Source organism: Miscanthus floridulus, chromosome 17 (genome assembly GCF_019320115.1).
Source record: "Miscanthus floridulus cultivar M001 chromosome 17, ASM1932011v1, whole genome shotgun sequence".
Taxonomy (NCBI): domain Eukaryota; kingdom Viridiplantae; phylum Streptophyta; class Magnoliopsida; order Poales; family Poaceae; genus Miscanthus; species Miscanthus floridulus.
This window is the reverse complement of record NC_089596.1, coordinates 6,240,010-6,507,885: the sequence shown is the minus strand read 5'-3', so window position 1 is coordinate 6,507,885 and position 267,876 is coordinate 6,240,010. Positions and strand designations below refer to the sequence as shown.

At 46.4% G+C, this 267,876-nt stretch overlaps 1 protein-coding gene and 9 pseudogenes across 1 annotated transcript; 5 read left to right on the top strand and 5 right to left on the bottom strand.

Annotated features, from left to right (window-relative positions):
• Positions 1 to 11,118: 11,118 nt before the first annotated feature.
• LOC136515142 (uncharacterized) lies at positions 11,119 to 12,775 on the bottom strand (annotated as a pseudogene).
• Positions 12,776 to 29,525: 16,750 nt separating this feature from the next.
• Positions 29,526 to 31,204, top strand: LOC136515141 (uncharacterized; annotated as a pseudogene).
• Positions 31,205 to 35,609: 4,405 nt separating this feature from the next.
• Positions 35,610 to 37,191, bottom strand: LOC136515140 (uncharacterized; annotated as a pseudogene).
• Positions 37,192 to 51,220: 14,029 nt separating this feature from the next.
• Positions 51,221 to 170,999, top strand: LOC136515138 (uncharacterized; annotated as a pseudogene).
• Positions 53,718 to 56,041, bottom strand: LOC136518193 (aluminum-activated malate transporter 10-like; annotated as a pseudogene).
• Positions 171,000 to 190,882: 19,883 nt separating the features above from the next.
• Positions 190,883 to 192,760, top strand: LOC136517188 (glutelin type-B 1-like). The gene is made up of 4 exons (XM_066510716.1): positions 190,883 to 191,273; positions 191,406 to 191,665; positions 191,753 to 192,193; positions 192,302 to 192,760. Exons 1-4 carry the CDS (start codon positions 190,931 to 190,933, stop codon positions 192,710 to 192,712), a joined length of 1,455 nt encoding a protein of 484 aa, XP_066366813.1. The 5' UTR covers positions 190,883 to 190,930; the 3' UTR covers positions 192,713 to 192,760.
• Positions 192,761 to 193,102: 342 nt separating this feature from the next.
• LOC136515137 (zinc finger transcription factor YY1-like) lies at positions 193,103 to 209,031 on the bottom strand (annotated as a pseudogene).
• Positions 209,032 to 209,275: 244 nt separating this feature from the next.
• Positions 209,276 to 213,825, top strand: LOC136515136 (uncharacterized; annotated as a pseudogene).
• A 14,209-nt stretch (positions 213,826 to 228,034) lies between these two features.
• On the top strand, positions 228,035 to 230,170 carry LOC136514988 (uncharacterized; annotated as a pseudogene).
• A 6,234-nt stretch (positions 230,171 to 236,404) lies between these two features.
• Positions 236,405 to 241,222, bottom strand: LOC136518395 (BTB/POZ domain-containing protein At2g13690-like; annotated as a pseudogene).
• Positions 241,223 to 267,876: the final 26,654 nt, after the last annotated feature.

Below are 267,876 nucleotides of genomic sequence, written 5' to 3'. Positions count from 1 at the left end.
TTTTGTTCATAATCAAAACTATATCAACAACTTAGTGGTAGGAATATTTATTTATTAATCAAAGATAAGTATACTTATTATTTGTTTTATATAGAAGGACAAATAAAATGGAAAAAAGGCATGGGCAAAAAAATTGGCCGCATATCTTTTTGCATGCATGCCTATACCATCCCCATGCATATGTGAGCATGTGACCACAATAACTGGCCATGGGTACATGGGTACATGTTCCTCAAGGAAAATAGGCATGGCGAAACACGACAGTGAATCCAAAAGGGGCAGAGACGAGAGTCTTACTCCAAAAGATGAAAAAGGATACCGAAGAAAAATGAAACGAGAGTTGGAAAAAGCCACGGAAACAAATAGAGTCGGACAAAAAACTTTTCATGATTTAATATTCAGAGGCAAACTGAGTTGGACAAAAAAGTCTTCTTGATTTCTATTTTATCATTTTCTATTTGTTTATTAATATTCATATTCCACTTACTCACGATCGGAGAGATCTATTGGAATTAAGATTAGAATTCCTAACTATTTATGTTACCTAAGTCACACAAAAAAAACTACCTAGGTTACCTAGGATATCTTTGGGGAGTATTTTTTATTTGTTAGTCTTTTTTCTCTTTTCTTTTTTTTTCTTCACCGGCGGCTTATTTTTATTTAGACAAATACGTCACTACTGGCTGGGGTGGGATCTGGGTTCCGGAATTTTTTTTTCTTGTGCACGCTCTATCTGTTTTTCTATTTTCTTATTAGCGTAGAGAAGTTTGTCTTCTTTTTCTTTCGTTGCTTTACAGTATCTGATTGGGTTTCGTTTTTTAAATTTTCACGGTCTTCTTTTTTCGCATCCCATTGGTTCCGTCACTTCTGATTGGTTTTTAATCCGTCACTTTTTCCCTTTTCCAATTTCCATTATAAATATTAAAAAAAATAGGAATCTAGACTTTTAGTTTCTGACCCAATACGTTTTGGAATCGAACTCCGTATCACGCTAGACAAGAACTATTCTAACTCGTCTGAGCATGGACTATATATATTAGTCTGGACGGAAGAAATCTCCATTGTCCGGTAGTTAGAGGGAACGGACAAAAAAAAAATAGATGGACCAAAAAAGTGGGCTGAAATTTTGTTTCTTTATTACTATTATTATTATTATTATTATTATTATTCATAAAAGGAGCTGAGCAAGCATGGCAGTGCTCGCAAGTTTTTTTTTTTATAACACAGTGCTTGCAAGTTGAAATGGCAAAGATATATCCTTTCTCTTGACTGTTTCTTCTCAAAAGCAAAAATTGATTCGGCGTCAACAGGGTTGTTTGTGCCTTTTTTCCACACGGACGCTTGAAAAAGCCAGAGCTATTTATTGCATGATAAGGACAACAACGTGAAATAGTCTATGTACTACACGACTTCAGTCAACGCTCAACGAAATCCCATAGAAGCACATGCAAAGTCTAGGGTTAGGCCTACCATTGCTCCAAAAGGTCCACATTGTGCTACAGATACTGACGAGGAATAAATCATTTATTTTATTTATATATAAACTAGCAAATGTTCCCATGTTGCAACGTGATAAAAAAAACTTAATTTTTTAAATCTGTTATTATATAAACCATTTAGTCAAAATACAATCATAGATTATTGAATTGATTTAAAGGGGCTTCTATATCTATATCTATACCTATACCTAATAATAAAGAGGCAAAAAATTCACCGTTTTTTTGGTACTACTATTTTGGTATGGCCTTCCTAACTATGTGAATGTGAAAATAGTTTTTATTCGGCTGTCTACCGCTTGAATATATGTTCTTGAGGCCTGAAAAAAAAAGAATACCAACTGTATCAGAACTCATACAAACGTTAGCTTTATGGTCGCCCACCTCCCCAGGAATCCGGGTATGACACGCTAAAGTTGCAGCCGTAACGGAAAAAGGAAGGGAGACCAGGAAAGAATGAATCGACCAAGGCAGAGCTCTAGCTAAATTGAACTCATGATCAAGAAAGAGGCGCCATGCAGCCGATATGTAATTGCTGGAGCGTTCCGAAGGCAATCGTGATCCCACCACCATTTTAGGTCACCACACCGGTGAATCCTAGGCTTGCTCCGCTGGCGACCACTCCGGTGACAGTGTCCACGCCGTGCCCACCGACACCCAATCGACGGCGGCCACTGCAAATCGTAGGTTAGCCGCCCCTGGTGGCGCTTGCGACCACATATTGTTTTGAAACCCTATTTCCCTGGTAGGGTCTAAGCACCGCTTAGGTTAGTGTTGGGATCGTGTTTGTTTGTGTTTGTGTCTGCGCTTGTTGCAGCGCGGATCACATGTGTTTTCTTCCTACCAGATCGCATCTATGGCAATGGTGGGAGGTGGACGAAAGGGGGACACCAAAGCTCCGACTGAGGGTGATTACCCTAGTCCGAATGGGTCAGACCTCATGCGACGGCTTAACCTTACCGAGGAGGAGGCGGCCATGGTGGAATTTAGTGATGATGCAGGAGACCACTACTACATTCAGACCTATCACAAGCGGTTCGTAAATTCCACCACAAACGCTTTTTGGTCTCGACAGTGAGTGGTCGTTGCTGATGACATTCTCATCACAATCGTTTTTGCAACCGGCGGTGATAATAGCTTATCACAGTCGGTTCATATTACTAGCCGGCGATGATTTCAATTTTCAAAAATCCCAAAAACCGACCAAAAAAATAGCATTTTTTTGTTTCAATATATCCACCTTCATGGTATTGGGAAGCTGCTCCAGCTCCAGCTCCACGGTGAAAAATCCGCGTGATACGCGGTGCTGGATTAGCGAAGTTGTGTCAACAAAAGCAGAGCAAAATCTCCATTGTTGGAACGAGAGGTACGGTAGGTTACATAGCCCCTGAAGTATTCAGCAGAAGCTATGGATGTGTATAGTTATGGAATGGTGGTCCTTGAGATGGTCGGAGCAAGGAAACAAATCCATGATAGCACGGACGACAGTAGCAGCAAGTATTTTGTATGACAACTTGGATCAGTTTAGTGCCTCTACAACCTGTGAGATCAGCACCGACACTACGGAAGTTGTGAGGAAGATGATCCTCGTTGGCTTGTGGTGCATACAGTTCCGGCCTACTGACGGGCCCATCCATGATCGAAGTCCTTGAGATGTTGAAGAACGACACTACGGACTTGCAGCTGCCACCGAATGCGTTTTGGACTGGTTGAACATAGCCGCCCAGCTTGTAAACTTCACACTCCTTTTTATGATTGCATATATCCTCTGACCGGATGGTCGGGACGTCCGGCTGGTACTCTCGCGGGCAGGTACGCTCGTTCGCCTGCCCGGAGTTAAAAAAATCCCCTCACCTGTCTCGAGTTTCTCAAAGCACAGGCAACGGACCGGCCCACTCACAGGGTAATGGGCCCCTGTGTAAGGGCGGGACATGGTGTTCGGGGGTTTTCTCGGCCTGCGTGAGAAGGTCTTCTTCCTTAAGCACAAAGTTGCGGGGGCTGTCTGCCCACCGTAGGCCGAGTTTTTTTTATATACTTTCAGTATATTGTAAATATGTCCATTATTTAATATGCACTAAAGACTTGCCTTGGCTCCGTTCGGCTTACTCAGAACTGGCTTGTTCGGCTTCTTTTTTCAGCCAGAACAGTGTTTTCAGCCAGTTTCAGCAAGCCAAACGGGGCCATTAGAGCATCTCTAATAGATTACTTAGTAGAAAATGGGTGCTAGCTGCAACCTTAGTGCACAATAAGACCTACTCTTGCAAATAGTAAATGATTCCTCCTTATAATTGCTTATGATATGCAAAAGGTAAATATTGAAGGCATAAAGTTGTTATAAAAAGCTGTTTTGCGTTCTTGAAACTAAGGCCCCCTTTGGCACGGCTCATCCAAAACGGCTTCACCGGTGAAGCTAGAAAAACTGGCTTTTCCCGGCTTTTAGTTCATTTTAACCCCGGCTTATAAAACGGCTTCACGCTACAGTGCCTCGATTTGCGCAAAATAGATGAAGCCGAAGCCGGCATAAGCCGTGCCAAAGAGACCCTAAATGTCCTAGTTTGTTACTCGTTGCTCGGATTCGGTCTAGAAAAATTCATATGAAAATAACAAAATTCATGTGCATGCGAACCAGAACACAAAATTCTTGTGATTTTGTATTCTATAAGTACATATGCACCTAAACTTTATTTTTATGTAACTTTTTTTTGAAAATAATTTTGTATTTTTAAATTTGCAGCAATGTACGCTTATAGATGCACTATGGGCGTATCACTTTCATGTAATTTTTTAGAAAACGATTTTGCATCTAAAATTTTATGATGTTGAACATTTATAAACAGAGACGGAGCTCCCAATATGACAAGGTGGGGCAGCTGCCCCACTTACCGCCGCCGTGGAGAGCCTCCGCCTCCCTCCTCCTTCCTTCCGGTCCTCACAAGACTCTAGTTTGCTAACCGCCGGAGCAAGTAAGAAGATGGCCGAGAGATGAAGACAAAGCCGACAGGTGCGTCGAGCACTGTGGCTTCCTGCTGTGGCCCAAGAGGCACTGCAGTAATGGAGTCTTCGCGATTCTTAAGCGAGATTTTTCCTGAACAGCACACTCTTTGTATTGCTAGACATGCTTTTGTCACTATGGTTAGACCATGTCATTTTCCATTGTTAGACATGCTTTTGTCATTATTATTTGTTCTATTTGAATGGAAAGGGTATTCATGTCCAGATTTACGTGTTTTGTGACTTATTTGAGATGGATATATTATTATATGAGCTATAGTGTCTTTCGGCAAATATACATGGTTTTGTAATGGTTTCTGGCGAAGACATCTTTTTTTAGTGGCTTTGAGCAAAAGCCACGTTTTTATAATGTCCAACCGCCAATTTTACCTTCATTCTAGCGTAGACTCTACAGGCTATGGCCTATGAGTCGATGACTGTGAGGGTGAGTGGGCGAGATGCGGATGTCAAGCGACGAGGAACCAAGAGTATTCAGGCCACTGTCGGCTGGCTGGTTCACCGCCCATAACCAAGAGTATTCAGGCCGCCACATGCCACCCGCGCCTACGGTTATGGAGACGGAGGTAGGGGATGGTGGAGGGCAGAGGAGGCAGAGAGGTGCCGACGGCATAGATTCCAATCTGGGTATGGGTGGAGCTGCTGCTGAGCACATGGCCGTGGACAAGCTTGAAGTTGAGGGAGAGAGACATCCTATGCCGGTATTGGCCGAGGTGAACCCAGTCACTTGGCTGCGGTTTGATTATAGTCGACCAAGGTATATTGAGCTTACCTAAAATATTGGCCGAGCTCCGTCACTGTTTATAAGGCTTTGTTTGGCACAGCTTCACCAACAGCTTCATGAGCTATTATGAGCTGTTTTTTTTTACCAAACATTCTTTTTCAAAACAACTTTATAGGTGAACCTCGTTTCTTATGCTCTCACAAAGAATAGAGAGAGGTGAAGTTGAAAAAAAATAGCTTTTCATAGGTCTCTCCCTCTTTTCTCTTTCTCAACCACGCATGAAGTTGCTGTTAAAGCTGGTTTGTCAAATAGTTTTTTTTTTCAAAATAGCTCAGCTTCACAAAAAAAAAAAAAACTCTACGCTCAGGGCCTGCATCATGGATATGCGTCGTTTTAAAATTTTTAAAAGCTTTCAGGTATGTATTTCAAGATTGCACCACTGAGAGATTTACATCGAATATATATTACTACCTATGTATACTTAAAAGGCGAGAAGAAAATCTTGACCGGCCAAGGTGAATACACACATCTTAGGATGAAGTGATGAACAGGGCCGGAGCTTCCGGTATGGCGCTCGCCATGACTCGGTCCCAGTGCAGATAGAGCTTTTAAATCACGAGTGGCCGTCCGCCCATCCCGTCTGGTGTCCGGAGAAAGGAGAGGATACATATTGGGCTTAGCGAACTGTTACTTGGGCTGAATGTTTAGCCATTTAGCCAGCCCACCTACTTGTTTTCATTCAACTCAGAAAAAAAACAACCTGCTTGTTTTCACATTGTGCACGCAATTATCCCATCCCAATTTGAAGCAAGGCTAACGCTGCCGCGACACAAACTCTAACAGGTGTCCATCGCGTACGAGTGGAGCCGCGGAGGCACGATCCGTGGATTTTTTTATTATTTAATTAACTTAAAACTAATAATAATAAGAGCATCTCCAAGAGTTTCCAAATCCACTCCCAATGTGATTTTTTTTTGGCAAGATTCATAAAAACTGCTCTCCAACCACTCTATCTAAACTCCCAATCTTTTCACACTAGAAAAATCGACCTGATCGTGCGGATATATAGGCACATATCCATCGACCAAACTGATGGTGGAAGAACGTGGGAGAGGAATAAAGAGTAGGAAAGAGCTTCTGAGGTAAATGTACGAGAGAAAAAAACATAGTTATTAGGATCAGACCAGAGTGGACATCGAATCGCCAAGGTCATTGGTTTATTGGTTCACTAGTCCAACCATTAAGAGCCGGTTGAACTATAGGTTCGATAGTTTTGGACCGGATAAATTTTGAACCACCCACTATTGTGTAATATACTGATGTAAATGTACTGGGTCTCCCAACGTGTAGGGCAACCCAGGCGACCACCCTGTTCGCTTGGCTTATAAGGCATACTTTTTCAGCCAACGAACAATATTTTTCTCTCACAATAAATCAGTCAACAGTACTTTCAGCCATGGCTTATCAACCAAGCGAACATAGCACATACGGTGCGGTGAAGGCGTGGCCAGCTGTGCATGGTAGCATAGGTGTGGCCAAGTGTGCAGGGTGGTAGAGGCATGGCTACCGACCGCAGAGAGCGTGTGTATGTAGTAGGTGGACTTCACATGAGGAAATCACATCTCGCCCCCAACACAAAATTGTCGATTGCTTGCTACCTTGGAGCTCGAGTCAGACATTTGATACGAGAACAATTTCCTATAATTTTCCTTAAGGCATGTTAGGCCTAGTGGTGGACCTCTAAACACTAGAAGTACAAAGTTCCACACATGCCATTGCAAGACGTGCTTTGTTTACTTTCCCTAAGACATGTTAGGATTCGTGGTGGGACTAGTTATCTTAGCTACCTACAGTTCAACACATGCCATTTAGTATTGTAGGTTTGGTCCACGATGCGTGCTAGGTTAATATTAGAATTTGTTTGTTCCTTCAAAACTTTGTAAGGTTCCTTAAGTTATTGCGGGTGATGTATGTTTATAGGTCCAGAAAAGGAGTGCAAGTGTCTTTAATGTTGCTCGAAAAGTGCTAAAGTTTGTTTTCTGACCGGTAATAGCTGTGTTTGGAAAAGAGGGGCACATCGGGTGATGATTAGGGCACGTACAACGGTCCCTTTAAACCGTCCCTTCGACGCAATTTTTATAGAAAACACCCCGTAGGAGCCTGGAGACGGAGTCGGCGTCGCCTCGCGAGACGACGGGAACGTCCCGTGCTCCGAGGTGGAGAAGATGGCTTCAGCAGCGATGTACGGCCCGCCTCCTCAACTCATCGCTGCGCGGATCCTGGGCGCTCGCGCCCGCGGTTGTGGTTTGGCCGCACGCGGGAAGGAACTATCGCGGTTGTGGCTGGGAAAAGACGGCGACGAAGCGGTGGTGCTGATGGCTGAGAAGAGCGACGGCAGGAAGAGATACTCGTGGCGCCGTCCATCCGCCGCTCGGCCCGCACGCCAACCAGCGGCCGCTCGCCTCGCACGGGCTGCTGCGAAAGCCACGCTTGGTGCTGGGGTCGCGGATGAGGACCAAGACGTATGCGAGGCCGTTGGTTTGCTAGCTTCTTTCTGGTTGGTCTGGCAACCAGGGCGGTGGAGGTACACTTTAGTTGCTGCTCCGGCGAGCAGGAAGGAGGAGAAGAGATGTGCTTGTATCGGCCGATTGGGACCAAAGGGAAGGGATGAGAACGAGTCTCCACGACCGAGTGGATGAGGATAAGGACGTCTGGCTGCTTATTTTTTTTAATCTTGTGGATGAGGATAAGGATGGTCGCCCTGGTCATGGATGTATAGAGATACTATTCCCAACAAATACATTCTAAAATCTAGAGTCTGATTAAGTCAAACATTATTAATTTACAAAAAAATATTTAAGAATCTAAATAGATGTAATATGAAAATATACTCAATAATTAATTTAATAATACTTATTCAGTATCTAAAAAACTCAAGAAGGATCTAATCGAGCACATATGGCAACGCTATGGAAACAAAGGAAATTAGACAGAAGGCGTTGCGACTGTATAGCATAATTATTATATCGATAGTTTCTAAAAAATATATTGTAATCATGTTGCTCTTATTTATCTTTATTATATATTTTCTATCAAATAGCCACACAATGGTATGCAAAAAAATTATTTATAGTTGATCCTAGCTACATACAAAACATTAAACAGCTTAGAGACAAAGCCCTGTCTGTTGGGTTGTATGACTTATCTTTATACATATCTGTACAACAGAATCGAAGCGCTTAGAGACGGACCTGTCTTTGATTGTACATGCCCTTATGTGCAGGGTAGAACGGGTACAACATGGACTGGAGCAATCGGCCTCGGAGGGACCGACAGGCCTATCGGCTCCCATGTCCGGCCATGTAGGCCTATCGGCCCCTGAGCTGCCAACAGAGGTTCAAAAATATTATTTTTAAAAAAATCGACTTTGTTTCCGCGTGCCCGAACTCTAGCCACTTCGTACTTGAGGAACATCTACGTTATCTGTACTAACAAAAACGAAACGTAAATGAACCACCTCTGTCATAGTGAAAGAAATGGCTTAGTGGTATATCTTAAATTTGCTGAGGCTTGATCCCAACCTAAGACAGTTTTTGCTGTTTTCATTCTTTTTGGTAAACCAGGAATTAAATGTTTAAAGGCTCAAATAATCCAAAAACACACAAAGCATAATTGGCACCGTGGTAGTGCATCCTTTTCTCATTGGTAAGGTTCTAGGTTCATTCCTGTTCTGCCTCAATTTGTTTTTGCTATTTTCGTTCTATTTAGAGAAACCTGGAAAAAACTGGGAAAAATGGTGAAATAACCTAATTTTGTACAAAAGCTCGAGTGTTGTAGTGGTAAGGCAAACTCGTTTAATTAGTGATAGTGAGGTTTTCTGTTCAATCCTATTTTGCTTCATATTTTTTGCTATTTTCATTTTGTTTAGAGAAACCCAAATAAAAAGGCCATTCTATTTAGAGAAACTCGAATAAAAAAGGTGGAATAACCAAACTTAATAATTAACATAAAGACGCGAGTAGCTCTCTTCTCATTTGCTTGGACCTAGGTTCAATTCCGACTAGCAACATTTTATTTTCTTTGTTATTTGTGTGTGATAATGTAATAAAACTTAAAACGTAAACAAATGCACTACAATATCTAGATTCGAACCCCTTGTTAGAATATTTTTTTCAATTCCATTTTGGCTTAATTTTTGCTTCTTTCTTGCAATACTTCTTAATTCCATTTTGGCTTAATTTTTGCTTCTTTCTTTTCTTAAAAAGAAGCATCACTTGGATGCATTCTTTTCATGATAGCTCTTTTTTTTTAAAAAAAAAATCATAACTTTGGTATATGAACTTGATATCAATTTGTGATTTCTTCTCTGAGTCATAGACAACTAAGGGAGGTGACAAATGATTCAGATCGTTACAGAGTGTGGAGTTGTGGCCAGATGAGGGCGTGGGTGGCGTGGGGTTTGATCGGCGAGGCGGGCGCAGGCGTGTACCGATGGGCGTCCAACAGCGTGCAGGGCAACCTGGCCAGCTGTGTGGGGTGGCAGAGGTGCGGCTCGGTGAGCACGGTGGCAGAGGCATGGTTGCGGACCCTAGAGAGCGCGTGTAGCAGGTGGGACCTACATGAGGAAATTACATCTCACCCCCAACGTAAAACCATTAGTTTTTTGCTGCCCGCAATGCCTTATCAAAATTTGAAATTAAAGACTTGTTGGGGTTATAACCCTAGGGTGTCTCAGGCACTGATTAGTTGGCAGGCCACACGACCCACAATTCCCTAGCTAGCGAAGGCCCAAACAACTTAAGCCCAGTTAGATGAGAAATCGAGGCTGACGAAAGGGCAGGGGACGGTCACGATCCCTCTCCCCGGCTTAGCCACATGGCGCTCGAGAAACACATGACCTCTCCCCGCCCCGACCCCTGAGGGGATGGGGAGAGGTCAAGCCTAGCCTGACGCACCTGCTCTTACAAGAGCGACCGTACCGCACTGACCCTGCAAGGATCGAGGGGACAACAGTCACCTCGGCCCGATCAGACGCCAACCCCGTGCCACGTCGCACGGACGAGACAACACCGCATAGCAGAGGAAACGAGTACGAAAGCCACCGTCCAGATATGGACCGATAAAAAGTATGTACGATCCTACCCACTACGGGATGGGATCTACGACAAGGGCCTCAACATAGACGCCGTCCAGACCGGCTAAAAACCCTGACCCCGACGATTAGGGTCGTGGCCCTCAGCCCCGCGAAGCAACCAGGCGATCGACGACCCGGGGCGGCTACCAACTCCCATGTGATGTCCCGGGAAACCAGGAGATGGTAACGAAGGTCATGATAGATACCGCGTTGCACAGGATGGCTGACGAACCATCACCATGTCTATAGTGCCACCACGGCCAGCACAATAGCACCACGTCACACCCTGCCGCGGCGTGGCCACAAGACCATGACGACAGCCACACCCGGATGAGCACCAGAAGACGACATAGCTTGCAAGCCAAGTTAGCTAGGACCTCTCTCAGGCTCACGACCCTTCAACCGAGGGAACCTCCTCTTTGTATCAGCCCTGACCCCGAACTCTATATAAGGACCAACCAGGAAACGCATTCGGGACATCCTCTACCATTCCATTCTTTCACCATAGTACAAGGGCTCCTGAAGCTTTCTTCCGGGCAGCCCCTCGCCTAACATAGGTTCTACCACCTCCCTCACCATTCTTGCACCCCTCATTGTAAGAATTTCAGAGCATTCATGCGAGGAACACGCACTCGATCATCTCTGAGACTAGACGTAGGACTTCAGTCTGAACCAGTATAAATCCTCGTGTCTTTTGGATGCTACCATCATCTTCCTAGAGCAGTGCGGCAATCATATAAATTTACTAGTCCGATTTACAAAATACCGACAGTTGGTGTGCCAGGTAGGGGACAGTCGCGCACTCTCGATTGTTGAGAGGGAAAGCGGTGGCTCCTTGCATCGTCGATGAACTCGCTGGTGGAATGGCCTGCGGCAGCCACATCCGTCGTGAAAACTACGGGTTTACAGGCGTCAACTATTTTGGTTGCTTTTCCTACACAAACAATCAACAATCCAGTTGCCATGGGGTCCAGAGTTCCAGCATGTCCAACCTGAGACCACACAAATATTGCAAAACATATACTTAATGCTAAGGGCAAGTGCTACATTCAAACACAGTGAAAAAACCCTGTTATCACCTTTTGTACTTTCACCAAGCGCCGCAACTTGCCACAAACAGTAAATGAAGTCCATCCTATGATTAGAGGAAAGACGAGTTCAAATGAATTGTTCAGGATGGAAGGCAATAGAGCAAATTAATAAAACACTGCTCGAACCTAATCTTGTCTGCACATTAACTTATTATTATCTACCCTGATAGGAAACACAATATAGAACCCTGTCTTGAGGCAAAGCTGCAGTTGCCACACCGCCTAATTGCCATGTAATTGTTGCGCTAATCGCTCACATTTCAGAAAAGGAATTTTCCGGTGGTGCATGTGCATCAGATAAAAGTAGCTAAAATACTACTGTTGTCTTAGATGATACATTTTGGTGAGAATCCCAGAACCTGCAATACACCAAAGTGGAGGGGAAAGGCATCACCTTTGGGTGAGAATCCCAGAACCTGCAATGCACCAAAGGGGAGGGGAAAGGCACCACCTTTGGGCTTGTCAATGAGCACGATGGTCTCGGCCGGGCCATCCCACCTGGTGGTAGCTCTGTGGTCCTGGTGACGAGGTACGGCTGCGGACACTCCTCCTCCCTTGGCACCTCACGCTTCACCTGCCGCGGCTCCGCTCCCGATCTCTTGAACTTGGGGTCGGCTTTGCCGGAGCCCTTATTCAGAGGCCTAAAGAAGTCTTCCAACTTCCTCTCTAGCACCTCCCCTTTGTCATCGCTGTCACCACCCTTCTTACTGACCACCCGCTCCCCTCCCTCATCTTCCTTCTTCTCGTCGTCGAAGAAGATGAGGCTCCTATCGGCGTCGAAGGCCGGGGCGGCATCAGCGATGACGAATGCGCTGTCGAGGGTCTAATGGGGGAAGTACTTCTTCTCCAGGTGGTAGAGCATGCGGTAGTGCTTGTACTTCTCCCACGGCATGGCGAAGGTGTCGTGGAAGTAGAGCGCTTCCTCGCGCCCGTGCAGGCGCGGGAAGTCCACCACCTCGGGCCGGAGCTCGACGAACTCTGACGAGAAGGAGGAGGGCTTGGTGGTGGTGGTAGCGTTAGGGTGGGGGAGGAGGCAGCAGCGGCGCTTGCGGAGGTACCGACGCTTCGCGCGGTCGAGTGGCTACTCGTCGGGGGCTGGCTACGGCTGCTGGTCGGCCCCGACGGCATTGGAGGCGGAGGATTTGGGGGGATTGGGGTCCGCGGGGCGGTGCACGATGAGGTCGTAGTAGAGAGGGTAGGGAGTTGCCATGAGCGAGAGGAAGCGGCGCGGGAGGTGGAGCAGCGGCGACGGGGAGGAGGATGAGGAGGGCAGCAGCGCCGCCCTCACCGCCACCGCCATGGCTCCTGCTCGAGGAGTCATTCATGTCCCCACGGTGTGCGGGCCGCTCGCTATCAGTAGGGGAAGGGAGAGCCGAGTCATGCGGCAGCCCAGCCATTGGATCTGCAGCAGATGGTGCAGATGGAGAGCATAGCATCATTGATGTCCATGAGGACTTGCAGGTAAGAAAATGGATGATGACAATTAAAAATGCAATGAACAATCATGTTTCATAATTATAATATAATGAAAATAACGTTGATTTTAAGAGGAATGTTTAAATTAGAAATCAGAGAATAAATAAAATTATGGTAATGCAATTATTAAGACGTCCGGAAGACCTCTGCTCCACTTACTATCGCATGCGCCACTCGCCTAAAAAAACAAAATCAACTCCCACGCGCCTCGCTCCACTCGCATCCTTTCCCCTTCCGTGCTCCTCATCCCTACCGCAGCGAACCAACGCCCGGCGTCCTCCCCCACCGGGAGCCTCCAACGGCTGCAGATCCGACAACCCTCTCCCCCACCTCGGCGAGATATATGGAGTAGGAACAAGATCCACTCACCTTCGTCAAGATCCATGGATGTGAGGTGGTGGTGATGTAGGGGAGTAGGTGACTATCCTCCACCCTGCGCGGCGCCTCTACACCCCCGGCGGCCATGGTGCTCCTCGCCCCCCATCCCCTATCGTCTACGTCGAGCCAAACCCGATACTAGTGGCGCTGGTGCTCATGCGCCGCCGCTCGCCGCCGGCTCCGACCCGGATGGCTGGAATCGACTGGCCCATGCTTCCCCTCCCCTATGCTGCAAATATATGTTTCTGGTGTTTCAGTCATTTCAAAGGTATGTTGCAGTTGTTTCCTATGGATGTTGCAAAACGAGGAGCTGCTGTGCTTGGGGCAGGAGTATGTCCAGCTCGCCTCTGTGATGAGGACTCTGGATTTCTCTAGCATGACTGAGGCCGAACGAGTGGCAGAGGCGGAAAGGCTCAGGGAGGAAGCGCTAGAGAAGGCCCATCGTCTCCAGGAGGCGGGGGACCCCGAAGGTCAGTGGCGGGAAGCAGAGGCTCACATCCTCGACTTCGATCCCAAGCAGAAGGGCATCTACTACAACCGGCTCTGCTTCATCAATGTCGCAAGTTTCGACCTCGACGAGGAGTGTAAGTCACCCAGGATTATTCTTCCGTCAACCTTTTTGTTTGCTTGATTATATTATATGATTGTATTTGCACTTTCATCTAGTTTTGCTAGACTATTATTTATTGTGAGTAAGAATTCAAGCTACCTTGTTCAATTGAGGTTTTTCGTCTGCTACATCGCCCCATGGTCGGATGAGATTTACTGATGATGATGCATTCAAAATGACCAAGCCACACATGCTATGCGGGGGAGTGTCAAATACATATACCTGGGTATCCGAGCCAAAGGATTAAGGAGCGTCACGTCACCTCATCCGATGGTTATGGATGCAACTAAGGCCTCATCCGATCCCTAGGGGTCAGGCCACATCTCGTCCAACTCCGAGGATGAGGTTTCCGCCTTGTTCAACCCCCAGGGGCTGGGCCACTCCTCGTCCAACTCCGAGGATGAGGTTTTCATCTCGTCCAACCCCAAGGCGTGGGCTCCAACTTCAAGGATGAGGTTTTTGCCTCGTCCGACCCCTAGGCGTGGGCTCTGACTCATCCGGTCCCATGGGGAGGGCTCCGCTTCGTCTGACCCCCGACGGTCGGATTCCGTCTCGCTTGGCCCCTAGGGCGAGATTTCCACCTCGCCCATTCCCGAGGGGTCGGATTTGCTACCAGACAAAAGCAGTGGCCCCATGGTGGGACCCGAACCGCTTCAACCACTATGGCATGGAGGCGCACACCCGGAAGCATGTCTCGGACGCATCCTAATGCGACTGGCGGTCGCATCAGTCCATGCTGGGAGACTCATATCGCCCACCGCGTCAATAGGCCACACTGTGCTGCCAACTCCCTGCATGACCACCATCCAATGTCAGTCAACCAGCGTTAGTTCACTAGCACTGTACCACCAGCCCCCCGTATGGCCTATGTCAGGGGACCCTTTGACCATTCCGTCCGCTCGGATGGGATGGAAGACAAGAACGATGCACGACGCCTGCACGTATGCTGCAGCGGCCAACAGGACCCGGTACGCCGCCGCTGCCATAGGGTCAGCGGGACCCGTGTGAAGAAGAAGACGGCACACCTCCAGGAGCTTTATTTCTCTTTGTTTTTCCCTCTTCCCTTTCGTTGTAACCCCTGCTTTCCCTTGGCCTATAAAAGGGAAAGTAGGGCATCCCACTAAGGGGCATCACACATCACACCATGAGAGATCAATCGACCGATAGATCTAGCAGTAGAAGCATCGAACAATCAAACCACAGAGACTTGGAAGCTCCTCCCTCTCTCACCAGTTTGTAACCCCCTACTACAAACTCAGCGCTAGTAAGACGAGCACCTCAAAACTAGATGTAGAGACATTCGGCCCGAACCAGTATAATCCTTGTGTCCTCTTAGCACATCATCTAGGTCAGACACACAACAATACAAATTTACTAGTCGGTTACTCGAAACACCGACAGTTGGTGCACTAGGTAGGGGCCTTTTGTGAGACACAACATCAACACCAGGCCTTGGATGGCTAATCGCAATGTCAGCTGGGTCCCAGGCACACGCGTGCATTTCGGTAACCTAGACTTTGTCATCATGATGGAGGGAGAGTTGGTGCGGCCTAACGCTGCCACACAACCCCTCCTCTTCACTAGCCTCGACGCAATCGCCGAGGCGCTCGAGGAGCTGTAGCTACCTACATCAGAGGTTCGTGCCCCCAGAAGCAACTAGCTTCTCAGCTTTGACTATGGAAGGCCGCGCACCATGATTTCGGTGCACGAGCGTCTCAAGCTCCACAGCGACGCACGTGACACCCTCGATGCTCGCAGATGCAAAGTGCCCCCAGAGCAACCCAACGAGGATGTACCGATCCATTAGGCCCAACAAGATGGCGGGCCATGCACTGTGGTTCCGGTGCATGAGTGTCTCAGCCTCCACTATGATGCTCGCGACACCCTCGATGCCCACAGGCGTGGCTATGGCGATGTGAAGGAGGGGCTAGCCGTGGCTATGATCCACGTTGTGGCAGACATTATGACAGCGGTGAGGACCAAAGTCCAAGCTCTGACTTGATGGGACCTCAGGCCATTGGTCGACACACCCTCAAGGGCAAGGCAAAATGGAACAAGGACGCCGACGAAGGCGCCTCCAAGCCTCCCAATAGAAGGAAGAACAAGCGACGGCGTAGGAGCTCGCTAGTGGCCAACGCCGACCGCACGGGGGGCCAGAAGCCCACAGAGGACACCCCGGACCACTTCAAGAAGTTGCTTGAAGGGCCATGCCTGAACCATGCTTTCCCCATCAAGCACTTGTACAAAGACTGCATTCTTTTGAAGCGGTTCTTGTACGGAAGCTCTAACAAGGGGGAGCATAGGACAAAGCCCAGCTAGATGAAGCGCGCGACGTCGCCCTCCTTTACGTAGCCAAGTACTAGCGAGTGTTGCGCTGGTACCATAGCGGTCGAGTGCGGGGTCAGGCCTTGAACGTTGGGGACCTAGTGCTTCACCTCGTCCAGATCAGCAAGGACCGCCACAAGCTCTCCCCACCGTAGGGTGGGGGGATCGTATGTCATCACGAAGATTCTCCTATCAGGCGCCTATGAGCTCAAGACTGATGATGGCAAAGCCATCGCTAATGCCTAGAACATCGAGTAGCTATGTTGCTTTTACCCTTAGTCTTCCCATTCCAAAGCTTCCAATATACGTATCAAACTAAGTAATGTTTCTGCAAAATCCAAAAAATGTTACCTCCTATCGGATTCGCTTCTGATTTGATCGGTCTTTAGTAAGACCTGACCCTGGCAACTACCTTGGGTCGGGTTTTACTCGGGGGCTGATAGGAGTACATATACTCAGAAATATTTTCCCATTTGACCCTTCCTTTTTATGACAAGACTTAGAAATAAGAGTAGCCAAAAACTAACGATGAGTAAAACTGGTTGGAATGCAAATAGCCTATGCCCCGACGGCTACGGCATCGCTTGCTCACCAGCGTGATCATTACTTAGTTTCTCGCAACTTAAGTTTCTAATGCCTTAACATAAAACAAGGGTCGGATCGCAACAAACTTTATACATTTTCCCATCCGACCTTTCCTTTTTATGACAAGACCTAGAAATAAGAGTTGCCGAAAACTAATGATGAGTAAAACTGGTTTGAATGCAAAAAGCCTATGCCCTGACAGCTACGGCATCGCTTGCACACCAGCATGATCATTACTTAGTCGCTGGCAACTTAAGTTTCTAATGCCTTAACATAAAACAAGGGTCGGATCGCAACAAACTTTATATATATATATATAAATATATAAAGATAGATAGATAGAAAGGCCAAACAACATTTCCGACCATAATAAAAGTCTTTACAAAAAGACCAACGTCGAACTCAGCTATCTAACTAAACATTCTTGGGCAGGATTTCTTCTCCGATCTTCTCCGCCAGGTCCTGCGCCAGGAGAGCCGCTTCCTTCTCAATTTTGTCCAGCTCAGCGCCAGTGTAGCCAGGCGTGAAGCCCTCACTAATCACCGGTAGGTCGATGTTAATGTAGTGGGAGCGGGCGATGGCGAATGCATGATGGACGTCGGTGTATAGGGCCTCCCTTGTTAGTGCGCGTGCCCGATCCAGGATCTAGGTAACCCAGACTATGAGCGTGCTCGTCTCCGCGGACAAGGCGACCCCAAGGTTGTCGAAGACCAACCCGATGACAGCACGCAAGGCATCGTGGTCGTCGCTCTTCGACTGGAGTTGACCCCACACCTCGGAGAGTTGCCTCTGTAGGGTTGCCCAAGCCAAACATCAAAGAGCGTCAGAAAACCGACTGCAAACGTCAAGCAAAAAAGTAACCAGAACCTCACCTTTCACTTGCTCCTCAAGGACTGTCTTCTCCGTCTGGAGCACACCAACATCCCCTACCAAGGCGGTGGCCAGACCCTTGGCTTCTTCCTTCGACTTCTAATCATTTTTGAGTGCGCGCCGAGCAAGGTCGAGGGCCAGGCGGAGTCGTCCAAGCTCCGCGGCATCTTCCCTAGCCTTGGCGACCACCACCTTGAGCTTGTCCTCGGCCTCGTTGGCGTGTTGATGGGCCTCCCATTCCTTGGTATGGAGGCTCACCACTTCCTCCTGTAGCTGTGGCACTTCGGTAGCAAGCCCCCAGACCTCCCTCCCATGACGGAGGAATATGGACTTCTCCCGGCTGCGCATCGCAAGGGACTACAAAAAATCAGGTTAGAACTATATAAATAGGGCTAAAAAGTAGAAAACATGAAGACACGACAAACCTGGCTGGCCAAGGCGACATTATCCTTCAACACCCCCAATGTGTCATTCAGAGAGCGGACTACGGACTCAAGTCCTGAGTGCATGCTCTTCCAGTCCTTCTCCACCATCGGGTCATTGAGGGTGAACACTAAGTCGCTCGGGTCCAGCCGCCTGGCCCAGTGGAGCCAGTTTCCTCCCCACGTGAGCGGATCGTTGTTCGGCCAAACAAGGGACAGGGAGGGCCTAGCCCCAACTAAGGGGTCAACCATCGCAACCATCGGCGTCAGCCCAATGGGAGCCGATGGTACCTCCTCCATCACCAACGCTCCCTCAGGAGTGGACCCTCCGATGGCAGAGGAGGTTGGTAGCTCGGGCTCCAAAGTCCGAGCCATCGCCGCATCTGCAGGGGATGCCTCGGTCGCACCTCCTCCTATCTTCCCCACCTCGAGCATGTCGACCGGAGCAGGCGCCGATTCCACGAGCACCTCCCCCGGCGCAATCGGCGCCTCTGCCTCCCCCGCTTCCTCAGGCGGCGGCGTGCCCACCTCGGCACCATCATGGCGTGCCCTCGGCACCATGATAGTAGGCTCCTGGGGGATTGGCCGATGCACTAGGATCTTCTGCGGTGCCAACTCTAGGCAGTTGCTGGGGCCAGTCGTGCAGAAAGCACCAACGTCACATGACGAAATCCGAGAACACAATGAAAGAGCGAAGAAGTCGTTAACTCACCTCAACGCCATTATCCGAGAATGTTTCAAGGATTGGTCGCTCAACTTTGACTCTGCCACATCGGTAATTGGCTGCTTTGATCCTCCGGTGGGGTCAGCCGGAGCAGGGCAGACTTGCTCCTCCGATCTCAGGGGCGCGTCCTCCCCCATCGATCTTGGAGGCGCAACCTCTTCGGTTTGCACCAGGGCATGCTATGGAATCGGGGTCAAGTTGACCTGCCCCACGTCAGCCTGCTCATCCTCGAGCGTAAGCACGCCCAATGGGATGTTGGGGTTAGACTCATCCTCCTCTTCCTCCTCCTCATCGCCATCGCTCTCCTATGAGCCTTGCCGCCGCTTTCCACACTGGAGCTTTGCTCGCTCCTTCTTTCGCTCCTTCTTTGCCTTGACCACCTCAGCCATGGCGCAGTTCGCCGCCCTCCTGGCCGTGTCCTCTAGCAGTGGTGGGTCGGACACACAGGCGAAGAGGTTGGGCTGCAAATCCCGGTGCTTAGAATCTGAGAACAGAGGAGGGTCGACCAAGGAAAGAAACTCGAAGAAGGCTTACTAGTTCGATGAAACCCGTATCCAGCCACATCACGAGATGCCCTGAGACCAGGTACACTAGGGCGAGATCCACTGATGGATCCACCGGGCACTCCATCGACTCCTTGATGCATTATGTCATTTCGCCGACGCTGAGGGCCTCACTCGTGACCATCACTGTCCCTTCGGGTGCAGAATCCAGTGTCATGTTCCACATTAGTAGAGTGCACGCCATCAGCGGCACCAACCTCCTGATGTGGTATGCTTTGATGATGTTGGTCCCACAAAGACCATGGCCCTTTAGAGTCATGATGGCTTTGAGGAGGTCGCTGAGCCTCTTCTACTCCTTCCCAATGGGCCCATACCTCCACATGTCTATCGCCTCCTTGATCAGGCGGCTGGTGAAGATCGGCAGGGGGGCGGCATCGTCGTACCTCAGGTAGAACCAGAGCTTATGCCACCCCTTGTTGCCTCGAAGACGGATGCTTGCACATCCCATCGGCACCACTAGGTCCAGCTTCTTCCTCTCCTTTTCTTCTATAGCTCGATGGCGAAGAAGTACTTCGATAGCTTGAAGTGGGGCTCAATCCCCAGATACCCCTCGCACAACGCGACAAAGGCTAGATTTAGATGCTGCAGCTCAATCCAGTAGTAGTGCAGCAGCCCTCGGAGGAATCGGTGGGGAGGAGTAGCGAGCCCACGCTCATGGAATGGGACGAAGGAAATGACATATCCGTCGGGTGGTGACGTCTCATCCTCGCCACCAGGTATGATCAACTTCATCATCGCGGTCCTTGCGCGGAGAAGGCCTTTCTTAACTAGACCCTCCATGCACACATGGAGAACATCGAAGGGAGGCCACGACTACATCGAGGAACGAAGATGGCAATGTAGAAGATCCATAGTGGCGTAGGTCTTTAGAGTGAGAACTTCACCGGCGACGGAGCGGAAATAGGGGAACGAAGGCCAAAACTCGAGAGCGAAAGGTAGAAAGACTGGAGGGGCAAGGATACGGCTGCGCGTACGGAGGCTGGGGAGAAACGGCTCCGTTTATAAGGTAAGGGCGGAATAGGCGAGGGACGAACCTTCCGCCTAAATTAACGCGCCCGATGCCTCACTAGACCCATTTCCTTCGGGGGTAGTGCCCTCATTATTTCACGATGCATCAATCGCATCGTTGTCTCGAGAGACGAGTGCATGCCTATCCAAATCTTCCCCACGAAGGATTCGCCGGGCAACGGTTCGCCTTCAAAGGCTATGGGCCGCTGCAGGAAAGTAGGTGTACGGAGCTGAAAATGCTCCCACAGCCCATTAACACCCAGGAGTTCAAAGGCTGGCCCACCAGTGGGTTCACGACCGCTATAGGGCACCCTAGAGTGAGAGGAGGTTAAGGATGGGCCCGCTAGCTACCAATACCCGAAGCGCGCGAAGTGCCACGGGTGTCCCGACCCTCGTTTCGAGTCTTGGATGATGCAAGGTCCATGTTTTTCCCCAAAGAAAGGCATCAAGCCCTCAGACTGGTCGAACGGATCCAAGAACTATATGGACCAACCACCAAGAATCTAGAGTCAGTCACCAGCTTCGAATCGGGCCCCCACGAAGGGGATGCCGGGGTTCCACTCGAACAAGCCCGTTAACAACTCACCGAGCACCGTGCTCCGTTTAGCGAGGAAAGCATGACATGACTCAGCCCCTCCATTCTAGCGAATGGACACATGAGGGATGACGATCACAAGATGAACCAACCCCTCGACTGGACCCCTGCTACGCATGGGGGCTCAGGCGCTTGGCATCGCAAAGAGACCGAACACGCGGTCGTAGACAAACGACGAGTCACCTCCGGTTGTGGAATCCACGGACGAAGTGACGCAAGAAACCAGGCGACTGGCCCCTAGAGGCTCGGAGGCTCGCCATCCTACAAAGAGACAATAATGAACAGTACTCCCATGTGCCCTCAAGTGATAGATCGCAAAAAGCCTTTGCAGGAGTGTCTCACTCCTCCAAAGGCTCAGGGGCTACACCCACCAGGTGATCTCGCACGCACCCGGTGGCAAACGGATTACCAGCGCGTCTCCTCCTCAGGGCTAGGTGCCTGTTTCCACTTTGCCAGTCCCCCACATGGAGGCTGGGTGCCTAAATCCTACTCGGTTACCCTACGCGGTACAATGAACCAAGGAGAAAATCACCGAAGTTCCAATAACGTCCCGCCTCCACAGCACAACGGCCACAGGAGCAACAAATCGCAAAAAGCCTTTGCAGGAGTGTCTGACCCCTCTAAAGGCTCAGGGGCTACTATTGGATACCTATACCTGGGTATCTGAGCCAAAGGATTAATGAGCATCACGTTGCCTCATCCGATGGTTATGGACGCAAATGCGACCTCGTTCGATCCCTAGGAGCCGGGCCACGTCTCGTCCAACTCCGAGGATGAGGTTTCTGCCTCGTCTGACCCCCAGGGGCTAGGCCACTCCTTGTCCAACTCTGAGGATGAGGTTTCCATCTCGTCCAACCCCAAGGCATGGGCTCCAACTCCGAGGACGAGGTTTCCGCCTCGTTTGACCCCTAGGCGTGGGCTCTGACTCATCCGGTCCCATGGGGAGGGCTCCACTTCATCCGACCCCCGATGGTCGGATTCCATCTCACCCGGCCCCCAGGGCGAGATTTCCACCTTGCCCGTTCCCTGGGGGTCAAATTTGCTACCGGACAAAAGCAGTGGCCCTAGGGTGGGACCCGAACCGCTTCAACCACTACGGCATGGAGGCGCACGCCCGGAAGCACTCTCGGACGTGCCCTGATGCGACTGGCGGTCACATCAGGCCTTGCTGGGAGACTCACATCGCCCACCGCGTCAACAGGGCGGCACTATGCTGCCAACTCCCTGCCTGACCACCATCCAACGTCAGTCAACCGGTGTCAGTTGACTGGCACTGTACCGCCAGCCCCCCGTATGGCCTCTGTTAGGGGACCCTTTGAACATTCCGTCTGCTCGGATGGGATGGAAGACAAGAACGACGCACGACACCCGCACGTATGCTGCAGCGGCCAACAGGACCCTGGTACGACGCTGCTGCCACCACGATCTACAGGGTCAGCGGGACCCATGTGAAGAGGAGGAAGGCATACCTCTGGGAGCCTTATTTCTCTTTCTTTTTTTCCTCTTCCCTTCCGTTGTAACCCCTGCTTTTCCTTGGCCTATAAAAGGAAAAATAGGGCGTCCCACTAAGGGGCATCGCACATCACACTGCGAGAGATCAATCGACCGATAGATATAGCGGTAGAAACATTGAGCAGTCGAACCACAGAGACTTGGGAGCTCCTCCCTCTCTCGCTAGTTTGTAACCCCCTACTGCAAACTCAGTGCTAGTAACACGAGCAACTCGAAACTAGACGTAGGCACATTCGGCCCGAACCAGTATAATCCTTGTGTCCTCTTAGCACACCATCTGGGGCAGACGCGCAATAGTACAAATTTACTAGTTGGTTACACGAAACACCGACAGGGAGTAAACATCTTATCAGTCAAGATAGCCTCTTCGGACGTCGGTTACCCGATCCGAGTGTATGGCACTATCATTGCCCGGGACTGCATTGACAAGAAGTGTGTTTATCTCTACCGCCGCCCCCAAGACCAATCCCATCTCATTAACTCTAAGGTACAACTCCTTCTCTTCCCAACAAACAAACAATGCATAGCAAAATGCCTGACAACTGTTGTAGTGGAGGCTTTGTTTCCTCGTGCCTGAACTCTAGCCACTTCGTACTTGAGGAACATCTACACAAAAGCATAATTGGCACCGTGGTAGTGCATCCTTTTCTCATTGGTGAGGTTCTAGGTTCATTCCTGTTCTGCCTCAATTTGTTTTTGCTATTTTCGTTCTATGTAGAGAAACCTGAAAAAAATTGAGAAAAATGGTGAAATAACCTAATTTTGTACAAAAGCTCGAGTGTTGTAGTGGTAAGGCAAACTCGTTTAATTAGTGATAGTGAGGTTTTTTGTTCAATCCTATTTTGCTTCATATTTTTTGCTATTTTCATTCTGTTTAGAGGAACCCAAATAAAAAGGTCATTCTATTTAGAGAAACTCGAATAAAAAGGTGGAATAACCAAACTTAATAATTAACATAAAGATGCGAGTGGCTCTCTTCTCATTTGCTTGGGTTCAATTCCGACTAGCAAAATTTTATTTTCTTTGTTATTTGTGTGTGATAATGTAATAAAACTTAAAACGTAAACAAATGCACTACAATATCTAGATTCGAACCCCTTGTTGGAATATTTTTTCAATTCCATTTTGGCTTAATTTTTGCTTCTTTCTTGCAATATTTCTGAATTCCATTTTAGCTTAATTTTTGCTTCTTTCTTTTCTTAAAAAGAAGCATCACTTGGATGCATTTTTTTTTCCTGATAGCTCATTTTTTTAAAAAAAAATCATAACTTTGGTATATGAACTTGATATCAATCTGTGATTTCTTCTCGAGTCATAGACAACTAAGGGAGGTGACAAATGATTCAGATCATCACAGAGTGTGGAGTTGTGGCCAGATGAGTGCGTGGGTGGCATCGGGTTTGATCGGCCAGGCGGGCGCAAGCGTGTACCGATGGGCGTCCGACAGCGTGCAGGGCAACCCGGCCAGCTGTGTGGGGTGGCAGAGGTGCAGCTCGGTGAGCAGGGTGGCAGACGCATGGCTGCGGACCCCAGAGAGCGCATGTAGCAGGTGGGACCCACATGAGGAAATCACATCTCACCACCAACGTAAAACCGTCAGTTTTTTGCTGCCCGCAATGCCTTATCAAAATTTGAAATTAAAGACTTGTCGGGGTTATAACCAAGGGTGTCTCAAGGCACCGATTAGTTGGCAGGCCACACGACCCACAACTCCCTAGCTAGTGAAGGCCCAAACAACTGAAGACTAGTTAGATGAGAAATCCAGGCTAACGAAAGGGCGGGGGACGGTCACGATCCCTCTCCCCGCCTTAGCCACAAGGCGCCCGAGAAATGTGCGACCTCTCCCCGCCATGACCCCGGAGGGGATGGGGAGAGGTCAAGCCTATCCTGACGCACCTGCTCTAACAAGAGCGGGCGTACCGCACTGACCCCGCAAGGTCCGAGGGGACAACAGTCACCTCGGCCCGGTCAAACGCCAACCCCATGCCAACACCGCATAGCAGAGGAAACAGGTACGAAACCCACCGTCTAGATACGGACCGACAAAAAGTATGTACAATCCTACCCACTATGGGATATGATCTACGGCAAGGGCCTCAACACAGAGGCCATCCAGACCGGCTAAAAACCCCAACCCCGACGATCAGGATCGTGGCCGTCAGCCCCGCGAAGCAACCAGGAGATGGTAACGAAGGTCATGACGGATACCGCGTTGCACAGGATGGTTGACGAACCATCACCGTGTCTATAGTGATGCCACGGCCAGCACAATAGCACCACGTCACACCCTGCCGCGACGTGGCCACAAGACCATGATGACAGCCACACCCAGATGAGCACCAGAAGACGACGTAGCTTGCAAGCCAAGTTAGCTAGGACCTCCCTCAGGCACACGACCCTTCGGTCGAGGGAACCTCCTCTTTGTATCAGCCCTGGCCCCAAACTCTATATAAGGACTGCCCGGGCAACGCATTCGGGACATCCTCTACCATTTCATTCATTCACCATAGTAGAAGGGCTTCTGAAGCTTCCCTTAGGGCAGCCCCTCGCCTAGCATAGGTTCTACCACCTCTCTCACCAATCTTGCACCCCTCATTGTAAGAACTTTAGAACATTCATGCGAGGAACACGTACTCGATTATCTCTGAGACTAGACGTAGGGCTCCGGCGGAACCAGTATAAATCCTTGTGTCTTTTGGATGCTACCATCGTCTTCCTAGAGCAGCGCGACAATCGTATAAATTTACTAGTCTGATTTACAAAATACCGACAGTTGGCGTGCCAGGTAGGGGACAGTCGCGCACTCTTGATTGTTCAGAGGGAAAGCGGTGGCTCCTTGCATCGTCGATGAACTCGCTGGTGGAATGACCCGCGGCGGCCACATCCACCGTGAAAACTACGGATTTACCGGCGTCAACTATTTTGGTTGCTTTTCCTACACAAACAATTAACAATCCAGTTGCCATGGGGTCCAGAGTTCCAGCATGTCCAACCTGAGACCACACAAATATTCCAAAACATATACTTAATGCAAAGGGCAAATGCTACATTCAGACACAGTGAAAAAAACCTGATATCACCTTTTGTACTTTCACCGAGCGCCGCAACTTGCCACAAACAGTAAATGAAGTCCATCCTAAGATTAGAGGAAAGACGAGTTTAGATGAATTGTTCAGGATGGAAGGCAACAGAGCAAATTAATATAACACCGCTCGAACCTAATCCTGTCTGCGCATTAACTTATTATTATCTGCCCTGATAGGAAACACAATACAGAACCCTGTCTTGAGGCAAAGCTGCAGTTGCCACACCGACTGATTGCCATGTAATTGTTGCGCTAATCGCTCACATTTCAGAAAAGGAATTTTCCGGTCGTGCATGTGCATCAGATAAAAGTAGCTAAAATACTACTGTTGTCTTAAATGATACATTTTGGTGAGAATCCCAGAACCTGCAATACACCAAAGTGGAGGGGAAAGGCATCACCTTTGGGTGAGAATCCCAGAACCTGCAATGCACCAAAGGGGAGGGGAAAGGCATCACCTTTGGGCTTGTCAATGAGCACGACGGTCCTGGCCGGGCCATCCCACCTGGGTGGCAGCTCCGTGGTTCTGGTGATGAGGTACGGCTGCGGACGCTCCTCCTCCCTTGGCACCTCGCGCTTCACCTGCCGCGGCTCCGCTCCCGGTGTCTTGGCCTTGGTGTCGGCTTGGCTGGGGCCCTTATTCAGAGACCCGAAGAAGTCTTCCACCTTCCTCTCCAGCACCTCCCCTTTGTCATCGCTGTCGCTGCCCTTCTTACTGACCGCCCGCTCCCCTCCCTCATCTTCCTTCTTCTCGTCGTCGAAGAAGACGAGGCTCCTGTCGGCGTCGGAGGCCGGGGCGGGGCATGATGAGGTCGTAGTAGAGAGGGTAGGGAGTCACCGTGAGCAAGAGGAAGCAGCGCGGGAGGCGGAGCAGCGGTGACGGGGAGGAGGATGAGGAGGGCAGCAGCGCCGCCCTCACCGCCGCCGCCATGGCTCCCGCTCGAGGAGGCATTCGTGTCCCCACGGTGTGCGGGCTGCTCGATATCGGTAGGGGAAGGGAGAGCCGAGTCATGCGGTAGCCCAGCCGTTGGATCTGCAGCAGACAGAGCAGATGGAGAGCATAGCATCATCAATGTCCATGAGGACTGGCGGGTAAGAAAATGGATGATGACAATTAAAAATGCAACGAACTATCATGTTTTATAATTATAATATAATGAAAATAAATTTGATTTTTAAGAGGAATGTTTAATCAGAAATTGGAAGGCCCGAAGATTGCTTCAAGGCGGCGCCCAGGAAGAGGACGCAAGGTCGCTGGGGGAAGACGATGAATCAACTCAGCAGCTGGAGAAGACCGATGGAGGTTAGGCCTTCGCCTTTTATGGGCAAGGTTCCCGAAGGAGGCACGTGCTGCATAACCGCTGGGCCACCAGTGGGCTTAAAGCTAAGACCCATGAGGCAAGAAGGTTGAGGGAGAGAAGACCTAACGTACCTTGGGAGTTTGTGAGTGTACGGGCATATGCCCAGAATATACCCTGCCGATTGTGAGGGCATAGGTGTAAAAGAACTCCACCCTGTATAGTGATCTATAAAAGGGGAAAGCAAGCCCCATGGAAATGGGAGAGAACAATGAATCACTAAAACCCTAATTGAGTCATATGAATTGTTGTCTTACTTAAACAAACCTTTGCCCCCTCCTTGGCGAAGGCCTCTGAGTACTCAGCTTATTGGGAATAATTTTCCCAACAGTTCCCAGGCTTCGCCGCCTGGTTGATGGAGGCCAAGCTCGACGTGCCGTGACCATTGCAAGAAGGCAGGCTTCAATAGCATGGACATGACTGGACAACGTTCCTTGCATTGGGACACAACTTATATATTGTAATAATATTATTAGTATTATGAGATGATGGTAATAACAATGTAAGTTGATCTGGTGTCTGGTCCATATATAGTAAAAAAATTTTGCTCGTTTGCACTCTCCTGCTGCGCTGCAAATCCGTCAGGCACCTGCCTCCTCCGTCTGATTCGCGTCCGCCCTATCCCCGGCTGTCCAATTTGCTAACCATTAGTCGATTGTGCAGGAGACACCAAAAACGTTAATGATATGTTACGGGTGTCCGTCCCGTGACTCCCATCCGGACGCGGCTCATTCTCATCCACTCATCCGTGTGCTCCGCACGTGTCGCCCTGCCCGCTCTGCGCTGCACACCCCTGTTCGCGTAGGATGGACTCCGCTTGCCAGCACTGCCCCCAGTCGCGGGACGGACTCCGCCTGCGCCACCCCCGCTCGCAGGATGTCCGCTCGTCGGCGCCCCCCCCACCCGCGTGGATCCTGCTCGCGGCTTGCGGGATAGACTCCATCGACGCTGCCCCCGCCTGCACACGCCATGTGCCTCGCCTGCCCGGACTCTTGCCTCCTATTACGACCGCGCTCCATCCGCCTACCGCGGCCACTACCAAGGTTCGTGCCACTGATGAGCTCCGCACCAGCGACCTCCGTGTACTCTATGGCATCGAGCTCCGTGCCATTGTCGAGCTCTACGAAGACGACCTCCATTCATCCAAGCAGTAAGGTGACATTGCGCTAAAAGTGTATGTTGCAAAGCGTATGTTTCAAGTGTTTCATTTGTTTCAGAGGCATGTTGCAAGGGTTTCATATGGATGTTGCATATGTTCAATGGTTGTACACTTATGTTGCAAATGTTTGTTCCCAATGTTTCATCTGTTTTTTCAGACGTATGTTGCAAGTGTGTTTATGTGGATGTTGCATATGTTTCACACATATGTTGCAAGTGTTTTATCTAGATGTTGCTTATGTGTTGCACTTGCAATGGTTTTTCAAGTGTTTCATGTGTTTTTTAAGTGTTTCAGACGCATGTTTCAAATGTTTTATCTGTCTTCATACGTATGTTGTAAGTATTGTATCCGGATGTTTCAAAAGTAGATTGGGTGTTGCATCTCCCTCCTCGCCTTCTCCTGCCTCGCCTTGGTGTTTCCTCCTCACGCCTTCTGCTGCGTTGCATCCTTCTCAGACTAGGGAGGGGGCGCGCCAGGGGCTAGCGGAGGGGGCATCGGGGATGGCGGCGCGGACGCGAGCGCACGCTCTCCACTTCCGTTACGCGGGCAGATAGCACTTCTGTTCACTTTTTCTGTTACATGAGGATGCTTAGATGGAATGCTCCCGATGGTGGGCCTGTGACTGGAAGTTGGGCCACATTTCAGTTGGCTGGGACCGGGAGCTACGTCCGGAGACACTATTGGTGTTGGACGTCCGGGCGCTAGTGCCTCCTAAAAAAATAGAATTCCTCTCTTGTAGTGCTCATGCACGTATGCGCCATTCGGCCAGCTGGTCTTTGACTCGCTTCTGTTCCTTTTTTTCCACGAGACACCCGCATGCATGCATGGAGAGATGACGTGCAACACTCAGACTCATAGTCGTCCATACCGGACATGCTCCGTGTTTTAGTTAGCTCGCCTTGTCTCAAAACCTAGATCGGCTTTTCTTTTCTTGTTTAAAGCTTCCATGTAAATCTTTACTACCCCTAAGGTATCCTAAGGCGTGTTGTATCTAACTTTTCTCTGTCTTAATACAAAGACGCGTAAACCTTTAGTATGATTGAGAAAATCTCTCTAGTTGGCGCTTGGCGGCGTGTTCATCATGGCGGAAGTGGAGGCGGAGGTGGAGGCGGGGTCGAGTTTGGAGCCAAAGGCGCATACGTGGGCAGAGTCGCAAGCGATGGAGAAGCGCTTGGACGTGTTAAGCCAGCAGATCGCGGACCTCAACAAGATCGTCTATCCTCGTCGTGATTGGAGTGCTTCTGCTGCGGAGTATCCTGATCTATCAGGCCTGAGCGAGGCCGACTGAGCGGCGGAGTTGGCGCGGCTCCGTGAGCGAGCGTGGGATGAGATGGTGAGCGAGGCGATGCCAACGAGGAGCTGCTGCGCTTGGGGCAGGAGTACGTCCGGCTTGCCTCTGAGATGAGGACTCCGGATTTCTTCAGCATGACCGAGGCCAAACGAGCGGCGGAGGTGGAGAGGCTCAGGGAGGAAGCGCTGGAGAAGGCCCGTCGTCTCCAGGAGGCGGGGGACCCCGAAGGTCGGCGGCGGGAAGCGGAGGCTCACATCCTCGACTTTGATCCCAAGCAGAAGGGCATCTACTACAACCGGCTCTGCTTTGTCAACCTCTCAAGTTTCAACATCGACGAGGAGTGTAAGTCGCCCAGGATTATTCTTCCGGCAACCTTTTATTTTGCTTGATTATATTATATGATTGTGTTTGCACTTTCATCTAGTTTTGCTAGAACAATTATTTATTGTGAGCAAGAATTCAAGCTACCTTGTTTAATTGTGGTTTTTCGTCTGCTACATCGCCCCATGGTCGGATGAGATTTACTGATGATGATGCATTCGAAATGAGCAAGCCACACATGCTATGCGGGGGAGTAAACATCTTATCCGTCAAGATAGCCTCTTCGGACATCGGTTACCCGATTCGAGTGTATGGCACAGTCATTGCCGGGACTGCATTGACAAGAAGTGTGTTTATCTCTACTGCCACCCCAGAGACTGATCCCAACTCATTAACTCTAAGGTACAGCTCCTTCTCTTCCCAACAAACAAACAATGCATTGCTTCCTTTTTGTTTCAATAAATATTACACCCTATATTTTGTACCAAGATCATAAGGCTAAAATCTATATAGTACTGACATTCAAATTGATTTCTATTGGTTGAGAATGTATCTGCCAGATGTCTTCAATAAGTATACGTAATTTCATCCACTTTAGCATGTTGTCGGCTTAATTTCATCCACTTTTTTTTTTTCCACAACGCTATGTATTTGGAATAATTTGTCACTGACCTATCATGTAAACCCTTTCGCGCAGGATACTCGTTTGATCTTGGCTGGCCCAAAACGAGGACTTGCATTATTAGACGCTATGCTTGTTGAGATTGACCTGAAGATAAAGGGTCGTCATGGGCAGGACAGAGAACTCAGCAAAGGAGTGTTGTTTATCAAAGGCACGGTGCACTGATCACTGAAGGAATGTAAGCTTGAAACCAATTCTCTTTCAACAAGGCTCAGTACTGTGGACGTGACGTATGCAGTCGCGCCTATTGTAGTGGAGGCAACTGTTGCAGTTGAAGTTATAGAGGGAAATTTTGACGGAGGAATCACTGCCCACACCTCCAGCGTCAGGAAAAGCCTTGTACTTTATGATAGCAAAGTGCCTGGCGATGGTCTTAGGCCCTGTTCGGGGCCATGGTCTGCAGTCGTGCGGTGTGGTAGCCAAACCGCGGCTATGCGACCATGGTACCTGGAATCCATGGTGCTTTGGTTCAATCTTGTGACCGTAATCTCTTACGTGGTTGCAAGAATCATGGATGTCGCAGGCTGTTTAGCAGGATTCTTGCAGTTGGCGACGAGGAATCCGATTTTAATCGGTTCCAAGCAGGGCCATAGAGCTATCCAACTTAAGCGACCTGTTGTGTCCGTTTTTGTAAAGGATTGGCTGATAATTGTTGCAAAGACGGGTGATGGTAAATCTGTATGCAGGATTGGATTTTCTCCAAAGAAGAAAGGCAGAGAAGAAGCTGTAATTACAGTTGGTGTCAAGATGCGCGTGAAGGTTGCTTGGTCAATAATGGACCCCTAACAAGTTTGCAGATAAGCATCATTTTCATTGGTAGATGCGCATGCTTCGGTGTGGCCACATATCTGATTAGTGATGTTGCGTCTACCAATAATAATATAAGTTGCGCAGCACCTAGCTGAACTCTACAGAAGTAAGAGCTAGCACTCCCGACCTATAAATTAGATGGTTTCTATAGCTATTAATTAGTGTGCCAACTAACAAGCAAAATATTGATGTGTCACTCTAGTTATTGAAGAGAGAGAAGCCAATGATTTTTTATATAGAAAACCATGTCTACAAGAGAACCAAAATACAAAGAAGATGTGATTGGTAGATGCTATGAGAGAGAAGATAGATGCTTGGATAAACATTTTATTTGTAAGAAAACAGTGGTGTCTATATTAATTAGCAAGTATGGAAAACTGTCTCATAGTTTCTTGGTTGGGACTGCCCTAAGTGTGTAAATTGTTGTGTTGGTTTTATTATGACAGTGTCAGCCTTCAAACTTGACAGAAGTTTCCACAGTAAATACATCACCAATAAATTATCTCTACAAACTACACATCCTATTGCATCCGTTTCTTAACGTGCGACCGTAATAAGTTAGATGTTTCTCCCTTCATCTGCATTCCACCCCCCCCCCCCCCCTCTCTCTCGTCCATTCTTTCTCCATCCTCTATATTATCCGAAATGATGGGTGAGGCCGGAAGATGGACAATGGCACAATGGTAGGGGTGCGGCCGGCGGGCTGGCATGGGGTGGCGCATGGGTGCCGCTGCTTGTGGCTAGATGAGGCCCCGACAACATGGGCGGTGTAGGGTGTAACTAGCTAGGCGAGTGGAGCTACAACCAGGTGAGGGCATGATGGTGCCGGTGATGTGGGGTGCAGCCAGTGGTACGTGTGTCGAGTTGTGGCCGGACGAGGGCATGGGCAGCGTGGGGTTCGATTGGCGAGGCGGCCCTGGGCATGCATTGATGGGGTCTACCAGCGTGCATTGATCGCCCTGTTCGCTTGGCTTATAAGCCATACTTTTTCAGCCAACGAACAGTATTTTTCTCTCACAACAAATCAGCCAACAGTACTTTCAGCCATGACTTATCAGCCAAGCGAACATGGCACATACGGTGCGGTGAAGGCGTGGCCAGCTCTGCATGGTGGCAGAGGTGTGGCCAAGTGTGCAGGGTGGTAGAGGCATGGCTACCGACCGCAGAGAGCGTGTGTATGTAGTAGGTGGACTCCACATGAGGAAATCACATCTCGCCCCCAACACAAATTTGTCGATTGCTTGCTACCTTGGAGCTCGAGTCGACATTTGATATGAGAACAATTTCCTATAATTTTCCTTAAGGCATGTTAGGCCTAGTGGTGGACCTCTAAACATTAGAAGTACAAAGTTCCACACACGCCATTGCAAGACGTGATTTGTTTACTTTCCCTAGGACATGTTAGGATTAGTGGTGGGACTAGTTATCTTAGCTACCTACAGTTCCACACATGCCATTTAGTATTGTAGGTTTGGTCCATGAAGCGTGCTAGGTTAATATTAGAATTTGTTTGTTCCTTCAAAAGTTTGTAAGGTTCCTTAAGTTATTGTGGGTGATGTATGTTTATAGGTCAAGAAAAGGAGTGCAAGTGTCTTTAATGTTGCTCGAAAAGTGTAAAGTTTGTTTTCTGACCGGTAATAGCTGTGTTCGGAAAAGAGGGGCACATCGGGTGATGGTTATGTGCAGGGTAGAACGGATACAACATGGAATGGAGCAATCGGCCTCGGAGGGGCCGACAGGCCTATCGGCTCCCACGTCCGGCCAGGTAGGCCTATCGGCCACTGAGACGCCGACAGGGGTTCAAAAATATTATTTTAAAAAAATCGCCTTTGTTTCCGCGGGTATACTGTGTACTATTGGCGCCGACAAGCCATCCTGGCGGCCGTCGGCACCCACGGCCGCCCCTATCGGCCCCTGAGATGCCGACAGGAGTTCAAAAATATTATTTTTAAAAAAAATCGACTTTGTTTCCGCGTGCCTGAACTCTTGCCACTTCGTACTTGAGGAACATGTACGTAAATGAACCACCTCTGTCATAGTGAAAGAAATGGCTTAGTGGTATGTCTTAAATTTGCTGAGGCTTGATCCCAACCTAAGACAGTTTTTGCTGTTTTCATTCTTTTTGGTAAACCAGGAATTAAATGTTAAAACGCTCAAATAATCCAAAAATACACAAAAGCATAATTGGCACCGTGGTAGTGCATCCTTTTCTCATTAGTGAGGTTCTAGGTTCATTCCTGTTCTGCCTCAATTTGTTTTTGCTATTTTCGTTCTATTTAGAGAAACCTGGAAAAAATTGGGAAAATGGTGAAATAACCTTCTTTTGTACAAAAGCTCGAGTGTTGTAGTGGTAAGGCAAACTCGTTTAATTAGTGATAGTGAGGTTTTCTGCTCAATCCTATTTTGCTTTATATTTTTTGCTATTTTCATTCTGTTTAGAGGAACCCAAATAAAAAGGTCATTCTATTTAGAGAAACTCGAATAAAAAAGCTAGAATAACCAAACTTAATAATTAACATAAAGACGCGAGTGGCTCTCTTCTCGTTTGCTTGGACCTAGGTTCAATTCCGACTAGCAACATTTTATTTTCTTTGTTATTTGTGTGTGATAATGTAATAAAACTTAAAACGTAAACAAATGCACTACAATATCTAGATTCGAACCCCTTGTTGGAATATTTTTTTTCAATTCCATTTTGGCTTAATTTTTTGCTTCTTTCTTGCAATATTTCTTAAATCCATTTTGGCTTAATTTTTGCTTCAATTCTTTCTTTTCTTAAAAAGAAGCATCACTTGGATGCATTCTTTTCCTGATAGCTCATTTTTTTAAAAAAAATCATAACTTTGGTATATGAACTTGATATCAATTTGTGATTTCATCTCGAGTCATAGACAACTAAGGGAGGTGACAAATGATTCAGATCGTCACATAGTGTCGAGTTGTGGCCAGATGAGGGCGTGGGTGGCGTGGGGTTTGATCGGCGAGGCAGGCGCAGGTGTGTACCGATGGGCATCCGACAGCGTGTAGGGCAAGCCGGCCAGCTGTGTGGGGTGGCAGAGATGCGGCTCGGTGAGCATGGTGGGAAAGGCATGGCTGCGGACCCCAGAGAGCGCGTGTAGCAGGTGGGACCCACATGAGGAAATCACATCTCACCCCAACGTAAAACCATCAGTTTTTTGCTGCCCGCAATGCCTTATCAAAATTTGAAATTAAAGACTTGTTGGGGTTATAACCCCGGGGTGTCTCAAGGCACCGATTAGTTGGTAGGCCACACGACCCACAACTCCCTAGCTAGCGAAGGCCCAAACAACTTAAGCCCAGTTAGATGAGAAATCGAAGCTGATGAAAGGATGGGGGATGATCACGATCCCTCTCCTCGGCTTAGCCACACGACGCCCGAGAAACGCGTGACCTCTCCCCGCCCTGACCCCTGAGGGGATGGGGAGAGGTCAAGCCCAGCCTGATGCACCTGCTCTGACAAGAGCGACCGCCGAGAGGACAACAGTCACCTAGGCCCGATTAGACGCCAACCCCGTGCCACGTTGCACGGACAAGACAACACCGCATAGCAGAGGAAACGGGTACGAAACCCACCGTCCAGATATGGACCGACAAAAAGTATGTACGATCCTACCCACTACGGGATGGGATCTACGACAAGGGCCGCAACACAGAGGCCGTCCAGACCGGCTAAAAACCCTGACCCCGACGATCAGGGTTGTGGCCCTCAGCCCCGCGAAGCAACTAGGCGATCGACGACCTAGGACGGCTACCAACTCCCGTGTGACGTCCTGGGAAACCAGGAGATGGAAACGAAGGTCATGACGGATACCGCGTTGCACAGGATGGCTGACGGACCATCACCATGTCTATAGTGCCGCCACGGCCAGCACAATAGCACCACGTCACACCCTGCCATGGTGTGGCCACAAGACCATGACGACAACCACGCCCGGATGAGCACCAGTAGATGACATAGCTTGCAAGCCAAGTTAGCTAGGACCTCTCTCAGGCTCACGACCTTTCGATCAAGGGAACCTCCTCTTTGTATCAGCCCTGGCCCTAAACTCTATATAAGGACCAACAAGGAAACGCATTCGGGACATCCTTTACCATTCCATTCTTTCACCATAGTACAAGGGCTCCTGAAGCTTCCTTCCGGGCAGCCCCTCGCCTAGCATAGGTTCTACCACCTCCCTCACCATTCTTGCACCCCTCATTGTAAGAATTTAAGAGCATTCATGCGAGGAACACGCACTCGATCATCTCTGAGACTAGACGTAGGACTCCGACCTGAACCAGTATAAATCCTCGTGTCTTTTGGATGCTATCATTGTCTTCCTAGAGCAGTGCGGCGGTCATATAAATTTACTAGTCCGATTTACAAAATACCGACAGTTGGCGTGCCAGGTAGGGGACAGTCGCGCACTCTCGATTGTTGAGAGGGAAAGCGGTGGCTCCTTGCATCGTCGGTGAACTCACTGGTGGAATGGCCCGCGGCGGCCACATCCGTCGTGAAAACTACGGGTTTACAGGCGTCAACTATTTTGGTTGCTTTTCCTAAACAAACAATCAACAATCCAGTTGCCCTGGGGTCCAGAGTTCCAGCATGTCCAACCTGAGACCACACAAATATTGCAAAACATATACTTAATGCTAAGGGCAAGTGGTACATTCAAACACAATGAAAAAACCCTGTTATCACCTTTTGTACTTTCACCAAGCGCCGCAACTTGCCACAAACAGTAAATGAAGTCCATCCTATGATTAGAGGAAAGACGAGTTCAGATGAATTGTTCAGGATGGAAGGCAATAGAGCAAATTAATAAAACACCGCTCGAACCTAATCCTGTCTGCGCATTAACTTATTATTATCTACCCTGATAGGAAACACAATACAGAACCCTGTCTTGAGGCAAAGCTGCAGTTGCCACACCGATTGATTGTCATGTAATTGTTGCGCTAATCGCTCACATTTCAGAAAAGGAATTTTTCAGTGGTGAATGTGCATCAGATAAAAGTAGCTAAAATACTACTGTTGTCTTAGATGATACATTTTGGTGAGAATCCCAGAACCTGCAATACACCAAAGTGGAGGGGCAAGGCATCACCTTTGGGCTTGTCAATGAGCACGATGGTCTCGGCCGGGCCATCCCACCTGGGTGGCAGCTCTGTGGTCCTGGTGATGAGGTACGGCTGCGGACGCTCCTCCTCCCTTGGCACCTCGCGCTTCACCTACCGTGGCTCCGCTCCCGATCTCTTGAACTTGGGTCGGCTTTGCCGGGGCCCTTATTCAGAGGCCTGAAGAAGTCTTCCACCTTCCTCTCTAGCACCTCCCCATTGTCGTCGCTGTCACCACCCTTCTTACTGACCACCTGCTCCCCTGCCTCATCTTCCTTCTTCTCGGCGTCGAAGAAGACAAGGCTCCTATCGGCGTCGAAGGCCGGGGCGGCATCAGCGAAGACGAATGCGTTGTCATGGGACTAATGGGGGAAGTACTTCTTCTCCAGGTGGTAGAGCATGTGGTAGTGCTTGTCCTTCTCCCAGGGCATGGAGAAGGTGTCGTGGAAGTAGAGCGCTTCCTCGCGCCCATGCAGGCGCGGGAAGTCCACCACCTCGGGCCGGAGCTCGACGAACTCCAACGAGGAGGAGGAGGGCTTGGTGGTGGTGGTAGCATTAGGGTGGGGGAGGAGGCAGCTGCGGCGCTTGGCGCGGTCGAGCGGCTGCTCGTCAGGTGCTGGCTACGGCTACTGGTTGGCCGCGACGGCATTGGAGGCGGAGCATTTGGGGGGATTGGGGTCCGTGGGGCGGTGCACGATGAGGTCCTAGTAGAGAGGGTAGGGAGTCGCCGTGAGCGAGAGGAAGCGGCGCGGGAGGCAGAGCAGCGGCGACGGGGAGGAGGATGAGGAGGGCAGCAGCGCCGCCCTCACCACCGTCGCCATGGCTCCCGCTCGAGGAGGCATTCATGTCCCCATGGTGTGCGGGCCGCTCGCTATCAGTAGGGGAAGGGAGAGCCGAGTCATGCGGCAGCCTAGCCGTTGGATCTGCAGCAGATGGTGCAGATGGAGAGCATAGCATCATTGATGTCCATGAGGACTTGCAGGTAAGAAAATGGATGTTGACAATTAAAAATGCAATGAACAATCATGTTTTATAATTATAATATAATGAAAATAACGTTGATTTTTAAGAGGAATGTTTAAATCAGAAATCAGAGAATAAATAAAATTACGGTAATGCTATTATTAAGACGTCCAGAAGACCTCCGCTCCACTTACTGTCGCATGCGCCACTCGCCTAAAAAAACAAAATCAACTCCCGCGCGCCTCGCTCCGCTCCCATCCTTACCCCTTCCGTGCTCCTCATCCCTACCGTAGTGAACCAACACCCGGCATCCTCCCCCACCGGGAGCCTCCAACGGTCGCAGATCCGACAACCCTCCCCCCACCTCGGCGAGATATATGGAGCAGGAACGAGATCCACTCGCCTCCGGCAAGATCCATGGAGGTGAGGCGGTGGTGATGTAGGGGAGTAGGTGACTGTCCTCCACCCTGCGCGGCGCCCTCTACACCCCCGGCAGCCATGGTGCTCCTTGCCCCCATCCCCTATCGTTTGCGCCGAGCCAATCCCGATACTAGTGGCGCTGGTGCTCATGAGCCGCCGCTCGCCGCCGGCTCCGACCCAGACGGCTGGAATCGACTGGCCCAGGCTTCCCCTCCCCTATGTTGCAAATATATGTTTCTGGTGTTTCTGGCGAGATATATGCGGTAGAGACGGAGAGGCTCAGGGAGGAAGCGTTAGAGAAGGCCCGTCGTCTCCGGGAGGCGGGGGACCCTGAAGGTCGGCAGCGGGAAGTGGAGGCTCACATCCTCGACTTCGATCCCAAGTAGAAGGGCATCTACTACAATCGGCTCTGCTTCATGAACGTCGCAAGTTTCGACCTCGACGAGGAGTGTAAGTCACCCAGGATTATTCTTCTGGCAACCTTTTTTTGCTTGATTATATTATATGATTGTGTTTGCACTTTCATCTAGTTTTGCTAGACTATTATTTATTGTGAGCAAGAATTCAAGCTACCTTGTTTAATTGAGGTTTTTTGTCTGCTACATCGCCCCATGGTCGGATGAGATTTATTGATGATGATGCATTCAAAATGACCAAGCCACACATGCTATGCGGGGGAGTGTCGGATACCTATACCTGGGTATCCGAACCAAAGGATTAAGGAGCGTCATGTCACTTCATCCGATGGTTAAGGATGCAACTGCGGCCTCGTTCAATCCCTAGGAGCCGGGCCACGTCTCGTCCAACTCCGAGGACAAGGTTTCCGCCTCGTCCGACCCCCAGGGGCTGGGCCACTCGTCCAACTCCGAGGACGAGGTTTCCATCTCGTCCAATCCCAAGGCGTGGGCTCCAACTTCGAGGACGAGGTTTCCGCCTCGTCTGACCCCTAGGCGTGGGCTCCAACTGGTCCGGTCCCACGGGGAGGGCTCCGCTTCATCCACCCCCCGATGGTCGGATTCCGTCTCGCCCGGACCCCAGGGCGAGATTTCCGCCTCGCTCGTTCCCTGGGGGTCGAATTTGCTACCGGACAAAAGCAGTGGCCCCAGGGTGGGACCCGAACCGCTTCAACCACTACGGCATGGAGGCGCACGCCCGGAAGCACGTCTCAGACGTGTCTTGATGTGACTGGCGGTCGCATCAGGCCTTGCGGGGAGACTCACATCGCCCACCGCGTCAACAGGGGCGGCACTATGCTGCCAACTCCCTGCTTGTACACCATCCAACGTCAGTCAACCGGCGTCAGTTGACTGGCACTGTACCGCCAGCCCCCCGTATGGCCTCTGTCAGGGGACCCTTTGGACATTCCGTCCGCTCGGATGGGATGGAAGACAAGAACGACGCACGACGCCCGCACGTATGCTGCAGCGGCCAACAGGACCTTGGTACGACGCTGCTGCCACCACGATCTACAGGGCCAGCGGGACCCACGCAAAGAGGAGGACGGCATACCTCCGGGAGCCTTATTTCTCTTTCTTTTTTCCCTCTTCCCTTCCGTTGTAACCCCTGCTTTCCCTTGGCCTATAAAAGGGAAAATAGGGCATCCCACTAAGAGGCATCGCACATCACACCGCGAGAGATCAATCGACCGATAGATATAGCAGTAGAAGCATCGAGCAGACGAACCACAGAGACTTGGGAGCTCCTCCCTCTCTCGCTAGTTTGTAACCCCCTACTACAAACTCAGTGCTAGTAACGCGAGCAACTCGAAACTAGACGTCGGGACATTCGGCCCGAACCAGTATAACCCTTGTGTCCTCTTAGCACACCACAATAGTATAAATTTACTAGTTGGTTACTTGAAACACCGACAGGGAGTAAACATCTTATCAGTCAAGATAGCCTCTTCGGACGTCGGTTAACCGATCCGAGTGTATGGCACTATCATTGCCCGCGACTGCATTGACAAGAAGTGTGTTTATCTCTACCGCCACCCCCGAGACCAATCCCGACTCATTAACTCTAAGGTACAACTCCTCCTCTTCCCAACAAACAAACAATGCATAGCAAAGTGCCTGGCAACTGTTGTAGTGGAGGCCTTGACAAGAAGGGCGGAATGGTGACGTATACAGTCGCGCCTATTGTAGTGGAGGCAACTGTTGCAGTTGAAGTTATAGAGGGAAATTTTGACGGAAGAATCACTGCCCACACCTCCAGCGTCAGGAAAAGCCTTGTACTTTATGATAGCGAAGTGCCTGGCGATGGTCATAGGCCCTGTTCGGGACCGTGGTCTGCAGCCGTGCGGTACGGTAGGCAAACTGCGGCTATGCGACCATGGTACCTGGAATCCATGGTGCTTTGGTTCAATCTTGTGACCGTAATCTCTTACGTGGTTGCAAGAATCATGGATGTCGCAGGCTGTTTAGCAGGATTCTTGCGGTTGGCGATGAGGAATCCGATTTTAATCGGTTCCAAGTAGGGCCATTGGCGCCGACAAGCCATCCTGGCGGCCGTCGGCTGCCACGTCCGGCCACTTAGGCCTATCGGTCCTGAGATGCCGACAGGGGTTCAAACATACTATTTAAAAAAAATCGACTTTGTTTCCGTGTGCCTGAACTCTAGCCACTTCGAACTTGAGGAACAGCTACACAAAAGCATAATTGGCACCGTGGTAGTGCATCCTTTTCTCATTGGTGAGGTTCTAGGTTCATTCCTGTTCTGCCTCAATTTGTTTTTGCTATTTTCGTTCTATTTAGAGAAACCTAGAAAAAAAATAAGAAAAATGGTGAAATAACCTAATTTTGTACAAAAGCTCGAGTGTTGTAGTGGTAAGGCAAACTCGTTTAATTAGTGATAGTGAGGTTTTCTGTTCAATCCTATTTTGCTTCATATTTTTTGCTATTTTCATTCTGTTTAGAGAAACCCAAATAAAAAGGTCATTCTATTTAGAGAAACTCGAATAAAAAGGTGGAATAACCAAACTTAATAATTAACATAAAGACGCGAGTGGCTCTCTTCTCATTTGCTTGGACCTAGGTTCAATTCCGACTAGCAACATTTTATTTTCTTTGTTATTTGTGTGTGATAATGTAATAAAACTTAAAACGTAAACAAATGCACTACAATATCTAGATTCGAACCCCTTGTTGGACTATTTTTTTTAATTCCAGTTTGGCTTAATTTTTGCTTCTTTCTTGGAATATTTCTTAATTCCATTTTGGCTTAAGTTTTGCTTCTTTCTTTTCTTAAAAAGAAGCATCACTTGGATGCATTTTTTTTTCCTGATAGCTCATTTTTTTAAAAAAAAAATCATAACTTTGGTATATGAACTTGATATCAATCTGTGATTTCCTCTCGAGTCATAGATAACTAAGGGAGGTGACAAATGATTCAGATCGTCACAGAGTGTGGAGTTGTGGCCAGATGAGGGCGTGGGTGGCGTGGGGTTTGATCGGCGATGCGGGCGCAGGCGTGTACCGATGGGCGTCCGACAACGTGCAGGGCAACCCGGGCGACCATACGGTGCGGTGGAGGCATGGCCAGCTGTGTGGGGTGGCAGAGGTATGGTTGCGGACCCCAGAGAGCGCGTGTAGCAGGTGGGACCCACATGAGGAAATCACATCTCACCCCAACGTAAAGCCATCAGTTTTTTGCTGCCCGCAATGCCTTATCAAAATTTGAAATTAAAGACTTGTCGGGGTTATAACCCCAGGGTGTCTCAAGGCACCAATTGGTTGGCAGGCCACACGACCCACAACCCCCTAGCTAGCGAAGGCCCAAACAACTGAAGCCAGTTAGATGAGAAATCCAGGTTGACGAAAGGGCGGGGGACGGTCACGATCCCTCTCCCCGCCTTAGCTACACGGCGCCTGAGAAACGCGTGACCTCTCCCCGCCATGACCCCAGAGGGGATGGGGAGAGGTCAAGCCCAGCCTGACGCTCTTGCTCTGACAAGGGCGACCGTACCGCACTGACCCCACAAGGACCGAGGGAACAACAATCACCTCGGCCCGGTCAGGCGCCAACCCCGTGCCACGTTGCACGGACGAGACAACACCGCATAGCAGCGGAAACGGGTACAAAACCCACCGTCCAGATACGGACCAATAAAAAGTATGTACGATCCTACCCACTTCGGGGTGGGATCTACGACAAGGGCCTCAACACAGAGGCCGTCCAGATCAGTTAAAAACCCCGACCCCGACGATCAGGGTCGTGGACCTCAGCCTCGCGAAGCAACCAGGCGATCAATGAACCGGGGCGGCTAGCAACTCCCGTGTGACGTCCTGGGAAACCAGGAGATGGTAACGAAGAACATGATGGATACCGCGTTGCACAGGATGGCTGACGAACCATCACCGTGTTTACAGTGCCGCTACGGCCAACACAATAGCACCACGTCACACCCTACCGCGGTGTGGCAACAAGACCATGACAACAGCCACGCCTGGATGAGCACCAAAAGACGGCGTAGCTTGCAAGCCAAGTTAGCTAGGACCTCCCTCAAGCTCTCGACCCTTCGGTCGAGGGAACCTCCTCTTTGTATCAGCCCTGGCCCCGAACTCTATATAAGGACCGCCCGGGCAACGCATTCAGGACATCCTCTACCATTCCATTCATTCATCATAGTAGAAGGGCTCCTGAAGCTTCCCTTTGGGCAGCCCATCGCCTAGCATAGGTTCTACCACCTCTCTCACCATTCTTGCACCCCTCATTGTAAGAACTTCAGAGCATTCAAGCGAGGAACACGCACTCGATCATCTCAGAGACTAGACGTAGGGCTTCGGCCTGAACCAGTATAAATACTCATGTCTTTTGGATGCTACCATCGTCTTCCTAGAGCAGCGCGGCAATCGTATAAATTTACTAGTCCGATTTACAAAATTCCGACAGTTAGCGTTCCAGGTAGGGGACAGTCGCGCACTCTCGATTGTTGAGAGGGAAAGCGGTGGCTCCTTGCATCGTCGGTGAACTCGCTGGTGGAATTGCCCGCGGCGGCCACATCCAATGTGAAAACTATGGGTTTACCAGCGTCAACTATTTTGGTTGCTTTTCCTACACAAACAACCAACAATCCAGTTGCCATGGGGTCCAGAGTTCCAGCATGTCCAACCTGAGACCACACAAATATTGCAAAACATATAGTTAATGCTAAGGGCAAATGCTAGACACAGTGAAAAAACCCTGATATCAACTTTTGTACTTTCACCAAGCGCCGCAACTTGCCACAAAACAGTAAATGAAGTCCATCCTAAGATTAGAGGAAAGACGAGTTCAGATGAATTGTTCAGGATGGAAGGCAACAGAGCAAATTAATAAAACACCGCTCGAACCTAATCCTATCTGCGCATTAACTTATTATTATCTGCCCTAATAGGAAACACAATACAGAACCCTGTCTTGAGGCAAAGCTGCAGTTGCCACACCGACTGATTGCCATGTAATAGTTGCGCTAATCGCTCACACATTTCAGAAAACGAATTTTCCAGTGGTGCTTGTGCAGCAGATAAAAGTAGCTAAAATACTACTGTTGTCTTAGATGATACATTTTGGTGAGAATCCCAGAACCTGCAATACACCAAAGTGGAGGGGAAAGGTATCACCTTTGGGTGAGAATCCCAGAACCTGCAATGCACCAAAGGGGAGGGGAAAGGCATCACCTTTGGGCTTGTCAATGAGCACGACGGTCCTGGCCGGGCCATCCCACCTGGGTGGCAGCTCCGTGGTCCTGGTGACGAGGTACGGCTGTGGACGCTCCTCCTCCCTTGGCGCCTCGCGCTTCACTTGCCGCGGCTCCGCTCCCGGTCTCTTGGCCTTGGTGTCGGCTTTGCCGGGGCCCTTATTCAGAGACCTGAAGAAGTCTTCCACCTTCCTCTCCAGCACCTCCCCTTTGTTGTCGTTGTCTCCGCCCTTCTTACTGACCACCCGCTCCCCTCCCTCATCTTCCTTCTTCTCGTCATCGAAGAAGGCGAGGCTCCTGTCGGCGTCGGAGGCCGTGGTGGTGCACGATGAGGTCGTAGTAGAGAGGGTAGGGAGTCACCGTAAGCGAGAGGAAGCGGCGCGGGAGGTGGAGCAGCGGTGACGGGGAGGAGGATGAGGAGGGCAGCAGCGCCGCCCTCACCGCCACCGCCATGGCTCCCGCTCGAGGAGGCATTCGTGTCCCCGCGGTCCGCGGGCCGCTCGCTATCGGTAAGGGAAGGGAGAGCCGAGTCATGCGGTAGCCCAGCCGTTGGATGTGCAGTAGACAGAGCAAATGGAGAGCATAGCATCATCAATGTCCATGAGGACTTGCAGGTAAGAAAATGGATGATGACAATTAAAAATGCAACCAACTATCATGTTTTATAATTATAATATAATGAAAATAAAGTTGATTTTTAACAGGAATGCTTAAATCAGAAATCTGAGAATAAATAAAATTATGGTACCACTATTATTAAGACGTCCGGAAGACCTCCGCTCCACTTACTGTCGCATGCGTCGCTCGCCTAAAAAAACAAAATCAACTCCCGCACGCCTCGCTCCGCTCCCGTCCTTACCCCTTCCGTGCTCCTCATCCCTGCCGCAGCGAACCAACGCCCGGCATCCTCCCCCACCGGGAGCCTCCAACGGTCGCAGATCCGACAACCCTCTCCCCCACCCCGGCGAGATATATGGAGTAGGAACAAGATCCACTCACCTCCGGCAAGATCCATTGAGGTGAGGCAGCGGTGTTGCAGGGGAATGGGCGATTCTTCTCCTCCTTGCGTGGTGCCCTCTACACCCCCGACGGCCATGGTGCTCCTCGCCCCTCCCATCCCCTATCGTCTGCGCCGAGCCAAACCTGATACTAGTGGCGCTGGTGCTCATGTGCCGCCGCTCGCCGCCTGGTCCGACCCGGACGGCTGGAATCGACTGGCCCAGGCTTCCCTCCCCTATGTTGCAAATATATGTTTCTGGTGTTTCAGTCATTTCAAAGGTTTGTTGCAGTTGTTTCTTATGGATGTTGCACATGTTGCAAGTGTTTCAGAAGCCTGTTGCAAGCATGTGTTCAAAATATTTCATTTGTTTCCAGACGTATGTTGCAACTGTATTTATCTGGATGTTGCATATGTTTTCACACATATATTGCAATAGTTTGTTCCAAATGTTTCAGTTGTTTCAGTCTTATGTTGCAGTAAGTGTTTTTTCATGTTGCATTTATTTTATCTGGATGTTGCATATGTTTCATACACATATTGCAAGCATATATATCCCAAATGTTTTATCTGTTTTAAATGTATGTTGCATTCGAGTGTTTCTTTTTGCAAGTGCAAACTGCCAGTGTTGATGTCCATGAGGACGGGCAGGGTTAAGCCGCGGGTACCGATGCGTGGAGGAGGCACAGGGTGCTGACAGCGGTGTGGGGAGGAGGCACAGGCCGCGCGGTGCTCTTGTGGAAGAGACGGGGGTGAGTCATCCGAGCAGTGTGGACAACGGATCTGAAATAGCTGGTTCAAATGCGAGCGTGGGAAATGGAGCAGGCGCGTGAATCCGAGCTGATGTGGCGGAGCAGCCGCTGGCGTCCGAACGGACGCAAGCACGTGGACCTCAAGGCGCTAGTGCTGCCGATAAAATTATGCTATAGAGCCACTATGTTGTTTCTTTATCGGCTTTCGATGAGATGCAATCATCCATCCATGGTTTTTAAGCCCAACACGGCCCGAAACAACCCACCTGGTATTCAGCCTGACATGCAGGCCACCCAAATAGGTCCATGAGCCAGCAGCCCATTGCCGCATTGCGCTCTCTTGGTCCCTCTGGGACAGCCAGCCAGAGAGGAAGGCATGATAGGGCGGCTGTGGCTTCATCACTTCACTACATACAAAGCACAAGTATTTGTTGGGTGATTATGCAAGCGGTAGATCGATGTGCCATTTTTTTTAACAAAAAAGCTTATGTTGATGTTTTTTTTTGTCACCAACTAATAAATTTAGCGTCACGTGTTGGTTCGGATCGCCTAGCTCTGGGAAACTCAAAATACACGGCTCTGCTTGGCATAGCTCAGTTTCACTAGTTAAGTTGTTTTTTAGAGCGTTTGGGACTACTCCACAAACTCTGCTTTCACAAACTTCACCGCGGAGCAGTTCCACAAAAAATTGGAGTTTGTGAAGCACCTCTTTAGGTGTTCTCACAACTCCACCCTTTTTTTTCGAATAGAGTGCGTGAAGCTGATACCGTTTGACTAAAAAACGTGCAGCAGAGCTGAAAAACATAGAACGGAGCAGTTCCAAGCACCACCTTAAAGTTTCAGCTCAACCAACACCTTTATCAATGAAGCTAAAACTGTTTTTTCAACCTGTTTTGCAAAATAGCTCATGATCGGAGACAAAATGAATCAAATGACTACAGTGCCCCCATTTTTCCCTTTCCACTTTTTTTCCTATTTTTTCACCTACCCATCGGTTTCCTCCGTGAGTCACGGCTGCGCCAACACCGCCTGCAAGCCCCACGCGTGACCTGCTAGCCCAGGCGGCCGCGAGCTCTAGTTGTGTGTGCCTCGCAGGCTCCAGCGTCCACACGTGCCCCGACGACGATGGCTGCGCCGCTCGCACCTACTCCCTCTGTCCCGTTTTCAGAGTCGTTCTGGCACGGCTGTAAACTGTCTTTATTCACTGTCTCTTCCATGCACATGGACACAGGCAGCGTCCAGGTTCAAAGCATCTTCGATGCACCAGGTTCAAAGCTGGAACGACTCTGAAAAAGGGACGGAGGGAGTAGTCCTGGTCGCTCGCCCGCTCTTGCCCGCTCGTGCCCCAGTGACGACAGTCATGCCGCTCACCTGTCGTTCCGGCCACGCTGTTCTCCTAGCTCCAGTGGCCTTTGCCGTGTTCTTCCGATGCGACATGTCTCTCCTTCATCTTCTCGTCCGTACATAGCTCCTGACGGCCGCGCCCCACCGCCCCCCGCCGACCGTGCTTCGGTGGCCACACCCTGGCGGGCCACGCCCCGGCAAGAGTACGTAGCTCTCTCTATCTCTGCCCGGGCAAAAGGAGTCTTTTGTGCATGCTTGGCCCCCTCGCTACGTTTTTGAACTCTCTTCCATCACATCCTATGGTGAGAGGAGGGAAAAATAGCTTCACCCATGAAGCTATTTTAAAAAATGGTGTTTGGAAAAAAAACAACTCATAACATCTCATGAAACTGTTGGTGAAGCTATGCCAGATAGGCCCTTAATGGTGTAACCCTCGCACTCTCTTTCTTATCCGACTGATATGAGTCGAGCATAAGTTTAGTCTCCTGTGAAGTCATATATATTGTATTAATGAGGGTGCCCGTTGTATGGATACACGTCAACTAAAATAATTAAACATTGGCGTTACTCCAAGAATCTACGGTCATGGAGCAGAGATTAACAAATTGAATTCAAGTAAAAGCTCTGAATCAGTATCCAACAGTGTTAGAAAAAATTATTGTACCTCACTGAAAGCACGACGAACACTATCACTGGAAAATAATGGCAAAAAATTCCAGGAGCCTTCCTTAGTCGTAGTGGCTCTAGAGTTTGAAATAAGTCAAGTTGTGGATGTGCTGTAAGATTCACCGGACTGAGACATGAACCTTTTGCAAGAATGATAAATTGGAGCTGGCATCTTTGAATAACAAATGTACTCGACCCAAGCAAGAAACACAAATCTCACGGGGCAACAAAGCAATTATGCTCATAAAGAAGAGTGTTCCTAGGTAAACTTGTAATTATTACAGCCCACAGAGCCAATTTGCTTCGCGTAATCTCGCATTATCGCATAAGCATATGTGCTAAGAGTTGTGGCTTGAATCCTGCAAGCACTAAAAACACCTGACCATCTTCATGATCTCTATCGGGCTCCTCATTGTTGTCAGGACGGGTTATCGATATAATATAGAGGTGCTATGCATCATCTTACTTGATACCAGTCCTGTTAGTTCTATGCTCCTTGCTCCACCAGGCATCCTCCTTTCGGCTCCGCCATCAGTGAATTCCCACTACATAGAGACCCTTATATATGAACCTTGCATGTCATCAAAATACAAGACCTGTTCCTCATTCCAAGACAAGATGCTAACACCATGGACGGACGTGCACCGAAGTTGGCACCAGTCTTTCCTCCCCAGCATCCTAACCGACCACGGCGAGCCATGCCTTGTCAGCTCTTACCATGTTATGTTCTTGTTGGGACACAGATAGCTTGGTCGCGAAGGCTATCATCCCCACACATCTCTTCATCACACATCTAACGGACTAAGCTAGAATATGGGCTGTCGTGTTTATTTTGACAGGAATCTTGCAGGGACCTTTGCCTACAACACCTGACCTTGCGAAGGTCCATGGCCAGTGGAGGCGTCTCGGCGAAGGCCCGAAGATTGCTTCAAGGCGGCGCCCAGGAGGAGGACGCGAAGGTCGCTGGGGGAAGACGATGAATCAACTCAGCAGCTGGAGAAGACCGGCAGAGGTTAGGCCTTCGCCTTTTATGGGCAGGGCTCCCGAAGGAGGCACGTGCTGCATAACCACTGGGCCACCAGTGGGCTTAAAGCTAAGACCCATGAGGCAAGAAGGTTGAGGGAGAGAAGACCTAACGTACCCTAGGAGTTTGTGAGTGTACGGGCATATGCCTAGAATATACCCTGCCGATTGTGAGAGCATAGGTGTAAAAGAACTCCGCCCTATATAGTGATCTATAAAAGGGGAAAGCAAGCCCCATGTAAATGGGAGAGCAATGAATCACTAAAACCCTAATTGAGTCATATGAATTGTTGTCTTACTTAAACAAACCTTTGCCCCCTCCTTGGCGAAGGCCTCTGAGTACTCAGCTTATTGGGAATAATTTTCCCAACAGTTCCTAGGCTTCGCCGCCTTGTTGACCGAGGCCAAGCTCGACGTGCCGTGACCATTGCAAGAAGGCAGGCTTCAATAGCATGGACACGACTAGACAACGTTCCTTGCATTGGGACACAACTTATATATTGTAATAATATTATTAGTATTATGAGATGATGGTAATAACAATGTAAGTTGATCTGGTGTCTGGTCCATATATAGTAAAAAAAAATTTGCTCGTTTGCACTCTCCTGCTGCGCTGCAAATCCGTCAGGCACCTGCCTCCTCCGTCCGATTCGTGTCCGCCCTATCCCCGGCCGTCCAATTTGCTAACCATTAGTCGATTGTGCAGGAGACACCAAAAAATGTTAATGATATGTTATGGGTGTCCATCCCGTGACTCCCATCCAGACGCGGCTCATTCTCGTCCACTCATCCGCATGCTCCGCACGTGTCGCCCGCCCGCTCTGCGCTGCGCACCCCCGTTCGCGCAGGATGGACTCCGCTTGCCAGCGCCGCCCCACTCACGGGATGGACTCCGCCTACGCCACCCCCGCTCGCAGGATGTCCGCTCATCGGCGCCCCCAACCCGCGTGGATCCTGCTCGCGGCTTGCGGGACAGACTCCACCGATGCTGCCCCCGCCTGCGCACGCCACGTGCCTCCCCTACCAGGACTTGTGCCTCCTGTTACGACCGCGCTCCATCTGCCTGCCACGGCCACTACCAAGGTTCGTGCGACTGACGAGCTCCACACCGGCGACCTCCGTGTACTCTATGGCATCGAGCTCCGCGCCATTGTCGAGCTCCACGAACATGACCTCCATTCATCCAAGCAGTAAGGTGACATTGCGCTAAAAGCGCATGTTGCAAACCATATGTTTCAAGTGTTTCATTTGTTTCAGAGGCATGTTGCAAGGGTTTCGTATGGATGTTGCATATGTTCAATTGTTGTACACTTATGTTGCAAATGTTTGTTCCCATTGTTTCATCTGTTTTTTCAGACGTATGTTGCAAGTGTGTTTATGTGGATGTTGCATATGTTTCACACATATGTTGTAAGTGTTTTATCTAGATTTTGCTTATGTGTTGCACTTGCAATGGTTTTTCAAGTGTTTCATGTGTTTTTTAAGTGTTTCAGACGCATGTTTCAAATGTTTTATCTATCTTCATATGTATGTTGCAAGTATTGTATTCGGATGTTTCAAAAGTAGATCGGGCGTTGCATCTCCCTCCTCGCCTTCTCCTGCCTCACCTTGGTGTTTCCTCCTCACGCCTTCTGCTGCGTTGCATCCTTCTCAGACTAGGGAGGGGGCGCGCCGGGGGGCTAGCGGAGGGGGCATTGGGGATGGCGGCGCGGACACGAGCGCACGCTCTCCACTTCCATTACGCGGGCAGATAGCACTTCTGTTCACTTTTTCTATTATGCGAGGATGCTTAGATGGAATGCTCCCGATGGTGGGCCTGTGACTGGAAGTTGGGCCACATTTCAGTTGGCTAGGACTGGGAGGTGCGTCCGGAGACGCTATTGGTGTTGGACATCCGGGCGCTAGTGCCTCCTAAAAAAATAGAATTCCTCTCTTGTAGTGCTCATGCACGTATGCGCCATTCGGCCAGCTGGTCTTTGACTCGCTTCTGTTCCTTTTTTTCCATGAGACACCTGCATGCATGCATGGAGAGATGCCGTGCAACACTCCGACTCATAGTCATCCATACCGGACGTGCTCCGTGTTTTAGTTAGCTCGCCTTGTCTCAAAACCTAGATCGGCTTTTCTTTTCTTGTTTAAAGCTTCCATGTAAATCTTTACTACCCCTAAGGTATCCGAAGGCGTGTTGTATCTAACTTTTCTCTGTCTTAATACAAAGACGCGTAAACCTTTAGCGTGATTGAGAAAATCTCTCTAGTTGGCGCTTGGCGGCGTGTTCATCATGGCGGAAGTGGAGGCGGAGGCGGGGTCGAGTTTGGAGCCAAAGGCACCTACGTGGGCAGAGTCGCAGGCGATGGAGAAGCGCTTGGATGTGTTAAGCCAGCAGATCGCGAACCTCAACAAGATCGTCTATCCTCGTCGTGATCGTAGTGCTTCTGCTGCAGAGTATCCTAATCTATTAGGCCTGAGCGAGGCCGACCGAGCGGCGGAGTCGGCGTGGCTCCGTGAGCGAGCGTGGGATGAGATGGTGAAGCGAGGCGATGCCAACGAGGAGCTGCTGTGCTTGGGGCGGGAGTACGTCCGGCTTGCCTCTGAGATGAGGACTCCGGATTTCTTCGGCATGACCGAGGCCAAACGAGTGGCGGAGGCGGAGAGGCTCAGGGAGGAAGCGCTGGAGAAGGCCTATCGTCTCCAGGAGGCGGGGACCCCGAAGGTCGACGGCGGGAAGCAGAGGCTCACATCTCCTCGACTTTGATCCCAAGCAGAAGGGCATCTACTACAACGGCTCTACTTCGTCAACCTCGCAAGTTTCGACCTCGACGAGGAGTGTAAATCACCCAGGATTATTCTTCCGGCAACCTTTTTTTTGCTTGATTATATAATATGATTGTGTTTGCACTTTCATCTAGTTTTGCTAGAACAATTATTTATTGTGAGCAAGAATTCAAGCTACCTTGTTTAATTGTGGTTTTTCGTCTGCTACATCGCCCCATGGTCGGATGAGATTTACTGATGATGATGCATTCGAAATGAGCAAGCCACACATGCTATGGGGGGGAGTAAACATCTTATCTGTCAAGATAGCCTGTTCGGACATCGGTTACCCGATTCGAGTGTATGGCACTGTCATTGCGCGGGACTGCATTGACAAGAAGTGTGTTTATCTCTACCGCCACCCCAGAGACCGATCCCAACTCATTAACTCTAAGGTACAGCTCCTTCTCTTCCCAACAAACAAACAATGCATTGCTTCCTTTTTGTTTCAATAAATATTACACCCTATCTTTTGTACCAAGATCATAAGGCTAAAATCTATATAGTACTGACATTCAAATTGATTTCTATTGGTTGAGAATGTATCTGCCAGATGTCTTCAATAAGTATACGCAATTTCATCCACTTTAGCATGTTGTCGGCTTAATTTCATCCACTTTTTTTTTCCACAACGCTATGTATTTGGAATAATTTGTCACTGACCTATCATGTAAACCCTTTCGCGCAGGATACTCGTTTGATCTTGGCTGGCCCAAAACGAGGACTTGCATTATTAGACGCTATGCATGTTGAGATTGACCTGAAGATAAAGGGTCGTCATGGGCAGGACAGAGAACTCAGCAAAGGAGTGTTGTTTATCAAAGGCAAAGGTGTAGGGTGTAACTAGCTAGGCGAGTGGAGCTACATCCAGGTGAGGGCATGATGGTGCCGGTGATGTGGGGTGCAGCCAGCTGTGGTACGTGTGTTGAGTTGTGGCCGGACGAGGGCATGGGCAGCGTGGGGTTCGATTGGCGAGGCGGACTTGGGCGTGCATTGATGGGGTCTGCCAGCGTGTAGGGCAACTCGGGCGACCATGCGCCCTGTTCGCTTGGCTTATAAGCCATACTTTTTCAGCCAACGAACAGTATTTTTCTCTCACAACAAATTAGCCAACAATATTTTCAGCCATGGCTTATCAGCCAAGAGAACATGGCACATACGGTGCGGTGAAGGCGTGGCCAGCTGTGCATGGTGGCAGAGGTGTGGCCAAGTGTGCAGGGTGGTAGAGGCATGGCTACCGACTGCAGAGAGCGTGTGTATGTAGTAGGTGGACTCCACATGAGGAAATCACATCTCGCCCCCAACACAAAATTGTCGATTGCTTGCTACCTTGGAGCTCGAGTCGACATTTGATATGAGAACAATTTCCTATAATTTTCCTTAAGGTATGTTAGGCCTAGTGGTGGACCTCTAAACATTAGAAGTACAAAGTTCCACACATGCCATTGCAAGACGTGCTTTGTTTACTTTCCCTAAGACATGTTAGGATTAGTGGTGGGACTAGTTATCTTAGCTACCTATAGTTCCACACATGCCATTTAGTATTGTAGGTTTGGTCCACGAAGCATGCTAGGTTAATATTAGAATTTGTTTGTTCCTTCAAAAGTTTGTAAGGTTCCTTAAGTTATTGCGGGTGATGTATGTTTATAGGTCCAGAAAAGGAGTGCAAGTGTCTTTAATGTTGCTCGAAAAGTGCTAAAGTTTGTTTTCTGACCAGTAATAGCTGTGTTCAGAAAAGAGGGGCACAACGGGTGATGGTTATGTGCAGGGTAGAGCGGATACAACATGGAATGGAGCAATCGGCCTCGGAGGGGCCGATAGGCCTATCGGCTCCCACGTCCGGCCTATCGGCCCCTGAGATGCCGACAGGGGTTCAAAAATATTATTTTTAAAAAAAATCGACTTTGTTTCCGCGTGCCTGAACTCTAGCCACTTCGTACTTGAGGAACATCTACGTTATCTGTACTAACAAAAACTAAACGTAAATGAACCACCTCTGTCATAGTGAAAGAAATGGCTTAGTGGTATGTCTTAAATTTGCTGAGGCTTGATCCCAACCTAAGACAGTTTTTGCTGTTTTCATTCTTTTTGGTAAACCAGGAATTAAATGTTAAAAGGATCAAATAATCCAAAAATACACAAAAGCATAATTGGCCTCAATTTGTTTTTGCTATTTTCGTTCTATTTAGAGAAACCTGGAAAAAATTGGGAAAAATGGTGAAATAACCTTATTTTGTGCAAAAGCTCGAGTGTTGTAGTGGTAAGGCAAACTCGTTTAATTAGTGATAGTGAGGTTTTCTGTTCAATCCTATTTTGCTTCATATTTTTTGCTATTTTCATTCTGTTTAGAGGAACCCAAATAAAAAGATCATTCTATTTAGAGAAACTCGAATAAAAAAGGTGGAATAACCAAACTTAATAATTAACACAAAGACGCGAGTGGCTCTCTTCTCATTTGCTTGGACCTAGGTTCAATTCCGACTAGCAACATTTTATTTTCTTTGTTATTTTGTGTGTGATAATGTAATAAAACTTAAAACGTAAACAAATGCACTACAATATCTAGATTCGAACCACTTGTTGGAATATTTTTTTCAAGAGTAAAATACACCAGAGGTCCGTTAACTTTCAGTGAAGTGTCATCTAGGTCTATCAACTTTGAAACTGCATTTTTGGGTTCATTAACTTTCGTTTTTGTGTCATCTAGGTCCATTAACTTTGAAACTGCATTTTTTATCCATGAACTTTTAAAATGGTTCACTGCAGATCCACGCATGCATGCATGCACGTCGGCTTCGGCTGCAGTACATGAGCGGCTGCAGTACAGTAGTATGCCCTATAGACGGGGTCCTGTTGCGTACGTGTGCCTGCGTGTACCTGTGTGATGGCAGCGCTCGATGGCCGGTGTGATGGCATCAAGCAGGCGGGTGGCCACACACCGCCACACGCCGACGCCGCTCCCGTGCTCCGTCGCCGAGGCTGTGTGGCCATGTCCTTGGGCACGGTGACGTACTCCTTGTACACGTCGGCCTTCACGTAGATGACGAAGCGGCCCTCGAAGGTCTTGGGCACGGCGGCAATGGCCTCGGTGATGGTCTTGAAGTCGCCGCTCCCGTCCGGGGCCACCACTTTGTTGGGCTTCTGCAGGCTGGGCAGCTGCAGGAGCCTCCGCTGGGTGGCCGGCATCCACTTGGGAAGTCGCCGGGCGGCACCTGGCTGCGCCCGTCTTGGATCTCGTCGAACATGCCGATGAGGCCCGTGGTCAGTACCCTGTGCTCAGGATGGCCGCCGGACATGGTGTCCTCGCCGGACGTGCTGGCGATGCTCTCGAGCTCGGTCGACAGAAGGTTGCGCCGGGCAGCGTGATCGGTCTCGTCGTCGGGCGACACGCCCAGCTTTTTCTGGCGGGCGAGGACGTCCTCTCCCTGGGCGCTGGTTATCTGAGACCACAAGGTGCTAAGCAGGCGCCGGCCGTTTGCGCCGTGGGACATGCCGGCAATCTCGTCCAGCGTGTCCGACAGGAGCTTCCGGTTTGCGCTCGCCACGTCCGCGATCTCGCCCAGCTTGTCATCGACGGACAGAAGCCCGCGGCCGCCGCTGGTCACCTCCTCGGCCTCGCCCATCTGCCAGCCAAGAAGCCGGCGGCCGTGCCCCGCACCCGCCAGGGTGGCGGGTGCGTTTAGGGCGACGTGTACGTTTAGGGCGCGGGACGACGTACACTTCATGTTTATTAGCAGCTCCTCCGATCCACGGAAAATAATAATCAAGGCCTGCTTGTCGTCATCATCGTCGTCGTCGTCGACCTGCTTGAAGCTCGCAAGTGTCGCCAGCTCGTCGACGGCGTCCGCATGTCGCCCTGCAGCTCCTGCACGGCCGTGTTCATGTCCGTCACCGCGAAGTCCAGGGCCTCGGAGGAGGACGTGGTCATGGTGGCGACGGAGCGCGATGACGCCTCCCTGAGCACCCGCGCGCACGACGCGCCCACCCGGGTGCACACGTCGCGGAGGAGGCGCTTCACGTGCTGGGGCGCCTGGACCTCGGCGCCCGCGCAGCTGCTCAGGGCCTCCACGCAGTAGGCGCACGCGCGCATCGCGGCGCCCACCTTGGCGTACTGCCCGTAGGGGTGGCGGAAGCCGAACCGGCCGTGCGCGGGCTCCCACCGCGCCAGGTTGGCATGCGAGTCCTCGGACGTCTTGGAGTTGAGCACGCACTTGTACCCGTCCGACGACTTGGACTGCCGCGCGGCCGCCTCCTCCGCCTCCGCGAAGTAGTCCTCGACGCAGGCCTCCACGGCGTCCGCGAGCTTGTCCATGTTCCGCGTGGTGAGGAGGTGCAGCTCGATCCGCGCCGAACAAATGACACGGCGTCCGCGAGCTTGTCGATCGTTGTCGGTTAAGTGATTACTATCACACAAAGCAATGACAAATGCAAAATACGTACCCAGCAGAAAGAGGGAGCCAGTGACGATGACCGGCTCGAGCTCGCCGGATCTGTCCACCACCCAGTGCACGCCGAGCGCGAGAACGCCGGCGCTCGCCGTCACAACGACCCGGTTGAAACACTTGTACACGCTGCCACCTGCCCATGCAAAGACCAGCTGGTCAAGACAATATCCACGCATGCATGCACGCATATGTATGGCAGCTCATCTGCGTCCACTGACTCTGCCAAGCAAAGCCGGTCGACTCACCGACAGTGTACTCGAAGACAACGACGACCGTCATGATGGCCCACATGGCAGCCCCACCAACGCCGTCGTACAGGGGCCTGGTGTAGTAGAACACGGAGACGAGCGCGAGCGCCAGGCCGACCTTGAGCCCGTGCACCGCCTTCCGGGGATCATCTGCCGCGATCCACCACACCTTCCTCGCGAACCCGGCGACCCTGCTCCACGCCTTGGCCAAGCAGGCCAACAGCCACGCCCACGCCCTCGCGGCAGGGCCGCCGGCCTCATGCTCCATGGTCACCGACGCGCCCTCCGGCACGGTCACCCGCCATTCCAGACCACTCTGCGCTTCCCTCGCGGCGGCGTCCATGCTGACCGGTACATGAGCGCGGCTGCCAAGACCGGTTGGAGACTTTGGCATTTCACCCATCATCAGAAACGGGTTTCGCATTTTTATCATCTCTCAAACTGGTTTCGCAATTTTGCCATTATGAAACAGATGCAAATCGCTTAGTTTTAATCCATGAAAAATAAGAAGAAGACGCCTCCTTCCATTTCTACCTCTGGCTGCTGTTGCTTTCATCAGAACGGATCACAAAACGGATCGGCCCTCTCCTCCGTCCCCAGCGCTGGCCTTCCCCACGCCGCTCCCTCCCCGTGCCGGCGCCGGATATTTAGACTGCTATGGTTACCTCTACGAAACATTCTATCGAACATGTACGGGGTGGTGCTGCTCTGCCATTGCTGCTTCCTGTCGCACAAGCAAGGAAGCAACCTGACGATGAAGACGAAGGCTGGGAGCCAGCAGCGGCTGGAGCTGGAGGGTTCGACAGATCTCTCAAGGAGCAGCGGTCCAAGGTGTACATCGCCATGAGATGCTTCGTGATGCTTCTCATGTGGCCGTCGGACGAGCAATACGCGCCCGCACATCGTGGTCAGCCTGGAGCGGCGTGACCGGCGTCCGGCACTAGCGTCGACCTCCGCACGCCTCCCCTGCGACTCGAACACGCCGCCGCCGCCGTATCTGTAACAGGACCCTAGCGCTGCTATATTCTCTCCTCTCGACCGGTTCCGCCCCCGTGCAGCAGCTCGCCCCTGCCCGCGGCTTCGGCGTGGCTTGGGCGGCGGCTCTGCCCTGCCGCGGCTTGGTCGTCATCGGACTCCGCGGCACCTCCACCTCCACCTCCACCTCCGGCACCAAGGGACGCTCGGACGCCGGGGACACTCGGGCTCGAGCTTGGAAGCCGGCGAGGAGGCGCTTGTGCAGGCCGCGCGCTGGAGCAGGGGCGGGGAGGACGGTGGCGGCCATGGCGCGTGCAGGTGCAGGGGCGGGGAAGGGGAGCGGCGTGGTGGCAGGGCGGTGCCGGCAGGAGAGGGGGCGGCGTGGGGAACGCCAGCGCCGGCGCCGGCACCGGCACGTGGGGAAGGCCAGCGTTGGGATGGAGGAGAGGGCCGATCCTTTTTGTGTATCCGTTCCGCGTTCGGAGGAAAGTAACAGCAGCCAGGGGTACGAACGGAAGGCGACGTCTTCTTTTTTTTTCACGGATTAAAACTACCGAAAGTGTATTTCAGCAATTTGTATCTATTTTATAATGACAAAATTGTGAAACTAATTTGAGGGATAATAAAAGTGCGAAACCCGTTTCTAATGATGGATGAAATACCAAAGTCTCGACCGGTTGGGTCCCTATTGTAAGCGTGTGAGAACACAGCGATAGAATGTGACCCCTGCAGTGTATTTGGTACTGTGGCTGACTGCTGTGAGTGAGGTTGACCTCTCTCTCTCTGTGTCCCGAATCGTGGGCTGACTTGATGCCATCACACTGGCCAGAGGATACAGGTACACGCAGGCACACATACGCAACAGGACCCGTCTATAGGGCATACTACTGTACTGCAGCCGCTCATGTACCGCAGCCGAAGCGGACGTGCGTGCATGCATGCGTGGACCTGCAGTGAACAATTTTAAAAGTTCATGGACCAAAAATGCAGTTTCAAAGTTGATGGACCTAGATGACACAAAACGAAAGTTAATGGACTAAAAAATGCAGTTTCAAAATTGATGGACTTAGATGACACTTCACCAAAAATTAATGGACCTCCGGTGTATTTTACTCTTTTTTCAATTCCATTTTAGCTTAATTTTTGCTTCTTTCTTGCAATATTTCTTAAATACATTTTGGCTTAATTTTTGCTTCTTTCTTGCAATATTTCTTAAATACATTTTGGCTTAATTTTTGCTTCTTTCTTTTCTTAAAAAGAAGCATCACTTGGATGCATTCTTTTCCTGATAGCTCATTTTTTTAAAAAAAAATCATAACTTTGGTATATGAACTTGATATCAATTTGTGATTTCTTCTCGAGTCATAGACAACTAAGGGAGGTGACAAATGATTCAGATCGTCACAGAGTGTGGAGTTGTGGCCAGATGAGGGCGTGGGTGGCGTGGGGTTTGATTGGCGAGGCGGGCGCAGGCGTGTACCAATGGGCGTCCGACAGCGTGCAGGGCAACCCGGCCAGCTGTGTGGGGGTGGCAGAGGTGCGGCTCGGTGAGCACGGTGGCAGAGGAATGGCTGCGGACCCCAGAGAGCGCGTGTAGCAGGTGGGACCCACATGAGCAAATCACATCTCACCCCCAACGTAAAACCATCAGTTTTTTTGCTGCCCGCAATGCCTTATCAAAATTTGAAATTAAAGACTTGTTGGGGGTTATAACCCCGGGGTGTCTCAACGCACCGATTAGTTAGCAAGCCACACGACCCACAACTCCCTAGCTAGCGAAGGCCCAAACAACTTAAGCCCAATTAGATGAGAAATCGAGGCTGACGAAAGGGCGGTGGACGGTCACGATCCCTCTCCCTGGCTTAGCCACACGGCGCCCGAGAAACGTGTGACCTCTCCCCGCCCCGACCCCTGAGGGGATGGGGAGAGGTCAAGCCCAGCTTGACGCACCTGCTCTGACAAGAGCGACCGTACCGCACTGACCCCGCAAGGACCGAGGGGACAACAGTCACCTAGGCCCGATCAGATGCCAACCCCGTGCCACGTCGCACGGACGAGACAACACCGCATAGCAGAGGAAACGGGTACGAAACCCACCGTCCAGATATGGACCGACAAAAAGTATGTACGATCCTACCCACTATGGGATGGGATCTACGACAAGGGCCTCAACACAGAGGCCGTCCAGACCGGCTAAAAACCCTGACCCCGACGATCAGGGTCGTGGCCCTCAGCCCCGCGAAGCAACCAGGCGATCGACGACCCGGGGCGGCTACCAACTCCCGTGTGACGTCTCGGGAAACCAGGAGATGGTAACGAAGGTCATGACGGATACCGCGTTGCACATGATGGCTGACGGACCATCACCATGTCTATAGTGCCGCCACGGCCAGCACAATAGCACCATGTCACAGCTTACCGTGGCGTGGCCACAAGACCATGACGATAGCCACGCCCAGATGAGCACCAAAAGACGACATAGCTTGCAAGCCAAGTTAGCTAGGACCTCTCTCAGGCTCATGACCCTTCGATCGAGGGAACCTCCTCTTTGTATCAGCCCTGGCCCCAAACTCTATATAAGGACCAACCGGGAAACGCATTCGGGACATCCTCTACCATTCCATTCTTTCACCATAGTACATGGGCTCCTGAAGCTTCCTTCCAGGCAGCCCCTCGCCTAGCAACAAGCTCTGATAATAGCTACTTCGACCCCAAAATAATTAAGTGGAGTTCTAGTAACAATATAATGCACCTTGGCAATTGCTCCTTCGATCAGTTCTGAGATATAATTAATGTACTTTTAATTGTACCAAGTCAAATATTTTGGATTTGTCCAACTTCATAAACAAGGTTGGTAACATTGACCACAATAATAAAGAGGGGCTATTTAATTTAGTACATAACTAATGAATAACAACACTCATGCATGCACGATACTTGGCAACTATACTAACCAACTGGGTAACAACACAAATACAACTCATGCATAACTCAATTTGTGCATATATTTCTTGGACGACATTGAGCATGCAGTGGTTTTTATCTGTATCAATCTTTGGAGGGGCTAAGATCGTGGTGAGACTGATTCTCAACAGTCAACAGCACTGCCGCATGCCTGCATCCATTGGTGTACACGTTGTAATTTTATAAGCCTACCTTCACAATTTGTGTCCGTTTCACAAACACACCACTATTTTCGGGTTTTTTCCTTCTCAGGGAAAAGTACGACTGACATGTGGGCCCAATTATATAGTCACGAGAGCAGAGTTGTAAGTTTTGGGCCCAACACAAGTAGTGGTTGGCTTGTCATTTGGTCAGTCAGAGTCAGAGCCAACCAACACGCGTTCATCTCCATTCTGCTATCCCCATTCATTGCTCAGCAAGCACTCGTAAGAGATTCTTGTGAGAGAACGAGCGCCCAAGCAGGAGAACTTTTGTCATGCACGCGGGTGACCAGTCATGCATGCAGGCGTCCGTTGCGCCGCACTCGCAATCCATGGGTGCCCTGATGCGTGTGTTGTATTACCCTTTTTCTCTGCTTACGAAAAAAACAAATAAAAGAAAAGGAACTGTATGCACACAAGCATGCTAGCATGCAGAACACAAAATAGGGCTGTCCACGTCATACATCCTGATCGGCTCTGCTGCTGTAGCATAAACACACAGCTGCAAACTCCTATACAAATCTCACAGCTGCGATTTTTTTTATTTTAACCCTTTTTAATATTTTTTTTAAAATTAACACCGTTGATTTTTTTTCACATCTAACCTATTTGGCCGCGCCTATTGCCCTGGTGCGGTCAAACCACTCCTACGCGCCATGGATCCTGCCACGGCTAGCCTACCACTATGGTAGGTCATCCCATCGCTGACCCGATGTAATGGCAGCCCCTGCCACACCACCGACTCAGGCGCAGTGCTGTCGTGCCAACCCGCCTGGCACGACAGGGGCGAATATAGTCCCACGGCCCGGCCTCCCCCCTCTCTCTCCCTTCCTTCCTCCTGCTCTTTTCGTCCCCCGCCGTCGTGACTTAGCCGCCGCACCGCTGGCACTGTTCATTGCTCCCTTGTCGTTGACCCAATCCACCTGGGGGTTGGTTGGTGGTCACCCCCAAGCTTCCCCGCCGCCCCCTCCCTCCCTCTCTCCCCTTGCCGCCTGCCCCTAGTACGATCGTCATAGCCGCCCGCCGCCGGCCGGGCCAGGCTGCCGGTGGCCCTCTCCTCGTTGTTTGTGGGTTGGGGTGACCTCCCAAGCTTCCCTCCTTATCTAAGGAGTTATTTTAAAGTACCTTTTTATCTAAAATACTAGAGGTGGTGGTAACTTTGATACAAATTTAGGGGATTATTTTGAATTATGTTTTATAATGGTACGGAGAGGCGGATATATTTTTTATAAGACAAAATAGATGAAATGGCTATTAATTAGAGTTTACCGTATTAAAGGCATGTTTCTGATTAACAATGGATCTTAACACCATCCAGCTGGCCAACCGATCCATATGAGTCAGGGGGTCATTACAGATCAAGAAAGCTTCACACGCATCTTTGTAGCACCAACAGTAGTAAGCCGACGACCTTCATCTTTGCCGTTGATTATTGGAGCGAGCTGTACGCTCTGTGATTTTCCATCACTGGTCTGGGCAACAATTACCAGCAAATCCTTGACATGGACAGACACGACAGGTCGCATAAGCTGGATATCTCTCCACAATCATCAACAGTCATCGCATCAGCCCCTTCGCTATCATAGAGCACAAATACGTCCTGCATGCTAGCAGTGATTTTTCCATGAAAACCGGGCCGGGAAGAGGTCTTTTGCTAATGTGGTTCGCTCCACTCCCCTCTCTGGACCTAATCGTGTCCCGCTAGGAGAAAAACGTCATAGTTCTTTGGTCTTTGACCGTCTTTCTTTCCCCCGACGATCTGTCTTTGATCTCCTGGTGTTTGGTCCTGCTCCTCCTAGTGATGGTTCTTGGTCATCTGTTAGTGAAAATGCTCCAAATTCAAATCCTTGTTGACACACCTAAAGTTGCAAACAGATAAACCGCAATCATACGGTTGTCAATGTAGCCTTTACTAAGTATTCCAGGTAACGATTTCCATGGGAAATGAGAAAGTGAACTAACAAAGTATCAACAACGTCCTATGATGATACAAGGAGTTCATGATATTTGAGTACAAATGATCTTTGTGGCTATGATATCTGGTAAGGTAAGATAGATATACATGCGATTATCTCGACCCTTGCTCACGGGGGCGGCAGGTGAGACAGTAGGAGATGTAACTCCTACCCAAAGCAGTTACCTTTTTATGGAGGCCCTAGTATTTTAATAACTTGCCTACTATTTTAAAGTCATTATGAATGCTTAAAAAATTGGCGAAGGCCCTCGTGCTAAAGGTGTTGACAAAAGGCAATGTTGGTGTAGATGCTGGAGATATCAGTGAAGCCCCCCATGCCGAAGTTTTGGCAGAGGCAAGTTCTTGTACTCATCGAAGATATTGACGAAGATACACTGTCTGTGTTGACATCGGAGATGTCGGAGAAGCCCCTCTAGCTGTTGGCGTTGAAGGTTACTCATTGCAGTCACCGAAGACGATGGTGAGGCCCCTCGCGTGGAAGTGTTGGCGTGGTTGAGTCATTATAGTCACTAAAGTGTTGGCGAAGCCCCTCCTACTAAAGTGTTTGGCAGGGGCGATGTAGGGGGAGCCCATGAGGTATATGGGCCACGTCTCCCCCTAGAAGAAGCCCAACTAGTAGCTAGAGAAGTGTCATATGAAATCCAACGCCACCAAGGGGTCACATGTAAATATTCATTGCCTATATAAGTGCCTAAGGGCATGAGGGCAAGGGACCTCTCCTCCCACTCATTTTTCACTTGTTCAAAAGTGTAGTGTGACCCCTCTCAACCACGAGCTCTCTCCTCCCCCATCTCTCTCTATTATTCAAAACTGTCAATTCCATCATAATGGACTTGCAAACATATTCTCCTAGATATTCATGTATTTGATTATTTGTATTCATAAAATTTTTGTCTAATTAAATGTTTATATGCATAATTCATTAAGAATTTTTATGTTTTCTATAAAACCACAAAATGAGTAGCTTCTATTATAACTTTTTATAAGGTAGCCGCTAAATGTTGGCATGTTCGAAGCCGAGAAGTGGGAGGGATCATGATCCGCGGAAAACTTTCAAATTGACCTTGAAGAAGGATCATACTTTCGGCGGTAGATATGGTGGAATTCAAAGGTCCTCTCTTTACAATCCTTCTCGTTGTCTTCACCACAACGTTCCTGCAGCTACATCTCCTTCGGCATCTTCTTGAGCCATTCAAAAACCTCCCTGTGTCCTCTCAGCATGTCCTTAGGTTTTAAAGACATGCACCAATCCATTGTGGCCACCTGCAATGAACGATTCATAAAACAGGAAAAGAAGAATTAGTTCCAGGATAAAAATGCGGGCTTGATGATCGAGCTCGCAGGGTGACCGATGAATGATCTCTACACTAGGGTTTTAGAAGAAGACGGTGAGGGCTGTGTCGAGGGAGAGAGAGAAAGAGTTGAAGCACTTACATCATGGAACAGAGGGTTGATGCCGGGTTGTTGATTCCGACGCCATGGGGACATGCTTGCTGATGCCGACGTGGCGGGCGGCGATGGCGTCCCGTCGCGAGAGGGTTTGGAGGAGGAGGGGTTTGGCGCTCTCTCTCCCCCTTCTCTACACACGTCTTGCAGTACGACGAGCCACGTGGGTCGGGAGAGGCCTTCACTGAGAGAGAGGGTTGTTGCTGCCTGCCAGCTTTCCTCCGGATTCGACGGCTCGGCTCGGGGTGAAAAGCCCATCACATCGGTGAAAGGGTAGTATGAGGTTTTCTACCGCTGCTAGGCCTATATTACCATGCACGTAGATGTAGGGTGAGCCGGTGAGCTAGCCACGCCGGATCAACAGACCAGCGACTAGGGTCGACTGGTCGACTACGATTCACTTAATGTTTTCTTAAAAAAGTGTTATATTATTCATTGTACAAGCAAGTTACATAGATCCAACGGAGAGTCCTATTAAAGTTTTATAAGGTGCATTTCTGACGTTACAAAAAGAGTATTCCTTCCATTCACAAAAAAATCAATTCTCGTTTTTCGACAAGTCAAACAATTTGAACTTTGACAAAATTTATATGAAAAAAATACTAACATTCATGATACAAAATAAGTACCATTAGTAAGTTGTACAATATATTTTCAAAAACAAGTTACTTGGAGATATAAATGTTAACGCTATTTACTAATAAACTTGGTTTGACCGGCACGGATCCCATAATCGCATGCTTTTGTAGACGGAGGGACTACAAACAAGACCTAGGGACCTGTCTAGCCAACTTTGCAAAGTTATCTGTCGTCTTGTTTGTGTCTCTCCTGGTTTTGATAACAGAATACTGAAATTAGAGGAGCATGCATAAGAGTATCAAAAGTATTTTTATCCAAAAAGAATGACAATTTTCAAGCATCCCATTGTTTGGAGTTTGGCACCCAGAGGTCAGAAACTTTGTCTGCAATTTAGATTCAGTTTGATCAATGTTTATTTATTTCCATATAGGGCACCAAGGTTGATTCCAAATACAAGTGTTGCCCTCAACAAATTGTATCGTGACATTTTCCTTGAGATGGCACAAGTTAGCCATTTGGAAAGACTGGGCTTCAGATCACATGAAACTGCAACTGATCATACACATTTACTTTGACATTCACACAGCTGATTTTGTCATTTCCATGTTAGTAATATTAAGTGTCATTTGAGATCCACTGATATCAAAGTTTAAAGAATTCAGTTCAATTAGAGGCATGATTGAGACACCTCCCAACCAGGTTACTAGGAAGAAGAAACTCCCCACGGGCCACGGCGATCGCCCGAGCTAATGGGAGCAGCGGAGCAGCTGGAGGGCCGACCCGCCGCCGCCTCGGACGATGCCTGCGCCAGAACGGGGCTATGAGGATCCGGTTCCTCCAAACTGCTGCTGTGAGAAAGGAGAGAAAGCAAGGGTGCGCATTGAAGGGATCTAAAAAAAACTCGACCGGGGGGGGGGGGGGGGGCTGAGACTGCCCCGCAGCATTTCAAATAAGAAGAAGGACCTTCTCACCCGACCGAGAAACCCCCCGAACCCCCGCCCCCACCTTTACACGGTGGCTTCCCATCGCTCAAGTGAGAATTGGGCCGGTGCCCCCCCCCAGTGCTTTGGTTACGGGGACGGACGAGGGGATTTTTTTAACCTCAGTCTGAAATTCGCTCCCACGGGGAGTCGAACTCAGGACCTGAGGAGTGACGCCGGGTCACCTAACCGTTCGAGCTAGGCACCCTTTGGCATTGAAGGGATCTCTGACAGCGAGATTGTTATACAAGGTGGCCTTTGTTCGCCAAGGAATACGAAATACAGTAGTAGAAATGTTGTGGTTGTGCGGCTAATTACTTTCCTTAGCTGCGATGCGTGTATATATTGAGATGAGACGCCGTCCTCAGTACACACAATTCATCTCCTCCTCGTGTCATTGTGCTGCGCTGCCACCGTCTTCCCCCTCCCGCCGCCGACATATCATCGGCGCCGTGAGAGCAAGTCTTCAAAGCCTATGTCTCCTCGTGTCCCTGCACAGGGTAGGGGGTGTATCAGGTTTTTGGGAAGCGTTGTCGTGACTGCTCGCTGGATGTCTTCGTCGTCGACGGTCTGCTTCTTCTACTTTTGCGCTACTTGTAGTGCCGACAACCCCACTGTAAGAATGTCTTTATTTTCTCAGTTGTTCATTCTCATGTTCTTCATGCTACTAGCACTAGAGAATTTGAGTTTGACTCGGATTGTAGTGCTAGTGTTAAATCACACACCTATGTTTTATGTTGTTCTTTTCCTCAATATCGGAATCAATTTATGCGTCACTAAATTGCTATTATTTCCAACAAATGGTTGACTTATATTGAGCAAGAATTTCAGCCTGCACAAAGGAAAAAAAGGATCAACAGGATTCTCTTTTACTCGACACACATCTGCACCATTTTTAGCAGACAAAGAAGTTGTAACCATATATGTTTGATATATTTATGATACCAAAAGATGCATTCATGAATAAAAATCTTACTCTTAGTTCAGGCAACATAAGGGAAAGATGTGCACCTCATGTTTGGAGTGCACATGAGCTTTATGAGTTCCATTCAACTGTTTCATGGCACTATCATGAGCATTTGCTAATATAGAGACATAACGCCGGAGAAGATTTCTTCTTAGTAGCTAGAAAAACTGCAGAAACACCCCTTCGGTTGAAGTATTCAAATTATCTCTTGACGGTGCTTCATTAGACCCTATAATTTTCACTAGAATAAGCGTATCATAGATAACACAAATCAAGGAAGCTGAATATATCTTTGGAAATTTGCCACACAAACAATCGTGATACAAAGAATAGTTCTATGTGCAAATAATGAAATCAAAGGACAAACTCAATAGATCTTTTGAAGTAAGCATTATACCAATAATCATCTTAGATAATGCGTCCTTCAACCGGATCTATAATTCTGTGGCAAAAGTTTCTATAGAATGCAGAGAGTCATATCTATCAGTAGCTATTGCCTAGAATAACCACTTTCAGTACATCAATCATCTATGTAAAGTTCAGGCAAGTAAGTTTTGAAACAGGGGACAAAAGATCATGACAGTTTGTTTAACACTTGCAGGCAAGCAGTTTTCCGTGTAAATAAAACTGGCAATCTTGATGGAGTCAGTGCATCAAATGATAGTCTTATTTCCTTGGTTTTCAGATAGTCCATAAGTAATCAAACAAATTTCCACTTAAGGAAACACCACTACGTAAGAAAAAATTTTTAGAGGCGGCTCGTAACCCTTTGTAGGGGTAGCCACCTTTTCGTAGAGGCGGCTGGCAAAACCGCTCCTACGAAAGAGTGGCTACAAATCGTTGATTTGTATAGGCGGTTCCTGCCCCTACAAATCGATTTATAGGGGCGGCTGGATATTGAGCCGCCCCTACAAATCAATTTTCAGAAATCATGAAAAAGGGGTAAAAAATAACAATTTTTTTTAATCTATGAAGGTCCCCACCGGCAGCCATTTTTTCACGATTTTTGCACACTTTGCATCAGCCGGGTTTCGAACCCGCAACCTCTCGCTCGCGTGTAAACTCCTCTACCACTACACCTCACGATAAATTGTGTCTATATTCCATTTTGGTTCCCCACATATTATACAAAACTGAGCATAAATTGATTATTTGAGGCCCTAAACTAATTCAAATGAAAAACTTGTCAGCTACAAAGTTTTATAACTTTTCTAGATCTACAACTTTCATTTTGGTAGTTTCTCCATCCGATGTCACTTATAAAATTTGAATTTTAAATTTGAGAAATTCGAACGTAGTTTTCCATGACAAGACGATTTCAAATGAGAAAGTTATCAACTACAAAGTTTCATAACTTTTTAAGATCTACAACTTTTATTTTTACTGTTTGTCCATATGAGGTTGTTTAAAAATTTCAAATTTCAAAATTTTGGAAATTCAAATATAGTTTTCCTTGACAAGATGATTTCAAATCAAAAAGTTGTCAACTACAAAGTTTCATAACTTTTTGAGATCTACAACTTTTATTTTGGTTGTTTCTCCATCCGAGGTCATTTACAAAATTTAAATTTTAGTGCTTAATTTTTAATACTCGGCGTCTATTTGTAAGGCCAAATCCGATTTGTAGGGGCGGTTGGATATAGAGCCGCCCATACAAATCGGGTCATTTGTAGGGGCGGCTGATAACACCGGCCGCCCCTACAAATCCATTTGTACGGGCGACTCATTTGGTAACCATTTGTAGGGGCGGCTCAATATAAAGCCGCCCCTACAAAGAAAGGAAGGCGTTGCTACAAATCATTTTTGTAGTAGTGCACACAAGTATGATATATGAAAACGAACAAGGTTGGAATTGCAAGATAATCATGGTATGTCCAGATTAAGTTTCAAAAGGGAAAAAGGTAATAGTAAGCCGCAATATAAAACTACTCCAAGAATGGTATAAGTTTCTGCATTGGATATCCATTTAGAGTATAAATAATCAAGATGAAAAATGTTCTGTGAAATTATCATTTGAGCAAGTTTTTGCTCCACCTACAAGTGTGATGAATATAAGGATTACCTGATTGAGCATCCATTTCAGCCCCACGGCAGCCGTACATTCATTCTTAGCAGCACTGCTATACCAATCCAAATTGTACAATTTGTCTAGTGTTTTCGTGATCGCGGTGATATTACTGCGTCTTTCTTTGACAGAGAAGATCTCACCAGTGGAGCTAATATTAGGATGGCTATTCAACAATGTCTCAACCCATCCACTCCCTCACCTCTGCATTGACAAGAGAGCAAAGAACCTAACCCCCGTGCACGCACATTCTTTCTTAACAGACAAAGAACACGCAAGTCAGTCACTAACCTGGAAAAAAAAACAAAATGAGATGACCCAATATATCTTTATTGTTAGATAATCTACTACTTCCTTGTGTGAACACACAGCAAGGGAAGGCGGCACCGAAAAGGCTCCCTGTTGTGGTACTGTAGCCGATGTAGAGGCAGGCGCCGAACGGCTCACCTGCCGGACTGTAGCCACATGAAGGGACAAGCGTAGAAGTCAGTCCTGCTGTGTTATCTAGTCACTGTTGTAGCAGGGCAGCTGTCCTATGACTAGGTGGATAGAGTTGTATATATAGTTTATCACTGCAACTCAACAAAGAGAGTTCAGATTTGCCATCTCCTATACAGGGCTCCGGCCAACGCTGGTGCTTGTACTGTGTGTATGCTCTGTTCTCCCTCTTCTTTTATCTCTAGCCATAGTGTGTGTGGTCGGACAACGCTTGTTCGTAGTCGGCATAGCTAGTGTGTGCACGGCAACACTAGCGGTTGCTCGGCAAGACTGGTGAGTGGTCAACTCACCTAAGCCGGTGATCCTGTGGGCCAACAAGTGGTATCAGAGCCGTACAAACGCCGTCACCAGACTAACTACTAGCTATGACGAACGGTTTGAAAATGGGTGACAGCAGTGGCACAGCTGTGGCTGCCCAGCCATGACCGGAGGTCGTTATTCGCATGGTGCGAGAGGTCAGCGGCACCAGTTGGCCGACGCTGACTCGCACCAACTATGGAGAGTGGTCGGTGACATAAAGGTCAAGCTCAGAGCCCGACGGCTCTGGAATGCTGTGGACAAGGGCACCGACAATGAGGAAGATGACATGTCAGCGTTGGAGGCTATCCTCGCTGCTGTACCAGCGAAGTACATGGAACCGTTGGGGGCGAAGAGCTCTGCTAAGGAGGCGCGGGAGGCTATTGCGGGGATGCGCGTCAGTTTCGACCACGCAAAGAAGGTGACGACCTAGCTTCTGAAGCAGGAGTACGCCAACCTCAAGCTCAAGGATGGTGAAACGGTGGAGGACTTCTCCCTCCACCTAAAGACGCTCATCAGCAAGCTGAAGAGCCACGGCGTCATCATCGACGAAGAGGAGGCGTTCTCCAAGTACCTGCACTCAGTGCCGGCAAAGTACATCCAAATCGCTCTCTCTATAGAGACGATGCTAGACTTGTCCACCCTCACCATTGAGGATGTGATAGGCTGTCTGCGGGTGGTGGATGAGCGCCTAGAGTAGGCGACAGCAACGAAAGACAGCGACAAACTATGAAGGCCCTGAAGGCCCTGGTGTAGGCGGTGGAAGGACCTGGGAAGGCCCTGAAGGCTGTCAACCTCGACAAACCGCGCGTCCAAGTCCACCTTGGACGTGTGGGCGCCGACCGGGAGCAGCGGTGGTATATAGACTCTGGTGCCAGCAACCACATGACGGGCTCCAAGGCATCCTTCTCCGAGCTCGATGAAGATGTTACCAGTACGGTGAAGTTTGGTGACGGCTCAAGGGTGTCAATCTAAGGGCGCGACACCATCATCTTCAGGTGCTAGAATGGGGAGCACCACACGCTAACGGATGTATATTACATCCCGTAGCTGCATTCGAGCATCATCAGCATTGGTCAGCTAGATGAGCGCGGTAGCGAGGTACTGATCAAGGACGGAGTCCTTAGGATCAGGGACCGGGAACAGCGACTTATGCTAAGGTGAAGAGGTCCCTGAACCAGTTGTACCTGCTTGACCTAAAGGTAGAGCAGCCGGTGTGTCTGGCGGCAAGGCACACCGAGGAACCATAGATGTGGCATTCCCGGTTTGGACATCTCAGCTTCGACGCGCTTGGTCGGCTAGAGAAGATGGTCCAAGGGATACCCCACATCAAGCATGGAGGCGAGCTATGCGATAGCTACCTAGCCGGGAAGCAGAGGATTCTACCATTCCCAAAGGCGGCCAAGTATCGCGCGAAGGACGCTCTCGAGCTCGTCCACGGCGACCTCTGCAGGCCGATCACGCTATCTACAAATGGTGGTCGGCGGTACTTCCTCCTGCTCGTGGATGATTACAGTCGCTACATGTGGCTACAACACCTGACGAGCAAGGATGAAGCAGCGGCAGCGATCAAGAAGTTCAAGAAGCGCGTGGAGGCCGAGAGCGGTAAGAAGCTCCGCGTGTCGAGGACTGATCGCGGCAGCGAATTCACTTCGGTGGAGTTCACTGCGTACTGCGTGGATTAGGGTGTGGTGCGACACCACGCCACGCCATACTCGCCACAACAAAATGGCGTGGTGGAGAGGCGGAACCAGATAGTGGTCGACATAGCTCGATCCATGATGAAGGCCAAAGGCATGCCGATAAGATGCTAGGGTGAGGTGGTGACCACGGCGGTGTTCATCCTCAACCGCGCTCCGACCAAGGCCCTAGTGGGCAAGACACCGTTCGAAGCTTGGTATGGGCGCAAGCCGAGCGTGTCCTTCCTCCGGACATTCAGCTACATCGGCCATGTCAAGAAGACAAAGCCGATCCTTACCAAGCTAGCGGACAGGAGCACACCGATGGTGTTCCTAGGCTACACGAAGGGTACCAAGGCATACTGGCTCTACGACCCACATGGAGACAAGGTGCTTGTCTCGCGTGACGTCGTGTTCGACGAGAAGGTAGCTTGGGACTAGAGCAGCCCAAGCACGGGGGAAGCTGGCGGGTTCACCAGCACCTTCATCGTCGAGCACCTGGTCATCCATAGTGGTGGAGACACTGGGGAATAGGTGTCGAGCACTCTAGCAGGGGTGCCGAGCACTCCAGCGGCAGAGCCGAGCACTCCGGGAGGGATGCCGAGCAGAGGGATGCCGAGCATGCCAAGAGTGGTGCCGAGAGGTTCTGTAGTGGTGTCGACCATTCCAGGACAGGTGCCGAGTACTCCCATGGCAGAGCCAAGAGGTCTTGTAGTGGTGCCAACCACTCCTAGACTGAGACTGAGCACTCCTATAGTGGTGCTGAGCACTGCAAGAGTAGTGACGAGCTGTCTAGAAGTAGTGCCAAGCACTACAACCAGGGTGCCGTGCACTCTAGGTGCTGTGCCAAGCACTCAGGTGGAACAAGGAACTCCATCAACACTGATCGAGTTCGCCTCACCTCCAAGTGACATCACTGAGTTCATGGATGCCTTGCACGAAGGTGAGGAGGTGCGGTTCCGTAGGCTGGACAACATTGTCGGTGGCACAGGGCCCTCAGGCCTGGCTGGTCAGCTACTCAATGATCAAGAGCTGCTGCTCGTCAGCATAGAGGAACCACCCACATTCGCGCTGGCCGAGCGCGACAAAAACTGGCGACGGGCAATGCTGGAGGAGATGAAGGCGATCAAGGAAAATGAGACATGGCAGCTCATCGATCCACCTCCAGAATGCCGTCCGATCAGCCTAAAGTGGGTGTACAAGGTCAAGCGGGACGAGCTCAGCGCCATTGTCAAGCACAAGGCGCGCCTAGTCACCCGAGGCTTTGTTCAGCGTAAGGGCATAGACTTCGAGGAGGTCTTTGCGCCAGTAGCGCGTATGGAGTCTGTCCGTTTGCTACTAGCCTTGGCAGCAGCAAAGGACTAGCGCGTCCATCACTTGGACGTTAAATCAGCCTTCCTCAACAGCGAGTTGGCAAAGACGGTCTTCGTCAGGCAACCTGCAGGTTTCACCATCAAGGGAGAGGAGCACAGGGTGCTTCGACTACGCAAGGCGCTCTACGGGCTACGGCAGGCCCCACGAGCATGGAACGCCAAGCTTGACGCCATGCTGGGCGAGCTTGGGTTCTAGTGGTGCACAACCGAGCACATGCTCTACACGCGATGACAGGGGAAGGAGGAGCTCGTCGTCAGCGTGTATGTGGACGACTTGATCATCACCGACGCACGCACGGAGGACATCAACAGCTTCAAGCGCGAGATGGTGGCTCATTTTTGAATGAGCAATCTCGGCGCACTCTCCTACTACCTCGGCATCGAGGTGAGATAGGGGAAGGAGGAACTCACGCTCGGTCAGAGCGCGTATGCCTCGAAGCTGTTGGAGCGGAGTGGCATGGCTGAGTGCAAACCATGCGTGACTCCGATGGAGGAGCGGCTGAAGCTGACGAAGGCCAGCACCGCGATGAAGGTGGATGCAACACTCTACCGAAGCATCATTGGTGGTCTGCGCTACCTAGTCCACACGAGGCCAGACATTGCGTTCGTCGTGGGCTATGTCAGTCACTTCATGGAGGATCCCAGAGAGGATCATTGGGCTACGGTGAAGCGGCTACTGCGCTACGTCAAGGGGACGATAGATCAGGGGATCATCTTCCCAAAGACCAGTGGGAGTAGGCTGCAGCTCACTGTATTCAGCGATGCAGACATGGCAGGGGACATCGATGGGCGGTGGAGCATCTCTGGAGTGCTCGTCTTCCTCGGGTCGGCTCCAATTTCATAACTGTCGCAGAAACAAAAGGTGGTGGCGCTATCTATGTGCGAGGCAGAGTACGTAGCAGCGGCCACAGCGGCGTGCCAAGTTGTGTGGCTACGCCGGCTGCTGGGCGAGCTGACCGACGTGGAAGCTTACCCACCAGCATTGATGGTGGACAACCAGCCCGCCATCGCCCTCGCGAAGAATCCGGTTCTGCACGACCGGAGCAAACACATCGACGTGAAGTTCCACTTCCTTAGGGACTGTGTCGATGGAGTGTAGATCGTCATTGAGTTCGTCGAAACTGGTCGGCAACTCGTGGACGTCCTCACTAAGCCGCTCGGACGTCTTCGACTCACGGAGCTGAAGGAGATGATCGGCATGGAGGGGGTACAAGGGATAGCAATAGGATTAGGGGACGAATTGTTAGATAATCTACTGTTTCCTTGTGTGAACACACACCAAGGGAAGGCGACGCCGAAAAGGCTCCTTGCTGTGGTATTGTAGCCGCTGTAAAGACAGGCGCCGAACGGCTCACCTGCCTGACTGTAGCCACATGCAGGGACAGACGCAAAAGTCAGTCCTGCTGTGTTATCTAGTCACTGTTGCAGCAGGACAGCTGTACTAGAACTAGATGGATATAGTTGTATATATAGTTTGCCACTGCAACTCAACAAAGGGAGTTCAGATTTGTCATCTCCTATACAGGGCTCCGGCCAACGCTGGTGCTTGTACTGTGTATGTATGCTCTGTTCGTCCTCTTCTTTTACCTCTAGCCATAGTGTGTGTGGTCGGACAATGCTTGTTCGTGGTCGGCATAGCTAGTGCGTGCACAACAACACTAGCGGGTGCTCGACAATACTGGTGAGTGGTCAACTCACTGAGTCAGTGATTCTGTGGGCCAACATTCATTACCTATCATAAGTATTTGGCATCGGGTAGTGCAAGTAAGGGATTTCTGTGTCTGGAATACTGGGATCGTGACAAGGTTTCTCCCTATCTTTTTTTTCGAATACGCAAGAGCATTACGTATCATTGCATTTAGACGAAGAAAGAAGTAAATTTACAAAAGTGCGGCCTGAGGCCGGGATCAGTTTCTCCCTTTCCTTTTTGTATCAAATTTGTCTGCATGAACCCAAAAAGCATCCCGTTTTGCTTTAGAGACAATGAAAATATGTACACGCCGACTAGCATTATCAGGCCCAATATGGCTATCCACAACGCATGTGGGTATCGCTTTGCTGGCTTTGTGTTTACAACTGCTATATCTTGCAATTGAAAAAAAAAAGTTGAGGGCACTGAGATTTCATGAAAGGTAACATGAAGGGACAATGGATTATCATTTGGGGATTCCGTCACAGCAATCTCTCTATCCTTTTTTTTTACTACAAACCCAGCCTTATAATTAAGCCACACAAATAAACAATTAATAGCCTTTAGATTAAACCAAAAGACAAGTATGATCCCTGGATAACTAATACATAGGGATGAAAACGGATCGGATACGGACGGATATCACTGATATTACATTTGTTTTTATATTTCTGTCTGGATTTGGATTCGAATACGGATAGTGTCAACTATGTCGGATAGGATACGATTGGATATCGACATCATAAATATGCGATTTGAGTATTCGGATACGGATACGGTATCGGATGTTAGATATCCGGACTCGGATACGGACAGATCTCAACCCCTCTAAACGGATTCGGTTTCGAATACGGTCGGAAAATATCCGTACCGTTTTCATCCCTACTAATACATGCACCGCAATCCACCTGTGGAAAATGGAAAAATACAACAACATTGTTGAGAGCACCAGACTCTCAGTTTATTCTAAAAAGGGAAAATGGCACCCACCCCCTGCATCAGTCTAGCACCTCCAACCTTCTTGCCTGTTGTTCTAAAAGTACAGAACTAAGTACAGCACATGGAGTAGTTCTTTAATGAAACTATTTTTCACCCTTTTTAATTAGATTTATACAATATTGAAGTGACCTAGATTAAGCAAGGCTTCTATTTTAGTTTTAGCTTGCTACTCCCTCCATTCCAAATTATAGGTAATTCCAACTTTTTTGGAGAGTCAAAACATCTCAAGTTTGACTAAAATTGTAGATATAATTATAAATATTTATAACATCAAATAGGTATACTATGAAAATATAATTAATGAAGAATCTAATGAAATTTATTTGGTATTATAAATGTTATTATTTTATTATATAAATTTTATCAAACTTGAGATGCTTTAGAAAAACATACTTAAGAGTTTTCAAAATATTAATCGTGAAAAACTGAAAACTCTTTAGAAAAACATACTTAGGACTTTGGAGTTTTCAAAATATTAGAAATGATTTTTTTTCTCGATGAAGTTTGAATCTCAAATTTTATGACAATATACTTCTGTAGATGCACTTTGGTTGTGCACAGTATTAGATTTTTTGAAAACCCCTAAGTATGGTTTTCTAGGGGATTTTCACGATTCCACCGAGAAGGCGGTTTGCACCCAATATTTTCCCAACAATGTGCGTAATGAAAATACCTCACAGGTTAAACGAAGATTCTTGACTGACCAGGTACAGGCAACGCTGAACAGAGAATAAGGTGGATTTTGATTTCTTCCCTGTAGCAAAAGTAGTAGTTATGCACCAGCCGTGTGTGATTTACTCTTTCCCATTCTATAATGACAGGGCCAACTCTGAAACCATGTGGCCCCTTTCTAAATTTAGCCAGAGAAACCAGCCGGAACATGGAAGTCTATGTGGAGCATGGCAATCTAAAACGCCAGAGTAATTCTTGAGGGAACTCCAACTACGATTCAACGAATCTATTCAATCCTTTCACACGTCTTGTTGGAGCAATTAGCAGGATGCAAGCGCAGAAGGTAGTGATACTACTAGATCAGAGAAACTGCAAAAACACCGAAACAGAATCAGAGGCCAGGGCCACAACAATTATTGCACCCAATCCCCAATCTCCTCACAAACACTACCGGAGAAACAGTAGATTGGCAGGGGGGCAGAGATACCGTTGGCCTGACCTTAGTGGCGACTCCGAGATCAGCCTCCGCGCCCACTTTCCCTGCCTCCTCCATCGGAGAATACCATCAGCAATCAGTCCACTGTCACCACCCGAGCCACTCAGGCACGGGTAAAATGGAGATCCTGTGGCTAAGCGACCAGCCTCCCGCGCCCACTCTCGTCTCCCCCACAACTGGATTCAGGTTCTTTGCCGAGTGCCTGAGGCACTCAGTAAAGACCAAATTGTACTCGGCAAAACCTTTGTCGAGTGCGGTACTCGGCAAAGAACACACGGCAAAAATTTGATCGGCAAAGCCCTCTTTGTCGAGTGTCTTTTATCGGGCACTCGGCAAAGGCTTTGCCGAGTGCCCCGGGGACACTCGGCAAAGAAAAGCGACCGTCACGGCGCCGGTCCCGTTGACGGTCACTTTGCCGAGTGCCAACCCTACAGGCACTCGACAAAGATTTTTTTATTTTTTTTTAAAAAAATTTCTTTGCCGAGTGCCAACCCGTCAGACACTCGGCAAAGATTTTTTATTTTTTTAAAAAAATTTCTTTGCCGAGTGCCAACCCGGAAGGCACTCGGCAAATAGCTTTTATTTTTTTTGAAAAATTTCTTTGCCGAGTGCCAACCCAACAGGCACTCGGCAAAGTGTTTTTATTTTTTTTAAAAAAATTCTTTGCCGAGTGCTAGCCATAGGGCACTCGGCAAATGTTTTTTATTTTTTTTTAAATTTCTTTGCCGAGTGTCAACCACGAAGACACTCGACAAATATTTTTTATTTTTTTTTAAATTTCTTTGCCGAGTGCCTTATGGATGACACTCGGCAAAGTTTTGAATTTTTTTTAAAAAAAATTCTTTGCCGAGTGCCCTATGGCCGGCACTCGGAAAAGTTTGAATTTTTTTTTAAAAAAAAATTCTTTGCCGAGTGTTATGGTCACAGCACTCGGCAAAGCTGGAAAATCTGTTTTCTGGTCGCCCATTTTTCTAGCTTTGCCGAGTGCTATGACCATTGCACTCGGCAAAGGGGTCCTTTGCCAAGTGCAACACTCGGCAAAGTGACCCAAAACAGCAAATTTTAATTTTTTTTACATTCCATCGTGACAAATACATTCATACAAACATATATCACATATATATCTCATCCATCACATATATATCTCATCCATCCACACATCCATCCGTCCATATCACATCCATCACAATATATATCACATATATAATAATAAGTGCTCAAGTCCATCCAAATAAGTCCACAAGTCCATCAAAGTCCACAAGTGCATCACAAGTATATCACAAGTCCATCACCAAGTGAACAACAAATGTAAAAAATACAACATGCACTCATCTCGGCCATCACCAAGTCCATCATTCGGAGGTGCATGAGGTGGATTATTCGAACCACCGTCAGATGGAGACTACACAAAGGAAAAAGATTGCATGTGAGATAAGATTATTTTGATAGCTAATCTAGGACGATAGAGGCCATACAAGCAAAGCACAAGCGAAAGTAAAAAACTTTGATACTCACAGGAGTAGCTGCAGCTGCAGGACGCGGAGGCGGAGGTGGAACCAACAGCCCAGGTGAAAGAGAGAGGCCCACACGTTGCCCAAGTCCTTGTAGGAACTCCGTAATGTCCGTCAGGCTCTGCGCCTGGGCCTGCCGCTCGGCCCGCTTGGCCTCCAGCTAGGCCCCCAGCTCCTGACGTTCCTTTATTTCTTGTTCCAGCCGGGCCTGCAATATTTCACTCCAATGTTTTAGTAATGCAAAGCTAATTAAGGTGTGTAAAGTTCAATGTATGACGAGTAAAATAGGAATAACCTCGAGTGCGTCGACCCGGTGCTGTGCAGTGGTCGGCCGTGTGCGAATGGCCGGGCTCTCACTCGTGCTCCGTGCTCGGATCTGGGAGAGAGAGGGAGTAGAGGCCGTGTCGATGATGTCGTCGCCAAGCAAAAACCGCCCATGCTTCTTGCCTTGCCCCGCCCTCATGACGGCCTCTCCATCGAAGTCCTGGGTGCTCGGATCGTGGTCTGACCCATGGAGCGATCTCGTCACCTCAGTGTACTCACTGATGCGGGAGTGGACGCTCGGGTTCGTGTATGCCTCGGGCGGGTCCTCCAGGTTGAAGGAGACGTCGGACGTCGCCTTGCCCTTGTGGGCATACACCATGCCTGGAAGTCCGAGCAAGCCTGGCCACTATGTGACGCCGACTGCGAGAAAGACAACACGGTGATTAGAAATAAGGCAGAACTGAGCGTGACAATAGATAAATCAATTCGCGTACCCATGCTTGTTTGTATCCGGCGAGGTTGCGGCTGCCTTGATGGTGTGTCGGACCTTGCATCAGCAAACGACGGTCCTGGGCATCCCTGTGCATCTTGAGGTACTCCTCCATGAACCACCTCTCCACCATCATCGCCCAGCACTCGGGATACGCTTGGCACCACCAGGGAATCATCTACACGTCATCAAGTATTGGACATATAAGAAGATCAAATTAAACCAACTTAATCTCAAAACGAATCAATTTTGATGTTCTTCATTTACCTCAAGGTACTGCTCCCGGGTCAGCTGCATCTCTCTTGCGTCTTTCTTGGTTTTCCTCTCTCCAAGCTTCGACCCGTAGTAGGTTACGATGGCCTGGATGCGCACCTCGTGATGCATGTCGGTGACGAGTTTTTTACAGGCTTTGGTAGTCGCCTGCTCCGCCCTGGCCTCAAATCCCTCCTCGCATCTGTAATAAGTCTGCATACAAAAGCGATGTATCCATTCATTATTTCAAGAAAAGTCCAATGAATGCGACGTATTGAGCAATGTTGTGCGAGGGAGACTTACCCAAAACTCTGCCTTCACCCGCGTCGCCTTGTTGGGGGTACTCCGCATCGGAGGCGACGACGTAGTGGTCAAACGAGTAGACTGGCTCCGTCTTCGATGTGTACGTGACAATGCCGAGGAAGTGTTGCCTGCACAGAAGACCCAGGATGCCGTTGACTAGCCGTGCGCTACCACCCGACACAACCACCCAGTTCCTGCACAAGTGATTAAGAAAAATTATTAGTTTTTTTCATCATATCATATGAAGTAGTGGTGATAACATATACAGTTACTTACTTTTGTCCTTCGGGGCGAATCACTGGGTGTTGGTGAGGAAGCGGAACATGTGGGAGGCTCGCGGGACCTCGCAAGTAGACACTCGAAGAGGAGTTGGAGGAAGCAGAACCCGTGCCTGCCGCCTCCCCCCTCCTCTTCCTCCTCCTCCTCCGTCTGTCGAACCAGCTCCTCGTCTAACTCGTCCACGGGCGCCACCTCCTCCTGCGGCTGGCGGTCCTCCTCATGTGGCGTGGGAGGAGACGGCCCCCTCCTGTGGCTAGCGGTCCTCCTCCTCCTGTCCGATCCCTCTGCCGCCCCCTCCACCCCCTCCTGCGGCCGACGTGGTCTTTGGTGAATCGAGTTCACGGACCTATGACGGTCGCCTGCCATCTTTGTTCAATCACCTACAATAAAAAAGAAAAACAAGACGTAATTAGAAATAGGTGCAAAAATGAACAAAACATAATTATAAAAAACATAGTAATACATGTATTAGAAATATATGCAAAAATGAACAAAACATAATTACAAAAAACATAGTATTACATGTATTAGAAATAATCTTCATGATTGAGATTAGCTGGATCATAGGTCTCGTCATCACTATCAACATTGTCCAACTCATCAACACTATCTGAAGGAGGAATGTTGTCTTCATTGTCATTGCCTAAATGTAACCGCTCAAGCATTTGTATGTCCTTCAGATTTCGCACCTCGTCTCCAGCGTCCTCGTCATCATCCCTTTCATTGTCTACTTCCATTCCTATCTCTTCGGTTAAGTCTATGTCAAACCTCTCTTGTAGCCCCTCTTCTTGATAGAACTCTCCATCATATGTGTTTGGGTTGAAGTTGTAATCTTGATCGTTTGGGACAGGTAGTTTACCGTGTGGCGATACCTTGTGCACAATAGACCAACCCTTAAGATGCTCAGCATCTTTGCATGCGTATGACGTATAATAAACCTGGACGGCCTATTGAGCCATAATGTAGACATCTTTTCCTAGATAGACGGAATCCTGTCGAATCTTGACTAGCCCAAGCTTAGGGGTCTGTCTCGTTACACCAGGATGAAACCAGTGGCATTTGAATATGACAGGAGTAAGAGGTTTGGAACCATAAAATGATAGTTCGTAGATTTCTTCAATTCTTCCATAATAGTCGAGTCCATCAGTGCCGGGCATAACAACTCCGCTGTTTGTGGTTTGTCGATTGGGCCGACTCTGCTCGTAGCTTGCTGTGTGAAAACGATATCCATTCACGTCATAACTGGTAAATGACTTGACCCTAACGGCACAGCTGTTTGCAACCTGTCTCAACTCATCACTTATAGGCACATCAGTTTAGGCTTTCTGTTTGAACCAATAAATGAAATCGGGGCTCCCTGGTCCCGCACCCCGTGAAAGAAGGGTATCATTTTCTTGCGGGGTAGGTTGCCTTATTCCATGCCAGGATTGACGAAGAAATTCCCTGTACCAACGAGAAACAAGGGGGTTGGACGAAGAAACAAGGACATACGGCGAAATGAAACAAGTTCGTTCAGAACTTACCCAATGAACGGTTGCACCTCGACAAGGTTGGTCAACACATATAGCATGATACTGCGTCACTCTTCATTTTTCAATTGCTTGGTGGTCGATGCACTTGCACTTTCGAGTTGCCCTTGGAAAAGGCTGAGGTTCGATTCATTTTCACCAACATTGTAACGAGGGGGTGGATTATAAACGTTAGGAAGTTTCTCAGTGTAGTATTTCTCTGTGAAGTTTGACACCTCCTCTAGAATGTATGCCTCTGCAATGGAAACCTCAATTCTGGCTTTATTTCTACATTTTTTGCGAAGAGTCTTCGGACATCTCTTGATTGGATAGCACCAACGGTTCTGCACGAGCCCCCCCATCCGTGCCTCATATGGGAGGTGCACAATCAAATGCTGCATCAACAAGAAGCAGGCGGGTGGAAAGATCTTCTCCAACTTACAGAGCAACACGGGTGCCGCTTTTTCCAAGTCATCGATGACGGTCCGAGAGAGCTCCTTGGCACAAAGCTGGCGGAATAAGTAGCTCAACTCTGCCAGCACTTGCTAGACATGCTCTAGGACATAGCCTCGAACCATCGCCGGAAGAAGCCGCTCAATCCATATGTGGTAGTCATGACTCTTCATCCTGTTGACTCGCAGAGTGCCTAAGTTAACTCCCCTCTTTAGATTCGCTGCATACCCATCAGGGAACATTAGCTTCTTGATCCATTCAAGTACTTCCCTCCTTTGGTCCTTTTTCAAGACTAAATCGGCCTTAGGCCTTCTCTAGGTCTTGCCACGACTAGGAGGTTGCATCTCTTGATTTGGTCTATCGCACAACATTGCCAGGTCTACTCTAGCCTTTGGGTTGTCCTTAGACTTTTCAGTGTCCATGAGTGTTGCCCAAAGTGCCTAGGCGACATTCTTTTCAGTGTGCATTACATCAATGTTATGTGGTAGAAGAAGGTCATTGTAACAGAACCGACCAAATCATAAGAACGTAAGTACAAAAACAATCACCGAAGCGATCAAATTCCTATACTTAAGCTCCCATAATCCCAGTAGTCCGGAAATCACGAAGGATTTCAACCAACTCTCGACATACAAACCAAGATCGTAGTGATTCAACACAACACATCATCCGTTACAACATTTCATAATAAGCATTCGGATTACATCCATCAGAGTTTAAATAGAATATTACAAACCAAGTTTGAGTGTGCGGAAGCAACATAGTTTAGTACAAAACATCATGGTTTTCAAATACATTGCCAAGTCTGGGTCATGTCCCACAAAAGCATTATCAGGTGCGAGAACTAGTAGAGACCGCGCCCAACTGTCTAGTCTTCATCCCCAGCAGAGAGAAGGCAGTACTTGCAGCAACCAAAGTAGAACTGGTCATCTGCAATAGGTGGGAGATAAACCCTGAGTACGAGAAGGTACTCAGCTAGACTTACCCATCAAAACCAGAAATAAAAGACATCAAGGGTCATGCAAGGCTTTTCAGGTGGGCTAGCTTGACACAGTTGCATAAAAGAGCTTATGATTATAGTAACGAATTTAAACTTAGCATCAAGCTTATCATCATTTACCTGTCCACTAGATTAGCACCTGTACTAGAGCACTCACTTATTAGGAGCAAACAATATTAACCATAGCAGGTATAAAAAGGCTGTCATCATCATATCATCATTTCTGAACCATTATGTTATTAAGTGTATCTACTTTGGAGATAAGCCCGTCAAGTTCTCACTAACCAGGAGAGACGGCGACTTGAATCGAATTACAACTCAACTGAGGGGGTATTCCTAACTCTCACCCTGGCATACTTAGCAAGGATAGCCGTGGGTCACCTTTGGAACAACTCAGGAACCAAATTCGCGGGTTCGATCAGCGCCAGCACTCTCAGGGATTACCCTTCTGCCAGGACGATCAGGACTTTTAAATCACCTGCCCTTGGACTCACGCCTACGGCTCCCTTCCGAGGCGCACTTTATACTTATCGACTCCCGGCCTGAGGTGAGCTACTCGGCTTCGTGGTCGGTCTCCAGACCCGGCCAACTAAGAGAGAGGCATGCGTTCAACATGAACAGGAAAGGCTCCAAGATTCAGTCCTTAATCGACACAGACGGAGTCACTGCAAACCGGCAAGCCTTCGTCCGGTCTTCATTTCAATTTAAGACTGGTTCTTTTCCATGATAGCAAATATAGCCAACCGTGCCATATGTATCTTCCTATATCTCGCAGGTGACAGGAAATCACCTGACTTCTACCGTGTTAAAGCAGGGCTAAGCACTACACGAGCTTGAGCTACATAGGATTCAGGGTAACAATATCTGGACAAGGATTGGATAACCAATGCAGCAAGTGTTTGCATCCAACACCTAAACTTAATGCAACAATATATATGTAATAATAATACTGTAACTGCATTTCGGAAATTAGGAGGCTTAATATGCTCCGGGGCTTGCCTTTCACAAAGTTGCAAGGACGGTGATCCGGGCACTCAACAGTGACCTTGTCTGGCACTTCTCCTGAAGGCTGCTCCTCCTAAATCTCCGGTGTCGGCTGCTGCTGCTCGCTCGGTTCCTCGAATTCTAGCAGGGTCACTCCTTCCGGTACACCTATTGCATGCCGATGCACAAGATAAATATCATGGATGCATAAGGAATGACATGATGTTCAATGATGAATGAATCACAGTAAGTGTTTACCGAAAACATCATTGGACACTCGTTTACCGAGTAAGACTAGCCCTATTCAAATCACTTTAAAACAGGTATCTAATTTAACTTGAAGAACAAGATCAACTTACCTAACTTGCATAACCTAAGATAAAGATGCTCATCTTCAGTTAAAGGCCTAACACCTAGGAACATTACCACAAACTTAGAAATAGTAAAGGCATACATAAATCAACATTTAAAGTTTCATATGCACACAAGTAGTCCCTTAATTCAATCACAACAAGAGTTATACAAATCCAAATGACTTGTATGAGGACATTCTGGAAAGCTTATGAAATTCTCTACAAATCGTTTGTAAACATCAAAGCATGATTCTCACGTTAATCAAATCGACTTCCAGTAAACCTAGAATCTGTCCAGGAATGACAGGGTTACTAAATTAATTATTTAATGATGATGCAAAAACATAATTTGACCAAGCCAAGTTAACCAACATGTTTTGCATACTAGAAAAACACTAGAAAGTATAGTGCCAACTTCTAAATAAATTATTTACTATCCTTTTCACATTTATTTAGTTAATTAGGTGATTAAAGCAATATATAGTAAAACTATTCATAAAAATCTACAAAAATTACAGTAGCTATCTCATGCTTCACATAGACTACCATAAAAATTTGAAAGCCATTGGGCAAGCAAAACTTGCTGTACCCAAAATAACAGGTGGCATGCCTATTTTTAGCATAATTAGGAAACCCTAATGAAAAGTGTCAAGCAACAGATTTCACATTTTTCCTAGCATCATTCTATCATAAGAACCTTGCTCACCAAATTTTACCTATACTGGATCTATAGAAAAATTATAAAAATTCACACAAGATCCATCCATTGATAATAGGAAATTCTATAACTCAAAAACTATGCATGCACTAGCTCTGAAATTTTAACCAGAGATTCTACTAAGCAATAATAGATTACCCACAAAATTTCATCATTTTTGGACCAAAGAAACTCAAGATAAAATTCAAACAAGTTTGCATGCATCTAAAAATACATTTCAAAGTCCTATTTTATTCATCCAAAATTTCTAAAACTTGTGCTCATATAATATTTTTATTAAATACTAGACCTTACCAGGAACTCAACAAAATTGGAACCATAACATTTGGATCTACCAAACTTGAGTTATACATTTTTGAATCTATACATAAATCTTGTGAAAAACAATTAACAAGACAAAAAGGAAAACCTAACTCTACTGCTAGGCCGGCCCGACAGATCCGGCGGCCCGCGAACACGCACTAGTGCGGGCCAAGACGCGGCGCAGCCCAGCCAGGCTCTTGCCTGAGCCTCGGCGGCTGACAGCCGGGACCCGCGCGTCAGGGAGAGAAACAGGGGAGGCGGACTCGGCGACGGTGGAACTCGCCGACGGCGACTCCTCCGGCGAATTGGACAGCACCGGCGTGCTCCCCAAGTTCCCACGCGTCGATTGACCTGCAAATCCGAAGCTCTAGCGGTCCTTAAGTGCTCCAGCCATGGAGCTCGGCGACTCGGCCATGGCGCACGGCGGCGCTCGGCCGTGTCCCGGCACGGCTGGACCGGCATTGGTGGTAGCCTTTACACTCAAGCATCTACACGTGATGGAGAAGACTAAATGCGAGCTAAGAAAGGAGGAGGGGAACGGTGCCGTGCTGGCCACGGTGAGGTCACTGGTGCAGCCATGGCGCAGCGGTGTTAGAATGGTCACAACGACCTTACCCAAGCGCCAATGGCCCGTCTAAGTGGTGGAGAAGGTCGCGAGGAACACCGCGGAGCTACGGTGAAGACGTTGCGCGCATTTTCCTAGCGGTGCTCGAGCTCGACGACGGCGAAGCAGGAGCGGCAATGGTGGAGCGGCTGCTTGCGGCTGCGCTTGCTGTGGCGAGCGGAGAAATGAAAATGGGAGGGCGAGCAGGTCAGGCAGGCGCGCGGCTTCAAGTGGAGGACACCGGCAGCGGCGTCAGGCCAGCCACGGCGCGTGGCCTATGTGGTCAGGCGACCGGCGACGCGCGTCCCCCATGCGTCGGGTGTTTTCTGAAACGGAGATCACTGTAGCTCGCCTGATACATCGATTCAGTGATCCAACGACCGACTGACAGCATACTTTTGATGATCTATAACTCCCAAACGGTGGCGATCTGGTTCATGGTGTAGTAAACAAAATTAAAGATCCAAGTGAGTACAACAACTTTGTTAATTGGAGCTTGGACTAATTTGGTTAGGATTGGGAGATACAAGCCTCCAAACAGGGATACTCGAAACTGAAAATCGCCAAAAAGACTTAGAAAAATTCTAAGTGTGAATTCTGTATGGAAATCTGACTTGTGGGCCATGTTTGACCATGTTCCACACATTTTCATGAGTTGGCCATAAAATAACTTTTGTTCCTTGATAAATTAGCTACAACTTTTGTAAAGAGTGCACAGCCATGCAAAGTCTCTAAGTTGGACTTTTGAATCAGTCAAACAGTGACACTCCAAGGGTCAATTCAAGTCAAACCTCCACTTGAGGGCATTTTGGTCATTTTGATCTACATGAACAATGTCCCAACAAGTAACCTAAGTATAGTTAAGGTGTAATAGACCATGATCAACCACTTTACCAAATTGTTATACCACTTCTAAAGATCACATGTGAGAAAGAAATTAAAACAAGCAATTCATTCGTATGTTTCAATTCCATGTTTCACATGTTTCATGACCTCATGGTTATTTTATACGTGTCACATTTCTACCATGTTGCCATGTTTCATGGTATAAGAAACTCAGGTTGCATTCACATGTTACACCATTACTATTCACAACACTCAAGTATGAAACATACACAATTGGAAAATGTTGCATATGCATGTTTCAGTAACAAAGGCATGATGAGATAGATGATGCACATATTTATGAAATGAATGCAATTAGTGGAAGCCAAACACCTAGGGTGTTACAGCCTTCCCCCCTTAGAAAAAGCTCGTCCTGAGATTTGGAAAGCATACTGTTGATGCAAAAGTGGATCTGCAAACACAAAGGGCTAATACCCGAATCGATATCCAAAGCGTGCCAGTCGATTTGACCTGCTAATCGACAAGGATGAAGATACGAACACTTTGGTCCTGACAACAGCGATACGCCCGGAAGTCACAGCCAAGAGGTGTTCACGCGGAACTCGAGAATCGCCGAAGATCGTACTGAAACGATGCAGCTCGCCGAATCAATGAGAACTCGTAAAAAAGGAAAAATATGCAAATTGACGAAGTCGTCGAAAAGTAAGTAGATGCAAACAGGAGTAAAAATTGGTTTTGATATTGATTGATATATCTATTACATTGCCCCTTACTCCATATTTATACCCTGATCTAAAGAGACACAACCAAACACAACTAGGACACCAATCCCATATCTAAGGAAACACGTGACTCTTACATGAATCATACTCTAACTAATATAGAAAAGGAAACCAACTCCTATCTATTTCCCTGTCCGCCTCAATTACGATGGAAATCTCACCGTCCTCCTTCCCATCGGCATACTCCCTATTTCATCGGCAGTAGTCTTCAAGCCTCCCTTCATCGGCATACTCCATGTTTCATCGGCAGTAGTCTCCAAGCCTCCCTTCATCGGCATCGACAACAACACCTCCAACCTCATCGGCAACGCCCGAGTCCAAATCAACCTTTCCATCGACCATCACCAGCTATCGGCAACCATCTTTACAAGCTGGCTTTCATCGGCTATCAAAGTATTCAATAACTTTCCCCTTGCCGATTAGTCCACTCCGATTATTTTGACACGTGCAAAAAACGGTGTCAACACATGCCCCCCAATTTCGGAGTATAAAACCATTAATGCTCCGAAATTTACTCCAGATAACGCTTGCCTTCGCCCGATTACCGTAACTCATTCTCCAAGCCAAAACTTGATTTGTTATCAAATCCAATCAAATCTAATCTTGATTCACGCACTTCAGTAAATATCGCACAATCGCCAACCACTCTTGCCTTGATTATGGTTAAGATACCGAAACAATAACCCATCGGCAAGATCTTAACATGATAATGCTGCCATTTTCAGAATTAAAATATCCTGTATCGATATCTCTTCCAAGTCATGATTACTTGTCATCAACTCATCTGTACAATCCCCTGATTATCGCGCGAACAGTTACCATATCCCTCTGAACCGCCTTGACCTATATGCGCGCGACATAGAGATAAGTCCAAAATACCCTTATTCCGGGCGGCTTATAAATAGATTTCTCCGGAACCCTCATTTTCTACCTTCAGCATCCAATCCTTGGCATTCTCTCTCTCTGGCGGTGACTCCGACGAACAACCGCGCGACCCCAACCAACAAGAGCCCTTCTCCGGCGCTAACTTCAAGTTTCCGGCTCGTACCTCCACCTTCCTCAAGACAATGGCCATCAACTTCGACGTCCCCGCGGTTCGCTCCACTTCCATTACCCTTTACTTTGATCTTTTCGCAAATTCATTCAGTTGGTGATTTTTCATTTCTTCTGTTCTCCGGATTCTATAACCTTAGGAACTGCGCAACAAATTAGTTATCCCAACCGATCAGCCGCACGTCCAATGCCTTGGACCAATGGGCAACCCAGATCCAACCGATCTGATCAATGCAGAGGTTAACAGAATCCCCTTTAGAGCCCAAAATTTCTCTCTGAATTTGTGGAAAGACACATTCCGATCTTGGCCCAAAACCACCAAAGGGTGGAAAGATTGGTACTTGAGGGTTAATAGATCGATGCAAGTATACTGGGCAGAACGAAGGTTAGACCAATGCATTAGGCTCTCTATTGCCGATATGCAGAAAAATGAATCAATGATAATTGCAGCTGCTTATTTCTGGTCAGACACGACCAACACTTTTATGTTTGGACATGGCCCAGCTACCCCTACCCTTGCCGATATCCACATGCTTACTGGCTTGGACATCTCAACTGCCGATGAAGGCTCCATTTATGGTAGAAAGTCTGAATATAGGGTGAATACCCGCAACATCGGCGGTTGGACAGGATATATTCAAGAATACCAGAAGACCGGGACCCTTAACCAGAGGGAACATGCCACATTCCTAAATATGTGGTTAGAAAAATTTATCTTCTGTGGTCGATCAGTAGGACCAACCAACGCCTTCCTCCCTGCAGCTGAACTTTTGGCTAATGGCGTAAGGTTTCCTCTTGGCCGATACCTTCTGAGCTCCACTTATCATCTTCTTCATCAAGTGTCTCAGAAACTTTTACTTGGCGAACCCATCGGCAACCTGGGAGGCCCGTGGTGGTTCATCAACATGTGGCTGAATGCCCATATGCACAAACGTTTGCAATGGGACTTTTTCGCTCAAACAATTCCCACGAGAAATTGCTGAAGACTATGTGCTTGGGGATGATGAATCGGCAACACGCTCACCCCTCAATTTTGGTGAAGCCATAATTGTCCTTCCTGGAACAGAAGCCAACGAAGACCAAATCGGCAGATTCTTTCAAAGCTTCTACAATGGTCTTTCTCGTGATCATAGGGCCTGGGTGCCTTATATTGACGAAGAAAACAGATTCCCCCTTCTTTTCAACTTTGCCGATGACACTCTGAATCAAGATAATGAGCTCATGATGGCTATCATCACTCCCAGGGCAATTCCAGTAAACACATTCGGCAGCGGGAAAAACACCAACATTACGTATGAATTTTACAACCCATCGGCAGTATCCCGCCAATTGGCTTTTGGGCAACTGCCAATCAAGCTCTGCTTTGCCGATGTGATCAAACCCAGGGAAACAATCACCTGCGGAACAGATTGGAACAAGGTAGTACAACTCTCTCCCGATGCCGATACTACAGATGTTGATATATCCACCTGGACACCAATATCTTTCATCACCGAGTCATATAAGCAATGGTGGCGAGAGTGGAAAGAACAACTGTTCGCAACTTCTGCTCACACATATCGGCACATGATCGACCCTGAATATGCCATCCCTGACGACGCGGTAAGTTTCTTTTAACTCCCTTCTGCTTTTCCCTTCATATATCAGTAACTGACTCTCTTGTAACAGGTTAACAACCCAGCACCATCGGTGAGCAAAAGTGGGAAACCCTTCAATCTCCGACCTGTTTCCCCAACATCGCCGATCGGCTACAACGCTCCCACCTTAGCCGCTTTGACCCACCAGAAGACTCGTACCAAGACCATCACTTCCAAGTCCAAATTGGCTACATCCAGGGCTACTCCATCGGCTGCTGCTACAACCTTGGTCAAAGCATTTAAGGTAACAATCTTGTTTATTTTTACTTATGCCGATCACAAACCGTATTAACCTTAATCATCAGGGGGTAAGAGCTGCTACTAGATCGTCATCGGCAATTCCGCCGATATCAAGCACCACTTCTTTCGATGAACCTTCAGAGGTAGCTTCTTGACTTTACATTTTATCTGTTAAATATCATATCTTACACTTGTTTTGCAGCAACAATTGGGTACATCGGCAAACGTACCAGATGTCCAAGCTTCACAACCAACAAGTGTCGATGCCCCCCAGCCAATCGTTGCCGATGCCCAAGCAAAGCGCAAAGCTTTAACAGATACTGAAGCACAGCCAAAACGACAAAGGTCTATACCGATCCCTACACCTGCCCCAATGTCATTGGTCATCATACCTCAAGAGCCCACCACCGATGAAGTCACAGAGGATATCCCATCGGCAAGCTCAGCCGATCCCCCACATGACATACTCCAGGTTGCTTCCTCCAGTCAAGCACAGGAAATTGCCTTGAAACAGGTAAACCGATCAACCTAGCTGATTTACAATACTCATACTTACCCCTAACTGATCTCCTTTTCTCTCTCTCAGGAACAAGATTCCCCGAACAGCCTATTTTCCTTTGCCATTGACATTTCTGACGATGATGGAGAGGAGACAAGTTCTTCCCTTGCACTGGGAACAATATCGGCAGAGACTAAATCCAAGTTGGAAACCCTCCTGAACTTGCTACAACAAGGTACCGCCCAACTGGTAGATGACTCGGACCCCGCAAAGGCAATTTTCAAAACAATTCGTGGCCAGGTCCCTGCCGATGTTGAGGAAGTACTTTTCCCAGCAGCTCACTTAGAAAGCCGCCAACTGCAATATCAACGGGCCGCTCAGCGCATTGCCGATAGAGCAGCTCAGGCTCAACTCAAAGAAGAAATGCTACAACTGAAACAGATTGCCGATGAGAAGCACAAGGGCATCGGCAACTTGCAGACTTCGGGCGCTGAACTTAAGCAGAAAATCTTAGATTTATCAGCAAGGAAGATGGCTCTATTGGCTGAATTGAAAGAAGTCGAGGCAGCCTTAACTCATGCCCAACAAGAAGAAAGCCAGCTACCCGATACCATCAAGGCCCTTCAGCAAGAAAGAGACATCCAGGCTCGCAAAGCCTTGGCCATGAAGAAAAAACTCAAGCCTGTGGAGGGTGCTGCCGATGACGATATCAAAGAAATGGAGGAAGCCGACCAGATTCGCCTGCGTGCGATATTAGCTATCCAATCCTTGTTGAACGTGTAATCTTATTTATTGTATCAGCACTTTATGAGACATTGACATCCTTGCACAATTCTAGCCGATAGTACTGTTATCGGCACTTATACTTTTATGCATCTATCCAGATACTAGGGTAATATTTCTTTAAATATTTTCCATTTAACGCTCTGGGAAACACAACCCCTTCGAGGGTTTCTAAAATATATGCATTACCAGGAACAGACTGATTTATCCGATATGGACCTTCCCAATTAGGAGACCACTTTCCAAACTTTGAACTTTTAGTCCCAATCGGTAAAATCAATTTCCAGACCAGATCTCCATCGGCAAACTCTTTTACTTTCACCTTCTTGTCATACCATCTAGCTACTCTTTTCTTATTTTCTTCGATACTAACTAAAGCCCTTAACCGATGACCCGCCACATCTTCCAACTCATCCTTCATAAGAGTATTATAATCATCGGCTGTCAGCTGATTTTGAGAACGTATTCGTCTAGAGCCAACCTTAATTTCCCAAGGCAATACTGCATCGTGTCCATATACTAACTGATAAGGCGTTACTTTGGTTGCACCATGACATGACATCCGATATGACCACAAGGCTTCATTTAATACCGTATGCCACCTCCTAGGATTTTCTTCAATTTTGCGCTTAATGAGTTTGATGATCCCTTTGTTAGAAGCCTCAGCTTGACCATTAGCTTGAGCATAATATGGAGAAGAATTTAAAATTTTAATTCCCATACCTACAGCAAACTCATCAAATTCTCCTGATGTAAACATAGTGCCCTGATCGGTAGTGATAGTCTGAGGAATACCAAATCGGTAAACAATATGCTCTTTCACAAAATCAATCATATTGACCGATGTCACCTTTTTTAAAGGAATTGCCTCAACCCACTTTGTGAAATAATCGGTAGCAACCAGAATAAATTTATGTCCTTTACTCGATGGCGGATAAATCTGACCAATGAGATCAATAGCCCATCCCCGGAACGGCCATGGTTTGATTATAGGATTCATAGCCGATGCAGGCGCTCTTTGAATATACCAAACTTTTGACACCCCTGGCATCCTTTAAAATATTTAAAACAATCTTCAAGAATAGTCGGCCAATAGTACCCATTCCTTCTGATCATCCATTTCATCTTGAAAGCCGATTGATGTGCCCCACATACTCCTTCATGAATTTCACCCATCAAGCTTTTCGATTCATCATTGCTAACACATCTAAGTAAAACTCCATCTATAGTTCGATAATATAATTCATCATCGAGGAGCACATATTTGGTAGCTTGGAACCTTATACGTCTCTCAACCTTTCTATATGGATCCTTTAAATAATCGACAATCTCTTTCCTCCAGTCATCGGTATCAACTGCCGATGTTAGCACTTCCTGAATAGGCTGATACCCTGAAGCATGCTGAGCTAGTCGATTAGCTTCCTCATTATGCAATCGAGAGATATGTTCAAGACGAAAACCTCTAAATCCTTTCAACAATTGCAAACATCTCTCATAATACGAAATCAAAGCTTCACTCCGGCATTCATAAATTCCAGCCAATTGATTTATAACTAGCATAGAATCACCAAAAATTTCAACAACATCGGCACGTATCTCCTTCAGCAATTCTAACCCTTTTATCAAGGCTTGGTATTCAGCTTGATTGTTTGTCGCTGTAGCAACAATCGGCAATGAAAACTCATACTTCCTTCCTTGAGGTGAAATTAACACAATGCCGATACCTGCTCCTTCACCACATGTGGACCCATCGAAGAAAAGTGTCCAGGGAGCAATCCCCAGAGAGTCCACTGTATTACAATGCTGAGTGACAAAATCAGCCATCACTTGCCCTTTAACTGCCTTAGTTGATTCGTAACGTAGTTCAAATTCTGATAATGCTAAAATCCATTTGCCGATTCTACCACTTAATATCGGCATCGACAACATATATTTGACCACATCGTCTTTGCATATGACCGTACATTCGGCAGATAACAAATAATGCCTTAATTTGACACAAGAAAAGTATAAACACAGACACAATTTTTCGATGGCCGAATACCTCGTCTCAGCATCCATTAATCTTCTGCTCAAATAATAAATAACACGTTCTTTCCCTTCAAATTCTTGAATAAGAGCTGAACCGATAACTGTATCATCAGTTGACAAATATAACCTGAAAGGCTTCCCATGTTGAGGTGGAACTAGCACTGGAGGATTTGATAAATATTTCTTAATTTCATCAAGGGCCAATTGCTGTTCAACTCCCCATACAAATTCCTGATCAGCTTTCAATTTAAGTAGTGGGCTGAAAGCCTTAATCTTACCCGACAGATTAGATATGAATCTTCTAATGAAATTAATCTTACCGATCAAAGATTGCAATTCAGTCTTATTGGCAGGAGCAATCACCTTGTTAATTGCATCAATAGACTTCCTACTGATTTCAATGCCCCGCTGATGCACCATAAAACCCAAGAATTGTCCTGCCGATACACCAAATGCACATTTATTAGGATTCATCTTCAATCCATGCTTCCTTGTGCACTCCAGTATCTTTCGCAGATCGGCTAAATGTGCTGTGATATCTCCAGACTTAATCACTACATCATCAATGTAGATCTCCACTAATGTGCCGATGTATTCATGAAAAATAAAGTTCATAGCTCTTTGATAAGTAGCACCGGCATTTTTCAAGCCAAACGTCATGACTATCCACTCGAACAACCCCACATGACCTGGACATCTGAAAGCAGTCTTGGGAATATCTTCCTCAGCCATGAATATTTGATTGTAACCTGCATTACCATCCATGAAGCTGATAATTTGATGTCCAGCCGCAGCATCAATCAACAAATCAGCAATCGGCATTGGATAACCATCCATCGGTGTGGCTTTGTTGAGATTCCTGAAATCAATACAGACACGAAGTTTTCCATTTTTCTTATAAACAGGAACCACATTAGAGATCCACTCTGCGTATCGACATTGCCGAATAAACTTTGCTTCAATTAATTTAGTTATTTCGGCCTTAATGTCAGGAAGTACATTAGGGTTGCATCGGCGTGCTGGCTGCTGATGTGGCCGAAATCCAGATTTGATAGGTAACCGATGTTCAACTATCGATCGGTCTAATCCAGGCATCTCAGTATAATCCCAAGCAAAACAATCTTTATATTCTTTTAACAAATCTGTTATTCGCTGCTTACACTTGGAATCTAACTTAGCACTAATAAAAGTAGGTCTTGACCTATCACCATCACCAATATCTACTTCTACTAAATCATCTGCCGATGTGAACCCTTGACCTAATTTTCCATCATCGGCAAACCTATCCATTAAAACTCCTCTTCAGAACCGACTGCTTGGATCGGTGGAATTTCATAATCAGCAACTCTAAGGAACTCCTTTTCCCAAGCTTCTCCTGATATGCATTTAGTTCGCTCATAAGTATCTGATTCTGCCGATGCAATGATATAAGAAGAATCACCAGGGACGACCTCAATCTTATCCCCAATCCGCTGTACGAGGCATTGATGCATTGTAGAAGGAACACAACAATTAGCATGAATCCAATCCCTCCCTAGAAGCAGATTATATGCACCCCTGCCGTTGATAACAAAGAACGTCGTTGGCAAGGTTTTGCTGCCGATGGTCAATTCAACGCACACTGCCCCTTTAGCCGGTGACACATTGCCTTCAAAATCTTTCAACATCATATCGGTTTTGGTCAAGTCTTGATCTCCCTTACCAAGTTTCCGATACATCACGTAAGGCATAATATTAATCGCAGCCCCTCCATCAATAAGTACCTTAGACACAGGCTGCCCATCAACTCTGCCCTTCACAAATAAAGCCTTAAGATGCTGTCTCTCGTCATCGGTAGGTTTCTCAAAAATAGCCATCATTGGATCTAGTGTTAACTGAGCTACTTGATCAGAGAGAACAACTTCTTCCTCATTATCAGACAGTGCCAAAAACTCCATCGGCAACAGGAATACCATATTAACATCTGCCGATGGACCCTTATTTTTGTGTTTTACCCGCCATTGCTGATGACCAGGCCTTTCATTGGAGGAATTTTCCTCTTGGTATAAATCCTCCTGGCGCTCATGTTGCATCCTCCTTCTCTGTGTCTTTGTCAGACCCTCTGGGCACCATCGAGGAAACTTGGTTTTCCAAACCGGCTGATAACAAGTCCTAGTTGTTTCTACACGACGTATATTAGGGTCCCTGTAGAATATTTCCTCATCGGGAACTCTTGCGTTTGCCATCTCCTCAAGCTCCTCTTGATTCCTTGGAAAATATCCAGCGCGTTTACCAAGCCTCTCATGTACACTAAGTCTGCCCCCCAGCCGATCATGCACTGATGCTCTACCTCTGATCGGCTCATTGATAGACAAACCCTGATTACCAAGTTGAAACCTCCTTTCTGAGCGATTGACCCCGTAATAACCATTACACTCAGGGCAATTTTCAACAGTTGGCAATTTAATACCTTCTTCCCAGCAATGGATGAAAAACGGACATCTCCAATGATCTTTATGTCGATTCCATTCTTCCTGACGTCTCACTTCTTGCTGTTGTCGATATCGGTCATTACGTTGACGCCAACCCTCCTGCTGCCTTCAATGAGTAATCACAATGCCAGGTCGAGGAGGATTTTTGGAACTACTGCTTTCTCCTAGCAAACCCTTACTTTTTGCATCATCGGTAGTTATCCGATGTTGGGGGTCTACTGACGCGTTTTTCTCAGCAGCCTCTGACGTCAATACCTTGGTCTTTCCTTTGGCATCCAACATATTTGCTGGAAAAGGGTGTTGATCAATTTTCATCGGCTTCTGGGCCTTTGAAGTACCAAACTTAATTCTCCCAGATTCAATAGCCGATTGTAACTGTTGCCTGAATACCTTGCACTCATTTGTACTGTGTGAAGTTGCATTGTGCCATTTGCAGTACAAGATCTTCTTCAACTCTTCTGCCGATGGGATCACATGATTAGGTGACAGCTTAATTTGGCCCTCTTGAAGCAAAAGATCAAATATTTTATCGGCCTTGGTGATATCAAAGGTAAACTTTTCTGGCTCTTTTTGACCAAAGGGACATGATATCGGCTTTTTATTCTTAACCCACTCAGCTAAGCCGATAACTGGTTCTTCATCAGAGTCAGAATCTCCTACTTCTTCAACAAATGATACCTTTTTACTCCAATTCTTTTTAGGTTCAAAAACCCTAGTATCTTGATCAGAGATCCTTTGCACAAGATGACTGAGGCTTTCAAACTCCTGAGAAGCATATCTGTCTTTAAGATGTGGCAATAACCCTTGGAAAGCCAGATCGGCAAGCTGCCGATCATCCAGCACCAGGCTGTAGCACTTATTTTTTACATCTCGTAGCCTTTGCACAAAGCTCTCTACCGATTCATCATTACGCTGTCTCAATTTTACTAAATCGGTAAGCTTCTTTTCATGGATTCCAGCAAAGAAATACTTATGGAATTGTTTTTCTAGATCAACCCAAGTAATAATAGAATTTGGTGGTAATGAAATGAACCATGTAAATGCTGATCCAGACAAAGATGATGAAAATAATCGAACTCTTAATTCATCTCTGTTAGCTGCTTCTCCACATTGAATAATGAAGCGATTGACATGTTCCATTGTTGATGTATCATCTTGCCCAGAGAATTTAGTGAAATCCGGTACCTTGTACCGATTTGGGAGAGGAATTAAATCGTATGCAGGAGGGTATGGAGTCCGATAAGAATAAGTATTGACCTTGGGCTTTATCCCAAACTGATCCTTCATAATTTCTGCTATCTTATCGGCCCAAAAAGCATCAGCCTCCTGCTGACGAACCGGTTGAATCTCTACAGGTGCCTGCTAACATCCCTCCACATATCTTTGTGGCCCACGATCTCCAGCAATCGGCATATTTGCCGTTACTTGTGGTCCATTAGCCTGTTGGAAAGGATTCATCGGCTGGGCTGTCGATGCTTGATTCTGGAAACCAGCTTGCATATGACCTTGTTGAATCCCTGCAACCTGCTGATTTCGCTGAACTGTATGTTGAACAGGTAACTGTCCTGACCAATCATTATTAGAACTCATCGGTACAAAACTTACCGATGGCTGGTAATTTGCTGATATTGTTGGATAATTAAAACCGGTTTGAGGCATGAACTGAACCCCAGTTTGACTCATAGCAGGGGCTTTCTGCTGCATCGGCAGTAAGCTCGCCGATGGACTTGAATTGAATGTTTGAACCATAGGCATCTGGAAACCTCCTGGAGTTGGTTGCACAGAAGTAGTTGCGGCATATTGAGGCACTTGAGCCATCGGCGAAACGGCCGATGGTATAGGCGCTCTTCCTACTGCATCAAACCCTTGAGGTAACCTAGGATTGAAAGCAGATGACTCCGGAGGCATGCCATATCCCCACCAATTAGTAGGAATCTGGCTATTCTGAGACACAGGGCCTGACATAGCTGATGCCGATAGATCTGTATTAAGCTGAACTCGCCCTCCTGGTAGTACCTGATCTGATTGTATCGGTGTAGATTGAATATTAGGTGAGCCTGCCAATACTGGAGGGGAAGTAACTTCTGTACCCACAACGGCCGAAGGAGCCGATGGAGTTTTGACAGATGTCGGCTCTGGTTGATGATAGGCAGGCCCAACGTAATGTGGTGCCGCTTGTCCTTCTTTGAGAGTTCGAACCACAGCATTATGAACAGTATTGGACAGCACATTGGAATGATTAATCAAAGCATGATTTACTGCAGAATTAACCATCTCTTGAAGTTTACCAGGATTGGAGTCAAAGGTAACCTGCCGAGGCAACGGCAAATCTTGCTTCTGGATGACTTGTCCACTCTTGTTCAAGCTAAACGATCTCAGACAAAGCTGCTTGTATTCTTCTACAGCCTTTTCCATAGCCTGCCTCTGTTCTTCCTTGAGATCTTCTTCTGATACTGCGATAATGTTCCCTGAATCGATCTCGGGATTGAACATATTGATTGATTGGTCCCACCGGGCGTGCTAAAAGATGTGTTGATGCAAAAGTGGATCTGCAAACACAAAGGGCTAATACCCGAATCGATATCCAAAGCGTGCCAGTCGATTTGACCTGCTAATCGACAAGGATGAAGATACGAACACTTTGGTCCTGACAACAGCGATACGCCCGGAAGTCACGGCCAAGAGGTGTTCACGCGGAACTCGAGAATCGCCGAAGATCGTACTGAAACGATGCAGCTCGCCGAATCAATGAGAACTCGTAAAAAAGGAAAAATATGCAAATTGACGAAGTCGTCGAAAAGTAAGTAGATGCAAACAGGAGTAAAAATTGGTTTTGATATTGATTGATATATCTATTACATTGCCCCTTACTCCATATTTATACCCTGATCTAAAGAGACACAACCAAACACAACTAGGACACCAATCCCATATCTAAGGAAACACGTGACTCTTACATGAATCATACTCTAACTAATATAGAAAAGGAAACCAACTCCTATCTATTTCCCTGTCCGCCTCAATTACGATGGAAATCTCACCGTCCTCCTTCCCATCGGCATACTCCCTATTTCATCGGCAGTAGTCTTCAAGCCTCCCTTCATCGGCATACTCCATGTTTCATCGGCAGTAGTCTCCAAGCCTCCCTTCATCGGCATCGACAACAACACCTCCAACCTCATCGGCAACGCCCGAGTCCAAATCAACCTTTCCATCGACCATCACCAGCTATCGGCAACCATCTTTACAAGCTGGCTTTCATCGGCTATCAAAGTATTCAATAACTTTCCCCTTGCCGATTAGTCCACTCCGATTATTTTGACACGTGCAAAAAACGGTGTCAACACATACCATTTAGTATAGAAAGTTGGATGATTTTCTTTTAAATAATCTTCCCGCTCCCATGTCGCATCCCGTTCACTATGATTACTCCAAACTACCTTGTATAACTTAACCACTCATGTACGAGTCACTCTTTCTTGAGTATCCAGAACTTGCATGGGCTTCTCCTCATAAGAAAGATTAGATTTCAAGTTGACTTTTCTTGTTGCTATTCTTTCCTCGGGAATACGGAGACACTTCTTTAGCTGGGACACATGGAATACCGGGAATATAGCTCCCATCTCACAGGGTAGATCGAGTTTATAGGCTACTCTTCCACTTTTCTCGATAATGCGGTAAGGTCCAACATATCGAGGCTCAAGCTTCCTTTTAATTCCAAAATGCTTTACTCCTTTCATAGGGGATACCTTCAGATAAACATGATCACCTACTTCAAACTCAATAGGTTTTCTTCTCTTGTCAGCATAGCTCTTTTGTCTAGCCTGAGCGGCAGTCATATTCTTCTGTATAGTTCGGACTTGCTCTTCGGCTTCTTTTACAAAATCAATACCATGGAATCTTCTTTCCCTGGGTTCCACCCAGTTCAAAGGAGTTCTACACTTGCGGCCATAAAGAGCTTCAAAAGGAGCCATTTTGATACTCTCTTGATAACTGTTGTTATAAGAGAATTCAGCGAGAGGTAACCAGTCCTCCCAAGAGCCTTTGCAAGAGATAAGACAAGCTCTAAGCATGTCTTCAAGAATTTGATTAACATGCTCAGTCTGTCCTGATGTTTGCGGATGGTAGGCAGAACTGCAGATTAAATGAGTGCCAAGATTCTGATGTAAGCACTCCCAAAAGTGAGCCGTGAATTGCTCGATCAGAAACAATGGATTTGGGTACACCATGGAGACGTACCACTTGTTGAAAATAAATCTCAGCATAATTGTGAGGATGATAGGTAGACTTGACCGGAATAAAGTGAGCGGATTTAGTTAGACGATCTACGATAACCCAAATGGAATCACAACCCTTTTTGGTAGTGGGTAATCCAACAATAAAATCCATGCTAATTTCCTCCCACTTCCAGCCAGGAATAGAGAGTGGCTGCAATAATCTGGGCCTTATGTGAATAGCCTTGACTCTGCAGCAGTTATCACACCTTGCCACGTAAGCTGCGATTTCTTTCTTCATCTTGGTCCACCAATAATACAGCTTGAGATCTTGATACATTTTACTGCTACCAGGATGGATGGACAATTTAGAAGAATGGGCTTCAGCCATAATTTGATTTCTAAGTTCTTTGTCTTTGGGTACCACAAGCCTATCATTAAACCAGAGAATTCCCTTGTCATTGACCTTAAAGTGCTTGGTTTCTTTCTCTTTCATCTTCTGCTTGATGTGAAACACACCCACATCAGTCTTCTGGAGTTCGATAATTCGACTTCTAAGAGAGCAATCCATAGTGATATTGTGGAGTACTACAGGATGAAGGAGGTGTGCCAGATGAAAGTCTTCACTAATTAAGGAATTGCAATGGGCCTTTCTGCTTAAGGCATCAGCAACCACATTTGCCTTACCAGGATGGTAGTGAACTTGAAGGTTGTAGTCTTTGATTAATTCTAACCATCGTCATTGACGCATGTTCAACTCGGGTTGAGTAAAGATGTACTTGAGGCTTTTATGGTCAGTATAGATGTTGCACACATTACCCAGCAAGTAATGTCTCCAAATCTTCAGGGCATGAACAACTGCGGCTAGCTCTAGCGTATTAGCTAAGTAGTAAGCTAAACTATGCATCATCCTCGGAGTCAGTGTCGAAGATCTCTCCTCCATCTTCATCACTAGCAGGCTCTAACTCCTCATCTTCCTCCTCATCAGGTGGAACGTCCTCAGGTCCATTGACCTCCATGTCATCATCACCTTCAGCCATGATGACACCAAAACCCATCTCAACCTCATCATCAGGTGGCAGGTGAGGGTGAAGTTGATTGTGTAACAGGTGAACCTCCTCATGGATATTGTCATTGTACTCCTCGGCAACTGCCAACTGCTGCTCTAGCTCCATCTATCACGCTCTCAACACATTCTCTTCGTGCCAGGCTTCATTCCGTTGGTTCATCACGTGAATCAACATGCGTTCACAGTTGCGGTGAGCAACTGTCAACCTCTGAACCTCAAGGGTCTCTTGGTCCCTTTCCTGTGTTACATGCTCCAAACGGTGCTGAGCCGCATTCCTCTCAGCAGTCACCCGGGCCAGCTCTGCCCTCAGCCTTTCCGCCTCAGTAGGCTCAGGATGGGGCTCGCGAGGAGTCTAAATGGTGATGAGGCGCCCTGCCTCCAGCGGACTTGCGAGCAGTGCGTTTTGTGTGCGCCATCTGTAGCAAAAAGTTGCAATGTAAGGGGAGAATCATTTAAGGGATACGAAATTTAATTAGTCGGGACAATCAAATTTTAAGGGAGGGAATAATGCAAGAAATGCCATGTATGCTTGAACATGATGCATGCACGATCCGTACGTCCTCACAAACCTAGAAAAATTTAAAGGCTAGCGAAATATACGGTGGCATACATACGTTCTCTCGTATACGGTAGCTAGTTGATCTACAATGATACGTTGTTAGTGTACCTGCAGAAAATTTCATTTCAGCCCAGTAATTTCCTAAAATGCATAAAAAGCAAGCAGTAAACTAAATACTTTCATACACACATCCCCCGATGCATATACTCTAGTATGACAGCTACCCGTCAGAGACACCCACATTTAAGTACTCTCATAGATACATGATCGAACATGTAAGTATGCGAGCAACCACAACTACTCTCCCCTAGACCGACGGTTGGACGGTCATGCTCTCACAACTCTCACTTACCAGAGCGTAGAGGTGTTTTGATCCATACGTTACCACCCAAGCGGATGTCATCCATACAATAGCACGCCGTATGGACGACGAAATAGAAACAAACAGGAACCCCCAAGTTAGTACTTTAATAAGCCACCTAAGAGTCCTTATTTGGGCATAAGGGATATGACCACTGGCAATACTTAGTATTTAATTTAGGATTTTCACAAATACTTTTGTTTAATATACACAAATGACATGTTTAGTGTCAAATCTTGCTCTGATGCCAGCTGTAACAGAACCGACCAAATCATAAGAACGTAAGTACAAAAACAATCACCGAAGCGATCAAATTCCTGTACTTAAGCTCCCATAATCCTGGTAGTCCGGAAATCATGAAGGATTTCAACCAACTCTCGACATACAAACCAAGATCGTAGTGATTCAACACAACACATCATCCGTTACAACATTTCATAATAAGCATTCGGATTACATCCATCAGAGTTTAAATAGAATATTACAAACCAAGTTTGAGTGTGCGGAAGCAACATAGTTTAGTACAAAACATCATGGTTTTCAAATACATTGCCAAGTCTAGGTCATGTCCCACAAAAGCATTATCAGGTGCGAGAACTAGTAGAGACCGCGCCCAACGGTCTAGTCTTCATCCCCAGCAGGGAGAAGGCAGTACTTGCAGCAACCAAAGTAGAACTGGTCATCTGCAACAGGTGGGAGATAAACCCTGAGTACGAGAAGGTACTCAGCTAGACTTACCCATCAAAACCAGAAATAAAAGACATCAACGGTCATGCAAGGCTTTTTAGGTGGGCTAGCTTGACACAGTTGCATAAAAGAGCTTATGATTATAGTAACCAATTTAAACTTAGCATCAAGCTTATCATCATTTACCTGTCCACTAGATTAGCACCTGTACTAGAGCACTCACTTATTAGGAGTAAACAATATTAACCATAGCAGGTATAAAAAGGCTGTCATCATCATATCATCATTTCCGAACCATTATGTTATTAAGTGTATCTACTTTGGAGATAAGCCCGTCAAGTTCTCACTAACCGGGAGAGACGACGACTCGAATCGAATTACAACTCAGCTGAGGGGGTATTCCTAACTCTCACCCTGGCATACTTAGCAAGGGTAGCCGTGGGTCACCTTTGGAACAACTCAGGAACCAAATTCACGGGTTCGATCAGTGCCAGCACTCTCAGGGATTACCCTTCTGCCAGGACGATCAGGACTTTTAAATCACCTGCCCTTGGACTCACGCCTACGGCTCCCTTCCGAGGCGCACTTTATACTTATCGACTCCCGGCCTGAGGTGAGCTACTCGGCTTCGTGGTCGGTCTCCAGACCCGACCAACTAAGAGAGAGGCATGCGTTCAACATGAACAGGAAAGGCTCCAAGATTCAGTCCTTAATCGACACAGACGGAGTCACTGCAAATCGGCAAGCCTCCGTCTGGTCTTCATTTCAATTTAAGACTGGTTCTTTTCCACGATAGCAAATATAGCCAACCGTGCCATATGTATCTTCCTATATCTCGCAGGTGACAGGAAATCACCTGACTTCTACCGTATTAAAGTAGGGCTAAGCACTACACGAGCCTGAGCTACATAGGATTTAGGGTAACAATATCTGGACAAGGATTGGATAACCAATGCAGCAAGTGTTTGCATGCAACACCTAAACTTAATGCAACAATATATATGTAATAATAATACTGTAACTGCATTTCGGAAATTAGGAGGCTTAATATACTCCAGGGCTTGCCTTTCACAAAGTTGCAAGGATGGTGATCCGGGCACTCAATGGCGACCTTGTCTGGCACTTCTCCTGAAGGCTGCTCCTCCTGAATCTTCGGTGTTGGCTGCTGTTGCTCGCTCGGTTCCTCGAATTCCAGCAGGGTCACTCCTTCCGGTACACCTATTGCATGCCGATGCACAAGATAAATATCATGGATGCATAAGGAATGACATGATGCTCAATGATGAATGAATCACAGTAAGTGTTTACCGAAAACATCACTGGACACTCGTTTACCGAGTAAGACTAGCCCTATTCAAATCACTTTAAAACAGGTATCTAATTTAACTTGAAGAACAAGATCAACTTACCTAACTTGCATAACCTAAGATAAAGATGCTCATCTTCAGTTAAAGGCCTAACACCTAGGAACATTACCACAAACTTAGAAATAGTAAAGGCATACATAAATCAACATTTAAAGTTTCATATGCACACAAGTAGTCCCTTAATTCAATCACAACAAGAGTTATACAAATCCAAATGACTTGTATGAGGACATTCTGGAAAGCTTATGAAATTCTCTACAAAACGTTTGTAAACATCAAAGCATGATTCTCACGTTAATCAAATCGACTTCCAGTAAACCTAGAATCTATCCAGGAATGACAGGGTTACTAAATTAATTATTTAATGATGATGCAAAAACATAATTTGACCAAGCCAAGTTAACCAACATGTTTTGCATACTAGAAAAACACTAGAAAGTATAGTGCCAACTTCTAAATAAATTATTTACTATCCTTTTCACATTTATTTAGTTAATTAGGTGATTAAAGCAATATATAGTAAAACTATTCATAAAAATCTACAAAAATTACAGTAGCTATCTCATGCTTCACATAGACTATCATAAAAATTTCAAAGCCATTGGGCAAGCAGAACTTGCTGTACCCAAAATAACAGGTGGCATGCCTATTTTTAGCATAATTAGGAAACCCTAATGAAAAGTGTCAAGCAATAGATTTCACATTTTTCCTAGCATCACTCTATCATAAGAACCTTGCTCACCAAATTTTACCTGTACTGGATCTATAGAAAAATTATAAAAATTCACACAAGATCCATCCATTGATAATAGGAAATTCTATAACTCAAAAACTATGCATGCACTAGCTCTGAAATTTTAACCAGAGATTCTACTAAGCAATAATAGATTACCCACAAAATTTCATCATTTTTGGACCACAGAAACTCAAGATAAAATTCAAACAAATTTGCATGCATCTAAAAACACATTTCAAAGTCCTATTTTATTCATCCAAAATTTCTAAAACATGTGCTCATATAATATTTTTATTAAATACTAGACCTTACCAGGAACTCAACAAAATTGGAACCATAACATTTGGATCTACCAAACTTGAGTTACACATTTTTGAATCTATACATAAATCTTGTGAAAAACAATTAACAAGACAAAAAGGAAAACCTAACTCTACTGCTGGGCCGGCCCGACAGATCCGGCGGCCCACGAACACGCGCTGGCGCGGCCCAAGACGCAGCACAGCCCAGCCAGGCTCTCACCTGAGCCTCGGCGGCTGATAGCCGGGACCCACGCGTCAGGGAGAGAAACAGGGGAGGCGGCCTCGGCGACGGTGGAACTCGCCGACGGCGACTCCTCCGGCGAATTGGACAGCACCGGCGTGCTCCCCAAGTTCCCACGCATCTATTGACTTGCAAATCCGAAGCTCTAGCGGTCCTTAAGTGCTCCGGCCATGGAGCTCGGTGACTCGGCCATGGCGCACGGCGGCGCTCGGTCGTGTCCCGGCGCGGCTGGACCGACATTAGTGGTAGCCTTTACACTCAAGCATCTACACGTGATGGAGAAGACTAAACGCGAGCTAAGAAAGGAGGAGGGGAACGGTGCCGTGCTGGCCACGGTGAGGTCACCGGCGCGGCCATGGCGCAGCGGTGTCAGAATGGTCACAGCGACCTTAGCCAAGCGCCAATGGCCCAGCTAAGTGGTGGAGAAGGTCGCGAGGAACACCGTGGAGCTACGGTGAAGACGTAGCGCGCGTTTTCCTAGCGGCGCTCGAGCTCGGCGACGGCGAAGCAGGAGCGGCAATGGTGGAGCGGCTGCTTGCGGCTGCGCTTGCTGTGGCGAGCGAAGAAATGAAAATGGGAGGGCGAGCAGGTCAGGCAGGCACGCGGCTTCAAGTGGAGGACACCGGCAGTGGCGTCAGGCCAGCCACGGCGCGTGGCCTGCGTGGTCAGGCGACCGGCGACGTGCGTCCCCCACGCGTCGGGTGTTTTCTAAAACGGGGATCACTGTAGCTCGCCTGATCCATCGATTCAGTGATCCAACGACCGACTGACAGCGTACTTTTGATGATCTATAACTCCCAAACGGTGGCGATCTGGTTCATGGTGTAGTTAACAAAATTAAAGATCCAAGTGAGTACAACAACTTTGTTAATTGAAGCTTGGACTAATTCGGTTAGGATTGGGAGATACAAGCCTCCAAACAGGGATACTCGAAACTGAAAATCGCCAAAAAGACTTAGAAAAATTCTAAGTGTGAATTCAGTATGGAAATCTGACTTGTGGGCCATGTTTGACCATGTTCCACACATTTTCATGAATTGGCCATAAAACAACTTTTGTTACTTGATAAATTAGCTACAACTTTTGTAAAGAGTGCACAGCCATGCAAAGTCTCTAAGTTGGACTTTTGAATCAGTCAAACAGTGACACTCCAAGGGTCAATTCAAGTCAAACCTCCACTTGAGGGCATTTTGGTCATTTTGATCTACATGAACAATGTCCCAACAAGTAACCTAAGTATAGTTAAGGTGTAATAGACCATGATCAACCACTTTACCAAATTGTTATACCACTTCTAAAGATCACATGTGATAAAGAAATTAAAACAAGCAATTCATTCATATGTTTCAATTCCATGTTTCACATGTTTCATGACCTCGTGGTTATTTTATACGTGTCACATTTCTACCATGTTGCCATGTTTCATGGTATAAGAAACTCAGGTTGCATTCACATGTTACACTATTACTATTCACAACACTCAAGTATGAAACATACACAATTGGAAAATGTTGCATATGCATGTTTCAGTAACAAAGGCATGATGAGATAGATGATGCACATGTTTATGAAATGAATGCAATTAGTGGAAGCCAAACACCTAGGGTGTTACAGTCATCGAAATAGGGGAGCCTCGTCATGCCCGAGATATGAGTCCACATATGCTGCTCACCATATCCCACAAAACCACCTTCTTCATTGGGCACGAGAGCACCTATCTGAGCATGAACCTCGGCACCAGTCATCATCTGCGGTGCAGGGTTTGTCACTTTGACACCTTTCGTAAAGTTCTTGATGTCTTGTCTGAATGGATGGTCAAGAGGTAGGAATTGATTATGTCTATCGAACGATGAATACTTGCCACCCTTCTGCAATCAAATAAACCTCACACCTTCGTTGCATATTGGGCATGGGAACTTCCCGTGAACACACCAGGCGCAGAATATCCCATATGCCAGGAAGTCATGCAGGGAGTAGTGGTACCAAATGTGCATTTTGAAGGTTGTCTTTGTAGCTCGATCGTATGTCCATACCCCTTCGTCCCAAGCACGGACCAATTCATCAAACACGGGCTCTATGAACACACCCATATTACTCCCTGGGTGTCTAGGAATTATCAACGACAAGAATACGTTATGTCATTGAAAGGAGACACCATGGGGGAGATTAAGGGGGATAACGAAGATGGGCCAACATGTGTATGGGGCAGCCATCATTCCATAAGGATTGAACCCATCTGTTGTCAACGCGACACGTACATTACGAGCCTCATCTGCTTTGTCACGATGTTTGTCATTAAAGCAGATCCAAGCTTCACCATCGGATGGATGTACCATCTTGTCAGGATTGTACTGTTTGCCATTTTTGTGCCATGTCATCTATTTCGCGGATTCCTCGGTCATGTATAGCCGTTGGATCCTTAGTAGGAACAGAAGGTACCATAGGATTTTCAAGGGGATCGTAAGTTGCCGCTTCTGGCCATCATCAAAGTCTACCTCTAGGTACCTGGAGGATTTACACTTTGGACAGAACTTTGCATGCTCGTGTTCTTTCCTAAATAGGACGCACCCTTTCGGATAAGCATGTATCTGCTCATACGGCATCTTAAGTGCTCGAAGGAGTTTCTGTGACTCGTACATGCTCTTTGGCAGAATGTGGCCCTCTGGAAGCAGGGTGCCAATCACGGCCAACATCTTATCAAAGTTAGGTCGACTCAAGTTTAACTCGGACTTCAACCCCATTAAGCGTCCAATGACATCCAGTTGAGACACCGTTGACCGATCGTGAAGGGGTTTCTGTGCCGAGTTCATCATGTCGTAGAACGCCTGTGCGGCTGCCTCCATCTCCTCCTTCTCACGTCCCTCATTAAACTGTCCTTGGTGAAAGTCATCTAACATGTCTGCTACCCTGGCATCAGCATCAAAAGCCTCCACCCGTGGTCTCACCACCTCCTCTCTCATATGATGGGCTTCACCATGGTGGACCCACCGAGTGTAGTCCGGCGTAAATCCATTCTTCACAAGATGTTTACCCATTTCCACCTTGTTTACCCTTCTCTTGTTTCCACATTTGCTGCAGGGACACAAAACTAGGCAATGTCCTTTAGCAGCATTGCCAAATGCACTGTTCAAGAAAGCATCGGTCTTGTTCATCCATTCCGTGGTGTAATCACTCTGACTTCTCCAGCCCGTGTGCATCCACTAACAGTCATCCATCCTCTAACATATGTATCAACGAGTAATATAACCATCAATTGCATCTACATGGTGTTCCTACTATCTAATAGGTGAGGATAGGTCCTAATCCCACCCGTAGATGCGTAGATGAAGTTAGTTTCCATGCTCTACTTCTATCCGAGATAGAATTTCGGCAGCACCTCCCCACTGTTCTCTAGATACACGTCCTGCCAAAGAAGAGTGCATATCCGGAGAACAACAGGGAGGTGATGCCAAAACTCTGTCTCGGACCAGAGCAGAACATGGGAACTAACCCATCTACGCATCCGCGGGCTGTCCAAAAAGCGTGGACAATCCAAAATAGATACGTTCATAGATATGCAAAGATCTGCATACCTCCAACCATATCTCTTTCGAACAGGACACGCCTAACTGGGTTACGTGATCTACGACCATGATACGAAAAGAGGGGTTATACCTAGGGTGGCGGCGGAGTCAGGCTAGTGGGGCCATGGCGGGTCGGTGCAGTGGCGAGACGACGCAGTGTAGACAGACCGGCACGGTGGCGAGAACTCCGACTCAACTCCGACGGGCTCTTCTCTACAAAAATGGAACAAAATACTGTCATTTACAAAAAATTTCGACAGAACCTCCCCTGCACGGTGAGGTTTCCAAAACCTGCAAAAAACAACGGCACGATGGCCGACAAGCACATATGTCTCAAGAGAAGCCATGTAGTTTGGATATCAATCCATGCAGAAGAATATATCCAAGTAGTACCACTACTTGTAATACTACTTCCACTATTGCTACTACTACTACCATTGGTTCTACTACTACTACCACTATTGCTACAACTACTACCATTAGTTGTACTACTACTACTACCACTACTTCTACTACTACTACCACTAATTCTACTACTAATACTACCACTAGTTGTACTACTACTACCACTAGTACAACTAATACTACTACAACTACCACTACCTCGACAACAATAAGAGAGAAGGCATACCTGATGGGCGCCAGGGTAGGGGCGGGCGGCGTCGGGATCGGGCGGAGTCGGGTCGCCAAAGTCGGGGATGGGGTCGGGCACGGACGACATTGGGGCGGGCAGTCCACGGGGCGTGGCCGGGGCAGGGCCGGCCGGGGGCAGGGCGCGGCCGGGGCACAGGGCCGGTCAGGGTCAGGGTGGCGCGGCCGGGGGAAGGGCCAGCCAGGGCACAGCGCGGCCGACGGCAGGGCGCGCGGGCAGCGGGCGGCGTGGCTGGGGGAAGGGCCGGCCGGGGGCACGGCGCGGCCGACGGTAGGGCGCGCGGGCAGCACCGGCGGCTGGGCACGTGGGCAGCAGGCGGTGCTGCCGGGGGAAGGGCCGGCCGGGGGCACGGCGCACGGGCAGCGTGGGCGCGGGCGAGCGGGCAGAGATGTCCTGGTTTGTAAGCATCGTACGTGACAACGTACACGAAATCTTCTGAAATTTTTATCATAGCCTCCACATATGATATCACGACATCTCAACAAGTTTCATGATTTTCGGACTTTGTTTGCTTTTTATAGAATTTAAAAACACTTCACACGCAATTTCGCAGACATGTTTCGTGAACAACATGTCCGAAATTTCGGGTCCGTTCCTGGATACAGCCTCTCACAACACTCACTAACATGACTATCAATTTTTGAATCATTAAACTCCATTATTCGTACCACGTGCAGTTCAAATTTCTATTTTTCGGAAAAATTCAAGTAAACAAAATAAAGTAACTAAATATATCAAAAAGCCACAAAAAATCCCCAAATTGTAACTAGGAGTTCCTGGTGCTTTAAAAGGGCTGCACAAAAAAATTGGAGGCAAAAAACAAAAAAAAAACAAAAAAAACTTTGCCGAGTGCCGGGGTATGGCACTCGGCAAAGGGTGTCTTTGCCGAGTGCCAGGCATAAGGCACTCGGCAAAGAGTGTTTTAATTTTTTTTTAAAAAATCATCTTTGCCGAGTGCATCCACAGGAGCACTTGGCAAAGAAATTATAAAAAAATTAAATCTTTGCCGAGTGCCGTGCCAGGGGCACTCGACAAAGTATTTTTTTAAAAAAAAATTCTTTGCCGAGTGCCAGATCTAAGACACTCAGCAAAGAATTTTTAAAAAAAATTTAATCTTTGCCGAGTGCCAGATCTGGAGCACTCAGCAAAATTTTTTTTTTTTAAAAAAAATTAAATCTTTGCCGAGTGCCTAACAGCAGGCACTCGGCAAAGAAGGCCGTGACCGAACGCCATTTCGCGGGCAGCCTATGCCGAGTGTAGAGATTTTGCCGAGTGCCCTTGTTTGCCGAGTGCCCGGCACTCGGCAAAGAACTCTTTGCCGAGTGCAATTCTTTGCCGAGTGCAGTACTCGACAAAGAAGGTCTTTGCCGAGTACCCTATTTTTGACACTCGGCAAAGAATTTTGCACTCGGCAAAGTCTCTGTTTCCAGTAGTGCCCACTCGTAAGGCTCCACTAGTACAGATTGAATTACCAATCTCGACCCTTTCACTGCCGTAGAAGACAGAAGCGACAGTGTCCTGCTTCCACCGTCGGTTGTATCGGCTGGGCTCCAAATCCACCACGACCCCCCGGGTGCAGGACGACGACTCCCGTCTCCTCTCTCTCCGTCCTCCGAGGCGAGAGAGTCGGGCAAAAATGGAGGGGAACCGGACGAGGCGGCTCGGCGATGGAGTGGATAGCCCAAGGCCCGGGGTGGCAGGCAAGCAAGCGGCTTGCCGCGGGAATGTAGCATCGGTCGGGGCAGGGGGAGGGAGAGAAAGCAGGAGCGGGAGTGGAGGAGAGAACCTGGGTAGAGGATGGAGAGGGAGACCACCTACTTCTCTCGTCTGTTTGGCGGTCTGGGACTTGTTCCGCTCCATTGGTGTTTGTCCTTTCGTGGCGCCGCATGGAACTAGGAGGGATTTCCATGTAGTTTTCTTTTAGGCAAAATTTGTGCACGGACATCACACGAATGTGTAATATACTGCTGGACACCAACGTCTCATATGCTGCTGGACACCGTTAACTTCAAAATATGCTCAGTACCATTATAGGAAACCCAATAGATGCTTTGCTTCAAATGCTTTAAAGACAACTTATACAGGTACTAGTATACTACTCCAATTTTTTTTACATATTGCATTTCTCTCTGGTACACCGACCATACAGAGATGCTTCTAGTTTTTCTACTCTGCTTAACTTTTCTCCCTTTGTAGATATATACATCATGCGTTGTACATACATGCAAATCGATCCATGCACGCATGCATGCAAATACGTAAATACTATAGCCGCATGCCCATCAACTTTGCATGCAGTCGAGGCTTTGACTTTAAAATACCTAAAGTTTAGGTAAATGTAATTAAGTAGTATTTTAGAGTAAAAATATTTTGTATGTGATGCTTTGGATGATTGCCACTTGACATCAATCCAATGGTTTTGTAATATACCAATAATTTTACAACTCTGACTATTGGATAAAACTAGTATTTTTCTGATTACAAGTAATGACACTGTGTTATTGCTTTGTAAGCGGGAATCGGCATAATTTTTGCATGACTCTCGCCCGATCAGTCTAATCATACCCTTTAGCAAACTTTTCTATAAGTACTTGTCACTAAGGCTAACTTTGTTTTTGGCGTTAATTGTGGGCAATTCATCTATGGTTGCTTTATCCATGAGAACTTAATAATGGTTAATCTCATTTGCATACTATAGTGGTAAAGATTGATTCCAGTTTGCAATGATAACATAGCCTTCATCTACGGTTGCTTTATCCTTCATTTGCATACTAAGACAAAAATAGGTTCCCGACATTAAGACACTTGATGATACCATATTTAATTATCTATCAAGCAAGATTGTAGAACATAATTTTACAACTCTGACTATTGGATAAAAATAGTATTTTTCTGATTACAAGTAATGACACTGTGTTATTGCTTTGTAAGAGGGAATCGGCATAATTTTTGCATGACTCTCGCCCGATCAGTCTAATCATACCCTTTAGCAAACTTTTCTATAAGTACTTGTCACTAAGGCTAACTTTGTTTTTGGCGTTAATTGTGGGCAATTCATATATGGTTGCTTTATCCATGAGAACTTAATAATGGTTAATCTCATTTGCATACTATAGTGGTAAAGATTGATTCCAGTTTGCAATGATAACATAGCCTTCATCTACGGTTGCTTTATCCTTCATTTGCATACTAAGACAAAAATAGGTTCCCGACATTAAGACACTTGATGATACCATATTTAATTATCTATCAAGCATGACTGTAGAACATGACCCATTAGGCACTGAAGGTTTTTCATTCAACAATTATCTAATCATGTTCCAAATTTCACCCTTCAAGAAACATACGTATGGCATCATATGAACCATCATCATATTGACCAGAGACTAGCAACTATAAACCAAGTTTTTTTTTGCATGTTGCCTTTTGTTAGAAGTGCAACATTTGTGTCTTGTTTTATGTGAGGGTATTGATTTTGTCATATTTTCAGACTGAACAAGCTATGGATCTTTATGCAATACAATTTTCTAAAAAATAAATATTACTGTCTGTAGTTTGACTAAGCACAAAATGAAGGATCAAATTCTTAATATAAAAGTGCAACCAATTATAATGCGCGTAAATCATAATACGGACCCAATGTGTTAAAATAAAACATTACAGATATTTCCTTTCATCTGACATATCAAAAGGGACAACATTATATTGGATATTACCGTAAGTCAAAACAGATAAGCCCAGCTTGTGGTAAACGACATTTATATCTTGAGACAATTAAGATGAGTTCAGAAAACACCATTAGTTAAACCTTTTATATTTTCATATATGACTACTCAATTTGGGGCAACCAACCAAATCTGACATGTATAAAGAGAAAAGAACCATGCACATTTAGATTGACCTTAATAAGTCAATATGTCAGTAAGGTTATAATCTTCTAAAACCATTACCAATATAGATATATTATGGTGGATGGATTAGTGTGGCAAAATCCTCAACCTTATAATACTGGAGGCAAAGACCTACCATGTTACAGTGTATATCGGTAGAATGAACATTGGATATTAATACACTCAATCATGAGCAAAGAAGCAAACCAATTGTTAATTTATATGTTTTTCAGAGCTCAATGCACAGAGTTTATATAAAACATAGAGGACTCAAAATCATCTAGATCATTAGTGGGTAAGCAAACAAATATCAGTTCTAATCTAAAGTGAGTGAGTGAACTCGAATCGGTGCTTATGAAACAGTCAAACAGGCAAGAAACTAACTTCACTAATAGGTTTGGCACTCGATAGAGGGATTTTAGATCTTTTTTCGCACAGCTTCTCCACCAGCTTCACAAGTTGTTGAAGTTGTTTTGTATCAAACGGGTCTTTTGCAAACAGCTTCACAGGTTAAGCTTCATAAAACCTACTCTTACATGGGAATCAGGTGAGATAAGCAAAAAATAGTAGCTTTTCCAAGCCCCCTCGTACTTGTAGGCCCCAGGGTGAGCGGAGCTCAGAGTCCTGAGGCACGGACGCGAGCGTCACCGTGGGGCGCGTGGCTGGGGGGCATGCGCCACCTAGGCTCGCGGGCACAAAATGAAGGATCAAATTCTTAATATAAAAGTGCAACCAATTATAATGCGCGTAAATCATAATACGGACCCAATGTGTTAAAATAAAACATTATAGATGTTGCCTTTCATCTGGCATATCAAAAGGGACAACATTATATTGGATATTACCGTAAGTCAAAACAGATAAGACCAGCTTGTGGTAAACGACATTTATACCTTGAGACGATAAAGATGAGTTCAGAAAACACCATTAGTTAAACCTTTTATATTTTCGTATATGACTACTCAATTTGGGGCAAGCAACCAAATCTGACATGTTGTTGGTGTTTCGAGTTACCACCGATGAGTAAATTTCTAGTATTGTGCGTCTGGCTCGGATGGTGTGCTTAGAGGACACGAGATTTATACTAGTTCAGGCAGAAAGTCCCTACGTCCAGTTCGTCACTGCTGCTCATGTTACTAGCACTGAAAGTTTATAGTAAGGGTTACAAACGGGCGAGAGAGAAAAATGATCCCAAGTCTCTGGTGAAAGGAGTGAGTGGGTGCTGAGAGCTCGATCGCTGCTCAGCTATGTAATTGTGTCATGCTCTTGTGCGGATCTGGATCGGATCTCGATGAGTCAATCAGTTCCAATCCCCTTCTTGGGACACCCTGCTTTCTCTTTTACAGGCCAAGGGAAGGCACGGGTTACAGCGGAGAAAAAGAGAAGAACGAGAGAGAGAGAGAAGAAGGCCTTCAGGATCGCCGGGTCCTTCTTCTTCATGCGGGCTCGCTGGTCCTGTAGATGTCAACTGGGACAGCTCCACATTGTGGCCCTGTCCATCATTGGTGCCATGCGCAGGCATCATCTGCCGGTCATGGTGTTCCATCCTATCCCGGCGTACGTCGTGGTGAACTGACGCGCTTGTCATCATTTGTCCGAGGGTTAGATAGAACAGCACCGGCACGCCCGACACTATTCTTGATGTGAACCCTCAGGTATGGCCCATCATGGCCACGGGTCACATCGAGGCATGCTAATCTCTTTTCTGCTGTCAGAGCTTTGACCCAGGCCCATACGCTTGGACCTGGAGTGGTTGGTGGCGGTATGGGTCCCCATTGGGCGAGGCGGAGCCTGCACCCAAGGGGTCAGGCGAGGCAGAGCACAAACCCAAGGGTTGGGTGAGGCAGAGCCTGCGGCCTTGGGTTCAGACGAGGCAGAGCCCGTAGCCTCAAGATCGGGCGAGGCGGAGCCCACGACCTTAGGGTCCGGTGAGGCGGAGCTAATGGCCTTGGGGTCGAGCAAGACGGAGCCCGTGACCTCAGGGTTGGGCGAGGCGGAGCCCTCCCCCAGAGGTCGGGCAAGGTGGAGCCCATGTACCTAGAGGTCGGTTGGAGCTATAGTCGCACTCTTGACTACTCGGATGAATTAATGTTGATGACCATTAGCTCATCCTCTTCGGGTACCCTAGTATTGGTCCCCGACAGTAGCCCCTGAGCCTACGGAGGAGTAGAAAACTCCTTCGGAGGCTTTTTTGAGCTGGAGGACTCTAAGGGCCTTGGCCTTCCTTTGTCACCCATGTCATGTCCGGGGGACGGCTGTCGGCATGAAATTTTCATCCTGTGTCAGGGCACATGAGCAAGCCGGAAGGGTCTGCTCGATGGAGATGGAGATCCACCTAGCTTCAATGCAGGGATTATAGATCCTACGCACTCCTCCCGAGATGTGCCAGTTAATTTGACCCTGCAATTGACAAGGAGAGAAAGCTAATCAGTAATTTAAGGTGAAACATGCCGGCGTTGCCAGACAGTCCCGAATGTATGGCTCTAAGAGCCGATGTGGAAGGAGATCGACTAAATAGTCGATTCCAGCATACTCATAAGAATAAATCAGTTAAAGCTCATAGAGTTATGGAAGAAAAATCGGTTTTCATTCAGGATGAATATCGTTATTTAGACAAATATTAGTCAATGGCAACATGATGTCAACACTAATCAGTTTATGCTAAGCCAATGACAGCAAGTAACCGAATCCCTTTTTTACATGAAAAATTCAGCCCATCATCATTTAACCATTTAATAGAGATAAATCTACAAGCAAAACAATCTTTAAATTCCTTTAATAAATCAAGTAACTCCCGCTTATACTCAGGATCCAACTTGGCACTTACATACGTCGGCCTAGGTCTATCTCTAGAACCGATATCTACTTCTTCTAATTCATCTGCCGACATGAAGCCATGTCCTAGTTTGCCATCTGTACCATCTATTGGATTATCCATTAAGACAAATTTTCAAAGACGACTGCTTGGATCGGCTGTTGGCTTTCATTATTGATTCTAATGAAGCCTCCTTCCCATATCTTGCCAGAAAAGCATTCAAAGTCTCCTAGCTCCCAAAAGACTAGATCGGCTGTTGCGATACTCATAGATTCATTAGCATGAACCAGTTCGACATCATCTCCATGCCATTGAATCAAACACTGATGCATGGTCGATGGTACACAATAGTTCGCATGAATTTAATCATGACCAAGGAGCAAACTGTACGACCCTTTTCCATCGATGATGAAGATTGTGGTGAGCAGAGTCTTACTCCCGATTGTTGGTTCAACATTCATTGCCCCCCAGGTCTTAGACGCATTACCCCCAAGGCCCTTAAGCATCATGTTAGTCTCAATTAGATCTCCTAGTCCCTTGCCAAGTTTGCGAAAAGTGGTGTAAGGCATGAGATTGATAGAAGCACCTCCGTCCACCAACATCTTGTTCATTGTCTTCCCATCAACAAAACCTTTCACATATAAAGCTTTTAAGTGCTGATGCTTGACTGGTTTATCAAATATAGCTTGCTGTATAACCGTCAACTTGGCAACTATCTCCTCATACTCCGATTCATCAAAATCCAAATAAACTTCTTGATCTGCCGGAGCTCTGAACTCTGATGGCAACAGAAAAGCCATTTGAATATCGGTTGATGGTTGCCTTCTATCGGTTGTTTGCTTAGCACGCCATACTTGAGGTTTACCGAATGCCTGAGCCTATTCCAACTCTCTATTCCTTAGGCGTTGCACCCTTCTCTTCTTGCTTCTTGTCAAACCTCCAAGACACCATTGGCCTTCTTACCAAACATATTCTCTCTCGTTGCCTTCTTCTTCATAATCAGCCCAGTCTTGATTAACAACTCTCTTTCCAAGCCAATTATGAACACTTCCATTTTTTAAGCGCCGATCCATGTTATTATGATGATATGTATCTTGAGCATGGATAGATCGGCGGTTGGCTTGAGATTACCTAAACTCCCAATACTGATCACTGCACTCTGGACAGTTATTCCTGGTAGGCAACTTCAAACCTTTGTTCCAGCAATATCTGAAGAAAGGACAATTCCAATGTGATTCAACTTGCTTTCTTTCATACCTCTCTTTTCCCTGTTGACGCTGGTATTCTTGCTCTTCTAACTAATGCTGATAATCCTTTTCTTTCTACCGCTGCCATTTATTCAACAGAATTCGAGATGTAACCCACGGCTTTGTCGCCTCATCTTTTGACATTTCTTCGTGCTCATACCGGCTCTTTTGCTTGTCGCGATGTCTTCTAATTTCTCTATACTCATCAGCCGATATTTGCATCTCGGGATCAACTGTTCCAGCTTCTCTTGATCTGGTTGATGTCAGGATCTTAGTCTTTCCTTTGAGCAGCCTAGCATCGACCATGTTTTGATCTCCTAGGAAAGGATTCTCATCAACTTTCATTTTCCGAGGCGTATCAAATTTGAGTCTTCCTTGCTGAATAGCCCTCTGTATATGCTGCCAGAAAATTCTGTATTCATTAGTGGAATGAGAAGTAGCGTTATGGAACTTGTAGAACTTCTTATTCTTCAACTAATTAGGGGGCAACATAACATGATTATCAGGCAACTTGATCTGTCCCTTCTCAAGCAAGAAATCAAAGAGCTTGTCTAATTTTGTGACATCAAAGTCATAGCTCTCCTCGACTCCTCTTGCCCCAGGATTTGGCACCATTACTGTCTTTTTGCCCTAATTCCATTCAGCCATGGCAACCTCTTCTTCTTCATCTTCATAGCCGTCATCGACTGAATATGGATTATAAGCTTCGGCCACTGTGTTACTCTTCTGGAATCAGGTATCTCTACGCATACTCTGGAATTGTCTATTGAGCGCCGCCACTCGTTGAGCCAATTGACCCAAGTTGTCAAACTCTTGTCCTAGCAGTTTTTCTTTCCATGTTGGCAGCATCCCTTGAATGGCCAAAGTGGCTAGCTGATCATCAGCCAAATTTAATGAGAAGCACAAATTCCTAGTTTCTTGGAACCTCTGAAGAAACTTAGTGCCCGATTCGTTAGTTTTCTGTCGTATAGTTGTTAAATCGGTAATCTTCTTTTCTCTAGTCCCAGTATAAAAATATGTTTGAAATTTCTTTTCTAGGTCAGCCCAATTGGCAATGGAGTTGATTGGCAATGATGAAAACCAAGTGATGGCTGGCCCTGACAGGGACAAGGAGAAGAAACGAACTCGATGGGCCTCTTTAATGGATGCTTCGCCCAACTGTGTAAGATACCGACTGACATGTTCTATTGTGCTTGTGCTGTCTTGGCTAGTGAACTTAGCAAACTCTGGGAGCCTGTAATTTGTAGGAAGAGCGACCAAGTCGTACCATTCTAGATATGGGCGTTTGTACGAGAAGGTCAGTCCTTTTGGGTTCAGACTGAATTGATTCTTCATCATCTCGGTCACCTTTAGCAATAACTCGTCAGCATGTGAATTTAGATTTCTCTACACTTGTTGATCCATCTGTGGATTGAAATTCCATGTTTCTTGATATCTTGGATTCAGAATCATGTGAAGGGTGTTATAATCTGTGCCATAATGAGACCCCTGTGGAATCTCTATCTGCTAGGCCTTTTGCTGGTTTGCTGCTTGAAGTTTCTGGTTATAGACATTAGGATCTATATCTCTATGAATCCTTTGAATTGATGGTGCTATTTTTTGCGCCGACGACGGTATGTGGCCTGATGTGCCAAAATTAATCACTTGGTTCTGACCTTGCCCCACCGGTTGTTGCACATGATGTACTGATGATCCATGATTATACTGTATCTGATTCATAGTAACACCTTGAGCTTGTTCTGATGAACTTTGAACTGCCTAGACATCATCATTACCAGCTGGTGCTGCTTCTTGACGGCTGGTACCGGTTTGATTAGTCCCTTGAGTCGACGGATGTGGAATGTTATAATAAGCTGGTCCAACCTGATCAACTGGAAACCCATGAAACACCTCTTTCATGGTGTTGTGGAATGTATTCAAGAAAATTTCATTATGGTTCGATATGGCATCATGGACAGATTTATTTATAGCTTCTGTGAAGAAACGCCTGTCTTGAGTCTCATCTGCATCTATCTGCCCATGCAACAGAGCTCTAGATAGTGGATATTTCTAAACAATTGTATTGTCATGTGTTTTGGTGTAGAACAACAAACACTTGTTCTGAAATTCTTCTATAGCTTTGCCGATGACATCTTTATCCCCATCAGGTAGGTCTTCATAAGGTACCATAAGGATGTCATTGTTGTTGTAAACCGCCATGACGATTGTGGGGTCCCACCGGGCGTGCCAGAACGTGTGTCGACACGAAATTTTTGTCCCGTGCCGGGGCTCACGAGCAAGCCGGAAGGGTCCGCTCGATGGAGCTGGAGATTCGCCTAGCTTCAACGCAGGGATTATCGATCCTACGCACTCCTCCTAAGACGTGCCAGTCAATTTGACCCTACAATTAACAAAGAGAGAAGACTAATCAGTAATTTGAGGTGGAACATACCGACATTGCCAGACAGTATCGAATGTGCGGCTTTGAGAGCCGATGTTGAAGGAGATCGACTAAATAGCCGATTCCAGCATACTCATAAGAATAAATTAGTTAAAGCTCATGGAGTTATGGAAGAAAAATTGGTTATCATTCAGGTTGAATATCGTTATTTAGACAAATATTAGTCAATGGCAACAGGATGTCAACACTAATCAGTTTATGCTAAGCCAATGACAGCAAGTAACCGAGTCCCTTTTTTACATGAAAATTTTAGCCCATCATCATTTAACCATTTAATAGAGATAAATCTATGAACATATTAGATCTCATCTATCACTATGACTAGTGGGGCATGAGGCAGAATCATGCAGGCCATAGAAACAACAATAAATTCGACAACCCTAACCTTTTACTAATATCAGTGGGGCATGAGGCAGAATCCTGTCGGCTGTAATACAATAATAAGATCATAGGGCTAACACATCGTTCAATCTATCTTTACTTCAATGGTCTCATGATGTGAACTACATATGTGAAAACACTCGATATCGGCTAAAACAGCTGATTCAGGCATAGAGCACAATTAAGATCATGCCCTATCTCGAACAGATCTACCAAATAACAATCCCCACTCCTTGGGGCTAACAGTGGGGTGTGGGGCAGAATCACACAGGCGATGGAACGGTTTTCGTTAGCCAATAGATCTATTCAAGACCAGACATGCCTTTTACCGCACACTATGCACGATCAAGATTGACATAAAACAACCGATAAAACATAACTCATCGTTTAAGGTGCATATTAGATCAGTTTAGATTAATAAACGATGGGTTAAATAGGATATGAGGCTGATCTAGATCAATCCCAATCAGGCGAAGTGATATTGCTGTAATTAAATAAATAATGAATGCAATAAGCAATATTGGTAACTTAATGAATCTATCCAAAGGACGCCACCCTTAGATAGAGCCGATAACTTGACCTTAATCTAGTTCGGGTAGTGGAGGTCGATCGGATCGATGTAGCCTTACTTGAACTAAACAAGAGTCGATAACTAGCTTATACCAGAGTCGCAATGGAGGTTGACCGGATCGATGCAGCCGTATGAACAGAAGTATAAGCCATGACGGTACTTACAGACAAGCTGGAGGTTGGCTAGACTGATGCAGCCCTGCTTGCTGAAGAAATCGCCGAGATCTACTCTACTCCTACTCCTAAGGGGTGGTCGGAGCCAAAAAAGTAAGTAACTTGTATTTGATTGATTGTGTGTGTTTTACAATAGCCGGGTTCCAATATTTATACCCGGAACCTACGCATGAATCCTACTTAAGCATGACTCATCACAATTTTTGGCCTAAGAGAAAACATTCCTAATTTAAGATAACTTGGACCCTAATCTTTCCCTTTTTGTAGAGTCCAACATGTTTTTTCCCGGCGCCGATCGTAGCTTTTGTCGTTATCTACTGGCGCTATCTGAAGAAAGCCAATTCCAGTGTTGCATTCGAATCAGCTGATACCAGCCTTCATGCAATCGATTCCTTGATGACATGATCTTGGGAGCTTCCGAATCCATGCAATTCTTCTTCCAAATTTTGGTGTAAACAACGGCGATTCTCTTTCAACGTGATCGGACCCCTTGGGGGTATAGCCATGAGATTTGGTGGGTCAGAAAAGGTATTTCCTGATTTTGACCCTTATGTGGGTCTGTCATTCTACGACTGCATGTTCGGTCTCCTTGTGAGTCCAACTTTCCTTGAGCCCCTGCCCGTAGCAAGGGTCCGGTCGAGGGTTGGCTCGTCTTTGTGATCGTTTTCCCTCGAGTGTTCTTTTTGATAAAAATGGAGGGGCTATGCCATGCCATGATTTTCCTCTATGGATGAATCATGGTGCCTGGTGAGCTATTAATGGGCTAGTCCAAGTGGGGCCCCAACATCCTATTCGTGGGGGTCCAGCTTGGGTTAGCTGGTGACCGACTCTAGATTCTCAGCGGTCAATCCATATAGTTGTCGGGTCTGTTTGACCGGTCCTGAGGGCTCTTTGCCTTTCTTCAAGGAAAAACCATGGATTGTATCCGGCCGAGACTTGAACGGGGGCTAGGATGCCCGCGGTACATGTGCGCCCGAGTACTGGCCGCTAACGGGCCCATCCTTTCCCACCCCTCGCTCTTAGGGTGCCCCAGAGCGACCGTGAACCCATCAGTGGTCGGCCATCGAACTCCTAGGCATGAATGGGCAATAGGAGCGTTTTTAGCTCTGTATCCCTCCTTTCCTGTGATGGTTCTCGGCTTATCGATCGAGCGAATCGTTATCCGACGTGTCCTTTGAGCGCACGGCCAGAGATTGCGTGCACACGATCTTCAGAGGGAGGTGTCATGTCATGGCACAGTGGGCATGTAAATCTAGGCAGATGGTTCACCTTCCCACCCTACTCCGTCTTATAAATAGCGGCCTTCCCCTTGATGTCTCTACACACCAAAACCACAACCTCATCTTCTCTGTTTCTCCACCACCATTGTTTTGGATCTACCGTGCTTGCTAGTCCGCCGCCGGAGCCCTAGATCCATAGCCTCTGCTCCACCACCGTTGAGCTCGCATTCATCCGCCTCCACCTCCAATGGATCCATGGTGACATTTCGACATCACCTCCTAGTGCATAGAGGGCCTTGTCCATCACAGTTTTCTCCGCATGCGGACCTCAGCGGAGGTGTGGTTGCTTCCCGGTGATGAAGATTCACCGTCGCCGCCCGACGGCTACATGGTGTCGTTCACCCACTTCCATGAGCGTGGGCTCACGACCCTCACCCACAAATTCCTTGGGGGCTGCTGCACTTCTACAAGATCGAGCTACAACATATCAATCCCAATGGGATCTAGCACATGGCGGCGTTCGTCGTGCTGTACAAAGGATTCTTGGGGATTAGCCCCCACTTTGACTTGTGGAGGTATTTCTTCACCATTAGCCTCCAGAAGAAGATGGAGAAGGGTGGCAGGCAGGAGCTGCACATGCCGATGGGGTGCGCTGGTATCCAACTTCAGAACAATCAGGTTGGCGAGTACCCGTCCATGCGGCTCTCGACGTCCAACAAGGGGTGGCACTCATAGTGGTTCTACCTCAAGAATGACGCCGCCTCCCTTCTACCGGAGTTCATCGGGCACCTGATCGAAGAGGCCCCAGAACAGTGGACGAAGTTGGGCGTCCTAGAGAATGACAAGAGGAAGGCCCAAGACCACATTGCTGCCATCCACATCCTAAAGAAGAATGGCCTGAAAGGGTTAGGCATCATCAGGGCTTACCATGCGAGGAGGGTGGCGCCATTGATGATGCGCGTGATCCCGCTATACGCGATGGCACCCGAGGCGTCGTTCGATGGAATGGTGCTCGCCGAGGGAATGCTCCCTAACTCTGAGATCACACAACGCATTAAGGAGGTGATGGAGCCTTTTAGGGATGACGCGGGTGTCACCCTTGACTTTGTCTACCTGATGCTGGGGCATCCTCCGATGCAGCCAGAGCCAGGCTATGTTGTCTTCGTAAGTTTCCCTTTCTCTTGCCTTCTCTTGAATTGATTTCCCAACCCTGTGAGAATAACTTTGAGAGGGGCGGGACTAGCTGAGGGACCTCATCCTCATGGATCACTCGGCCCCACTACCGAGGGATTTAGCCATGAGGGTGGTGAATTGCACCAAGGGTGAGCAACTGAGGAAGGCGAAGGAGGACAAGAAGAGGAAGAAGCTACAGAAGTTGCGGGTGCAAGAACGAGGGGAGGACACTGACGGCGATGTTGACGATGATGATGGTGATGATGAGGAGGTGATGGAGGTAGCCGACGATATTGAGTGGGACAACCTGGACAATGAGGATGCGCTGATAGGCATCGGTTCATCCTTGCAGGCGTCGGGACCCTTTCGGTTCTATGGAGGGGACATTTGTGGAGCCGGCGGAGGCGGGCCGTACCATCGGCCTACCCTAGGAGCCAATACAGGCAGGCGGCACTGCCTTCATGCCTGAGGTGCCAGCGGAGGTGGGAGGCTTCACCATCATGCCCCAAGCACCAAGGGGAGCGGGGCATTCTGCCAATGTGCCCTAGGAGCCACCAGGGGTGAGCCCCTCTGCCCAAGAGTAGGGGTGGGCTCGAAACGGCCTCGTTCCGATGAGGCAAAGTAAGGGTCGGGGGGTTTGTCCCCCAAATGCGTCTATCGTTCGACGACACTGAGGTGAGTCATCAATTCCTCTATTTTTCCTATTTTATTCAGATTTCATCGTGACTTATGTTTTTTGTCCCTTGCATCGTCGATAGGCACTGGAATCCTTTGGCGCTGGCGCCGAAGAAGAGCATCGCCCTCCAATCGGGGCGGCGGCTATTGGCTGGTGTCATGCCTATTTTGGGCAAGAGTGGCACTAGTGTGACCACATCGCTGGCCGGTCGGGCGCCGCCCATGGTGGCGCCTATGCCCTCGGTGGGATGGGTGGACGTGGGCATTCAAGGGGTGCCTTCAGAGGTCGTGCAGCAGTTGGTGACGGCTACGATACCGCTACCGATGGTGGGGCAGATGGGGCTGCCAACCGCGCTTGTGGCACTGACCGTGGCGGGCGCAACATAGCCGATCATGACCCTACTGATATAGGTGGAGGTGGCAGCGACCGTGACAGATGGGTCACAGCCAGATGCAACCACAGCGTTGCCTAAGGCAATGGCGTGACCCGAGCCATCGGGGGCCCAAGCGATGGCGCCTGGTGTGGGCCAGACAGAGGGGGACAATGCTAAGGGGTCCCCGAGAGTTGTGGTGCTGGGAGAGAGGTTCGCGTCTGCACCACTAACCCCTTCCATCGTCGGAGGGGGTGTCCCAGCATGGACATCATAGCGAGAGGGGTCAGCGGTGCTTGGGGTCAGTGGGGAGTCATCCTTGGCCCTGACGTCGGTGAGCAGCGGGTCACCCACGTGGGGCGAGCCCCTGCTCTAGTGGATGGATCCACAGGACCTGGCGTCGATGCTTTTTACCCTTGACGATGCCACAGAGAGCATGGAGCGGGAGAGCCTCGACGTATTGATCACGTCCGTGCTCGAGGCCCTAGACCATGCCATAGGCACATTGCGCGATGTTGTTGTTCCCTCCATGCTGGTATTGCTTGATCCTACTTCTTGCCCTTTTCTTCCTCTACATACTTTTTGTATCCAGACCATCATCTTTTAGGAGTCCCTTATAGCTCACAGCGGGGGGAAATCTTGGTTCCTTTGTCAATAGAAGCAAGCCTGGGACCGCCTCATCGAGGAGGCGTGGCTACATGGGGAGGTGATAGCTTAGCTTGTTGCTGCCCAACAGAGGGTGTTTGAGCTAACTCCCCTCGCCGAGGAGGTAGCCAATCTTAGGTCACGGGTGGCTAAGGCCTGTCGGGATGCTGACGAGGTCGAGAAGGCGTTCGAGGACCTTTCGGTGAGGTCATGGAAGGATGACGAAGAAGCCACCAGGGTTAGGAAGGAGCGGGATGATTTGCTCTAGGAGGACGCCGAAACCCACCAGCAGATCCTTGACCCTTTAGGTGAGGTTGAGAAATAAAGGGATCTAAAGCTAGGGGCCGAGGAGAAGCTCGTGGCCCTAGATAAAAGGGCAAGCCTAGATGCCTTGGTGATCACTTGGCTGTGCAAGGAGCAGGATGAGCTGATCCAAACCATAGAGAGGCTCCGCTTGGAACATGGCATGGCTCACGAGGAGCGCGGCCAGGCTTTCTGAGAGCGTGACTAGGCCTACCAAGGGTGCGATGACGTGCAACAGAAGGTTGGCTCCCTCTAGGCCAAGCTCAAAAGGGAGACGACCCAGAAGCTAGAGGCCGAGCGCGTATCTACCAGGCTAGCTGTGGATCTCGCCGAGGTGTGGAGAAATCTTTAGGCGGAGAGCAACGAGCTTGGTATCCCAAGTGCCACCCTTGGAGTGGTCTATGATGACCTTGAGGTGGTGTGGTCGGAGGGGACCAGCTCGCTCACGGCTTGTGCCGTCAAGAACACGGCTCGAGTGCGCTAGGTCGAGAGGAATGCCCTTTGCGCTAGGGTCAATCAGTCCTTCATGATTGCTCATTCTCATTATGGGGACAACATCGATCTAGAGGTGATGAGCCACGGCTATGCGCCTGGTTATGAAGTCCACGAGCTGGAGGAGATGGAAATTGTAACAGAACCGACCAATTATACAAAATTAAGTAAGAAAATCATCCGCCAGAGCAGACGATTTAGCAAACTTAAGCCCGTATAACCCAGTAGTCCGTGAAATCACGAAGGATTTCAAACCAACTTCCATTCCAGCCAAGATCGTAATAAGTTTAGCGGTCACCATCACATATTACATAAAAGTTCGCAATCTCAGATACATCAGAGTTTCAACATAGTTATTACAAAACCAGTTCGAATAAAAGTAGCGGAAGTCATTTGTTCAAACCACACACACACGCGGAGTTCAAATATAGTGCCAGCGAATGATCATCTCCAACAAAAGCATCAGACGAGACGTAAGGAATGACCATGCCCATGGTCCTAAGCATCACCCATCGCAGGATAAAGGCAGTTGATACAGTAGCCGTAATACATCTGCCCATCTGCAACTAGTGGGAATAAAACCCTGAGTACAAGAAGGTACTCAGCTAGACTTACCTGACATAACCAAAAATAAGTGACACCAAGGATTATGAAGGGCTTTATAGTAGGGTAGCTGACTCATTTGCAAAGGAAGCATTTTTAGCATTTCAAGAACCTTTCTAAAAGCATTATTGCCAAGTTAATTATTAAGAACCTGTCGACTAGATTTGCACCTATACTAGAGTAAACATGTGATTAAGCAGATAATGATAACCAATGATCATTAAACAACTTCTATAATGTCATATTCATTATAACTGTCCAAGGGTTCCATAAACATTTACTACGATGAAGTCACTCAAGTCAAGTGCTCACTATCCAGGAGCGATGGCGATTCGAATCAATTCCTAACCAACTGGTGATTTATTCCTTACACAAACCTCACTCACCCGCTAAAGTGAGATATTGATCACCAAGTCAACTTTCCAGGAATCTCGAGTTTGCCAGGAACCACATGTACCTGGGGGCCGACCGACTGCCCTTTGGTCTTATCATCTCGCCCCCGTGTCCTACCACACCTGCTCCGGCACAGTGCGCTGCGGGCAATCTACTCGGCCTGAAAAATCTCCTAGATTCGCGGTTGGAAGGTACTTTATCCGGCCAGCTAAATGTAAGGCATGCGTTCAACATGACTCGAGGCCCAACAATGGTCGGTCCTTAATCGACACAGACGGAAACACTACAGTCCAAAACTCTGCAAGTCTCCGTCCGGTCTCAACTTCATTTAACACTTAGTTATACCATGACTTCATAGTCATCCAAGCAGATCCAGGTAACCACCTATAGCTCATAGGTGACAGGAAATCACCCAACTTCTACCGGTCTAAGCCAGCTAAGCATTGACTCGACTACGGATGCCAGGGTAACAAGGATATAGTATAACAAAGGTAAACAAGGTATAATGCAGCAACGGTTGCAAACAACTCCTGAACGTAATGCATCAATTAAAGGAAAACATTTAATTAATAATTGCAAACCGGGAGAAAATGCTCCGGGGCTTGCCTCTCTCGAAGGAGCTCGGACGGTGATCGGGGCACTTCGGAAGTTCCTCAACGTCCTCCTCGTCGGCTTCGGGCACTTCTTGCTGCTGCACCTCAAGCTGCTCCTCGGGCTCCTCGGGTATGACGACTGGGTTCTCGGTTTGCGATCCTGTATGATGCAATGTGCGTAAGTGCTTATGCAAACGGTGCATCGAATGAGATGAATGCAATGGATATGTTAAAATGCAAGGTAGTCAACATCATCCAAGAAAATATACTACAAGCACATGTCATCTACTGCATTCTCTTCTACTACTAATATGTTAAGTCAACATATTTTTATTAAATGCTTCAAAGATACACCAAAGCTTTACTAATTTCTTAAATCCCACAAAAAGCAACACTTAATTAAAACCTAATTAATAATAGGTTTGAATAGCAACCTCTATTTTTCTTGCTTAGAAAAATCTTAGAAAATTACTACAGCATAGTACTACCCTAAGTAGTTTACTAACAGATTTTTATGATATTTGAATGAGTGGATTAGCCTACACAAAAATAACAAGCTATGGCATGATTTTGTACATGAAAATACTTTGTACGGTGAAAAGTGTCAAACAACAGAGTTAGTATTTTTCCTATGTTCTTCATAGCATACAATGACTGTACAAAAATTATCACATGCATGTTTTATACAAGGTTTGCTCTCTAGCAAAAATAACAAAAATCAGCTATTAAAGGTGCTTGAACTACACCTCAAAATTTTCCCATAGCACATGCATGAAACATATTTTTCCTAGGAAATACATGACATAAGAAGATTAACAAACTTGGAATTATATTTTTCTAAAGCCTATAGATTTTTCTACATATTTTTCAAGTTATCAGCAATATTCTGGATTAAATAAAATTCTACAGTAAAGTATCTCAAAAATGACATGCACAATTTTCCCAAGTAGGTCTGATGATAAGGAACCTAGACAAATTTATTTCAACAGATTTGGAGCAACTTTGAGTACCCAAACATTTTTCAAACCATTTCAAATTTCAAATAATAAAGAATAAATGAAAAACAATTCATTTAAACGATACTGGGCCAGCCCGCTGGAAATCAGCTGGCCCACGGCCGTTTTCGGCCTGCGCGGCCTGAGCGCAAAGGAGGGGAAGACGGCCCAGTAGGGCGTCAGCCCACTGCCGCTCGGCCTGGCCGGCCTGGCTGGCTAAGGCAAAGTGCCTCGCCGGTGCTTGCGCTGGCGCAGCGGTGCGGCTCGGCCACGAGGCCGGCGGCCATCTCCGGCCACGGCAGGGCGAGCTGGCGAGCGCACGTGATGCGCTAGAAGACGGCGAGTGCGGTAGGGTAGCTAGGCGGGGCTGGAGAAGAGAAGGAAGTCGACTTCCATGGCGGCCGAGCACGGCGGCGCCATGGCCGTTGTTGGCGAGGCTCGGGGAGGCTCAACCTGAGCTCGGAAGGCGGCGCAAGTGCGAGCGCGACTTGAAGGAGGGCGAGGCGGAGCTGCGGGCGCGCGATTTCCGGCCGAGGTGGAGGAGCCGCGGCGAATTGCGCCGGCGGGTGCATGGGCACGGCGAGGGGCAGAGCTTGGGGCTCTCAGCTCTGGAGGAGAGGGAAGGCAGCGCGGGCGGGAGTGAGCGAGCGCACTGGCTGCGGCAGTTGAAGGCGGGCGCGTGGGCGCAGGCGCAGGTCGTGGCTGCCGCGCGGCGGGCGACGCCGACGCATGGTCGCCACGCGGCGAGAGCGTCCTAACGCGGTCGGGGCGTGGCACGGCGACGGGCGCGGCGCGCGGGAGAAGGAGCCAGCGCACTGGGCTGGGCCGAGGCGAGGTGGGCTGGAGCGGTGCGGGGGCTTCGCTGGCGCGCTGGGCCGGCTTCGGCAGGCGGGCCAGAAGCGAGGCGGCGGCCCGCGAAGGAGAAAAATCTTTTTTTTTCCAAATATATTTTCAAGGAATTTTTAAATGCCATCTTTCAAATATTATTTTGAGCAAGAAAATGACCTCTTTTGAAAATGTACCAAAAATGAAAGTTGCTTAGAATTTAATTCTCTACAACTTTGCTTTTAGGACCACAGCCAAATTCTTTCTAGATTTTGAATTATAAGATCAAAGTCCACGTTTAGCTCAAAACCCTAATTTTGGGAATTTATTTTTGAAGCCAAATTTTGAATTAATTTGAATACAAACATTGCTCCAAAAATTGAACTAAACATTGCTAGATGATTTACAATAGTAGCCAAACATGTTTTACTAACCTAGCAAGAAAAATTCAGGGCAAAACAATTCTTAAACAGGTGTATGCAACATTCAGGTTTCACGCATGTTTCAGATGTTTCAAGCAATGTTTTAATTGTTATTCACATGATTAAGCATGTATGATTTGGATGCTTGATGATGCATGATATGCGTGATTTGCAGTGCCTAAATGTGGGCATAACACCGGGGTGTTACAGAAATGGTTGTGGCTCCCCTTTCGTAGGACCTGGCGGACAAGATAGAAGGCATAGTTCTCCCCTAGAGGGGCTAGTTAGTTAAATAGGTCGAGTGGTTATTTTTTGTAATAAGCGGACAAGTTCTGACCCTTGTGTTTTGTTTAAACAAGTTTGTTATTTTGTTTCATTTGAACAAATCTGTTCTTTTGTTTCGGTTGAACAAATTTGTTCTTTCTCCCAATTTATGTGTAAGATGGGGTTAATGCGTTTTGACCCTTCCTATTATTAAGACCATAGAGTTCGAGGTGTGGATAGGAAACTCTGATCACGCTGGCAAGCAAGAGTGTCATAGCCGCTGGGGCGTAGGTTTCTCGCAATCCGACCAGTTTTACTTGGCGTTTGTTTTTGCAAACCTTGCCTCTAGGTTTTAATCATGAGAAAGGGTCAGGCACGGTGACTATTTTAGAAAGGGTATATATACATATGCTTTTATTAGCCCCCGAGTGAGACCTGACCCCTTGCTGTTGCCAGGGTCGAGTTTCACTAAAGATCGAGGAGACGATAGCGAAACTAGTAGGAGAAAGCCTCTCTTGTTTTAGAAACATTATTCTTTAGTTTTCGTACATACTCCTTCCTTAGGATCTGAGCCATCGTTCTGCAACTGTACATTTGGTCTCCTTGCAGGTCCAACTTTTCTCAAGCCCCCACGTGTAGGTTGGCTCGTCTTTGTGATCGTCACCCGTCCACAATTTCCGCAACCGGAGGGGTTGATCTAATGCCACTTGCCATGATGGCTCAAGTGTCGTGCTCGGTGAGCTCTCTAATAGGTATGTCCGAGTAGAATCTAGGTCCATCATTCATGATAGGGTTGTCATAGCCCTCATGTGGCATTCCACTGCTCCTTAACTCGCCTATCGGTAGATGCCGGAGTCATTTCGGAGACCAACTCAGGTGGCTCGTAGGCCTCCCCTCAATGGAGATTCTGTGGGCATGGCTCAAGGTTAGTATCGGACAAGAAGGTTGAGATGACCCTATCTACTTCTGAGCAGGTCGACAAGGGCCGCTAGGGCTCATCTACATTTTCTCCCTTGGCTCTGTTTGACACGAGGTGGCCTCGAGCCCTTTGCGGGCCGGCCTTCAAACCTCGGTCGGTCGGATTCCTGAGTCAGGGTCAGGTGGCTCAAGCCCTCTAGCCCCATTGGGCTCGGTAGGGGTCGGCAAAGTTTTATGCGTCACCCCATCCATAGTTTTCGCAACCAGATGGGTTGAGCTAATGACACTTGCCTCGATGGCTCGAGTGTCGCTCTCGGCGAGCTCGCTAACAGGCATGTTCGAGTGGAATCTGGGTCCATCATTCATGATGAGGTTGGCATAGACCTCATGTGGCATTCTGCTGCTCCTTAACCCGCCTCCCGATAGATGCCCGAGTCATTCTAGAGACTAACTTAGGTGGCCTCCCCTCGATGGCTCAAGTGACAGGTTCGAGGAGCTCTTACCGGATATGTTTGAGTGAAATCTGGGTCCATCGTTCATGACGGAGTCAGCCTAAACCACGTGGGGCATCCTGCTGCTCCCTACCCATCTCTTGGAAATGGCCTGAGCTGTTCGATCGACTTGGGTGACCTGCTGGCCTCTCCTCGATAGAGATTGCACCGGTGGGCCCCTCCGAACCCTTCCTAGGAAGGCGGAGGCTAAAGCTCGGGGTGTAGGGGTAAAAACTCTGATCATGCTAGTGAGCAAAAACGACATAGCCACTAGGGCATTGGTTTCTTGTGGTCTAACCAGTTTTACTCAGCGTTTGTTTCCGCACACTTTGCCTCTAGGTTTTAGCGTGAGAAAGGGTCGAGCATAGAAAATGTCTACCGAATAGACACTCTTGCCAGCCCCCGAGTGAGGCCCGACCCCTTACCATTGCTAGGGTCGGGTGTCACTTAAACATGACCCGTCTCTCAGCAGCGGCCCAAGCCATATGATCGACTTGGGTGACCCACTGGCATAGGACATACCTTGATGGCTCGAGTGATGGGTTCGGATAGCTCTTACAGGATATGTCCGAGTGGAATCCGGGTCCATCGTTCATGATGGAGTCAGCCTAAACCCCGTGGGGCATCCTGTTGCTCTCTACCCGTCTCTCGGTAGCAGCCCAAGCCGTCCAACCGAGTTGGGTGACCCACTGGCATAGGACTTTCTTGCAGAGATAGAGGATGAGATCGTCCTCCCTAAGAATTTTAGATAAGCCAGGCGGCAAACTCGTAACAAGTGAACAAGCTCTTAAATTTCGTTAAGGCCAAATAGATTTTTAGCCCTTCTCCCCTTTTTGTATAAAAAGGTTAATGCATTCTGACCCTTTCCATCATTAAGGCTGTAAAGCTCGGGGTGCGAGTGAACAAACTCTGATTACGCTGGTGAGCAAAAACATCGTAGCCGCTAAAGCGTAGGTTTCTTGCAGTTCGGCTAATTTTACTTAGAGTTTGTTTCCGTGACCCTAGCTTCTAGATCTTAACGTGAGAGAGGGCCAGGCATAGAGAACATTTGCCAGGTGGATATACTCTTAAGCGCGTACTGACTCTTTCCGTAGTTAAGGCTAAAAAGCCTGGGGTGCGGAAAAACTCTGATCATGTTGGTGAGCAAAAATGCCATAGCCGCTGGGGCGTAGGTTTCTTGCAGTCCGACCAGTTTTACTCAGCGTTTATTTCTACAACCCTAGCTTCTAGATCTTAACGTGAGAGAGGGTCAGGCGTAGAGAATGTCTACTGGATAGATAAGCTCTTATTAGCCCCCGAGTGAGGCCCGACCTCCTGCCATTGCTGGGGTCGGGTGTCACTAAAGATTGGGGAGTTGATAGCGAAACTGATAAGAGAAAGTGTGCGTATATTAAGGGTAAAAGCGGCGTAGTTGTTCGATGTTCCAGGCATTGACAAAGACTTTGCCGTCGATGGTCTTGAGCTTGTTGGTGTCTGGTCGGAGCACTTTCGCGACGACATTTGGTCCTTCCCATGGTGGAGAGAGCTTGGGGTGGTTCTTGTTGCTCTAGACAAGGCAGAGCACCAGGTCCCCGACGTTGAAGCCCCGACCCCACACTCGACAGCTGTGGTACTAGCGCAACACTTGCTGGTACTTGGCCGAGCAAAGAAGGGCGACATCACGTGCTTCATCTAGCTAGTCCATGGCATCCTCAAGGGATGCCTTGGCTCCCTATTCATCATACGCCCTGACCCTCGGTGCTCCATAATCGAGGTTGGTCGGGAGGATAGCCTTGGAACCATAGACCATGAAGAATGGTGTGTAGCCGATGGCTTGACTGGGGTCATCCTCAGGCTCCAGAGCACCACGGGAAGCTCCATGATCCATCGTCCTCTAACTTATTTAACCGATTGAAGATCCGGCTTGAGGCCATGTAGGACCATGTCATTTGCATGCTCGACCTGCCTGTTCATGCGGGGGGTGCACCACAGCGGCCCAATTGACGCAGATGTGGTATTCATTGTAGAATCGGAGGAACTTCTTTGCAGTGAACTACGTCCTGTTGTCCGTGATGATGGAGTTTGGGACCCCAAAGCGATGGATGATGTCAAGGAAGAACAACATAGCTTGCTCAGACTTGATCGCGGAGATCAGTCGAGCCTCTATCCACTTTGTAAACTTGTCTACAGCGACACACAAGTGTATATAGCCCCTAGGCACTCTCTTGAGAGGTCTGACTAGATCGAGCCCCCAGACCGCAAATGGCCATGTGATGGGGATCATTTGGAGTGCTTGGGTCAGCAGTTGGGTCTGCCAAGCATAGTATTGACACCCTTCATAGGCGCGCACAATCTGTTCAGCATCGGCTACTACGGTCGGCCAGTAGAAGCCCTATTAGAATGCATTTTTGACCAGGGTCCTAGGCGCGGCATGGTGCCCATAGACCCCACCATGGATATCGCTCAGCAACTGCTTCCCTTGTTCGATGGGACTTAGCGCGACGCGCAAGCCACTGAGCCTCCATTTTGTCCGTCGGTAGTGCCTCACAGAGGAGATAGTCGAGGTAAGGCATCCTCCGGTCAGCCAGAGGGTCAGGCTCTATCGCTGGATCGTTGTCAAGCTCCATGACTTTGGGGTTAGATGGTGCCGATGGCTGGTTAGCCCCCAAGCCTAGGGTAGGCATCCCATCTCTAGCTTCTTTTAGCTCCTCATAATGGACCGAGGGCTTGTACTGATCTCTGGCGAAGACGCTCATCAGCACCGGCTCTCGGTCGAACTCCATTTTCGCCAGCACGTTGGCCGCCTCGGGATGTGACTGAGCTCTAGACCGTCGAACCTGTCTTCAAGCTGGCTAACTTCTCCATAATATGCAGCCATCTTGGCATTGTGGCAGCTTGACTCCTTCATGACCTGGTCGATGACTAGCTGAGAGTTGCCTCGAACATCGAGCCATCGGATACCCAACTCGATGGCGCTGCGTAGGCCATTGATGAGTGCCTCATATTTGGCCACATTGTTGGAGGGGAAATGGATGTGAACCATGTACCTCATGCGTACCTCGAGGGGCAAAATGAAAACTAGCATCGTGTCGGCGCCTTTCTTCATCAGCAATCTGTCGAAGTACATCGTCCAGTACTCTTGGTCGATGGCTGCTGGCGACATTTGGATCTCGGTCCATTCTACAACAAAATCAGCCATCACTTGGGACTTGATGGCTGTTTGGGGGGCACATGAAATGCCTTGACCCATCAACTCGAGTGCCCACTTGGTGATTCTTCCCGTGGCATCCCTATTTTGGACGACCTCGCCAAGAGGGAAGGATGTCACAACCGTCACTAGATGCGACTCGAAGTAGTGATGCAATTTCCTCTTGGTGATGAGGACGGCATACAGGAGCTTCTAGATTTAGGTGTAGCGAGTCTTCAAATCGGACAAGACCTCACTAATGAAGTACACGGGACACTGCACTTTGAGGGTGTGTCCCTCTTCTTATGGCTCTACCACCAGGGCGGCGCTAACAACTTGCGTGGTGGCCGCAATGTAGAGTAGAAGTGGTTCCCCGTTGATTAGGGGGACCAGGATCAGGGCCTTCGTTAGAAACTGCTTGACCATGTCAAGTGCCTCCTAGGCCTCAGGCGTCCATTAGAAACAGTTAGCCTTCTTTAGAAGCCGATAGAGGGGGAGACCTCATTTGTTGAGGCATGAGATAAAGTGGCTGAGCGCGGTGAGGCACCCTGTAACTCGTTGTACCCTCTTTATGTTCTGAATCGAGCCCATCCTTGTGATGGCCAAGGCCTTCTTTGGGTTGGCCTCGATGCCACACTCAGAGATGATAAAACCCAGCAGCATACCCCTTGGGACCCCAAAAATGCACTTCTCGGGGTTGAGCTTAATACTGTTTGTTCAGAGTTTTGAGAAGGTCTGCTCTAGGTCGGCTATGACCTGGTTAGCCCGTTTGGACTTGACCACAATGTCATCCACGTAGGCCTCAATGGTTCACCTGATGAGGTCCCCGAAACACTTGAGCATACAATGCTAGTACATAGCCCCTGCGTTTTTTAGACTGAACGACATTGTGATGTAGCAGAATGATCCGAATGGGGTGATGAAAGATGTCGCAAGCTGGCTGGAATCTTTCATCGCGATTTGATGGTACCCAGAGTATGCATCAAGGAAGCAAAGGGTTTCGCACCCTAAGGTCGAGTCAACTACTTGGTCTATGCATGGCAAAGGAAACAGATCCTTTGGACATGCTTTGTTGAGACCCGTGTAGTCAACACACATTCTCCATTTCCCACCCTTTTTTATAAGAATGGGATTGGCTAACCACTCGGGGTGGTATACTTCCTTGATGAACCTAGCTGCTAAAAGCTTCACGATCTCCTTGCCGATAGCCCTGCGCTTCTCTTCGTCGAAGCGATGCAGGCGCTGCTTCACTGACTCAGAGCCTGGCCTGATCTTCAAGATGTGCTTGGCAACTTCTCTTGAAATGCCTGGCATGTCCGAGGCCCTCCACGCAAAGATGTCTCTATTGGCGCAGAGGAAGTCGACGAGCGTGCTTTCCTATTTGGAGGAAAGCGTGGTGCCAATGTGCACCACTTTGCCTTTGGATCTGCTAGGGTCTACAAGGACCTCCTTGGCACCCTCCATAGGCTCAAAAGACCCTACCAACCACTTGGGGTCGAGTGCTTCTTCGGCGACCACCTTCCTAATGGCCGCGGGCTCTTTGGAGGCGATAATTGTCGTGGCATGTTCACAGCACTCGACCTTGCACTTGTAGGTGCGCTGAAAGGAGGTGCCGATGGTGATGACCCTGCATTGACCCAGCATCTTTAGCTTTAGATAGGTGTAGTTGGGGATGACCATGAACTTCGCATAGCATGGATGTCCTAGGATGGCGTGGTAGGTTACATGGAACCCAACCACCTCGAAGCAAAGGGTCTCATTGGATAGATCCCCGAACGAGACGGGTAGATCTATCTGCCCAAGTGGCATGGCCTGCTTTCTAGGCACAATGTCAAGGAAAGGTGCCCTGGTCGGCTGGACGCGCGCCCGGTCGATGCCCATGGCATCGAGCGTTTCAGCGTACATGATGTTGAGGCCGCTGCCTCCATCCATCAGTACCTTGGTGAGCCGCTTCATGCCAATGATTGGGTCAACCACGAGTGGATATCATCTCAGTTGTAGGACGCTTTCCAGGTTATGGCGAACTCTGACCACCAGAGGAAGGAAGGTGCAGCTAGCTCAGCCATATAGACCTCATGGCACACAAGCTTCTGGCGACGCTTGGAGTCATAGGCCACCGACCCTCCGAAGATCATGAGGCAGCTATCCAGTGCGAAAAATCCATCGTCCTTCCCTTCGGCGCCATCCATGGTTGGCTTGGGGTCCTTCCTATGCTCCCTCTTATTGGAGCCTCTAGACAAGAATCACTTCATGAGGCCACAATCCTTGTATAGATGCTTGACGGGGAAGGCATGGTTCAGGCATGGCCCTTTGAGCAGCTTCTCGAAGTGGTCTGGGGTACCCTCGGCGGGCTTTCGACCCCCTTGCAGTTGATGATGGCCATGAGCGAGCTCTTGTGCTGCTACTTGTTCTTCTTCTTGTTGGGAAGGTTGGAGGCACCTTTGTCGGCATCCTTGTTATGTTTTGCCTTGTCCTTGAGGCAGTCGAAGATCGCTCCGACTGCCTCCTCGCTCGAGGCGTGGCTGGCTGCGATGTCGAGGAGCTCCTTGGTGGTTTGCGGGCCCTTACGTCCTAGCTTATGGACTAGGGACTCATAGGTGGTCCTAGACAGGAAAGCTCATATGACATCGTCGTCAGGCAGGAAGCTCATTGCACTACCAGGAGAAGCACCGAATGTACCCACAAAGGTTTTCCCTAGCCTTTTGTTGGCAATTTTTGAGATCCCATGGGTTCCTAGGATGCGCGTACATGCCCTAGAAGTTTCCCACAAAGATCTCTTTTAGGTCCGCCCAACTTTGGATTCTGTTAGGCAGAAGGTGTTTCAACCATGTTCGCGCCGAATCGGCCAGGAACAATGGAAGGTTGCTAATAATAAAATCATCATTATCTACTCCCCTAGCTTGGCAAGTAAGCTGGTACCATGGTGGGAAGACAGCATTGAGGATGTGTCAACCAAAGGCCTAAGGTGCCAACAAGTCAGAGCTTGGGCTTCGGTCCTCACCGCTGTTGTAGCGTCCGCCACGACGAGGGTGGTAGCCGTGGCTTGCCCCCTCCCTCACATCACCATGGGTATGTCTGTGGGCGTCGAGGGTATCGTGCATGTCATGGTGAAGGCCGAGATGCTCATGCACTAGGACCACGATGTGTGGCCTGCCGCCTTACCGTGCCTAGTGGACTGACATGTCCATGTTGGGTCGCTCTGAGGGCACGCGTTGGTTGGCGTTGAGCTCGCATTGTCGGGACAATGAGCTCTCGGTCAGCTGTGCTGCTGCATGATCCTCGAGTGTCATGGGCCCCAGGAGACCCTAGAGCAAGGCTGCCATGGCAGCAATGTTCTAGCTCACCCAGGTGAAGTGTGGGAGGGCTTCATCGTCCTCAATGATCCTTCGGTTCATGTTGTGGGCCACGACGCGTGCACTCCCACTATCTCCATGGTGTCGATCTCTCGCTTGAGCTCCGCGCGTTCCTGCTCTAGCTAGAGTCATGCTTCCGCAAGCTCTTGGTGCCGGGCCTTTAGCTGCTCTACCCATTGGCGAGGTGGGGCCCTGCATCCCTCTCGACCTCATCGTTGAAGTCATTTGTTGGGGTAGCTTCTCCCTCGTGGATGCTTTCAATGTGTCCCTCGGGGGTACCTGTCATGAAATGCTCATGAGAGGGGTGATGGCTCCCCCTGCTAGAGTCAGAGCTGGAGGGTGACTCTAATTCTCCTACGAGGAGGTTGTGGAAAGATTCCATGACATATTCGGTCATCCCCATGAACTCGTCATTCATAGGGGATGGGAGAGTGTGTTGCGCCACAAGGTGGCCAATGTTCTCTGTGGTGTTGCGTAGACTAGACGGGAGCATCATCGGGGCACTCTAGACGAGGTATTCTAGGGAGAGTGGCTCTCCTCTAGCAAGTTGCATCATGATGTTGGCGAACAAGAAGGTGAGGTGGCATAGGTCCTCCTAGGACGGTTGGGGTCCTAGGAAGGCACCGAGCTAGCGCTCTAACCTCCTATAATCAAAGCCAAGGAGCTGGCTGCTCCCAGGGGCGTGGGCCTCCAATGCGTGCAGGTATAGCTCCTCAAGCGCCTCGGTGATCACGTCGAGGCTGGCGTAGTGGAGAGGTTGGACGGCGACGGGAGCCCGCACCAACTCTCCCACCATCGTGATGATGAAGTCCTTTTTCCCGAAGCACATGTGCGTGTCTAGGACCCAGCTGATGCTGTGACTAGCCATCCAAGGCCTGATGTGGACATCGAGACGCGCAAAAGGCCCCTACCTGGCACGCCAACTATCGGTGTTTTGAGTTATCACCGACGAGTAAATTTATAGTATTACACGTCTAGATCGGATGGTGTGCTTAGAGGACATGAGGTTTATACTGGATCGGGCAGAAAGTCCTGACGTCCAGTTCCTCGCTGCTGCTCGTATTACTAGCACTAAAAGTTTATAGTAGGGGTTACAAACGGCCGAGAGAGAGAAAAGATCCCAAGTCTCTAGTGAAAGGAGTGAGTGGGTGCTGAGAGCTCGATCGCTGCTCAGCTGTGTGTTTGTGTCGTGCTCTTGTGCGGATCTAGATCGGATCTCAATGAGTCGATCGGTTCCGATCCCCTTCATGGGACGCCTTGATTTCCCTTTTATAGGCCAAGGTAAGGCACGGGTTACAGCGGAGGAAAAGAGAAGAACGAGAGAGAGAGAGAGAAGGCCTTTAGAATCGCCAAGTCCTTCTTCTCCTTCATGCGGGTCCCACTGATCCTATAGATGTCAACAGGGACAGCTCCACATCATGGACCTATCCATCACTGGTGCCATGTGCAGGCATCATCTGCCGGTCATGGCGTTCCATCCTATTTCGGCGGACGTCGTGGTGAACTAACGCGCCTGTCATCATTCGTACGAAGGTTAGATAGAACAGCACCAGCACGCCGGACGCTGTTCTTGATGTGAACCGTCAGGTATGAACCATCATGGCCATGGGTTACATCGAACTATGCTAGTCTCTTCCCTAGTGTCAGAGCTTTGACCTAGGCCCATACACTTGGACCTAGAGTGGTTGGCGGCGGTATGGGTCCCCATCGGGCGAGGCAGAGCTTGCACACAAGGGGTAGGGCGAGGCGAAGCGCAAACCCAAGGGTCGGGCTATAACAGAACCATCCAAATTATAAGAGCACAAGTACAAAACCGATCGCCGAAATGATCAAATTCTCGCACATGAGCCCATATAATTCTGGTAGTCCATCGAAATCGTGAAGGATTTCAAACCAACTTGCATACAACCAAGATCGTACATGATTCAACATAACACATCACACGTTACAACATTTCATAAACAGTTCGTAGATAGATTACAACACTTCGGAGTCATAGTTATTACAAACCAAGTCTTGCAAAGTAGCGGAAGCAAATAGTTTAACTCTCACACACGAGTTCAAAAACAAGTACCAGCTCACCGATCATATCCCACAAAAGCATTCGGATAAGATAAACAGAGATCATGCCCGTGATCTAGTCTTCGTCACCCACAGGGTGGAGATAGTACTTACAGAAGCCCTGATAAAGAAGGTCATCTGCAACAAGAGGGAATAAACCCTCAGTACGAGAATGTACTCAGCTAGACTTACCTATCGGAAACCAAAAATAAATGACACCAAGGATCATGTATATCTTAATTTAGTGGATCTGGCTGACACTTTCTTTTTGCGGAAAAGCATAAGTAATAATGGTCAACTTTTAACCTGAGCAGGCAGTGACTTTTAGCCATTAACCTGTCATCTATATTAGTACCTGTACTAAGCAATCACTTGATTAAGATGCAAACATTATTAACCATAGCAGGTATAAACTGTGGCAACATTATCATCATCATCCATTTAACCATATCGTTAAATTAAGTGAATCTACGTTGCCGCTGCTCAGTCAAGTTCTCACTATCCGGGAGAGACGACGACTTGAATCGATTCCTATCCAGCTGGAGGGGTATTCCTAACACACACCTTGCTTCCCCCGTTGGGGTCGCAATTAAGTCACCTTTGGTACAACTCAGGAGTCGTGGGTCCGGATAGCGCCGCATTTTCAAGGGCGACACTCTGCCAAGAAGTGCAGGAATTTTAAGCACCTAACCCCTTGGACTCACGCCAATGTCCCCAAGCACATCCTTATTGCCTTCCGAATGCGCACTATAACCCCCCGGTTCCTGTCCTGAGTCGAGCTATTAGGCTTCACGGTCGAAATGACTTATCCGACCAGCTAAGTATTAGGCTGCGTTCAATATGACATGAGGACGTACAGTGTATCGGCCCTTAAACGACACAGACGGAGTCACTATGTCTAACCCTACACAAGACTCCACCCGGTATCAATTCATTATTAACATGGTTCTTTTCCATGACAGCAAATATAGCCAACCGTGACCCACCTCATCCTAAAGCTCGCTGGTGACAGGAAATCACCCAACTTCTACCGCACTAAGCATGGCTAAGCATTTAACCCGTTCCTGAACTTAAATAGGATTCAAGTGCGATATCTAGACAAGGATAGATATATAATGCATCAAGTGTTTTCACACAACTCCTACAATTTAATGCATCAAACATGTAAAATTGACTCAAATGATATTTATAAAATTGGGGATTATCATGCACCGGGGCTTGCCTTTTAGGAAAGAGGATGGGCAGTGATCATGTCACTCGGGCAACTCCTCCTCGGTGGCTGCTTCGTCGGTTGCCTGAACCTCAGGCTCCTCTGGCTGCTCCTCCTCCTGGCTCGCTCCCTCAAACTCTAGAAGCGTCACTCCCTCCGACACACATATTGCATGTATGTGCAAGATAAATATCATGGATGCACACGAACGAAGTTAGAGATGCTCAGGGAATGCACATGTTTACTGCGGTACACATATTCCAACTTAAGCTCTATTCAAATCACTTTAACTTACCAAGTTTAGACAACCTAATATACAATTGCTCATCTTCAGTTAAGGACCTAGCACCAGCACCTAAGCATTTTCTCAAGTTAGCCTAGCACCTAAACAATCAACAAGAACAATGCTACAAAGCATTCACACAAGCATTCATATTTCAGCAAAACTAGGACTATACAGTAGCATAGTGAACTGACCATAACTGGAGATTTACAAATTGAAATGACATTCCACAAGACAATTTGGAAAGCTTATAAAATTGCCTAAAATCCATTTTCAGACCTCAAGGCATGATTCCAAATTTTACCAGGTCTAAATCACTTAACAACATAAATTTGTCTTCACAAGACAGAGAGCAGCCAAAACTGGACTCAAACTGAGAACAACCAATCTCCTCAACTACTTGGCCAAATGCTACCAAATTTTAACACAAGCTACTTTAGTAAGTTAACTACAACTTTGGTATTCACATAATTCCCAGCAAACACCATTATCAAAGCCTAATCACCAAGTGCTAGAAACTGTCTAGAATTATAAAAATGCTAAAATTAAATATTTACGTATGTGCCAAACATGATTCTGACCAAACCAAGTTCATCACAAGTTCACACATGATATAAGATCACCAGAAAGTAAGGTATTCACCACCAATTCATTTCTTTTAATGCCTTTCTTAATTTATTTAGTTATTTAAGTGGAATAATGAACATATATGAAAACTACATAGTTTAATCTATAAAAATTACAGTTCATACTACATGCTCCAAGTAGGCTACTATAAAAATTTCACCCAAAGTTACCAATAGAAACATCCTACACAAAAATAACAAGGCAGCAAGGCTGATTTTGGCCTAAATTAGAAACCCTATTGAAAAGTGTCAAACAACAAAAGCAATATTTTTCTTAGCATCCATAGGTACCAAGACAACCTCCAATAAATTTCATGAGCATTGGATCCATAGATTAATTATTAAAATTCACACAAGGATCACCTAAATATAAAAGGCAAATTCATAACTCTAAAACTATTCAAGCACTGACTCTCAAATTTTTACCAGAGCTTCTACTCATCAAGAACAACTCACCATACAAATTTCATAATTTTTTGAAGCACTAAAACTCTAGATATGAGTTAAACAAGTTTGCATTTATTTAAAAACACATTTTAAGTTGTAATTTAATTCTTCTAGTAACTTTACTACAAGTGTTCATGTTATATTTTTCCTAAATACTACACTTCACCAAGATCCTAAAAAATTGGAACCACCTAATTTGGATTAACCAAACTAGAGATATGAATTTTACAAAATAGCACTCAAATTCTGGATTTAAATCACCTAAACCCTAATTCAAGCCACTGACAGGCGGGACCCAGGGAGTCAACAGACCCCACCAGACAGAGACAGCAGAGCAGGGGACGCCATTGACTACGAGGAATCTCGACGACGGTGAGGTCGCCGGCGACGAGGAGGGTACAACCGTGTCCGCCTTGACCTCCCGCATCGAGTGACCTCCTAAACCTAAACTCTACTGGCCTCTAGGTACGCCGGCCATGGCGACGGCAGCTCGGCCATGGCGCACGACGGCGCTCCGACGAACCCTGGCTCTAGATGCCTGGCTAAGGCACGCATAGGCTTCCTGGGACCATGGCGGACCTCCCTACACTACCGCTACTGGCTGCGGTGAAGTGGTCGAGTGTGGCCGCGTGAGGTCACCGGCGGCGGCCATGGCGTGGTGGTGCACGGCCGTGTTCTGGCTCGGTCGGACTGGCATTGTTAGTAGTGTCTTCACCTGAGCATCTACACATCATGGAGAAGACGAGATGAGAGCTAGGGAAGGAGGAGAGGTGCAGTGTGATATACTGGCCATGGCGGACTACGAGCACGGTGGCGCTCCGGTGAGATTTGGCCGAGGCAGAGTCGGCAATGTCGCTCACCTAGGGCTCAGCTGGCTCAGCGAGAACATTGATGAGGTCCATGAGGTGCTAGCGGAGCTATGGGTGGGATGGTGTTGGCTGTGGTGCAGCGGTGAGCTCACGCGAGCTCAGCGGAGCAAATGGCGACGGCGGTGGCTTTCTCAGCGGCTCAGGCGCGCACGGGCGAAGCAAATGGAGTAGGGGCGTAGCTGGGGTGAGCGCGCTGTACAGCTTTGGCCCGATAGCGAGTGTCCAAGTTAGAAGGAGGCCGACGCACGGCGTCCATGTGTCGAGCATGCCCTGACGCCGGTCGGCTCAGGTGAATCTGAATTTTTTAGATTTGAACTCCATCAGGGGGACTAATAGGGCGAGTTCATCGTTCATTATCTCTTAATCCATGATGATCCGGGTTAAGGTGTAGTTGACAAAGTTGTAGTACCAAATGAGATCTTAAACTTTGCCAATAGGTGTTGTCGGTGCAAAATGTGACCAACTAGTAAATATTTGTAGTTTTGCCGTACGTTGTGATCGGAGGTGGCCTAGCACTCAATGGCACAGGATTTATACTGGTTCAGTCAACATGCCCTACGTCCAGTTTGGGTCGGTCCGTGACTTTATTCCTAAGCCCAGGTGCTCGAAGTTTCCAGTGGGGTTACAAATGAGAAGAAGAAAGATGGGATGTACAAGAGGTCCGGTCGGCTCCGGTTGGAAGGGCTGAGAGCGACAGGAGCTACGCAATGAGCTAAGTGTTCAAGCATGTGCTCGAGGTCCGAACCTGGCAGTTATAAGGTTGTGGATTAGTGAACTTGGTGGATCTAATGAATCTAAGAAAGGCTCTAGAAAAGCTCTTCAAAAAAGCTCTCTTCTTTTGGAGGGAGCGCATCCCCTTTTATAGATAAAGGGGATGGCTTTACAAGTGAGAGGGTTAGGGTACGTGTGTTACTGAGCCTTGTTGCCCATGCCGGTGGGTACAAGATAATGGTAGGCGCCCACAACACTGTTGATGTCACTGTAGAATGTCAGGTGCATGTGGGAGGTTGCGTTGCCTTCTTCAGGAATGGTAGACGTTTGTACCTACAAATATTGATCGATGCCTAGAGGTATGTGAGGAGTTTCACCACATTCACCTAGTACGGTAAAACCCGGCGCCTACAACACTATCGATGCCTAGAGGCACGTGGGGGCCTTACCATATGGGAGTTAACGGTGCCTACAATACTGTAGAGAAAAATGTTGGCGCCTACAAAACTATTTGTGTCAGGGCAGTTGCAGAGTACTATTCCTGTAGGTGTACAGTGTATGTTTTCTGCTTAAACTTGGAAGCAAATGCGGGGCTCATAAAAGAATGTGAAGCACCCGAATCAAATACTACAACTGCAGCGTGTTGATCAACCAGAAACGTACCAATAGTGACTACCTCTCCTGAAGGAATATTAGCAATATTAGTGTAGTTCACCTGCCCCTGACGGCCACCTTGGTTGTTATTCTTCTTAGGATAAGGACACTTCCTTGCCCAGTGACCCAGCTTGTTGCAGTTCCAGCATGGCATGTTGCTCGGAGGAACATTGGAGCCGCCTTGATTAGTAGTGCCCTTTGGAAGAGCAACTGTAAAAGCCTTATGAAATCCAGTCTTGCCTAGATTCTTCTTCTGCGGTGGGCAAAACTTAGCAGCTGATGCCAGAGGATGGAATAGAGCCTTAGATGTGACTGGAGCTTTGGACTATGAGGCGCCCGCCTCATAGGCTCTCTTGCGATTCTTTGAAGCAGCATAAAAGGGATGGCTTTACAAGTGAGAGGGTGAGGGTACATGTGTTACTGAGCCTTGTTGCCCATGTTGGTGGGTACAAGATAATGGTAGGCGCCCACAACACTATTGATGTCACTGTAGAATGTCAGGTGCATGTGGGAGGTTGCGTTGCCTTCGTCAGGAATGGTAGATGTCTGTATCTACAAATACTGTTCGATGCCTAGAGGTATGTGAGGAGTTTCACCACATTCACCTGGTATGGTAAAACCTGATGCCCATAACACTATCGATGCCCAGATGCACGTGGGGGCCTTACCGTATGGGAGTTAATGGCGCCTACAATACTGTAGAGGAAAATGTCGGTGCCTACAATACTGTTTGTGTCAGGGCGGTTGCAGAGTACTGTTCCTGCAGGCGTACAGGGTATGGTCCTTAGTATTGTGGTTTGACTTGTGTGCCCTGGCTTGCTCTCTATGTTCATCCCTGGTACCTTCTGAGTGGGCGTCCCCGGTCGGATGGCCCTAGTCAGCTCTGGTTGCTCTAGTCGGAGAAGAGTGGTGAGCAGGGTTTCTGTGAACCCCGATCGGAGACACGGGGTCGGAGTCGGAAGTAGTGCTTGGGCCAGGCCTTCCGATCAGTGAGGCCATCCAGAGGCGGCTAGAGTCTGAAGCGAGTGCTCCGGTCGGAGAGGTTGGCCGAAGTGGTCGACGAGCGAGCGTTGTCCCTCTTCGGTCAGACCTTCTGGTCGGTGACTGGACCGTCCTTTCAGCCTGTTGTTTTTAGACTTCTAGGCCAGCCCATGAGTTACATGCTGTCTGTTTGGGCCGAGCCTTGGCGTGGAAGCCAGTCCCCGAGGGACCCCGGGTTTATGAACCTGATAGGTGCATTGTCATGCAAAGCTTCTAGGTAACACTTTTAAAAGGTCAAACAAATTGGTTCTAGTGTTTCCAATTTGGTCAAACCTCACTTAGGGGCATAATTAGTCAATTTAGTTAACATGAACAGTGCTCCGCTATGTACCCTAAGTGTAGTTAAGGTGTTTCAGGGGATAATTAACCACACCACACATTGATCACACCAAAATCAGGCATCACATGCATTGAAACAAGGAAAACAAGTGAATTGCTACTTTTGTTTCAAAGCCTGTTTCATATGTTTCATGAGTTTGTTGCATAGTACTAACTAACCATGTTTCACTAAAGTATGTGACATGTTTCAAGAGTGAGTTGCACATGTTGCACTTGAGTGTTGCACACTATCCATTTCATAAAACAAACACACATGGAATATAAACATATGTTGCAATGTTTCAAAAGCATGTTCCAAACAATCTAAGCTCATGAATGGATGAATGATGCTCATGTTTATGAAATGCAAGTGCAAATGTGGAAGTCAAACACCTGGGGTGTTACAGCCCTTCCCCCTTATAAAAATCTCGTCCTGAGATTTGATAAGTGTACCATAGTTGATAGAATTCCTTATAACCTTCCCTCAAATAATCTTCTCTTTCCCAAGTTGCATCGCGTTCACTACCCTGATTACTCCACATGACCTTGTAAAACTTGACCACCCGACTCTGAGTCACTTGCTCTTGAGTGTCAATTACTTGGACCGGTTTTTCTTCAAAAGTAAAATCAGATTCTAACTTGATATCCCCCAGTGGAACTCTCTCTTCAGGGATGCGAAGACATTTCTTCAACTGAGATATGTGAAAGACGTTGAAGATAGCACTCATCTTAGGAGGTAATTGGATCTTGTATGCTACCTTACCACTCTTTCCTATGATTTGAAATGGACCGACATATCTCGGCGCAAGCTTTCGCTTCACACCAAAGTGATGGACACTCTTCATGGGTGAGACTTTTAGATAAACGAAGTCTCCAACTTTGAACTCGATAGGTTTTCTATGGTGATTAGCATAACTTTTCTGCCTAGCTTGAGTTGCGGCCATATGGGTTTGGATAGTACGGACTTGTTCTTCAGCTTCTTTAACAAGATCAATACCATAATATCTCCTTTCACCGGCTTCAACCCAATTTAAGGGGGTTCTACACTTTCGGCCGTACAAAGCTTCAAACGGTGCCATCTTGATACTCTATTGATAACTATTATTATAAGAGAATTTAGCTAGGGGCAACCACTTTTCCCATGAACCCTTAGAAGATATGACACATGCTCTCAACATATCTTCTAAGATTTGGTTCACTCGCTCAGTTTGCCCAGAGGTTTGCGGATGATAGGCAGAGCTTCTTACTAACTTAGTTCCCAATAACACGTGCAAGTGCTCCCAAAAGCGAGTAGTGAACTATGGCCCTCTATTAGAGACAATAGTGCGAGGTACCCCATGAAGTCAGACTATCTAATTGAAGTACAACTCAGCATAGTCAGTTGCATGGAAATCTGCGCGAATAGGAATGAAGTGTGCAGACTTGGTCAGACGGTCTACAATCACCCAAATGGAGTTAAAATTCCTCTGAGTAGTAGAGAGTCCAACAATAAAATCCATATTTATCTCCTCATATTTCCAACCTAGAATAGAGAGTGGCTGAAGCAATCCAGCTTTCATGTGCACAGCTTTGACTCGACAACAAGTGTCACACCTAGCCACATAAGCGGCTATCTTTTTCTTCATCTTGGTCCACCAAAAACGAGGCTTCAAATCATGATACATTTTGCTACTACCAGGATGAATAGATAATTTAGAGGAATGTGCTTTGGATATGATTTGATTTCTAAGCTCTCTATCCTTCGGGACCACTAACCTATCCTTGAACCATAACACGTCATTCTCATCTACCCGAAAATGCTTGGTTTCTTGCTCTTTCATCTGGCGCTTGATGTGGAACACACCTGGATCTGTCTTCTGTAGCTCAATAATTCAACTCTATAGAATACAACTAATAGTGATGTTGTGAAGGACTATAGGATGTAGGAGATGTGACAAATGGAAGTCACTTTCAATCAAAGAGTGGTAATGAGATTCCCTACTTGAGGCATCTGCAACGATGTTTGCCTTGCCTAGATGATAGTGCACTTGGAGGTTATAATCCTTGATTAACTCGAGCCATCTTCTCTGACACATATTCAACTCAGGTTGAGTGAAGTTGTACTTAAGACTTTTATGATCAGTGCAGATGTGGCACACATTGCCAAGCAAGTAATGTCTCCAGACCTTCAAAGCATGAACAACTACAGCGAGTTCTGAGTCAGCGTAGGATAATTCACCTCATGCTTCCAAAGTTGGTGAGAGGTATAAGCAATGACTCAGCCTTCCTGCATAAGAACACCTCCAAAACCTATGCCTGATGCATCACAAAACACATCAAAAGGTTCCTTGATGTCCGGTTGCGCCAAAACCGGAGCCGAAGTTAGAAGGGTTCCCAGGGTGTGAAAAGCCGCATCACACTCGGGAGTCCAGACAAACCTCGTGTCTTTTTGCAGCAACTGAGTCATAGGCTTGGCTATTTTAGAGAAATCTAGGATGAAACTACAATAATAGCCAACCAACCCTAGAAAACTCTGAACCTCGTGCACCAAGATTGGAGCCTTCTAGTCCAACACTTCTTGCACCTTGGTGGGATCCACCATAATTCTACCATCAGACAACACATGCCCGAGAAAAGGTAGCTCACGAAGCCAGAATTCATACTTGCTGAACTTTGCATAAAGCTTGTGTTCACACAATCTAGTGAGAACCACTCACAAATGTTCAGCGTGATCTTCTTCATTCTCATAATAGACCAAGATATCATCTATAAATACCACCACAAATTTATCCAACTCGGGCATAAACACCGAATTCATCAAATACATGAAGTGTGCGGGGGCATGGTCAATGCAAAAGACATATCAAGATACTCATAAAGACCATATCTTGTAGAGAATGCAGTTTTTGGAATATCCTCAGTCTGGATTTTGATTTGATGATAACCAGATCTAAAATCAATCTTGGAAAAGACTTTTGCTTTAGACAACTGATCAAATAAGATATCTATGCATGGCAGAGGGTACTTATTCTTGATTGTGACTGCATTCAAAGGCCTATAATCTACACACATGCGCAGTGAGTGATGCTTCTTCTTCACAAAGATAGCCGGACACCCTCACGAAGACGAACTAGGATGGATAAGACCTTTCTTTAGAAGTTCATTCAACTAGGTCTTAAGTTCAGCTAGTTCGTTGGGAGGCATTCTATAATGTCTTCTAGATATGAGTGCCATACCAGGTAGCAACTCTATCTTGAACTCCACATCCTGATCCAGGGGCAATCCTAGCAAATCATTGGGAAAAACATCCAAAAAAGCACACACTACAGGGATATCTGCAATAGCCTTTGCTTGCACCGCATTTGCCGCACAAGAGAGATTGATGTCCCTAGGTAGTTGCACTAGAAAACCTTCCTAATTACTAGGATCTCTGAGCACGACTACTCTAGTCGATGTATCAATAAGCACCGATGATGAACTCAGTGTGCTTGATTGCCATGAGACCAGGAGGGGTATAATTTCCCCTGAAAGCAGACTTGAACTTATCCCAAGTGATTTGGGCATCAGCGGGTATAGTGGACCGATGATGACTCCACCAAATATCAGCTGGCCCATGTAGTTGGTGAGATGCATACTAAGTCTTCAGCACCTCTGTCAAGCGAAGCAGATGGAATTTCTGCTCAAGAGTGTTTAGCCATTCATCAGCTTGGAGGGGCTCCTCAGCCTCCTTGAAGATCGGTGGTTTAGTGTCAAGGAAATCTTTGAAGTCGCTATACTGATTTGGTTCAGGTCCTTGGCGTGCACCACGGCCATCACGATTTGCAATCGTGTGGAGAGCATTTTCCATAGTGTGCTGTCCTTCACCAAGCATTGTCATCAATTCCGCTGGTGTGGGTGGTGGTGGCGGTGGGAGATCGTTATCATCACCAGCCGCACCAGTGGAACGAGTGCGAGGCATCTGCAACAATGCGCAACCAGCAATTATTGGTGATGTTAGCACATTGAAGAGGAACAATATAATTATGCCAAACTGAATTTACTGGAGAGAATATAAAATTCATGCAATGAAATAAAGCCAATAATTCATTCTCTAATCACCACATCATCAATTAGATTACTAGCGCCATTCGCAGTGCATTCCAACATGACAAGTTTTAAAATTCACCAACTAAGATAAGCACCCCGAAGGGATCGGATTAAGGTACATTACATGCCAAGTTCAAATTAAAAGGTACATCCAACATCTACCACAGTACTTAGTCCATTACACAAATGGCTGCAAAAGCTTAAACTAGTGAGACTTGCTAGCTAACTACTCATCAAAGTGGTCACTATCCACATTGGAGACGCCCTGGACTTCTTCAGGATCTTCCTCTTCCTCTTAATTTGCAGGTTCAGCTGCATTGACATTCATCTGCACGTTCTCTTCTTCTTCATCGGCCTCAATCACTTGAGGTCCACCCACATTAGGATACCTTGGAATGGGCTGAGGAATAGGAAACAGACGGTTGTTTAGGCGATGGTACTCAACTTGAAGCTCCTCTAGCTGCTCTTGGAGCGCATTCTACCTGTGAGAAGCATTATGGTTAGCCATGATCCATCCCTGACGCCTAATCTCAGCTGCCTCACAAGCATCATCCTGCTCCTGAGTCAACTGCACTATCTATGCCTGAAGCGCCTCCTTCTCGCGGGCCAGTTGCATCATCTGATCATGCTTGTGGTCCCTCTCACGAACAGCCTGCACGAACTGCTGCCCGTGAGTGTTCAAAGCATCCATCAACTTACCCATTTCATGCTGAGCTTCTTGCAACTTCTTGCCATTCGTGCGAGCATGCTTCTTGGCCTTGCATTGAGCATCTAAAGCCTCTCTAAGTGCTGCCATGATAGTAGAATTGCTCCCATCTCTCGACTGATAGATCTTCAGAATAGCCATCATTGCACTCATGGCTGCACTAGAGCTTTTTGCACGCTCCCCACGGCCCCTAATCAAAGCACTTCCCTGAGCCTGACTCCATTGAGCTCCCTTGAGGTGAACATGAGGGAATACAGCAGCAGGTCCACCTCCCAACTCATCTCTATGCTTTTGATAGATGTCAATCAATGCGGTCAGAGTAGCACACTGTGCACCTTCCCATGGGCTTTGCCCATTGGACTCAATCACCCAACTACACCATATTGTCCTTCCTTCGTGACTGGGTACATCCATGTCCACATAGTACCGCTGCACGGTACCTGCGGGCTCAACTTCCCGCCAGTAGTAGCGAGGTGGCTCCATGTACCCCACTGAATTCAACACCCTCCACAGGATCATGGGAGTGGCAAAGTGGTTCAGAAAGTTGCTGCTGCCAGCAGGGAATGCAGGTTCGGCCATCTGCATCACAATTTGATGATTGACAACAGAGATTATCTTTCAAGGTAAGCATAAATAACATGATAAGCAATTTAGAAGGGAGGGAGTAATGCAATATGAATGACATGAGTGAATATGATGCATACACGTTCTGTACATCCTCTCACCCTAGTAGAATTTTAAAATTCTAACGGCTAGACGGTGGCATACATATGCTCTCTCATATAGGCGATACTAATCGATCTACACGTTGCGTTGTTAGTGTACCTGCAGAAGATTCATTTCAACCCATAAACCCCAAAAGAAAACAATCAATGAAAGCAGTAAAGCTACGACACACTCCGCATGTACATCCCCAGACATACATACGAAGGCGTCCAACTACCCGACAGATATACCCCAATTAAGTACTTTCATATCTACATGTTTGCTCACATGTAAATAATCCAGTAACCACGGGGACCACTCCCCTAGACCGCTGGTTGGACGATCATGCACTCACGAGCTCACACTTACCTTGACATAGAGGCAATTGATCCATATATTACCATTTAAGCGAATGGCACCCATGCAATAGCACGCCGCATGGACGACGTAATAGAAACAATCAATTTCTCCAAGTTAGTAATTATATAAGCCACCTAAAAGTCCTTATGTGGGCTACAAGGGATGTGATCACCGGCACACTATAAATATAAAATTTCAGATTTTGGAACACCTATATATAACTATAAGTTGGAAAATAGTTTTCGCAACAAAAGCTTTTGTTTTTAAATACCCGAATGACATGTTTAGTGTTGAATCTTGCTCCAATGCCAGCTGTAACAGAACCGTCCAAATTATAAGAGCACAAGTACAAAAACGATCGCCAAAATGATCAAATTCTCTCATTTGAGCCCATATAATTCCAGTAGTCCATCGAAATCATGAAGGATTTCAAACCAACATGCATACAACCAAGATCATACATGATTCAACATAACACATCACACGTTACAACATTTCACAAATAGTTCACAGATAGATTACAACACTTCGGAGTCATAGTTATTACAAACCAAGTCTAGTAAAGTAGCATAAGCAAGTCTTGTAAAGTAGCATAGTTTAACTCTCACACACGAGTTCAAATGCAAGTACCAGCTCACCGATCACATCCTACAAAAGCATTCGGAGAAGATGAACAGAGATCATGCCCGTGATCTAGTCTTCGTCACCCGTAGGGTGGAGATAGTACTTACAGAAGCCCTGATAAAGAAGCTCATCTGCAACAAGAGGGAATAAACCCTGAGTACGAGAATGTACTCAGCTAGACTTACCCATCGAAAACCAAAAATAAATGACACCAAGGATCATGTATAGCTTAATTTAGTGGATCTGGCTGACACTTTCTTTTTGTAAAAAAGCATAAGTAATAATGGTCAACTTTTAACCTAAGCTAGCAATGACTTTTAGCCATTAACCTATCATCTATATTAGCACCTGTACTAAGCAATCACTTGATTAAGATGCAAACATTATTAACCATAGCAGGTATAAACTATGGCAACATTATCATCATCATCCATTTAACCATATCGTTAAATTAAGTGAATCTACATTGTCGCTGCTCAGTCAAGTTCTCACTATCCGGGAGAGACTGTGACTCAAATCGATTCCTATCCAATTGGAGGGGGTATTCCTAACACAAACCTTACTTCCCCCATCGGGGTCGCAATCAAGTCACCTTTGGTACAACTTAGTAGTCGCGGGTCCGGACAACGCCGCATTCTCAAGGGCGACACTCTGCCAGGAAGTGTAGGAATTTTAAGCACCTGACCCCTTGGACTCACTTTTACATGTTTGATGCATGCTAATCCCCTGTTTTATAAATATGATTTGAGTCAATTTTACATGTTTGATGCATTAAATTGTAGGAGTTGTGTGAAAACACTTGATGCATTATATATCTATCCTTGTCCAGATATCGCACTTGAATCCTATTTATGTTCAGGAATAGGTAAATGCTTAGCCATGCTTAGTGCGGTAGAAGTCGGGTGATTTCCTGTCACCTGCGAGCTTTAGGATGAGGTGGGTCACGGTTGGCTATATTTGCTATCGTGGAAAATAACCATATTAATAATGAATTGAGATCGGGAGGAGTCTTGTGTAGGGTTGGACATAGTGACTCCATCTATGTCGTTTAAGGACCGATATGCTGTACGTCCTCATGTCATGTTGAACGCAGCCTAACACTTAGCTGGTCGGATAAGTTGTTCCGACCGTGAAGCCTAGTAGCTCCACTCAGGCCAGGAACCGGGGGGTTATAGTGCGCATTCTAGAGGCAGTAAGGATGTGCTTGGGGACATTGGCGTGAGTCCAAGGGGTCAGGTGCTTAAAATTCCTACACTTCCTGGCATAAGTGTCACCCTTGAGAATGCGGCGCTATTCGGACCCGTGACTCCTGAGTTGTACCAAAGGTGACTTGATTGCGACCCTGAGGGGAAGCAAGGTTTGTGTAGTTAGCTAGCAATGTGGATAGTGACCACTTTGATGAGTAGTTAGCTAGCAAGTCTCACTAGTTTAAGCTTTTGCAGCCATTTGTGTAATGGACTAAGTATTGTGGTAGATGTTGGATGTACCTTTTAATTCGAACTTGGTATGTAATGTACCTTAATCCGCTCCCTTCGGGATGCTTATCTTAGTTGGTGAATTTTAAAACTTGTCATGTTGGAATGCACTACGAATGGTGCTAGTAATCTAATTGATGATGTGGTGATTAGAGAATGAATTATTGCCTCTATTTCATTGCATGAATTTTACATTCTCTCCAATAAATTCAGTTTGGCGTAATTACATTGTTCCTCTCCAATGTGCTAACATCACCAATAATTGCTGATTGCTCATCGTTGTAGATGCCTCGCACTCGTTCCACTGGTGCGGCTGGTGATGATGATGATCTCCCACCACCACCACCCATACCAGCGGAATTTATGGCAATGCTTGTTGAAGGACAGCGCACTATGGCAAATGCTCTCCGCATGATTGCAAAGCGTGATGGCCATGGTGCACGCCAAGGACCTGAACCAAATTAGTATAGCGACTTCAAATATTTCCTTGACACTAAACCACCGATCTTCAAGGAGGCTGAGGAGCCCCTCCAAGCTAATGAATGGCTGAACACTCTTGAGTAGGAATTCCATCTGCTTCGTTTGACAGAGGTGCTAAAGACTGAGTATGCATCTCACCAACTGCATGGGCCAACTGGTATTTGGTTGAGTCATCATCGGTCCACTATACCCGCTGATGCCCAAATCACTTGGGATCAATTCAAGTCTGCTTTTAGGAGAAATTATATTCCTCCTGGTCTCATGGAAATCAAGCACACTGAGCTCATGAAGCTAACACAGGGGAACAAGAGCTTGAATGAATACCTGCAGGCCTTCAATAACCTTGCAAGGTATGCTACTAAGTTTGTTGACACTGATGCAAAGAAGATCACTAGTTTCAAGCGGGGACTTAGCCCCAAGTTGATGAAGACTATGAGAAATTGTAAGTGTGCTACTTTTAATGAGTTTGTTAGTGATGCTTTAACTCAAGAGAACAACAATGCTATTTATGCTGCTTCAAAGAATCGCAAGAGAGCCTATGAGGCGGGTACCTCACAGTCCAAAGCTCTAGTCACATCTAAGGCTCCATTTCGTCCTCTGACATTAGCTGCTAAGTTCCGCCCATCACAGAAGAAGAATCTAGGCAAGACTGGATTTTGCAAGGCTTTTACAGTTGCTCTTCGAAAGGGCACTACTAGTCAAGGCAGCTCCAATGTTCCTCCAAGCAACATGCCAAGCTAGAACTGCAACAAGCCAGGTCACTGAGCAAGGAAGTGTCCTTATCCTAAGAAGAATAACAACCAAGGTGGCCGTCAGGGGTAGGTGAACTACACTAATATTGTTGATATTCCTTTAGGAGAGGTAGTCACTGCTGGTAAGTTTCTGGTTGATCAACACCCTGTAGTTTTACTATTTGATTCAGGTGCTTCACATTCTTTTATGAGCCCCGCATTTGCATCCAAGTTTAAGCAGAAAACATACACTATCGAGGGTGGGGGTTATTGTATTAGGGCTGCCAGTGGTGACATCCCAACAAAGCTAGCAGTCTAGGGTGTGCAACTTGAGAAAGAGGGACGATGTTATCAGGTTGATCTGGTAGTTTTACCGAGGCTGGGTATCGATGTGATATTGGGAATGAAATGGATGAGCAGTCATGGGGTGCTTATTGATACATCAACTAGAGTAGTCATGCTCAGAGATCCTAGTAATCAGGAAGGTTTTCTAGTGCAACTACCCAGGGACATCAATCTCTCTTATGCGGCAAATGCGATGCAAGCAAAGGCTATTGCAGATATCCCTATAGTGTGTGATTTTTTGGATGTTTTTCCCGATGATTTGCCAGGATTGCCCCCGGATTGGGATGTGGAGTTCAAGATAGAGTTGCTACCTGGTATGGCGCCCATATCTAGAAGACCTTATAGAATGTCTCCCTATGAACTAGCCGAACTTAAGACCTAGTTGAATGAACTTCTAAAGAAAGGCCTTATCCGTCCTAGTTCATCTCTATGGGGGTGTCTGGCTATCTTTGTGAAGAAGAAGGATCACTCACTGTGCATGCATGTAGATTATAGGCCTTTGAATGTAGTCACAATCAAGAATAAGTACCCTCTGCCACGCATAGATATCTTATTTGATCAGTTGTCTAAAGCAAAAGTCTTTTCCAAGATTGATTTGAGATCTGGTTATCATCAAATCAAAATCTGGCCTGAGGATATTCCAAAAACTGCATTCACTACAAGACACGGTCTTTATGAGTATCTTGTTATGTCTTTTGGATTGACTAATGCCCCCGCACACTTCATGTATTTGATGAATTCAGTGTTTATGCCCGAGTTGGATAAATTTGTGGTGGTATTTATAGATGATATCTTGGTCTATTCTGAGAATGTAGAAGATCATGCTGAACATTTGCGAGTGGTTCTCACTAGATTGCATGAACACAAGCTTTATGTAAAGTTTAGCAAGTGTGAATTCTGGCTTCATGAGGTACCTTTTCTCGGGCATGTGTTGCCCGATGGTGGAATTATGGTGGATCCCACCAAGGTGCAAGAAGTGTTGGACTAGAAGGCTCCAATCTCGATGCATGAGGTTTGGAGTTTTCTGGGGTTGGCTAGCTATTATCGTCACTTCATCTAGGATTTCTCTAAAATAGCCAAGCCTATGACTCGGTTGCTACAAAAAGACACGAGGTTTGTCTGGACTCCCGAGTCAGATGTGGCTTTTCACACCCTGCGAACCCTTCTAACTTCGGCTCTAGTTTTGGCACGACTAAACAATGAGAAACCTTTTGATGTGTTTTGTGATGCATCAGGCATAGGTTTAAGAAGTGTTCTTATGCAGGAAGGCCAAGTCATTGCTTATACCTCTCACCAACTTCAGAAGCATGAGGTGAATTATCCTACGCATGACATAGAACTCACTGCAGTTGTTCATGCTTTGAAGGTCTGGAGACATTACTTGCTTGGCAATGTGTGCCACATCTACACTGATCATAAAAGTCTTAAGTACATCTTCACTCAACATGAGTTGAATATGCGTCAGAGAAGATCGCTCGAGTTGATCAAGGATTATAACCTCCAAGTGCACTATCATTTAGGCAAGGCAAACGTCGTTGCAGATGCCTTAAGTAGGAAATCTCATTGCCACTCTTTGTTTGAAAGTGACTTCCATTTGTCACATCTCCTACATCCTACAGTCCTTCACAACATCATTATTAGTTGTACTCTATAGAGTCAAATTATTGAGCTACAGAAGATAGATCCAGGTGTGTTCCACATCAAGTGCAAGATGAAAGAGCAAGAAACCAAGCATTTTTAGGTAGATGAGAATGACGTGTTATGGTTCAAGGATAGGTTAGTGGTCCCAAAGGATAGAGAGCTTAGAAATCAAATCATATCCAAAGCACATTCCTCTAAATTATCTATTCATCTTGGAAGTAGCAAAATGTATCATGATTTGAAGCCTCATTTTTTGTGGACCAAGATGAAGAAAGAGATAGCCGCTTATGTGGCTAGGTGAGACACTTGTCGTCGAGTCAATGTTGTGCACATGAAAGCTGGATTGCTTCAGCCACTCTCTATTCCAGGTTGGAAATGGGAGGAGATAAGTATGGATTTTATTGTTGGGCTCCCTACTACTCAGAAGAATTTTAACTCCATTTGGGTGATTGTAGACCGTCTGACCAAGTCTGCACACTTCATTCCTGTTAACACAGATTTCCATCCAACTGACTATGCTGAGTTGTACTTCAATTAGATAGTCTAACTTCATGGGGTACCTCGCACTATTGTCTCTGATAGAGGGCCAAAGTTCACTACTCACTTTTGGGAGCACTTGCACGGGTTATTAGGAACTAAGTTAGTAAGAAGCTCTGCCTATCATCCGCAAACCTCTGGGCAAACTGAGCGAGTGAACCAAATCTTAGAAGATATGTTGAGAGCATGTGTCATCTCGTCTAAGGGTTCATGGGAAAAGTGGTTGCCCCTAGCCGAATTCTCTTCTAATAATAGTTATCAAGAGAGTATCAAGATGGCACCGTTTGAAGCTTTGTACGGCCGAAAGTGTAGAACCCCGTTGAATTGGGTTGAAGCCGGTGAAAGGAGATATTATGGTATTGATCTTGGTCAAGAAGCCAAAGAATAAGTCCGTACTATCCAAACCCATATGGCCGTAGCTCAAGCTAGGCAGAAAAGTTATGCTAATCACCGTAGAAAACCTATCGAGTTTGAAGTTGGAGACTTCGTTTATCTGAAAGTCTCACCCATGAAGAGTGTCCAACACTTTGGTGTGAAGCGAAAGCTTGCACCGAGATATGTCGGTCCATTTCAAATCATAGGAAAGAGTGGTAAGGTAGCATAAAAGATCCAATTACCTCCTAAGATGAGTGCTATCTTCAACGTCTTTCACGTATCTCAGTTGAAGAAATGTCTTCATGTCCCTAAAGAGAGAGTTCCACTGGGGGATATCAAGTTAGAATCTGATTTGACTTTTGAAGAAAAACCGGTCTGAGTAATTGAAACTCGAGAGCGAGTAACTAGGAGTCGGGTGGTCAAGTTTTACAAGGTCATGTGGAGTAATCAGGGTAGTGAACGCGATGCAACTTGGGAAAGAGAAGATTACTTGAGGGAAGGTTATAAGTAATTCTATCAACAATGGTACGCTTGTCAAATCTTGGGACGAGATTTTTATAAGGGGGAAGGGCTATAACACCCCAGGTGTTTGTCTTCCACATTTGCACTTGCATTTCATAAACATGAGCATCATTCATCCATTCATGAGCTTAGATTGTTTGGAACATGCTTTTGAAACATTGCAACATATGTTTATATTCCATGTGTGTTTGTTTTATGAAATGGATAGTGTGCAACACTCAAGTGCAATATGTGCAACTCACTCTTGAAACATGTCACATACTTTAGTGAAACATGGTTAGTTAGTACTATGCAATAAACTCATGAAACATATGAAACATGGCTTTGAAACAAAAGTAGCAATTCACTTGTTTTTTCTTGTTTCAATGCATGTGATGCTTGATTTTTGTGTGATCAATGTGTGGGGTCATTAATTATCCCCTAAAACACCTTAACTACACTTAGGGTACATAGTGGAGCACTGTTCATGTTAAGTAAATTGACTAATTATGACCCTAAGTGAGGTTTGACCAAATTGGAAACCCTAGAACCAATTTGTTTGACCTTTTAAAAAGTGTTACTTAGAAGCTTTGCATGACAATGCACCTTTTCGTAAAGTTGTAGATAATTTTATAAGGAACAAAAGTTGTAAAGGTGCCAAGCTATGAAAATGTGCAGAACATGCTCAAAATGGGATCACAACACGAAATTTACCCCTGATTTCAGAGACAATTTTTCTAAGTGTTAACTTTGAAAAACAGTTTCATGTACTCGACTTGTTAGCCCTGTAGCTCCCAAACCAAGCTGAACCAGCTCGAGCTCCAATTGGAAAAGTTGAAGATCTCACTTGGTACTACAACTTTGTCAACTACACCTTAACCTGGATCATCACGGATTAGGAGATAATGAACGATGAACTCGCCTTGTCAGTCCCCCTGATGGAGTTCAAATCTAAAAAATTCAGATTCACCTGAGCCGACCGGTGTCAGGGCATGCTCGACGCGTGGACGCCATGCGCCAGCCTCCATCTGACCTGGACGCTCACTATCGGGCCTCAGGTGTACGACGTGCTCACCCCGGCTATGCCCCTGCTCCACTTGCTCCGCCTGCATGCGCCTGAGCCGCTGAGAAAGCCACCGTCGTCGCCATTTGCTCCGCCAAGCTCGCGTGAGCTCACTGCTGCACCACAGCCAACACCATCCCACCCATAGCTCTGCTAGCACCTCACGGACCTCGTTGACGTTCTCGCTGAGCCAGCCGAGCCCTAGGTGAGCGACATTGCCGACTTCGCCCCAGCCAAATCTCACCGGAGCGCCGCCGCGCTCGCGGTCCGCTGTGGCCAGCACATCACTGCACCTCTCCTCCTTCCTTAGCTCTCGTCTCGTCTTCTCCATCACGTGTAGATGCTCAGGTGAATACGCTACCAATAATGCCGGTCTAGTCGAGCCAGAACACAGCCGCGCACCACCACGCCATGGCCGCCGCCGGTGACCTCATGCGGCCACACTCGACCACTTCACCGCAGTTGGTAGCGGTAGCGTAGGGAGGTTCGCCATGGTTCCAGGAAGCCTATGTGCATCTTAGCCGAGCATCTAGAGCTGGGGTTTGTCAGAGCACCGCCGTGCGCCATGGCCGAGCCACCGTCGTCATGGCCGATGCACCTAGAGGCCGGTAGAGTTTAGGTTTAGGAGGTCACTCGATGCGGGACGTCAAGGCGGACATGGTGGTACCCTCCTCGTCACTAGCGACCTCACCGTCGTCGAGATTCCTCACAGTCAACGGCGTCCCCTGCTCTGCTGTCTCTATCTGGTGGGGTCTATTGACTCCCTGGGTCCCGCCTATCAGTGGCTTGAATTAGGGTTTAGGTGATTTAAATCCAGATTTTAAGTGCTGTTTTGTAAAATTCATATCTCTAGTTTGGTGAATCCAAATTGGGTGGTTCCTATTTTTTTTAGGATCTTGGTGAAGTGTAGTATTTAGGAAAAATATAACATGAACACTTGTAGTAAAGTTTCTGGAAGAATTAAATTGAAACTTAAAATGTGTTTTTAAATGAATGCAAACTTTTTTAACTCATATCTAGAGGTCCAGTGCTCCAAAAATTATGAAATTTGTATGGTGGGCTGTTCTTGATGAGTAGAAGCTCTGGTAAAAATTGTATATTAGGCTGTCTAAACTTGGTAAGTTAAAGTGATTTGAATAGAGCTTAAGGTGGAATATGTGTATTGTAGTAAGCATGTGCATTCCCCGAGCATCCCTAACTTCGTTCATGTGCATCCATGATATTTATCTTGTGCATACATGCAATAGGTGTGCCGGAGGGAGTGACGCTTTTGGAGTTCGAGGGAGTGAGCCAGGAGGAGGAGCAGCCGGAGGAGCCTGAGGTTCAGGCAACCGACGAAGCAGCCACCGAGGAGGAGTTGCCCGAGTGCCCTGATCACCGCCCATCCTCTTTCCTAAAAGGCAAGCTCTGATGCATGCTAATCTCCTATTTTATAAATATCATTTGAGTCAATTTTACATATTTGATGCATTAAATTGTAGGAGTTGTGTGAAAACACTTGATGCATTATATATCTATCCTTGTCCAGATATCGCACTTGAATCATATTTAAGTTTAGGAACATGTTAAATGCTTAGTCATGCTTAGTGCGGTAGAAGTCGGGTGATTTTCTGTCACCTGCGAGCTTTAGGATGAGCTGGGTCACGGTTGGCTATATTTGCTATCATGGAAAAGAACCATGTTAATAATGAATTGAGACCGGGCGGAGTCATGTGTAGGGTTGGACATAGTGACTCCATCTGTGTGGTTTAAGGACCGATACGCTGTACGTCCTCATGTCATGTTGAACGTAGCCTAACACTTAGCAGGCCGGATAAGTCGTTCCGACCATTAAGCCTAGTAGCTCGACTCAAGTCGGGAACCGAGGGGCTAAAGTGTGCATTCTAGAGGCGGTAAGGATGTGCTTGGGGACATTGGCGTGAGTCTAAGGGGTTAGGTGCTTAAAATTCCTGCACTTCCTGGCAGAGTGTCGCCCTTGAGAATGCGGCACTATCCAGACCCACGACTCCTGAGTTGTACCAAAGGTGACTTGATTGCGACCCCAACAGGGGAAGCAAGGTTTGTGTTAGGAATACCCCTCCAGCTGGATAGGAATCGATTCGAGCCGTCGTCTCTCCTGGATAGTGAGAACTTGACTGAGCAGCGGCAACGCAGATTCACTTAATTTAACGATATGGTTAAATGGATGATGATGATAATATTGCCATAGTTTATACCTGCTATGGTTAATAATGTTTGCATCTTAATCAAGTGATTGCTTAGTACAGGTGCTAATATAGATGACAAGTTAATGGCTAAAAGTCACTGCTAGCTCAGGTTAAAAGTTGACCATTATTACTTATGCTTTTCCACAAAAAGAAAGTGTCAGTCAGATCCACTAAATTAACCTATATATGATCCTTGGTGTCATTTATTTTTGGTTTCCAATGGGTAAGTCTAGGTGAGTACATTCTCGTACTCAGGGTTTATTCCCTCTTGTTGCAGATAACCTTCTTTATCAGGGCTTCTGTAAGTACTGTCTCCACCCTGCGGGTGACGAAGACTAGATCATGGGCATGATCTTTGTTTATCTTATCTGAATGCTTTTGTGGGATGTGATTAGCGAGCTGGTACTTGTATTTGAACTCGTGTGTGAGAGTTAAACTATTTGCTTCCGCTACTTTGCAAGACTTGGTTTGTAATAACTATGACTCTGAATGTTGTAATCTATCTGCGAACTGTTTGTGAAATATTGTAATGTGTGATGTGTTATGTTGAATCATGTACGATCTTAGTTGTATGCAAGTTGGTTTGAAATCCTTCACGATTTTGATGGACTACCGGAATTATATGGGCTCAAGTACGAGAATTTGATTGTTTCGACGATCGTTTTTGTACTTGTGCTCTTATAATTTGGACGGTTTTGTTACAGCTGATACCAGCTATGACAGAACCACCCAATTTATACAAGATCAAGTATGGTTGTCCTCACTAACACGTTGACACACACATACTTTTACTCATAATGGCATAAATTGACTTGTAGAACACCTTGACTGCTCAAGCATTGTTAATATGAGAGGGCAAAAGTGAGGCATGAAGAAGTGCAAGGAGTTTTCTCTAGGGCATCTAAAGTATTAACGATCCTCACATTGCTAACATGACCTAAACTACAACACAATCTTCTAATATGAGGGATGATAGTAGTCAACAGAGAAATCATAGATTCTATACCTCTCAATAATCAATTCATATCCTGCAAACTACTGCTCCATGGTGCACAAATTTTGGTAGACATTTAGATCCAAGAGTCCTTTAACTACTGACCAAAATTGAGCTCAAACGGACACTGTTTGTCTATCCAAACAAATCATCTACCAAAACTGCTTTGTTCTAAAATTTTATGACCGAACTGTCAAAACATCTCTCAAATCTAATGCTTTACTCAACCAATCCTCAAACCAACTTAAGACATCGAAGTACCTTAAGCGGGAAATGAGATCACCAAGTTCGATGGGAATTTAACCATGTTTGATCCTCTAATCACCAGCTTAAGGATAACCAGTTCAGTGTCATGAAATCTTGACATATTTTCTACTCTTCTTTTCCTTTGATTTACACATTGGGAAGTGTGTTCTACACTCTCTAATTCTCTTTATGATAGTGGTAGCTTTCTCACTGAGGATGGAGGCTAGGGTTTTCCTTACATGCCTCTTAGGAAACAACCTCAATCGTTGATTTAGACACCAACTCAACTATGCACAAGAATTGAACTGGTGGGATGTTCTTGCAGGGCACAATGCATACTTCACGTGGAGTGACAATCCTACAAAGATGAGGGAATGTCTCTGATTATCCTTCTGTGCTTCATCCAATAGAATCCAGAACAATCCTTTGATAGCACTATAGACATAATGATGCTGACCAAAACTATGGACGTGCTTTCTCTAGCTCTTTACTTAGCTGATACAGCATCCTGCACCATCTATGTGATTGTCCAAGATGGAATTGACTTGACAACATAGGGCTTGGAGAAGAAAGTAGCACTGGCATCGATGACCGACTTTACTATTTCTTTGCTTAACATTGTTCTATGAGATCTGGCCTTCATAGTCACCAAAGAGTCATTACCTAGCTAGAGATTAACCTTCCTACTGGCAACTAATTGGTTATCTCTCAACACCAAAAAGGTTCCAAATCTTCACTCTTGACAATAAGAATTGTGGTCGAAGCATAAATAGATGGTCGCCATTGAAGTCAGCAGAAAGGGGTCACACAGAAGAAAGGTCGGTTTGTCTACATGATCCTTATGCACCTAAAGATTGAGAACTTGGACAAGAAACTCATGAGCATCAGGTGACCTATTATAGCACATAATATCCCAGTCCATTTACCATCTGACTGATAACTTGTTCAACCTTAAGTGTGGTGCACCTCTCTGATCCAATGGGGATAGCATAAGTTGCTCACTAGATGACTGATGTCATTATAGGGACAGTCAACTAGAGTCACTTGTCTACCATCTCTTGCAATCTGTTTGTTCATGTTAGTGACCTATTCTTCAAAGGTTATCCTTTGGACGACTCCAGAAGGAAATCCTGTTGTATCTGGTTCGATGTACAGATCTTCTGACAAGATAAGGAGAGATAACCAAGGAAGAGCTTATGTGAAAATAACACATTGGTGCAATTTTGTAATGGATCATGACTAGAAACCTCGATACCAGTGCGTGTCAAGCAGCACAACCTTGTGTGCGTGCCCATAGGAGGCTCTCGGTTTCATCGTGGCACCATAGATCGCTAATCGTGGCACCATTACTGAACATACAACCCACAAGAATTTTCATGTGGCACAAATTTGGTTGCATAGGAGCAAGCACAATGAGAAGGAGGGATAGCAAACAAAGATAGTCACAAGGTTAGGAGTTAACAAGGAGGCGATTCGAAGATCAAAAACAGCGCAAGAGAACATAGCCTAATTGCCGAAGACAACTGAGCAGGGGACTCTTGCCTAATTTCCATATATGCCTTGTGTCCACCAAGGTGATTACCAGATAAAGATTAACATGAGATTTGGTCTTGCTGAGCAGCAACATGAGATCAAGACTGATAAACATCCAGAGACTTGAAAGGGTTGGAGACAAAACAAACAAGATTTGAGGGATAGAGCCAATGCACTGACTAGGGATTCAGTTGATAAAGCAACGACAAGATCTATAAGGAAAAGGTTCCAAAGCCAGGGTAGATAGCGGTTAGCGTTGCACCAGATCATCCATAGGAGAAGGAGCAATGAGGTCCAACAAGGATTTTTTAGCAGGGTCCTCCCACATAAGAGCGGGACAACCACGAAACATTCAAGCATTCAAGGAAACACAGCTAGGGCCTAAGGTCAAGCAAAGGCATGGATAAGGTCTTCGTAGCGCAACATTCAAGGGCTAGCAATCACGTGTACAAGCTCAGGCTCCTAAGAGAGAACTCAATTGGAGACGACAACTATGAGATTATAAAAACTTGGATGTTGCTCTAGGATAGCGCTCTTCAACACTCGTATGCTTACCGAGGACAAAAGGGGTGACAGCTACAGCACTACCTAGATAACGAGCATCCACACATACATCATGTTCTTAAGCGAGCATTTCGAAATACTCAATCCAATTAGCTTAAGCGACTATGACTAAGCACAAAGCTCGTACATAACAAGTAGTCACCTACAGCAACACCACTACCCATCTCATGTGAAACATGGTGGTAAGGTACTGTTATCTTTTATTTCCTTTTTACTGAGTAGGTGGATAATTCTTCAAAATAAGTTACCTACATTTAGCAATTTAGTTTTCAAAGGGGTGAAGTTTTTGCTAACTACAAACTTGTCATCTATTTCCTTAGGAAGCAAACATACAAGGCGAAGCTAATCACACCCTATCTTCAAGCACAGCTATTCAAGCAGCATGGGACAAGGCATTTTGTCTAGCTTCACACAGGGAAGATAGTAACATCACATTGATCACAAGTTACTTAGTATTAGAACAAAGTGAGGGAAGCATATTTATGCACAAGCATAATCATGATGAATGTTCGTCATATTCTCGTCCTCACGAAATTGCCATCCTAAGGTGGCAATCACGTTCTATGTCGGTGGCATAACACGTACTCTCACGATATATAGCTAGTAGTCAGCTACATTCAATCTACGCATTCGTGGTTAGCGTACCTGCAAGCAAATTCATTGTAGCCCATCCCCATAAGAGATAAATAAGCACACAATGAAAGCAGTAAACTAAGATACTCTCCATATATACATCCATAGATGTATATACTTCGGTATCCAAAGCAACCCAACAGATATACCCACAATTAAATACCTTCATATATACATGTGTGTAACATGTAAATATTCCAGTAACCATAGCTAACTCTCCCCTAGACCGACAGTTGGACGATCATGCTCTCACAACTCACACTTACCTAGGCGTAGAGGCAATTGATCCATGCATTACCATTCAAGTGAACGACATCCATACAATAGCACGCCGTATGGACGACGAAAGTAAAAACCCCCATGTTAGTACTTAGATAGCCACCTAATAGTCCTTAACTGGGCATAAAAGAGGATGTCGCTAGCATAGTTTTGCAAATTAGTTTTAACAAGTTTGCCTGTAGTTAAAGTTTTAGTTAAAATAGGCTTTTTAAAATCAAAACTTTGTTTTTAAAACTATGTACATGACAATATTATGCTTAATCTTGCTCTGATGCCAGCTGTGATAGAACCACCCAATTTATACAAGATCAAGTACGGCTATCCCCGCTAACACGTTGACACACACATACTTTCACTCATATAAACCCGGTAGTCCGCCGAGTGTCATGAAGGACCTCGGTAAATCAACATCACAACCAAGATCGCGTGATTAAGCAAATACACATCACATATGTAGAGTTGCAGTGGAAATAAAATTACAAATGGGTTCACAAATAATAGTACAAGTTTGGGTTTCAAAACCGATTAGTGAAAACAACATAGCTTTCAAATGATTACATTAATATAGGTTCCAAATACATTGCTAGCATAAGTGACATCCTCTGATAAAAGCATATAGATGAGAAGTAAATATAGAGTCACCGAGCCCATCAGCCGTTAGCCACCATCTTCAGCAGGCCGAGAACTTCACCTACAACATGGTGGGATAAACCCTGAGTACTCGAATGTACTCAGCTAGACTTACCCATCATAAACTAAAAATAAAGTGACACCAAGGAGTATGCAAGGCTTTATAAGTGGGGCTAGCTTGACAACGTTTTGCATAAAAGCCAAGAGTTGAGGTATACATTTTACAATTTAGTAACCAAGTTAATTATAGCTATTCATCTCTAGATTAGCATCTAACCTGTGCCGAACATGTGGAATATCATTTAGTAACAGGCAATAGTAACCATAGCCGGTATAATATTGTAACATCATCATCATCAATATAACCATCAAGTTCAATTAAGTGTATCTACGTTGCCGCTGCTCAGCCAAGTTCTCACTATCCGGGAGAGATGGCGATTCGAATCGATTCCTACCCAGCTGGGGATTTATTCCTAACACTCACCCAATCAACCTGATTAGTGGTTGCCTCGGGTCACCTTTAGTACAACTCAGGAACAAATTTGTGGTTTCGAGCAGCGCCACACTCTTAGGGAGTCCACTCTGTCAGGTGGTCAATCTCACCTTTGGACTTACGCCAATAGCTCCCCGCACATCCTTACTACCGCCAGAGTACACACTTTCACTTTCTGGCCCTCCGGCCTGAGTTGAGCTACTCGGCTTCGTGGTCGGAACGAGTTATCCGGCCAACTAAGTGATAGGCATGCATTCAACATGATATGAGGACATACAGCGAATCGGTCCTTAACCGACATAGACAGGGATAGATCCACACCCAAGACCCCTATGTCTTGTTGCTTCTCTATCGACATCCCGCCCGGTCTCCATTTATTATTAACACATGGTTATTTCCACGATAGCAAATATAGCCAACCGTGCTTTGGTATCCACCTATATCTCATAGGTGACAGGAAATCACCCGACTTCTACCGGTCTAAGCATCGCTAAGCATTCATTCGATCCTAGGCCTACATAGGGTTCAAGGTATATTTCTGGACAAGGTAGTTCTATGCATCAAGTGGTTCCAATCAACTCTTATAACCTAATGCATTAAATATAAAGAACTCAAGTGATATTTGTAAAAACATAGAAGGCTTAGAATGCTCGGGGGCTTGCCTAGGGTCCAACACTAGGTCAGTGTTTGTTAGATGACACTCGCTTGGTGAGTATCTCCCATCTTAGCATTTGTCCAGTTCTTCCATCTTCAGGATAGGTCCACCATACACCGTCTTCGGGTTCAGCTCCAACATCACGTCATTCACGTGGTTCATCTAGCATACCTAGATGAGATGCAAGATGCAAGTGCATGAATATGAAGAATGGTAATATGAGATGCATCACATAATAGCATTCAAGGCAAACATAAGATCATGCAAGGCATAGACACCTATAGTTATTTAACTAAACATCACGCAACCAATTATAGAGGGATAGCAAGCATATTAGGCATGGAACACAAGTGAACTTAAGTTCAGATATTGCACAAATGCATTGATCAAGAACTAACCAACATGTCTAGCCAAAACAAGAGCAACTAAAGCAATCACCTAACACATGTATAGAAATCTGGACAGCAGCACAACAGTCACTTATTTTAACCATAACTAGAGATCCAGACATCCAAAGAAGATGATCCTAGACTTTCTGGAAAGATAATGAAATTTCCTACAACATTGTTATTGTCACCAAAAGCTTATTCCAAAGCTAAATAGGTCAAACATGCCAATATTACAGATCTACATAGAACTAGGACAGAAAAGTTGTAGTAGTTTCAAAACGGCATAACTAGAGTTACAGACATCAAACAAGCATGAACCTTAACTTTATAGAAAGATTATTAAATTATATAAAACATGTTTATTATCATCATAAGGTGATTCCACCATTAACAAGGTCAATCAAGCACAATTGAGCACCTCTGTCCAGACTTGGATAGATTCTGCCATACAACTTCACAAGCTTATAACTAGATATTTAGACTACCAAAAGAAGTGATCTTTACCAATTTGGAAAGATCACGAAAATCACTACACTTCCTCTATTATCTCCAAGACATGATTCAAAGCTTAGTTGGGTCAAACAACACAATCATTCAGATCAGTACAGAGAGCATGCAAAACCTGACAGAGAAATTATAAAATCTATAGATCCTAAATTATCAGGCTATGGTCATGAACATTTAACACAAGCTATATTATGAAGTTACCTACAACTTTTTTATTCACCACAACCACAGAAAACATCATTTACACCACGAAAATAATTGCACAAGCAAAACTACATATGCAGCCCAAACAACAGTGGTACATAAAACTGATAGGAATTTCAGAGAAGTATAACTAGAGCTCTAGACCTCCAACAAATATGAATCATAACTTTTTGAAAATAATATAGAGTTACCTACAACTTTATTATTATCATCTTAAGATGATTCTATAGCTAATAAGGTCAATTAATCTAATAATTGCATCTCTATCCAAAACATGGACAGAATCTGACATACCACTTTAAACAGCTATAACTCGAGTTCTACATGTCCAATAAATGTGGTTATAGACTTTTTAGAAATCCTAGCAAATTCTAAACAACTTTGTTATAAACACCTAAAGCTAATTCTACTATTAAAAATGCCCCACAATACCAACAAGCCAACCCTATCTGGGTTTGGGCAGAAACAACCACAGAAATTTAAGCCACAATAACTAAAGATCTAATTTACCAAAAATTATGATATTTAGCTTTTTGAAAAGATTAATAAAAGCACTACAACTCATGTATTGTCATCAAGTCATGATTCATAAATTAACTAAGCCAAATAATACAAACATGCAGGCCTATTCAGAATAGGAGCAAAGCAACATAAGGCATTTATTATTTTTATAGATCATAAACTATTAAGCCTAAAATCCTGCAATTTTTATCAGACATCAACCATGACCTGAGTAGCACTTCATAAAAATTTCACATTTATTTCAGCTTCACAACTGTAGTTATGAAAAAGATAAGACACAACTAGTATTAAAAACCTAACTGCATAAATTGATTTTTACAGAAAAAACTTTAAACTAAATCATGCCATATTATAGATCTAATGCATAGATAATTTCACAGGTATTCCAAAAAGTCCTAATTTGCTATTTTTGGATTTTTCTACAATTTACTACGATTTTCCAAAGTACAGCTGATTATATGCATATAATGAAAAAGAAAAGGAAGACGCTTTTGCATTGCGGTGCCTGCAGAAAAACAAATTAAAATCCAGCGAAGAGGTCCATATAGGCACTATTCAGATGTGTATACGGTTTGCAGATCGACCCTTCCCTTTTCCCATATTCAAGCGTGAGGTCCTTCACCTTATCCCACAACAGAGAGCAGAGGAGGACGTCGGGGAAGACCGGTTCAAGCAGGCAGGGTGGTCGGCGGTAGCGGAGGAAGGGCGCCGGGGCAGGCCGCGCCCGCGTCTGGCACTAGCTCGGCCCGATCTGGCCACCGGCGGCATGGCCACGAAGCTTCCACGGGCGGCCATGGCTGCACGGCAGCACGTGCAGCAGCGGCACGGCGAGGGGCAGCGACGCCACGCGGTTGGCAAAGTGGCGCGGGACAAGGGAGGAGGCGACTGGGAGCTGCAAGGGCGCTCGACGGAGGAGGAACGGCAGTGGCAAAGGAGCTCGCTCGGCGGCCATGCTCGAGCTCGCGGCGGCAATGGAGCTCCAGCTCGCCTTTGCCGTGGCGAGCGAGACTGCGAGGGAGAGGGAAACAATGGGAGAGCGACAGAGGGGCGAGCGCTCGGGCTGGGTTTTTCCCAATCGGAGGAGCGATGTGGCGAGCATGCGACTAACGAGGCCAGCCACGCGGCGTGCGGCGTCCGAAGCCGGTCGGCACGACACAGTTTCCTGAAAGTGTTCAGTTAGGCCTGAAAAACGACTGAAAGTGTCATCTTCCCCCTCTCCCAACTCTCTAACCGTAATGATGATTGCTTCAACCGATTACTCCTTGGTGTAGAGCTACATGAGTACACCAATATGGCTTCTATGAAGTTGAGCTGGTTCGGCCTAGTTTGGGAGATACAGTGCTCCAAAGGTAAGTAGATGAAACTGCTCAGAGTTTCAGTTAAGGGCATCCTGTGCTCGGTCGGTCCTGTACAATCAGATTCAAAACTCAATTCTACCCAAAAAATGCGACTGAACATAAATATTTGTCCCTTCATATCTCCTAATACGTTAAATTTTGGCATAAGACGTAGTAACGAATGTTGTAGATCTATATGAGGACTACAACTTTTCTTAAAGGTTCAAAGTCTAATTCGGCCTGTTTCAAGCGCATCTATCTGTCTCTCCCGCCGTGATCGTGACCATTGCCAACTCATCAACTCCAATGTTTTTACATATATACATCTCCATGCTACTATATATGCACTATATATTCGGTATAATATATATGCCACCAACCTGTCACCTTTCTTGCACGATGATCCATTGATCTTGACTGGCCCAAAACGAGGTCTTGCAATGTTGGATGGTAATTACGTTGACACTGATCTGAAGATCAGGGATGACCATCAAGGGCAGGATGACAGAGAACTCAGCAAAGGAGTCTTGAGCATCAAAGGCATAGTAGGGCGGTCCTTGGAGAACTAAGCACCATGAACATGGTGTATGCAGTCGTGGTGTCCGCGGTGGAGGCGACTATCGCGGTCGAAGTTGTAGAGGGTGAGTTCTGTGCGGAACAGTCACTGCCCACACCACCAGCGTCAAGAAGAGGATAGTTGTCTATGATAGCCAATTGGCTGCTGCTGGTGATGGTGATGGTCGTCCTGGTCCTGTCAAAATGATGCGGCCTGTCGTATGCGTATGTGTGAGGGATCAGCTGGTTATCATTATAAGGGCTGTTGGTGGTAAAACTGCAGTGTTTACATACACTTCCTCAAATGTTCTCCATAGGATATGCAGAAGAATTTAATTTTGGCACGGGGTCAAATGGTAGAGCGCTCGCTCTGCATGCTAGAGGCACGGGGTTCGATCCCCGCATCTCCATTTTACATTTTTCGCACTTTTATTTATTTTTGTTTATTTATTATTAACTTTCTGGCCGAATCACCTGCGATCCTGCCGTGGCCAACAGCGGCTCGCGGTTCCGGTCAACCTCACATCATTCATCTCCTTTTTTTCTTCTTCTATTTTGATTTGATTGAAATTTAGATCAATTCATTCATCCGATTGGTTTCCCAACTCCCAAGACAATCACCGTTCACTTGAGTATTAAGTGAAACCTTACATCAATGATAATTAAACAGAGAATATTATGCGGCTAAAGTCAACTTACATATCATTCAGTGCATATTGGTTTGTTTGGCGCTCATTGATCAATAAACCAAGACAATTGGGCTATATATGTTCGCTTTATATTGTCCAATGTTTTGGTGTTTGAAAATTTGTTTAGCATTTGAGATGGGTTGGTGGTCAATAGCAAACAAGGAACATTAATGGCGCCCAATGCAGGAGTTTGGCTTTCTCCAATAAACTGAGAACATTTATTTGATTATGTCTGCTTATCACGGAAAATTCGACTACATTTGTGTCATTCGATGGATTGGCTTTTACGACATATGAAGAGTTTTTTTTTTTTGACAAGTACTCCCTCCATTCCAAATTATAATTCGTTTGACTTTTTTTACCCTAAGTTTGACCATTTGTCTTATTCACAAAATTTGTGCAAACATAATCAAATTTAAGTTATTTTTGAAGAACTTTTGTTAATAAAGCAAGCCACAGCAAAAAAAAAATTAATATTTTGCATAAATTTTTTAATAAGACAAGTGATCAAATTTAGGATCAAAAAAGTCAAACGAATTATAATTTGAAACGGATTTAGTATATATGAAGAGTATTGTTATCCTACTTATCACTTAATGGTTTGTCGATGGACGACGAACAAGGCATATTCGGCTGCATGTGCTTATCACTCAATGGGTCGTTTATTTGGTGTTGCACGACAAATGAAGAATATTCAGCCACGTCTACTCATCACTCAACCGAATGTCATTTGACGACAAACGATGAATATTCGGCTATGTTCGCCTACAAATTTTAGTCCATGGAGCTCCATTGGAACGTGACAATGCACACGTTATTCAGAAAAAACCAACTGCGGCGAATAACTAGAAATCATTATAAATTTCGGTTTGTACGTAATGCGACTACGCCTATGTTGTCTCAACATAACAGGTCCTAAGCCCTGATAAAGGAGGAGGGTTGTGATAGGCATGGCGAGTCAACGATAAATCTAGTCATTCTAATGGAGATGAAACCCGAAAGAAAACCGTTGGGGCGTAACCCTCTTAGCGACGCGCCATATCGGAACCCAGGTATGGTGTTAAATGAGCAAGGGCCGGGTCGTCACCCCCATGACGCGCCGTGTCGCGATCTGGGCACGGTGTCAGGTGAACAAGGATCGGGTCGTCGCATCCTTAGTGGCGCGCTACATCGGCGCCCAGGTGTAGTGAAAATGAGCAAGGGTCTTCACATCTGAGTCGACGGGTGCGAAGGGTAAGGAAGCTAGTCGAACCAACTAGGATCCGTTTAGGTAGTTGGAATGTAAGGTGCTTACAGGTAAGCTAAGAGAATTAGTTGATACCGCGACTAGGAGACGTGTAAATATATTATGCGTTCAAGAGACTAAATGGAAGGGTCAAAAGACGAAGGAGGTGGACAATACAGGTTTCAAGCTTTGGTACACAGGGACAGTTACGAATAGAAATGGAGTAGGAGTTTTGATTGATAAGAGCCTCAAGAATAGTGTGGTGGGAGTGAGAAGGCAAGAAGATAGGATTACCTTAATTAAGTTTGTCATTGGTGATATGGTCTTGAACGTAATTATTGCGTATGCCCCCCAAGTAGGCCTCGACGAGAGTGCTAAGAGATAGTTCTGGGAAGACTTAGATGGCCTGATTAGAGCTGTACCTAGTAGTGAGAAGCTTTTTATAGGAGGAGATCTTAATGGGCATGTAGGTACTACAAACGTAGGTTTCGAGGCAGTTCATGGAGGTTTTGGGTATGGTAGTAGGAATCAGGAGGGGGAGAAAGTTCTGGACTTCGCGGTAGCTTTTGACCTGATGATAGCCAACACTTTTTTTTAGAAAAAGAGAATCTCATCTAGTGACCTTCAGTAGTGGACAACACTCTAGCCAGATTGACTTTGTCCTCACAAGAAGAAAGGACAAACGAGCATGCTTGGGTTGCAAGGTGATACCAGGGGAGTGTGTTGTTTCTCAACATAAGCTTTTGGTAGCAGACTTTCATTTTCAGGTGCGTGCCCGTAGGGATAAACAAGCTAAGATTGAAAGAACAAAGTGGTGGAAACTGAAAGGGGAGATGTCAGAGGTATTTAGGGAAAGGGTTATCAAAGAGGGCTCTTGGAAGGAAGAAGAGGACATAAACAACATGTGGCAGAAAATGGCAACCAACATTCGGAAGGTGGCCTTAGAGGTGTGTGGAGTAACCAAAGGAAGTGAAGGCAAGGCTAAAGATACTTGGTGGTGGAACGAGGAAGTCCAAAGGGCTATTAAGGAGAAGAAAGAATGCTATAGACGCTTGTACCATGATAGGAGTGTGGACAACATAGAGAAGTACAAGGTGGCAAAGAAGACTGCAAAGCGAGCTATAAGTGTGGCAAAGGGTAGAGCGTATGAGGATCTTTACCAACGTTTGAGTACGAAGGAAGGAGAGAAGGACATTTATAGGATGGCTAGGGTTCGTGAGAGAAAGACAAGGGACTTCAACCAAGTTAAGTGCATTAAGGATGAAAGGGAGCATCTCTTGGTGAAGGAGGATGAGATCCAACATCGGTGGCAAGAGTATTTTGACAAATTGTTCAATGGTGAGAATACGGACATAACCTTTCAGTTGGATGACTCTTTTGATGACACCAATAAGCGCTTTGTGCGGAGAATCTAAGAATCTGAGGTTAGAGAGGCGTTGAAAAGGGTGAAAGGAGGTAAGGCGATGGGACCGGATGGTATCCTAATTGAGGTGTGGAGATGTCTCGGGAACATAGCTATAGTATGGCTAACCAAGCTGTTCAACCATATTTTTCGATCGAACAAGATGCCTGATGAGTGGAGGAGAAGTATATTGGTACCGATCTACAAGAATAAAGGGAATATTCAAAGTTGTACTAATTACCAGGGAATTAAGTTGATGAGCCATACTATGAAGCTATGGGAGAGAGTTATCGAGCATCGCTTGAGAGCAATAACGCGGGTCTCTATGAACCAATTTGGTTTCATGCCCGGAAGGTCAACCATGGAAGCCATTTTCTTAATAAGACAAGTTATGGAGCGGTATAGGGAGAAGAAGAAGGACCTACACATGGTTTTTATTGACTTGGAGAAGGCTTATGATAAAATACTAAGAAATATTATGTGGTGGGCTTTGGAGAAACATAAAGTCCCAACAAAGTACGTCGGGCTCATTAAGGACATATACAACAATGTTGTAACTAGAGTTCGAACAATTGATGGAGACACGGGTGACTTCTCGATTAGGATAGGACTACATCAAGGGTCAGCTTTGAGCCCTTATTTGTTTGCCTTAGTGATGGATGAGGTCACAAGGGACATACAAGGGGACATCCCATGGTGTATGCTTTTCACGGACGATGTAGTGCTAGTTGATGAAAGCCAGACATGAGTGAATCAGAAACTAGAGTTATGGCGGGAGACTTTGGAGTCCAAAGGTTTTAGACTCAGTAGAACTAAAACTGAGTATATGAGATGTGACTTCGGAACTACTACCCGGGAGGAGGAAGATATTAGTTTGGAAGGTCAAATAGTGCCTAGGAAGGATACCTTTCGATATTTAGGATCAATGCTATAGAGAGACGGGGATATTGATAAAGATGTTAGCCATAGAATCAAAGCAGGGTGGATAAAGTGGCGGCAAGCATCTGGTGTCCTATGTGACAAAAGGGTACCATAGAAGTTAAAAGGCAAGTTTTATAGGACAGCGATTAGACCTGCTATGTTGTATGGTGTAGAATGTTGTCCTATGAAAAGATGACATGTTCAATAGATAAGTGTCGCGGAAATGCATATGTTGCGTTGGATTTGCGGTCATACAAGAAGGGATCGAGTTCGGAACGATGATATACGTGATAGATTAGGGGTAGCACCAATTGAAGAAAAGCTTGTCCAACACGGGTTGAGATGGTTTGGACATGTCCAATAGAGACCTCCAGAGGCACCGGTGCATAGTGGAATCCTAAGCCAAGATAGTAACGTGAAGAGAGGCAGAGGAAGACCGAAGTTGACTTGGATAGAGGCAATAAAAGGAGACTTAAAAGGATGGAATATACCCAAAGAATTAGCCTTAGATAGGAGTGCTTGGAAGACAGATATTCACGTGCCTGAATCTTGATTGCTTCTGCTGGGTTTCAACTCTAGCCTACCCCAACTTGTTTGGGACTTAAAGGCTTTGTTGTTGTTGTTGTACATAATGTGACTACGCAAGAATGCAAACGCTATTTGGAAACAACAAATGTGGAGAATAACTAGAAAATTATTAGTCTTAGTTAGACTATGTTATTTACCATATTGGGCAGTGCGCACGTCTGCGCTACCCTTTTTGCACTTCAAGGTACAAGGGACCATTTTTGTGAAAGTCCATGTGTCGGTGCAGAATGTGACCAACTTAGTAAATATTTGTAGTTTTGCTGTACGTTGTGATCGGAGGTGGCCTAGCACTCGATGACATGGGATTTATACTGGTTCAGGCAACGTGTCCTACATCCAGTGTGGGTCGGTCAGTGACTTTATTCCCAAGCCTAGGTGCTCGAAGTCTGTAGTGGGGTTACAAATGAGAAGGAGAAAGGAGGGGGTGTACAAGAGATTCGGTTGGCTCCGACTGGAAGGGTCGCGGTCGGGACTGGGTGGCCCTACGGTTGTAAGGTGTTGATGTCGATCTAGTTAGTCTAAGCTTGAAGAGGTCGATCCCCCCTTGTTGGAGGGAGCGCATCCCCTTTTATAGATGAAGGGGATGGCTTTACACATGAGGGGGAAAGAGTACGGATGTTTCTAAGCCTTGCTGCCTACAGTGATGAAAACTGGATAATGGTTGACGCCCCCCAAGACTGTCGATGTTGATGTAGGATGTCAGATGTGCACGGGAGGTCGAGCTATCTTCTTCAGGAAGCATGATGCTGGTACCTGCAAAATACTTTTGGATGCCTAGTAGCATGAGGAGCCATGCTATGTTCACCCGGTATGACAAATCCTGGAGCCCATACCACGATCGATGTCCAGAGACACGCGGGGGGCTTACCATATGGGAGTTTCTAGTGGCCCCTACAATACTTTGTGTCAGGGTGGCTGTAGAGCATTGTTTCGTGCAGGGTATGGTCCCTGGTACAGTGGTTTTGACTTGTGAGCCATGCCTTGCCTTTCTCCGCACGTCTTCTGGTTCCTTCTGAGCGGGGTGTCCCTGGTCGGATGGCCCCAGTCGGCTCTCAGTGCGCCGGTCGGAGAAGAGTGGTGAGCAGGGTTCCCACGAGCCTCGGTCGCGGGGTCAGAGTCAGAAGCAGCATTTTGGGCCAGGCCTTCCGATTGGAGAGACTGCTTGAGACGGCTGGTGCCTGAAGTGAGTGCTCCAGTCGGAGAGGTGGGTCGAAGAAGTTGACGAACGGACACTTGCTTCTTAAGGGTAGTCCCTCAGGTCGGCGACCAGATTCCCCTTCCGGTCCGCTGTGTTTTAGATTTTTGGGCCGGCCCATGAATTATATGTTGCTCTCCTAGGCCGAGCCCGGGCGTGGAAGTCGGTCCTCGAGGGACCCCAGGTTTATGAACTCGACAGGAGCCCCCGAGCCCCCGGGCGACTCGAGCTGAATCATCTGGGGGATTTTTTCGTTTGCTGGCGGGTGCGCGCGAGCGCACCTGTGGGTGTAGTCCCCGAGCCCCCGGGTTGTTCAGGTAGAACCGGCTGGGGGGTTCTTTGTGTGGTGCCTATGGGTGCGCGTGTTTTTCGAGTTTTAAGACGTAATTTTGTTTAACCATGGCGTCGTTGTGCAGCTGAGGTGTTTTTTAAGCCTAGGGATTGGATTGAGACAGAACTTATTGCTCCCCGGCGTCGGTGCGCGCCAGGGATCAGGTAAGGAAGTTTTTAGTTTTGAAACAAGCCCCGGTGTCGGTGCACGCCGCGAACGGAAATAGCCTAGTTTTGGATGCAACAGAGTTCGATCTTTGGCGTCGGTGCGCGCCGTGGGATCGGGTAAGGTGGAGTCGCAAGTAGTCCTAGGCGTCAGTGCTCGCTGTGGAACGAGAGAGTTAGTTTTAGTTAATTCAGGAAGCCGTTATGTGAGTTTAGGAGTCACGGTCCCAGGAGCCGTAGCCGGATGTTGCTGATCCTATCGATGCAAGTTTAGGAGTCGCGGTCCCAAGAGCTGTAGCCGGATGTCGCCTATCCCATCGACGTGAGTTTAGGAGTCGCGGTCCCAAGAGCCGTAGCCAGATGTCGCGTATCCCGTCAACGCGAGTTTAGGAGTCGCAGTCCCAAGAGCCATAGCTGGATGTCGCCTATCCCATCGACGCGAGTTCGGAGTCACAGTCCCATGGCATTTAAGCCCCCAAGCCTTGTCGGGCCTTCATGGGGGCCGATGTGAGTTGTTTTGCGCTACCCCATCCGGTTCCTTATAACCGAAGGGGCTGAGTTTCGTCGCCTGTCCCGATTGCTCGGGCTCGAAGACTAGCTCGGTGAGCTCGCTAACGGGTGTGACCGAGTAGAATCCAGGTCCGTCGTTCGTGACGGGGTCGACATAGCCCTCTTGTGGCATTCCACTACTCCTTTACTTGTAGCCTGACAGATGCCTAGGTCATTCCATAGAGCGACCCGGGTGGCCTGACGGCCTCCCCTCGATGGAGATTCTATGGGCTTGGCGAGAGGTTCGGGATCAAACGAGAAGGTTGAGATGACCCGGTTTGCCAGACCGGGTGAAGGCCGCACGGTGCTCATCTATGGCTTTCTCCCCTAGCTCTGTTTGGTTGCTCATGTCGAATGAGGCAAGCCGCCGCTTCGTGGCGCAACACGGAGCGTTTTGGTGCATTTCGCTGCATGTGCGATGCTTAGTTCCTGAGCCCCCAGGCGGTTCATGCCCTAACCATCCGAGGGGTTCAGGCGTATGGTATGAAATGCACGTATGGATGTATGAAATGATTATAAAGAAATAGAGGGGCTTTGATAGTGTTTTACCTTGAAGACTGGAGATACGGGGTTCGTTGAGCTCCAGTCGGGAATGTCCGTCCGGGACCTGTGCTTGTCAATCGTGGGTTAGCCCTCGTGTGAACAGTTTTGTATTTTAATGTACACATGCTTACCTTGATGACCTGAGAGATGGGGTTCGGAGAGCTTTAGTCGGAAATGTCCGACCAGGACCCGTGCTCATCATTCGAGACGGAGTCGGCATGGCCCACATGGGGCGCCCCTTCGCTTCCTACTTGTATCTCAGGTGCTTATCCTGAGTGAATCGATTGACTCAGGAGGCTAGTTGATCTATCCTGGGTGACTCGATCGACTCAAGGAGGTCTGATTGTCTCTTCTGGTATTCAAGTGAAGTTGTCAAGTGGCCGTAGTAGTTTTAAATTTGTGGGGGAAGCCCCCATGTAAGACGTTCGTGTGTGTTTTAATGATTGCAATCGGTTTTTGTTTTTGTGATGGAGTTGCTCCGTTCGGGGAAGCTTGTTCCCTTTCGTTCCTTAGTTTTCCCTTAGCATAATTTTGTTTTAAATTTCTTTCTTTCTCCTACCTACCCGTTTGTTCCGTAGGCTACAACTTTGCGAGCCCGAGGGGTGGCCCGCGAGGCTTGGTCGATCGTAACCGTAGGAAAAGGCGGGGTGCAATCAGTCGGAATGTTTCAAAGCAAAGCTACGTAAGGTAAAACAAAGGAACGAACTGCCCTTTTATTCAGGTAGGAAGGAGTTTCTTCATACAAAAGTAAAAGAGTACTTAAGGTAGAAACAAAAACAAAGGGGTAGTAGAACCCTCTAGTGGAGCCCCTGAGCGCCCCGAGCCGAAAAGTGTTCGGGTCGGGGTGCTCTTATAGGAGCATTCGCTAAGTAAAGGTAAGACTGAAATTTAGGAAAAGAGTAAAAGACATAGCTGTTCCAAGGTCGTCGGAGAGAGCGTCGTCATCATTGTCCTTCAGTCGGTAGGCTTCTGGTCGGATCACTTCAGTCGTCTGGATCCTTGCTCGTTCTGCCCCCTTCTTCGGTTGCTGCTTCCCCGTCTTCTTCCTCGTTTGGCCTGCCAGCCTACCTCTACAGGCGCTTGAGGAGCTGGCAGTCCTTGTAGAGATGGTTGACGGGATAGTTGTGGTTGGTGCACGGGCTCTCTATGAGCTCATGAAAGTGGTCCAGAGGGTCTTGCTGGGGCGGAGTGCCCGCATAATCTGCCGTGGCGGCCAATGTGGAGTTGGCCGGTCGGCGGCGATCCTTTCTGTTCTTTTTTCCCCTCGGTGTGGAGGGGCCCTCGTCTTGACCCTGGCGCTTGGCCTTACCTTTGTCGCAGCCTCCGTTGAAGCATGGCGCTTGCTGGAGCGGTTGGACAAAGGTCCGTAGTCCTAGGCGGTCAGGGCTAGGACTCCGGTCGACGCTGTGCGCATCTTGGTTCGGCCCGAGCCACGCGTAGATAGGTAGTCGGCATGGGGTGGTCGTTAAGTCAAGACGAGGAGTGGTTGCGGCTTCTTGTGCCGCAATCGGTGGTTGTGGCGATGACAGGGTGTAGTGCACCATCTGTTGCATCCATGTTCCCCGGACGAGGAGCGAGGTCGCAAGTCGGCGTCATGATAGGGAGCACTCTGCTTGTTGAACGGCGGCGGTCTCCAATAGTGCCCGGAGGTGCTAGTGGATTGCCTGTCCGCGAGGGTCGTTCGGCTTGGGGAGGTCACGTAGGAGCATTGCCGCGGTGGCAACGTTCTGACTAGCCCGAGCGAACTGTGGGGGGTTGGTCCCCTGAACCGGAGCATTGCGCTGGGGCTGACGGGCGCGACCCCGATCGCCGCTCGCCGGTCTATGCGCATGGGGCGCAGTGTGGTCCGCCGAGCGCGTTGGTGCAGTTGGTGGCTGATGCGGCCACTGTCGTCGTAGATCCTCCCCGTGCTCACGTGTGAGCTTAGGGGTCCCCGCGTGGGGGCTCGGCAGGGCGTGGGTCCAGAAGGACTCTGTTACCCCTAGCGGCTATTCTAGGACGTCCGCCGCAGCGTATTCTCGGGACCGACGGTGGCTAGGCGCCATGTCAACGATGCTGGAGCCATCACTCCTAACGTCGTCATCCATGATGTCGAGGAAACAGGTGGGAGCATAGCTCGCCATCCCCACGAACTCAGACATGAGAGGGTGCGGCGCCAGCACCTTTTGGAGTCCCCAGGCGTATGCGTCCACGGAAGACGCGAGGCCATAGGGGAACCGGCCGTATGGCGGCTGCGATGGGGACAACGGTAACCCACCGGGTATTTGGCGGAAAATAGAGCGTAGTAAGTAAATAACAGCATGTATATTACTCACAACGGGGTTTGAGTAGAGAGTTTGCTCGGAATGAAGCGCAGATGTCGCGCTGTTGAAGTCGCGCGTCCCGAAGTCGATGGAGGACGTCCCTCCGATGGGTGCCAGGTCGCGAGTCTCCTCGCAGAGGTGGAGTACGCCGAGCTGGTCGGCGGCGAAGTCCAGGCTTCCGAAGCGGAAGGCCTACGAAGGCTCGAAGACGGGTGGAACCCGCATCCCAGTGGGCGAGAGTGCGGGGAACTCCAGCGAGCCGAAACGAATCATATCGCCGAGCCCACCACGGCGGGGATGGCGGAAAAATGGGCCATCCGATGACCAAAAAGTGTTGAACGTACAGCGTCCTCCCCACGGACGGTGCCAACTATCGGTGCAGAATGTGACCAACTTAGTAAATATTTGTAGTTTTGCTGTACGTTGTGATCGGAGGTGGCCTTGCACTTAATGACACAGGATTTATACTGGTTCAGGCAATGTGCCCTACGTCCAGTGTGGGTCGGTCGGTGACTTTATTCTCGAGCCCAGGTGCTCGAAGTCTGTAGTGGGGTTACAAACGAGAAGGAGAAAGGAGGGGGTGTACAAGAGGTTCGGTTGGCTCCGACCGGAAGGGTCGCGGTCGGAACTGGGTGGTCCTATGGTTGGGAGTGTTGATGTCGATCTAGTGAGTCTGAGCTTGAAGAAGTCGATCCCCCCTTGTTGGAGGGAGCGCATCCCCTTTTATAGATGAAGGGGATGGCTTTACACGTGCGGGGGAGAGAGTACCGAATGTTTCTAAGCCTTGCTGCCTACGGTGATGAAAACTGGATAATGGTTGACGCCCCCCAAGACTGTCAATGTCGTTGTAGGATGTCAGATGTGCATGGGAGGTCGAGCTATCTTCTTCAGGAAGGATGACACTGGTACCTGCAAAATACTTCTGGATGCCTAGTGGCATGAGGAGCCATGCTATGTTCACCCAGTATGGCAAATCCTAGAGCCCATACCGCGATCAATGTCCAGAGACACGCGGCGGGGCTTACCATATGGGAGTTTCTAGCGGCCCCTACAATACTTTGTGTCAGGGTGGCTGCAGAGCACTGATTCGTGCAGGGTATGGTCCCTGGTACAGTGGTTTTGACTTATGAGCCATGCCTTGCCTTTCTCCGCACGTCTTCCGGTTCCTTCCGAGCGGGGTGTCCCCGGTCGGATGGCCCCAGTCGGCTCTCAGTGCGCCGGTCGAAGAACAGCGGTGAGGAGGGTTCCCACGAGCCCCGGTCGCGGGGTCGGAGTCAGAAGCAGCGTTTTGGGCCATGCCTTCTGATTGGAGAGACTGCTTGAGACGGCTGGTGGCTGAAGCGAGTGCTCCGATCGGAGAGGTGGGTCGAAGAAGTTGACGAATGGACACTTGCTTCTTAAGGGTAGTCCCTCCGGTCGGCGACCGGACTCCCCTTCCGGCCCGCTGTGTTTTAGATTTTTGGGCCGGCCCATGAATTATATGTTGCTCTCCTAGGCCGAGCCCGGGCGTGGAAGCCGGCCCTCGAGGGACCCCGGGTTTATGAACCCGACACCATGCCTCGATGCATCCCAAATGGCGTATGTGATAGTTTTTGTCAAACTAGTTATCAGCAAAAGATCCTATGTGACACCTTAGTAATTGTAACTACAAACATACCCCGCGTGTTGTTGCGGGAATTATGGATTAGTTGATAGCGTGGTATGATGACGTAGACAACAAAATGCATGTATCTTCATGACGTGGACATTACAATTGCATATGCTAGTTGATTTTAATTATATGAGATAGTGCATTGCCTAGTTGGACAGCTTGCATGTGCTAGTGGATTTTAATTGTATGAGATAGTGCATTGCCTAGTTTGACAGCTTTCATGTTGAGATAAACAAGTAGTGAGATTTTGCTTTATAAGAGTATAAGATAAAATAAGATTCATATGGATCATTATATTTGGAAAGACTAAAATTTTTCCCTAGATAACCCACAGTACCAATGGTGGATGTGGCTTTAGTAGGGAACATGACATTAGGCAGTCTCAACCCTGAAACTGGTATGATTTCCATACTACTCCCTCTATACCAAATTATAAGATGTTTTACAAATAACATCTCGCAAAATCCATTTTACAGGGCGGTCAGAACGCCTCCTAAAATTGATTTACGGAGGCAGTCAGAAAATAACCGCCTCCTAAAATCTATTTATAGAGGCGGGCCTCTTAAGCAGTGTTCGCCTAAACGGCCTAAATGGCTGCTATGGATGTTGCCTGTTAGAGTATTGCCATCTAGGTATGAACTTGTAATGAACCACTATGGATGTTGGCTGTATGATCTTGGCTGGAACATATATTGATGTTGGCTGGAATATATATTTATATTGATGCCTTTCTGGTTATATTTGTTGTATATAGTTCCTATAGACAGATGTATGCAAATAGAATTGTAATTACCATGCTGGTTATATATGCATATACTAAAAAGAATTAACTTGGCGGCAATGGTAGCCAAAGAAAGCAATGATTACCTTGAGGGTTTTGTATAGTCAAGGAAATAACAATTTAATAGGTGGTTCTTGCAGCCAAGGATTCACAGCCAATACCCTCAAGAATAAGAATTAACTTGTCAGCTGGCAGCCTCCAAGGAAATGGTCTTTCCTTGAAGGTTTGTAACCACCAAGAAAATATATATTACCTTGACGGTTGCTGGCCCTCAAGAAAACTACTTTCCTTGGAGGTTGCTGGTGCTCAAGAAAATACTTTCCTTGGCGGTTGCAGTATTTTCTTGGCCCTTTGGCGAATTAAATATGGTCCTCAATTTCCTTGGCAGCCAGCCTCCAAGGAAATCATCATTGAGTGCCAAAACTGCCAAGAAAATTAATTTCCCTTGTCTTCTATCCTTGAGTGAATTTGCTTGACGGTTTTTGGCCAAGGATCATTTCCTTGGCGGTTTTGGCACTCAAGGCAATTCGGGATTGTGGTAGTGAGCTTAGAGCTAGATGAATCAATTTTTTAATCACTAAATAGTGCAAAAAGCAAGAGACTAACATAAAATCAAGAGATAAGCTCTGTTTGGGACCACAGTTTCCCACCATGCAGTGCGGCAGACAAGCGGTGGTGAGGGAGCTGTGATACGTAAAACCAGGTTTGCAGTTCATTCTCGCAGTCGTTGAGTCGGGGGCGGTGAGAAAAGTCGAGTGTAATGCGCTGCATTTGGCGGGATTCTCAGCTTCCTTCAACTGCCACCATGAGAAAGCGATGCCAAACGGGGCAATAATCTTGCACATTTCACGATGTATCCCTCTCTCAATGCATGATATTCGTGGCTGCTTGGTACCGTCTCTCTTTTCTCCATATTTATTGGCCTAGAGCTAGTGCTAGCTTATACTATTGGCGATGCCCTTAAAAGAGAGGAATATAGCTCGGTTGAGAGAATTCCAATCAGCATACAGTTGAGAGTTCTCAAACACCTCGAGAAGTTGAGAACAAACAAAAGAGCTTACCGATTGAATCCCTATTCAACCTTGGTACCTATAAAAGTAAACAAGGGATCAGTGGGGAGAGAAAGACAACAATTATCATGAAAATGTTATTTTGGAACATAAGGGGATTATGCTCTGCATGTAGGAGAAAATTATTGGTAGAGTTAGTGTAGTATATGCTTACTACAAGAAACAATTAAAGCATCTTTCAAGTCGAGGGAGTTAGAAAGATTGCTAATGGTAGAAATTTTCACTGGAATTGGATATCTTTCAGAGGTCAATCATGAGGTCTTTTAACTATTGTGGATAGAGATTTGTTTGTGGTTATACATGAGAAAAATTGGGAGTTCTATCAGAGTGTTGGCATAACTTAGATGGAGGATAATTTCAAGTGGGAAATACTCAATGTGTATGGTCCAGCATAGGAGGACAAAAGTTTGAGTTCAAAATGGAACTACAGACTAAGATTCAAAATTCATAGGCAACAATTCTATTGGGAGGTGACTTCAATCTAGTTAGAAGAGTGGCGAGATCCTAACATAAGGGTATGTTAACTCCTGAGGTAAGAGTTCCTGATTGAAGGACCCCCCCCCATCGATCAATTCCTCCAGGATCGCTCGGGGCTCAGGGCTACACCCCTCAGGTGCATTCGCACACACCTTCTGGCTAAGGATTGGGCCAAACTGAGCACGCCCTCTGCCTCTGTTCGAGGCTCGAGGGCTCACCCGAGCCTTAGGCTCCCGATCGACGAGAATCTGAGCCTGATCCTTGGTCCCGACCTACAATGTTGGGCCTGAGCACCCAAGGCTCGAGGGCTCCCCAGTGTAGCAAAGTGAGCGCGACGCTGTTACGCACTCCTCCGATAGGGTCACGCACTGGGAGTGACACAAAGGGACAAAACCCCTCCGCCGACTTTAGGGGCTCGAGGGCTCTCGGGCCCGCTCGTCAGCCCCTCAAGCTAGACGCCTTCGCCACCAAGGAAGCCTCCAAAAGGTGCACCTAGTGGAGGCTAGTCCAAGCTGACAGAGCCTAACACTCAGCGTGTCACGGCAGAGCAGCTGGATGACGCCGAGGGCTTCTTTGGCTCCATGATAAGACCAAGGTCCATCCACGCCGCCGCAAGACCCTCCTGGACTCTAGCGCATGTAGACCATAGACTAGACTCCCCAAACCGCCATGTACCCGACCTACCTCAGTATATAAGGGGAGGTCAGATCCTATAAAGGGGAGAGGACAAAACAGAACAGATCATTAGAGTCCTCGCGACCAAACGGTTCGAGCTCTACACCAAGAGCAGAGCCACCCCTAGGGGAGTACCGAGAGCTCCTCCACCCTTTCCATTGTCTACCGCCTCTCCGACGAGGAGGAGACCTCACCGCCGATGAGTCTTGGATCATCACCGAGCGATCCCCTTTCAAATCTCTCTCTTACACTCTGTTGTAACCCCCCGATTTGGGTGCTCTTGAATACAAAGATCCTCAAACTACTGGACATAGGGCCCGATAGCCCGAACCAGGATAATCTCTATATCTGCTTTGTGATCTTTAAGTTCTTCCATGTTCTTGAGTCCACCCGAGCCACCGGAGACCTCACACTCAGTGACACCAGACAAACAACAATGCTTACAGCGGTTTTGACCCCGTGACATAGTGTGTGAGAAATCTACTAGAAATGTTGAGATGAGGTATATGGATGCTATTAGTGACATGGTAGAAACTACATAACTAAGGAAATGTCAAAGAATAGGAAGCGTGTATACATGGTCTAACGAAATTTCTTATGTTTAGCTAGGTTTATAGAAAATAGTACTAATAATTTAATATCTAAATAGGTTCTTTTAGGAAAGTAGATTATATGATTAATCTAATGATACTTATTACACATCATAAATATTAGTAATGTTTTATATATTTGGTCAAACTTGAGAGTGATTGAATCATGGAAAAGCCATTTCTAATGGTGTTATTATGGTCAAAAAGTATACTGTGTTTATTTACTACTTTGCTAGCATATGCTCTCGTTCTCTATTATAATTAGTCAACGTTGATGACTCAAATTACATAGAAGACCAAGTGACTTCGATGACACAACACAGTTGTAACTTGGTAATATTAGTGTCATTTGATTCTATCTATTATCATGTTAATGTAAATATCATGGACTAATTTAAGTCTAGCTACAAGAGAAAGAAGATCCAAGGATAGCATCTTGGCAACTAGAGACATGTAGCATTGAGAGGGAGTGTTGGAAATCACAATGCATACTTGGAAACTTCTAGAAGGATGTAGATATTCCAAGAGCAGACTTCCATGGAAGATTCTAGAGCTATATTCGTGGCAAACGATGAAGACATTACACATGCTTCATGGTGAAGGGTTGAAGGTTCTAGAGCTAAATGTTTTGTATATGATAGAAATATATCCAAAGTTTAGATGAAGATAAGGAATGTTCTAGAGTACAAATATCACATATATGCGATTCTTTGGATGGTTACCACTTGGAACAGATCCAATGGTACCAATCATTTAACAACTCTGACTATTGCATAAAACTAGCATATCGGTACAATAGTTCTTATGATGCCATATATATATATATGCTTCTCTGAGAACCAAATTTGGAACATGGTTAGATAATTTTTGAATAACAAAGCTACCTTGGAGATGCCAAGCTCCATGTGAGATTACCGTGCGCTGCCCCTGTACAAAGGCTTTATTCAATTGCCCCTTCCCTTATTTTGCTCCTTCCATTCCATGTGTGCCACAAACTTCCTCCCTTTGCCTCTCATATCTTAGCCATCCATATCTCACACCTCCCCTAGGTTCATGCTAAGGACAAAACAAGCTTGACAAAGGCCATAATATAAAGACACACCCTCATCTCAAGAGCCAAATGTTGGGGGCCAAAGCTTGTTGGACAAATTTTTCTTTGGGTAATGGTGGAAAGGGGAATAGTCTGGTCCCTCGATAATGTACACCCTCCTAGGGATGCACTATTAACTCAAAAGGAATTCATTGTCGAGGGCATAATCATTGTTGCATATTTTGATGCTAGAGTCTAGTTCGCAATAATAACTTAATAGATCCAAGTTGGTGATTTCCTATAGCTTAGGGATAGCAATCACTTTTACTTTAGAAATGAGATCCGGATGCACACACCAAAGCGAGCACTGGCGTGGGGCTGAATGGATGCTAGGACCATGCTACCATAGACGGCAAGAGGTAGGTGATGCACGGCGGAGGTGTTTTACAAATTCCAAGAATGCAAGAATGCACCTTTGTGAAGAATCGCGACAGTGGACATGACCGGCGTGGCGGTGGACCACACCTCGAGTCTACCATAAACCCTCCTGGATGGACGCGCAACGCTTGTCCTATAGGTTCACACGACACCGGCGTAGGGATATGTGGAGCGTCGGGGCCAAAGCTATGGCAGAGTGGGTGATGCACGGGCCGGGGAGGGGGTTTTCCATCTTCAAGAACCCACCTTTGTGAAGATGAATCACTACTAATGAGGGGAAGCACGAGGGTGGGGGTGGTGGCCGGCGTAGGGTTGTGTGGACGCCGGGCCAGAGCTACCACTGGCGACGGACGGCGAGGGGCTAGCGACGCATGGAGACGGGTTTTCAAGCATAAAGTTGTCCCCTTTCTTCACAAGGTGGAGAGGAGAGCGTGGGAGCTCCATCGTCATTGGGCTCAACCAGCGCCGGTGGCGAGGGTGTCTTGCTGCATGGGGGTTTCGAAGAAGCACGGCGGAGGCTCTGTCGCGTGTGCGAGAGAACGCTAGAGAAAGCACTTAAATCAGTGAAGAGGGGGTTGACGTCGGGCGCGGCGATCGCTTGCTGATGCCGACGCCATGTATTCTTCTTCTTTCACGAGGCAAAAAGGGCATTCTCAATTAGTATGGTCCAATGATCAATTTTATCTCTCAACTTTTAAAATGACCAGTTCAGCTCTTTCATTTGGCCTTTGGATTTGAACAGCTGCATGCATTGCATGGTCTTTCTTATTGTGGGTGCGCCTACTCGCCATACATGTGGAATGCTGACAAGTGGGCCTGATGGCATCATGCACCTAGAAGGCCTCGGTACCCAGACGTGGCAGGCAGCGGCCACGGTGTCTGCGAGTTGGAGGAGGAGGAGGTTGGAACTGGCACTCTCTCTCTCTCTCCTCCACCGAGTAGTCACGCAACGGGTGGGTGAGAGGGAGGCCTTCACCAGAAGGGAGAAGGCGCCTTGCAAAAGCATGCCCCGCCCGCTGCAATAGTGTCCCTTTGCTCGATTGGATTGGTCATTCTCCCTAGTGCTCTTGATTCTAAACGCTTATTCTGAATCCAACCGAATTCAGAATCATCTGAATCCAATGGTGGATGTGGCTTCACTAGGGAAACATGACATTAGACTGAAACTGGTATGATTTCCATACTACTCCCTCCATTCCAAATTATAAGATGTTTTAGCTTAGATGCGTGTAACAAGGGCATGGAATGGATTCTTGTCAGAGTTAAACAAGAGCATTACTTCCGTGGCGATGACATGATACATGTTGAGTTCAATGAATTACACCAACTATTCCACCGGGAGGCTCTCGACAACTCTCTCCTCGGCTGCTGGTGTCTGTAAGTGATTCTTTCTATAATAAAATCACTTGTACGTTAGTTCGTTTTCTATATAATTATTCTCACACTATATTCTTTTGTACTATATATATGCAGAAATGAGATGTTGAACCACCGAAAAAGCAGGGGTCTTTAATGTTGGTTTTATTGATCCATATACCGTATTCAAGGACAATATTACTAAATGGCCAGATCAAGTGGAGAGGAACATGTTCAAGTTCTTAGATAAACAATATTACAAGACAACGATACTCTTCCCTTATAACTTCGAGTGAGTGTCAATGACTTATGCACATTTTATTTTGCTTACTCCATGTTGAGTGTAATTAATGAGTTATGCTGCATATAAACATACAACTTTCGTTGGATACCATTGGTCATTGATCTTTCCAAAAGTCATATAAAAATCTTGGACTCATTGAGGAAGAGTACCAAGACATGATAGATCTTCTCCAGAGGTAATTTCGGTCTCGCACACTATACCTCTTATGCCATTTTATTGATATCATGGGGAAATAACTTTATTTATTTATTTTCTTGGCATTGCTTGGGTAAAGTTCATTGAGAACCACGATGGTGGTGATTGAAAGGTGCCTCTGGATATAGTCCAATACCAAGTAAGTACTAGCTAGGTCCCCATATCTTTATATAATTCAATTCACTATTACCATGCTTCATTAGTTGATGAATCGTTTTCTCGTAGACTATGTCTGATGCAGGAAAAGGGGAACAACTTATGTGGATACTACGTTTGCGAGCACCTCATGCAGTACTCGTTGAAAACAAGTAAAGAGTACCTCGAAGTACGTAAACAATATACACAATTTATTTATTACCATTGTGTTGATATATATACACACACTAATCATATATTCATACTTTTTCTTTCATTCAAATTGAAGCGTGAATGGAGGAAGCAAAAGGTCATACGAGATGACCAGATCAAATCAATTCAATAGTAATTAGTTGGATTTATTAATGACCAGGTCTTATATCCCAGTGACGCGTACTACTATTACGGAAGAAAAATAGTTCCCAGCCGTGATGAAGATTAGGATTGAATGTAATCCCAGGGACATTACAAGTTTTTGTTAGCTTATGTACATATTCCATGTACAAGCTTTTGAAATCTTTGTATAGTTTCATATATTTTAATGTGTTATTTATGTATAATGCTCGAACGGAAAATTATACGTATGGAAATATATTAGTAGCATAGAATTCATATATGAAAAGCTAATTGAGACAAAAAAAAATTAAATATATTAGTAGCATAGAATTCATATATGAAAAGCTAATTGAGACAAAAAAAATTAAATTAAAAAGAAACCATAAAGAAAAAGAAAAAAATACTTTTAATACCGGTTGGCAACATCAATTGGGACTAAATGTGTCAGACCTAGGGCAAGGTCTGGGGCCCCATTTAGTCCCCGCTGGTATTACTAATCGGGACTAAAAGTCGTCTTTCAGTCTCGGTTCCCTGACCCGAGATTAGGAGGACCATTAGTCCTGGATTCGCAGTCCCGGTTGAAAAACCGAGACCGAAGGGGTTTTCCAACCGGCAGTGTAACCCTATCTGCACCAGTGAGCTATCCCACGGCCACAAAAATTGTAGGTGAAAACATGTACGTACAATAACTAGCAACCAAACAAAAGTAATTAATCTAACAACTTTGTCATCATACATCTGGTAGTGAGTGTTAGGGAAGAGGAGTAGGCAGATCGCAAATGCACCTGGACAGTCGTAGTCGGATTGTACGTACGTGCGTGTAAACTAAAGGCGCAACAAACTGTTGGAGTCAGTACAAAACTGAAGTGGCCTTTCTGACTACTGTCAGCACAAGCAACAAGTCGAAACTGTTGATCATCCACGTCGATCTCTACTGCTGGTCGATCGAGTTTGTTAGCTAGATACAAATATATTATCTGGCATATATGTGTAAAAAAAGCAGGTCACGCCTACGAGTTTAACTTGTCAGATTCCCAACCAACACAGCTCCTATAACAGCAAAGCAAGCACCAGCACACAAAGACAAGGCCAGAATTTGTTCAGAGGTGCAACACTTTTTTCTTGAATATTTTAATTTCATTTCATTTTTGTTTGTTTCATTTCTTTTCATTTTTTTTTATTTTTCTGGAACACCAGCAGCACATTCTTTTTTCTATAAAAAAAGACCCCGGACGGCCTCTGCTAGCACTGTACACACACGGCAACAGCACTCACTGTGTCGTTACTGAAGAGAGTGAGTGAGTGAGTGAGCAGAAGCAATGGCGGCGGCACTCCCCGGCCAGCTGTCGGTCCCCTCCTCCTTGTGCCTGCTTCTCCTCCTGTGCTGCACCGGCGCCGGCGCAGCAGCCAGCAGCTCATCATGGAGGGCGTCCCGGGGAGGAGCCGCCAGGGAGTGCGGCTTCGACGGCAAGCTGGAGGCCCTGGAGCCGCGGCACAAGGTGCAGTCCGAGGCTGGCTCCATCGAGTACTTCAGCCGGTTCACCGAAGCCGACCGAGAGCTCACCTGCGCCGGCGTCTTCGCCGTCCGTGTCGTCGTCGACGCCTTGGGCCTCCTTCTTCCTCGCTACTCCAACCTCCATTCTCTTGTCTACATCCTCCAAGGTAACATATATGCGTGTAGTGTTATATGTACCTCATCTAGATTCTAGAGATTGTGCTATATATGCAATTACAAGAACAACTCAACAATAGTTTCATTTCATCTTATCAATCATTAATTCACTATATGTGTAGGGAGAGGGATTATTGGGTTCTCGTTTCCGGGATGCCAAGAAGAGACCCAGCAGCAGTATGGATACGGATATGGATATGAACATCATCATCATCAGCGCCCTGACGAGCATCACAAGATCCACCGATTCGAACAGGGAGATGTGGTGGCCATGCCAGCCGGTGCGCAGCACTGGCTGTACAACGACGGCGATGCGCCGCTTGTGGCGATCTACGTCTTCGACACAAACAACAACATCAACCAGCTTGAGCCTTCCATGAGGGTACTAGTACTAGCTCCATCCTTCGTTACAATATAAGTCACCAATTTGTTCTTGCATCTTACATATATATATTTGTACAATTTGCAGAAGTTCTTGCTGGCTGGGGGATTCAGCAAGGGGCAGCCCCACTTCGCCGAGAACATCTTTAAAGGAATCGACGCCCGGTTCCTGAGCGAAGCCCTGGGTGTCAGCATGAATGTCACTAAGAAGCTTCAGAGCCGACATGACCAGCGAGGCGAAATAGTCCGTGTGGAGCTGGAGCATGGCCTTCACCTGCTGAACCCACCGTCGCCGTCGTTTCCATCACATGACCAGCATCTTCAGTACCAGCATCGCCAAACATGTCAACGTTTTGACGGCGATGGCAGTAACAACATCTGCACCATGGAGGTGAGGCACAGCGTCGAACGCCTGGACCAGGCTGACGTCTACAGCCCTGGTGCTGGAAGGATCACACGCCTGACCAGCCACAAGTTCCCAATTCTCAACCTGATTCAGATGAGCGCGGTGCGAGTAGACCTATATCAGGTAAACACAATCGATGACGTACAATGTGAATTACGAATTTGCGATAAATAATGTGCGGATAGATAGATGTTTTCTTTCATTGCTAACTGGAATTGTTTGTGTTTGCAGGATGCCATTTTGTCGCCGTACTGGAACTTCAACGCCCACAGCGCCATGTACACCATCAGAGGTTGTGCCAGGGTTCAGGTCGCCAGCGACAACGGGACGACGGTGTTCGACGGCGTGCTTCGTCCGGGGCAGCTGCTCATCATACCCCAAGGTTACCTTGTTGCCACCAAGGCACGAGGAGAAGGGTTCCAGTACATCTCCTTCGAGACGAACCCTAACTCCATGGTCAGCCACATTGCCGGGAAAAATTCCGTCTTCAGCGATTTGCCGGTGGCCGTCATCGCCAGCTCCTATGGCGTCTCCATGGAGGAAGCTGCAGAGCTGAAGAACAGTAGAAAACATGAGCTCGCTGTGTTTACTCCTCCTGGTGGCAGCTATGATCAAGTTCATGTTGGCAGCGCCCAACAGTAGGCACCTGAGAGTGATCTGCTTGAATAAGTTCTCGTGCACTGTAATAAACAAAGCTTGTTCATGGTTAAACTGCATGTCTGCATGGATGAATCTTTCAACTACATAGCTCGTCAAATAAAACAACTAAACTGTTTCAAATCAGAACTTGTGTCATGGAAACCGATTCCAACTTATCTACATAGATGTGGCGATTAGTCCCTCTGTCACATGGGGAACCAAATATTCAAGAGCAGATAACAGAGTACAATATATTGATGCACACCATCCGAACGAACTACTACCTACGGTTAAAGCTTGAAATTACCCACTGCTGCATTGATTTATAGTTTGCAGAAACTAAAAAGTAGCAGACCACCACATCTATCTACATGCCCAACTCCAATCTAAACGTCAATCTTCATCCAGCATTTCCTCATCATCAGCGTTGTTGCCATATCTCCAGCCATCTTCAATGTTGCCCCCATCTTCTTCGGTCGCTTCACTGTCATCTTCATACTTTGTTTTACCTGGCCACTGGTTCCTGAAACCACTGAGCACTGATGTCAAAAGGCATCGGTCTCGAAATCTTGCCATTGTAGACTTTGGATGAGTGGACCTTGTGCACAGGGTTCATCTTGCTTCTTTTGGGGTTTGCTGCAATTTCACATAAACCAGCATAGTTATACTGATAGGTCGGTTCAGTCACAACATGCTGACTAGCAGAAGCACCGAGCTTACCATTTTCCTCTTGATCGTGTTCAGGAGCTGAGTTTTTAGATGGTCCATTTGTAACTTTGAATGTATGCTTTGTTGCAGCCTTCATAGGGGCAGGCCGCAGGCATATCGACAATCAGCAAAGCTTGTAGTTGTTGCTGGAGTTGAAGGCTTCAGGGCCCTTTGTGGTTTCTCTGCTGATGGTGTATGTTGCACTGCAACAGGTGTTCCAGACTTCCAGTCTACATCAAGACCACCAATGGACACAATCAATTAGCATGGGAAGAGTATGCAAAGGTCATATTAAAAATTTTAAAATTTACAAAAACATGCTATGCAACTTTTAAAGAATGATTATTCGAACTTTTAAAGAATGGTTGTTTAGTTGAGTAAGTTATATTAAATCAATATGACATGAATCTGAGTAGTTAGGGGTGCTGCAATTTATTGCAACCTGAGATTTTTCTTTTACTTGTGCAACTGTAATACACAATCAGTTAAACTTGCAGAAAAGCCACAAAATCTTTCGAAAGACCACGGATATATGCAAACTTTGCATAGACACATGGAAAGAGTAAACAAAATTCATATTAGCAAACATGAATTTACAAAGTAACACCATGGAACTTAAAAGATTATTTTGTCAGTTTTAACTATATTGTCAATTGATATGAGATTAAAATGACAAACTAGATGTACTGCAACTCATTGCAACCAGAGTTTTCCTCTGTGTATAACTGGCTGCTATATGCAGTTAGCCAGTTAATCAGTTACGCTTGCTAAATAGTCCAAAAAATATCTCGAAAGAACCTGGATGTCAGGGACAAAGCTGTTTCTATAGTCCTATGTTCACCCACAGATAACATAATAACTAGAGTTTGAGATACCCTTCACCTGATATAAAAAAATAGAGTTAAATGCACAAGCGGCCCTCGAACTTATAAGCGCGTCACATAGGCCCCTGAATTTTGAAAATGCATTTCTGGATCCCTAAACTTGTTAAGTGGTGCACTGCAAGCCCTTGCCAGCCATGTGGACATTTTTCGCTGATGTGGCATGCTAGCGTGGCATGTATTTTGCCTTTAACCCCCTCACATTTACTTTTCTCATAAAAATAGACCTTTCCTTCTCTCTAATCTTCCATGGCCACCATGTGCATCAGCTCCCGGCGGTGAGCGGTGGCAGGAGAGCAGGCCGAGGCCTCGGCACACCCGGGAGAGCCCGCGGCTTGCCTCGCGGTGGCGGCGGTAGACTTGGGCGGGTCAGAGGAGGGGAAGAGGGAGCTCGACGCTCACCTCCGCTCAGCAGTCAACGGCGAGCAGGGAGACGGCAGTGATTGGCGCAGATGAGGCGCGGTCGAGCATGCTCAGGCGTGGAGCGACCGCCTAGGCAGGAGCATGGGCACGCGCACAGGTACCTGCAGCAGCACCCCCTCCCCGCCGTCCACGCACACCCTCCGCCTTTGACCTCCTCAAATCTCGGATCCCTGGCCGTGTTGCCGCCATCTGCACCTGGGGCCTAGCTGGCCCAGCCGTGCAGACACTAGGGGCCCCGAGCTCTCCGTGCATACAGGTGGCGTGGCACGGGTGCAAACGTGGCTAGTGAGGGCGTGGCCGCGGGCTCTCCTGGGTGCGCTGAGGCCTGGACCTGCTCTCCTGCCACTGCAAGCCGCCGGGAGCCGATGCACATGATGGCCATGGCAGATGAGAGAGGACGAAAGGTCTATTTTTTATGAGAAAAGTAAATGTGAGGGGGTTAAAGGCAAAATACATGCCATGCTAGCATGCCACATCAGCGAAAAATATCCACATGGCTGGCAAGGGCCTGCGGTGCACCACTTAACAAGTTTAGGGGGTCCAGAAATGCATTTTCAAAGTTCAGGGGCCTATGTGACACATGCTTACAAGTTCAAGGGCCGCTCGTGCATTTAACTCTAAAAAATAAATGCATAGGAAGGACTCGTTTATCGATGTGACCTCATCCTTAGGTATCTTTATAATTTCATAAGTAACATAGAATGAAATAAATGCATATGAAGACATCTATACGGAGGCTCATAGGCTGATAACATAGAATTATAGCATAAGCACAACACACAATAGAAGGACAAAAATCGAGCAGCAGCACTTAGCAATACTGCAATATAGCCTATTAGTCTGGCATGCTAGCACTAGTGGAAAAATAGTTGGTTAAAAGAATCTTTTACTGATTATTTTTACTTACTTAGGATGTAACTTAGTTAGGTATTAAAAAAAAGGGTAAACACTGCAACAATCAACCACAAGGCCCAGTGCACCTTGAATGATGACTACATAAGTTTAAGCATAATAGCAGTACCTTTTCATATGACTTGGCATGGGCTCTTAGTTTGGAGCCACACGTAAATCTTTTACCACATGCTGCGAAAGGCATATGTTATAATTCTCCGATGCATGTGTTTACAGGTGCAAACATAAGTCAAAATCCAATGAGAGGGCCTGAAATTCAAAGCATTTGTTTGTTAGAAGATGTAAATGCACTATAGCCAGCCAAAGCACGAACAACGGAAAGGCATCCATTCACAATAAACGAAAGGAACTGGTTAGATTGTTTGGGTCAGGCCACCATCCTGGTGGCCCCCAAATGGCCAAATGGTTTTCAACAAGCCTGGGGCTAGTTACAGGCTCTACTTTTAAGAGAGAGAAAAAAATAATTTGAATCTCAACTCAGGCTGAACCACTTCTAGCAAGGAAAAAAAGGAAGAAAACAAAACAAACCAACCATGCCATTTAAGTAATTATGGATAACATGAGTTAGCATACATATATATATGGTAGATGACATGAGTTTTGAGCTTCAGTAGCCGAGTACAGGATCAGTAGATGTTTGCCCCATACTAGAGTTTAACACTTGATATTGGTCAAGTGAAATGGTGGTTGTATGACATAATCGGATTGTATATTTGTTTTTCCCATAGCAACACAAGGACCTTCAGCTAGTCTATTACACATTATTTGCTTGACAAATGTGGCCCCTTAACAAGAAAAAAAAATGAAATGCATAGTAAGAAAAGAATGAAAATGTTATTTTGTCTGCATAATCAGTTAAAGCATGCTGGTTTAACTTAAAACAAAAAAGGTACCCTAGTTCACTTATTGCACAGCCCTTACATTTGACAAGTTAAAAGTAGAGTTCAGAACAAGTAAACTGCAACCCCAGAACTTCAAAATTAAACAGACTTATTACCTTGAGGGCTACTCACATGCTTCAATTGGAATGGACACACACTACCAGGAAACTGAATTACCTTGAGGGCTGTAGACAGCCAAGTAAATAGCTCAAGGCAGGAAACCATAAAGGAAATAGCTCATGGTGGGAAACCATCAGCAAAGTCCACCAAAAATACAGGGCAAGGGAAATACATTTCCTTGGCTGTTTGGCTGCCAAGGAAAATAGGGCCACATCTAATGTGTCATACGGAAAAGGAAATGTCTTAATGCCAAGTAAATAGCTTTTGTTTGGAGACTCGTACCCCGCAGGCCAAGGAAATGTTCCAACCAACCTAGGTAGCTTTAAAAAAACGCCAAGGTAATGGCTATTTTCTTAATCCTAGAGCTGACTGGTAGTCAAGTACTCAAGTGTATGAGTCGAGTATGTAGAATCCAAACATGCTGAAACACAGCTATGACTATGAGGCAGCATATCTACTGCAGTTTAGACCTGACTATTTCCACTAGCTATTGACTAGGAATACTTTTCAGATTGGTGCTAAATGAAAGACCAAATAGAAAAGTTCACACATAGCAGCAAACAAAAGAGGACTAAAATATGGCCAATTGGATGTGTTTTGGACCAAAAACTGAACGATGCCGAGCATCGATTTGACTAACCTGCTTATTTTCCTAGATTCACTAAGAAAAATCTCATGTTCCTAAATATTGCATTTAACATTTGGAAACACATAAAACAAGCACGTGTGTCATAAACAAGATTGCTGGTGTCAGTTTGCGACTCTAAAACAATATGAGCATAAACAAAAGGAATACTAGGAATCACTCACATAATGAGAGAAATAACAAATCACATAAACCTTAACATATTTTCTGTCCTCATAACTCAGATAGATATGTAAGAACAAGCACTAAAACCTACTGGTGAGTAACAAGTAATTTCCTAAAGACCAAGCATTTTTTTTTCTTTGATCTAATATACAAGCATCTATCAGAAAGTCAAGAACTTTCAGATTGACATGAACTCCTGAAAACTCCATGGGACTGGGAGACAGTGCTAGCTTAAAGCAGAGCAGCATCTTGGAGTCAATAAATAAAACCATAATATAGACAAAATCCACCTAGTAGATAGAATACACACATGTGTCCACATAGACACATCATATACCACGCCCACATCAATCGATTATGTTAAATAAAAGGACTGCTAACAAGATCCACGAAATTTGTACAAAACCAACGCAGAACAGAACAGTAGGATGAACGAGGAACAAAAACCAAGCCACCTCTAACACCACCAGACTATTTCAGGTACCTACAGAAGTGGATTTTGGTCCCATACCTTATTACCTTCCCGGAGTCACCTTCGTCCCGCTCCTATTCTCCATCCCATTCCCGGAGCCCCAGCCGCCGTCCTCGATCTACTCCCCGAGAATCGGAAGCCAACCTTGCCGCACGAGAATACCGTTCGTTGACCGACAGAGGAGGGAGGGAGAGAGCGGCGGCGGCGGGCGGAGAGGAAGCGCTTCCTGACCTGGTTGGTGAGTCGTGGTTTCCTGGGCCGGAGAGCCTGCAAAGTGGGCTTTTCTTGCAGACCAAAAGGGTGGCCGCCATTTGCAAACATGAACCATTTTGCTGCTACTGCTACCTAGTAGCAGTTCATTTTTTTGGGGAGAAACTTTATTATTATTCGTAAGTGACTGTTTATATTTATTACTATTACAATGTGCTTGCCTCATAAAAAAAAACCTCCCTCCCCCTACGAGGCATCACGCGGGGTATTTGAATCCAGACCTAAAGTAAAGTTTAGGTGTGTCACACCTTGCAGTCACATGATATAAAACAAATTATATAAGTCATCGGTAATCCGTGAGACGAATTTATTAAGCTTAATTAATTCGATATTAGCATATGTTTACTGTAGCCCCACGTTATCAAATTATGGACTAATTAGGCTTAAAAAATCCATCTCGCAAATTCGTTTTAATCTATGCATTTAGTTTCATAATTAGTCCATATTTAATACTTCATGTACGTGTCAAACATCTGATATGGTAGGGACAGTTTAAGAGGGGGATCAAACTCAAACCTGGCTATAATCTGTTCGCCTCAACTTCCCCTCGACGTCTCCGGCCTGCGCCGCCCATCCCCACTGCCTGCCTCTTCGCGTCTAGCGTGACTCCACCGGCCCCTTCCAGTCCTCTCTGCCTTCTCCAATCTTGGCCTGCACAACCGCGCCGCCCAGGCCACAACCGACCCAAGCCGTCTGCGCGGTGATCCACACTCCGCGCTGCCCAGAAATTCCGGATGTCCATGGATGATGTCGTCGCCGGCGAAGAAACACTGTCACTTGCTGCACACCGTAATCGAGCTAGGCTAGGTGAGCGCCGCCGCCACCTGCTCCGGCACCAGCGAACGCCTCGCTCGTCGACTTACTGCGAGATAGTGAGAAAGATTGCTTTCTATCCTTCAAGTGACGAGACACTTCACCATATATAAATTCAATTCAATCATCAAATGAATACAAACCATAAGAGCAAGGATAGTAACCCAGCCGGCAGCCGGCTAAATATAATGCCAGGTGTGTTAACACCTTCACTAGTATAATGGCTTGGCTTTATCGGTGTGCCTAGGTGCATGTGCATGACATGCAAAGAGCAGGCGCACAGCGAATGAGATTCTTCGGTACAAAGCAAAACACCAGTTTTCCGGTTACCATCGGCTGAGAGCAGGCGTTTTTATCTCGTGGGACGTGCTCAGCCGGGCGGTAAGCGAAGCGTCGGCTCACGTCTCTCTCTTTCATTCTCTCTCATCCAGCAAGGATTTTTCTGACGTGGACTCGTATACAGCCCGCTTATATGGCTTTATTATACTTGTTCTAAGTTCTTTCATTCCATTATTTCGTTTACATTCATACTTAACACAAGCATCGGCACAGTGCACGGCCGACTCTAGCGAAGGGTAATAGATTCCAACTTGCTAGTGTGACAACGTAATTTTGTTTTTCAATTGACGGGATTGTGCAAAAAAAACAAAACAAAAATAGAAATGCAAGTAGTGTGGACCGGCCGCCATGTCCACGTGGACAAGCCGGGCTCGATCATCGAACAAATCAAATACGGCGCAGCCGTCGACATGCAAAGCTCGTCGGCAAATGAGCTGCTGAACTCCAAACAGACACAAGAATAAAAATGATCCTACATATTTACATTCCTGTTGTTCTCAAAGGGGAAACAAAAATAAAGGACCACCGCAATGTGCATACTCTCTAGAAATTGCTTACGCCAGCAAATTAAACGAGCACATCAAAACTAAAGCTTTGGATAGTTGGATGGATCGACAAACTTGCAAGTGGTGAGATTTCAACGAAATCACGAGCATTAACATAACCGCCAACGCCGGGTCCATATCTTTTTCTTGTATCAACATATGATGAGGATCCAAGGATGATGAATGCTCAAGGGTTCTCTCCATGTCGATGCATGACCTCTCTGCAGGTTTCAATCAAGAATGAAAAGCCTAGTAAGAGCACCGTCCACACACCACAAATGCAGTCTGCAAGAGCTGCGGCGGTTCAGATGTCAATGCCCCCAATGTGTTCGCAAAAAAGAAAAAGCACCCAGGCATGGATGACGATTGACGACTCGCATTCGGGTGGGTCACCACTGAAATTATATATGCAGCGACAGATTGCGCTAATACCTTAACGTGTTCTCGATCTCATCGTTCCCGGGGTCAAGTTTCAGCGCTTCCACGAACGCGTCAGCCGCATCTTTGTACTTCTGCAAATCAAGATTATATATAGCCAACATGCACGGTGGTGACATCATTACAGATGGAGATCAGATTATGTTGATTGCAAGGCTTACTGCTATTATATATCGTGACAGCCACGTATATATACCTATCTATTTTATTTTACTCCCTCCGTCCACGAATGAATGCGACTCTCGCTTTTCGAAAAGTCAAGCAGTTTGTACTTTGGCCAAGGTTATATAAACAAGTATGAACATTGACGATACAAAATTTGGATCATTAGATTAGTTATTGTAGCACCCGATGTTAAGAACAAAATCAGATACACACCATATGTGAGTCTAGAAAGTCAAATCTCACATATAGTTACAAATAAGGGTAATATCCAAAGATAATGCTCAATATATAAGGTACTTAGTATAAAGAATATAACATTAGACAGCAAACAGCGGAAAGACAACTTCGATCTTCGGGTGAAGACTCCAATTCCACAGGGACAACTAACTGGTTGATCACAAGCCTAATTCCTCCAAACTCTAGCAATCTGGTACCCATCTGGAATTTTTCTAAAGTATTGAAAAGTAAAGCAAGCGTAAGTATATGCCGTACTCAACAAATATAACATAGGGTTTATGAGGCTCAAAAGACTAACACTAGTTTACTGCGGTTAGCTTTTAGTGAGTCATGATTTTAGCAATTGAGTAGCATCAAATTTATCATAAGCCCACATAAACACATAATCAGGTAAACATGAATAATGAATAGCATAAACAGTAATCATTAGTGAGCATCTTCATCATCAGTATCATCCGTGTTCATCATCTATTCCGTAAGGGTTTCAAGGTCGGTCGTGACCGTGAGCACGGCTAATATATCAGTTTTACACTCTCCAGAGGTTGTACACTTTCACTGTGAGTCGTGATTTACCCTTTCGCCCGAGGTAGCTAAGCCTCTTAACCTACAACTTAGGAAGGTCGGCAGGGTTCACTATGAAACCTTTCAAAGGTTCGTCTAACAAGTTAGGGCCGTTAAGGAGTCCCCATCAACCAGTAAGATCCCTCCCCCAAGGTGTGACTAAGGAAACCAAAGTTCACTCCCTTGGCAGGCCGAGATCAAACCAATCGGAGCCCCTCTTGCGCCATAAAGGTAACCACTAACAAGCTAGAAAAGATCCTCATACTTAACTAAAGCCAGAGCCATATAACCCTCACAGTTGTACTGTAAGTCCTGGATAATCACTTATAGATAAATCCTTGGAGAGAGGAATCTAGAGCACCATAAAAACTGCTCAATGCTCTAGCCCTCTTGTTCCATGTTGCTAAAAACATCTTTTAGTGTTTATTGCATAATCCATTAATCAAGTTACAAGATCATGGCTTTAGTTTGACTACTAACATCATACTACCCAATGTATAAATCCATAGGAATCAAGGTACAAGGTAACAAAGTACTAGAAAATTATTAGTGGTAGTCAAGGTAGACACATGCAACATGAATTAAATGATTAAAGGTATATAGGACAACAAGAATGATTCCATGCTATACTTGCCTTAAACTCATATCCTTCTTCTACTGAATTGTAACCTCCAAAAGACTTCTTCTGGATCACCAACTTCTTCTATATCACCAACGCAAAGCTCACTGACTGGACATGATCATAAAGCATCACACAAGCATCCATGCAATCATGCACGAAGCAAACAATAGAGCTAGATTAGAACAGTACATCAAACATAATAAACAACAAGTAAAAAGGTTTTAAAGATGTTCTACACGTTACTATAAACACACAGACGCGAAAAGCACTCTAATCGGAGCTATAGCGAAGAAGTTATGAATTCTGCGTTAAAACTCATACAGACATAGTGAGACTAGTGCTAGCCACTCACTCTTATCGTCTCCAGTTCATGGTGATGCCTAGGCAAGGCATAGATGCAATTCTGGGAATGAACTTGTTGAGAAACTATGGGGTAGTCTTGAACCTTAGGCAAAGAATTGTTGAGTTGAAGCTTCCTTCTTCTGAGGATAGAATGTCTCTCCTTAAGTCTTCAGTCCCCACTTTGCCAGTTGTTGCTCATGCTAAAGCTTCTCCGGACCTTTCTTCTATTTCTGTGGTCTGTGAGTTTTTGGATGTCTTCCTCAAGGACCTACCTGGGTTACCACTGAATTAGGATGTGGAGTTTGCCATTGAGTTAGAACCTTGTACTGCTCCTATTTTGTGGTGTCCTTACCGCATGGCTCCAAAGGAATTGGCTGAGATGAAGAAATATTTAGAGGAATTATTGGAGAAGGGATTCATCCATCAAAGTTCTTCACCATAGGGTTGTCCATCTATTTTTGTGAAGAAGAAGGACGGCACTCATCGGATGTGTGTGGATTATCGCCCTCTCAATGCGGTAACCATTAAGAACAAGTATCCTTTACCTCGTATTGATACTTTATTCGATCAGTTGGCTGGTGCCAAGGTGTTTTCAAAGATTGATCTTCGTTCTGGGTATCACCAAATTAAGATCCAGACACAAGATATACTAAAGACAGCTTTCTCTACTAGGTATGGGCTCTATGAATACCTAGTCATGTCTTTTGGTCTCACCAATGTTCCTGCATTCTTCATGTATCTTATAAATTCAGTCTTCATGCCGGAGTTAGACAAGTTTGTAGTGGTGTTCATTGATGACATATTGATATATTCTAAGAATAATGAAGAGCATGCACAACATCTTCGCATAGTCTTGACTCGATTGCGGGAACATAAGTTGTATGCCAAATTCTGCAAGTGCAAGTTTTGGTTGGATCGAGTACAGTTCTTGGGACATGTCCTGACACCTGAAGGCATCTCTGTGGATCCTGGCAAGGTGCAGGATGTGTTAAATTGGAAATCTCCAAAGTCAGTGCATCAGATTCGTCAGTTCCTTAGTCTTGTTGGTTATTATCGGCGCTTCATCCCTAAGTTTTCTAAAGTAGCTCAACCAATAACCAAGTTACTCCAGAAGGATGTCAAGTTTGTATGGAGTCCGGCTTGTGAAGAAGCTTTCCAAGCCCTAAAGAAGTTTCTTACCTCTGCTTCTGTTCTTGCCCAACCAGATATTGATAGGCCGTTTGATGTGTATTGTGATGCCTCTAGGACTGGACTGGGATGTGTGCTTATGCAAGATGGACGTGTGATCGCTTATGCTTCATGTCAGCTGAAAAAGCATGAGTTGAATTATTCCACCCATGATTTAGAGCTGGCTGTAGTTGTGCACGCTCTAAAAATTTGGAGACATTACCTGTTAGGAAATAAAGTGCATATCTACACGGATCACAAGAGTCTCAAATATATTTTTACTCAATCCGAGTTGAACATGAGACAATGGAGCTGGCTTGAGTTAATCAAAGATTATAACTTAGAAGTTCATTATCACCCTGAAAAAGCTAATGTGGTAGTTGACGCCTTAAGTCAGAAGTCGCATCAAGTTGAAGAAGAATCTTTGTCTATCAACCATTCTGAGGTGTTAGCCCATATTGCTCTAGTCTTGGATCTACTTGAGCAAATTATTATAGAGCAAAGGCAAGATGCTTCGGAAATTCTGCATATCAAGAAGCTAATCGCCGAAGGGCATGGTCCTCATTTTAGTATTGATGATCAAGGTGTGGTGAAGTTCAAAAATCGATTGGTGGTTCCCTCAAGTGATGAGCTTAGGAGAAAAATTTTGGATGAAGCTCACAACTCCAAATTATCCGTTCATCCGAGAAGTAACAAGATGTATCATGATTGGCGTCACTTATATTGGTGGTCAAATATGAAACAAGATATTACCAAATACATCTCAGAATGTGACATTTGTGAAAGGGTTAAGGCGGACCATATGCGTACTCCTGGATTTCTACAGCCCTTGCCTATCCCTCCGAGTACAAACTCCAAGAGCAAACTCTCCTGGTCGTGTTGAATTCAACCGCTTGGAGTGCCTTCGCCTAGGACTCATGGCAGCACTGCCTTTTATCCTGCTGGTAGAGCCTCCTCTATGGCTTCTTCTATCCAGACACTGAAATTGGATATACAAACTTAAGCAGCAAGCATGTACAAATTGTATTGTTATCCAAACAGTAAAGCGTTGTAATGCTACCTACACCCCCCTCCAAACTAAATATAAGATAGAACAAGCACCTCAATTGCTAGGGGTACTGGCTCATCTTCTAAATCTGAATCTGTTTCATCTATAACATCAAATCCCTCAACTACATCTCCTGGTTTAGGGATATATTCTAAATCTTTACCATGTCTACCCTTTGTGCTTGACTTTTTTGCCTTTGGAGACATAGGTTTTAGGCCGACACATATTCCAAGCTCTTCCATCTTTCTAGATTACAAAGGCATTTACTCATATTAACTAAAGCTTCTACAGAATGTCAACACAACAGAGCAAGAGTATGCAAATAAGAGCCTAACTAGTAACTACAGCTTATACGGAAGTCATTAATCCAATAAAGCACATGTCAGCAACACTCAACTATAGGAAATATGTCATCCCATCGCTATCTACATAGCCTTGGTTCAGCCTCTACAGTAGAGCACACATCATAAAAGGAATTTGGGTACCTCTTCATCCATGTCCATGTTCAGATCCGGTCTTATCATCGTGGTCGCGGAGCTGGTGCGGCCGGCGTTGACAAAGCGGTAATAGATCTGGCTCCCACTAGGGTTCAGATCTGGTCGGTCTTGGCAGGTGCTGAGGTAGGGGATCTGGATCTAGCTTGTACCATCGTCGAGGCTAGGGTTCGGAAATATATGAGAGAGGGTGTGGCTGGATAGTGGAGAGGGAGTCGAGCTAGCTAGAGAGTGGAGAGGGAGGCCATGGGACTAGGATTTAGAGCTGGAGGAGAGATGGTGTGGCTGGAGAATGGAGATGGAGGTGGAGACGGTGACTCTTTGCGCTTTTATGTGGCCATCACATTACCACAAATGTCCTTATCTGAAATCGATGGCATGGCAAAACTATTTTTCACACGGTGGGCGAAAGAGAGACATCTAATTTTCGGTGTGTGTTGGCAGGACTGCTCGGTGCGGTGCAAAATCAAAATTTTCGGGCATGTTGGCAGGAGTGCTCGGCGTGGTGCTCAGCAGAGACCGGAATTTATTCCATGTTTTAATAGAAAATGATTACGATAAAATATTACTTACCTAATATCCGTCTTTTCATTTTATCTCATGTGCACCTGTTTATATATCCGATGAGTTAGTTGTTGCCTTTTTGGTTTTTCATAATAATATAAATAAACATAAAACTAAAATAGGATGATAATAAATAATTAAAATATGCATGAATTTGACATCTAAAAATTACTACAAAAATAAACCTACTCGTTGTAGCTTGTTGCGCTGCATCTACCGATTATTTTTTTATTTGTGTGACTGCATCTGCAACTGTTTGAACTAAGGCCTATAATTTGGAAGCAAGGGGAAGGCAGGCCCAGCGATGAAAAACCCTCCATAAATAACTAAATGGGTTATTGATATCCCCATGGATTTCCCAACCTTGAAAAAGTCATGGATTCTAAGGGGATTTGAGTTTCCAGAGAAAGAGAAAAAAAACACCCTCCTCCTCGCTAGTGTTCTGGCGATTTGCTGGACGAGTCGCAGTACTCCGGATCGTCCTCCTCGCTGGAGTCATAGTCGGTGCTATACTTTGCCATCGCTCGAGTACGTTCATATTGCTCGTCGCTGTTACTACTCGAATCGCCAGTGTAGTAGTCGAGGGGTTGGCATGTTTTCCTGCTCTGATAACGAGAAAGTCCGCATATCTGTGTATTTAACGCGCCGGACTTTCTCGTAATCAGAACAGGAAAACGCGCCCACCCCGTGACTACTACTCTAACTGCTCGTATTCTAAATCTATTTTATTAGTAATTAGTAATGCTACGGGGACTCACATCATCTAACATTTGTTAGCGTCTACGTTGAGTATAAATATCCTTCCTGGTCTCTTTTACTTTTCACTTGCAAGTTGCTAGCCAAGGAAAGGGGGTAGTGTTACAACTTCGTTAGCAGTTGTTGCCCATAGAACTACAGTGATCGTCCTTATTGAGGTGAGTTTTAGTTTCTTTGTTATTTTATTCTAGTCAGGATCAAGATCTCAAACGAGGCTAAGATATGGCCTAGGAAATATTCTGTTGCTTTGTACTTGTTCTTGCTTATTCAAGGTGTAGTGTTTTTCCATATGTGGTTTTTTCTAATAATTTTTTCTTGTGTCTTTTTGGTCTATATACAGAGAGATGTCATTGTACCACAACACCCTTGTATCGTAGAAGGGGAGCTTGTTGCTTGGGGACGTCATGTTCATCAACAGCCCTGACTGATAGTTGTTGAAGCTACAGTTCGTTATATGCTTGGTAAAGATTGCTTTGTTACAGTTGTCGAAGACAATGATAGTGGCTAGATTTTTTTCCGTGTTAGGAATTTCGAGCAAATGAAAAGACTTAGTAGTGTTACTGTATTTGTGGGAGGAGATTATGTCATCTTCACTCATGTTCATCGACTAAATGCAATTTATCAACCGTCTGACATGAGTCCCCTTGGAAAGATGAGATGTTTTAGACATTAGAGATTAGAGAAATACTACGTAATGTACTTTTGTATATAAAGGAATGAAGTTATTATGTTAGTCCAACTATATTTATCTTCATTTATTTCTTTCATACTTCATATACTTCGGTTGATTCTTATTACATTGAGTTTTTTTATTTGGTCACATCTGACAATTCTGACTCCTCGATTTGGGATGGAGGGAGTACTTGAATTCAGATTTGAGCTGATCACAAACGTCAAAGGACGGATGCATGGCTGTTGAAATGTATGTGCACCCTATAGACAAAACGATCATCTAAAATTTTCACTAGCCGGACACTAATGGAGCAATAAGGTTTATCATAGAAGGTTTGGTGGTTTGAAATCATGACTATCCGGATAGTATTGATGAACAACGTGTAGTGTCCATTTTCGTCTTGTTGGCTCCTAGATTCCGGCGTAGACACGCGTGCGTGGGTGGCGTCAGCAGGCAGTTCTAGCAGGGATGTCGCCTCGCTGCCCATCGCATTGATGTGACAGGGCGAAGCTGAACCGCCCACCCATGCAAACGTGTCAGTGTTCGTGGGTCATGGGGTGGTTCCACGGGTTATTTGCTGCCATCTGTGATCATCTACCTTTCCACCCTAGATCTCCTCCTTCCATCCTAAAGCTTTTGCCCTCCACCTACTGCGCCCTTTGTGCCGCCATGCCTCCAGCGAGGACCATGACCATGCAGTGGATGAAGTCATCCATCAACCGTAAAGGCGTTCAATGAGCTATGACTAAACACGGTGATCCTGGAGGCCGCCAATGTGATCGGGTGGAGAGACCCACCGAGAACCAAAGTGGAGTCTAGGCCGGAGGAGAATGAGGTCGTCTCTTTCACCCATTTCCACTCTTTTGGATTCGGCATGCCGGTGCACCCCTTACTCCGATGGTTGTTGTACTACTATGGGTTCCGTCTCCATGACTTGACCCCAGATGGGATCCTCCACCTCTTTGTCTTCATCATGCAGTGCAAGGGCTTCCTAGGAGCCCCTGCCCACTATGAGTTATGGCGGTCTTTATTCTGGGTGGTTCACTCAGCGCTCGGGGACTTGGGGTGACAAAAGTCATGGCTCTATGTCCCCAATGAGTGACCGCTGCTACCGTCTTATTCTCTTGACCGGCTGCGTGGTGACCTCCCGGAGTCATGGGAGGAACTACCGCCCCTGGAGGCCTACAGGCACCATGTGCCCAACTTGTTGGATGTGATCAAGGACTTGAAGGACCGGGGCCTGACGTGAATGAGGGTGATCCATACCATCATCGGCTGTCGGGTTCTCCCCTTGAAGATGAGGCACCACCCCCAGTGGGAGTTCCGAGGCCCAACGGACCCTACAATCAAGTTGAGGGTCACCATCCGCGAGGATGACCTAGACCAATAGGTGATGAAGGTTATGGGAGAGTACACGATGGATTGTGGCAGGGGGAGTCCCCGGTGGCCTTCAGCACTAGCCATCCTCCTCTGATAGATGGACCTCTTGTCGACATGGTCTCACACCCGCCGCTAGTTCCTCCTGACGAGGTGATTTTTTTTGTGTATCGCTGTTCATATTGTTTCTCTTCATTAAATTAAGGCAAAATAGGCAATGTCGTCCTTCAACTTTTGCTCTTGGGTCAAGTTCGTCCCTGAACTCTTGCGAGGATCAATTTAGTCCTCGAACTCTTGCTCTCCGGTTCAATTTCATCCTCCATCCGAGCTGGACGTCCACGTTGGCGTGGGAACTCAGCAACCAGTCAGCTTAGGGTTCCAACTCCTGTTGAAATGACCAATTTACCCCACACTCGTTTTGGACAGAGCAGCCGCATCGAGCCCCACCACTCCCTCTCCTACCAGGTCGCCGCCCCTCCCAGTAGCGTAGCTCGCCACCCCTCCCTACCAGCGCGCCGCCACCTCCGAGCCAGCTCGGCTCGCCGCCCCTCGGCACCCCCTCCCTAATAGCGAGCGCAGCCCATCCCAGCCAGCTCGGGTCGCCAACCCTCGCCGCCCCCTCCCTGCCAGTAAGCCCGTCGCAGCCAAGCCCGCTCGCCGCCCCTGAGCACCCCCCAGCCATCTCTCCAGTCACCGACCCCATGGAAGCAGCTTGCTCGTAGGATTTGTTTGGACCAGAGGGGATTCAACAGCAGCACGACCACAATTTTGAGGCGAGCAACCAGGGGCTGGTCAGGGAGCCGTGGCCCTCTTGGACGGAGGAGGAGGGAACCAACCAGCAGTACATAAAGGTATGCTAATTCTTTTGCATTTTACTTCGTGGAGCTGAGAAGCATGTTGGCTTTTTTAATCTAATGTTAGAATGCATCTTGTAGGGCTAGGAGAAGATGGGAGATTCAGAGGTACTGGTTGTTAGATTTCATTTCAATGGGGTATTTGTTCTTGATGGATCATCAGTACAATATTGTAATGGAGATGAGGGAGTTTCACATATAGATAAGGATAAACTGTCCATCCCAGAACTTGAAGGCCATCTGATGGATCACAAAACTTTTAAGAGGTCTGTTAGGATGTATTGGTTGCCATTTGGTGCAGCAGTGAATACTGGGATGAGGATGCTGGTAGATGATAAGTCATGCCTTGATATGGTAGATGCAATAGGATCTAATGGCGCAGTGGATATATACACAGAATTAATTGATGTGGACATGGCTAAATTTAGTGAAATGGATTTACAAGATGGAGCAGGAGATGAAGCTGTGTTTGACCTATTTAGAGATGAAAATGTCTTAAATTTCGATGCACATCATGGTGGCCAAATTACAGAGGATGCACAGATTGGTGAACAAAATACTGAAGATGAACAAGAAGATGGTTTAGATAGTGAATGTGAAGCCACAGGGTTCACATCTGATGAGGACGATGAAGCAAAGGAGATGAGAAACAATTATAAAACATATATGTCAAAAAGGAAGAAGAGAGGAGGCATTCCTGAGGACACCCCCACTACAATGGATCTTCCAACAGGGAATGATCCTAACAGTATGGTTTAGGTGAATGAATTTGGAGATGGCATTGCATATTTTGATTCAGATGAAGATGTATCATATGATGATGATAGTGAGACTGATGCCAAGAGAAGGAAGTGCAGGTTTCCAATATTTGATAGCCGTGCCGACACACCTCAGTTTGCCTTGGACATGTGTTTTAGAGGCAAGAAGGAATTAAAAGATGCAATAGAAAGGTATGCACTGAAGATGAAGGTAAATATTAGGTTTCCTAAGAATGACAAGAAGAGGTTAAGGGCTGTTTGCTCATGGAAAGGTTGTCCTTGGCTTGTGCATGCTTCATACAACTCCAAAACTGACTGGTTTCAGATTGTGACATATAATCCCAACCATCATTGTTGCCCAGTCTTGAAAAACAAAAGATTATCTACAAGTAGAATATGTGACAATTATAAGAGTACTATCAAGGCTAACCCAGCATGGAAGGCTAGAGCAATGAAGGAGACAATACAAGAAGATATGGGTGTCGAGATTTCATTGACAATGGCGAAAAGAGCAAAAGCAAAGGTTATTAGGAAGGTCATGGATGCTCGGAGTGGAGAGTACTCTAAGTTATTTGACTATGCCCTTGAGCTGAAGCGCAGTAATCCTGGTAGCAGTGTGCATATTGCCCTTGATCCTGAGGAAGAGGACCATGTGTTTCAAAGAATGTATATTTGCTTGGATGCATGTCGAAGGGGTTTCTTAGATGGATGTAGGAGGGTGATAGGGCTTGATGGTTGCTTTCTAAAGGGTCCTATGAAAGGGGAGCTGCTGTCAGCTATTGGGAGAGATGCAAATAATCAGATTTACCCTATAGCTTGGGCTGTTGTGGAATATGAGAATGTAAATTCATGGAAATGGTTTCTTGGGCACCTTCAAAAAGATTTGAAAATCCCACATGGTGCTGAAGGATGGGTGTTCCTTACAGATAAACAAAAGGGTTTGCTGAAGGCAATTGACCTATTCTTTCCAATGGCTGAGCATCGAATGTGTGCATGACACATTTATGCAAACTGGAGAAAAAAACATAGGCTACAGGAGTACCAAAAGAGATTTTGGAAGATTGCAAAGTCATGTAATGAGATACAGTTTAATCATTACACAAACAAGTTAGCTGCCAAGACACCTAAAGGATGGGCTGATTTGCAAAAAACGGAACCAGTACATTAGTGTCGGGCTTGGTTCAAAATTGGATCCAATTGCGAGTCAGTTGATAACAATGTGAGCGAATCATTCAATAGCTGGATTATAGATGCAAGATTTAAACCTATCCTTGCCATGTTAGAGGAAATACGTATCATGGTGACAAGAAGGATTCAAGAGAACAGGAGCAATAGTGATAGATGGGCAATGACAATATGCCCCAACATTCTCAGGAAGGTAAATAAAATTAGGCATGCAACCCAATACTATCATGTCCTATGGAATGGTGCAAATGGATTTGAAGTGAGGGACAAGAAATGGAGGTTCACGGTTGATCTAGGACAAAAGACATGCTCCTGTAGATATTGGCAAGTCTCGGGTATCCCATGTCGACATGCTTGTGCAGCCCTGTTCACAATCTCAGATGAGCCGAACAATTATGTAAATACATGTTTCTCTATTGACCAATACAAGATAACTTATCAGCATGTCCTCCAACCGGTAGAGCATGAGTCTGCTTGGCCTGTGTCTCCAAATCCTAAACCGTTGCCTCCTAGAGTGAAGAAGATGCCAGGTCGCCCACAAACTAAAAGGAGGATGGATCCTTCAGAACGAATGAACTCAAGCACTAAATCCTCTAGAGTTGGCACTAAAATCAGATGCACACGTTGCAACGGCCTTGGACACAACACTAAGACATGCTCTGTTCAGCTAGTGTTTATGCATTTCACCTTTTTAGCTTTCTATTTTGTTCCTAGAGATAATAACAACGAGATGGCTCTAACTTTTCCCCTTTGTTATGCAGCAGCAGGACTCGACATCGCATAATCCTTCTCACAATAGTAGTGCACCATTGGCCATTGAAATAGCACCATCTAAAGGAAAAGGTCAAGCTGCATCTCTGAGCACAAAGTCAACTAAAAGAAAGGCAATTGAGGGCTACGGATTGTATTATAGTGAAAGAACTGGTTCATCATTTATTCAGGTTAGTAAATGGTTAATGTACACTCAATCTCTATGCATTATTCCAATACATCAATCTAATTTCAATTGCTCTGCAGACTGGTCAAAAGAGAAGAGTAGTGCCCTTTGGGAAGTCGAAGTCTGAAGCTAAAGCCACTGCTGATGGGAATGCCTTTGTTGTCATTGAGACAAGTGCAGGTGGTGCCACCTCGTCTGCAAGAGCAACCATCAATGTTACAAGCGGGCGTGCAACTGTAAAGATTAAATCTAGTTCAACTAGCAGAGGAAGGCCGAATAAATCATGACAGTAGTCTGTATCATCTAAGAAGACTTTGTTGTCATTTGCATTACATTTTGTAATGGCTCTTGTGTCAGCATCTTATACTCAGAACCTAAAATATTTGTGTCAGCATTTGCTACTTTGAACCTGAAACATTGTGTCAATTTCATGCCTGTGTATCTATACATTTTGTCAGTTTTGTGCTGTCGATTTGGCGATTAACTATAGTGGAGGGGAAGGGGAGAGCCGGCTGTGCAGTAAGCTGCTAAATGGAAATGAGCTAGCTAGGAGAGAGAGACGGCTATACATAAACAATGGCAAGGGCAATATGGACTTTGAACATGCATATCAAAATCCTAAGACATCTGGCTGAATCTGGCATGCCAACGTGGATGTCCAGCTCAGATGGAGGACGAAATTGGACCGAAGAGCAAGAGTTCGAGGACCAAATTGATCCTTGCAAGAGTTCAGGGATGAACTTGACCCAAGAGCAAAAGTTGAAGGACGACATTGCCTATTTTGCCTTAAATTAACTAGAGTCTGCAAGCAATGCTCACGCTAGTATTTTATGTTCATGTTGCTTAATTTAACTAGTATTTGGAAATTGCCTACTTTCTCAATAGGTGGATGTGGGCGTGATGGTGTCCCAAAGATCGTTGGCCCTAGAGCCGGGTTCTTCGTTTGAGGTCGCGCTCGGAAAGCGGCCCTGGGAAACATCCCCCAATGGGGGCAGACACTAGCGATGATTCTATCCCATGCTGCTCCGAACAGTCCGGTGAGTCATTTGCCTTCTCAATCAGATCGCTCTCCCCCTTATCCTATGGGCTTGAACTTGGCTTGCATTGTGCAGAGAGACGTCCCGTCACCGTACGCCGTTACCGATCCCGTCTGACCCTAGATAGTCTTCTAGTGATGCATCGTCAGACCACGAAGTCCCGTCTGACCTCGGATAGTCTTCTAGTGATGCATCATCAGACCATGAAGAATACTTTAAGTTAAAGGAGGCTTACCTCAAGGTCATAGACTTGTAATCAGGGGTCAGTTTGGACACCGACAAGCTATGCGATGAGCTGAAGGTCGCGCGCGTCGCACTTGACGTCGCCCAACAAGAAGCCACCTAGGCACGAGACGAGAAGGCGGCCGCTGAGGCGGAGGTCTAGAGCCTACTTGTCGACACTAATGCCGACTGTGATGCCACCTTCCTGGTGTAGACAGCGGATGATCCGATCACTGCACTAGAGGAGCGCCTCCGAGCCCTGCTGACCCACATTTGGGCCTGGCATCCAAAGCCATCCATCAAGAGGCTACCATGGCACTGGTCATTGCCGAGCTTAAGTTTGGCGCAATGGTGAAAGTCTGGGTGGTACAGTAGGCCTTTCCACCGGCACCAGAAGATGAAGATTATGTTGATGATCTGTTCAAGTGCATCGAGCCGGTCGCCAACGCCGTCTTATCAAAGGTGAACGTGGATGAGATCCTGAATGACCGCCTCGACCATTGATCTATGGCACATATTAGTAGTACAAGTCATGACTAGGTTTGGTCTGTGGGATGACCGTATGTGAAGTCTTAATTATTTGCATGTATGTCTGTGTTAACTTTTATTGAACTTCGTATTAGGTCTGTTAAACTCTATTAAGCGTGGTGTAGCTCAAATCCTTTTGTTATTTGGTAACTTGTTTCTAGCCCCTTTTGATTGCTTTTGCCTGTAGATTTCTTTCGGGTTCTCTTTCAGATCTGTAATATACTAACGGTGTTTGCCCTTTCTGATCGAAGGACGTGGGTGTATAGATGTTGAAATTTTCTTTGATAAAATTTGTTGAACTTGAAAGAACCGTGTAGCGAGGAGTTCATCTGAATAAGTCTCGCCTCAATCTAATGCAGAACGGATAAGCCATAGTTGTTGACTTTTACTACAAACCTAAGAAAGTCAGCCCGCTGTGTATTTGATCTCATAGGATAGTATAAAGTGTCGTAGCAATCAGTCTACCCCTCGACTGCTGTGACTGCTTGGATTATAGTGAAATAAGTATAGAAAAGACATATCACAATCGCACTAGGCATTCAAGTGTCAAGCGTGTCATGGTGGTCAAAAGCTCTTTTTATAGATTTACTTCTTGTGTCCAGCTTTCCTTGCCACATTCGCTTCACTCTCGTCAGCCATGCATGGTCTATATGAAAGGAGCGTCCCCCCTTCCCTCATTCGATAGCACGCATTGCATCAATCGGCTACCTTCTGCTCCACCCTTCCCTCACCCGTTTGCATTTTCCCAACCGCATTTAATGCTAGTTTGAGGATCTGAATAAAGGTAACATGCTTCATATCAAACCGTACTATTTGTATGAACTTATTATTGCATTCCATGCTGGTTTAAGGATCTCGATTGTCATTTATTCTAACTGAAATCATGCTTATAGATGGCAACTAGTTACCATACTAGGGATGTGTACTCTATAATTGTCGACCACAACTTTTCCCCGACCATGTCCCTCTAGTATATTAGACGAAATGACATTTACCTATTTCTTGTAAACTGTATGCTCACCAGATAGTCCGAGCAACGTAAATTTAAATGGGCCGAACATGTAGCTCTTGTACAGCTACGAGTAGAACTTTTGCCTGATCAGTTGTGCTACAAATAGAAGCTGCACCGTCTATGGCGGCAAGCATGAATCCTAAAGCGGCAGCTTCAAACACAGTCGAGGGAGTGTAGACAATCAGAACCTATGAAACCATGTAGTGTGGCCATCTCTAGCTAGTTGCTGCCCCTCGGCTTCTGTGAGCCTACGACTGCTTGGATAGGACTGCACTGTATAGTTCACCAGATGATAGAAGGTCTGACCTAACCAAAATATTCATTACTTGGATACTAGTAATGATGAACGTGGTGCGCTCATGTCAGAAGCCTGTTCCAGCCCTAGCATTCCTGTGTGTACAAAAGCCTGGCCTCACTCCCATTGTTTGAATCCTACTATTGGCCCCACTCGATGGCCTACCCCACCTCCTCCTCAATCAACGTACGTTGCGCCACTCCGCCTCTCTAGCCCTCTAGCTCACCACCGTCCACACGCCATAGCTCTATCCATGCGCCAATCATGTCGCTGACGGTGCTCCCTACTGAGGTGCAAATTGTGATCGCGGGCCACCTCGCTGTGACCTCGAAGTAGCCCATGGACGACCTCCGCAGCCTACGGGCAACCTGCTCATCCATATGCCACATCTACGGTGACCCCACCGTTGGTCGGCATCTGGCACTGGATTGGTTCAGACGCGGGAGGACATGGGATGACCCCGTTGACTACGATGCCCTCCTTGCTAGCCTGGCCCAAATCGACAACCTAGAGGCTTGCTTCCTCACCGAGATACAAACCGTATTCATGGAAAAGCACAGTCCCCAGCCATGCCTCGACGATCTCACCCATGCCACTGATGGCAGGCATAATCTGGCAGCCTACCTGGTCGCCCTATTACTCTATAGGCACAATGGCGATGCCGGGGATGATGACACTACGAGGCGGTACATAAGATGGGTCGAGGGCGAGGAAGTATCATGGAAGATGGCGGCGGGCGACAGCGGCGGACCAACGAATAGGTGGCTAAGCAACAAGGGGTGTGTGCTGTGCGGCCTCTCGATCGCCGAGGTGGTCCTCCGAATGACGTTGGGCAAGTTGTCGCCGTCGCCATCGCCGGCATAGGTGCATGTTGATCTTCCATGCATAGGCAACGTCTACGGCTATGCAGATGGATGGGAAAGAAGAGCTCTGTATTACAGCGAGGACTATAGGCTTTGCCAAGAAATCCATTTTTCGAATGGGAAATTGGAATAAGAAACTAGTAATTCACTCTTTTTGAATGTAGTGTATTATGGCATTTGAAGTTTGTCCTCAAATATAGTGGATTGAGATGAATACATGCATATCCAAATAAGGCCTTTGGGGTTCAATGAAAGTACCAGTACGAAACAGGTTTCCTTGTATAACATGAGACGTGTCCGGCCCTGTCGGGTTTACAATGCTCGGACTTTCTTATGTGCAGTAAACTTTGAATAGCTATGTGGCTCCTCCATTAGGCATTAGATCAACAGGAGACTTGATTGGATGAATTCCGTTATGCATATTTACCACACTATAGTTCAGAAAGAGAACCAGAAAGAAACTAGCAGGCAAAACCAACCAACAAGGGTTAGAAAACGACTACCAAATGACCAAAGGACCTGATCTACACCACGCTCAATAGAGTTTAACCCACGCAATCGCTATTTCTACATTAACTTTTGTTGAACTTTGTATTAGGTGGGTTAAACTCTGTCTAGCCCATGTTGGTTGCTTTTACCTGCAATTCTCTTTCTGGTTCTCTTTCTGGTTCTCTTTCTGATCTGTAGTATACTAATGGTGTTTGGCCTTTCTGATCGGAGGATGTGGGCGTATAGATGTTGAAATTTTCTAGAGCCTAAGACAATCCGACCCTAGGAAATATATATGATTCGGATCACTACGAGTCGATGAACAATGAAATACAGTGATGGCAACTATCAGGGGCCATCCAACTAGTCCATAGAACCCAACAATTAGTTCACGATACAAATAGGTATGGACTAGTAAAACAACTAATTAGCTAATTTTTAGCCATGGCTAACTAGTCGCAGTTCATCCAAACAGGGCCTAAGACAGCCCGGTACTAAAGATGGCAACGGGGCCCCAATACCCTATACCCGATGGATATTTGATCCATTAGGGGATGGGGATGGGATCATATCTTTACCCGCAGGCATCTAAATGGGCAAGAATCCATCCCCGATGGGTATAGCGGGTACGGGAACGTTCTTTGTTTGCCCGTCCTCGTTACCTGTTGGGAAACCCGACTATTTGAGCTGTCATGCGAGTATTAGGCCCAAAGAAGCTCAACATAGGTATTTTGGCCCAAATCTGAACAATCATATATATAGTTTGTGTGTTCTAGGAACCCTAGTTTAATTTTTCCTCACCATCTCCGCTAGCAGCACAAGCACGCCTGCCTCACGAGCGCTCGTGCCCCTCGCTTCCTCAGTTCGGTCTCTCTGCCACCTTTGCTCATCCTTCTCGTAACCTCGCTCCTTCTCCTCGGCATCTCTGAGACTCCGACACTTATACCCAGGTGAAGAAGAAATGTCTCCGATTGCAAAGCTGCGACCCCAAGTGTCCTTGTTTATCGGGTATGCAGTACCCATCGGGTATCTGTTACCCAACCGATGCCCGACGGGTACGGGGATGGGCAAGAATCTATACCCGAGACAGTTAACGAGGACAGGGACGGGATGAATTCTCTATAGCAGGGAAGAGAACATTCCGGCGATACCCGATGGGTACATCCCCGTTGCCATCCTTACCTGGTACTTAGAAATCTTAATAGGCCAGATAATAGTATTGATGAAACAACAAAATATAGATTGTGTCAACTCTTGCGCCAAGTTCACCGCCTCCATCCACTGTTTGTCTTGTGCACCTCCACTTTGAGCTTAGCTTCATCATCCTCTAGCTCCTCCTCCCATTCCTCATCATCGTAATTGCTGCAGTTGGCCTCACAGATCACGCTGAAGAAGCAGGTGTCGCCGACATTAAGGTTGTTGTCAGCATAGAAGGTGCCCCACCCATACTTGAACGACACTCGCAAGACTTTGTTCGTGCGGGTCCTCTCTAAGCCCATGAACCAAGACTGCCTAGCCATCTATAGCTAGACCATATGCCACTACTTGTAGTCATGCGTTCGCTCGAAGTCCACTGGCACGTTCTTCGCCTCACACAAAAAAAGACGGATGACAAAGAGGACAATGGTAACTTGCGACATCATCGATATGTTCTGCGTCTCGCGTGAGTGCTCACTAGATACTTTTCTTTGAGGTTGTACTTCTTCAGGATCACTGTAAAACTCCTTGGCTCCATGATGGGTAGGGAGAGCTGACTACCACCGGCCTCGAAATTGTGCGGGTACTGCTTTGTGGCAGATGGTAAGGTCAAAGACCTTGACGTTAATCTATGACCGACCGTCATACCGCAATACAAGAGAGAACCCATCTTGGAGGTCGAGGGCATGGGCGAAGTGCTTCCATCCCCGATGGAGGTACAAGTGACCACCATCGGGCAACACCTCCACCTTCCACAAGGCCAGGCTCTGCTCGTCATCCAGACAAAGCTTGAGTTTCCAGCGACCTCTGACGACAGGGGCCATTGCAGCCGGTAGTTTCTACATGCACAACAATCAACATAGCCAGATAGAGGGACAAGTTCATTCCCAAAGGCAAACCCTAATAGATTGGATTCAGCACACAGAAAATGGGCACTTACCAATGTTTCTGCATACAATCCAGGAAGAAGGATCTTCATACAGTCCAGGTCACTCTAGCTCGGTTCTGCCATGTCTTCTTGCAGCCCCGCCATGCCAACTAGGGAACTTGACAGTCTTGAAGAATCTTTGCTAGTATGTCTCTGCTCTCGTTCTCCTCTCATTGGGGTCTTTCTTTTTCTAGTGTTATCACAAACGCAAGGAGTGCACACACTATTGGGGCATCAGTGGAGGAGCTAACTAAAAACCAGCGCCAAGACTGATGCCGTCTCATCGGCGTAAATGGAGGAGACATGCTCTGTTTTCATCAGTGTATGCTTGGAAACGTTAATACTCCTGCATCTTTGGTCGAACATGCCTTCTGCGATACGACTGGTTGAGGTTCCCGAGGGAGTGCGACAGCACCTGAGGAGAAGCACACCGGTTGGGAAAAAATCTTTATCTTGCCTTGGTCTAGAGTCCTAGTGATGGTTCGACCATTGTAAATCTGACCGAGCCAAACACGCCTTTAGTCTGCCCCTCGACTATTGTGACTTCTGGGATTGAAATCAAATAAGTACAGAAAAGACCTATCACAACCACACCAGGCATTCAAGTCTCAAGCGTGTCAAAATCTGACCGAGCCGAACACGCCTTTAGTCTGCCCCTCGACTATTGTGACTTCTAGGATTGAAATCAAATAAGTACAGAAAAGACCTATCACAACCACACCAGGCATTCAAGTCTCCTCCATTTCATCAGTGTGTAGTATGATGAGAGCTTCCTCAATAATGAGATCACTGAAGGGGAAAATAATCCAACAAAGATCCATCAGTGAAGTCCACAACTCATACCAAAGTGCAACTTTAACAACCATTAACAATTTTCATAGTACGGCCTCATGTAAATTTAGATTAGCACCACATAGATATATATAACTCAAACTAGATTAACAGTTAATGGAGTTGTAACCATTACAATTTTAGCAGTTAATTGAGCTTCCTCAGTTTTCACAAGTAGAATGTCAGTCAACAAGTGGTAGTGATCATCATTGGTATCAGTAGCAACATGTGCAGTTTAAACATTATTGGCCTCATTGATGTGAATGATGGACACAAAGTATTGATTTGCTTTTGATGCCTTTCTCTTGTTTGGAACCAAATGGATAACTTGGTTGTCAATAAGGAGAAGACACAGAAAGCAAACATATGAGCTGCATTCTAATACATCCAATAGCCATGTAGACACCATTGGCACAGAAATATGGCCTTGATATGTTACAAGTTCAAAATACCATAAGAACTCACTGGTGGCACTAGAGCATATGAAACAAAAATGTAGAATCAAGCAAGCACTGGACAGAAAAAATAGTTTTAGGCAGAAGCGAAGGGCCTGCATGTTTGCCTAGATAGATAGGTATAATCAAGCAAACACTTGATAATTAATAGGCCTAGTTGCACACAGGTATTTACAGTAAGAATTCCAAACATATGCAGAAAACCAAGACACCAACAGAAAACCAACCAGTGCCATCTCCTAACTAGATCTTCAACGCTACAATTTTTCTTGTATACCTCATGTTCAAGCAAGGACCAAAACAGTAAAGCAAACAGGAAAAGGTGAGAAAGGAGACATGTGGATTGAATCTGTCGCCTCTGCCATGGCACATGATGGACATAGATGCCAATGCCACCGCGCTCCACCAGGAAGACCCACCGCCTAGCCTCCAAAAGGAAGCCTGAGCCACCATAGCACATTAGGGATCCTCCGTTACTGCCACCGCCGCCGCTAGCACCGCTGTCGCAAGTCCAACGAGCACAGATTTGTTTTGACCTATAGGGGAAAGGGATATATCCAATATATAGGTTAACCTATCCACGCAGAGAACATATACTACTCCTAAAACATGTCAACATAACCAGGCATCTAGCGCAATGGTGAAGATGGTCTATTCCTTGCTCTGGGTCCCGTGTTCGACTCCTAGGTCTCATGGTTTTTGTTTTGAGTTTGAATTTATTAAACCCCGGTGGCAACAAGTGACACGCAAGTCATCGGGTCCCACAGGTCAGATAGAGATGGAGAAAGGTCCCACTAGCCATAGGGTCCCAAAGGTTGGATGGTCCCATAGGTACACATGACATGCAAGCCGTCGAGGCCTACAGGTCGGATGGAGATAGAGAATGGTTCCACAGGTACACGTGACACGTAAGCCATCAGGTCCCATAGGTCGGATGTTGAAGGGTCTCGTAGGTACACGTCGGATGGAGAAAGGACCAAGTGGAGACTTCTATGACCAATTGCAAGCATCACGGATGAGTTACTATAGGTCCCACAGGTACACGTCGGATGGAGAAGGGTACCACAGGTAAACGTCGCATGGAGAAAGGATCAAACGGCTTTTCCTATGAGACTAAACACATAGCCTGATGTGGATTTTTTATCATCTACATCTCCCACAAAATCTAAATTTGAATACCCCTCTATATGTAGGGAATCAGATCTTTTGTACATTAGCATAAGGCCTTTTGTGCCTTGCACATAACGCAAAGCTTTATTTACCATTCTCCAGTATTCTATTCCTAGATTACTCTGATATCTGCCAAGTATCCCGGTAACAAAAGCTAAGCCAGGGCGTGTACATACTTTAGAATACTGTAAGCTTCTGACAGCCAAAGTATATGGAACCGCTTTCATTCGATCAATCTCGTATTCATTCCTAGGACATTGGAATTCCCCAAAACTATCGCCCTTGACTATGGGAGCAGGTGAAGACTTACAAGCATGCATACTATATTTCTTTAGAACCTTTTCTAAGTATGCCTTTTGCGATAATCCTAAAACCCCTTTTCTCCTATCTCGGTGAATATCTATTCCTAAAACGAACAAAGCTTCACCGAGATCTTTCATATCAAAATTTGAGGACAAGAACTTCTTCGTCTCCAGTAGTAGATTAATATCACTACTAGCGAGTAAGATGTCATCCACATACAGGATTAGAAAAATGAATTTCCCATTCTTGAACTTTGTATAAATGCAATTATCCTCTACATTCTCTTTAAACCCAAACTTCCTTATTGTTTCATCAAACTTTAAATAGCACTGTCTAGAGGCTTGTTTTAATCCGTAAATAGATTTCTTCAGGTGGCATCCTATGCGTTCTTTTCCTTTCATGACAAAACCTTTTGGTTGTGCCATATAAATATTTTCATCCAAATCCCCGTTAAAGAAAGCCGTCTTTATATCCATCTGATGTAATTCTAAATCATAATGTGCCACTAACACCATTATGATTCTAAAAGAATCCTTGCATGAGACTGGAGAAAATATCTCATTATAATCTATTCCTTCTCTTTGCGTGAAGCCTTTTGCCATAAGTCGTGCTTTAAACCTTTCCACATTCCCTTTGGAGTCATATTTCGTTTTGTAGACCCATTTACAGTCTACTGTGTTGACTCCTTTAGGAATTTTCTCTAAGTTCCAAACATCATTGATGCTCATTGATCTCATTTCATCTTCCATGGCTACAAGCCACTTTGACGAGTGAGCGTTTCTCATGGATTCTTCAAATGAGGTGGGATCACCCTCCATTTCAAATTCTTAAATAACATATTCTTCACTAACATAGACTTCATAGTCATCAGGAATAACTGATTTTATAGATTTTCGAGACCTTCTAAGGGCCTCATTAGTTGGCGCTTGTTCCATATGGGCCTGTTGTTGCTCTCCCTCATGTGTGACAACGGGCTCTATAGGATCCTGAAGGACATGTTCTTCATGTTCATTTATTGTTGCCATGGGAGAACTAACAACATGTGTTGTCACTATAGTGTCCTGCACTATTGGTGCAGCAGCAATAGGTAGCGAGAAAAATGGCTCCTGAACCATCGGAGTGGGCACATATATCTGCTTCTCCTCAAAGTTAATTCCTCGTGCTACCATGCTCCCCCTGACCATCTCATCCTCCAAAAACACATCGTGTCTTGTTTCTACAAACTTCATATGTCTATCAGGACAATAGAAACGATAACCTTTTGATTTATCTAGATAGCCAATAAAATGGTAACTGACTGTCTTGGAGTCTAGCTTCCTAATGTTTGGGTTAAATACTTTAGCCTCAGCTGGATAGCCTCACACATGTAAATGGTTAAGTGAAGGTTCCCTTCCTGTCTATAACTCATATGGTGTTTTGGGCACCGACTTGCTTGGTACTCGATTGAGAATATAAATGGCATTTTTAAAACCTCCACCCACAAACTTATCGGTAAAGTGGAGTAACTTATCATATTTCTCACCATGTCCATCAATGTACGGTTGCATCTTTCAGCTACTCCATTCTGCTAAGGCTCGCCCGGTGTAGAGTACTAGGCAACTATGCCATTTTCCTATAAGAATGTTGCAAAAGGTCCAGGAACTTGGCCATATGGGGTATGTCGACCGTAGTACTCCCCCACGATCGGATCTTACTATCTTAATCTTTAAATTATGCTGATTTTCTACTTCAACCTTAAATATCTTAAATTTATCCAATGCTTCAGATCTTTCCTTAATTGGATAAATATAGTCATAACGAGAATAATCATCTATGAATGTTATAAATGAATCATAACCATCCACACTTTTGATAGGAAACGGACCACAGATATCTGTGTGAATTATTTCTAAAATTCCTACGCTTTGTTTGGCATCTTTCTTTATTTTCTTAACATACTTTCCTTTAATGCAATCAAGACATTGTTCTAAATCTGAAAATTCTAATAGCGGAAGAATTGATTTCTTAATCAGTCGTTCTATCCTCCCCCTCGAAATATGGCCTAAACGATAGTGCCATAATTTCGATGATATAACATGAATTCTCTTCTGCTTATTACTTACATTCATAGACGACGAGGCATTCTCATTTTTAGTGCTCACAACATTCACATTCTCAGAAAGTGATAACAAATAAAGCTCATCTTGTCGAAAGGCAAGACCAGCACACTTATGATTAAACATAATCTTACATTGGCCATTACCAAAATGGCAATCAAATCCATCATCGTTTAAATGTGAAACACTTATTAAGTTTCTACACAAAGAGGGTACATAAAGGACATATGTAAAAGCCATCATTTAATTCAAATGGGAGTTCTCCAATAGCTTCAACTTCAGCTTTGACTCCATTTGCTACTTTAATGTGTCTTTCTCCTCTTTGTAGGGTCCTCCTCGTATGGAATTCCTATAATAAATTTGCAACATGAATAGTTGCACCTGAATCAATCCACCAAGTAGATTTTGCATAACTTAAATACAAGGACTCATCTATAAATGTAATAATGTCCTCATCCTTTCTCATCAGGTCCTTCAGGAACTCTAGACAATCCTTCTGGTAGTGTCCCTTCTTCTTGCACCATTTGCATGTATCCTTGTCGACTTGAACATTGTTGAATTTCTTATAGTGATCAGTTTGTGGGTCCTTTCCTTGTGACTTAGAAGGGGAGCTACTGTCCCACTGAGGTTTCCCTTGTGGTTTAGCATTCTTAAAGTTTTTTCTTTTATTTTCCTTCACATGGTTGACAGAGTCACCATGTGAGCTCTTAAGCCTCTCCTCTTCTTGCACACACATGGCAATGAGCTTCTCAATGTCCACTTATCTGGTTGTAAGTTATAATTAACAATAAAGGTCTCATACTCTTTGGGCAAAGATGCAAAAATCAAATGAACTAGGAATTCATCCTTGAGCCCTATGTCCATTGGTTTAAGCTTGGATGTCATGTTGCTCATCTTCCATATGTGCTCTCTAATTCCTCCACCAACGTATTTCTCATTGACTAACTTCTTAATAAGAGTGCTTGCATAAGCCTTTGAAAAGTCAGTAAACTGACTCTCCACCTTCTTGAGATACTCAGTGGTGGTGGTACATTCTAGGATTGATCCCCTTATTGGATCCTCAATGGAACCCTTAATCACCATCAAACACTTACGGTTTGAACTATCCCACTTCGCATGATCATGGTCGTACTTCATTCTTACAGTTGCATGGTCACACTCCTGAGTAGCGAAAGCTGCATTAGTCTCATTTTCTGCCCTCATTGGGTCCTCAGGCTCAGTGGGATAGGGAGAGGTTAGCGCTAGATCATTGTCGGACAGCGCAAGTGTTATCTCAAGCTTCTCTCGCCATATATTATAGTTGCTTCCATTGAGAGGCACAATGGACGAGATAAACATCATTGGGTTGTATCCTGAAAACAACATCAGATAAAGTGAGAAACAATTGACATAATAATTGCATGCCTTAATTTAACGTTGGTCAAAAATAAAACATACAATGTGCTTCTACATTAACTCTACATCACTGTTGGATAGAAATAGAACTAATGCATAAAACTCATAAATAAACTTATAATATTGTTATCATCAACGTTGGTCAGAAAAATAACAATATCATAATTTGACTTAAAAATCTGACTACTCCTCCAATTAAAATTTTCTCGTTGGTTTCCATTTAATTAGAGGATAAACATATTCATAGCAGCAGAAACATGAAAAGACTTGAAAAATAATAATTCTTGATCAGAAGCATTTCTATGTACTTATCTACTCTCTAGACAATTTATCTCGTTGGTTCAAATTGAATGGAGATGAAATCTAAGCCAAATTCATCAAAAAATTGCTTCTAAAAATAATAAAACAAATTCACAACCCTACTATTCATTCAGCCCGAGGCCTACTCGTGCGCTGCGTGCTCCCGCATCCTAGGTCACAACCTAGGCCTATGTCGGGATTCTCCTTTGCCGCCTGGGCCAAAAACCGGCCCGATCACCCGGAGCCGTCCATCTCATCCAACGGTTGTCCGTCGATCTGGGCGGGACAAAACCAGGGCGCCGCCCTCCTCCCCGGAACCTTAGATCATTCTCTCCCTCCCCCTCCCCTCATCACCACAACCATGAGGAGGAGCAGTGGAGGCGGCCGGTCGTGGTGGCCGGAGGAAGGTGGCGGTGCCGCCGCAGGGCCCCTCGCCGACACGCGCGTTCGCCTGTGGGTGAGCGCATCGCCATCGAGTGGCCTTGCAGCAGTGCTCTAAGGCCGAGCCCACGCGTCAATGATGTGGCGTCGTGCGGCGGCTCAGCTCGTTCTCCCGCGCGGTGGTGGGATCTTCTTCCCGCACGACGGTAGTGGCGACGGCGATGGGAGAACCTGGGTAGTTCCCTCCCCTCTATGTCCTTTCTTCTAGGATCAGGGATAGGGTTTAATCTGAATCAAATCGAATCATCTCCTTCTAAAGTTCTTCCCCGAACTAGATCTACACGCTAACCTGGCTCTGATTCCATTGTTAGAAAATCTTGAATCATCTAGGCGTAGATCAGTGGGTGGTTTCTCTTCTATTAAGGATAAAACAAGTAGTTTGACCTAGAACATGAACTAAAGAGAGAGAGGATAGAAGTGGCTGACCATCGGCCTTGGAGGAGCTGCTAGCCATGGCATCGGTGGTGAGGTCAGCGATAGGGTAACGGTCGCTGGAGAGGATGCTGAGGTGGTGAAGGTGGCAGCGGCTCGATGCATATGGTGGCGAGGACGTGGGCGTCAGCTCACCGCGTTGAAGATTGTGGCGGTGTCAAGTGAACCTCCTTTATATGGTGCTGCATGACGGGGGCCCACATTTGGTTGTGCACCCCCCATCAGAGCGCGGCGGATCAGAGCCTGACTCGACCGTTGGGCCGAGTCTGAGGAGATCAACACTAACAGGTATTTCTTTTTCTTTTTAATAATAGGAACATCTGGCTTAAAAAATTACATCAACTTATTACAATTCATCACACCACAATGTCCAGATCAAATTTACAAAACTCAAAACTTAATCTCATTGATGCATCTCCAGTCTGCGGCATGCTTTTAAAACTCAAAAACAATCTTGTTGCGCACCTCACACGCATTTGTAGATACTTCTTTTGTTCCTAGATTATCATGGCGACACACTGACACTGACACTCACGACACGTCGCGATTCGATCACGAAGCCGGTAAAAATCATCCAATCTTAATCCGTACAAATCAATCGTAAAACAATGTTTTTCTCTCGCAAGAAACCAGCCATGCAAATCAGCGGAAGCCGATTTAATACCAGCCAGAGCCTTCCCCGGCAGGCAACCATAGTTAGCCATGCAGTCCGAGCCCACCGGCCCGGCCCAAGGCCTGTTTTTTTGGCCCGGTCCAAGCATGGCCCGGCCCGGCGGCTAGCGGGCCCAGGCTGGCACGGCCCGGACGAGCAAGCCGTGCCTGGGCCCTACCCTAGGCACGTGGGCCGGCACGGCACGGCCTGCTATAGAGCCAGCGGCCCGCTGGCGGCCTGGCCTGCTGCCTCCTCGTGCCCCCTCCCCACGCCCCGCATTGGCCGCATTCCCCGCGCCCCGTCGCCCCGCATTGACCTGCCGCCTCCCTGCGCCCCCTCCCCGCTGGCACTCGCACCCACCCCCGATTCCCCAAACCCTAACTCCCTTCCCGGCTTCCCCTCCCCTTCTCGCTGCCCCGCGTAGTCCCCTCCCACAACGCCCTCCTCCGCGAACCCTCCCCCGCGACTTTGCTCCCCCGTCCTCCGCTCGCCGGTAGGTGGCGCCGCCGGCTCCTTCCTTCCTCGCGGCCGCACCTCGAGAGCGAGTGCGCCAGGCCTAGGCTCCATGCCTTGGGTGCACTGCCGTGGCCTACGAGGCCGTCGGATCCGGCTCAAGCAGTTGCCTACCTGCCTCTCTTTCCCCGCCGTCGGCTTCCTCGCGGCCTCCTCCATGCACCGCCATCGCCCTCGAGCATGGCAGCCGGCTTCGGGTGACCGAATCTAGCATCCCGTTGCCTGCTCCGACGGTTGACGCTGCGGATCTGCCTCGAGGCCAGGGCAAGCACGCCGGCATCGACCGCCACTACTGCGCTCCCGTGCTGCCCCTCTCCCCCTACTGCCCTCCTGGCTCCTATTCTTCCCTTTCCTCTCTGGCTCTCTCTGATGCCGCCGACGCGGTCGGCGGACCCCTCGACCTTGATGCCGTCATCGCCTACTGAAGCAGGACTTGGGCTGGCCTAGCCTCCCTGACTTGTCGTGCTTATCGGGCCGGCCCGGCATGAAAAGCAGCCTAGCAGGCCGTGCCTGGGCCGTCGGCTAGGCACGAAGCCCAGCTCGGCACGGCCCAGGAGGCCCGACATGCCGTGCCGGCCTAACCCCTATCGAGCCATGCTTTTACGGGCCGTGCTGTGCCGGGCCGGGCCGGGCCAGCCCATTGGCCATCTAAGGCAACAATCCCTTTGGTCCGTCGTAAACGATGGTTGGTTTGGTATAAGAGAAAAATACTATTCTGGTTTATAATCCACGATCAAACGAACATGCTTTATTCGATTTCTGCTGCACTCATGCGTGCACCTCTCGAGTGGGCAGTAGCCGCCAGTCCACGCCATGGCTTCCCGCGCCACTCTCCTGCCGCTCTTCCTCTTCCTCCTTGTGGCGCCTGCGCTCGCGACCTCCGGCACTATCGTCTTCACCACGCTCGGCCGGAGCCGCTACGCCTTCGACATCTTCGCGCTCCCGCTCGCCCCACTCTCCCCCTCCGCCGCCGCCGCAGAGATCCACCTCACGAATGGTGCCTCCATCAACTACAACAGCAACTTCACGCCCTCCTCCTCCTTGGAGTCGCCCTCCCTCCTCTTCGTCTACGAGCGCAACGGCTTGCTCAACCTCTACCTCACCCCCGTCCCCTCCACCACCGCCACCGGCCGCCGTGAGGCGCTGGAGGAGGCGGACGACTCACCGACGCTCACGCAGCTGCTCCCGTGGGACCCCATCGCGCTCAAGGACCGGCCCTCGCTGACCCCCGACGGCGCCCACCTGGTGTACGTCTCCACGGCGGAGGCCGCGGGGGCCCCGCCGGAACTGGGCGGCCGTGTACTCCACGAGCCTAGCGTCCGGGGCCACGCGCCGCCTCAGCCCACGCGGCGTCGCCGACTTTAGCACCGTCGTGTCGCTGTCCGGGGACTGGACCGCCGTCGCGTCGCCCGGCCCGGGCGACTGGGTCGGCGAGGTGGAGGACCTCCGCACCGATATCTATGTCTTCCGGACGTCCGACGGGTCACGGCGGCGCTGGCCGTCCCGGACAGCGGGTGGCCGACCTGGGCCGACGAGAGCACCAACGTCTTCCACCGATGGGACGGTGACGGCTAGTACGGCGTGTACCGCGCTAGGCTCTCCTTCATGGACGACGAAGTTGCTGGGGTGTCCGTCGCGTCCATCGTCGACCGGATCACCCCGCCTGGGTTCCACGTGTTCACCCCCGCAGCGTCGCCCGGCGCGCCGGGGCTCGTGGCCGTGGCCACCCGGCCCCCGGGCTCCGACTACCGCCACATCGAGGTCATCGACGTGTCCGGCGGCGGCGGCGGCGCCAACGCCGCCTACTTCGAGGTGACCCGGCCCATGGCGCCGCGCACGCACCACTTCAACCCGTTCATCTCGCCCGACAGCGAGCGCGTCGAGTACCACCGGTGCCGAGGCAGCGGGAACGGGGACTGGCCACTGCTACTGGAGAGCATCAAGAGCCCTGCGCCAGACACGTTCTCGCTCTTCAGGATTGATGGGTCGTTCCCCTCATTCTCGCACGACGGCAAGAGGATCGCCTTCGTCGGGCTGCCGGGGCTGTTCGTGGTCAACTCCGACGGCTCCGATGGCCGCCGGCGGGTCTTCTCGGGCAACGCGTTCCCCACGACATGGGACTGGAAGAGGAAAGGGGTCATCTACACCGGCGTCGGGCCGGACTTCGCGAGCGAGAGCACCGAGGTGGATGTTGTCGCCGTGTCCCTTGGCGACGACGACGACCCCAATGTCTCGATCAAGAAGCTCACCGTGGGAGGCGAGAACAACGGGTTCCCGTCCCCCTCGCCGGACGGCAAGTGGGTGGTGTTCCGGTCCAGGAGGTCCAGGCACAAGAACCTCTACATCATGGACACGGAGGACGGCGAGGCCGGTGGCATCCGGCGCCTCACCGAGGGGGCGAGGGGCCCTGGTCCGACACCATGTGCAATTGGTCCCCTGACGGCGAGTGGATCGCGTTCGCCTCCGACCGGGACAACCTAGGCGGCGGCAGCTTCGCCATCTACATGGTGCACCCGAACGGCACCGGCCAGCGGAGGGTGGTGCACAGCACCGATGGCGGCCGGACCAACCACCCCTGGTTCAGCCCGGACTCCAAGACACTGGTGTTCACGTCGGACTACTCCACTGTGTCCGCTGAGCCCATCTCCAACCCGCACCACTACCAGCCCTACGGCGAGATCTTCACCGTCAACATCGACGGGTCGGGCATCCGCCGGCTTACGCACAACTCCTTCGAGGACGGGACGCCATCGTGGACGCCGAACTACCTGAAGCCAGAGGACGTCGGTGAGACGCTGCAGGCCTCCAGGATGTGCGCGTTCGAGGATTGCTACTGGCTCAACATCGATGCCCAGCCAGATAGCCTCATGTGTGCCAAGCACGGCTAAGCTGTATAGTGTCTGTGATGGAACTCATGAATGTATATATAGCAGCGATCATCAGAGACTCAGAGTGTAGTGATGCAATCTTGTTTGCTTGCATACTACTGATATGAATAAGGTCATGTACAATGATGCCAAGTTTAAGGCAAAAATTAACGAAACTCTGTTAGAATTGATCTCATCCGTCTTGACCCAATGGTCGAGACGGGCCCCTTGACCGCGTCCTGATCGGGCACGTCCAGCCATCTAGTGGCTGGTGGGGCCCCGTCGCACAGTGCCTATAAAGAGGAGGTGGGGTAAATGGCTCAGGATACGTGGTTCGCCGCCACCAGTCACCCCGCCGTCCTAACCCTAATCCGATCTAGAGAGGGGGGCGCTGCCAGCGGCGGGAAGCACCACCGGACCGCCGTAGCTCTACCCCGCCGGGACTCTGCCACCTCTACACCGTCACTGCCACACCGCCACTGACACCGACGCCATGGACTCCTCGAGCTCATCCACCAAGCTCGACGGTCTGTACCTCTCCCTTTCTCCTCTCTCACTCTCTCTAGATCCATGTGTTCTAGTTCTTTCATACCGAATGGAAGTCAAAATACCCACTGATCTACTCTTAGTCGATCCAAAAGAGCTAACAATGGTATCAGAGCCGATTTGCAAGGTGTATATCACGGCACTGGGCAAAGAAAAGAAAAGAACGGAGCTAGATCCGATTCGGATCGAAAGAAAAGAAATACAAAGGGTTCATCGAACCCTAAACCCTAATCAGGTGAAGAAACAGGGAAAGAAGGGGTCTCAATTTCGAAAAGTACTCGAACCCTAACCCTAACCCGCGCGGGGAAGTTGAACACCGCCGACCGGCGCGGCCACGCCTCGGGCTCGGCGGTAAAGGGCACCACCACCAGGCCACTCGACGACGGTGCGTCCACCTCGTGGTGGGCGCATGCACCGGCAAGTGGACTGGCGGCGGCGCCGCCACCGACTCCTCCTCCGATCGGCCATTGGGCCACTGCTGCTCCTCTGAGTGCGGCACGAGAGAGAAAGGAGGAGGGGAAGAAAATAGAGGAGGGGGGAGCCACCGCTGGGACCACTTCGGGCGGCATCTTCCTCACCGGCTAGGACGGCCGCCCCGACCGGCGCCGACGGCAACCACGGCTGCCGCGACTGTCGTGTGAGGCGTGCGAGAGAGAAGGGGAACGGAGGAGATGAAGCTAGGGTTTCCCGCCCGTGGCTGACCCGACGTTTTGTTCGCCCTAGACGTGCGCTTGGCCGTCGGATGCACGTGGACGACCGAGATTGAGTGGGCTGCATCACGGCCCAGGCGGGGCGCGTGGCCGTGGCACTTTGCCGGCCCAGGCCCATGTTGCGGCCTGGGCAAGCAGTGCGCACGCGCGAGGGAGAGGGGCCGGGCTGAATGTTGAGTTGGGCTGAGCCAGCTTCTGCTGTCTTGGGCCGAGAAAAGAAAAGAATGAGCCTGGTTTTTTGTTTTTTCTTTTTTCCAGAAAATAAAAAAAATATGTATTGGCTCAAAAGAAAATAGAAAAGAGAAATTTTCCTGTGGGTAAAATTCCAGAAAAGTAAGTCGGGCCGTATCTCCGGTTGGGTCGAATGCACAGTGGTGATTGAGAATTATTCTATTATTTTTAGAAGCAAATTTCGATGATTTCATTCAAAGAGTGATTTAAAATCTCTGATAATTATTGCACCAACGTGTTAGAATTTTCAGAGAGTAGAAAAGTACAGTAAAATGCTTCTGAAAAGTAGAAAAGAAATTTTGTCAATTTTCCGCTGCGAAGTTAAAGTTTGTTGTCTTCTCATTAAATTTGAACCAACGGGAGAATTTAATTTGAAGAGCAGTTATAGTTATTCAGAAAATGATGAAAAGTTGATTCTCTAGTTAAAATTGGAACCAACAAAAAATTTTACTTGGAGGAATAGTAAGTTAATAGTTAAAGTTAAATTATGATATTGTTATTTTCTGACCAACGTTGATGATAACAATATTATAATTCTATGAGTTTTATGATTAAAGTTTAAATCTCTGATGAATTTTGCATCAAAGTGACCAATTTTCAGAGAATAGATAAAGATCAAGGAATGCTCTTAAACTAGAGAAATGTATTTTCATGTTTCCACTGCAATGAAGTTCATTGTCTTCTAATTAAATTCGAACCAACGGGAAAATTTAATTTTGAGGAACACTTCTATGTTTTTAAGATTATTGAGTTTCTATACGTTAATTCAATTTCTGCCCAACGGTGATGTGGAATTAGTGTAAAAGAATGATGTTTGATTCTATTTCTGCCCAACGGTGATATAGAATAGAACATAAAGATTTCAAAGTTTAATGAGCATTATTGTTGAATATTTTTTTCAGACAAAAGATCTCTATGCTTTCATTCTTAAAAGCAGTAAAAGAAATGAGCTGGGTACTTGTGACTCAGATGATGAAATGCCTAAGGGCAAGTTATGTATGAAAGAATGACATTGCTTAAGGGACTGTGTTCTCTTTAAAGAATGGCTTCAAAAGAAAAGAATTCTAGGATATTGATCCAAGAAAAGAGATAGATCAATGAGAGTCTTCATTGAGAAATATCTTTTATGTACTCTTTGTGAAGAAGAATTTATTTTCAGTTTCACTTATGAGAGTTGTAAAAGTCATATACATGTTTAATTTGACCAACATTGGATTAAACATGTGTGTTAAAAGAATATTCAGATTTATTTCTGAATTTGATGATTGAACACGAGCCAATCCTAGCATTTATGTCGGTTCAAGGGAATTATCTCGCATGGCAGGAAAAGTTTGTAATAGTACTCGCATGGCGGGAAAAGATTGAGAAAATACCCGCATGGCGGGGTAAAGTTGGCATAGTACATATGTTAACCAATCCTGCGTGGCGGGAGAGTTTTGGCATAGTACTTATCCCGCATGGTGGGAGAAGGATGTGATGACTCATGTGCTCTAAGTGTATCCCGCACATGGAGAGAAGTTTGAGGTAGCTTTTATGCTATCCTAGTATTGACCGTACACTCTGATTGTGTCATGGTCATTAAGTACTCAATGAGTTTAAGAACAAAAGAAAGTTGCATGTGAACCAAAAGATAAGAATGATATGCAAGCGTGACTTGCAGAAGTATTGATAATAATAGACTATGTTGAGTTTTGAAGTGAAATGAGAAAATTGTACTCTCATACAAATTTTATTTGCATGATGTAATCATGTGGATGAAGTAAGTAATCAAAGTTTTCTCATTCACAAGAGTTCTGAATGTTTTTCGAAATTGTGGTAGAAAAGTTCATACCACATTTCGAGGGGGAGAAATGTGAGATTAATTAAGAAATACAATTAAGAAAGATACTTCCTCATACTTCAGATAATGCAATGCATACTATGCATTGAAGGTAAAAGTGATTTATAAAAGATGAGTGTGATCGTTGAGGGAGTAAGACGGTCATAATAACAATACCCCTAAAGTAAAGAAATAGCTAAATTCCTGGACCTTTTATGGTTCCGATAGAAAGATAGCATAGTCGGCTAGTATTCATACTGGACGAGTCTCAAAGTTATTAAGGCGGTGCTTAAAGCACCATTCGAGTTTTGAAAGATTAAACCCAAAATAAGAAATTTAAAGATACACCATCTTTAAAGAAGATGGAGTAATCTGGGGGAGCATGGTATGTAGATACCAAAAGCTTGAATAGAAGTGGGATTACATATCCACTGCAGTGTTTTAGAGCAACAAATTGCTTAATACATGTTGATGTTGTATGACATACTTAAAGAAGATGAATAAGTAAACAAGGATCTTATGATACAGGAGGCTATAGAATAATTGCCTTTTTGGCAATGAAGAGTAATAATAGCCCCATATGAAAGAAGTGCCATGAGGCCCCAGAAAGTCTCAAAGAATAAAAAAATCAGATATTTCTGGTGACTAAGAAGTAAAAGTTAAGAAAGAAATTCAAATAGAGAGTGATTCCACCTCATTTGAAGAAGCCATGAGAGGCGTTCACTTGTCTAAATGGCAAAAAGCAAAGGAACATGAAATGAAATCAATAAATACCAACGATGTTTGGGACTTAGAAGAAATTCCTAATGGAGCCAAAACAGTAGGCTATAATGGGTCTACAAGACAAAGGTGACTCCAAAGGGAATATAGAAAGATATCCAAAGGGAATATGGAAAGCTATAAAGCGCCACTTGTGGTGAAATGATTTACATAAAGAGAAGTAATAGATTATAATGAGCATGCAAGGATTCTTTTAGAATCATAATGGTATTAGTGGCACATTATGATTTACAGTTACATCGGAAAGATGTAAAGACACATTCCTCAACGAGGATTTATATGAAAAAGTTTACATGTCATAACTCAAAAGGTTTTGTCGTGGAAGGAAAAGAACGTAAAGGGATGTTGCCTAAAGAAATCCATTTATGGATTAAAGCAAGCTTCAAGACAGTGGTTCTTGAAGTTTGACAGTACAATAAGAAAGTTTGGGTTTTAAAGAGAATATAGAGGACAATTGTATTTATGCAAAGTTTAAACATGGGAAATTTATTTTCCTAATCCTACATGTGGGTAGCACCTTACTCGCTAGTAGTGGTGTTAATCTACTGTTGGAGAAAAAGCAGTTCTTGTCCTCAAGTTTCAATGAGAATAGTCTTGGTAAAGCATCATTTGTTCTAGGAATTAGAACTTACCGAGATAAAAGGAAAAGGGGTATTAGAACTATCTCAAGTGTATACTTAGAGAAGATTCTAAAGAAATAAAGTATATATGTGAATAAACCTGCGCCTGTTCCTATAGTCAAGGGTAATAGTTTTTGGAACTTTTAGTGTTCCAAGAATAAATGTGAGATCGATCAAATGGACGTCCTATATGCTTCAGCTGTTGGAAGCTTACTGAATGCTTATAAGCAAGAACTTACCCTGACACAGTTTATGTATCCGGGATGTTTTTGGCAGAAGTCCAGTCCAGATATAGATCACTGGAATGGAGTTGAGAATGTGTTGCAATTGTGCAAAGATTTATAGGCCTCATGGTGAGTAAGAAAGAATAAGTACTCTCAAATAGTTGTGGGTACAAAAGTTAAATTTTGGCGAGATGTTTAGTGAAACCCACATAGTAGCTAACACTCGTAGTTGGAGTATTATTGTGGAAAAGCTCCAAAGAAACAGTTGTGGTGTCATCAAAGATGCATACCCATGGTATAGCTTGTTATGAGGCTTAAGGACAGGCGAAATGGTTAAAAGAACTTACACCCGGAATTGATAATGGTATACAACAGCAATAACCATTTAAGAAGTTCGCTCCTATAACAACGGGTCAAGTGTGCTGCCAAACACATTGACGTTAAAGTTATACGTTGTGAAGGAGAAAGTCCGGAATCATACTAAAAGTATTGAACATAAAAGTAACAAGCAAGTGCTTGCGGATCCGCGTACAAAAGGCTTACCACCCAGTGTGTTTGGAGAACACACAGTCGACATGGGTTTATGGTATAGCCTATGATTTCCGGACAATAAAGGGCCCAAAAGTTAAAGAATCTGTTTCAGAACAGAGACGTGTATTGTAGCTGCTAAGTCTATCGGTGATTGACCGTGACGATGAAGCATGATCTATGCACTAATCCGTGATGGAACAAATAAAAGTGAAAGGGATTAAAGTCAAAGTTTAAAGTTAAAGTATGAGTTGAGATCAAGGGGGGACAATGTTAGAATTGATCTCATCCGTCTTGACCCAACGGTCGAGACGGACCCCTTGACCGCGTCCTGATCGGGGACGTCCAGCCATCTAGTGGCTGGTGGGCCCCCGTCGCACAGTGCCTATAAAGAGGAGGTGGGGTAAACGGCTCGGGATACGTGGTTCGCCGCCACCAGTCACCCCACCGTCCTAACCCTAATCCGATCTAGAGGGGGGGGGGGCTGCCAGCGGCGGGAAGCACCACCAGACCGCCGTAGCTCCACCCCGCCGGGACTCCGCCACCTCTACACCGTCACTACCACACCGCCATGGACTCCTCGAGCTCGTCCACCAAGCCCGACGGTCTGTACCTCTTTCTTTCTCCTCTCTCACTCTCTCTGGATCCATGTGTTCTAGTTCTTTCATACCGAATGGAAGTCAAAATACCCACTGATCTACTCTAGTCCATCCAAAAGAGCTAACAAACTCCACATATTTATGACGATGTTTATGGCTCGTAGTGTATTCTGTATTGGTTTACGTTTGTAAGGTGCAAGTAACATCTAGGGCACAGAACGGGAAGAACCAGCTGAATTTTATTAAGAAAAAACAAAATTGAATCTATTAGATATTGCACAGCTCTAATTTTACAATGATGCACGCAGCTCATATATATGATATACCTCACAGTGAAGTAAAAACACTCACCGACGCACCTCTACAGATGATCTAACAAATGACCTCCTCCACCATACCTGGAAAGCTCTGCTGAGATTAGGGCATTCTGTGCCTCTAGATGCAAAGCACTGGAACCATTCTACGAATAAGCTCTGCTGCTGGTGAAGTGGAAGGGTGAGCAGGGCTTGCCCCAGGTTCTCCTCCAGGATTCTCACATCTAGCCCCTTGGAGCACCTCTGGAGCCAGCCGAAGTCCGTAAGCATTGGCCTGAACCATCCATGGAACAATTGGCACCTCGTATTGCTGGGACATTGGATTCTTCCTTTCCCCAGAGCGATGAACACGCTCGCTGATATCCGGCTAAGCTCGTATCTGAACATCGGCGATGCTTGCTCATGCATTCTGACGAGTTCAACTTGCCTAGCCCACAGCTCAACATATTCTTCTGCCATATCATTGTTTAAAAGGATGTCAAAGAGCCAATTGAGATTCTCAGTTTGCTTACTGATCTTTTCAATCATAGGCCTGCTATCTGAAGTTGTCATAGCTTGGCCCACATCCTCGACTGGCTCTGAGTCTTCCATGAAAAGTTCCACTAGTGAACTCAAACAGGAACGACAGATTTGATAGAGGCCCCCTTTGTTTAGCCCCGACAAGTCCTTATGATAGACTGAGCTTTTACTTACGAGACCACTGACAAAAGATTGCATCTCTTTTCTTGCACCATTGTTGGTTCCACTGGTGATAGATTCAACGAGCTGCACTGTCAAGTCCTCTGAGCCGCTCGTGCATTGTTGCTGTAATCTTGCCAGCACACCTTTACATACTGATTCATCAAAAGTGCATCTAGCAAAAACATGCTTCAGCTTCTCCTCCTCATTCTCATTCCATGGAACTGCTTCGATGTACTTCAAACATGATTCAATTCCTCTGTCAAACATAATAGAGGAGGAAACCTGTAATTCAAACATCAAAGATACAGTTCAGACTGTGTCAGGAAGCAGAAGACAGACAACGAGGAAGTACAAATAGAGCAACTGAATACGTGTATAGCAATAAAAAAATATCAGGTTGTCTGTAATTGACATCTCAGTATCTACTTTCACAATTGAAACTGAACAAGTCATAATGAGAGATTGTGTATATACAGTGTGCACCAAGCAGATGGCATCAATTAATGGATCAAACATGCGGCACCAAACAAATGTATTTGTCTGAACTAGAACTAAATAGGAACTGTGCAGTGCACATAAATTAACAGTCAATTGTCAACCATAAAATTCAGAAGAACCTATGCCGCGAACGTGAAAACCTGCTAAGCTGCTACTGCTACTATGTTATTTTCTTCGATATTCAATGGCACTTGTTGACATATATAATGTTACCGGATCTTCATACCGTTAACTATCCTAACTATCCTAGCCCTACATACATAATAAATTTACTGATCCACAATCACACTTGACACAAAGGACCATAACTCCCTAACAAGAGCTGCTTAGAGTAAAAAATGCACCAAGGAATGATTCATTTAAAAAAATATATATATCAAGTCTATATGCTTAAAAGCAGTACTGAAGTAACTGAACAATGAAAGTATTTTCCTGGTTGGATTTCTTTCCTAACTATTTTTAGCCTAACTATCCAACAGGAACAACTTGTGAACTCTTAAACCAGAATCTTCTTTTGGCATTTTATTGTCAACAATTACGTCTAAGAAGTATGAGGTTGATGATAAGGCCAAAGTAGATCAGTGCCATGTCGCAGTAATGCAAAGGTTTCTATTCCCGAAATCTGTGTATGTGTGCCCTAAGCCCTGCTGAACTATTTTGCCAGCAATAATATTATCTGAGGCGTTATAGTGCTCAAATGGAACCATAAGTACCTTCCCTCTAAAATGTTAGTTCAAATTCAGCGATTAAAAATAAAAGGTACCTATTAAAAGGTGAGTAACTCATGAACCGGTACCATAAGCTGTGGACCAAGTACCGATCAGAGAATTATACTGAAGTGTAGAAAAGTAATTTCATTCTCTCATGGCCCAATCCAACACTGACATAATTGACATTGTGTTGACAAACCAAGTGAGATTCCATTGCAAGATTACCATGTTCCAATTGGGGATCAGATCCTGCAGCATGACAAGGTCAGGCTCGCTTGGCCATGAAGACAAAGGTGGCCGCGAGGGCGCAGAGCATGGCCAGCCGAGTATCCTGACTGGTTGACGAGTAAATCGCAAGTCGCAGAAATCTCGTCCGCATCACTACTGACGCATGGTAGAGGGTGCATGGACAGAAAGGGGCTGCGGCAAACATGATGGAGACAGGGTGATGGAGGAGGTGAAGATAGGGAAGGGCAGAGGCCTCTGCAGTGAGGAGGGCTCACCATCGACGCCATGCCTTCCTTGATACCCTCCACCATGAGCCCCAATGTCTCGGTAAGCTCTATGGTTGCGGCTACCTTTTCTTCCTCTCTCCCATGCAAATTCCCCTTGCAATTCTGTTTGTCTTTTGTCCACCTTAGACAGCCTCATCCATCCTCTGCCTACTAGAATATAGTGCAGCAGTAAGCTTCTTGGCCGACTAGTCGCAGCCAGCAGAGAATCAAGATGAAGTAGCGCTCAGGAGTACTGAGCAAACCTACTTCAAGCCATTCCCCGCAAAATCTACGGAGAGGCTGCTTCGAACCCGCGACCTGGTGATTTAGTGAGACAGCTGCCCTTCTAATTCAGCATTTGGGGCCATGCAAATAATTATTAAACCGTGTAGATTCAATACTTGGGCCATGAAACTGAGTAATTCAACAACCATGATTTCAGCAGACTCAGTAAGCATCGGGTTTGTCTTGATTCAGCGTTCCTGTGGCCTTTATGCAGACAGGGAACTTGAGATTTAAGAGCTGCCGGGACAGATAAGCAGCAAGGAAGGAAACCAACGGCGTCAGGAAGAGAACTGCCGAAGGAAGGTGGCAAAAGAGGAAACCATTGGCTAGTGTTTGAGATGGATCACTGGAGCAGTTTGCCAGATGGAAACAAGTGGTAGTGGCCAATCTGTGATGTCGATGCAATAACCGACACTGACAAAGTCAGTTACTCGAGAACAATACGTAATTGCTTTTTCCCCTCCTAGCAACGCCGGTTACCAGAACCTAAATGGAGTGAGGCCTACCATAAACGACAGCTTCTTTTCTAGCAACTGGATAACATACATCATCAACTGAGCAACGATTTTGACACGTCGCATCGACAAATTAATTACTTGCTGACTAAAACACCACCTATTGTAGCAGCTGCATAACATATATCATCAGCACCAACTCAACAATGATATTGACATGTCAAAGCAACAAATTAATTAGTTGCTGACTAAAACACCACCTGCAGAATGTACACTTGGATTTGGTTGCTGTGTTAGTCTAAAATCAAGTGCACCTACACCTAACGATGGTGCACAGGCTAACTGAATAGGTGAACATGAACATCTAGGCGACAATTATACCTTGAATTCATCGCAAAATGATCAGTTGATCAGTCAAATTAAGCTGTGTAATCATGCAATGTGACTGGTACAACCATTAGTACTACCTCCCTAGTCACTCACATCACAAATTTGGACCGTGCTGTCGGCAGAAACAAACAGAAGGGAAAGGAAATGAAAGGGATGCATCTGTCTGACCTCGAGCACAGCAATTGCCCGTGACACGCCGGCTCTGGCGAGCCACCGCATGGCGTCGGGCTCGAACATGAGCTCCACCGCCTCCTTGAACGCCTCCAAGTTGTCCACCCCATCCACCTCAACCCTCCTGCCCCCGCCGCCGCCCCCGCTCGCAGAGGCGTTGGGAACCATGCCGGCGAAGAACGCGCTGCTCCCGCACAGCACGGCGGAGTCGAGGTCCATGGCGACGCACCGGCCGTCCCTGCCCCTGAGGCACAACCTCAGATCCAGCGCGTTCCTTTCCCCTCCCCGCTCCCCGTCCTCCTCGTCCTCGTCCTCCCGCACCGCCACGAAAGGCGCGGCCTGCTCCCTCGGCGGCCCCTCCGCGTCCGCGACAGCCGGCGACCCCTCGGAGTCGATCGGGGACACGCGGCCCGGCGAGAGGATCCTGCGCGGGTCGATGAGCCCCGCCAGCTTCGACGACGGCGAGCTGTGGTGCGACGACGGCGCCAGAGGGGACTTGGGCGGCAGCGGCGGAGGCGGAGGCGGAGGCAGCTTCGGGACGGCGGCGCCTACCGCGGGCGACGCCGGGAGCGCGCGGCGGTGTTCGGGGCTGTCCGGGACGCCCGCGAACGAGCAGCACCAGCCGTGCGGGCGCGCCGCGGCGCGGCAGATGGTGTGGTGCGTCGAGTCCGCCATGTGAGTGGTGGGGCGGGGCACCGGAGGGCGCGCCGGCTGCGCCGAGGCCCGAGGTAGGCGAGGATCTCTCGCGCTCCTCCTGTGCTGGGCTGGCACTAGTAGGGGTTTGGCTCAGCATGGGGCGGAGGCGGCCGCGGCCATTGATGGGAGGCTTCCACGAGCAGCTGAGCGAGAGTGCGAGCAGCGTAGCGAGGTGCACGGCGGGGCGGCGGGAAAAATAATTGCCGCGGCGTGAAGAGAGGCGGGCCCACGAGGCCCGCGCGGTGGGAGGGCAGGGCCCCACGCGTGAGCGAGGGCGTTGCTGCTGCAGAAGTGCAGGCGCATCGGATGCCCGTTCAGCTAGACAGCCGTGGGGGGATCCTGATCCTCTGCGGCCACCGATTGGACCAGTGTGCGTGCCTGCATTGTCTCATCCTGATCTTGTTTCGAGGTGCAGTATAAACCTGGGTTAGTTAGAAATTTATTTGGAATCCGAATTTGGCATACATTCAAATCTTCGGAACAGGTGCGAAATGGATTGTAAGTCTCGAACAATGTTTTTCTCTCACGATAAATCAGCGAACAATATTTTTTATCTGACTTTTCAGCGAAACAAATAGGGCCTATGACGTCTTTATATACCCGGTGATACCAAGTCGATCCATGATCACGCGTCCATGTCCGATACAAATGGTCTCCCACTCGTGTGTCCACTTACGAAGACCACCGGATCCACATTACGGAGGTTCGGTAAAAAAAAATACCCTAAAAAATCATGACCTCGTCCAACGCACAGCCATAAAAGACTTTAAAAGCAAATAAGAATAGTTTATCCTAGAGTCTGCGGAAAACAAAGGAGTAGGGCCTTGTTTATATTGCAAATTTTTGCAATCTGGACACTGTAGCACGTTTCGTTTGTATTTGACAAACTTTGTCAGATCATGGACTAGCTAGGCTCAAAAGATTTGTCTCGTGATTTACAACCAAACTATGTAATTAGTTACTTTTTTTACCTACATTTAATGCTCCATAAATACGTCTAAAAATTAATGTGATGAAAAGAGAGTGAAAAAACTTAGAACTTTGAGGCAATCTAAACAAGGCCCTCGAGTAGTTTACTTCACCCAGCGAATTGAATGGGCCGCGTTTGTCGGCGGGCCTCAAATGCACTACGCATACGTGCGTGCAGGTCACACGGGAGACGAGACAAGAGCAGATCGCAGTACACTCTCTGGTCCCTGGTCCTGCACTCCTGCTGGCTGCTGATCCACGCACGCTGCCGGCAGCCGGGGCCGGCTGGTTGTGACGAGTAACGACGCCTCATAGATAAGACAGCCAACTGGCACCGGCAACGGCATGCTGTACAGTGCTGCTAGGGGACAATGACAAAGCGATTTCCAAACTACTTGACCTTGCATAGGGCCTGTTTGGATGTCCGGCATTTAGACTAAAACCCTTGTAAATTTTATGTCCTAAAATTTTTTCAACCCAAACTAAAGTTAGTTGTTTGGATGGTCGGTGAGGCTAATAATATTACATCCGGTTTGGACCAAAACCAACTGATAAAATCCGTCAAGCTGTTCCATCGCTGAACATTACTGATTCTGGAGAAATGTATAGGATTGCTGATGAGGAACCTATAAGGTTTCGGGAGCTTATGCGTGATATTTCTGATAGTTTTGGTGGGCGTAGGCACCAATATGTTAATCCATGTATGGTTTCAAGCGCAGTCCCTTTCATATGCGGGTAGACAAATGACGATGATTATTGCAAGGTATTACTGCCTTTCTCACTTGAGGATTTAAGCATATCGGGCTGTATTGTCACCGATACTGTTGTTAATAATTGGATTAAAGGCTCTTCAGGCTTAGTCAGATTAGAGCTTGGTTGCATTCCTTTTTTCACAAAAAATTCATGTGATGCAATCAGTGTTCTATCTAAGTTCAGGATGCGCAGTATTGGTAATTGTTTCCATTTCACTAGTATAGAAGGCATAAGTGAGTTTACACGGGAAACTCTTGATTTTACAATTGTTGGATGTCCTAATATCTGTTCCCTTGGAGATGATGAGAAGATTCGAGTTGTCGGTTCCATATGTATTGATGACCTGTCAGTTGTGAAGAAGCTTTTCTCAAGGGAGGCTTGTGCCCGTCATTATTTTCTTCAGATATTGTGTTCTGAAAAACTGGGAGATGAGGAAGTGTTGTTGCAGTTCGATTCTCTCTTGACTCTTTGGTTTGAGGACTGTAGCATTGACATGTTACCCAGCAATTTAGAGTGCCTCACATCCATGTGCTGCCTGGTTTTGAATGGATGCAAAAATATACAATCTCTCCCAACTCTACCTGTAAAGTTGCAATATTTTGTTGCCTGTGATTGCCATGAGAGGTTTGTGGAGACGTGTAAAAAGAAAGATCATCCAAATTGGCGAAACATTGAGCATGTCCCTGATGTCATTCTGAGGACGGATGCATTACCACTGAACACTATCACCAGTTTGGTATTGCAAGATCTGTGAACTTGTAAGTTAATGCCTGTTTGCTTTTACATTAGAATGTATCATGTCTTCTAGGATCTCATTGCCCTTTGTTTGCTCTATCTGTCAGAAGCTTGTGGAGAAGAGGAAGGAGAAGGCCAAAGTTGAGGAAGCAACTGGCTAAGTGATCGGAAGGCTATCTAGTAGAAACTGGGATGGGATCTCACAGCTAGGACTGCGTTACCTTGCATGTCTGATTAATTTTCAAGTTCACTGGATCTCATATGCTTTTATTTTATTCATGTGTACACTAGATAAGCTCATTAGCTGGCTTATCATCGTTACATGAAAGTAAGACATGTTGGCAGGTATCATGCCCTGTTTGCCTGCGATCAGGTTTTGTTTTCCCTTGCATAAAATATTATGGAAGTCCAATGGTGGAGAGAGGACTGACTACCCGATTGTGTGGCAGTCCAATGTGTATTCTCAGTTGGTTTTGGTTTGGGAGGAGGACCTGTTCTCAGATCTTGGTTCTTGGAATTTGTTGCTGCTCCAACTAAAGGAACTTGGATGGTCGTATGTTCTGCATTTTCCCCTGAATATTTTGAAACTGAGAACACTGCTCATATTTTATAATAGCGCCCAGCATAAAAATCAGCAGTAAACATTACACATGATAAATCATAACTTGATGCAACTGGTTCGCAATTTCTCATTGTATATTCCAGTTTAGTCAGAAATTTATGGACCGATCTTGAACAGTTAATCTGCTAATAGTGTTTCTGATTATCAAACAAATAATTGACCTACAGTGGTGCTGATTATACCATAATTTATAATGCATCTATATCTCTACGTATATGAATCATGCACCTCTTCCAGGTCTTTTCCCGGGCAGTGACTGAGCCACGTCACCTTCTTTTATCAGCCGTGCTAATCTCTTCTGCTAGCACGCTATAGACCAAATTCATAACTTGGAATGTGAGTGTTATCCAAAGTCTTGCCATTTTTTTTTTTGAAAATGCAGAGTGAATCATTTTTTTAAGGTCCAGCCCATCTCTAAACTCATAAGTGGAATGCTTTCCTATTAGCATTTATAGCTCATGAAGCCCACAGGTAAAGATGTCTGCTACTACTCAGATCTAAACTGCGTTTGTGAAATTTGATATGCCTATTTCTGAAATATGGTATGATATAAAATCTACAACTTCCATTTAAATATTAGTACAATTTGTGGGAAAGAAAAATCTAGCTTTTCCTTTGCTTTTGTTTGAAAGATAGGAAGCCTGAAGGATTTACCATATTGTCTATTTTCTACTACAGCAAGTGACACCTGTTGGCCCACGGACTGGGTGCTTGCAAGATGCAATGGCGAGGAGATGCGGAGAGCTGTGGGAGGAGCAGGACTCGATCCTGTAGGATGAGCAATGCCCATATCCAGCGCGACGACACCTATTGGAGCTCTATGGCTGCTGAAGGTACATGTGCACCAACTCAGGCACGTTTCTACATGTTCAAATATATTTGAGTTTTTCTTTTTATTGTATGTTAATCTCCATACATACAAGTTGTTTGATGAAATAGCTAAATGCATCCAACTCATTTTTTGAACTCACTTTGATTGAATTACAATTTTCAATCACAATAATTCAGCTAGACATCCATGCCAACTCTAATTGCTAATATGGTGTGCATGCTTAAAGATACTGCATTAACTTAAATGAATATGCTCTATATTTTCTATTTTTCAGCCTATGGTCCTTCGGGTTAGGACTTGAGAAATTTGATCAAAGCATAGAGAAGCAAATTTCCATATCTTCCTTTGTAGGCCTTGTCAACTTCTAAGAAACAGGGTCATTGTGTGGTGCTAATATATGTGCAAATTGGTTCTCTGCTAGGATGATATCAAGTTTCATATGTTATTCTAACAAGTTCATTTAGGTACATTGGTGAACTAAACCCTAAAAGAGAAAAAAATGGACAATGAACAACACCATATTTACCTTTTATCAGTTATTAATTAATAATACATATTACATATTCTGATTCGAGAGGAATCCAAGAGAAACAAAAGGAACAAAACATTCTTTCAATGGGAAATCGTAATAAAGGAGCAGTCTAATAGTCAGTCATAAAGAACTTTCAAATGATGAACTTGCTAATGCAACTTATTCTACGAAATGCTAGAAGCAAACTGAAAGTGCATCTAGCCCTTTAGTGGGTTTTGGATGATTGAATGACAACGTGATTAAAGGACTAACCCGTTTACTAAGTGTGGACAGGTAATAGGTTATCTCATAGGTACTTAATGAAAGCCAAAATGATGTGTTGTTGTATAAACAATCTAGTTCAAGCACAAGACAACAATGCAAATGGAATTCATGCAAATGCTTATTTATTATGGGATTTTCGTGTACTGTGTGAAAGCAAGCTTGTAAGAATTAATTAATGAGACATAATGGATTGCATATGGAATGGTCTCATATTTGAAGCTTGCTAGATTGAAGTGAAAAAGGTAACAATACATGAATGGATGATTCAACACAAGATGTGACTTGATGGCTTGAGATGGTGAAAATAGCAAGGAAAGGCTTCGAGGTACTAAGCAAGGGTGAAGGGCAAGCGACGGCTTGGCGGCCGAAGAACCTAGCTAGGGTGAAGAATGAAGTACTTGCATTTAGTTGAGGTACTAATCAAGCTATGATAGCCACGTTTATGTGGAGGATCAAATCACTATTGGAGTATTTGATGGAAGTAACTTGATACATTTGGGATTATTCAAATTTGATGAATGAAATCAAGTCACATGCTCAAGATGGCTATGCTCAAGTGAAAAGATCAACATCAACATGTTAGCACCCTTACTTAATGAAGATTGGAAGGGACGGCATCAATTCTAAAGAGATCAACTCAAGTGGTATATTTTCATCTTTCCTTTTATCTTGAGTTTAATAGGTATGCCGTACTATTAAGAGGGATGCATCATGTTGATAGATAATGTTTCATAAGTGCTTAAGCCAACCTATGTGAGTTTTGAGTATATGAGAGACGAAAGAGCTAACTGATTTCTTTGCTGGCCTGGCGACGTGTCCGGTATTTGCCCAGCAGTGCTAAAACTATTGTTCTCGGGTTGGTTAGTTGGGAGTTTTGACGGTCGGGAGTCCCGGCATGGGTCGGGAGTTCCGACGTCTCGCACTTCAACTGACTTGGAGGGTTCACTGTCCTGGTCATACCGGACGTGTCCGGTATGGATGACCAGAAGCCAACGGCTAGTTTTCAACTACCTTGAGGGTCGGGAGTTCCGACGTAAGTCGGGAGTTCCGACGGTCGGGAGTTCTGGCATTCGTCGGGAGTTCCGACACCTCACTAACTTTAACTCAGTTACATGTTTTTCAAATTTGCTGAGGGTTGAGAGTTCCGACGTGAGTCGGGAGTTCCGACGGTCGGGAGTCCCGGCATTCATCGGGAGTTCCGACGCCTCACAACTTCACTGTAACTTAGTTATCGTTGGCGCAGTGTAAGTCATACCGGACGTGTCCGGTATGCTATAAAATAGCTAGTTTTTCAAGGGGGCTATAAATACCCCCAAGCCTCCACCTTTGGAGGCTGCTGATTCTGCTGATATACTCACACGTTTTTGAGCCTTGCCAACTCTCATAAACCCTCTCTTAGTGAGTGTGTGATACAAATTGCAAAATCCATTTGTGGGTTAAGAGAGAATTTGAAAAAGAGAGCAAGCCACCACTTGAGCACTTGTGCATATTGTCAATCTCGTGATTCACATTTGTTACTCTTGGACTCTTCGGTCCTAGACGGTTAGGCATCGCCGGAGAGCACCCGAGAGCTTGTGGTGTGCCTCGGAAAGTTTGTAACGGTCGATTCCGTCGCCTCGGAATCATTTAGTGGAAGGAGGAAAAGGAGTTGGAAAAGACTTCGGCTAGAGTGACCTTCGTGGTACCCTCTAGGGCTGACCTTCGCTGGGTCGCCCGCAGCCCCCTCAACGGAGAGTAGGACTCAAATGAGTCTGAACTTTGGTAAAACAAATATCGTGTCTCAATTCGCATTTCATTTGATATTTGTGTTGCTCCAGCTCTTATGCAGGTTCTCTGTGTATATTGATATCTCTAGTAGGTACCTGCAGTTTGGTTTGAAGATAGAAATCGAAAGGAGCAAGTTCAGGGCTGTTCTGCAGAAACCGTGCATACCGGACACGTCCGATATTAGAGCTCTGTGCTGAAAATATTTATTTTCAGTTCTAACTTTGTGTTGCAGGATTATAGCTTCTAGATACATTATTTATACCTTGTATACTCTGTGGCTAACTTGTGAGGGGTGGTACTACTCTTTATTTGGAGTTTCCACTTTGGAAACTCCCTTTTCTAATCGTTTTCGTATTTAAAGGTGTTAATTTTCAGAAATGCCTATTCACCCCCCCTCTAGGCGGCATCCTAGGTCCTTTCAATTGGTATCGGAGTAAGGTTCTCACCTAAAGCTTCACCGTCGTGAGAAAAGGATGTCGACGTCTATCGAGTTGGAGCCGGTGCTTCTCCAAAATGATGGTTCAAACTTTCTAACTTGGTCAATACATGTACTCAATGCTTTTAGAGATATTAGTCCTCTTGTTGAGCATATTGTGGATGCAAGCATACCTCTTCCTATAGTTGATTGGAGCAACTACAAAAATTTGTCAAAAGAGGAAGAGATATGCGTGCAACTCAATGCTCAAGCTATTAATATTATTTTGAGTACATTGAGTGTAGAGGTTCAAGATGAGGCAATCTTCAATGGACAACCACCTCCGGAGAGTGCTCATCTCATTTGGACTAGACTTTTTGATTTATATGGAAAATCCAAATGTGATGATGCATTTGAGATCGAGTCAATGGAAAGTATGTCCATTGTATCTTCATGCAGCGAAGAAGCCTCACAAGACCTCAAGAGTGCCGAGCCGGAGCAAGAAGTGCAAGCAGCGCATGACTTGCTGTCTGCTTGCACATGCCGGATGTGTCCGGTATGCCTACCGGACGTGTCCGGTATGGCCGAGGCAGCAGACCAGTGAGCCGCTGTTTGCAACGATGCTCAAGCCCGGTGGCGACCAAGTGATGAGTCAACCTCAGTATCTCATGATACTCATCACTTGTGTCTCATGGCCAAGAAAAGCAAGAAAAAGAGTAACAAGAAAGATCAAGAAAAAGAGAAAGCACAAGTGGATGATCAAGATGAGAGCGATGTTGAAGTTGAAGACAACTACAACCTTGATCATCTCAACCACAAAGACAAGTTCATCATCATGAAGATAGTTGAAAAGAATGATGAGCTTGAAGAAGAGATTGAGAAGCAAGAGCAATCACTTCAAAAGCAAGAATTATTTCTCATCTCCAAGATGGAAGAACTAAAGGCTCTAAGTGAAAGGTATGAAAAATTGTCAATTGAGCATGCTTTAGTTACTAACTCTTCTTCTAGTGTTTCACAACTAGAGAAGGAAAACTTTGAGCTCAAGGCAAGGCTAGATGAACTATCAAGCAAGTATAATGTGCTACAAGCAAATTATGTTCATCTAAAGTGCTCTCATGAGGAAGTAGTAGAATCAAGCTTCATGCTTGAGGTAGCTCATGAGGTTATGATAACCTCGGTAAAATTTTCTCAACCTCTTATACATTCACTCACTAGTACACTATCTCAATTAAATATTTCTTGTACTAATGAGTGTGCTCCTCAAGCAAGCCAATCTTCGATTGAGCTAAATCTTATAGAAAACATAGAGCTTAAAGAAGAAGTGCAAAGATTAAAGAAAGATGTGATTCGGTTGAAGGGTAAGGAGAAATCACAACCTTCTCAAGATAACCGTGATAACATGGTGAAGAAGCTTGAGAAGGGTTCAAATCTTGCTTCCTCTAAAGCCCAACAAAAGAATCACATCTCAAGCAAGGCCAACCCAACCAAGAGCAAGAAACATAGAAAAATGATGTGCTATGGTTGTGGATTGTATGGACATGAGTGGGCTATGTGTCCACACAAGAGTTGGGCCGACAAGGTTGAAGCCACCAATCAAAAGGCTTCTACCAAGGAGGCCAAGCAAATGAAGAGTGATGGACAAAGTGCTTGTCTCATGAGCAAGAAATTGGGGCATCCTACCAAGAAATGCCCAATGTACAAAGAGGCAAGAAAGGAAGCCCAAGTTGCAACAAGAAGATGCTATGGATGCAATGAGATGGGCCATAAGGTTGATAGATGTCCATACAAGCAAAACAAGCATAGAGCAAACAAAGGCCGCATATGCTATGCTTGTAAAAGAAAGGGGCATCTAAGCTATGAATGCCCAAATGGTAACTCACCTAAGCCGAACACATTTGTTTATAATGATATGCTTAGGAAGACCACAAATGGAGTTAGCATTAGCAAGGTGATGTGTTCACCACAAACTAGTGCTAAAGCCATTTGGGTGCCTAAGCACTTGTTGACTAACTCAAAAGGACCCAACAAGAGTTGGGTACCAAAGTGTGCTTAGGTTAATGATGTAGGTACTTGGTGATGAGATGAAGGCTTCGGGGTGGTTGAGCAAGCAATTTGACAATATTCACTCAATCTATCAACCAATTCTTATCATAATCCCTTATATGGTTGACCCAAAGATAATTCAATGAACATATCATATATTTCATCCTCACCATTGGTAACAAGTATCTAAACCTTTTAGGATAGCCACTTTGTTTGTTTCATGTTCTATAGCTCACAAATAGGTACATTTGTGAAATAATGAAAGTGACTAATTAGATTCAATTAAAAAGAATTTTACTTTGCCATATGATGCTTTTAACGGATCTCTAGTAAACCAATTCATTTGTTAAGGTGCAACTTTACAATAAATAATAGAGCTAAATGAAGAATCACAAGCAACAAATTAATTGGTTCTGTCCTACACCTATCGGACGTGTCCGGTATTACTATCGGACGTGTCCGGTATGGCCAGGGACAGAAATTGAGTGTTTCTATTCTTTGTATTCCGGATGTGTCCGGTATACATACCGGACGTGTCCGGTATTGTAGGAACCAGAACACCAATTGGATAAGCAACTAAGTTTCTGATACATATATTTTCATATATCCTCAATTTACTTAGAATCTTGTGGTTTACCAAATCTAAGTGGATTGTGAGCAACTCTTATACTCAAATTTACTTATGGCAAATTATTTGGTTGTGGTTCAAAATAGAAAATTGACTCCCAAATTCTTAATAGAATAAAAGTGCTTATGGAAAGTCATTTAAATTACTTGAAGCACTTATTTAGGGGGAGCTAAGTTTCTATTTTTCACCCTTGTGGACTAACAAATTTATATAGCATTCTTTGTAAGTTCTTTGGATGAAAATGTATCTAGCATGATTATTTGGCAATTAAGGTCAACATAAAGATCATCATGCCATTTATCTTCTTAGTGGTATTATTGTGAGCTCAAGGCAAAGGTATGTGTTTATATACATACATTGTAAGTGCATCTAAGGCCCTTTATATGTTAGAATGTGCATTTGTATGACATAGGAGAGATGTTTTTCAAAACCCATAACTAGCATGTGTAGGTGGTGTGAATTTGAAAAACTATTTGAATCTTGGTCTTGGAGACATAGCCTTGTCATGTGATGATTATAGCTCTCCTTGATTGTTTGATTGGCTAATCACACATGACATGGCTTTCTTAAGTCCACAATCTACTATGTCTCACTCTTTCTCTCTCAAGTAAGCGAAATCTTGTTTATGCCAAATATTTGGATAAGAGAAAATCATTTCATGGGATTGGATAAAGAAAGTGATGATACTCGGTTTGGATCAAGATTATATACCTTTTTGGACTGAGAAATAACAGAAAAGGGGATTGGAAGAGAGAAAACACATTTTGGAATAATTTGGGCCAGCTCGCGTATACCGGACGTGTCCGGTATGAGCGAGACTATAAAACCGAGCGTACCTCTTCGGCCCAGTTCTGTGGCCTAGTCTTTCTTTTCATCCCTTTGCCTAGCAGCGCCGCCGCTCTCCCCGCACTTGCCCTCACCGTCGGCCATGCCTCCTCACCCTCGCTCTTCCTTACCTCCTCGCCGCAAGCCCTCTGTCCTTCGGCTCCCTCACCCACTTCCGTAGCAATGGGGTGTTGGCTCTCTGCTGGACCCATTGCCGCTCCATTGCCGTCTTTGTTTGCGCCAAGCAAGGAGAAGGAAGAAGGGGAGAAGGAAGAAGGATTGGAGCACACCTGCAGCAAGGATCAAGGATCTTCACCGCGGATTTGAAATCAATTTCGTGTTCTTCATTCTAGGTATTTCAAATCCCAGAACCCGTCCGATCTACTCTTTAGTGCCTCAATTATAAATTCATTTGGTCAAGATGCTGCATTTGATGTCCAGAAGGCATGGTTAAAATTTGGATTGAATTGAAGATGAGATTGAAGAGGAGCCCCTGTCAGGGTTGCTGGGCAATCATACCGGACGTGTCCGGTATTCATACCAGACGTGTCCGGTATGTGACAGCAGTGCAAGTTCAGCTGCAGCCTCAACTCAATACTCGTTGATTATTGGTTATATATATATGATTGTTTGTCTATATTAATTTTGCAAACCTTGACCACAGATGGGATAGGTGATTGCGAGATTTTGGATAAATAATTGTATAAATATAGACAATGATTTAAGAAGTGTTGCTTGGACATGTATCTAAGATTCTTTGCAAATCTTGTTAGATACAGGGCAGCTGACATGAGTGGAAGATAGGAGCCCAGATCCAAGCACATGCATGATCTAGCACTAGAGAAGTATAAGAAGGTGAGACAGGAAATGCATCCATGATTCAAGCCGACCAGTAGGAGGTCTACCAGGGCTGCCTCTAGTGTAGCACCTCAGTATGCAGAGGGGTCGGGGAGCTCTTCTTCTGACACTAACACTGATGAGTTTAGAGTGGAGTCTAGAGAAGAAAGAAAGAGGAAGAGCACTGACAGAGGATCAGATGGTGATAGCTCAGATGAGGAGCAGGAGATTGAGGAGGAGGAGCCAGTTCCTCCAGTTCAGCACTAGCCTGGTCAGGGTATGCATTATGGCCTCCTTGAGACACGTTTGCCCAATGTGCCCTCTTATGTTCCCAGAGTTGACTACAGGGGAAAGGGTATGACCAGGAGAGCTAGAGATGAGTGAAGGGTTGATCCGAGGGGCTTACCTAAGGTTCAGTACGATCACCGCTTCCAGACAGCCTTTCACCTGGACTTCTACTCTAGTGTGATTCTCACCAGGAACCCAGTGATTGCTAGGTCTCAGTGGATTGACTGGCAATATATTAGAGAGTTGCAGAAGGCCTTAGTTGATCATGCCATTGCCATCTACCAGAGCACAGGAGTTTATGAGATCATGGAGTTCTAGCATGACTGGAACACAGAGGTAGTAGCTCAGTTTTATGCTACTCTATTTGTTGAGGAGGATGAGAGGCAGATGCACTGGATGCTTGAGGGCCAGTGGTACAGTGTTGACTATGATGTATTTGCCGCTTAGCTTGGCTTCTCAGAGGATGATCTCTAGAGGGACAGGATCCACACCGAGCAGGTGTTACCTCCTGAGCAGCTCGCCTACATGTACCCTCTAGGTGGTGAGAGAGGAGCAGTTGGGAAGGTTCTAGGTCTTCACCCTACCTACAGATACCTGGATAGGATGTTCAAGAAGACTATTGACTGCAAGGGTGGAGACAAGGGCAACATTGCTGATTATTCCAGGAACCTACTCCACAGGATGGCACCTGATGCTCGGCCCTTCAGCGTGTTTGATTTTATTTGGTCCGAGATCAAGAGTGTGGGAGAGAGGCCCCTCAAGGGCTATGGTTTTGCTCCTTATATCATGCATATGATTGAGCAGGTGACAGGGCACACGTTCGAGTATGACAAGATTCACAAGGCCCTAAAGATTGTTGCAGATCTGCCTGAGACAGGGTTACCTCTAGCAGGACCAGGAGGAGCAATGGCAGCACCAAAGGCAGATGCACCTGAGAGTGGTGCACTAGTAGGAGCTTCACCTTCACCACATGCTCCTTCACGTTCTACTTCACGCCGTGGCAGTCCTCCCTCGCCTATCCGTAGGCTTTTCAGCTCCATTTTTGGGATGTGCCAGGACATCCAGACCCGGCAGCAGAAGGAGAGGGAGGCTAGGAGGAAGGATACTCAGACTTTGAAGCAAATTGCTTCTAGGCTTGAGCTTGAGCCACCTAGGTCTCCAGTATCAGATGAGGCAGCTAGTGAGCCTGAGACTGAGGAGCAGCAGTAGGCCAGATATGATAGAGAGTATGTTGAGTTTATTTAGCAAAAGCAGCAGCAGGCACCTAAGCACCCTGACACTCTACCACTTTAGGCTCGTATGCCTACTCACTCTCAGCCACATCCCAGCACTGTAGACGACCTTGCTTCAGATTGGTGGAGTGACCTAACAGGTGGTGGCGGCTACTACGGGTCTGGTGGCTATGACTCGTCTGGTGCGGGTGGTTCTCGTCCAGCCGATGTTGCACGCTCAGATGATGAGGATGCTGGTGGTGATGATGATGATGATGATGAGTGATCTCAGCTTTCAGTGACAGCTTGTAGCCCCTTTGTCCTTAGTATGTCATTGTTAGACCTTTGTGGTGATAGATGACAAAGGGGGAGAGAGACTGATTAAAGCTTTAGGATAGTTTCATTTGCTTATCTTTGTACCTGAAGATATGTACTGTAGGCTATAGTTTCTTGTTTTTGAGCTTCATTGATGTATCTTGGATTTGAGATAGATTGTATCATGTGAGAGATGAGACTTACATATGCTTTATCTATGTATCTCTTGAGACATGATCTTTATTTATATATCAGTGGTTTCTGGACTTGAGAAAATATGTAATGAGTGCTATGTGTGAATTACATGTGTTATATTTATTTTCATAAGGACTATGCATGCTAGAATGAAAATATTTGATGTGATGCCTTTATATTTATTCTTATGTGAGATATCCTGTCATATGCATCACGGTTTCACTTTGTCACACACACATGCACCCCATGGATGCAATGATTTAGGGGGAGTCTCCTATATGTTTTAGTATGTGCAATTGACATTTGAGGTCATTTTGTGAATTCTAATCATAAGCACATATTAAGGGGGAGCCTCTCATAAATCATTGAATCCAAAAGCTTAAATGTTTATATCCTTGTGTAAGCTTTAATCAAGTTGTCATCAATCACCAAAAAGGGGGAGATTGAAAGTGCATCTAGCCCTTTAGTGGGTTTTGGATGATTAAATGACAACGTGATTAAAGGACTAACTCGTTTGCTAAGTGTGGATAGGTAATAGGTTATCTCATAGGTACTTAATGAAAGCCAAAATGATGTATTGTTGTATAAACAATCTAGTTCAAGCACAAGACAACAATGCAAATGGAATTCATGCAAAGGCTTATTTATTGTGGGATTTCCGTGTACTTTCTGAAAGCAAGCTTGTAAGAATTAATTAATGAGACATAAGGGATTGCATATGGAATGGTCTCATATTTGAAGCTTGCTAGATTGAAATGAAAAAGGTAACAATACATGAATGGATTATTCAACATAAGATGTGACTTGATGGCTTGAGATGGTGAAAATAGCAAGGAAAGGCTTCGAGGTACTAAGCAAGGGTGAAGGGCAAGTGACGGCTTGGCGGCCGAAGAACCTAGCTAGGGTGAAGAAGGAAGTACTTGCATTTAGTTGAGGTATTAATCAAGCTATGATGGTCACGTTTATGTGGAGGATCAAATCACTATTGGAGTGTTTGATGGAAGTGACTTGATACATTTGGGATTATTCAAATTTGATGAATGGAATCAAGTCACATGCTCAAGATGGCTATGCTCAAGTGAAAAGATCAACATCAACATGTTAGCACCCTTAATGAAGATTGGAAGGGACATCATCAATTCTAAAGAGATCAACTCAAGTGGTATATTTTCATCTTTCCTTTTATCTTGAGTTTAATAGGTATGCCGTACTATTAAGAGGGATGCATCATGTTGATAGATAATGTTTCATAAGTGCTTAAGCCAACCTATGTGAGTTTTGAGTATATGAGAGACGAAAGAGCTAACTGATTTCTTTGCTGGCCTAGCCATACCAGATGTGTCCGGTATTGATACCGGACGTGTTCGGTATTTGCTCAGCAGTGCTAAAACTATTGTTCTCGGGTTGGTTAGTCGGGAGTTCCGACGGTCGGGAGTCCCGGCATGGGTCGGGAGTTCCGACGTCTCACACTTCAACTGACTTAGAGGGTTCACTGTCCTGGTCATACCGGACGTGTCCGGTATACCGGACATGTCCGGTATGGATGACCAGAAGCCAACGGCTAGTTTTCAACTACCTTGAGGGTCGGGAGTTCTGGCATTCGTCGGGAGTTCAGACACCTCACTAACTTTAACTCAGTTACATGTTTTTCAAATTTGTTGATGGTCGGTAGTTCCGATGTGAGTCAGGAGTTCTGACGGTCGGGAGTCCCGGCATTCATCGGGAGTTCCGATGCCTCACAACTTCACTGTAACTTAGTTACCGTTGGCGCAGTGTAAGTCATACCAGACGTGTTCGGTATGGCAATGGCTATAAAATGGCTAGTTTTTCAAGGGGGCTATAAATACCCCCAAGCCTCCACCTTTGGAGGCTGCTGATTCTGCTGATATACTCACACGTTTTTTAGCCTTGCCAACTCTCCTAAACCCTCTCTTAGTGAGTGTGTGATACAAATTGCAAAATCCATTTGTGGGTTAAGAGAGAATTTGAAAAAGAGAGCAAGCCACCACTTGAGCACTTGTGCATATTGTCAATCTCATGATTTGCATTTGTTACTCTTGGACTCTTTGGTCCTAGACGGTTAGGCGTCGTCGGAGAGCACCCGAGAGCTTGTGGTGTGCCTCGGAAAGTTTGTAATGGTCGATTCCACCGCCTCGGAATCATTTAGTGGAAGGAGGAAAAGGAGTTGGAAAAGACTCCGGCTAGAGTGACCTTCGTGGTACCCTCTAGGGCTGACCTTCGCTGGGTCGCCCACAGCCCCCTCAATGGAGAGTAGGACTCAAACGAGTCGAAACTTCGGTAAAACAAATATCGTGTCTCAATTTGCATTTCATTTGATATTTGTGTTGCTCCAGCTCTTGTGCAGGTTCTCTGTGTATATTGATATCTCTAGTAGGTACCTGCAGTTTGGTTTGAAGATAGAAATCGAAAGGAGCAAGTTCGGGGCTGTTCTGCAGAAACCATGCATACCGAACACGTCCAGTATTCATACTGGACACGTTCGGTATTAGAGCTCTGTGCTGAAAATATTTATTTTCAGTTCTAACTTTGTGTTGCAGGGTTATAGCTTCTAGATACATTATTTATACCTTGTATACTCTGTGGCTAACTTGTGAGGGGTGGTACTACTCTTTTCTAATCGTTTCCGTATTTAAAGGTGTTAATTTTTAGAAACGCCTATTCACCCCCCTCTAGGCGGCATCCTAGGTCCTTTCACAAACCAACATGCTAGAGTCCGGACGCGATGCAACACCCGATCTACTTTTGAAACATTCAAATACAACAGTTGCAATATATGTCTGAAGGCAATTGAAACACTTGAAACATGCTTCTGAAACACTTAAAAAACACCTGAAAAACATTTGAAAACCATTGCAACCATACGCAATCATCCAAATAAAACACATGCAACGTATTTGTGAAACATATATAACATCCAGATAAATACACTTGCAACATGCGTCCGGAAAACATAGATGAAACATACCTCTAAAATATCTGAAACACTCGAAACATATGCTTGCAACATACCTCTAAAACAATTGCAACAAATGCAACATCCACCGGTCTACTTTTGCAACATACATATGCAACATATGGGAGGGGAAGACTGGGCGGTTGGTTTTGGCTGCTGGGGTGGAGGGAGCTCGATCGCCGGGTGGAGGGAGCTCGGTCGCCAGGTTGAGAGAGGGCGCCGTCGAGGGTGGGGATGGCGCCGTACCAGGTGGGGTAGAGCTGCCCACTCCCCTACAACACCGCCACGCCACCTCCATGGATCTTGCTCGTGCTCCATGGATCTTGCCGGGGTAGGGGAGAGGGTCACTGGATCCGCGGGCTTTGGGCGCTCTTGGTGGGTGAGGACGTCAGGGTGGGGGAGGGGCGTCATCGGGGTGGGGAAGGGGCCACCGGGGTGGGGGAGGAGGATGCCAGGGTGGGGGAGCATGCTGCCGCCGACTGCGGCGAGCACGAGATGTGCACAGGCAGCCTTTGCCCCGACCAGCTGAAAGCTCTAGTTTGGTTTTGGTGAATTGATGAAACCCTAAGTGCTAACCTAGTTTATCAAAGTGATCACAAGATAGGTAGCACTATTCAAAGTGGTGGAGCAATGGTGAAGATCATGATGATGGTGTGGTGACCATGATGATCAAGTGCTTGGACTTGGAAAAGAAGAAAGAGAAAAACAAAAAGCTCAAGGCAAAGGTGAAACTTGATAGGAGCTTTTTGATTTTATGATCAAGACACTTAGCGAGTGTGATCACATTTAGAATAGATGGTCGTACTATTAAGAGGAGAGCTCTTATCGGACAACTCGATCGTCTAGTGCCACTAGGTGCTGAAATACTTGTATTGCATTTTAGGCCTAGTGCACAATCGGTGAGAAGTAATTAACCTTTGAAAAATGATTGTGAAAATGCTAACACACTTGCATGTGATGGTGAAACACTTAGAGTGTTAGCACATTTACAAAGGTGGCGAGAAAGGTGAAGAAAAGGAGGCGAAACTCGGCTTGGGTTGCTGCCATGGGGCACCGCCACCCCTTGTCTGGTGCATAGCCAACCCTATGGCGGTGACCGGCTGGGAGGCCGAGAGCAGCAGTGAAGAAGACGGGTACTGGAGCGATCGGTGTGCACCGCCGTGCACAGGGCGGTGCACCGCCCCTGGCACCGCCATAAAAATCCAGAGAGCAGGGGAAAATGGGGAGGTCACCGCCATGGGCTCTGCCGCCCTGAGGGCGGTGCACTGCCTCTTTTCTCTAGAGACTCGGTCTCTCGGGCAGCTGGGTGGGTGGTCACCGCCGCCCCAGAGGCGGTGCCACCGCCGCCTGTCCGGTGACCGCTTGACAAGTCAACTAGCCGTTGGATTCGACCGTTGGGGGCACTGCCACCCCATGTCCAGTGACCGTACCGTCGTGTCCGGTGCCCTCGCAGAAAGCTGCTCCAATGGGATAACGGCTCTATTTGCTTGTGGGCTTATAAATATAGCTGGCGACCGGCCTTGGTCACTCTCTTGGCACTTCTTACAGCTGCATACACCCTTTGAGAGCTGAGCACACCACTCCACTCACTTGCACACTTGATTTAATCATCTTGAGTGAGATTGGAGAGCCGCTAGCGCATTACTTAATGTTCTAGCATCTTGTGGCACTAGTTGGGCGATTTAGGCTGGTAGAGATCTTGTTACTCTTGGTGTTTGCCGACACCTAGACGGCCCGGTGATTGGTGGATCGTCGAGCGGAGAAAGGTGATTGTCTCCGGCTCCGATCATTGTGATTGTGAGGGGTTCTTGTACCTTCTCCGGTGGAGCACTAAAGACAACTCTAGTGGATTGCTCGTGGCTTGTTTGATCCTCATCTTATGTTGGTTGTGCGGCACCCGATTATGGGTTTGACGTGTGATGCCAATTAACGCATGAACCTCCAAGTGAGTGAATCGCCACAACGAGGACTAGCGTGCCGGCAAGCAAATGAGCCTCGGTAAAAAATCTTATGTCACCTTGTCCGAGATTTTCTTGGTATTCATTGATTGATTGTGATTGATTGGCTCCATCATATTGTGATTGGCTCTATCCTTGTCACGGCGGTATAATCATCACATCCTCTATCTTGCATTTACATTTCTAGTGTTGCTTCGCTCTTTAGTGTAATTAGTTTTGAGAGCAAGCTTGTGTCGGGTCTAGTGGCTAGTGTGACTCTTTAGTTAGTCTTTTGAGAGCACACTAACTTAATATAGTGACATAGCCATTGTGTGCTTAGAGATCATAGTCACTAGAATTATAGTATGTGGCTAGTATTTTTAGTAGGCTAACGCACCACTCGCTTCGTCATTTAATTGTCTAACATCTTTGCTAAGTGTTGTTGTAGAAATTTTCCATAGGCTATTCAATCCCCTCTAGCCATTATGACCTTTCACCAACCGTCACGAGTTGCGTGGTTCTAGCTCTGCTGCGGACCTACGGTGTCTTTTTTGTTCTAAAAAACTATGATGACTTAGCTGGACGAGTGGATAAGTTAGACAAGACGAGCGGATAAAAAGTAGTCATTTGGACTGGCTATACGGCCCATGAACGGAAGCGTCCGGGTCGACTATCGCCCTGTTACCAGCATTACCGATTAAATTAAAAATTAATATAAGAGTTGTAATTAATTTTTTTGGATGGGTCAACTATCGTTTTTTTTATTTGCCTCTGTCTTTGTTTCCTATATTTCCTTTTGTCCGCTTCGTCCGTTCCCGTTTCAGGATCAGTTTCGCTTGCTCCCGTTCCATCGCCGGTTCCGTTTCTTTTTCTTTCTTCTGTTTTTTTGTTTTGTTTTGCCTCGTAAACAATTAAAAATAAATAATAAATATAATATAATTAAATATTATTGATTTAGTTTTTATTATGAAACAAACATAATATTATTATTAGAACCTAGATCAGCTAATTTCCAAACGAATCAGATGGCTGAAATCTATATTCTCTAATCTAATTCTAAATAATCCTGACGACAAACCTTTCATGTGGAAAATCGAGAGAGTACCCCGTGGGAACAACAAACTGCTTACCGACTTCAACTAGAGAATTATATTAAAGGAGGTTACCGACCTTGATATTAAATTGTGAAATTAAAGTTATGATTTATATGCTTTGCAACCGTAGAAAAAAATATATTAAGGTTGTATTTTAATTTAATATAGACTTAATAGGATATTTTCAGATTATTGTCAATATTAACTTATATTATATATATATATATATATATATATAATTATAACTTACATTTTATAGAAAGGGTCAAATATTGTAAATATATATATACAATAACTTTTTTTCTGTCGGCTGGTGGAAAAGTTACAAGATGATCACCGGCCTGCCATAAACAAATCGGATCGGATGCAACCAATCCATCGCCTCGCCCTCCTTGCTCCCTCCGTCACCTCTTCAGTCTTCACTTCGCCGCTCCGTTCCGACGCCATCCTCTTCCATGCCTGCTGAATCCTTCTGCCCTCCGCTCCACCGCACCCCTCGCTGCACCTGCCACAGCAGCCGCCTCCTCTTCCTCCTCCTAGACTTGGACATGACCATCGGCGCGGCAGGCGGTGGAACTCGGGAGAGGTGGCGCCGCGCAGGTCAGATGCTGACAGCAATGAAGGGAAGGGCGCAGGTGCTCGGCAGCTCGGGTCCGGTGTGCGTAGCCTCAGGCGGGGGCGACAGCGCCAGAGGCCGGGGCGATCTGTCGGCGTCGAAGATTTCGAGGGGTGCTCCCTCCTCGACTCCTTCGCTTCCCTGTTACACCGCTGCCGGTCTTGTTCTTCGACCCCGTCCACTGCAGACCCCGTCACCCCGTCGTCGTCGTCGTCTCCCTCACGCCGCACGCGCGGCGCCAGTGCAGCCACCGCACTCGCTACCTACCTTTTCTCCATCCGCCGGCATGGGTGGCCGTGGAAATCATGGCGGCGTGGCTACGGATTGTGCGCAGGTGTGTTCGTTTGTATCTGGCACTACCAAGCAGGCAAGCAGGATCATACACAGGTAGTGCATCCCCGTCCCTCAGCCTATCTGCCTAGCTGTGCCTTCGTTCATCCATGGCCTTGTGAGTTGGGAGCTTCGGCCCCAAACTGATTTGCCTTCATTTCTTCTGATATCTCTTGCTATTTCTGTTTGTGGTCGTGTATGCTACCTGCCCAAGAGGCCAAGAGTGTCCGTGAGCAACGCCCTTCCTATAGGTGCCTGTCACAGAGCACGAGCGTAGCACACACCATGTGTTTGCTCCATTGCCTCAACCAACACAGCCTGGTTCGATCAGTACTACTTATTTTGCTTGCACCCTGGTTTCAACATCAGTGCTGAAGGGATGCCGAGTTACTAGGGATGAAAATAGTACGGATATTTTCCGATCGTATTCGAAACCGAATCCGTTTAGAGGGGTTGAGATCTGTCCGTATCTGAGTCCGGATATCCAGCATCCGATATCGTATCCAAATACGCAAATCGCATATTTATGATGTCGATACCCAATCGTATCCTATCCGACATAGTTGACACTATCCGTATCCAAATCCAAATCCGGACAGAAATATGAAAACAAATGTAATATCGGTGATATCCGTCCGTATCCGATCCGTTTTCATCCCTACTAGTTACTCACAAATGTGTTTCTACAGGACTTTGCTGCTCTGCATTGGCCGGCACAGAATTCCTAATGTGAACACAACAGGCATCCCAAAACAAGTTTCTTCTAGTTTCTTTGCTGCTCAAGGTTGTCACAGACAGAATTACTGAACCTCAGCAACGATTTGAAATAGTAACCTTATTATGAAAGCCACACTATTAAGGGTCCTTCTTACGAGAACAAAGTCAATCTGGCTAGAGTGTTGTCCGCTATTGAAGGTCACTAGATGAGATTCTCTCTTTCTTAAGAAAGAGAGAATCTCATCTAGTGAGAAAGAGAGAATCTCATCTAGTGACCTTCAGTAGCGGACAACACTCTAGCCAGATTAACTTTATCCTCGTAAGAAGAAAGAACAAACGAGCATGCTTGGGTTGCAAGGTAATACTAGGAAAGTGTGTTGTTTCTCAACATAAGCTTTTGGTGGCAGATTTTCGTTCTCAGGTGCGTGCCCGTAGGAATAAACAAGCTAAGATTGAAAGAACAAAGTGGTGGAAACTGAAAGTGGAGACGTCAGATGTATTCAGGGAAATGGTTATCAAAGAGGGCTCTTGGAAGAATGAAGAGGACATAAACAACATGTGGGAGAAGATGGCAATCAACATTCGGAAGGTGGCCTCAGAGGTGTGTGGAGTAACCAAAGGAAATAGAGGCGAGGCTAAAGATACTTGGTGGTGGAACGAGTAAGTCCAAAGAGCTATTAAAAAGAAGAAAGAATGCTATAGACGTTTGTACCATGACAGGAGTGTGGACGACATAGAGAAGTAAAAGGTGGCAAAGAAGATTGCAAAGCGAGCTGTAAGTGTGGCAAAGGGTAGAGCGTACGAGGACCTTTACCAACATTTGAGTACGAAGAAATGAGAGAAGGATATTTATAGGATGGCTAGGGTTCGTGAGAGAAAGACAAGGGACTTCAACCAAGTTAAGTGCATTAAGGATGAAAATGAGCATCTTTTGGTGAAGGAGGATGAGTTCCGACATCGATGGCAAGAGTATTTTGACAAATTGTTCAATGGTGAGAATATGGACAATCTTTAAGTTGAATGACTCTTTTGATGACACCAATATGCGCTTTATGCGGAGAATCCAAGAATCTGAGGTCAGAGAGGCATTAAAAAGGATGAAAGGAGGTAAGGCGATGGGACCGGATGATATTCCAATCGAGGTGTGGAGATGCCTCGGGGACATAGCTATAGTATGGCTAACCAAGCTGTTCAGCCATATTTTTTGATCGAACAAGATGCCTGATGAGTGGATGAGAAGTATATTGGTACCGATCTACAAGAATAAAGGGGATATTCAAAGTTGTACTAATTATCGAAGAATTAAGTTGATGAGCCATACTATGAAGCTATGGGAGAGAGTTATCGAGCATCGCTTGAGAGCAATAACGCGGGTCTCTATGAACCAATTTGGTTTCATACCCGGAAGGTCAACCATGAAAGTCATTTTCTCAATAAGATGTTATAGAGCGGTATAGGGAGAAGAAAAATGACCTACACATGGTTTTTATTGACGTGGAGAAGGCTTATGATAAAATACCAAGAAATATTATGTGGTGGGCTTTGGACAAATATAAAGTCCCAACAAAATATGTTGGGCTCATTAAGGACATGTACAACAATGTTATGACTAGAGTTCGAACAAGTGATGGAGACACAGATGACTTTCCGATTAGGATAGGACTATATAAGGGTCAGCTTTGAGCCCTTATTTGTTTGTCTTAGTGATGGATGAGGTCACAAGGGACATACAAGGGGGACATCCCTTGGTGTATGCTTTTCGTGGATGATGTAGTGCTAGTTGATGAAAGCCGGACATGAGTGAATCAGAAACTGAAGTTATGATGGGAGACTTTGGAGTCCAAAGGTTTTAGACTCAGTAGAACTAAAACTGAGTATATGGGATGTAATTTCGGCACTACTGCTCGGGAGGAAGAAGATATTAGTTTAGAAGGTCAAGTAGTTGAAAGGTCCTAATATGGCTAGAGGGGAGGGGTGAATAGCCTATTTAAAAATCTACAAATCAACTAGAGCAATTTGATTAGTATGACAAATAGCGAAATGCAAACTTGCTCTAGCTCTACAAGGGTTGCAAACCACCTACCCAACAATTCTAGTTGTAATAATTACTAGGCACACAACTTGCAAAGTTACTACTCACTAAGAGCTCTCAAACTTGCTACTCTAAAGAGCTCCATTAGATGAACTTAAAATAACAAAGCAAGCTCTCAATTCTAATTACACTAAAGAGCTTGCCACAACTAGTTTGCAAGAATATAAATGAGTGAGTAGGGTGATTATACCGCCGTGTAGAGAAGTGAACCAATCACAAGATGAATACTAATTCAATCACCGGGAGAATACCAAAGGGCAAGAGAACTAATTTTTCTCCCGAGGTTCACGTGATTGCCAACACGCTGCGTCCCCGTTGTGTCGACCAACACTTGGTGGTTCGGCGGCTAAGAGGTGTTTCACTAACCTTGTCCACACGATTAGACACCGCAAGAACCTACCCACAAGTGAGGTAACTCAATGATACGAACAATTTACTAGAGTTACCTTTCGGCACTCCGCCGAGGAAGGTACAACTTCCCTCACAATCATCGAAGGCAGCCACGAACAATCACCAACTCGTACCAATCCTCCACCGCTGCACCAAGTCTAGGTGGTGACAACCACCAAGAGTAACAAGCGAAATCCACAGCGCAACACGAATACCAAGTGCCTCTTGATGCAATCACTCAAGCAATGCACTTGGATTCTTTCCCAATCTCACAAAGATGATGGATTAGTGATGGAGATGAGTGGGAGTGCTTTGGCTAAGCTCACAAGGTTGCTATCTTAATGAAAATGTGCAAGAGAGTGAGCTTGAGCCGGCCATGGGGCTTAAATAGAAGCCCCTATGAAATAGAGCCATTGTACCCTTTCACTAGGCACTGATCGGGGTGACCGGACGCTCCGGTCCTATTGACCGGATGCAGGGCTCAGCGTCCGGTCGCCCGATGTCGGCCACGTGTCATCCTGCGTTCAACAGGAGTCGTCTGATCTCAACGGTCATGACATGATCGGACGCTCTGCCATAAGTGACCGGACGCCGAACACCCAGAGTCCGACCATTTTCAGTAAGCTCCCAAAGACGGCAAAACTTAACCGAACGTGTCCGGTCAACCTTGACCGGACACATCTAGCATCCGGTCAATTACCCTGACATCTGTGTAGCTACGTCAGCTCTGACCGGACGCAGCCTTGCAGTGTCCTGTCAGTTAGAGGCCCAGCGTCCGGTCACATGACCGACGCCAGGTAATCACTGTCATGCCTGACTGGACGCACCGGTCCCCCTAAGACCAGCGTCCGGTCAGTTGTAAAACAGTGAGACTGATCCTCTATCATCTCTAACTCCTTCACCCTTGCTCAAATGTGCCAACCACCAAGTGTACCACCTTATGCACATGTGTTAGCATATTTTCACAAAATATTATCAAGGGTGTTAGCACTCTACTAGATTCGAAATGCATGTGCAATGAATTAGAGCATCTAGTGATACTTTGATAACCGCATTTCAATACGAGTTTCACTCCTCTTAATAGTACGGCTATCTATCCTAAATATGATCACACTCACTAAGTGTCTTGATCACTAAAACAAAATGACTCCTATATTTTATACCTTTGCCTTGAGCCTTTTATTTTTCTCTTTCTTCTTTTCCAGGTTAAGCCTTTGATCATAACCATGCCATCACCATTGTCATGATCTTTGTCATTGCTTCATCACTTGGAATAGTGCTACCTATCTCATGATCACTTTGATAAACTAGGTTAGCACTTAGGGTTTCATCAATTAACCAAAATCAAACTAGAGCTTTCAATCTCCTCTTTTTGGTAATTGATGACAACCCTTATACAAAGATATGAATTAATGTTCATTTAAATACATGTTGCTTGCCCAAGCATATTTACCATGTGTAAAGTATATGGACAAGTTTCATGAACTCTATATGGTAGCAATTGCCCCCTACATATGTGCTAAGAGTTTGGATTGTAGCTTTACACATATGCTTAGATAGGAAATATAGGAGACAATTTCTACTAAATGATGCTAAGGTATAAGAGATGGATCTTTGAAGCGTGATCCAATCAGAGTGCACCATTATACCATTCTTAGCACTATTAGTAACTAGACATACATAAAAACTAGAATACCCTATGAGATCTATATTACAAGTAAGGGTCTAGTTTCTATATGAAGAACATAAGTCTAGTTACTTTAGCTAGATACCACTTGATAGCTAGATACCACTTGTAAATACTTGGAAATAAAATCATTAGATATCCTATGCATGCTAGTTTTACATTTTATTATTCAAACCTACAACTAGCACACACCACACAAGCGTGGATATTGAAATTTAAAACTTGTGTCATGCAAGCAAACGTATGAAATGCACATTCAAATGTACCATACAAGTTCATGAGCTTGCTCCCCCTATTTGTATGCTCAAAATTAATTGATCCCCTTCCTTTGTCATATCTTATCTCTCTACACTGTTTCTTCCTCTATCACTTATCTTTGTTTCTCTCTCCCTTTGTCATCAATGACCACAAAGGATTAAAGTATAGATATGTTCAAATTATAGATAGGTTAGGGTGAAACCATGTGAAATGAGGATTATTTTTTAATTTGGTTCAATCTAGATTGCTTGCAAAAGATATTTAACTCGGTTTGATCCAAGAACAAGTTTCTTCACACCTCCAAATAAGGGTTATCTTATACCATGTTGAGTTAAACATTTATAGCTCATTTTACAGATCAAACACTAGGTTTACAAGTCCACAAACATGTCATATGCTACCACTAGATCATTTCAAACATACAAGCAATAGTGGTAACATACAAGCATCAAATTCATTTGATTTTTATGAATGAGCCTATTCAAATGTGAAATATGTCTAGATGCACTAATCATATCCTTAGCAAGGATGTATGTCATGCCAATCAATTTATACCTTGTATTGCTCGAATGAGAGGCATGTCATATAATGGGGTTGCATCAACACATATTTGTGAAGTCAAGTATGTTCAATTCATTCCTTAGCTTGCAAAACCTCTTTTCATCAAATGGCTTGGTAAATATGTCGGCAAGTTGATCTTCGGTGCCCACACTCTCTATGCAAATGTCTTCTCTTTGTTGATGATCTCTTATGAAGTGATGACGGACATCTATATGCTTTGTTCTTGAGTATTGAACCATGTTGTTTGTGAGTTTGATGGTACTCTCATTGTCACATAGCAATGGCACTTGCTTGATCCTAATTCCAAAATAACTCAAAGTAGCCTTCATCCAAAGTAATTGAGCACAACAACTATCGGCCGAAATATACTTCGCTTCGGCGGTTGAAAGTGCTACACTATTTTACTTCTTTGATAACCAAGATACAAGTGATCTTCCCAATAGTTGACATGTGCCCGATGTGCTCTTTCTCTCAACTTTGCATCCCGCATAATCAGAGTCTGAATATCCAATCAACTCAAATCTTACTCCTTTGGGATAACATAATCCAACATATTGTGTATGCTTCAAGTACCTCAATATCCTTTTAGTTGCCTTCAAATAACTTTCTCTTGGTGAGGCTTGAAATCTAGCACACATGCATACACTAAACATCACATCCGGTCTTGATGCGGTCACATAGAGTAGGCTTCCAATCATAGACCGATACATCTTTTGATCCACCATGTTGCTACTAGCATCACTATCCAAGCTTCCACTTGTCCCCATTGGTGTACTAATGGCTTTACTATCATCCATTCTAAACTTCTTGAGCATGTTCTTGATATACTTGGCTTGACTCACAAATGTGCTATTCTTCATTTGCTTGATTTGAAGACCAAGGAAGTAACTAAGCTCTCCAATCATAGACACTTCAAGCTCACTTGCCATCATCTTGCCAAACTCCTCACAAAAATCTTGATTTGTTGACTCGAATATGATATCATCAACATAGATTTGCATCATAAACAAGTCATTTTCAAGCTTCTTGGTGAAGAGAGTGGTGTCAACCTTTCCCATCTTGAATCCCTTAGAGAGTAGGAAATCCCTCAATCTCTCATACCATGCTCTTGGTGCTTGTTTCAATCTATACAAAGCCTTTCTCAACTTGT

Excerpts from the sequence above, each read along its gene's own strand:
- LOC136517188 (XM_066510716.1), top strand. The coding sequence starts at position 190,931 with ATGGCGGCGGCACTCCCCGGCCAGCTGTCGGTCCCCTCCTCCTTGTGC. Across the intron at positions 191,274-191,405 it reads TCTTGTCTACATCCTCCAAG|GGAGAGGGATTATTGGGTTC; the intron begins GTAACATATATG and ends CTATATGTGTAG. Across the intron at positions 191,666-191,752 it reads AGCTTGAGCCTTCCATGAGG|AAGTTCTTGCTGGCTGGGGG; the intron begins GTACTAGTACTA and ends TACAATTTGCAG.